This window comes from Pelodiscus sinensis, chromosome 3 (assembly GCF_049634645.1).
Source record: "Pelodiscus sinensis isolate JC-2024 chromosome 3, ASM4963464v1, whole genome shotgun sequence".
NCBI classification, from domain to species: domain Eukaryota; kingdom Metazoa; phylum Chordata; order Testudines; family Trionychidae; genus Pelodiscus; species Pelodiscus sinensis.
Genome location: NC_134713.1, coordinates 21945525 through 22233882, shown reverse-complemented (window position 1 = coordinate 22233882; position 288358 = coordinate 21945525). Strand labels below are relative to the sequence as shown.

Below are 288358 nucleotides of genomic sequence, written 5' to 3'. Positions count from 1 at the left end.
TAGGTGATATGGCCACATGCTTGATGGGACCAACCATAGTCCAGGCTTATAGGTAAACAAGACTATTCACAGATTATTGTTTTGAGTGCAGAGCCATTAAATTCCTTGAGTACTACCTATGGGTTTCATTAGCACAGTTAGATATACAAACAGATTTAGACTTCACATTTCTATCTTCAAATACAGGAATGATACATACACACAAATAGAATATACACATATAGGGAATTACAAGCTCTCCAGAGATAGGTTACATTCCTTATTTTGCATAAATTATATCTGAGTTAGGCATATTTATATTCAAAAACATATTTCCATGAGAATGTGGGGATGCAACATCATGAGTGTACACTGTTGTATAATGGTATAATTTAGAATAGAATCATTATGGAGCAAAACCAGGAGAGGTGGAGAGGTGAGAAAATGAAAGTTGCCTACAATTATTTGCTGTGGGATTTGTGCAGCAGTTGAAGATAGTGCAGTAGAGTTGATAGATGCAATTGATCATTCAGTGATTATAAGGCAGTAGAGAAAATAGTGTAGATATGAGCATTTCGGTAAAATTTTGTCTGTATTTATACTTGTGCACCTCTGTTGGTTTCACTGCCTATATGGACATTATGCCCAGTGGTCAGAGCAGGAGTTATGTTTAGTGGTTAGAACATGGGTCAGTAGCCAGAAGTTGAAGTCTAGCAGAAGTCAGAGGATAGGTGCTGGAACCCAGGTTAGAGCCAGGTTATAGCTGAAGTTTGAGTCCAGAGTCTGAGAAGGAGTCAGATGCTGGATCTCAGGATCAGAGATCTCAGGGTCAGAGATCCTTTCAAGTATCAGGACTTGAAGCTGAGGGTCAGATCCAGATTACTTGGAGTGAGACAAGGTAAAGGAAAGCTGGGAGCAGGTACAGGAACTATAGCAGCCAAGAGCAAATGCTTTGAGTAGCTAGTGAACTCCTGAGAGACTGAAGAGTTGGTCTGGTAAGTCTTCCAGCCAGTAAGGTGGTATAGACAATCAGACAGACAGCTACAACCCAGCAAGGCTAGTTAGGTTGCCTGGACATTGGCACTTGTTCATACCCAGCTTCCACACAATTTCTGCTGCAGGCCCTGTTTCCTGGTAGTAATATACACATGTATTTTGTACACTGATTCATTTGACCATCAACTTCTTCCACATAAACAGAATAAAAACACTGTAGGCCTAGTTCTGGGAGGTGCTAAGATTCCTATTGGCTCCCTTGGAAAGGAGGGATTTTAGCTCTTCATAGGGCTGGGTCCTGTATTAGTAATGGCACTATATTTAAACCTGGCACAAACATAGGGCAGCTAGGGTGATCTCATAATCTCAAGGCATAATCTGGTGACTTCTTTCTTTCCTTCTTCATCCTCTACTGAAACTATTATATAAATTCCATATATAAATTCCAAATATTGTAAGTATCTGAATGGAAACAAAAACAATTATAGAAATAACTATAGCCATATGGTTATCATTGAATTCTACCAGTAACAGGAAGTAAACTAATGATGTGATTACCAAAAATAAAGATTGAAAGTTTTTCTACATCATTTATAAGTTCAAATGCAAATATGGTCCATTTCTAAGATAGCCATTTATATCAGCACAAATTGAGAAAACACTGTCTTCTATAGTAAAACACAATCTGCCTCTCACAGAAAGTATGGTTTCATAATGAAAGATTGTCATCTCCAATCTTCATTTGGAGGAAATCATCAGTAATGCTAAACTAATTAAGGCAGAGCAGTGAACTTCATTCAGTTCAACCACTTTTTTAATGACTTCTGTCTGGTTCTTCTGGGAAATGGGAATGGCTGTTGCATTCTAGCCACTTCCCTCTTCTCCAGCTTGGCACTCCCGTTGTCTTAAGTTAGAGAAGTCTAATCACTGGCCTGAGCTACCCTGGGGACTCTATTACCTGATCGATCTGGGGTGGTTTCAGCTATAATTGCTGTGTAGGGAGGTCTCTTGGTGTCTCTTAGGTATGCTGTTGCTTTCTCTCTGACTTCAGCCAAAGCTGCCTCAGATCTCCTCCAGCTGCTGCTGCTTTGCACCATCATCTTGAATTGCTGCCACTGTTCTGCACCATCTGACTTCTCAATGCCACCATGCACTGTTCTGCAGCACTCTCAACCTAGTCTTAGAGAGGATTTGATGGTATCTAGGACCCTTAACAGAATCCTGATGACCAGACAGGCACTCCTAGCAGAAAGTAGCAGCCTTTTCTTCTCTTTCTCTGCCTCTCTTTCCCTCTTCTCACCTCTGTCCAGGCTCCTTAAGACTGCTCCTTGGGATTGGCTAAGAGTGATCCCAGGCACATTCAGTTTCAATGGGCTGCCCTTTTATTTCCCAGCACAATTAATAGCACAAAATCTAACTGTACTTTAGCCAAAACGCCCCACACTGACATGTAACTAACACACACAGGAGGCCTGGTCCATTCAGTCAGTTTCCCTTGCTCTGCAAGGGATGCTGACAGAGTTCCCTCCCTGGTACAGCTTTTCAGCAGCTCTGGGCTGCTATCTCCCATCTCACCAAAAGGTGACAATAGTGAGCTCTCTTTTCTTTAAGGTTTCCAGCCTCAGACAATGAGCGGTGAAGAGGATTAGTTGACTAATCTTCCTATCTGTGCAATGACTGTGAATGCTCCTTGCCCACAGGAAATACCAAAACTGTCTGCTGCTGGCCATCTGTCTATGCCAACACCTGTCATCCAGATAGCTGGAATAGTGCCACGCCTGTTGATATATATGCAATGCATGCCACATGCCTACTGACTCTCTTAGGGAACATGGGAGTGGATGCATCAGAGAGAAAACTTGCAGCATAATTAAAGGGGGAAAACCCTCACCCTTAACCTTTTACCTTGTATCTTCCTCAGGTTTTTCCTTTTACTTGTTATTATTCAATAATGCTAAAGGCTCATGAGTCAATAATACTAGATCATATTAACCTCGTCAATGGTTTTCAGATAATTAATTTGGATACCAAATATTTGACTCAAAATTAAGGCACTAAGTTATTTGGTTGTTCTATGTTGGGGTGGATCTGGCCCCTGGCTTGCCTGGATCCAGCCCCCAAGGCTCGGGGCTTCCCCCCCAGTACTGGGAACCCCATGCTGGTGCTCCAACCCCCCCCCCCCCCATGGGGCTGGAGCACACAAAATCTACTAGCTTGGGCCCCCTTAGGCTTTGGCATGTGAAGGGAATGTGTGGAGTGTTTTTCTCCTTCTCAGTCAGGAGCTATGTCAGTGAGGTTGGTCCTCGACTGATTTTTTCCCCAACCCTGTTCTATGTGGGGGCATTTTGTAGGAAATAATGGGTAATAGTTAGCTAAAGTACAAGACAAGCCAAATCCAAATATCATACTCCTCATATTGAAATTAGTCATTTCTGGAAGTGCCAGCTATACTGGTAGGCACTGAGAGCGTTAACACTGAAGGTCTCACTACAACCAAAACTTGGCTGTGTCATTTTTTGCTTATCTAGCACTTACTTGTTTTATAGCCATGTTTCCACTGGCTGCACCACAACACAATAAGAAGTTGAAGTGGGATACAAATCCATGCCTCCATACCCAGACTAGTTCAGTAACATTGAAAGTGGTGACAAGTTTTAGAGGGGTAGTCATGTTAGTCTGCATATGCAAAAACAAAAGCAATACTGTGGCACCTTAGACACTAAGGGTGCTTCTACATGGCAGGGCTTAACTCGAAATAAGCTATGCAAATTGCACTACGTCAATTGTGTAGCTTATTTTGAAATAGCTTATTTCAAAATTGGGAGTGTCAACATGGCACTTATTTCAAAATAGAGCACTCTTCCTCTGACATCCCTTACTCCTCATACAATGAGGGTTACAGGAGTTGGAGTAAGAAGCCCTTCAGCTTGACAGTATTTCAACATTATTTCGAAATAACTGCCTGCTGTGTAGACACGGAGTATTTTATTTTGAAATAACTCAAGTTATTTTGAAATAATGTTGCTGTGGAGATGTACTCTAACAGATTTACTAGGGCATAAGTTTTTGTGGGTAAAACACACTTCATCAGATGAATTCTGTAATTTTTCACTTCAATTCATCTGATGAAGTGGGTCCCCCCAGACGTGTTTTTTCGGCATCCCTGTAAACCTCATTCTACAAGGAGAAGGTATGTTCCTAAAGAGTCTTTTTTTCCTGACATTTAGCCCAGTGTAGACAGGCCAATTGTTGGAAAAGCCTTTTTTTGGAAGATAAATGGAAAAAGATATGCAAATTGTGGTTCGCAATTTATGCATCTTTTTCCGATAGAACTTTGTAGTCTAGACACAGCCTTAGTCTCTAAGGTGCTACAGGACTTCTCATTCTTGAAAGTGGTGTTTGCAAGAGTTGTATAACACAGCTTTGATCAAAGCTAGTTGGATATTGCCACTACTGCATCATTACATAAAATATTGGCTGCTGAAAAGTGTTTTTATCTGATATAAACGTGCAAGTTTGGAGAATTTGTGGATTAGCATGATAATTTGAAAGATATTTCTGGACACATCTTGAATACAGTAGAATTACTTCTGATTCATGGATGCAGTTTTGTGGAGTTATACTGAGAATCCAACATCAAATATCCTCCACAGATAAAATCAATTTACTCCAAAAATGAATGATTGAAATCAACCTCAGTTTCTCTAATCATTCTTTTGTCAGGCATCAATCACATGCAAGAAGCTAATTAGCAGAATACTTTTTAGTGACAGCAAACTACAGTTGTTGGAAATGGAAGACATTATGGTATGAGAAGCCTATAGCATTTAAATGTGTTCCCATATATTAAAAAGGAAGGTATCACAGATTTATCCCTGGCCTAAGCAGTTTCATCCGAACCGACACTATTATTGTTATGTTTTCCTTTGTTAGCAATGAACTTGTCCAATGGTTCAATTTTTAAAATCTTCTTTATAGAATCCAAATGTGGCAAAAATCTAGTTAGGAAATCCTGTTAGTGCCAAAGTGGTCAAACGGAACTACAAGACTGTCTAATATTTCGTCTTGTTTTTAATTCCTTTCCTTCTATTTCTCCTATACTCCAGTCTCTAGCTTCATAGTTTTGGGATGAGGACATATAATTTATTAAGGATGAAATAAATATATTTCTATAGAGAATGTTCCAAATTCCTACACAATTTAATATAGAGTAAACCTTCTAATGGATTTTTTTTAACTTTCCCATAGAATTCTACAGGATGGCAGGATTTATATATGATATTTAAAACAAATATTATATTATAATTTTCTATGACATTCTGTAGGCTTTTCCATAAATTATTTTCTTAAATGAGTCCCTTACCTATGACTGAAATCTGCTAAACTGTGACCACAGTTATGATTTCTAAAATACCCAAAGAAGCCAAGTACTGTATTAGTTATTTCATTCTCATATGTAGCAGGATCCATATGTTAGCCTTTTACTGTAAGACTAAGTACTAGCGAACCCTTTTATCTTTATCAAAGTATAACTGCTGATGTCAAACTGCCAAATATATACTCAAGTGTGAGAACTATGTTATGCCACATAATATGTGTTATGTGGTGTGTATTTACATGTCAATGGAAGTAATGGTCCAAATGTATTCCTAGTGGAATTTCACTAACTTTGGAATGGGGGAGGCTAATCAGAGATGAATTTGAGCCAGTGAGTCTAGTGGTTAGCATACTGGACTGGAAGTCATGGTTCCTGGATTGTATTCCTTGCTGCTACAGATGCACTTAACAACTTTGTGTTTCAGTTTTGTCATCTGTAAAATGGTGGTAGTATCTACTTACTTACCTCACAATGCTATTGTGACCTGAGATTTAATTAATTCTATACAGCTTTCTCAGAACCTTGGATGAAATGTGCCTCTCTAGTGTAAATTATAACACTCTTTTTTACATCTATTGATCCACCTGTCCAATTTTTCATCTACCTATCCATAATACTGGATGCCATAAAATATGTTAATAATCATGTTCTTATCCTGACAAAACTAATTCTTCACTATACCTCGGATGTCCATTATATAGACTAATTATCAGAGAAATATGATAGGATTTTATCATCATAAAATAGAACAAAGTTAACCAAGTGGACTTTTCTTTGCCGTTTTCAATCCCTACAAGATTTTCAAAGTAGAGAGATATAGATATTTCCTTAAATCCAATAGCTTGTTCTATTTTCTATGTAAATATCTCTAAATCAATTCTATTTCAATGTCTATCAATGCTACACACATAACTGGTGAGCTTCCTATGAGCTTTCCTCTGAGCCTCATGTTCTTTAAATATATCTGATTTACATGTTTTAGGTCAGAATGGTAAATGGAAAACTCCCTCCTACTCCCTTTTTTATGAGAATTATTTAAAGAACAGTTGCAAGGATTGTATTTCCCCATGGAAATGCTTGAATTTGAATGATTTGAAAAATCTGCCTCAATTAGAATAATCTTTGAGAACTTCCTTTGCTTTTATGCAGGTAAATCATGGATAATTTAAAAATAAAGTACTTTTAAAAATGCAGGTCAGATTCTTTCATCTTTATGGCCTCATAATTAACTTTCCATTGTGAAATCTCCCCAGGTTATGGCCACTGATTAAAAGGTTAAAGGTTGAGGAGAAAGTGAAGGGCAGAGAATTACATGCTCCCTTTCCTTTAAAAGGCACTTCCTTTATAGCAGGTATGATAAATACCAATCTTTATTCATGTTACAAGTCTGAATTGGTGCCATATGATGATGAATTCCAATACAAAGACCAGGCAGGACCTGATTAGGAGTATATATATGAACACAGATGGAAAGAAATAATTTGAAATTGGAAGATGGCAGGGACAGCTGATGGCATTATGTTTCCAACAAAGGAGGAAAAAATTGTTTTGGGGAAAAAAAGAAAACTGTTCCTTACCCCCTGGCGCCCACACTTCAATCTGGCAAAAAGATGAAAGCTTGTTTTGATCCAGTTCTGTGTAATGTAACAGAGATGAATGAATCACACGAAGGAAGCTGTTTTGACTTCAAGCACATCAAAATAAATTTAATCCCTTCACCTAGCTTTTCAGCAAATGTGAAATGTTGGGAATACAAGCTTTGAGCACTATACATTTGCTTGTGCATCTCTATTCCATAATCTTTACTCCAGAAAAACAAAAAACAAAATAAAACAAACAAACAAACAAAACCCTGTTGACTAAAATGGGAATTGTGTACAGGGCTGAGAATTTGAGCCCAATATCTTCTGGTTCCAGAAAAAACAATGGGGGCATGTCTTCACTTACTGCACTGGAAATTGATGTTCTGGTATTTGATTTAGCAGGTCTAGTATAGATCTGTAAATCAACTGCTGAGAGACGCTCCAGCCAATGGCTGTACTTGGAAGTCAATGGGAGCATTTGTTCCCATTGGCCTCCTGCAGTGGAGACAATGCCAAGCTCGGCTTAAGGTAAGCTGACTCCAGCTACCTATTCTATGTAGCTGGAGTTATATACCTTAAGCCAACCTTCCAGGTCTAGTGTATGGCTGGCCTCAGGGCTGGAGTCCAACTTTAGGCACAGTCTTACCAAGGGATAGTACAGAATTTGCATCATCCCAGGAGTAGCCCTCAAAGACTAGTTGGCTCAGGGACACATTTCAGAATCATCATTCTTCTCTGCTTTATCTTTCCTCTTAAAGAGAGCCATTTATTGCTGGTCTATAGAAGCAGTATTTTACTATTGCTCCCACATCAGCTCAGCTATGTTAGCCAGATAGTTGGGAGCTGTCAGCAGAGATCATTCCCACTCTCCACTCACCGGCTCCTTGACAGGAATAAGTAGCTGCAGAGCTCTTCTCTTCCCTTTGTGCACCTGTAATAAAGATCAGGTATCCCAAGTAGGGTGTAATAAAAGTTCTCACTCTCAGGTAGGTCCAGATCCACAAAGATATTTAGGATCCTAACTTCCACTGAAATCAAATGTACTTCCAGTCACAATCCAGACCTAAGGGTATGTCTATACTACAGTGTTATTTCGAAATAACTTATTTCGAAATAACACGTCTACACATAAAATGCATTTTGAAATAGAATTTTGCTATTTTGAAATAGCGCATCCACACTGAGTGGACTCTGAATTGCATTTAAGGCTGGATGGAACCAGTTCCTTCAGGGCACCAGGTCAGGAGTTACCTTGTGTGGCTGCTGCCTGAGGCTATCTGAGACCTGTGCTTAAACTGACCACCACCCGGAGAGCTGGTTCTAAGGTTTCCCTGCTTGCTTGCCTACCTCACTGAAGGACAGCAAAGCATTTTTTTCTCTGTGTGGTCTGGTTGCCCTCACTCAGGACACCACAGTACTCTGCAGCATGGAGCCAGAGCCGCCCCTGGGCACTCTGGTGCTTCTCTTGGATGTGTTGCTGTGAGCCTGGCGTCTTCCTGGTGTGCTCCACTGGGGGCTTGTGCCTCATTCCTCCCTCCGTCCTTCCACTTACCCCTTCCTAACCCCCCTTCCTGATGTCAAATAAAATACACGTATATTCATGAACACAAACTCTCTTTATTTAACAAAACTCGGGGGGAGAGAATAAAACTCTGGTGAGACTGGGGAAAGGAGGCAGGCGGTGGGAGAAGGGAGTGGGAAACCTGGGAGGAGGGAGCTGGAAGGGGGAAGCAAGGGGAAGAAGGGGGAGGGGAAGCTCCTGGCTCAGTGTTGGGGGTCTTGCTGGACCAACTTGATTGTCATGTAAACCTGCTCCTGGGTTCACATGTGGCCTTTGGTGGCCAGGCTGGCAGCTATCCTGCCCTAGACGGCCGCGTTCCTCCATCTAGTGTGGAGATCATGGACTTTGAGGCATCCCCCCAAACCTGAATAAGGTCCATGATCACCCTGGAGCAGGAAGGCATCCACCTTCTCTGGGCCCTGACAGGCTCCTGGGAGCTGGCAGACTGCTCCTGGGGAGCGGTGGAGGTCTGGCTGCCAGTGGCTTGCTGGCTCATGTTTTGGGGCAGCTGGGTCAGGGGCAGTGACTGCTGGCTCTGGGCCAGCAGGCTTGGAGCTGGCACAGGCACTTTGGCCAGAGTCAACCCCTTTAAGGGCTCCAGGGAGGGCAGGAGGGAGAGGAGTGTTCTTGGTTGAGGCTGGAGTGGCCACCAGGGCACCCTAGGAAGGCTGGAGGCCTCCTATTTCGAAATAAGTGTCTACTCAGCACTTATTTCAAAATAGCTATTTCGAATTTGGCATTATTCCCTGTAGAATGAGGTTTACCAAATTCAAAATAAGTGCTCCGCTATTTCGAATTAATTTTGAAATAGCAGTTTGGCTGTGTAGATGTTAGAAAAGTTATTTCAAAATAAGGGCTGTTATTTCGAAATAACTTTGCTGTGTGGACATACCCTAAGTGAGGTACTGAAGTACTTTTTAATTGAGCCCCAAGAGGAAACATTTGGAAATCAAACATTTCAGGGTATCATGGGGGAAACTGTTCAGTGGGCCTCCCAAGGTTTATGTTTTATAAGTTACCATTTTCTATTGTCTAATCACTGTCAATTGTCACTGACTATTTCTTTCCCAGAGTTAAGAAAAAAATAATAATTACATGTATTTTAACATTAGCGAAACATATTTAATTTGGTTGGAATATCGCATGCATGAAACACATTTATTTAATTCCCTAGATAAATATGTGACTTGCTCTCCATGTCTGGCATATAACAATTCTCCAGTGACAGCATTTTGGAAAAGAATTATTGCATGTTAGTTTTCTTCCTAAAGTCCTCAGTCATTCCATTCCCTGCTGTTTTATACAATGTATATGAATAAAAGAGAGCCCATAAAAATGATTAAAGCTATTGATCCAGCAGTGAGTACAAGACTTATGGAAAGATTCATAGGTTTAAAACACTGATCATGCAACTGTGGGAGCTGGCAGGGGTTGAAAGAAGACTGGTGACAAGACCCTGTAATGTGTACAAGCCATTAATCAAAAACTATCTCTTACCCCCAGTTAGTTCATCACAATATGTGCACTACTAAAGGGTATGTCTACACTACAAAGTTAGCTCAAACTAACGGACGTTAGTTCGAACTAACTTTCATAGGCGCTACACTAGCGCTCCGTTAGTTCGAATTTAATTCGAACTAACGGAGCGCTTAGTTCGAACTAGGTAATCCTCATTCCACGAGGATTAAGCCTAGTTCGAACTAGCTAGTTCAAATTAAGGGGTGTGTAGCCCCTTAATTCGAACTAGTGGGAGGCTAGCCCTCCCCAGCTTTCCCTGGTGGCCACTCTGGCCAACACCAGGGAAACTCGTCTGCCCCCCTCCCGGCCCCGGACCTCTTAAAGGGGCATGGGCTGGCTACAGTGCCCGTGCCAGGTGCAAGCCTGCCAGCACCCAGCCAGCAGACCCTGCACCTGGCACAGATCGAGCCACCCACCCGATGCCCCCCAGCCCTCCCCCTCTTCCCGGGACCAGGCTGGCAGCTCCCAGCAGCTTGCCCGGGACCGCAAGAGGCGGGCACCCACCTGGGCTAGTGCGGACATAGTGGACCTTGTCCACGATCTCCGCCCTAGGCACAGGAAAGTGGCCGGCTAGGGCAGGAGAGCTGCCAGCCTGGCCACCCAGGAGCAGGTGTGCAAGAGAATCAAGGGGGTCCACTGAAACCCCCAACCCTGAGCCCTTAGCTTACAATGGCCGTTCTGGGTCAGACCAAAGGTCCATCTAGCCCAGTAGCCTGTCTGCCAACAGCGGCCAACCCTAGGGACCCTGGAGGGGATGGACCGAAGACAGTGACCAAGCCATTTGTCTCGTGCCATCCCTCTCCAGCCTTCCACAAACCTTGGGCAGGGACACCACTCCTACCCCCTGGCTAATACCACTCCATGGACCCAACCTCCATGAATTGATCTCAGTTCTCTTTAAACTCTGTTCCAGTTCTAGCCTTCACAGCCTCCTGCAGCAAGGAGTTCCACAGGTTGACTCTTTGCTTTGTGAAGAACTTTCTGTTACCAGTTTGAAGCCTGCTACCCATTCCTTTCCTTTGGTGTCCTCTAGTCCTTCTTTATGGGAACTAATGAAGAACTTTTCTGTATGCACCGTCTCCACCCAACTCCTGCTTTTAGAGACCTCTATCCTGTCCCCCCTCCGTCTCCTCTTTTCTAAGCTGAAAAGTCCCAGTCTCTTTAGCCTCTCTTCATATGGGACCTGTTCCCAACCCCTGATCATTTTAGTTGCCCTCCCCTCTCCCAACCTCTCTCTTCCCCTCTCCCACCTCCTTTTCCCAGTGTCCCCCAGTTTTGTTCAATAAAGACAGATTCCATTTTGGAAGACACGTTATCTTTATTTTGTACATCAATAAGAAGGGGGGCTAGGGAAGGGTAAGTGGAAGGAGGTGAGGGAGGAATAGGGTACGAGCCCCTGATGGGGAGCACTGGGCTGGCTCTGTGGGCTTCTGGGGGTGGAAGCTCTCCTGCAGCCCCCCAATTGCCCCCTCTCCCCAGATGGCAGCCTGCGGCAAGTGCAGCCGGTCTGATGGCTGAGTGCTGTGATGTGCCCAGTGTGGGCACTCAGGGCACTCCAAGCCAGGACTGCTTTGCAAGCGGGGCACTCCTGAGAACTGTCTGTCCGGGGTGGGGGTCGGGATCCTTTAAGCACAGCCCTCGGCTAGCCTGAGACAGCATCTCCACGCTCTAAGTCCTCCTCTGATGCCCTGCCGGCACTGCTTCCGGCCAGCCTTAACCCCGCTTCAGGGTCCACTTAATGTGGACGCGCTAGTTCCAATTAGCAAAACGCTAATTCAAACTAGTTTTTAGTTCTAGATGCGTTAGTTCGAATTAGCTTAGTTCGAATTAACTAATTCGAACTAACTTAATTTGAATTAGCGCTGTAGTGTAGACATACCCAAAGTTATTGGTTATTCTGAGTAGATTAAAACAGATCCTGTACAGCAGGGTCTCTCCAATGGGGTGCACAGTTTTTCCTAGGATTGGGACCATATTCAAATATTTCAGATGTCATATGAAAGTAATGTGTGATAAGTAATGTTGTGGATTTATGGGTGTATTGGTAATCCTGCTAGGTCAACTGGTTAAGGTAAAGTCTAAATCAGGGATGGGGAACCAATTTTCAGTCATAGAAAAATCAGTTGGGAGCCATACACAAGTAAAAAGCAAAAGCATAGAATCATAGAATCATAGAATACTAGGACTGGAAGGGACCTCAAGAGGTTATCGAGTCCAGCCCCCACCCTCAAGGCAGGACCAAGCTCCGTCTACACCATCCCTGACAGATGTCTATCCAACCTGTTCTTAAATATCTCCAGAGAGGGAGATTCCACCACCTCCCTTGGCAATTTATTCCAATATTTGACCACCCTGACAGTTAGGAATTTTTTCCTAATGTCCAATCTAAACCTCCCCTGCTGCACTTTAAGCCCATTACTCCTTGTCCTGTCCTCAGAAACCAAAAGGAACACATTTTCTCCTTCCTCCTTGTGACACCCTTTTAGATATTTGAAAACCGCTATCATGTCCCCCCTTAATCTTCTTTTTTCCAAACTAAACAAGCCCAGTTCATGAAGCCTGGCTTCATAGGTCATGTTCTCTAAACCTTTAATCATTCTTGTCGCTCTTCTCTGTACCCTTTCCAATTTCTCCACATCTTTCTTGAAATGTGGCGCCCAGAACTGGACACAGTACTCCAGCTGAGGCCTAACTAGAGCAGAGTAGAGTGGCAGAATGACTTCACGAGTTTTGCTTACAACACACCTGTTGATACAACCTAGAATCATATTTGCTTTTTTTGCAACAGCATCACACTGTTGACTCATATTCAACTTGTGGTCCACTATGACCCCTAGATCTCTTTCCGCCATGCTCCTTCCTAGACAGTCGCTTCCCATCTTGTATGTATGGAACTGATTGTTCCTTCCTAAGTGGAGCACTTTGCATTTCTCTTTATTAAACCTCATCCTGTTTACCTCTGACCATTTCTCTAACTTGCTAAGGTCATTTTGAATTATGTCTCTATCCTCCAAAGAAGTCGCAACCCCACCCAGTTTGGTATCATCTGCAAACTTAATAAGCGTACTCTCTATCTCAATATCTACATCATTGAGGAAGATATTGAATCAACCAAATAACAAAAACAACAACCCGCACTCAACTGCTCCCATGTGAGAAGCAAAACAAATAAAAACAACCCTCATGTTCAACTCAGGTTGGCCCAGGCTCCCACTTCAGCCTCATCAGGATAGCTGAGGCTCGGGGCTTCCAGCTGTTGGTATGGAGATTTGTTGTGGGCCAGATCAAATTTCGGGGGGGGGGGGGGGGGGAACAGATCTGGTCCACAGACCAGAGGTTCTCAACCTCTGGTGTAAATCTTTCTGATTTATTTTTGTTAGTTGGTAGTTTTAGTTCTGAGCTGCTATGAGATTTTGTGTTCCATGAAAAATTCTGATACTGTGAGGGCTTCTTATTACATACTGAAACAAATACCTTTTTTGTTTTGTTTTGCTTAATTGCTACCCAGGTACCCAGATGTGGGCTGGGTGTGGAATCAGCTGCCTAGCTCCATGAAAGCTGTCCAGGTGGGTTGTCCCAGTTCTGGGGACAATGGAAGCCCTGCGAGTAGCATTGGTGCGCTCACTGTGTAGCAGTTCTTAATTCAATCCTATTGGTCAATGCAACAGTCCAGGACTCTAAACAGCTCCCAAAAGGCACAGCTACACTACAAGAGAAGGCTAATTCTACTATGGGCGATTTCTGGGCATCCAATGTGGAGAAGGAGCAGGTCCATGTCCTCAATATGGGCCAGAATTGAATGTTGTCCGAGGTAGCATGCCCACTTTTACAAATCTTGCCGGTGACTCAAAGAGTGAGGCAGCGTGGGGAGCTTGGCAGTCCAGGTTATGCTTCCAGTGTCCATTGGATCCAAAACCTGGCAACAGGTGGTTACAGGGCTCATGTCGGCTGTGTCCCAGAAGACATTCTCTACTCCCTCCCACATTGCGTGGCATAAAGGAGCTGCAGTGTGTGTGTGCCTTTTCATGCTCTGGTGGCCCATGCAGATGCCAGAGCACTATGGGCATGGAATCCAGGGTGCTCCTGCATCCGCATGGGTATCTGCTCATGGCACAGTACTTTAAGAGTGCCTGCATGTTGCTCCACCTGGAAGAGGATGAAGAGGAGAAGAGGGAGGACAAACCTCAGCATGGCACGGAAGCCCTGCTCAGGCAAGTCCTGGTGCTCATGCTAGTGCAGCTGCCACTCAATCTTCTGGACACAGCAGAATGCTGGTTCTGGAGTCGGGAGTCAAGTTCAGACTGCTGGGACCGCATTGTCATGCAGAGATGGGACGATCAGCAGTGACGGCAGAACTTCTGCATGCGCAAGGCCACATTCCTGGAACTTTGTGAATGGCTCGCCCCTGCCGTGAGGCAACAAGAAACCTGCATGAGACCTGTTTTGACCATGCAGAAGCGTGTGGCCATTGCCCTATGGAGGCTCGCCATGCCAGACAGCTACACTCAATCAGGAATCAGTTCACAGCACAGTTGGGGCTGCTGTCATACTAATAACCAAGGCCATCAAGCACATTCTGCTATGGAGAGTTGTGACTCTGGGGAATGTGAACAACATTGTGGAGGGCTTTGCCACCATGGGCTTCTCTAACTAGGGGGAGGGGCGGGCATAGACGGAACATACATTCCCCACCCTGGCTCCAGACCATCATGCCTTGAACTACATCAACCTCAAGTGGTACTTCTCTATGGTGCTGTAGGCTCTCATGGATCTTAAGGGCTGCTTTACTGACATCATCATGGGATGGTCGGGATAGGTACATGACACATGCATCTTTAGGAACTCCTGTCTCTTCCGAAAGGTGCACAGTGGCACTTTTTTCTCCGACCAGAGCATCAGAGTTGGAGAGGTGGACATGCTCATTGTGATACTAGATGACCCAACCTATCCCATGAAGCCCTACACGGGCAGCCTAGACACCAGCAAGGAGGAGTTTAATAATGGGTTGAGTAGGTTCAGAATGGAGGTGGAATGTACATTTGGATGTTAAAGGGGAGGTTCAGGAGTCTCCTAACCTGGTTGGATCTGAGTGAATGCAATATCTTCTTCATGGTGATGGCCTGTTGTGTGCTCTATAACCTGTGGGAGAATTTTTTCTGGCAGGATGGGGTGAAAAGGCAGAGTGCCTAGACCAAAATTTTATGCAGCTGGACACCAGCACCATCAGGAGAGCACAGCATGAGGCTGTGCTAATCAGAGACGCCTTGAAGGACAGTTTTATGCAAGGCCAGGTTTGAGACTCTTCCACGTGGTTCTCCAAAATGTGCCCCTGCATTCCCTATGTGCCTTTCATCCCTTTCCCCTTCCTTTCCCTGTCTTCCCTATCCTATCCCACCTCTTCAGTTCAACCAGTAAAACGTCACTTGACTGGAGTGCAAATAACTGGAGTGTTTATTTGGGGAAAAAACATAGGGAAAGGATTAGGAACCAGAAGGAGAGAGGAGGCTCAAGAATGGAAGTAGAACTGCCTCCTGCCTCCTGAGGGCCTGGAGGCTCCAGCAGCCCTTGAGGTTCAAGGCAGGTCACCACATGCTCCATCACATCAGTCAGGGTGGAGAACATCCTCTCGTGCTGGTGTGCAATTTGCTCCCTGGTGGACTTCCTCTTCTGTTGGTCATCCCTCCTCTCCTCTCACTCCATGAACCGGTCCTGCCACTCTTTCTGGATCTCCGCAATAAGTGAGTGCAGACAATCGGTTTTCTGCCTGAACATCTTGTTCCTGGTGCATTTGTGCCTGTGTCTGTGAGCCAGGTGGGCAGATGCAGTGGGAGGTGTGAGATACACCAACCTGGCAGCTAGCCCAGCAGCAAAGAAAAGCTACAAGGGCAGACATCACAGGAGAAACATTTTGTGAAGTCTACCCCTAATGTCTTAGCTGACACTGAAGGTCTCAGTGCAGACAATGGCAATGTGTTCTGTGCAAGGCCAAATTTTTGCTTTAAAATGGGCACTTTTCAGCAGATATCTCAGGGGAGCATCAGAACACACTCGGTCTGGAGGTAGGCAGTCGTGGTAAGGGGACAGCCAGGCCAGGAGCCTGTAGGCAGGAAGGGGTGTCAGCAGAGAGTGGCTTCCCACTGTGTCTGGCACACACGGCTTCTTGGGACAGTGCAACTTTCCTGGATAGGCCAGGAGTCTGCAGGCAGGAGGAGGGAGGGAAGGAGAAAATTGGCTTCCCACTGTATCTGGTATATGCCAGGTCTGGCACACACAGCTTGCTGGAGAGAGTGCTTCTTTTCCTGACTGAGGGGGAGGGCTGTGTGAGTGGTACTCATGTCTTGCTAGAGAGAGCAAGGTTCCACACTGCCTCCTCCCACCAGGTTGCCATGTGACATGTGTCTTCTCTAAATCACTGCACTTGAGGGGGAGTGACTGTTAACTGAATGTGACCATCAATGTGGTCTCATGATGCACTGCTGTGTGTCCTACAATGGCCTCACTAAGAATCTTGTGAGAAGGATCGAGGAGTTCCTATATGAAAGCTTCATGGAACTGAGTAGTCAAGACTTGTGCTTCATCTGCCAGCATAGGAAGGCGTTGTTCCACAAACCCTACTCTGTAGGAAGAGAGAGTGTATGATACCCCTCTGACCCCGTTTATAGTGAGAAAAAATTTGAGAACTTACCGGAAGTACTCTCTCTGGGGTTGTTGATGATCTGGGAGACATCCTGGGAGGAGGGGACCAGCTTCAATCTCATGAACAGCTTCTGGCTCTCATAGATTGTCATCTGGCTAGTTTCCTCCTCCTCCTCATGTCCTGACCTGCTCTTTTCCTGACTTGATGACCACTCTGGGGGAGTTGGCCGCCCCCTCTCCCAGAATGGCATCTGGCTGGTTATAGAAGTGGCAGGTGTGAGGTGCTGCCCCAGGTGCTGTGCTCTTTGGCCTGATGATAGATTTGCCTGAACTCCTTGATTTTCACCCTGCACTTCTGGGCACCCCTGGATCCTGCCATAAATCTCAGCAGTCCTTGTTTTGGCCCTGAAGTCACTGAGTATGACTTCATCCCCCCATACCTCAATGAGGTCCAGGATCTTCTGGCCACTCCAGTGTGGTGCTCTTCTGTGCCCCTAGGAAGTGGAGCCCATGGGAGCATAAGTATTCTCCATTGTCACAGTGTCAGAAGGATTTCTGGTAGAACTAATTGTGACAGACCGGGCTGGGTCTAGGCACAGCTGAGGGCTTCTTCTCAGGGCAAATTGCTCACATTCGGGGCTCTCTATAGCCCCCAGATTGGAGACCTTCCCAAATAGGCCACAAACCAGTCCCACAGAGTGCTTCAGCTGCCTGCCTGGCCAGCCAGAAGCCTCAGGAGCAAAACCCCTCCAACACCCCAGAAATATCCATGCCCCAGATGGCCCCAGGCCTCATACACAGGTGAGGGGTTTTAGAACCCAATCTCACCTTCCCAGAACAAGTTCTGTCCACTTCCAAGAAACCAGCTATAGATCCCAGGTCAATTTACACTTTGGGTCTTATCCACAAACCACGCTGAGCCAATCCTTTAGAATCTAAAATCTGAAGGTTTAATACTAAAAGAAAGAAAAGCACGAGAGTAAGGTTGTTAAAGTATCATACATTCCATGCATCGAATCTCCCAGTTCTCTATGCAGGCTCACAGCAGAGATGTTATAACTGCTGGCTTAAGAGTCCTTGGTGTACATCCTATGTCAGGCTGGGTCCACAGTTCTTTCCAGCTCATTGATCCCTGCAATCCTGCATCTGGGATGAAGAGCTGAGCTGAGCACCCAGATGGAGTCAGCCACATGGCATATTTATATCCCTTTCTGGCTTCTTCCAAGCTGGAGAGAGTCACATGGCCAGTGGCCAGGTGTGTCTTTGGCCTCCAGAGGTCCATTGTTCCCTGGAGCTTTGCTCATTAGCATGTCCATGGGCAAACATTCCCGGCCCATTGCTCTGCCTCAGACAGAGAATCTTTCAGCATCAACCCAGAGTATATATTTATAACTTCACACACAGACATCATACAGTTATATGAAGAGCATATACAGAATCCGTAGACAATAAGCTTTTGTTTGACAACTCACATGGCCCCCTTTGTACCAATTTTTGGGGCAAACATTCCCCCATGGGCGCAGCAGTGACCTGGCTGTTCCCATAAAATCCAGTAACGTGGCACTCATGTCCACGTGTCCTGCAGTGTGCTGCTTGCTCAGAAAGGGCTTGCAAAGCTGCCCAGATGGGACAGGCCATCCTACTGTTCTCTGGGCTTTTTGAGCTACATTCAGGGCTCGTCTACATTGGCCCCTTTTCCGGAAGGGGCATGTTAATTTCAGAGATCGCAATAGGGAAATCCGCGGGGGATTTAAATATCCCCCGCGGCATTTAAATAAAAATGTCCGCCGCTTTTTTCCGGCTTTTAGAAAAGCCGGAAAAGAGCGTCTACACTGGCTCCGATCCTCCGGAAAAAGCGCCCTTTTCCGGAGGATCTTATTCCTACTTTGAAGCCCTTACTTTGAAGTAGGAATAAGATCCTCCGGAAAAGGGCGCTTTTTCCGGAGGATCGGGGCCAGTGTAGACGCTCTTTTCCGGCTTTTCTAAAAGCCGGAAAAAAGCGGCGGACATTTTTATTTAAATGCCGTGGGGGATATTTAAATCCCCTGCGGATTTCCCTATTGCGATCTCTGAAATTAACATGCCCCTTCCGGAAAAGGGGCCAGTGTAGACGTAGCCTCAGTGTAAAGTCCTAGAGTAGACCAGGTCAAAATGTGGTTCTGATTCTGCAGCCCTTACTGTTGCGTTAGTCTCCCTGTAGTCAATTGGATTTATGGGGAGGATAATCAGAGTGCAGTCAATAGATGAGTATCAGTGTATAGTTTGTATTGCAGATGGTTTGAATCATGAAGGAGATGGAAAATAAAAAGTAGTTTGGTTTAGCTTTTGGTGATTATTCCTCTGTGACTTTCACTCCACTTCTTAAGTCTTTGTAAAGCTGGTTTATAAAAGTTTACTTTCCACTTCAGCACTTTAGACAGCCATACAAGTGGCTGCCATTGTGCAGTAAAATTACAGACATCATTGGACATGTACCTGGCTCTTAGTAATCCAGGTGATTCCATTGAAATGCACATCACTGGAGAATCTGGTTGTACAACTAAAATATCAGATATGAAAGCAAGAGCTTGTGCAAAACCGTGTTTCATGGAGCTTTAGGGAACAATTTCCATAGATGCCATGGCAAAAAAAAGCAACAATTAAAACATTATTTATATTTAGTATTCAAAATCAGAAAAATATTGTGTAGGGTGCAATTAGAGTGCAGTCAAAATACACTTGGGCTGTGTCTAGACTGGCCAGTTTTTCCAGAAAATCAGCCACTTTTCCGGAAAAACTTGTGAGCTGTCTACACTGGCCGCTTGAATTTCTGCAAAAGGACTGACTTCCTACTGTAAGAAATCAGTGCTTCTTGCGGAAATATTATTCTGCTCCCGTTCAGGCAAAAGTCTCTTTTGCGCAAAGCTTTTGTGCAAAAGGGCCAGTGTAGACAGCTCAGATTTGTTTTCCACAAAAAAGCCCCGATTGCGAAAATGGCAATGGGGGCTTTTTTGCGGAAAAGCACGTCTAGATTGGCACGGACGCTTTTCCGCAAAAAGTGCTTCCGCGGAGAGGCATCCATGCCAATCTAAACGCTCTGTTCCGAAAATGCTTTTAACGGAAAACTTTTCCGTTAAAAGCATTTCCGGAAAATCATGCCAATCTAGACGCAGCCTTGGAGCATATTTTTTTTCTTGCTCCTTTTGTTTCTTTAAAACTCTCAATATCTATGGGATTGTTTCTTTAAAGCAAAGACTCATGGGACAGAATCTCAGAGAGGAAGAGGTTCCTGAAGTTTTGAGGAGCCCATGTGCCCCCCTACTCTGTGCCGAGCCACCTGCTTCGGAGGTGAGTCCATTACTGCTGCTCCCATGCTTTCCCCAAGACTCTTTAGAATGGCTAAAGTAGGCAGCAGCACTAATTCCATACCATACTTGTACTTAACAGAGTACAAGGATCACATTATATCTGGTACAATGGAGGGAGAAGGCTTTTTTAATCCTTTTCCCTAGCCTCCCATCCTCTATTGCTATTTGAAAGCATAAACAGGGGTACACATTAGGGCTGTTGGAAAACCAGTATTGACAACAGCAAGCTTGCAGAAATCACAACTCAGGTTCCAAAAACATCAAATTGTCTTAAAATATCATGAGATTTTAAAGATAAAACATTTGGAGTTCTTTTTATTTTCCTTCTGGTTTTCTAACTTTTAGTGGTCACATTTTCAAGCTTATCTCCACAAAGGTGAGAGCTAGGAATGAATTTAAAATATATGAAATCTAAAGTTCTGCTATATTCACATGAGTGTAAGGCTTTAAAACAACACAAATATTGTGAGATTTTCCATGGAATTGGGCATCTTACTTTTTAATTGCACCTTCAAACAATTGACTTAGACATCCAGCTACAATAATTTCTTCCTGAAATTATTTGCAGACCAAATGGGACTGAAGTTAAAAAATTAGGTTTTATGTTCTTTATTTCATTACTAACATTTAACTAAATAATGAATGAGGGTCAAATCCTGCTCTCTTCACTCATTCAGAACTCCAATTTAAATGAATGGGATTTATATCTGAGTAAAGCAAGTGAGGTCTGACTCCAAATCGTTTTATATATTTGTAGAGAGATTGAGGAAATTTTTATGTAAGATCAGAGAGAAGATCAAAAAGGCACAAAAGTAAAAGTCTTTTACATTTAGAACTGTCAGATTTCACAGTTGTCTAATACAGGTTTATTTTGTAACACATTATTAATAATTTCCATGGATTCTGCTAATTAAACATACCTTGTGTGCACATGCCACATGCATTATTGTCCCAGATATGTCTTCAACACAATCACATTGTCAATAATCTCCTTTAAAGCACCTCTTGTGCTATGTTTAGAAGATAAGAAGGTTCATATAACCTCTTTGAAAAATCTCCACTGGAGTCCTAGCTTGTAGTTACAGGTTTTTGAGGCTACAACATCTAAAAAGGCTATTCCCATAATGAACACTTTTTTGGCATGTACCTAATTAAGTTAAAAGTTAATAAATTCCCTTGGTTGCTCCTTTCTCCAGGAAGTATGTGAAAAATGCATTGAAGCAAGGAAGTTCAAGGTTTCAGTATCTGCTGCCCTTGGTCTTTCTCAGGCATTCTTTAGCTGATTACATGCTTCTCCTTTCAACAACATAAGCTTTGTATCCCATGCTCTGTAAAGGATCATTTCTCTAACCACCCCTTCTAGGGCCACTCTTGGTCAGCTAGAAAAGTTACCATCTGGATGTAAGTATTTCTAACAAATACACTTAAAATGCCCCAGGGAGTGTATTTTCTTTTGATTTTTGATTTCTTTTTTAACAGAGGTAATCTTTATTGCAAACCTTATGATCTTACAAATGTTTTACTTAAATGCAAGATTTTAAAGTGTTTTGGACATGGCTTTTACTTTCCTTCCTGAAATTAACCCATCATTCCCTTTTTTATAATCACAAATGATGAACACCACAAGTTTATATGCACTAAACAATGCAGATGCCACATAACATTGCTTAACTTGACTGTGGCACATTTAGGGTGTTTTATTTCATAATCAGATGTAAGGGCTGGATTTTCATCAAATACCAGTTTTACGCTAGTGTTTACAGTGTTGGAACAGTTTTACACTGGAATAAATCCATTAACTTTAATTATGTTATTCCTGATATATGCACAGTAATTGAAGAAACTTTAGAAAAACACACCATACTAAGGCTTAAACTAAATGTATATAAAATAAAAATAAACAATTAAAAACACATCAAGAGGACCATAAAAAGGCCACTGGATGATTAAGTTTCTAAAGGAGCACTAAAGGAAGACAAGGCCACTGTGGGGAAACTAAATGAATTCTGTTCATCATTGTTCATGGCACAGGATCTGAAGGATATTCCCACACCGGAGCCATTCATGTCAGATGGTAAATCTCAGGAACTGTACTATATCAAGGTGTCTGTAAAGAAGGTTTCTGAAAACATTAGTAAATTAAACTGTAAATAGCCACCGGAAATGGGATGGTACTCACCCAAAAGTTCTGAAGTAACTCAGGGTACATCTTCACTATGGAGAAGATCGACCTCTGGAGGTCGATCTTCCAGTGTTTGATCCCCCCAAATCGAATGCTATGGGGAGCCCCTGCTGACATCCTGTACTTCTCATTCTGTGAGGAAAAAGGGAAGCTGACAGGAGTGTGTGCTCCCGCCAGTCTCCTGCAGTGTAGATGCTGTGGCGGCTTGGCTTAAGGAAAGCCAAATCCAGCTACCCATTTTGCCCAGAACTCACATTGACTACAAATTGAAAACCAGTTCTTACTGTTCTAAGTGTGATTCCCATAACATAAGGCATTCAAATCTAGTGTATGCTATTGAACATGTAGGCCCTAGGTCTGATTCTGATTAGAAATTGGTGAATCTCAAAAGGTATGGAGCGTCATTGTCACAGAGTGGACTGAGTCTGGGTATGTCTACACTACCACCCTAGTTCGAACTAGGGTGGTAATGTAGGCAACCGGAGTTGCAAATGAAGCCCGGGATTTGAATTTCCCGGGCTTCATTTGCATAAAGTCAGGAGCCACCATTTTTAAATGTCCGCTAGTGAGGACACCGTGCCGCGTGTAGCCGCGCGGCACGGACTAGGTAGTTCGGTCTAGGCTTCCTAGTCCGAACTACCGTTACTCCTTGTTTCCTAGTCCGAACTACCTAGTCTGTGCCACGTGTAGCCGCGAGGCACGGAGTCCGCACTAGCGGACATTTAAAAATGGCGGCGCCCGGCTTTATGCAAATGAAGCCCGGGAAATTCAAATCCCGGGCTTCATTTGCAACTTCAGTTGCCTACATTACCACCCTAGTTTGAACTAGGGTGGTAGTGTAGACATACCCTCTGTTAAAAGGGAAATGGTATAGACCAGGGTGGGGAACCATTTTTGGGTCAAGGGCCAGTGTCCCAGAGAAAAATCAGTTGCGGGCCATCACACAAGTGAGAAGCAAAAACAAACAACTAAAAGCCTCACCAAGCTGTCCCCCAAGTGAGAAGGAGAAAAAAGAGAGACTTCATTCACACAACTCAGAGAACCAGGGTTCCCCTTGCACTCCACCCCAATAGGGGACAAGGCTCAGGCCAGATTAACTCTTCTCATGGAGTTTGTGCAGGCCTCCTAGTCTCCAGGGTGGGACCAAAAATGAGGGGTTCCATGTGCTGGAGGGAACTGCTGAGGCATGGGCTGGCAGTGGTGGCAGGGTCTGAGAGGGGAGGAGGGAAGGTTCAGGAGTGGGGTGGGGGTGAGTGTATGGGGTCTGGGTGGGGAGTAGGGTGCAGGAGAAGACTGGAGTGGGGGTCAGGGAAGGAGGTAGGGTGCAGGAGCACGTTGGGGGTGAAGGTGTGGAATTGAGAGAGAGGTGAGGTGCAGAAGTGAGCTGAGGGTGGGAGATGCAGGGCCTGGAGGAGATATAGGGTGTAGGAACAGGCTGAGGGTGCAGGGTCTGGATGGAAGGCGGGGTGTGGGAGGGTTCAGGAGACTGGGGTGCTTACCTGGCACAGCTCCTTTTTGGCAGGAGGGGCAGTGCCTCCTGATTTCTGGCCAATGGGAGTGGAACCTGCAGGCAAGTGCAGGGGAAGAGCTTCCATGCACTACCATTCCCCTAGCCGAGGGGAAGGAGAATAGCAGCACGCAGAGCCGCTTCCTCCCCTTGCCAAGTAGAGCCGGCCACACAGGGGCTTTAGCCACAGTGGGGAACCAGCACATGCATTTTAGCCATGTGGGGGGAGGAGGTCTGAGCCTCAGAGACTCATTGTGGGTCTGGTGGGGAAAGCCCCAAGCCTATTTGAGAGGCAGACCAAGACAAGCCAGGGGCTAGATCCTGCCTGCAGGTTGTAGGTTCCTCATCTCTGGTCTAGACCTTCCTGTGTCTGATTAGCAGCCTCACAAATGGGTCTGAGAGAGGGCAGCTGACCTGTATATCAGAACTAGACACAGAGCTGTGGACATCCAAAAAAAGGAGCTGCCGAGAGTTAGAAGGCTGTTGCAGGGGCGTTTATGATCCTTGGTCGGGGAACCTCCAGTCCACAGGCTGGATCCAGCTTCATGCTTACTTTCACCTGGCCTGCAGCAAGTCTCTCTACTGTGGGATGGAAGCCCTGAGCCTTGGTTCCTCCCTGCTGGCCTGGAGTTGCAAGCAGTAGCCCACAAATGATTTTTTCCCCCTGGGAGTCAGTGGCCCTGATAGGAAAAAGGCTCCCCATCCTTGTCCTGGGATGGGATGGGCAAAAGAGCCTCCCTGGGACAGATCTGGCCTGCGAAGCCAGTTGATCCGGCCCGCAGCTGCCCTGCTATTCCCCTGCCCCAGGCCAATCAAGACCTGGGGGTAGGGAAGTGTGCAAAGTCTCCTCCCCTCATGGCACCTAGAGTGAGCTTGTGGTTCACTCTAGGTGCCACATGCCCCTTGCAGGGCAGGGGCAGGGGGGCAAGAGACTTTACATGATCCCATGCCCCCAGGCTCCGATTGTCTTGGGGGCTGGGAGAGCATGCAAAGTCCCCTCCCACCACCAAGGGCACGCAGTGCCTAGAGGGAACTGTCAGATGCTCAGAACAGCTGGCAGTTCTCTCGAGACATAGAAGTGGAGTAGGGGAAAAAGACTTCACAGCCTCCCGCATCCTCAGGGTCTGTGGGTGGGGGATCACAGGAAGTGTCCTGACCCCACTCCTTCCGCTAAAGGTCCCGCCCCTTCTGGGGTGGCCCGAGGTCACTTCAAAAATTTGGGAAGTGAGCCCCCATTCTAAAATTATTGCCCACCTCTGTTCTAAGGGAACAAGGTAGGACTGCTAAAAGTAGGGAATTGAGTTGCATTTCATGGACTATTTCTGAGGCACTTTTTTCTTTGCAACTTTGATCCTAATAAATCTAGAGAGGGATGCTTGCACAGGGAGAAGCTCTGTGTGAAGTTTCCTGAGATGTCTAGGAAAAAGGGAAATGGAGGCAAACCACTGTAGAGCCACTCTGTCCCCCAAACAGTGCAGGGGTTGTGGCTGCCTTCGGTATAGTGAGTTTGAGTTTGATATCAGTATGTGTGTGTTTATCAGATTCAGATATGAACCTTTTGAATCTTCCTGTCTCTTTCCTTTTTTCACATTTCAACGTTGTCTTCCTTCCTAAGCCAGTCTGCCTGCCTCCATGAAGTCCATAATTCCGTTTTTCTGATGCCCATCTCTCTCTGACCTCCATATGCTCTAGCTGACTTCATACAGACCATCAGAAGCATAATTTTCTTTTTCCCTACTCCTGACGAATTCACTTTCTGTAGAAAGTGATGAGTTATTCCCATGAATAAACACCATTCAACCACATAAGGGCTTGTGAGTTCAGGAGGCTACAGGTATATGAGGACTTTTTTTTGTGTGTGCCTCTGTTGGTTTGTATTTACCATCTAAGTAAACTATAACCTTAGATAATAAATGAAATGTAGTCTGGTCATGAGATGAAAGGTGTCTGCTGATGACAGAAATTGGCTGGCACTGTGGTAAGGCAAAAGAAAATATTCAAAGAATTTAAGAGAGAGAAAAAGACCTGATAAATCTACAGGTATGAAGTTACTATCTTTGCAGTCAATGGGATTACTTCTATTCATGTCCCTGTGAGCGAAAGTGCTGGCCTTTTTTCCCCCTCCTGCCAATAAAGGGATGTCCCCTCTGATACATTTAGATGTGCTCAATCCGGTCCATTTTTAAATGACGTAAGTGATATTATTCCTATTACTTCTCCCAGGAGAGAAAAGGCCGAGTTCCTTATATTTGAGACATGAGCTCAAATGGAGTGTATTAACAACTTGCAAACTGCCCGGTCTTTTTTTTCAAAATGGGAAACAGATTGAAACTGACCCTTTTCTGCAAAAGGTTTCAGTTTTCATGAATTGGTTTTTTTTTAATCTTTTTTCTCCATTAATTGAATATTCTAACTGAAAGAACACTAAACACCTTTATCGTTCTTTATTATACATGCTTGTGTCTTTGGAGTGTACGCTTTCTTGAGCACAGATTCTATTCTATAGCACCACAGACATTTGCAGAGCTATGTAAATAATAAGCTTAATTCATTTGGCAAGGTTATTTCATAGGAGATTGCTGCTGGTTTCTGGAAGTAGCAAAAAGGTTAACCTTATGGGAAATTAGATTGATAACAAGTGAAGCCGATTAGTGAAAAGAAGAGCTCAGTCACTGACCTTACAATGCTCCTTTATCTCTTACATACATCTCTCAGGCTGAATCCAACACTGCAACATAAAACCAGGACTATGGTGCAAGTATTGTATCCCCAATGAAGTATGGACATGGTTTGTGCATGCTTGGCTGGGGTTTTATAGCTATCTTTTAATTATATAAGAGCAAGTCTTCCCAGATATTTAACAGTTATTAAACGTACTGTACTTATTAAATGGGCTCAAATCTTATATTATAGATGTATCTAAAAGGCAGTCTATGGAGAAAGATTACAATTTCAGCTTTTCATCCCACTTAAGTTATGAAGAAATAGAGAAACACATGGGATATCATTATACAATAAGCACACAGGGTATGTCTATTATAAGCACACAGTCGTTATTTTGAAATAACTTTACTAGCGTCTACACAGCCAAACCACTATTTTGAAATTAATTCGAAATAGCAGAGTGCTTATTTTGAATTTGGTAAACCTTGTTCCACGAGGAATAATGCCAAATTCAAAATAGCTATTCCGAAATAAGTGCGGTATAGACACTCATATTGAAATAAGGGGCCTCCAGCCTTCCCAGGGTGCCCTGCTGGCCACTCCAGCCTCAACCAAGAACATTCCTCTCCCTCCCCCCTTCCTGGAGCCCCTAAAGGAGTTGATTCTGGCCACAGTGCCTGTGCCAGCTCCAAGCCTGCCAGCCCAGAGCCAGTAGTCACTGCCTCTGACCCAGTGGTGCCAAAACAAGCCAGCAAGCTACTGGCAGCCAGCCCTCCACCACTCCCCAGGAGCAGTCTGCCAGCTCCCAGGAGCCTGCCAGGGTCCGGAGAAAGCAGGCGCCTTCCTGGTCCAGAGTGGAGCTCATGGACCTTATTCAGCTTTGGGGGGATGCCCACAACGTCCATGATCTACACACTAGACAGAGGAATGCGGCCGTCTATGGCAGGATAACTGCCAGCCTGGCCACCAAAGGCCACATGTGAACCCAGGAGCAGGTTTACATGAAAATCAAGTTGGTCCGGTGAGACCCCCGACCCTGAACCCTGCCCTTCCCCTCCCCTTTCTTCCCCCTTCCAGCTCCCTCCTCCCAGATTTCTCCCTCCCTTCACCTACCCTCTCTTCTCCCCATTCTCACCTCCTTTCTTCTGTCTCACTGGAGTTTTATTTCTCCCCTCCCCCCAGTTTTGTAAAACAAAGAGAGTTTGTGTTCATGAAAATACATGTATTTTATTTGACATCAGGAAGGGGGGTTAGGGAGGGGTAAGTGAAAGGACATGAGGGAAGAATGAGGCACAAGCCCCCCAGTGGAGCAGACCAGGGAGGCTCTTAGTGCTCCTCAGGATGGAAGCTCTCCCGCAGGGCCTCCTGGATACTGAGAGCCCCCCAATGGACCTCCCAGATGGCAGCCTGCAGAAAGTGCAGCTAGGCTCGCAGCTACGTGTCCACAAGAAGCACCAGAGTGGTCACAAGAAGCAACGTGTCCACAAGAAGCCCGGGGACAGCTCTGGCTCCATGTTGCAGAATGCTGTGGTGTTCCGAGTGAGGGCAACCAGAGCACGCAGAGACAAAATGCTTTGCCGTCCCTCATCGAGGTAGGAAAGCAAGCAGGGAAAACTGAGAACTGTCTGTCTGGGGGGGGGGGTCCCTTTAAGCACAGGCCTCAGATAGCCTCAGGCAGCAGCAACACAAAGAAACTCCTGACCTGATGCCCTGCCGGACCTGGTTCTGGCTGGCCTTAAATGCAATTCAGCATCCACTCAGTGCGGAGGTGCTATTTCAAAATAGCAAAACACTATTTTGAAATGCATTTTGTGTGTAGATGCGTTATTTTGAAATAAGCTATTTTGAAATAACTATTTTGAAATAAGATATTTTGAAATAACACTTTAGTGTAGACATACCCACGGGCTACGTCTACACTGGCCCCTTCTTCGGAATAGCCATGCTAATTTAGAACTTTGGAATAGGGAAATGCGCGGGGGATTTAAATATCCCCCGCGGGATTTAAATAAACATGGCCGCCGCTTTTTTTCCGGCTTGGGGAAAAGCCGGAAAGGAGCGTCCAGACTGGCGCGATCCTCCAGAATAAAGCCTTGAAAGTAGGAATAAGAGATCCTCCGGAATAGGGCTTTATTCCGGAGGATCGCGCCAGTCTGGACGCTCTTTTCCGGCTTTTCCCCAAGCTGGAAAAAAAGCGGCGGCCATGTTTATTTAAATCCCGCGGGGGATATTTAAATCCCCCGCGCATTTCCCTATTCCAAAGTTCTAAATTAGCATGGCTATTCCGAAGAAGGGGCCAGTGTTGACACAGCCACAGTGTATATAGCATTCTGTAACTGCACACTTCTATAGAATTAAGGGCTTGTTTAACTTTAAGGTCTTTTTTTTTAAATTATAATGGAGATTGCCTATCTCCTAGAACTGGAAGGGACTTTGAAAGGTCATCGAGTCCAGTCCCCTGCCTTCACAGCAGGACCAAGTACCATCCCTGATGAATTTTTGCCCCAAATCCCTAAATGGCCTCCACAAGGATTGAACTCACAATCCTGGTCTTTAGGTTTGGCAATCTATGGTTTAAAATATTATAGTCTGAAAAGGGGTGAATAAATCATTCGTTTGTAACAGGGAAGCTGATTATTTGGTACATCCAGTTTCTGTATTGAAAAACAAAACCAAAACATGTTCCAATCACTGCTACTATGTCCTGGCTTTGCCCCAGTCCCACTAATTTGCTTGTATGTACATTTTTTTGGGGCTTGTCATGACTAAATATTGCAAGTAAGTCTCATTAACTTGTCCCATTGAAACTTCTTTGGTACAAACTTTGGGTTTGGGTTGAACACAAATTTTTATGGATAACATCTGCAAAATAAGTTTAAAAAAATTTGTGGAAAAATAAATAAATATCCAACCCATTCACTTGCAGTCTATATGGAAGAAATTGTCCTTTGAATATATGCTTGTACTTCTATTAGCTTTGAGTCTAAGTTTAAACAGAATGAACAATTGCTATGAAGTGGAGGATATTTTGAAGAAATTCCTTGAAGGGTGCAGGAAGAATAAATTCTTAGGAAAATACTCATTACAGCATTTAGCTGACAAAGTCTGTTAGATTTCTGTATGAAACATAAAGAAAAGTATTCCTATTAAAAACACCATCACTCATTTTGTCACTGCTTCTAATAATAACCTACTACTAATTACTCATTTTACCCATATAATCTCTGCTTTTAAGAACAATTTCAATTTGAGAAAGAGTAAGTGAGTTGTTGATGACTTCTGTATTCACAATCACTCACCATTCTAGCACTGCGGTCCTCTTCTCCTTTTTTCTTATTCCAAATTTGATCAATGAAAGTTGTAGAAATAATGGCCTGTTTTTTTCTGAGCATCCCTGAAAACCAGTATATTTTAATTTTTACTAAAGGTCAGCTACTGACTCATCATTGTGCTGAGTTGAATGTTGCCTGGACTCAAATTCTTTACTCATGTTTAAGATTCTTGCAAGGCCACACAGTCAAGTAATTTGATAGTAATCATTTAGGAGGCAAACATAGGAATATAACCATATATTTTAAGTCAGAGTTTTCTGTGTTCTTCATTATTTGCATTCTTTGAATCTCATTGTTCATGGAGTCTTTGCAGAAAATGCTGGAGGAGCTGAACTTCTTGGGAAAAGGGGAACAAATTGAGGAAAGTGGTTTCTATGTTTTTTCTTGCCTGATCTCTTGGAAGACGGTTTGGGCCTTTGCTGCTGCTTATTCATTTACCTTTTGTATATTATTAAAAGGAAAACAACGATAACAAAAATGCAAATGCTCCAAACAGCTCACAACGCTGATATAATCGATATTGTTCCTGTAATGCATGTCTTCCCTCTCTGCTCCCACTTGGTGTTGTATTGTTTAGTCCCTACTTAGATTTTCTCTTTAGTAGAGGGATAGACTTTTATTTTTATTTGACAATGCCTAGCACAAGTGAATCCCATCCCTGAGTGGAGCCTCTGGGCAATATAGATCATTATTAATAATGACAATACTGGCCAGTACTGAGCACCCACTTCTCCCAGTCAATTGCATAGGAGGTGCTGTTTCTCAGCACCTCTGTCAGGCCCTATAATGAACTCATATATAACATAATCACTGTTACAAACCTCAGTGCTGCATGCATAAGCCTGCCCTGTGGTATTCCAGCTCTAACCCTTTGAAATTCCATACAAAACCCACTGACATAAAAATTTCCATTGGTGAAATATTACTGATTTTTGAGATGCTTCAGTGCACCCTGTTAAAAGCTTGCTGGCTTTCCACTGTATCTGGGCAACCCTGGCACGGTGTGTTTTCAGTTCTAGGGCATTTGCCAAATAAATGTTAAATCCAGATCTTGCCTATGGTGTTCCCAGCATGCATTTGACACAGCCCATGAAGTCCTGGCCTGGAAACTGATGCTAGCTTTGTACAAAGTTATTTTTTAAAAAGATAACTCAATCAGCAGGGGACTCTGCTAACTTCCCCCTCCCTCATTTTACAATATGCCCCCATTGCTTGTACATTTGAATAATCAGACATTTGAGTGATCCTTTCATCTCTTCCAGGGGACCCTCTGAACTGGGATGACAGGATTTGGAACCTGAGAGTGGGTTGTCTTTGTTTGTTGTGGCCTATCATCAGTCAAATCCAGTGTGTAGGTTAATAAGGCTTAAACTTTAAAGGAACGGTGAGCACCTGATTGACAAGCCTGTGAATAAAAGTCCAGTGGGAAGTTCTGTGTGAAGTTAGTATTCACGGAGATACAATCTAAGTTTAAAACAAATTGTAATTAATTATATTAATTCAGGAAATCTCATTAAATGAGTTAATATCAGTTTCTAGATGACAGATCATGATTTCAAGCGAAATCCTATGTATTTCTGCCTTAAGTGTGCATTTCTCTTTGTTTTAATATTGGATGCTACTGACTATTTCTTGACATGAATAACTAATGATACTCAAAATGCCACTGAATCAGTATATATTACTATTAAAAGTCTTTTCAGGCAGAATGGAAATTGAAGTAGTTGGTTTTTTGTTTGTTTTGTTTTTTTGCTCTACAGAGACCTAGAATCGTTAGATTCATTCTGCTATGTCTTAAACTTTGCAAATCAAGTCACTTTATTTTTATTAAGTGAAATTGAGCAAGTGCATATTGAACAATATGGATTCCAAATAAGACTCATTAGAACAATTCTGAGTCCAAACAAGACTCATTGAACAATATCGATTCCAAACAAAATAAATTACCGTGGAATTTTTAAATGAACCCACGGGAGCTAGGTACTCAAATCTCACTGATTTTCAATGGCATGTGGGTGCTTAACTCACAGTGAGTTCTTCTTTCATGGCTAACTTTGAGGAGGTGGATAAAAAAATTCAGTGAAGCACTTCTCCATAAGAAAATGCAGTTTCATCAAAATCAAAACACCAGACAGGAATGTGTAAATTTTGAATAGTATTTTGATAACAAAATATAAAATGAATTATTTTAACTTTCTCATTTCATTTTGATAACACAAAATCCTTTTGACAAGGTAAGAACACCTTGTTTCAATTCTTGTTTTATTATATTTGGTTTTGACATTTACATTATAGTATTAATTTAACTATTATATTATACATGCATGTGGTTTTTATTATATGTATTATAGTTAATGTATGTATTATAATATCATATATATAGTCTGTGAGGGTATGTCTACACTAGCCCCCAGTTCAAACTAGGGAGGCTAATGTAGGCATTCAAAATTGCAAATCAAGCCCAGGATTTAAATATCCCGCGCTTGATTTGCATCTTCCCGGCCGATCTCCATTTTTGAAATTTACAAGTCCGGACTAACTGCCCACATCTACACGTGGCAGGGACCAGGTATTTCAAAATAAAGCCCTAAATCAAACTACCTGTTATTCCTCTTGGAATGAGGTTTAACAGGTAGTTTGATTTAGGGCTTTATTTCGAAATACCAGGTCTCTGCCACGTGTAGACATAGGCAGATAGTCCGGACTTCTAAATTTCAAAAAAGGTGACTGGCCGGAAAGATGCAAATAAAGCCTGGGATATTTAAATCCCAGGCTTGATTTGCAATTTTGAATGCCTACATTAGCCTCCCTAGTTTGAACTAGGGAGCTAGTGTAGACATACCCAGAGTCTGAAACGCTGCTGTAGCATTACAGACTCGCCTCTGGGGGGTGCTCTTGCCTCCCACCATGGCGGCGGCAGGGGAGCAAGTGGCGGCAAGCAACCATTTGGGGTCCACACTCCCCATGCAGAAGACCCCAAATGGCCGCTGCATGGGGAGTGTGCGTACCCCAAAACAGCTGCTTGCCACCACTTGCTCCCCGCCACCGCCCAGCTGAGCGGCGTAGCACTCAGCCGAGCACCACGGCGGGAGGGGAAGAGGGTGGGGTGGTGACATACATGTCCAGGGGGTGGGGCCGTGTACGTCACTGCCCTGCCCCCCTTCCCCTGCCGCCGTGGCGCTTGGCTGAGTGCTGCGCCCCTCAGCCTGGCCACCACGGGGGAGCCAGCTGCGCAAGCGGCCGTTTGGGCTCCCCCACGGTGGCCCGGCTGAGTGCACAGCACTCAACCGAGTACCACAGCTGGAATGGAAGTGGGGTGGGGCGGTGACGTACACAGCCCCACCCCCAGCTGTGTATGTCACTGCCCTGCCCCACTCCCTCGCAGCGGCCTGGCTAAGCAGCAGCACTCAGCCAAGTGCCACAGTGGGAGGGTAAGGGGGCAGGGAGAGACGCAGGGGAGAGAGAGGCAGGAGGAGGAGGAGAAAAGAAAGGGAGAGTGAGAGGCAGGAGGGGGAAAAGAGAAAGAAAGAGATGGAGAGAGGGGCAGAAGGCGAGAGAGGCAGGAGGCGGAGAAGAGCTGAGAGAGAGAGGGGAGGCAGTGGGAGGAGGAGAGAGAGAGAGAGGGAAGGAGTGAGAGACCGGAGGCTCAGAAGACCAACTTGGAAGAGAGACCTGAAAATCCCGTTTTATGATGGGCTAATTGGCTAGTTATACTATAATATTCCATTGTTATCAAAATGAAAAGTTTTTATCAACATGAAATACTCTGATGTTTCTAAATAGAATGTTTTTTGAAATTTCTATTTCATGAGAAATTTTATTTTTTTGTTCCAATTTGGAATAAAAACAAATTTTAAAATGTTGGGATTTCCCGCAGAATGGAAATTCCTTTTTCTGATTGATGCTCATAAATTCCTGTGTCATCTGAAGAGGAAAAAACAGTTGTACATTACAGTGCATAAATGCTTTTTTGCCGTCTTTGCACATTATAAATGGAGTGTTTAGATCATGAAAATTCAACATGCCAGCATGCTTTCTAATTTTCAGTTTAAAAATGATAATAAAGTACAATGATAAATGAAGACACTGAATTGAAAAGAAATACAATTTCTATAGCCATAAACAACCAAAAAGAAATACCCCCACCCGCACAAGAGTAACAACAACAAACCAACTAAACTGCAAGATGCTTTTGTATACTGGAAATAAGTTGAAGCTATTGTTGGCTTCCTATAGTAGCTTTTCTGATTCTGAGTCCCTTTAATGTGCCTATGTCAGAATTTTGTAGGTCTTCAGCTGTAATCCTCGAAAACAAACAGTTATTTTAGATACTTTCTACCTAAGGACTTTAGTTAGTCTTTTAAGCTGCCAACCTTCAAAGAAGATCTTTCATTAGGCCTATACAACTGATCAAGGTTGCACCAGGAACTAAGCCAATCTAAAAAAACTGATTTATATCTGTTCTACAGATAAGCTCAGCAGAATGCAGACATGCTAAACCTCTTTCCTTGAAAATTCCAACTGCTGAAAGGAAATACTTTGTTTATCATACAACACACAGTTAGACTGAGGAACTCATTGCCACTGGATATAATTGAAGAACTCAGCAAGTCTTAAGGAAGGATTGGATACTGATAGGGATAATAAGAATAATTAGTTATAATAATTAATGCTAACAAATTTTGGAAAAGAGATAAAACCCCATGTTCCAGGGATAAGACAGCCTTTAAACTATCATGGGTTAAAGTGAGACCTTCATGTCTGTCGGACATTATTCCTGTGGGATGTAAATGTGGGTTTCTTGTACATCTGCACAAGTAACTGGTATTGTCATTGTCAGAGACAGAATGATGGATTAGATGTACTATAAATCTGAACCAGAATGCTAGTTTCTATGTTCTATGTTACTGCCTGTATTTACTGATGAATGCACTTTAGTTTTTAAAAATGTCTTTGTGTTTTTGACGACACCTTTGAAACTCCTTTCTATGCATTAAGGCTCCCAGAAAACAAAAACATCTGTGCATCAGACCAGGAAATCCCTCCTCTTTGAGTATAAATGAAATAATGCTTTTGGTGCAGCCTAAAATATCAAAGGAACATTCAGTTCAGAATACTGTAAATGGCGTTGAGTGCAAGAAACCTCTGGGATAACAGTGATGCTGGACTTTAAAAGAGAAAATTTTAAAACTGTGAGGTAAATGGCTGATTGCAGGCTGAAAAGAAAAGTTTAAAAATAAAATGTTAAAAGCCAGAATGCTATGTAATATGCAGATCTGTGGACATGGTTAGTATGAGCCAAAAAACCAAAGTGGTGGTCATGTGTAAATGAAGAAACAGACAAATTTATTAAATCTAATCAATAAGGAATTTAAAACAGTATACCTCTTGCCCCCTCAGATAGAAGAAAACTTATCTGGATCATCTACTGTTCCTCTCACTGTACCAGACTCTTCTTCTTCCACTTTTAGAGGGGGAAGAAAACAACTGTGAAGTTTCAAGTCTTGCCAGTTTGGCAGAATAATGTTAAGTAACCCTGTGTTGCATTACTAGTTGTGGAATTGAGTGTGGTGGAACAGAAAGGAAGGGTACAACTATGCCAGAGATTACCTGTGTGACTTCAGTCACTTAGTCTGCTTTAGTTTCCCATCTGTTTCATGAATAAAAATAATAAAATAGCCCTTTTCTTCTTCACGGGAGCATTGTAAGGATAATTTCCTATTAAGATTATGGAGAAACTATAGCAAGGAGAAGCCATGTGGGTACCTAAGAGATAAATTATAGGTAGAGATGCCAGATACATTTGCAGATGCTGCTCTGAGTGCTAGAGAAACATGAGGATTACAAACAAACTCTTCTTGAGGCAACCGATGGGCATTCTTGTAAATATTGCATGATGCTAGCCCGAATGCTTTAGTCAGAGTTATAGTCTGAGGAGATCAAAACCACTGAGTACCAAAATTCAGTGCCAGCATTCACATACCACAGACCAGACCTTCTAGTAAGCCCAAGGATTTGGTTTCACAACATGTGTTGAGCTTAAACTAATTATCCACCATCCATGTGATACCTTTGGACTTAGGGTGGTGGATAATCAGGTAGATGACCAGTCCTGGGATAGGACTTCTTATAAGAGGGAGCCTATTCAGTCAGCGGGTGCTTATGGATGGATTTTTTAGAGAGGTCCAGAGTGGATTGACATAGCTCCCCACCTCAGGGAGAATGGGGACTTACTGTCCTAATACTAAGGTCTAAATAGACAGACCTGTAGAGGGCACAAAGAGGGCCCTCTGCAGAACATATAGAGGGGGCTCGAGAAAGAGGTCTCCCTACCAGCCAGAGGAAAACATCTAGTGATAAGATGTCACATAACTAGGAGCCCCTTGGGGGCATACTGGATGGGTAAGCATGGAGAAGGGGCGGGGTGAGATTAGCTTTGAGCTAAATTGTTACTTTACAATTACTATTAGTAAACAAGACCCCAGAAGACAGTAATTTGAACATACCAGTGGTATTTGTTTCTATCCTTGTGGAAGGAAGGAAACAGGCTGGGCCTACTACAGATGGCTTGACCACCAAATTGGTCTGGATCTTCAATAGTTAAACCAAGGACTCTGATTCATCTGCTTCTCAGAGCACTCAGGCCTTGGTACTTGAAGTTGGTGATAACAAGCTCTGGCTTTTAAGACAAGGTGAACCAACCTTGCAAAAGGGTGAGATAGGAAACTCAGAGTTCCAGCAGCTTGGTATCAAGACTGCTAGTTTTTCCACTGCTGCATTCATGTTTTGGGAACGGATGCAGATTCCTATAAATTACCAATATATGCTCAAGGAACTGGGTTGCTTATACCTGATTGTCTTTGGGGTGCTTCACAGTCCACAGTATTGGTCAGGACATTCCTCTCACCCTGCCCTAGGAGGGCTAGGATCCCTCAGTGTAATCCCCACATTTCTGGGTATGGCATATGGTCCCATGGAGTGGTACTTAGACCACTTACAGAGAGAGGAAGAATGTATGTGCTCTACAGCCTGAGCTGAGTAGTAGCTGGCTTTTAGCTCATGCAGTATAGGGTCATGCACTAAGCTCCAGAGGCCCCAGGTTTGGTTCTGCCTGTCGGCATTGCATCAGCCCAGCTAGAGAGCTCTTTTGCACCTTGGTTGACACTTGCACCCTAAAGGTCAGTGCATCCTTTTCATTAAACTGTGGCCTTGACACCAACACCTTTTGCTCTGGGGCTCTTGCATTACTTGTGGTATTGCTTCTGTGAGCACATACAATGGTCCAGTCTCACACAATTTGCAGACTATTCTTTAGTGCTGGCAGGCTTTCCAAGCACATTGTTAAGAAAGAAAGAAAGAAAGAACGAAAGAAAGAACGAAAGAAAGAAAGAAAGAAAGAATGTTTGTGAAAAATGAATAAAATGGACAAATATCAAAAGCAAATTCATGGTTATTCTGTCCACATCATTGACATCAGCCTTCTGTTTGAGGAACACTGAACCCCTCGGTGCACCTCCCAAAAATCTATTACCCAAAGGGGTTGCTAGTGTCTGACAGATGGACTTCTCCCTTAACAGGTAAAACATTAACGGAGACTGGCATCTCTGCACAGGTTGCCCACACAACAGCAGAGCAACCTTACTCACTTGGCTTGCCAGAATAGCTTCTTTTGCAAGAAATCTGCTCTATTTTTGTAAACTAATTAGCTTACAGTAGGATGATATTAAGAAAGGAAGAATGTTATCTGGTGAGCAAAAAATGTCCAGATTGTGTGGACAGACTAGATAAGGAAGCGTTATTTACTCCTTCTCATAACACAAGAAATAGGGGTCACCAAATGAAATGAATAAGCAGGAGGTTTAAAACAAACAAAGGGAAGTATTTTTTTATACAATGCACCAGTCAACCTGTTGAACTTCTTGCCAGAGGATATTGTGAAGGCCAAGACTATAACAGGGTTCAAAAAAGAACTAGATAAATTATATCAATGACGCAAGTCTTGAACTACCATTTATCTGCTTCCCCACAAATGTTTATGCACTTTTGAAGCACTTGGAAGAGAGGAAGATGACCAGGAATAGTCAACATGGATTCACCAAGGACAAGTAATGCCTGACCAACATGATTGCCTTTTATGATGAGGTAAATGTCCCTGTGGACACGAGGAAGTAAGTGGATGTGATATACCTTAACTTTAGCAAAGCTTTTGATATGGTCTCCCACATAATACTTGCCAGCAAGTTAGAGAAATATGGATTAGATAAATGGACTGTAAGGTGGATAGAAAGCTGGCTAGATTGTCGGGCTCAATGGGTGATCAATGGCTCAATGTCAGGTTGGCAGCTGGTTTCTAGCGGAATGCCCTATGGATTGATTCTAGGGCTGGTTTTGTTCAACATCTTTAAAAATGACCCATTACAATTCTGTTCCTCCTCAAATATAATTTTGTCTCCCATCACATTGCCTCACCTTTCTATCAATGTTGCAAGCCTTGAATCACCATTTATCTGCTTCCCCCACAAATGTGTATGCACTTGATCGGGACCACTAACAATGGAGGGAGGGAAAAGATCAACTCTCCCAGGGCCCAGCAATTTAAAAGGAGACAGGGCTCCTGGTTACTGCTACTGTGGTAGTGTCCAGAGCTCTGGGCACTTTAAATCGCTGCCAAGGGCCTAGGAAACATGGGTCAGGGCAGTTCTGAAGGGCAGCATGGGCCAGGCAGTTCTGAAGGGCTGGCTGGGATAAGCTAGTCCTCAGCCCTGCTTTTTTCACCCAAGGCTCCACCTTTTCCTGAGGCCCAGAGCCAGGCCTTCCCCCACCTTGTCCAGGGTCCCAGCAATTTTGTCAACAGCCCTGTCCCTTATTATGGGAGCACCCTCCCTGAACTTATCCATACAGATCTTCTCCTTCAGCTCCCACACCAAATCCATCTTCTGTGGTGATGCCCAAAAGAATTCAGCCAACTAATGATGGCTAGATTGATCAGCAGTCAGAGATAAATATTGTTTATTTACATTTATGTAACTGATGAACAATGTAACTGTATGGTCTCATTATTACTCTTCTCCTTAATCTCCATTTTCATTTTATTTGTTTCAATCATGTGTTGTCTAAACAGTTTATGAGCCCTGAGAGTCTTCCTTTGTGTTCATATAGCACAAGAAGGAGCAGCTCCTGACTGGAGTTGTTGAGTGCTGTTGTAATACAAATAGTTGCAGCATAGAAATGTAAACTGTGTAATTCTGTACTAGCTCCATCTGGATGGATCAACAAGGGCTCTTCCATATCTAACTTCTGTTACAGTCCAAGTTCACAGTTGCTGCAGGAGAACTGCTAAATATCATAGCCAAATGGATCTGAGGGCAGCAGCACTGCTTTAAATTATTGTCTTTCCCACTTACATTAGGTACTGTGTTGTTCTGATATAACCCATAAGCATTTATCTCAAGTTAATGCTCATCTACAGTGTATTAACTCTGCTCAAGGCATGTTTTAACCAGTTTTTAAAATTAAATAGCTTGGCTACTCTTTCATTATATTCTTGTTTTTTTTAAATAGTTTATTTTCAATTTAAGTATCAACACATACTGTACTTAAAGTAATAAAACTCCATGTTTTGCAGATTCATTGGTATTTCAGATGTGTTGCCATCATGATGAGGGTAAGCAACCATTATCCACTGGTGAATCTTTCATTCTAGGGCTATTGGCTATATATTTTAAACTTTGAAAAAGGCTCTCTTGAGTTGTATGCCGAAGAGTTTGTCTGAAACCCATATTATTTGTGTTCTGTGGGAACTCATCCTATCCCAGGAATTACTAGGTGAGTTTGCATGTTATGTGTTATGCAGGTCATACCAGATGATTATAATCAAGCCCCCAACAGGGGGCAGGGGTGGAAAAAGCTTGTAGGGGGCAATTGCCCTACAGCCCAGCAATGCTAAAGGGCCCAGAGCCCCAGACCCTTTAAATTGCCCTGGAACGCTGAGCAATGTGCTCTGGACAGCTCTAAGGGCTGGAGGGGGGAATGGAGGGGCACCATGGCATGCTGCAGGTTGCACTGAGGGCTGGCTGCCTGAGGCCCTGTACCTTCTAGGAGTTCAGTGAATGAGAAGCTGGATATGAGTCAAAAGTGTGCTCTTGTAGCCAAGAAGGCTAATAGCAAATTAGGGTGCATTAGAAGGAGCATTGCCAGCTGATCTAGAGAAGTGATAATTTCCCTTTATTCAGCTCTGGTGAGGCCACATCTGGAGTATTGCACCCCCCACTACAGAAAGGATGTGGATGCATTGGAAAAGGTCCAGCAGTGGGCAAACAAAATGATTAGGGGGCTGGAGCACATGACTTATGAGGAGAGGCTGAGGGATTTGGGCTTATTTAGTCTGCAGATGAAACGAGTGAGGGAGGATTTGATAGCAGCATTCGGCTTCCTGAAGGGAGGTTCCAAAGAGGATGGAGAGAGGCTGTTCTCAGTAGTGACAGATGGCAAAACAAGGAGCAATGGTCTCAAGTTACAGTGGGGGAGGTCTAGATTGGATATTAGGAAAAACTATTTCACTAGGAGGGTGGTGAAGCACTGGAATGGGTTACCTAGGGAGGTGGTAGAATCTCCATCCCTAGAGGTTTTTAAGTCTAGGCTTGACCAAGCCCTGGCTGGGATGATTTAGTTGTGTTTGGTCCTGCTTTGGGCAGGAGGTTGGACTCAATGACCTCCTGAGGTCTCTTCCAATCCTAGGATTCTATGATTCTTTACGGAGCTGGCCCCCAGACCTTTCCCAGGGGCCTGGCGTGGTTGTTGGTTCCCCTGAACATAATATTCCCTTCTGATCTTAAAATGTGTGGCACTATCATTTAAAACAAAGCACAATATATTTTCCAGTGAGATCAAATATTCCCTTCTTCTCTGGGGATGCAGAGAGCCCCTTACAGTGGTGTGCCCATGTTTCCACTGTGCTGTGAGCAAGGTCTGTTGTAGCTGTACAAGAGTTGTACTTATCCACTGCATAGAGCAAGTACTTCCTGCAAGCCAGTGTCGAGAGAGAAGATGGGACCACACCTGGAAATGCAGATCTGCAATCTTGGGGGAGGATTTAATCCCCTTCTCTTTCTAAGTATCTCCCCATTTATATTTGGGTGAGGTTCTGGGGTTACATTCTATCTTGTACATATAGATATGGGTTCAGCCCTGGTGTGACAATAGTCAACATTTACAGAGGCCCCCAACAGGGCTTGTGGAAAGTTTTGACTGGACACCCTTTCAGATTTATATACCGAAGAGCACAGCCTGGGTAGCAGCAGCATAGAGTTCCTCAAACTATAATCAGTGGAGTTGCACAGGGAAGAATTTGGCCTGAATTTGTGGACTTTCTGTTGAAAGAGCTCTTGGCATTGGGAGGTTTTGTCAGACTTAGGACCAGGACTGCAACCAGCAAGTTATTTCACATATGTCACAGTAACTAATATTGGTTCTAATACTAGTATTGGTTCATTGTTGGCTTGTGCTTACCCAGCTGTCTGTATCCACCTTTTGTCTCCTGCATTATATTTCCCATCAGCTCTTTGGGATAGGGACCATCTCTTTGTTCTGTGTTTGTGCAGCAGCTAGCACAATGGGGTTTTCCATGACAGGGGAGTCTAGGTACTGATGCAATGCAAATGTTTAATAATAATTAATACCTTATTTCAGTAACAACATGACATCATTATCAAGCTGAGGGTGTAGCCATGTTAGTTGCTCAGACCACTTGCGACTCATTCAGCACTTTGCCAGTGAGTTTCCCCATACCAGATATTTTTATGATTCTTCCTGTACTGATCCGCAATGTGGCAAAAGGAACCAAATCGGCATATTTCTTCTCACAGCATACAATGTACTCAAAAGTCTACTCTCCACATAGCCTAACCTTAGAGGTACAAGCCAGCTTCTTAATTGGTGTAACACCATCAAAGTCAATGCTGATTTGCACCAGCTGAGAATCTGGGGCATTAATCTTCTATTGCCCAACTGACAATGGCTGTGAAAAGTATAAAAAGGAAACAGCTCTTAGAGGAAACACATGGAAGATCGGTTAGAAGACCTTTGAAATCAAGAAGATTTAAGAAACCAAGACAGTTCAATGCAACCAATTAAAAATCATGGAAAGGGGTAACTAAGCTTTTCACTCAAAGATACTATTTTGTATCACATGCACTGTGCATTTCTACACACCAGTAACTGAATTCTAGACATCTTTTGATCTCTGTTGTGTACATCCAGGCAACTCAACCCTGATGGTTTAATCTCTCCTATTTTTTTTTTTTTTAAATAAACAGCATAATTTATCAAAGAGGCAAACCTTTGACTTTGGCTGTACCTATATTACTGTGCAGCACCACCTTCTGGCTGTTGGGAAAGTCTTAGTGGTTATTTTAATTTTTGAATAGCAATCTGCTTCCTAATTCCTCTATTCTTGTGACGTTTAAAGTGAAAATATGATAATGGTTTTTATGGCTACCGCTATTATTGTCATCAATGTTTTTAGTAACAGCTGGTTATTTTTTAATACTATGGAGACATTCTGCACAGTCAGGTTGAGCATCTTTCTGCCTTTTTAAGACACAATGTGTATGCTCTTTTTTTATGATCCATAATCACACGCTGGTCCTGGGAACCATGCCATGAGGGCCCACATATGGAAGTAGTAGCAGCTGAAAATGCATAATTCATGAGGGAAACATCGACATCAGGGGAAAATAGCACCAATAGATAATATACTTGATACATATTATAATTTTTTCCAAGAGTTATTTCCTTTTAAACTAGTGATGTATGTTTGAGTGGTTTTTGTTGTTGTTCATCTGTAGACTGGTAAGTAATATGGTGTGGTAGGTTTTCTGTTCTGTTTGGTTTGAAAGAAAGGATATTCTTTTCACCATGATTTAATTAGAATTGCTTTTTATACTATGTGATCTTAGTTCTTTCAGGTCTCTTAGGGTATGTCTACACAGCAAAATTATTTCGGAATAACAGGCGTTATTCCGAAATAACTATACAAGCGTCTACACAGCCATTTCTTTATTTCAAAATAATTTCAAAATAATAGGCAGCTTATTCCAAAATCTCTAAACCTCATTCTACGAAGAATAATGCATATTTTGAAATAAGCAATTTCAGAATAACTATTCCAGAATAGCTTATTTTGAAATTCATGTGCAGTACAGACGTAGCCCTACAGTTTAATGCAACCCCAAAAAGGGCATCTGAAGCAACTTGGCTTCAGAATGAAACTACTTATTTTAAATGCAGTGGAGTTTAGTCTGGTTTCTGAAACTTTGATTCAATTTGGAGTGGTCTCAGAACACAACAGAAATGAGTTGACTATTTCAATCAAGGTGCCATTTAGGTAAAATGTGGACAAGACTTTGGTAAATAATAAAATTTACCTCCCCGTTTTCCTTCCCAATTTCAAATGAGGATGAAAGATCCATAAAATAATGATCATATTCTATGGTTATACTCATCTTGGAGTACTCCCATTGCAGCAGTCGTACACAAGAAACAATATTCTCCGGGTATTTCTACTGGAAATAATGTGAGAAAGAACATTCTCATGTTACTTCCAGTCAAAATGCCATAAAAATGCACAATTGATAGTAAGCATTTGCATAGCATGTTAAAGGGAGAGTCCTCAAGAAAGCATTTTCTCATGACATTTCCTCTGGAAGTAGGTGGAGCTGGACAGCACCCCCCCCCCCCCCCTCCACTCTTGAATGTCTCAGGGCAAGCTGTGTAGTGATATCCAGAGAGGAAGGATTGCAGAGAAAAGAGACACAAAATCTTAAGAGAGATCTCTCTGTGATGAGAACAGTTATTAATGGAGGATACTCCCCCGCCATGAAGAAAGCATTAAAAGGAAAGTCAAAGATAAGGGGAATTCACGGTGCAGTGTAAATCAGGGATGGAATTATTTACAGATCAGTAAGTATTTTAGTACAATACCCCTGATTAAAGTGTGTCTGTGGGGCAGTGTTGGGGGGCACATTACTCAGGATTATTTTCAAAGAGTTCACACACGCTCACCCCTTTCTTCTCTCTAATTTTGTGCATAGAATCAGCTCTTCTGTACAGTGCTAGCGTGACAGTCTGAAAGAAACAGAGTGCTGGCTTTGTCTGAAGAAAAGCAAGAGTGGTCTTCCTTTCTGAGGCATTGCCTCAGGCTGAGGGAGACCCAGGTCAAACTCCTCTTCAAACTTCCTGTATGACCCTGAGCAAGAGAATTGCTTTATGCCTCAGTTTTCCAAGTATAAAAAGGAAACAATATTTCTCAACTGCCCTGGGTGTAGTCAGGGTTAACTGATAAAAGGCAGTGAAGTGCTCAAATAGCATTGTCATGGGGGACTCAGAGTATCTACAAAAGCGACAAGGAGTCCTGTACCACCTTATAGACTAACAGATGTATTGGAGCATAAGCTTTCATGGGCAAAGACCTACTTTGTCAGATGCATTTGACGAAGTGGGTCTTTGCCCATGAAAGCTTATGCTCCAATAAATCTGTTAGTCTATAAGGGTATGTCTATACTGCCACCCGTAGTTCGAACTACCTGCCCGCGGCTACACACGGCACGGGCTAGGTAGTTCGAATTAAAGCTCCTAATTCGAACTACTGTTACTCCTCATTGCAGGTACTCATTGCAGGAGGAATAACAGTAGTTTGAATTAGGAGCTTTAATTCAAACTACCTAGCCCATGCCGCGAGTAGCAGTGGGCAGGTAGTTCGAATTACGGGGCATTTAAAAATGGCGGCACCCGGGAACATGCAAATAAAGCCCGGGATATTTTAATCCCGGGCTTCATTTGCAAGTTCGAATGACTACATTAGCCACCCTAACCCGAACTATGGTGGCAGTGTAAACATACCCTAAGGTGCTACAGGACTCCTTGTTGCTTTTGCAGATCCAGACTAACATGGCTACCCCTCTGATACTCAGAGTATCTAGACAAGCAACACTGGCAGCAGCAATACAATGCTAGCTACATCAGCCTGTAGGCAAGAGAAGATTGTGTAGTCTCTGGGGATCTATATAGACCTTACCTGCTCTGCTGAGACTGCCTGTTGTATTGATGAGAAGTCTTCAAAAAGAGGAAACCTGTCTTCCTCTAAAACTCCTCACGAAGAAATGAGAATATAGACAGTGAAAGCAACTGAAAGTCTGCACCAGGCATGGGAAATAAGTGGCTTATGGGCTGGACATGGTTCATCAGGGTTTGCTGGTGGTGGGCTGCCAGACGCTTTATTTACCTGAGCATCCATAGGTACAGCTGCTCGCAGGTCCCACTGGACATGGTTCACTGTTCTGAGCCAATAGGAGCTGCAGGAAGCAGCACGGACTGGATCACCACTTCCCACAACTTCCATTGGCTGAGGATGGCAAACCGTGGACAACAAGAGCTGTGGGAATTTGTACTTGCAGATGCTCATATAAATAATGCATCTGGTGGCCCATCAGGAGCGAATCATGGCAAATTGCATCTGGCCTGTGGGCTACTTGTTGCCTACCTCAGGTCTGAGCCCTCTCCTCTACAAGAACAAGAAGTTAAGGTAGATCCCTCTCCTGCTTGACTTGTGAAGGTAACTTGTATTTATCACTGAAGTTGATGGGATTATTTAAACTGGGCAATATTCATCACCAGTTCTTGCCAGGATAGGTGTCACCAATGGGTTAATGTGAAATTTCTGCCACTGCCATGCTGGCTGCTCATTCATTGCACCCTCCAGCTATCTCCACCAGGCAGCCTGTTAGTGATTTACACTTTGGTCAATCCTGCCACAGGTGATTTCAGCTCCAATGGAGCAATATAAAAAGTCTCTTTAGCTCTGTTTTATCGACAGTGGGAAGAAACAGGCTGAACCAGGCTTGCAGCAGAACCTTGAGGGCATGCAGACTGTTGGGTGGGAGTCCTGCCGTCTTCTTAAGACTGACGTTTGAGCCGCTGACCATCCCAGGTTCTTTAAACTGACAAGTTCTTCCCTTTTTTGGAACAGGTTATGCATTCTGTTTTTTTCTTCTCTGTGTTTCCAAAATAATTACAAGCATCAATGACCATATTTCTCAATTTCTTCATTATTTAAGCACTAACATTATGTATGACCCAACATCAGCCAAATTGTTTACAGTGAAAAAAACCACATTACGCCATCAGCTGACTATCTAGCAAATCTAAGCAAAACAGGAACAAGTGTATTTACATCAACACATCCAGAATCTCTTCCCAGCTAGTTCTCTGGGAAGGATTCATTCAGATCCTACTTACATCCTCCCCAGAGATGAGAATTTGTCAACCCACCAAATGCTGTAGATTACACCAGCTACATGAGGGTCTAAGGAAACCCACTATGGCTGCAACAAGCCTGTGAGTGAAGTGCATCACTGCCTCACTAACCACTTCGGGAGCATTGTATGCTATAACCGTGTTGTGCCTATTGAAAGTGAGCATGGAATGAGTCATGGGACTTCTGGGTATAGGAATGATGAGGGTTCCCTTAGAGGTACTCCTCTACTGTCACAGACCCCTGCATCTCTTGCTCAGATACTGGTATGTTCACAGCTCCTGGGACACCTTCTACTTGTATGCCCACTTCTGTCCTCCAATCTATATATGGAGATGTACCTATCTCATAGAACTGGAAGGGACCTTGAGAGGTCATCGAGTCTAGTTCCCTGCCTTCACGGCAGGAACAAGTACCATCCCTGACAGATTTTCCCCAGATCCCTAATGGCCCCCTCAGGGATTGAACTCACAACCCTGAGTTTAGCAGACCATATTAGAGCTTGTCGTGATCTAAGTTCTTACGGACGACAGCTGTAGCCAAGTGATAGGCCTCTTGCAGTTTTTTCATTTAGTTGCACACTGCATACTGCAGACACGTCTTATAGCTTTCTCCACCCCCTGATACTCCAAAGCACAGGTCTATGGATAATCTTGGCTCTTGCCCAAACACCAAGAGGTATGGGGTGACTCCTCTAGGATCATTCTTCGTGGCTCTGTAGACATGCACCAAAACCTCAACATGCTGGTTCCAGGTTGCTTTCTGCTCTGGATGTAAAGTCCCCAGCATATTCAACAGAGTCTAATAAAATCACTTTGTCTAAAGGTCACCTCGTGGGTGCTAAGATGTTATTCTGGACTTGTTAAATTCAGCCATCCGTAGCACTTCTTTCAGGAGGTGACTTTCAAAGTCCCATTTTCTGTCAGAGTGTATCTAAGCTGGGAATCCATATACTGGAAAATATTTCTCAGATGACACTCCAGCAATGATGGTTGCCCTCTAATCAGATGTGGGATATGCCTATGGATACTGGGTGAAATGGTCAGTCCACTTCTAAAGACAAGAAATCAATGCATACCAGCTCCATAGGTTTGCTGTTGATGACATTTTCTAGTGGACAGAGTTTTCCTTTGAACACATTGGGAGCATGTCTCACATTTCTTGCATACATCCGTAACCATCCAGAGACAGTAGAACCAATTATGGTAAGTTCCATTCCCAAATGTCTGAAACTATCATGCAGACCCCTCATGGCCAGGAGTCTGTATTTTTGTTGGTAGCATTAATTATGTGCATTGATTTGTAAAGGATCTACAGTGATCCAGTGCAGCACTCCCTCTATCAGTTTTTGTTTGCTCTATTCCCTTAATAATAGTCTACTCTTGGGGGTAGATGGAATAATTGCAACAGGGTTTTGCCTCTCTCTTTTTGCAAGTAGTGTATTCTGAATGTCAGTATCTTACAGCTGGACTTTTTGACAATCAGCAGCATTGAGAATAGGCAATGCTGATTGGTCCAATGCTACATAATTCACAGCATGTTATGAAGAAAAATTATGTTATTCCAGCATGTTATAGAGAAAAATTGTGAGAGACATGAATATACTGCAAGTCTTGCCTTATTTGGATGACCTGATTGTATTTGGAAGGACCTTGGGAGAGCATGAAGAAAGACTCCTTAAAGTGCTTCACAGGTTGGAAGCCTATGGACTGAAGTTCTCCATTGATAACTGCCAGTTCATCAGAACATCGGTGGAGTATTTGGGTCACATCATGCCCCAAGACGGTGTGATTAGTGATCCAGATAAAATAGAGGCTCTCACTATATGGCCATACACAAGCAAAAAAGAAGCAACTGTATTTACATAAACAGGGCTCGACAAACAATGTAATCTACTCGCCAGTGGTGAGTAGATTACACTCCGGAAGAGCCGGCACAGAGCGCAGAACCGCGCGGCTGGCGAGTAGAGCTCACCGCCGCTCAGCAAGCCCTGTACATAAACACACCCAGACTTTCTTTCTCTTTTGTTCAGTTAGCTTCAGGAAAGTATTCATTGGGGCTATGTCTAGACTTCTTTCGGAAAAAACTTTATTTAAGAGATCTTCCAAAAAAACTTCTTCTGAAAGAGAGCATCCACACACAAAAGCGCATCGAAAAAGTGATCTGTTTTTTTGAAAGATAGCGTCCACACTGAATGGATGCTATCTCGCATTTAAGCTGTAATTACTATGGATCGAGTGGACGCCAGGGCACCTGTGCTTTTGTCTCTTTCCTCTTCTTTCAAAAGAACTCCCTCTTCCCTGTCCACACATGCCTTTTTCCAAAAGAGCTCTTTCAGAAAAAGGCTTCTTCCTTGTAGAAAGAGGATTATCAATGCTGGAAAATACCTCTGTTCTTTCTATTTTCAGAAGAATGCGATTGCAGTGTGGACATAACCCAAGTTTTGTCAGAAAAACAGCCGTTTTTGCAACAAAACTCTGTAGTGTATACATACCCTGGGATCTTGCTTACATCTAAATAGTTACTTTGCTGAATAGCTTTTATTCTTATAAAGTACTGATACCAGGTTGCTTTCCTACCTCACAGGGGACTTTGGCAATTCCAAAGTTTTCGTTACAGGGAGGCAGTAGAGACGCCATACCGGGCTTCAAGACAGCAGGGTTCCTGGCTCTGCTGGACAGCCATTGGTCCATCTAGTTCAGTATCCTACCTTTATCAGTAGCCAGCATCAGGTATTTCAGTGGATGGTGCGAAGTTCCAGCAGTAGGCAGAGGTGGATAATGTATTCACCAGGAAGGTGTCATTTTAATCCTTAGTAATTAAGGATTGGCTTAAATCCAGAAGCATGAGAAGCATGTGTTATGATGCTTAATTGATATGTGAAAAGCAATTTGAGTGCTGGAATGGAAAGTGCACAGACACTCTGGGCTAAATTATGCCGTTGGATAGCTTTGTAGAACTTGCACTGACTTCCTTTGGGGTTCACTTTGGATGTTTATTGCTCTTCAGTGAAGAAGAAGAAGAAGACATTAAATTACATTTATAATTCATGTAACCATATTTACTGTATATCCATATTTATATCTCCTCCCAGCTGTAGTTCAGTTTCAATAACAGCAGATAAATCTCTCTCGTCAAGCTCTACAGAGAGGCATCATACTCACACAGCCAGGTTGTGCAGTCCTTGCTTAGCTGAGCAATTTAGATGGGGTCCTATTGACAATGACTTCCATGAGCAAGTTGCTCACCAGGTTTAGTAAAGGTTTTACAGTTGTACATATGCCCTTAGATTGCAAAGAATGATGAAATGAGATGTGTATCATATCTATATGTAACAGGGCTCTTAAATATGTATCGAATTAAGTCAGACTCATTGTCATGTAGGTATGGAAAACAGACTGCAGCTTCTTTCACATCTCAAGTACCGGTGCATCAAATGAGTTATGAAAAAAAATCAGTTGTGACAGGTATTTCTCTTTGTGTCCGCCATTGGCTGCATAGATATTTCCTCTGACTCTTCAAGATATAAAAGAGAAAATTTGCACATTGACATTAATGTTGAAACAAATCACCTTTATCAATAGACTGGAATGATGTTTGTGGTAATAAATGCTATTTATACTCCATCCAAGACCAGGGCCTCATTATGCTAGTCACTGTGGGTATGTCTAGACTACATGGCTCTGTTGACAGAGCCATGTAAACTAGTTTACCTGACATAATCAATGAAGAAGGGATTTAAATAATCCTTGCTTCATTAAAATAAAAATGGCCACCGCGCTGTGCCGACAATCAGTTGATCTGGCACAGTGTGGCAGTCTAGATGCAGATCGGTCGACAAGGGAAGCCTTTGTCGACTGCTCCTGTAAACCTCATTTCACAAGAAGAAAAAATGAGGAAGAACGGCTCTTGTGGAACAGGGGGGTTTTGCATAAAAAGGAACAGTCTACACAGCTCGTTTTTGCACAAAAGCCTCTTGCGCAAAAGCAGACACTAATTCATTATGCAAATGAAGTGTGGCAATATTCTACTCCATGCTTCATTTGCATAAGCTTTTGCGCAAGAGAGGTGCAGTGTAGATGCAGCTCAAATATACATGGAAAGAGTTTGTCCCTATCCTCCCAAAACTAAAGTCTAAGGAGAGAAGGCAGTCTAACAAGACTTTAGTATTCTAGTGATGTGGAGCATAAGCATAGATTTTTAAAATGCTTTATTTACTCAAGGTTACGTGGGAAGCCTATTAAGCTACGAAGTGAACTCAGATCACTTGTTACTAAAAGCAAGGGCCTTAGACACACAGCCATCCTTCCTCTTTAGCCTGAGTTCTTTTCAACTTTTTCTGACTAAATAAAACTATGAGCAGTGAGGATCAGAAGCTTGAGAGAGATTTTTCAGTGGCTGCCTAGGGAGAAAACAACAACAAACAAACGTCATAAATATAAATATTCTCTTGGAAGCTGCTTGTGGACTCTTTGATTTAGGAGGGTCATATGTGCATGTATAATCAAACTAGAGGAAATCATCTCCCACCTTTCATTCAGGACCGAAGCCAAACTTTTGCTGAGGTTTGAGAGATTTATTTGAAGTATTTTTTTTTTACTAAAGCTTCTTTCAGTTCTGCACTGCTTCTGGCTGGCACATGATGTGACAAACACTGAGATGACAGACAGAAAAAAGGCTACTGCAGAAGGGTATCCATCTGTGATGTAGCAGGTGGTCATTAGCAGTGGGTTCTCTGGACTGTGATCATGCCCTATCTAACACATAACTCCTGCACCTTTGCAGAATTTCATTGGCTTCTGTGGGACTCTAATGAAGTTCTACCAGCACAGAACAGCTTGAAGGACTGGAGTCTTATGTAGTCTGAAAAGGGATCAAGTAGTCCTAACATATTTACAAGGCTAACATTTGCCATCTTTCATGTTTTTGCCCGATGGAGCCAGAAGCCCAGTGCACCACAACAGGGCTGCTCAGCGGGTCCAGGAGCTCAGCAGGCCATAGCAGGGCTGCTGGGAGGAGCCAGGAGCTCAGTGCACAGTAGTGGGGCTACCTGGCAGGGCCAGGAGTATAGCAGGGCTGCCAACTAGGGCCAGGAGCTCAGCATGCTTCATCAGGGCTACCATGCAGCGGCAGTAGTGTAGCGGAGCTACCTGGCAGGGCACAGCAACAGGGCTGCCTGGCAAGGCCAGGAGCACAGTGCACTGTAGCAGGGCTTCCTGGAGGTGCCAGGAGCCCAGCATGCAGGGAGCTTGGCTGCAGCTGGGCTGCCCAGCATAGCATGGAAGGAGGTGGGGGGACTGGCATGGCAGTGAGGCTGGTGGCAAAAGGGAGTGAGCCAGGAGGCCTGCAGATGGTCCAGGGCTGGAGGGAGCCAGTAGCAGGGGAGCCAGATATGACCTTCTCTGGTCCAGCAAAATCCCTCATCCAGGACTGGTCAGGTCCCGAGGGTGCCGGACCAGGGAGAACCAACCTGTACTGTGCAACCATCAAAAGGCAAAAGTCCATCGCAGAACAGACAGCCATGAACTAATTTATGAATCCCTCAGGAAAAAGGAGAATCCACCATTATGGGCTGGTCAGAGCTGTTATCTACCTAGTCAACTATCCACCTAACTAGGAATTACCTATCTACTTAGCTAGTCATTCCATACTATTTAATATTTGTTTTCTGGTTCTTTGTATATCTTATTATACAAGTAAAGAAACAATTTAATAAAATCTTTTATTCTACCAACAATGCTTAACAATATAACAAATAATTTTAATAATATTCCTCACTAAAGGCCAGATTTAACTCACAGCTGGTCCTGTTGACTTGAGTAGAACCACTAGTAGGAAAAACATCTCACCAACTTGGAATAAAAGGTTCACAATTTAGCCTGCAAAGACAAATTGTTATTCATGAATTACCACGTGACTGATCTGACATGATTAATATGAACTCATGTTAATTGGAACCCTTAATTAAGTCTAGAAGAATTGATCTGTCTGTGAAAGTTTAGGACTTGTTAAATGGTTACTATCAGGTTTGCCTAAAAATAGTTCCTCCTTGCACATAGCACTTTGTAGTTGAGAGAAAGTCCACGATGCCACAGTACACATGTCCCTGTGGTGGTTTTCTTGCCCAGAGATTACATTGCCTGAATGTTTTGCTTCATGTGCCAGCCAGCAGGACTGGCAACTGACATCACCAGGATCTGGCCAATGGGGGAGGGGCAGCTTTGGACCCCCCAGAAGGGGTGGGGTCTTGGGTGAAAGGAACAGGGGTAGTGTCAGCTAGTCCACAGCCTTGCCCGGATACCACACCACTCCTCTCCCATCAGCCCTTAGTGCCATCTGGACAGTGCTGAGTGAGGCTACGGTGGCAATTTAAAGGGCCTAGGGCTTTGGCAGCTGTGGTAGTGGCTGGGAGCCCTGGGTACATTTAAATCACTGGCTCTGGGGCAATTGCTCTCTTTGCCCCCTGCCTTGACAATCTGAATCAACTCAGGAGTGCAACATAAAGAAGGCTAATGCAGAAAGCTTAGGAAAACATGTTAAAGATGCATGATCTGAAAGACCTTCATTTCATCTGGATCGAGGGGAGGTGCTTGGCCAGAGCTGGCAAAAAAGCAGGAACTCTGGTCCTCCTGAGTGTTTAGGGACAGACAGCAGTCAGAATGGACATTTTGCATTCATATGTTTGTTTCTTGCTTGAGTGGTTTGAGGAAAGGGGAGAAAATCCAGCTCTCTGGGTGGTCCTCTTGAGATCAGATTCTTGATAAAATTGGCAAACGTTTTCCTTTATTTTATATCCCCTTGTGGGTTTGGGGAGGGGGAATTAGAGGATAGAGCTGCTGAAAAAAGAGTGGTGGGTGCTCCATTTTGTTCTACTCTCCTACCTGGATGATCCAAAGCAGCTGGGTAAACAAGTGAGTAATTTAAAGTCTCTATTAAAACATCTCCTGCCTCAGCTTCCAATGGATGTAGGTTTGGACTTGATGGAAAGAAAGGGCAATTAATTACATCAGAAGAGTTAGAATAAGAGAGGAGGAAGAGCTGCAACTGCCAGCCTTTGCATAGCTTTTCCCATGATGATGTGAGCAGTTCCCCACACAGATTAAAATGCCATCTACGAAAGATATACAGGTTGATAAGTGCTCCCCCATCCCATTAGGGGTTCATTGTATTTACAAAATCAATTAAAATCTAACAATGGCTATTTCCAAAACCTTTCTCCAGTCTTCATCCCAGCCCTTCTCTCCCTAAAGAGCTACTCTCTCCTTCTTTACACATACATAGGGTCATACTTGCAAAATGGAGTTAGCAAGTCACATTTACCACTTCTTAGCATGAGCATTACCTGCCAAGAGGGCAAGGGTTCAGGCTAACAGCACCAGTCTGTTAAGCATGCCTTTTGCTTTGAGGTGCAAAAAGAATGAAATGTGTGCAAAATGCAACCCTCTTCCAGAAGCACCCTGTAAGTAGACAAGGGAAGCAAAGGGAAGACAAAGTAAAGAGATATGTGGCTCGAGTCTCTGTCAGAATCCTCAGATTGGCCGATAGGATAGAAATGCTGCATAGACAGATCCAGGGCTTGGCAGGTTTTCAGTGAGTAGAGTTAATCCACACCCATAGACCACAGACAACCTGGGGAGAAATATCCCTGGGAAGTAATGCTGTAGCTGAAGCATTGATTCCAAAGGGTTCCCACACTGAACATTCACTCTTTGGAGGGCAGATTTTGGCTCAGATGTGTTTGTGAGATGCATATAACAATCAAGAAAGTAAAGCAACCGAGCAATCTGGATTTATGGAACACCCTTGCTGCCCTCTGTGCAGGCAACTAAGATCTGCAGGATTTCCGACTGGCTCTCAGAACATGAGTGGTTTAACAAGCAACTCCTCCATGTTGGCTCCATAAATCTTCCCCCTCGATGGACTGATGTGTCAAATTCTGCAAGTTGAAAACTTCCAGTGTAATCCCTATTTTCTCAAAGGCAGTGTGTGGGAAACCTTGGCATGCCCTTAAGTCTCTAAGATCTATGTCTGTTTTATATGCCCTGTCATCAGCATATTTCATCTTTCTTGTGATACAAGAACTTTTTGTAACTTAAATGTTCTTGTGAAGGCTTGAAACATCAGCATCAACATCTGGTATCCTCCTCTGGTCTCTCTGAAAAGAGGGAATTAGGAATCAGAGAGATTTCATGTTGTACCCATTGCTTGTTATGTATCCTTACAACATTAGTTTGAGACAGAATGGGCCAAGATAAGCACCGGTGTAAGATTCTGCACCTTCATTGATTTCAGTACTGTTAGACCAACTTAGAGAAGAAGTAAATTTGGCCAGGTGTTAAATAGGTTGCAAAAGGCACGCAACTACTTTAGTGCAGCGACATTGAGATTGCGGTTATTTGAGTGAATAGCTGCTATAAATTATTGCACTCTACACAGTAAAAGACTCCAACATAAAGCTTACTATGACATGCTGTTGCACCGCAAAACAGCATACCCAGTTTTATTGTCATGGTAGTTGAGTCAATGTGCACATTTCATTCCCTCCTGCTGCTGGATAGTCTTTTCCCAGGAATGTAAATGTCACATGGTTTTGTGTGAAGATTTCCAAATGCCACCCTGTGACAGGGCGCCTGCCCTGCACTGGCCCTTTAATACTCGGACTCCGTCCCGGAGCCGGGGCTAGCAGAGAGGAGGCCAGCGGGAGCTAGTTAGGGCTAGAGAGAACCCAGCTGGCAAAGACGCAGGACTGCATGAATGGCTGAGAGAAGCCAGCTGAACCCACTAGGGCGAGTATGAGCACAGCTGGCTCGTATATATAGAGAAGCCCAGGTTGCTCAGGGGGAGGAGAGAGGCCAGTGAGGGGCTGGCTGTGGAGGAAGCAGGAGCTCCCAGGAGGGAGACCTGCTGGGGCTAGCCAGCTAGAGCTGGGAGAAGGCCGGCTAAGGCTATCCCGATGAGGGGCCGAAGGAAAGGCCCGGGCGTGGAGACAGGTTGCAGCCTGGCTTAGGTAAGCGGGGCCACGGAGATAAGCCCAAATGCCTATGATGAGCAACCCATACAGACTGTATTCTGCCCTGAGATGGGCTATATGAAGACAGTCAGGGGGCACTGAGGCGCACGGGGTGGGAACCCCCTGACACACCCTTTGTGAGTGATCCACTTCCACAGGAAAGGAATAACACTGCAATTAATCCGAAGATCTCAATGTATTTTTACAAATATTTGTGAATTAAATCTCAGCTTTTCCTCTTCTTTAAAAACAAGGGTAACACTTTTTATCTTTATTTCAGATATGGAGAAACTGAGGCACGGTAGTTGAGTCTGAAGCACCACTGGGCATAGAAGCCAGGGATTGGCGTTTCCATTAGATATTGCTTCTTATTTCACACCTCTTTGTTTCCTCCTTTCCATTATAGTCTCTTTCTAAGGTTACATCTACATTATACATTTATTTAGAAATGAGACATTTTTTGTGGGGGCCATGGTGGCCATGAGAAGTGGGAGTAGCGGAGGAGAAGTTGGAGGAATAGGAATGGGAGTGGGGAGAAGGAGTAGGAAGAGGAGCTACAGGAGATCAGGAGTGGGAGCAGAAGCGGGAGTGGGAGCAGGCATCATGCTGGCAATGAGGGATTGCATGGCTACGCAGATGGTGTGGCCCTGCTCCAGCATCTCCTGCCAGGTATCTCACCTCAGGTGGATGTCTTCCTGAAGCCTGAAGTCAACGTGCAGTGAGGTGCTTCCTCTGGAACTCGTCCATGGGTCTCTGGTGCCTGCAGGTCCCTCCAGTTTAAGAGGCTGTGCTGGGTGGTGTTGACCACCCCCCTTGCAGCTGGTCCAGCTGTGGCGAATAAAGAGAGATGGTCAGTCATCCCAGAGGACACTGTGCCTAAAGGCTTGCCCTCATCTGCAAACAGGGGATGTGAACAGGGAGTTTGGAGAGGGCGTGGGAAGGGGGTGAGATACACTTGCCATTCTTTAAAATCTTTTCTGTACACTTCTGCCCTTCAAGGACACATTTAACAACTGAGGAATCTCTCAGTAGGAAGCCAGGTATGGATGGCGATAGGTCTGCTGTTCTTACGTGCAGAGCATGTGCCATGTTTGTCTTCCTCCCAGAAGACAGAAGGGATTTCATCTGCACTAAGTGCAAGCTGGTCACCATTTTGGAAGAAAAAATTAGAGGACTTGAAGGCCAAGTATTGACCCTACGTTCTATCAGAGAGGATGAAGACTTCCTCGATAGAAGACAGCATTTAATCCTGCAGGCACAGCAGGCTGAAGAGCCAGTCAGGGCAGTACAGGATAAGGAAGAGAACTGGCAGCTTGTAACCTCTAGAAGGAGAAGGCCAACTCAGGTATCCCCCATCCCTGTAGAGGTAAGTAACCGCTATCAGGCTCTCTCCACAGGCACTGCAGTGGAGAATGCTTTGGCAGGGACCTCTCAGGGAAGAAATCAGAAGGGAACACCATCTATTGGAAGGCATGGGATGCGTAGTCCTAGGGATGGGGATTCCATGACCACCCCCCCCAAAAGAAGAAGACGGGTGGTGGTGGTCAAGGACTCCCTCCTAAGAGGGACTGAGTCATCCATCTGCCATCCAGACCTGCAATCTCGAGAAGTGTGCTGCTTACCGGGAGCTCGCATTCAGGATGTGACCGAGAGTCTTCCCAAAGTGATTAAACCTTTGGATCACTACCCCTTCCTGCTTCTTCATGTGGGAACTAATGATACGGCCAAGAATGACCTTGAGCGGCTCACAAGCAGATTATGTAGTCCTGGGAAGAACGATCAAGGAATTTGAAGTGCAAGTGGTGTTCTCATCCACCCTTCCGGTTGAAGGAAAAGGTCTGGGTAGGGATCGTCGAATTGAGGAAGTAAATGCGTGGTTATGCAGGTAGTGTCTGAGAGAGGGCTTTGGTTTCTTTGACCATGGGACTCTGTTCTGGGCACAAGGATTGTTAGGAAGAGATGGGATCCACCTAATCAGGAGAGGAAAGAGAATCTTCGTGGGCAGGCTTACAAACCTAGTGAGGAGGGCTTTAAACTAGGTTCACTGGGAGACGGTGAGGTAAGTGAGGAAGTCAGACACCAGGAAGTATTACAAGGAGGAAGAGAAACAAAGGAGAATGCCTGATTCGGATGGAGAAGGTAAAGCGATCAACTGATTATCTAAGGTGTTTGTACAAGAAGCCTGCGAAACAAACAAGACCAATGAGAAGCCCTGGCCCAGTCAAAGAACTATGATTTTATTAGAATAATGGAGACTTGGTGGGATGACTCGCATGACTGTAGCACTGTCATGGAAAGGTATAAACTGTTCAGGAAAAACAGGTGGGGGAGAAAAGGAGGAGTTGTATTGTATGTAAGAGATCAGTATGATTGCTCAGAGCTCCAGTATTTAGAGGGAGAAAAGACTGTTGAGAGTCTATGAGTTAAGTTTAGAGTGGTAGCAACAGGGGTGATGTTGTGGTTGGGGTCTGCTACAGACCATTGGATCAGGGAGATGAGGTAGACGAGGCTTTCTTTGGACAACCGAGAGAAGCTTCCAGATTGCAGGCCCTGGTTCTCATGGGGGACTTTAATCACCCTGACATCTGTTGGGAGACCAGAACAGCAGTACACAGACAATCCAGGAAGTTTTTGGAGAATGTTGGGGATAACTTATTGGTACAAGTGCTGAAGAAACTGACAAGGGGCCATGCACAGCTTGACCTGCTGCTCACAAACAGGGATGAACTAGTAGGGGGAGTAGAGGTGGGTGACAACCTGGGAAGCAGTGATCAGGAGATGATAGATTTCAGGATCCTGACCAAAGGAAGAAAGGAGAGTAGCAAAATACACACCTTGGATTTCAGAAGAGCAGACTTTGACTCCCTCAGAGAACTGATGGATAGGATTCCCTGGGATACTTATATGAAGGGGAAAGGAGTCCAGGAGATCTGGCAATATTTTAAAGAAACCTTATTGAAGGCACAGGAAGAAACCATCCTGACGCGCAGCAAGAAAAGCAAATATGTTAGGTGACCTGATTGACTTACCGTGGACATCCTTGGTGAGATTAAACACAAAAACGAAGCTTACAAGAAGTGGAAACTTGGACAGATGACTACAGAGGAGTATAAATATATTGCTTGAGAATGCAGGAGAGTTATCAGGAAGGCTAACGTGCAATTGGAATTGCAGCTAGCAAGGGATGTGAAGGATAACAAGAAAGGTCTCTACTGGCATGTTCGATATAAGAGGCTGATCAGAGAGGGTGTGGGGCCCTTATTGGATGAGGGAGGAAACCTAGTGACAGATGATGTGGGAAAAGCTGAAGTACTCAATGCTTTGTTTGCCTCTGTCTTCACAGACAAGGTCAGCTTACAGACAAATGCACTAGGCAATGCAGCATGGTAAGGAAGTGGACAGCCCTTGGTGGGGAAGGAACAAGTTAGGAACTATTTAGAAAAGTTAAGCATACACAAATCCATGGGCCCAGATTTAATGCATCTGAGAGTACTCAGGGAGTTGGCAAGTGTCATTGCGGAGCGTATGGCTATTTTCTGTGAAAACTCATGGAGATAGGGGGAGATCCCAGATGATTGCTAAAAGGAAAATGTAGTGCCCATCTTTAAAAAAGGGAAAAAGGACAATCCAGGGAACTACAGACCAGCCAGCCTTACCTCAGACCCCAGAAAAATCATGGAGGGGATCCTCAAGGAATCCATTTTGAAGCACTTGGAAGAGGGGAAGTGATTAGAATAGTCAATATGGATTCACAAAGGGCAAGTCATGCCTGACCAATCTGATTAGCTTCTATGATGAGGTAGCTGGCTCTGTAAATATGGCAAAGTCAGTGGATACCTTGACTTTAGCAAAGCTTTTGATACGGTCTCCCACAACATACTTGCCAGTAAGTTAAGGGAACATGGATTGGGTAAATGGACTGTAAGATGGATAGATGGCTGGCTAGACTGTTGGGCCCAACAGGTAGTGATCAATGACTCAATGTCAGGTTGGCAGTCTGTTTCTAGCAGAGTGCCCCAAGAATCTGTTCTTGGACCGGTTTTGTTCAACATCTTTATTAATGACCTGAATGAGGAGATGGATTGCACCCTCAGCAAGTTCGCAGATGACACTAATCTAGGGGGAAAGGGAGATACACTGCAGGGCAGGGATAGGGTCCAGAGTGACCTGGACAGATTAGAGGATTGGGCCAAAAGAAAACTGATGAGGTTGAACAAGGACAAGTGTAGAATCCCAAGCATTGTTACAGGCTGGGGACCGAATGGCTAAGTAGTAGTTCTGCAGAAAAGGCTCTGGGGATTACAGTGGATGAGAAGCTGGATATGAGTCAACAGTGTGCCCTTGTAGCCAAGAAGGCTAATGGCATATTTGGGTGCATTAGGAGGAGCATTGCTAGCAGAACCAGAGATGTGATTATTCCTCTTTATTTGGCTCTGGTGAGGCCACACCTACAATATTGTGTCCAGTTCTGGCCCCCCCACTATAGAAAGGATGTGGACGCATTGGAGAAGGTCCAGCGGAGGATGACCAAAATGATTAGGGACTGGAGCACATGACTTATGAGGAGAGACTGAAGGATTTGGGTTTGTTTCGTCTGCAGAAGAGAAGAGTGAGGGGGGATTTGATAGCAGCCTTCAACTTCCTGAAGGAAGGTTCCAAAGAGAATGGAGAGAGGTTGTTCACAGTAGTGACAGATGGCAGAACAAGGAGCAATGGTCTCAAGTTACAGTGGGAGAGGTCTAGGTTGGATAGTAGGAAAAACTATTTCATTAGGAGGGTGGTGAAGCCCTGGAATGGGTTACTTAGGGAGGTGGTGGAATCTCCATCCCTAGAGGTTTTTAAGTGTTGGCTTGACAAAGCCCTGGCCGGGCTGATTTAGTTGGGATTGGTCCTGCCTTGCGCAGGGAGTTGGACTTGATGACTTCCTGAGGTCTCTTCCAGCTCTATGATTCTATGATCTGTGAGGTGAGAGGGACAGTTCTCAGCCAGTTGAAGGCAACATGCTTGGAGCCAGGCCATGTGAGCTCTAGACATTGGGCCTTTTCCTACAGGGGCCTACATGTTCCTGAGAGAGGGGGAGCGTCACTATCCCTATGTGCTGGAACAAATAGGCATGCGAAGGTGCCGGTCAGACTGGGATCCTGTGGGCAGGATACAGCTGGGCTTCCCTCCTTGCTACACACATGCCAGGTCCAAGATTGGTGGCGTCCCACAGGGAAAGGAATAATATCCCTACCTGCTTGAGGAGAGGGGGGCTGGGTGCTTGGCGAGTTGTATGTGAGTGGCAGATGCTTCTGCACCTCACTGCACTGTCCCCGGGAGTGGATGCTGCCCTAAGAGTCCAGGAATGCCCGTGTGCTGTGTGTGGGACTGCTGTGTTCGTGTGTGTGTCTTGATGTCCCCAGCCTCTTTCTAGAGGTGGCTTGTGGATGTCTCACCCTGGTTTCATGAGCATGGTAGGCCCCTCCAGACACCCTGTGGCCAATAGCACAAGGGTCCTCTATGGCAGCCTCCTGGTGCTGTGTGGCAAGGAGCGGCACGTTATGCATTCATATGTGCACAGTCTGCTTCACGATCTCCAGGCCGTAAGGTCCAAGTGAGGAGTTCCCAGTTACGCCTCGCTACCCACCCCCTCCACCCCCTGAGTGAAGGGAACATGATGACTCTCACATGCTGTTCCTTCCCCAGCCTTGGACAAGGCCTGGGACACATCCACAGCGTGGGGTACTGGCTCCAGGGTCAGGAGGGTGATAGCGCTGGCCTTGCTCCTCCTCCTCCACCACCTCCTTCTACTCATCTCTGTCCCCTGGGAGGAGCTGATGGGCATCTCGAGCCCCAAGTCCACTTTCAGGCTGGCTGAAGGGACTGCCCCGTCCTCCAGGATGTGGTCCAGGTCCTTACAGTAAGGGCAGATGTAGGGTTCTGCCCCGGAGCAGGAGCTTCTCTCAACTGGCACTGGCGTGTGCGTGGTGGAGCTCTTTGACTTTCATCACACCTGCTCCTGTGTGCAGATGTATCCTTTCATGGACACACTTTCAGCCATGTGGCCATAGACATCGGCATTTCTGCACCTTGTGTGCAGATCCTGGAAGTTGGTCTCATCACCCCAAATCTCAATGGTATCCAGGATCTCCACACCAGATCAGGAAGGCGCACATCTCTTTTCAAGCAGGGGCCTGGGAGATGTCTGACTGCTCCCTGGGAGCAGTGGAGGGCTGGCTCGGATCAGCAAACTGGCTCATTTTTTGAAAAATCGAGGCAGTGGCAGCTGCTGGTTGGCTCAGGGCTGTCAGGACCTCCTGTGTTCCACAAGCCCCTTCTCCGGAGGATGCAGCTTTAAGGGCTCCAGGAGAAGAGGGGACTATAGAGTTTGGCTGAGGGTGGACAGAGCGGCCAGCAGGACACCTTGGGAAGGGCTGGAGGCCCCTTATTTCAAAATACCTGCAGCTGCCCTGTCTACATAGCCCCTATTTTGAAATAACTATTTCAGAAGAGACATTGTTCCTTGTAGAATGAGGTTTACCAATGCCAAAATAAGCCGCCCACTATTTCAAAATTATTTTGAAATAACACTATTGTTGTGTAGATGCTTGCATAGTTATTTCAGAATAATGGTTGTTATTCTGAAATAACTTTGCTGTGTAGACATAACCTAAGAGATCAAATTGGGAATCATAATGATTTTCTCAAGGCCGCACAACTTTATTGCTGACTCAAATTAACCCACAACATAACATACCTTAGCTGATTGCAGAAGCTATTCTTTTGTTTATTGACAATTTAAGTAGTTCAGAGGTGGATTACTTAAATCATAGCCCCTTTAATCAAACACACATATGCTCAAGGAAGACAGCTGTTTTGAAAGTCTCAGCTGGGAAAAATGCCCCCAGCACCTTTATTTGATGCAAACATACTTACTTGATTGTCTACACTCATATCCATCTGCCAGGATGGCACAGTGCCCATGCATGAGCTGGCCAAACCTTTTCCTTGGGCATTGGTATTGAGCAACAGAGGGTTTAGACAAGCAGTCTGCATAACACTGCATATAAAATGTCTTTGGCGTCTCTTCTGAGCCAGCAATGGAACACTGGGAGTTTGGAAACAAATTCCTCCTCACAAGTGATCGTGCCTGTTGGGTACTGTTGTGCCTAAACAAGGAAGGAATATTTGAAAAGTCAAAAAAAAAAAGTCTCCACTATCACAATGAGTTGCCAACAAGACAGGCTAAATTGCATGGAGTAAATGAAATGTTCATGAAAATTAAGGGGAATGCTGAACACCATGTGTCAGGGAAATGATGGCCACAGGCACTGTTTGTCCAGGCAAACCTTAACTAGTCTGAGACACAGTGAGATAATCTGCATTACAGACAATGAGTCTATCACAGCCTGAAGCACATGGTTTTCATTTTCTGAAAAATGGGAAGTCAATCAACAGCTGTGGGGGGCATGAAAATATGGAGGACCAACTCCCTCGGAGGCTTTAAACACTCTCTGAAAGTAAAACCAGAAGAGAACATATTTGTCCCCATATTACCTATGATCCCTCCCCACCTTTGCAAGGGATGAGTCAACTAGATAGGATGCAATAAGAAACACCCCAAACCAGTTCCTAGAACTCGAATGAAACCCTTTTTGACACACAGAAAGCTTGGCTAAATGGCTTAATGTTGCTTTTGACACTGCAGCTCCTGGCCCTGTCCAGCAGATACAAAGGGAGAGGCTGAACATTGCAGCATTTCCAGCACAATCAAAAGTAAAGAGTTGCCTGTTGCAACTAGATTTCAACTGAAGCTGTAGACAAGAGTTGTTGTTATGTAATAACTAGACTCAGGAGACCAGGATTCTGTTGCTGGCTCTGCCACCGTCCTGTGAACAAATCGTCTCCCCGCTCTGTGTCCCAGTTTCCCCATCTGTAAAATGGTGATAATGATACTGACCTCTGCTATGAAGTACTTTGTAATCTATAGATAGCAAGCAACAGATGGTATTTGCCTGAAAAAATAAAGAAGGATATAGTATTTCTATCCTGAACATTCATTGAAGGATCCACTCTGCTGGGGTATGTCTACACTGCCACCCTAGTTTGAACTAGGGAGGCTAATGTAGGCATTCGAAGTTGCAAATGAAGCCCGGGATTTAAATATCCCGGGCTTCATTTGCATCTTGCCGGGTGCCGCCATTTTTAAATCCCCGTTAGTGCGGACTCCTTGCCCGTGGCTATACGCGGCACGGAGTAGGTAGTTCGAATTAGGCTTTCTAATTCGAACTACCGGTACACCTCGTTCTATGAGGAGTAACGGTAGTTCGAATTAGAGAGCCTAATGCGAACTACCTACTCCGTGCTGCATATAGCCGCGGGCACGGAGTCCGCACTAACGGGGATTTAAAAATGGCAGCGCCCGGCAAGATGCAAATGAAGCCCGGGATATTTAAATCCCAGGCTTCATTTGCAACTTCGAATGCCTACATTAGCCACCCTAGATACTTAGCAAACTGATCTAGCAAACATTCAGAAGCTCATCCATCATACTGAAAGTATCATGATACAGATTTTTCCAGGCATATAGAGTTTGAAGACCCAGTTTCTAGGATTCCCAGCCTTGCCACAGGTTTTCTGTATAGCCTTGAGCATGTTCCTGCATCTTTCTTTCCTTTTCAGGAAAATGGGGATAATAATGCTGATTTAATGTCTATAAGGATATTATTATTAAGTGTAACTATGAATTTCATCACTTTAAAACATTTTCTATTTATAATTATGAGCTTTTAAACAGACTAATATTTTTCCACACTATTTACTCTGTCCTCACAACATGTTTGTCTAGGAACATCATGCAGTTCTGATAGACTTTTCTGATCTTGTTGCTTGTCTTTTTGCCCTGATACTGCTTTTGGATTCAGGAAGGTAGATTCTTGGTCCCACTTGATGACCTAGAAAAGTCAATGATGCTGTGTGCAAGCTTCACTCCACTTGGATCCAGCTGCAGGATTTGGCTTTATTTTGCGTTCCCTAATGTAAGATTTAAAAAGTCATTCTGCAACCAATATTTCAGCTTAGTTATATGTTCCCAAGAATTTGGCAGTTTTCAATTTGTACAATGACTGATACAGAGTATCAAACAAAAAAATAAGCAATGTTATTTTTCAAAATGTTATTGAAGTGCTCTGGTCTGTCTAGTTCTAGCCTGAGCTAACAGAAGATCTTACTTCACACGATTACTTTAGTTCCTTGTCTTCCAGCAGTGCATTAAGCAACATGACTAACCTCTCTCACATGTTGTTCATTCTCCCTCTCTCTCATTCTCCTCTTGGGAAAAAAAATGTGGTGTGCCTTGTAATGTCTGGCTGTCGTGAGGTATTCTTTTGTATTTGCTTTAAAAATACATCGACCCTGCTTTATGTGTATGGTAGTGAAGGCAGGTCCAAGTGCATCTTGCACTAGGAGAGGAAGGTGGTGAGCAATGAGGCTTAGTTCTTGTCCCACAGTCTTGGACCAGTCCCCAGGAAAACTACGTCTCCCGATGTTTCACTCTACTCTTTTGGTAGACAGTTCTATTGTGGCTGAAGAATGGAGCTGTTAATCACAATTCTCAACAAGGAGCTTTCTCTTTTCAGTTTGCTGAGCCCAGGTCATTAAACACCTTACAGATAATAACTGAGAATGTGAACTTCGCTCAAATATTTTGGGGAGGCCTTTGTACAGCATGGAGAACATGTGTGATAAACCGCTAACCCTAAAGCCTGTACTGAGTGCTGTGAGCCAATGAGCACAGCTCTAGAACTGAAAGGTAGATAAGGAACTGGCTAAAGGGAAGACTACAATAGACCAAACTGAAAGGTGAACTGTCAGGCTGGAGGTAGGTTACTAGTAGAGGTCTCAGGGATCAATCTTGGGACTAATCTTATTTAACATTTTTATTACTGACCTTGTCATTCAACCCTGTCATTCTGGTAGTAGGAAATTTGGGGGCATCCAGAGCATGGGATTGTATCCCTGGCCATCTTGACTAATGGCCATTGATGGAATAGGAACTTGTCTAGTTTTTTTAAATGAAGCAAGTTTTACATTTAGACTTCACAGCATCCCTTGGTAATGAGTTTCACAGAGTGACAGTGTGTTATGTGAAGTACTTCCCTATATTTATTTTAATTAAACCTGCTGCCTATTAATTTTATTGCATGTCCCTAGGTTCCTATGTTGTGTCAAGAGGTAAGTAATGCTTCCTTGGTTGCTTTCTCCGCACCATTTATTTTATAGATCTTTATCATATTCCCCCTCAGTCCTCTCTTTTCTGAACTGAACATTCCCTATCTTTTTAATTTCGCCTCAGATGAAAGCTGTTCCAAACCCCTAATCATTTTTGTTCCCTTTTCTGTACTTCTGATTCCAATATATCTTTTTGGCGGTGAGTTGACCAGAACTGCATGCTATACTCATAATCGGGGCACTCCATGGATTTATACAGTGAGGCTGTGTCTACATTGGCAAGATTTTGCACAAAAGCAATCGCTTTTGCATAAAAACTTGCTGCCTGTCTACACTGGCAGAGAGTTCTTGCGTAAGAACACTGACATCCTAAAGTAAGAAATCAGTACTTCTTGCACAAGAACTATGACACTCCCACTCAAAAATAAGCCCTCTTGTGCAAGTGTTCTTGCGCAAGAGGCCAGTGTAGACAGGCAACATGAATTTTTTGTTCAAGAAAGCCCGATGGTTAAAATGGGCATCAGAGCTTTCTTGCACAAGAAAGCGTCTACACTGACATGGATGCTTTTGTGCAAAAGCACATCTCTTGCACAAAAGCACATGCCAGTGTAGACGCTCTCTTGTGCAAATACTCTAATGTAAAAACTCTTGCGTAAAACAGTATTTGTGCAAAATCTTGGCAATGTAGACGTAGCCTGATATTATAATATTTTCTGTCTTATTATCTATTTCTTTAGTAATGGGTCCTACCATTTTTAGCTTTTCTTGAGTATTGCCTGTTCAGCAGATGTTTTCAGAGACCTAACCACAATGACTCCATGATCTCTGCTTTGAGTCATAATAGCTTATTTAGACCCCGTCATTTTATATGGATTGTTGAGATTATGTTTTCTAATGTACATCTCTTTGCATTTATAAACATTGAATTCCACCTGCAATTCTGATGCCCAACCACCGAATTCAGTGAGAACCCTTTGTAACTTTTTGCAGTCAGCTTTGCACATACCTATTGTGAGTAATTTTGTATTGTCTGCAAATTTTCCACCTGACTATTCACTCCTTTTTCCAGATCATTTATTAATATATTTACTAGCACAAGACACACAGCAGATTGCTAGGGACTCCACTATTTATTTCTCTCCACTGCGAAAACTGAATATTTATTCCTATCCTTTGTTTCATGACTTTTAACCAGTTACAGATATGTGAGAGGACTTCTTCATTCCATGACTGCTTAAAAGCCTTTGGTGAGGGATCTTGTTAAAGGCTTTATGAAAGTATAAGTACATACTATTCACTGGGTCACCATTATCCACATATTTGTTGACACATCAAAACTTCTAATAGATTGGTGAGGCATGATTTTCCTGTACAAAAACCGTGCTGGAACATATTCCGCAACATATTATATTAATCTATATATAGGATAGTTCTAGTCTTTACTAGACTTTTAGCTAATTTGCCTAATACTAAAGTTAGTTTTACCAGCCTGTAATTGTCAGGATTCACTTTGGATCCCTTTAAAAAAATGGAATTAAATTAGCTATCTGCCAGACACTTAGTACAGAAGCTGGTTTAACCAGTGAGTTACATACCAGAGTTAAGAGTTCTGCAACTTCATATCTGAGTTCCTTCAGAATTATTGGTTGAATGCCACCTGATCCTAGAGACTTATTTCTGTTTAATTTATCCGTTTATTCTAAAACTTCCTCAAGTGACACCTCAGTATAGGACAGTTCCTCAGATTTGTCATCTAAAAAGAATGGCTCCATTGTGAAAATCTCCTTTACACATTCTACAGCAAAAACAGATGCAAATAATTAATTAAACTGTTCCATAACAGACTCATTTTCCTTGAGTGTTCCTTAAGCACTGTATATCAGTGGCCCTACTGTTTGGCAGGCTGCCTGCTTCTGATGTAAAGATTTAAGGGTCAGGCCTAAAGATAGATTAAATAAAAAATATTGTTCTGCCAATAGTTTTCAATACTTTTATCACACATTAATGAAATCATAGTCACCAAGGCTTTAAAATAGTTTCAGGTTATCATTGTTAGATAAAACCTTCAGCGTAGGTTTGCATGTGTTTGCATTAGCCACAGGGATGCTGTCAACTTGCTTAGGCTCAAAATTTGATCAACTGAAAAGCTGTTACAGTCAAATGAATAGTGCCCTTTATAGTCTGCCTGTTTTTCTTATCTATTATTTCCCCACGAGATTAACCCTCTGTTCTCTTGACAAGACTTCCTTGGTCTAAATCTCCCCTGCCTTGAACTTCATGGTGATCGTTACATTGCTGCAAAGAAGGGCATAAAACAAAATGATTGCATTTTACACACAGAATTCACTGGCCTTGTACATATATAACTGACTACACTAAATGCAAAGAAGTGAAGAATCAGATGTTTTACCACAGGATTACATAAGCACTGGCCACTGCAACCTTACTTGTATGGCTAAAGGAACTGCATGGTTGAGAACCCACTTCTGTCTGGATGGAGACACATAGAGAAGACACCTCTAGTGAACACTGGTGATAGTTGAATATGCCTGAGGAATTCCTTTGTGCGCCAGAGAAGTGGGACAAAAGTAAGAATTGGGTAATGGGAAGGAGTTAAAATCAAACGTATGTGAACCAGCCCATAGTCAGTGTTGAGAACAATGAAATCTCAGTGACTTTTGACTGATTAATTTTTCAGGAAACAATAAGTTCTTGTACCAATGTGACCATGGGCCAACTTTAATTCATAATTGCCTTTCCTTCTGGACTCCTTGTGAAAGCACCCAGCTGAGAGTCAATATTAAGGTTGATATTGGGTGATTGGATTGGAACCTTCGTGGCTTTTATGGCTCTGGGTATTTGATGGTGGGTAATCAAGCTGCGGCCACATTAAATTAAACTGCCCTCAGTAAAGAACATAAACTGCTGGACTCTTCAGTCGATCCATTAAAAGGAAATTATCTGTTTCAGCTATCTATATATAAGGTTGACCAAAGTGAATCTAGCACTATTGTTGAGAAGGGACTGGGATGCAGGTCGGTACTTCTTTTAGCTACAGATTTTCTGTATGACCATGGCAAGTCACTTACAATTGGTCTACACACAATTTGATGACAAATTTTACCAGATCAGTTTTCAATTTAGCTTAAATTGAGGGCTATGTTTGCTTGTGTGGGTGGGTATGTGCACGAGTGTGTTTAAACAATTGAAAGGAATGTTCACTCTTAATATGAAACAAGATTCTCACACAAAAGGTTTGCACCAGTTTAGTTACATTGATTTATGTGCTACTTGTCTGTGTGGACAGACATTTAATCTTTCTGTGCCTAGATTCCTTGTCTGTAAAATAGGGAAAATACTTCTCTGTCTCAGTGGTGCTATGTGGATAATATGCAGTAAAGTTAATGAAGTGTTGAGACCTTATATTCTAAGAGACTATATAACTATCTAAACCGACTGTGCTTGGAAGGTCAGTAAGCAAAGTATCTGATGATAATATCTACAAATAATGCATACAAAGTGTATTGGAATCCTTGAATGAAAGAATGATAAAGTGTTTATTATTATTAATTACTATTGTGATTAAGGAAATACATAGTTCTGAGACAAATGTTATTAACTATATTTCCAAGCTACAGTGGTGATAATACAAAAACACAAAGGGAACTAGAGATGAAAACAATTTTTTAAAAAGTAGCTGACAATGGCCTTCTGAAAGAATAACTGCTCTTTATTGGTATATGTGTGCAATGATGATACCATACCTCACACAGGACTGCCATTGTATATTCATTCATTAGAGGTAATTATTTTTAATTTCTGTCCCTATTGACCTTCAGGCAGATGGTTAGCAGGAGTACCATTTTTATCTGGTCACCAGATCTGGCCAGGCAGCTATCTGATGGGTTTGATCACTAAACTGGCAGCTGCATTACAGACCTGCTCTTTTCTTTTGCTGTCTCTGGAGACTGCAGATTGGATGCACTGAATGTGAACTTCTGCAAAATATGGGCCTTTTAGTCATTTTCACTTTGCTTTCTATTTATGACCATCCGGTAAATGTCAGTTCAGTTAAAAGTTAATCATGTCAGATGGCAACAAAAACAACTTTAACTACAAAATTAGTTTCAATTTATCTGGAGTCTAAGGAACTAAATGATGCTTTAAAAATCCCAAATATCAAGTTTATTCTAATAAGATAAAAAGGAAGTTACTGCTATCAAGAATGCTAATGTAGAGAGCACATGTTTAAAACTGAAGTGGAAAGATGTATGTATAATACTATGTTTCACAACAAACTGTGTTAAGTTATAAGACAAATTTCAGAAGTGAGTATAAAAATGGCACAGGTATCATTTTACTTAATCATTTTACTTGCATGTGCACAAAAGCGTATGCACAGGCTGATTAATGTGTGTGTATGTATGTATGTATAGACAGATAAATATACTTACACATATCCATAGCTGAGGGGAGGGATAGCTCAGTGGCTTGAGTATTAGCCTGCTAAACCCAATGTTGTGGGTTTAATCCTTGAAGGGGCCATTTAGGGATCCAGGGCAAATCTGTCAGGAATGGTCCAGGGACTGGACTCAAGGTCCCTTCCAGGTCTATGAGATAGGTATATCTCCATTTTTTATTATTATTATATTTGAATCTGTATAAAAACAAAAGCACACAGCTATTTGTGCATGCCCATTTGAATATCCAGCTCTATGTTCATTATGCTCTGATTCTGAAAGAACTAAGATGTGTTTATCTTTAAGCCCACAGGCAATCTCATTGTTTTAAGTAGCCCAAGTTAAGAGCAGTTGGGCTTATTATTACCTAGCACTCAATACCCATGGATGTCTTTGCAAGATCGGCGATATTTCAGCCTGATCCTCTACTCCTTACTCTGGCAAAATTACCCACAGTTTAATTTGAGCTGTGCCTGAGTAAGGACTGAAATATCCAGCTCTCCATCTGTGATCTATGTTGTAGAGATGAAAAGCAAAAGGTTTCATTTAAATATACTGATAATAATGTTACACAGAAAAGTTTTAATGTCCCTTCAATAAGCTGTGGTTTAATGAAAAAGCTTTCCATTGATTGTGGCTAACAGTTGTCCTCTGTCTATAATATGTCAGCGATACCAAGTCCAGAACTGCATTGCTATGGAAGCTGTGGAATAATAATGAAGCATGGAGGCAGAATCCCTCCATATAGAATGAATCTCATTTGTTATTGGTTCAGAATTCAGAGGCCAAGTCTATATCATTGCGGAGTACCCCATTAATTTGTGCTAAGTGCAAGTGCCTTTTCATCATTCGCCTTCCCAGCTCCTTAAAATCTATCTCTGGAATGTAGTGTGATATGTTTATAGAGCTATATAGTAAATAAAACTACCTAGAGTTAAATGCCTCCAAGAATATGAACAAGAATAAGTAAGAACTGAATAATATTTTCCTCTCTTACATCAGAGAATCTTTACACCTGAATCAAGCTTATTTTGCAATGTTTTGATTTATATATTGTGCATTTCAGGTCTTATGAAGGTATGGGGATGTCATAAAGAATCCCTCTCCAACTTCATGCACTTCAGGCTTTGATGTAAGAAGCTTCCAGTAACCTTAACTGTGGCCATATCACAAGTCACCCATTATCTCTCATCTTGACTTATCTAGGATCATTAGAATGAGGAAATATGTAGTATCACCATCATGTGTCTCTTTCCTGAAGAGTCACTGCTTGAGCCCCCATCCTGAATGAGCTCTTAAAAATGGCGATGAGTCACCTGACAGATTTATTCCTATCTTGACACAAATTCTGATCTTACGTCATTATTTCCTTGTGCTCCCTGTATCTGTCTGTGGTATCCATGTGATGTCTCTTTTTTGTTTTATATTCAGATTGTAAGTTCTTCAGGAGCAGAGACTACCTTTTTGTTTTATGCTAGTACAGCACCTTGCACAGTGCAAGTCCTCATCTATGACGAGGATCCCTAGATGTTACCTAAGTATAAATGATAGTGGTAATTTCCCCCTTTCTGTTCATCTTTTAATTAGAACCATTCTCTTTTGTTATCTCTGTTCCTTTTGTCCTCTCTGCCACTTGCAAACCCAGTCATGTCTCAGCCCACAATAGTTCAGTAAGGTCAAAAATAGGCAAAGTGAGTTCATTCCTGCTGTCCAGAGGGTTACATTGAAATGGCTCGTATGATGGAAACTGGCCAAAAAAGGTGGTAGGAAGGCATTTAGGACTGCAAGGGATTAGTATATTTGTGACTACTGCAGTAGAGAAAATTATGTGAGAGCAATGAAGCTAATGAAAATATTATCCCCGTGATATTAACAATGGTCCTATGGGAAAGCTTTTACACTAAAGAGTAACAGAGGCATAGTGAATGAGTACATCAGTCATTCACCTCTGAACAGTAAAGTTCAAATACATTTTTGTTTTAGAGATCAACAGGCATGTTTCAAGCAACAGGAAATCTGATCTTACCCCAAATAAACTGGCACTGAAATACCGTGCAAGTTGAACTAACTTTTCTGTTTCCAGGACTGGACTGGAATGTATCAAATCAAACAGAGAAGGATGTCAAAGAAAAGCCATTGAGATTTCCTGGTCATATAAAGTAGTGTTGGTGGGTGATGTTTGGGAGAATGCAAAGAAGCAGCAAAAATGTGTATACCATCAGAGGCTCTATATGCATTTGTTTTCTGCTTATCTTCTTCTGCATGAATGGAAACAAATGTCTTCACTACTGTGTAAGCCAAACTTTGCTAAACTGTCCAGTAGGTCACCAGGCAGAAAGTATTTCCTACTCTTTCTATGAAAGTCACTGGGGTGAGGACTCTCCATTTTTCCTGGGCACCTGTGAAATTCAGAAAAAGATATTTTTAGTATGTTCTTTTCTCCCTTCTTGAAATCATCAATAGCTGAACTGATGATTTTTTTTAACCTTTTTAGATTTCTTATGGGGAATCCATGCCACAGAAAATTGCATCCCAAGAAGCAATATTTCACAAAGTTGAGAGCAATTCAAATCAGGGAGTTAACCTGGAAATCTTATTAATCCTTAACTACATCAGTAGCTATCACTTCTGTTGTTTACTAACAATAAATCCTCAGAAAATGCAAGTTTATGAAACTGTCTTAATATTTTCCCCGTGATGCTAGGTTTTGTGCTTGCAACTGCATGCCACCAAAGTCATTGTAACACAAAGACTGAACCTGTTTTTAGTTCTTGGGTTTCCCTGACACAGACTGATTATTGATCACACACAAAGTGCAGCCTATGCTTGCATTGCTCTTTGGATACCTGTAAAGACACTAAAATGCTTTCACTTTGCAAACAGTTTTATTCACTTGCCTATGCCATCTGTGAAGAGAAAAATCACCGAACCCTTCCTTTTACATTCATCCCTGACAATATCATGGGAATCATGCCATTTGTACCACACACTTCTGCAAGCTGACAAGCAGTTAGTTCTAAGCTGAGATGTATACAAGTGACCTCATCTCCTGATCTGGTTGTTCAGTGCTCACATGCCAAAAAAACTAGTCATCCCTCCTCCTGACTTCACAAGCTTTTGCACGACTTGTATTTTGCAACAGCTGTTAAAGTTCATCACTTTGTCAGATGAAAGGAAGCAGGCAGTCAAGGAAGAGGGCAGCAAATTGAAATGTGGGAGTTTGCAGGGGGAAAAAAGGAAAAGAAAGAGGAAATTCATTAAACTAAAATGTTTAAGGCAAAATTTTCTAGTACATTAACCCAGCATGGGGGCTGAGTGTGTGGTGTAGGAGTCCAACTGTGCTCTCTGTTGCTTCATTACTATTTTATTGATTTCAGAGAAGAATATAAAGCCAGGGCAGCCTGCTTGACTTAGCAAAAAGCGGGGCTGCCAATATTAATGTACTAGAAGAATGGAGATTTTTAAATAAAAATTGGTTAAAAAGGAGTCTTGAAAGCACTGGGGTTTGTCTTGAGGATAGAAATGGCCATCTTCAGTTTAGATTGCTGCATGCTGTCATTATTGCCTTGTTAACCATTGTAAAGACATTGTGTAAGTCTTAATATAACATTTGCTTTAACAAGAGAAGCTAGTAGCCTACAATAGAAAGCAATTCAATGGTTTTCCTAACAGACCATATTACTGTTGCTTATAAAATAATTCTACCCAAAGAAAACATAGTGGGGTAAAAACCATCCTCTCTAGCAAATAAAGCCGGGATAATTGCTCATGATCCATCAGCAGACTCTACTGATAAGGCAGCTATTATTTACTCTATTATTGCTCATCATATGATGTGACAATTCCTATGCCCAGACCCTGGGCTGCTCCTTAAGCACATTCAGCACTGCTCTGTAAGGCAGAGAGTGAAAAGGTTGATTTATGTCACTTGAACCCTCCTCCAGTCCTGGGACTGATAAGCATTTAGCTATTTCCCAAGTGCATCTTAGAACTGAATCCCAAAGATGCCCACCAGTCAGTGTATGTTCTGAATTGCTGTTTCTCATGGTAGTAGTTACTAAATAATAGACCTAAGATCCAGATTACTACCCAGCAGTGAAGAGGAAGCTACAAGCACATGGCAGCAGGCAGATGTGGAATGATCTGCCTTTGCCCCACAGTGTTTCATCCTGATCTCTAATAGTTAAAGACTGACCTGAGTCCAGAAGCAAAATGTTTAATATCTCAATCCAAGATATTACTGTCATTCATTAATATAATTCTGAGTAATCTTGATATTAATGGAAATATTTAATCCCTTTTGGAATCTTGCTAACTCCTGGCCTCAAAAGCTTCTTGTAGAAATGAGTTCAATACTTTAATGACATGGTAAATGAAAAAGCAACTCCTTGTATTGGTTTTGAAGTCCCCACCTTTTAATTCCATTGGAAGTCTCCTTGTTCTTTTATTAGGAGACAGAATCTGCTATTTCTAGACAATTATTTCTTCTGTATATTGGTATAATGTCCTCTCTTATTCATTTTCTTTCTACACTAACAAATCCCAAGTTTTTCAGTCTCTCTCCAAATGATAGGTTTCCATGCCCATGATCATTCCCATTGTTCTTCCCTGAAACCCTCTCCCATGTTCCAATAGCCTTTTTTTTTAGATGGAGTAATCAGTATTCCAGATTAAATTGACCCATCCATTTACACAAAGGGATTATTCTATCAGTATTATTTTCTGCCTGATTCCTTATTCACCTAACCCTTGTTAGCTTTTTGACCATAGTTGCACATAGAGCAGAAGGCTCCATTAAGCTCTCTGTAGAGACACCCAGCTCCTTTTTTTGGGTTGTAAAAATTAAATTAGAACCTGGTAGATATAAACATAATTTATTTTTTAACTCCAACATGCATTATTTTGTATTTGTTAACATTCAACTAAATTTGCAATTGTATGCCCATTCAAAAATGAATTTTTTAGTTTCATTTAATCCATCAATAACACAGTGCACTAGAATGCTTACACCTACCTTTTCTGGTATCAAAATGTTCTTTACATAACATCTTCCTTTCTTCAGCTATTACTGTGTTCTGGATAGCTTAATATAATACCAATTGTATGTAAAATTAGTTTATCTTCATAGAGTGGTTCTTAGCTTGGAATGCTTCTGTATTTAGGAAATATAAGAGCTGGTCTACAAGAACAGTTAGTTTGAGGCAAGCTGGGTGTGAATCTACATTGCATTAGCCTGTCAGAAACTAATTGCCCTGATCTACAATAGGGAGTTATTTCTAAATACCTCCCTCTTATTTCAAAATAATAAGCAGAGTATCCACACTACTAAGCCCTTTATTTCAAAATAACAGGCTGGTTATTTCAAAATCTGTGTTCTTGCTTTCCTTGGGGAATAATGCTTATTTCAAAACTGTTATTTCAAAATAGTGTTAGTGTGGATGATCTGTTGCTGCTAATTCAAAATAATTGGCCTCCAGAGACCTCTCACAGCTGCACTTGTGGCTGCTCTGGACACACTTGTCAGCTCCACTGCTCCCCTTCTCCTGCAGAGCTTAAAATTCTTGGCTGCCGGAGAAGGGCTTGTAGCACGTGACCAGCTTGGCAAGCCCCATGCCATAGAGCAGGAGCTGATGGAGCCATAGCAGAGCCCAATGGTCCCTCAGAGCCTTCCATGGCTGCCAGCACTCCTGCAGCACCCTCGGCTGCCACTGGCCAGGGACACAGGAGAGCTCTGGCCTGAACTGGTGCAGAGATTGTGGACCTCATCGAGATCTGGGGGAGGAGACCAACCTCCAGGATCTTTGGGACCAGCAGGCATGTCAGCATGAGGCCATGTGCTCCTCTCTCACCTTGGTGATGGAGTGTAAGGCCTCACGCATGGAGCAGACCACCAGCCACCTCCCCTCCCCGGGCTTCTCCTCCTAACCACCTTTTCCCAGGGGCTGCCAGGGCACTAGAACATAGGGCAGTGGGAGCTCTTGAGCAGCTAAAGCCTCCCAAGTTACCCCAGGCAGGTGCCAGTCCAAGCCCTCCCCTGTTCCAGGTTCTTTCCTCGGTTCCTCCCCAGTTGTATATCTCCTCTCCCAATAAATGTTCTTGTTTTTGCAGAAAAGACGGCTCTTTTATTTTCTCTGTGCGGAAGGGGGAAGGTGGGAAAGGAGGGCAGAAGAAGGGAGGGGGAGGAAAGCCACTCAAGTGAATACAGGGGCCCCTTGTGGAGAGGCCCGGGGGAAGAGCCAAGGTAGCTTGGCTGAAACTCTCCTTCAAAGCCTCTCTGGAGAGCACAGCCTCTTGATGTGAATGCCTAATGGCATGGGTGTCCCACTGCTCATATGACCTGGCCAGCTGTTCAGCTTCTGCCCACCACGCTGGCAGGAAAATCTCCTCCTTGCTTTTACGCAGATTGTGGAGCACACAGCAGGCTGCCACCACGAAGGGGATGTTGTGCTTGCTGAGGTCCAGACTGGTGAGAAGACTCTTGAACCTCCCCTTTAAGTGACCGAATACACACTCCATCACCATGTGGCACCTGCTCAGCCTGGCATGGAAGTGATCCTTGGTGCGGTCCAGGCTGCCTATGTAGGGCTTCATGAGTCAGGGAAACAAGGGATAGGCTGCATCACCCAGGATGCAGGGGCGTATGTCTGCCTCCCCGACTTTGATGGTGTGGCTGGGGAAAAAACTGCAGCATGCATATTTTGGAACAGGCAGGAGTTCTGGAAGATGCAGACATTGTGCACCTTCCCTAACCACTTGACTCTGATGTCAGTGAAGCATCCCTTGTGATCCACAAGGGCCTGCAGCAGCATGGAGAAGTACCCCCTTCTGTTTATGTAGTCTGAGGCCTGGTGGTTGAGAGCCAGGATGGGGATGTGCATGCCATCTCTGGCCCCCCTGCAGTTGGGGAAGCCCTTGATGGCAAAACTATCCATGATGGTGTCCACGTTCCCCAGAGTGATGACCCTCTGTACCAGCAGCTGGTTGATGGCCTTGGCTACTTGCAGGAGTGGGATGTGAGATGCAGCCAAAGAGAGGAGCCCCTGAAAGCAAGCGGTGCAGCTTGCCTGACCAAGCAGCCACAGGAAGTATCCGCCTCCCTGGTGACCTCCCCAGAGTGCTTCCAGGGGCTCTAAGTCTGAGGCAGGCTCAAGTCAGTGTGGACGCGCTATTTCAAAATAATTCTGACTCATTTCGATGCTCCCCCATAGTGGGGACATGCTATTTTGATTTTGTTATTTCAGGAGTTATTATTTCAATAATAATTATTTTAAAATAATTTCCTAGTGTAGACATGCCCACTGTGGGTGGACACAGCAGATGCACATTAACACTTAGAGTTAGTCCTTTTAGAACCAAGACTAGATCAAATAATATTAACAAAGTGCATTGACAGACTGATAACTCACATCAGCTGGGCCCGCATACACAGTTAGCCCATACCAAGCTAGTATAGGACACATTCACACTGTAGCTTCCCCAAGAATAAATGACCCTGTAAACAAGCCATTAAGGACAGAGATTATAGTTAGTTTTCTGCAACATGGTAACATCCCATTCTGGGTAACTATACAGGTGTTTTTCATTAACTCTCTCTCTCTCTCTGGGTATGTCTACACTTGCAGCCTAATTCGAAATAGGGCTGCAAATGTAGGCATTTGAAATTGCAAATCAAGCCCGGGATCTAAATATCCCATGTTTGATTTGCATCTTCCCAGGCGGGTGCCACTTTTTGAAATTGACAAACCCAGAATAACTGCCCGCATCTACACACGGCAGTGAAACGGGCGTTCTAAATAAAGCCCTACTTCGAAATACCTGTTAAACCTCATTGCAGGAGGTATTACCCTGATTTTTCAAGGGTAAGTGCTCAGAACTTTCTGCAAATTAGCCCCCTTAAATTGTCTCAACTTTCAGAGCAAAAAAATGACCTCTTCTATTCACCACCTCAAGTCACTAGTTACTTGAAAATTTGGGCCAATATATTTCAAGTAAATAAAAAAATGACCTTACCTTAGCCCACATTCCTCCTGTGCTACTGATACGTCAGGCAGTCCAGTTCTTTCATTGATTGTGCTCATTCATTGAGTGTGATACTTCTTTCTCAGGTGATGCCAGTGCATTAAATATTCTCTGTCACTGTGTTCTGCCAATCCTTCATTGGCCTTTTTCATTTTTTCTTTTCTCCTTGGGTACTCAATTCAATGCTTCCTTAGCATGTCTCCCACCTTCCACAGGGTGTTCTAATCATCTGAAACTTCTTTCTTTGGTTATAATTTTCTAGCATGTCCAACTCTGTCAGCTCCCTTAGGGTATGTCTACATTGCATGCTTATTTTGAAATAAGCTATTCTGGAAGAAATACTATGAAATAGCTCATTTCAAAATTGCATGTCTACACTACCGGGAAACCTCAAAATTAGTCCATGGCAGGCTTCCCCAATATGGACATGTTACCTTAATTTAGAGCCCCATGCGGCACTTGAGAGTAATTAGTTTGAATGACCTTGGGGAGGAGCTAATAATAGCTATTTCAGAATAGGCATTATTCCTTGTGGAATGAGGTGTACAGAAGTTGGAATAAGATGCCCATTATGTCATATTTATTTTGAAATAACAGAAATGCTGTGTAGATGTTCACATTGTTATTTTGAAATAACGGCCATTCTGAAATAATGCTGCTGTGTAGATGCTCTCTCAGTTTCATATTTGTTATATGGTTTGTCCATTAAATTAGTAGTGTGCTCCATAGCTCAGGGCTTAGCGCATTGGTCTTGTAAACCAGGGTCATGAGTTCATATCCCACTGTTCAGGGGGGGATTTGATAGCAGCCTTTAACAACCTGAAGAAACTGGAAAGAATCTGTTCTCAGTAGTGACAGATTATGGAACAAGGAGCAATGATCTTAAGTTACAGTGGGGGTGGTCTAGGCTGGATTTTAGGAAAAATTATTTCACTAGGAGGATGGGGAAGCATTGGAATAGGCATCCTAGGAAAGTGATAGCATCTCCATCCCTAGAGGTTTTTAAGTCCTGGCTGGAATGAATTTGTTGGAATTGGTCCTGCTTTTATTAGGGGGTTGGACTTGATGACCTCTTAAGGTCTCTTCCAACACTATGAATCTATGATTCTACTTCAGCCACCTCTAATAGCCAACCTCCAATCTCTTTTTGTTAGTCACTGTCATCACCTAAGTCTCTGCTTCATACAGTAGTAGGCTCAGTACAATCACACAGTACAGTCTGATCTTTAGGTTGGCAAGGAAAACCTCTATTTGACCAGATGTTGTTCATCCTTCCAAAAGTGGTGTTTGCTTTTCCTAATTTTTTATGAATATCCTTATTGCAGCTACCTTCAAATTTATTCACACTCCCCAGCTAGTAGATGTCTTCTACCTGTTTGATTTAGTTTCCATCCATGTATGCCTTTACATCTGTATTCCAGGTTCCTACCTTCATAATCTTGGTTTCTTCTTCTTTTTTTACTTTCAATTCCAGGCTTTTCTTCTGAAAACATTTCATCCATTGCTTTCTTCATTCTAGTCATCACAGCCATACCCAGTACTTTGCCTGGGGTTGATAGCAGCACAATAGCTTTCCAGTTTCTTCAACCTGGTCCTATAAAACACTGAAACAGATGCTAAATGCAATCTTGAATCTGATCTGTGTTGTTTTGTCCTTGAACTTTTCTACTGCTATTACAGGATTTGTCTTTGTTCATGAGTTTTTTGGAGTTTAAGTTGTAACACAGCATCTAAAAGATATTGGTCAGAGACATCTGCTCCTTTGCTGACTCTGACATTCATCAGAGAAGCCCATTTCTTAAACATATACACATGGTCTGTATGGTTGAAATTGCATTGTCAGAGGATCTCCATGTGAGCTTGTGAATCATCTTGAGGTCCTGTCTTTAGACGGTGCCACAGAGATTCAAGAGCTGTTTGCCATTATCAGTTTAGAAGCCTTCTTCTGCTGTGCCCATAACTCCTTCCCAGCTAGTAGAATTGTTACAGATTTGTGCATTGAAGTTGCTTACCATCAACTTGGTATCAAGGTTAAACACACCATTCAATACTTGCTGCATCCACTTGCAAAATAGATTCATTTCATTGTTGCTTGCTGCATTTGTTGGTGTATATACTTGGAATATTATAAACTAGGCATATCTTGTTTAGCCCTGTGTTTATTATTCTGTAATCCACAGACTCCCAAGCCAGTAGGGACTTCACTGTGATATTATTCAGCATAATTTCTACACCTCTTTCATGCCTTTCTCCTATTTAGTATAAGAGCATAGCACTATCATACCCCATCTTGCCACTACTGTCCATCTCATCTCACTGACATCATGTATATTCATATTTTTCCTTTTTTTTCAAGTAACCTGTGCCAGCTTTCTTGACCTATACAAAGGGTATAGATTCCATATACCTGATCACATTACATATTTGGTCATCAGCATTCATCATCTTGACAGCTCAGTTTCTTGTTGTTCTTTTTCTGAGACCTGTCATACCTGTGTCTGCTACAAAAAATGAAAGCATAGATGAAGAAGAAAAAGAGTAATTAAAAAGAAGATGAAGACAATTAAAACCATCTTCCGCAACCTCCTCTTTCCGTTATTCAGGAGCAGGCCATACTCACCTGTGTGTCTGGGCACCTGATGTTTTTGACATAAAAGGAGATCCTGAGTACCCCAGTGCCCTTAAGTACATGAGAACATTGGCACTCACTGTTCCTACTGAGAAACAGTTTGTATTGAATGTCAGAATAAAAGTAGAGCACAACTTCTGTCATGGGTCAGTTTAGTGTTTAAAAGCTCTGTTTTCAAAGTACTAATGTCCCAAAGAAGGCCAGCTTCTCAGGAAAATGACATAGAAAACCTCACACAATGGCGCTCTCCTGTGTAACTTCCATAACATTACAATTCATCAGCCTGGACATCTGATGTGCATTTGACACTCTTTCAATACAAGCTCTCCTTTCCAAGTCCAAAAGAGATCAGAGATAGAAGGGAGGAGAAAAATTCTTCCTAAATGACTAGGGTGTAAATGCAGAATAGGTTATTGTGCATATATTGGGAAGGAAGGTCATGAACTGAAAATAATCCATGGCAGGGGAACAACATTCTATATCTGTTTATAAATCCCCTATTTCTTTTCCATGGGAAAACCTCCAGAGTACTAAAGTACCACAGTGCATCCTATAAGTCTCTGGTCAGTGTTAAGTGACCATCTGCATTCAGAGTTCAATTATCTGTGGATGGAGATTGATTTTCCTTTTTTACATATTCCCTAATGCCCAAGAGTCTGCAATGTATTCAGCATCCGAAAATGCACAGGCAGCTTTTTAGACATCAAAAGTGAAAAGAACATCAGGAGTGCCATTGTATTCTGACTCTTCTGTGGCATTCTTCCTGTATAATTCTATTATTATATGAATCTACCTGTAGGTGATTAGGACACTTCTTTGCTGAAGTTTGTGCGATGTGTATTAACAGGCTTTTCTTCTCTCAAGTTGTGTCTACACTACAAAGAAATGTTGGGAAAAGATACGTGAATTGCGAACCGTAATTTGCATATATTTTCCACTTTTGTTCCTAAAGAGGATTTTCCAACATTTGACCTGTCTACACAGGGTTTGCAGGAATGCCAAAAAAAATGCATCTACTTTTCTGAATTGTTTTTTTTTCTTTTTGGAAAGGCAGACGCATGCCTTGAATGCAGCAGATCTCTTCTGGGATACCAGAGGTATCCTGGAAATCTCTGTAGTCTAGACGTACCCTCAAAGGGAGTAACATAGGCCTGCATATAGGTATATATAAGCATTGAGTGTGTAGTGGAGAGAAGCTTGGGCTAGGTTAGCAAACTTTGCAACTCACAGGGAAAAGGACAATACAGGTCAGGTATGAAAGGATTAGAGATTACTGGATAGTCTTCTAAAGCAGGGCCAGGTCCCTAAAAGGTTTGAGTTTTTTTTTAAACTTCTTTTAAATTGATCCTACCTGCCTGAAATCATAGTAGTATCAGCCAGTATACATTCCTTAGCCTCCCCCTGGCATTTTTTTGTAGTTGTATAGACATATGTTCATCTTGTTCAAAATGGCTTTTGCTCTGGGAGGCAGCCTGAAAGGCCCAGGAAATGATCTCAGTAACAGAGTGATCACAGAAGAGCTGTGAGCATATGTGGCACAAAGGCCAGGTACTCAAAAGAGCTCAGAACTCAGCTAGCAGATCCCTTTGTTCCAAATGTACTAATTGAAGTGGAAGCTGGTGATCGCTAGCATTTTTTAAAAATCTGGCTATTTATTTAGGTGCCTATATGGAAGCTGAGACTTTTGGAAAATTTAGCCTTTGCATCTGGTTGGTTTCACCTCTTTTCATAACTTGTCAGTTTCCTCTTGTGTTTTGGGTAGTCTGTGTATGTGAAAACAACAAAAAATGGAAACAAAATCAATACATGTTCTTTGGTCTTTCAAAACCTTTGACAATATTCCTTATAATAGTCTGTTAATAATACAACATTATATGAATCTACCTGTATTGGAATAGAAAGTAAGAACACCAACATAATGCCATTCCCCAAATAATTAGTACATGCTCACCTTCTATAGAGTGCCTAGTTTTGGTCCCTCAGGCTATGTTAGGTAGCCCTCTTCATACTTCCAAGCATTAATACATTTATCCTCAAAATAACCATGCAAGGCAAGTAATTGTTAATGTTTCCATTAAGGGTATGTCTAGACTACAGGGATTTTTCATAAAAAGTGGCCTTTTTAAAAAAAATCTTAACTGCATCTAGACTGCCACTGCATTCTGTTGACAGTAAATTGAAAGAATGCGGCAGTTTTGTTGCCTGTGGAAAAACCTCGTTTTACGAAGAATAACGCCTTTTTTGAAAAAAGGCGCTATGTAATGCAAACTGTGCTTTTTTGAAAGAGAGTATCCAGACTGCCTGGGTGCTCTCTTTCGAAAAAGTGGCTTGCTCTTTTGAAAGTACTGGTTGTAGTCTAAATGCTCTTTTTCTAAAGAGGTTTTTTTGAAAGTATCTTTTGAAAATGCCTCTTTCAAAAAAGGCATATAGTCTAGATGTAACCTAAGTAAGATATATTTTAACACAGAAAATATTGGGGCATTAACTGAAAAACAAAACATTTGAAAGCTGATAAAAAGAAATATTTTTTGTACAACACATGCCTTACCTATGGAACTCCCTGCCACAAGATACTAAGGTCAAGAGCTTAATAGGATTTTTAAGAGCCTTAAACATGTGCATACCAAGATACATTAGATAGTATGAATAATTTATAAGGCATATAAAAGCTCATAATACAGGGCATATTTCAACCACTAATTGCCAGAGATTAAGGGGAAAAAACCTTCCCCTATGGGCAGATTATTATGTAATTTAGCATTAGTGATTTTCTTGTACTGTCCCCTGAAGCATTCACTACTAGACACTGTCAAAGATCAGATACTGGACTAAATGGACCTGATTTAATTTGCCAATTCTTAGCTTCCCAACAGCTACAACAAAAGATGGTCAGACAACTGAATTTTGAAGTAGATGATGTTGCTTTAAAAAGAACTAATGAATAGAGTGAGATGATTTTTTTTTTCATATGCAACCCTTTTTCCTCAAAAATCTCAGATTCGGGTAGGTTAAAAAAATTTGAGATTTAGGGGTCAATGCTGACTAATTATGATTTCATCCAAATAATGTCAAAATGGTTCCAGTCAGCATTTCCAAAATAAAGAGCTTTGATTTTCACTTCAGAATTTCCCTTGATTTTATTTTTCTAAAAAATTATATATTTTTTAAACCCTAAAATCAAAGAAAAGCTTTTTTTCCTCAATTTGGTTCATTGGACATTTCAGAACTTGGTCAGACTGACCCAACATAGTTTTTCCCACGGTTTTTCAGATCTGCATCCGAACCATATATCCAGTTATTCAGTCCTCTGATATGTAGTGAAAGTATTTAAAATTTCTCACAGGTACAGTTCTATTGCAACCTTAGTCCTTGCCAGTTCTTTCAATAGCTCTCTGCTGGCTTTTGCCACAGCTCTGCCAGTTCTTGCCAGAGCTGCACACCAGAGCGCACTCGCTTACTTTCACTTCTGCCTCTGATAACTATGAAAGCTCTACCTCTCGTTTATGATGTACTGTAGGCCTGACACTTACTAGTAGTTATATAGGCTTTATTTTATAGCTTTGTTTTATGTAGTTGTATAGCTTTTGTTTCTTAAGCATTGTTTGATAGCAGCTGCTGGGTATTAAAATGTATTTTGTATTAGGTATTATAAGTTAGTAAGAAATTGTTTATAGAATAATTTTTTTTCAACTTTATAAGAATGTAAGAAATCCTGCCTGTTCTTTTGTGAGAGAAATTGCTTTCTCTGAAATGAACTGTCCTTTGTGTAAGTGGGGAATGTGCGAAGACAAGAGACAAAGACGCAAACAGCAGATGGTCAGAATGGTTTACAAGGAAGTGTGAACTCGAGTGTCCACCAAATTCAGGATGGCCGAAGAGGGGAAGGCTCGAGCACCCTAATGCAAAGGTATGCACCTGTAAACAAGATCTGTGAAATGAAGAAAGGAAGAATTCTTAATAGTTTTGTCCAATAATTGCTCACTCTCACTACTGGAACTGTGTGTCTTCCTTCTAGTTTTATTTCTTCTAATTATGCAACCAACTAAAGGTACTCTGGAGAAAATTAGCATTTACTAAATTAGAAAATGGTTCTTTCAGGTATGCGATAGATGAATTCCAGATTCCATACTTTTGCAAAGTAAAATATTTGAGAAATAAGTGGTGTGAAACTTAATTGATATTTATCTCTAAGGTGAGACTTGGTCATTAAATTGATAGTGTAAGAATGAACATGGATCACAAATGCCTGGAAATGCTGCTGTTGGCCACTTGTGCTTGAATTTGGATACCTGTATTTTTAAATATTTTTCCATAATTTTGATGTTAGCCAGCTACAAATGAACTCCTTTTAAGAGTGATCTCACACTAGTGTTTGATCTGCATCTGGGTCCAATATTTTTATTATATGTTTTTAGTGCTTGTGATAGTCTTGCAAGTATTTTAGATAAAATGTTGCCCTCAGATACATAACAATCACTGCGATCAATGGGATCTGCATCCGTACACCTAAGCTATGTCTAGACTGCAAGCCTCTTTCGAAAGAGGTTTTTTCGAAAGTGTCTTTCGAAAAAGAGCGTCTAGACTGCAAGCAGTACTTTCGAAAAAGCAAGCCGCTTTTTTGAAAGAAAGCAGAGAGTGAGTCTGGATGCTCTCTTTTTAAAAAGCCCTGTTGGCATTCAAGAACACCTTTTTTCGAAAGAGCATTTTCGAAAAAAGGCGTTCTTCCTCGTGAAATGAGGTTTACCGCCGTCGAAAGAAAAGCCGCATTCTTTCGATTTAATTTCGAAAGAATGCGGCTGCAGTCTAGACGCAGGTGAAGTTTTTTCGAAAAAAGGCTACTTTTTTCGAAAAAACCCCTGAGTCTGGACACAGCCCTAAAGGAAGAGTTTGGCCTTTTGTTAAAAAAAAGGAGGAGAGGTTGGGAGAACAGAAAATAATATCACATTTATGGAGCAGCCATATTTTGAATACTGTTTGCAGTTCTGGTTACCCGTCTTCAAAAAGATATGTAAAAACTAGAAACAGTATAGAGAAGGGCAACAAAATACTAGGTCTGTTCATTTAAGGAAAAGAGACGACTAAGGAGGGATAGGCTACAGATCTATCAAAACATACATGGTATGGAGAAAGGAGAATAGGAAACTGTTATTTACCCCTTCATGTAACACAAGAACTAGGGGTCACCTATTGAAATTAATAGGTGGCAGATTTGAATCAAACAAAAGGAGTACTTATTCACACAATGCACAGTCAACCTATGGCATCTGTTGCCAGAACATGTGAAATCCGAAAGTATAATTGGATTAAAAAGGAATTAGAAAAGTTCATCATCTGTTAATGGCTATTAGCCAAGATTGCCAGGGGAGCAACCTCATTCTCTGTGTATCCCTAAACCTTCATCTTCTAGAAGCTGGGACTGGGTGGCAGGATATAGATCACTCATTAAATCCCAGTTTTATTCATTCACTGTGAAACATCTGGCACCAGCACCTGTCAGAGGCAGGATACTGGGCAAGATTGTTCTGACCCAGTATGGCCATTTTTACATACAGCACAGTGCTCTTCCCTGTGATCCTTCCTAACACTGTTCCTGTTTTTTAAAGTGCTGTATGGATTGTCATCTGTGTGCCTAGTGACTGGAGCTTCCAAAATGGTCACCTCCATATTTGCACCTGCAGATTCAGTATTGTGTCTGCATCTTGGTCCTCTACGTATCTGATTGTTCCCAGAAATTGTGTATTTAAATGTCCAAGGAACCTAATAATTCACAAGTATATAAAATTGCAGGTGAAAAACTGGGGTCTAGCTAAGGCCAGACTGAATTTTGACAATAAGAGCTAATAGTAAACTTCAGTGAAAGTTCTCATCCCTTTTTCTTCTCTAAATCGTTTGCATCTACAGCCCATATGAGAATCTTACAGCTGCTTGAGTATGTTAACAATTCTGGTGATGAGCATTTAATTGCAAGAGAATGTATATAAAGATGAGCTAAGATGCTTGCTAATTACACTTAGTTTACACTTAGTATTTTTAAAGTCCATGTATTAAGTATTTTATTTGTACTTACTATCATATGTTTTCTTTGGAAAATTGCAGTAAGAATTTACATTAATTAGCTGTCCTCTTAATGGATGCCTACTTATAAGGGTGTGTGTGTTAGGGTACGTCTACACTAGCCCCCCAGATCGATCTAAGGAGGCTAATGAGGGCGACCAAAATTGCAAATCAAGCCCGGGATTTAAATATCCCGCACTTGATTTGCATGTTCCCAGACTGTTGCCATTTTAGAAATTGACTAGCCCGAAGTAACTGCCCGTGTCTACACATGGCAGTGAAACAGGATTCCAATTTAAAGCCCTAACTCAAATTAGCTGGTATTCCTCCTGCAATAAGGTTTACTAGGGGGCTAGTGTAGACGTACCCTTAGAGACTGGCTGTGAACACTCGTATACCTTTAAATGCAAGGTATATGAAATGTAGAAAGAGACAGCAGAGCAAAGAAAATGAGAGGAGAGCAGCAGAAGGAAGGAAAGAAGAGTGAGTGGGAAAAGAAGACAAAGGAACTGAATAAAAACAGGATGAAAAGGGAAGGGAAGGGAAGGGAAGGGAAGGGAAGGGAAGATACACCATAAAAAACTGAATATAAGTCTTTGTCCATTTAAATCTTAGAAATACCTTTTGAGTCTTACAACAGCATTAATAGGCCTCAAAGGCCTAATAATTATTAGAATAACTATTAATCTGCCATGGTAGCATCCTTTCTGTTCCCCGGTTTACAATGCACATGGTCCCTTTCATTGTGAGCTCTAACCTTTCATGGTTCATTCTTTTGCATACCTTTCTTTTTATTCTCTTCCCCTTTTCTGTGCTAAGGCTCCTTTTTTCCCTCTGTATACTAAATTTTATCTAACTTTTTTACTCCTGTTCCCCTGTCTCAGATATGCTTATACACAAAGTAACTAAAAGATTTCCTCAAGTTCTGGGATCAAGATGCTGTTTGACATCTCTGTGTCTTTTTTGCACAGTGGGACTCTCCTCCATAGGGATAGTGCTCAGATACTATGGCAATGAGCGCTATAGAAGAACCTAAAATAGAACTGACCTAAAGAAACTGCCTGAATTCTTTGTTAGTCTTAGGCTATGTCTACACTGCTGGTTTTTTGCGCAGAGGATATGCAAATGGAATGCTCATTTACATATCTTCTTCCAATTCTTTTTGTGGAAGAGGTTTTGCTGCTAAAAAGCCCCGTGTAGACATGGCCATTTGTGAGGAAAAAACCCTTTTTCACAAGATCCTGGAAACCTCGATTTTTGAGGAATAAGGGATCTTGCAAAAAAGTTTTTTTTCCCCCGACAAATAGCCTTAGACTGGTGTCTTAACCACTGGCAACCCTTCTTCTCCTTGTACACTGCCAGAGTGATATAAGTGGGCCTTACTGTAAAAGGGAATCAGGCCTTCTGTATCACTTATGCTAAACAGGTGTTTATGTCTTAATCTGTTTATTGTACATGTTGACGCTCTCTAGCCTGGCACCCATGGGACCTGACTGGTGCCAAATGAGAGAATTTACTGGACCACAGAAGGCCAATATTGTCTAGGAACATTATCACCACTTCCACTGCTTACTAGGCTCTTACAAGACATTTAGGTGTAAATTAGAGCTAAATATCAGCACAGAGCACTGAGAGCCTGGACTGGTGGCTGTAAAACACTTTATGGGACTGTAGGAAACTTGGACACACCCATGTGGACATCCATATAATTAAAATCATGCTGAACCATGGATGTTGCTGAATCAGAGAGTGCCGGACTAGAGAGGTTCAACCTGTATCTTACTCTTATCCCATCTAAAACAGTTTGAATCCAGGTGCGGATAAACATTCTAATGCACAGGAATCATTTTAAACAAGAAAAAAATTTCCTTTTGAAACTCAAAAATCAAAGGGAAATTGTATCCTATAAACAATCAAAAGGCACCAAGATCACTAATAACAAGAATTCATTGAAGCCGGGACATCCTTAGTGTAAACCAAGATTTTCCCTGCTGGGTGAGCTACCTTAACTCAACTAACTGTCAAAGGGAATTAGTCCCAAGAGAAAGTTTTACTTACAGATTTATAAATGTTGACAATAATCCTAAATGGATATTAGGGGAACTGACAAACCTCTGCATTTTTCCTGATACGTGTGTGCCTGAGGGAACTTTGGAGGTCCCAGCATTCGTTAACAAGAAGCAAGCCATTGACAGCTGACAGAGAGAGATAGGTAAAACAGCAAGAAAAGTGGAAGCTATTTTTTACAAAAATTGTGGAGTAAAATGTAATAATCTAACGGATATATTTTCTTACATTGTTTCTTCTAGGCTCACTCAAATGGCACAGACAATATAACACACTGTGCTTAGTGCCATAATAAAACTGTTTACACTGTAAATGGCTTCATTAAAGAAATTTTAATGTTGGTGGAAATAATGTAGGCCAGATTACATCTGGGATTAGTTCCAAGGCCAGGATTTTTTTCTGGAGGTCAGCCACATGTGTAAAAACAGCTTCTTTCTGGAAAAATGGGTTTGGAGTTTAGCCTTGAGTCTTATCCTGGTATATTCAAAAAAGGAGGGAAATTATAAACAAAGAAGTTGGAGTGTTTGTTTACAACAGTCTAGTTGATGTGGGTCCAAATGCTGGAAGTCAATGAGGACAACATGCAGGATTTGGCTAGTAGTCTGAAAAAGGGGCTTTGAAGTATTGTGTCTGCTAGTGTATTCATTCCATTGGCTTTCCTAACCCAGAAGAGCCCATTTTAAATCATTCTCATTGACAGAATACAACAGAAATAACTGAATCATATATGGGCATTTCTCTAGGTGCATGAAAAAAAAACGTTTAACAAAGAGGATTTCTTTAGAGACACTGCCTGGGTAACACAGACTTGAGAATGACTTTTCAAAAGCTGTAATGGAATCATTGTCATTGTCAGAATAGTGCATACATAGGCACAGAATCACACCAAACAGCGTTGGGGATTACCGTCTTTTGGGCTGTGTCCAGACTCAGGGGTTTTTTCGGGAAAAGTAGCCTTTTTCCGAAAAAACTTCACCTGCGTCTAGACTGCAGCCGCGTTCTTTCGAAATTAAATCGAAAGAACGCGGCTTTTCTTTCGACGGCGGTAAACCTCATTTCACGAGGAAGAACGCCTTCTTTCGAAAGTGCTTCTTTCGAAAGAAGGCGTTCTTGAATGTAAACAGGGCTTCTTCGAAAGAGAGCATCCAGACTCACTGGGTGCTTTCTTTCGAAAAAGCAGCTTGCTCTTTCGAAAGTTCCGCGTGCAGTCTAGACGCTCTCTTTCGAAAGAGGCTCTTTCGAAAGTATCTTTCGAAAGAGCCTCTTTCGAAAGAGGCTTGCAGTCTAGACATAGCCTTAGTGAATATACCCTGCACCCAAATATACCCGTACCCGAATAACCCGTGGTTTTTGCTTTTTGAGTTAAAAAAATCTTGTATGCCCCACGCACGAGTATAACCCACGGGGTATACAAGGCTGTGCCGGGGGTATATTTATGGTGTGGGAGAGGGAGGGGGAATTAGCGAGCCAGTCACCACTTGGTTCCTGCACAGCTGGATGAGCGCTCCTCCTGCCCCTTCCTGCAGCTGTGGAGGAACCGGGTGGTGAGCTGATGTGTAAAAAAAATTTTGTATACCCCACACCCGAGTATACCCCGCGGGGGAAGTGCAGGGTTTGTAAAAATGAATATTACCCATAGGTTATATTCGCTACATTATGGTACTTTTATCACAGATTGTCTAATCCTCTGCCACTACAGGAGTCCTCCTTACAGCAAAATCACAATACTTTCTTGAACAGTAGTCACCAGCCCAAATCATCCCCCATTTCTGTAATCTAATGGATCTAACTATTCCTTTCTTTTGTCTCATTACTTCTAGTTACAAGGAGTTATTATTATTTATTATTATTATTACCATAACACCAAGCAAAGAGAATGTTACCTCATGCTAGATGTTGTACATATATATGACCAAAGATAGTCCCTGTCATGAAGAGACTGCACTGTAAGTAGACAAAAGGAAAGCATTAATAACTAATTTTACACAAGGGGACTTGAGACAAATTGACAAACTACATGACTTTATCTAGGTCATATAGGAACTTTGGAGCCTGATTCCAAGTCTCCTAAATCCCAGCCTTAGGACTTCATTTCAGGATGATTCTTATACTTTTCTATCCCCTTTTAGCATTTTAAATTATCTCTGCTTTTTATTTACTTCAATTATTAATAGTTTGTCCCTTGTTTTACACTCAGGGTAAAATCCTGCTGCTCTGGCATCCATAGAAGTTTTGCCATTGACTTCAATGGGGCCAGAATTTCAGGCCCAATTTCCAGTTGAGAAAAGCTATATATTATCTTTACATTTAACCTTCACCTTCTTCATAATTTTTGTGGCCCACAGTTAGGAACCAAGAAATGACCATGATCTTCCATGTAGAATAGTGATAGAGATGTAGCCGTGTTAGTCTGGTGTAGCTGAAACAAAATACAGGACTATGTAGCACTTTAAAGACTAACAGGATGGTTTATTAGATGATGAGCTTTCGTGGGCCAGACCCACTTCCTCAGATTTGAGGAAGTGGGTCTGGCCCACGAAAGCTCATCATCTAATAAACCATCCTGTTAGTCTTTAAAGTGCTACATAGTCCTTCATGATCTTCCAAGTGAGTTTTTATCAGCATTGTATCTTTCTGTTCAATGCCATGTTGTGATTGCAAATTCAGCCCGAAAGTGTTGGCCTTTGAAAGCTGCATTAAAAACTCATTTCTAATTTGCTGTCCACTCTCATCTTTAATCCATCAATATTATTGCTTCCTCTGAAAATCTGTGCTTTGGACTATGTTTCCCAGCTTTACTAAGTGACATCCAATGTAGTGCATTTTCAACATACATATTTTAATCACTTTGTCTTATTTTTCTTGCCTGGCTACTATTCTCAGTAATTCAGTATTGCATTGCCACAGCTACCTATATTACAGATGGTTCTAAATTGGAAATACAATCATATCAGTAAAACCCCTAGTCAACTCTGATTTCCAGTGCCCAGGACAGCAGAAATTGGAAATACTCTGCTTCTCCGTATGACCAGAGGCATGGAACTGAAATGCATCCCTGCTAATAGTTTTCATAGCCTGTCTTAATAGTGACAGCAGGAGGGTAAATGGATATAGTGACACTGGCATGGCACCAGATGAAATTTGGCTCGGTTTTAATAGCACTCGCGAAGTTCTCAAAACGACTTCATATGAAAGCAGCTCTTGACCCCAGTAATTGAATGAAGTTCTTAACAAAAATTGTGCATAAAAGGTTTATTGTATGTATTTTCTTGAAGTGGAAATTAATAATTGGCCTTCTGAATATTTAGCCACTTCCCTTTTAGGGTTTTATCCTGACTTCTTTGTGGCAAACTATGAAGCTCTCATTAAACTTAGTGGTGCAGGGCCAAAGTATAATGTCTCTAACTCATTTTATCCATGAGCAATGAATATTTACACTGTTTGGTTTTCTTCTTAATTATGTCACTTTCCCCTCCTTCCACCACAAACTATTTTTGCCTTGATGCTAATTTGATACGTCTCTGATAGCTAATAGTTACACATACCCTGTGGCTAATGATAAATAATGAGAAAACAACTTCTTTGCGCCTGCGAAGTTCGTCTCAGATGCCATGTTGCTAAGTGACATAAAAATCATCTTCATCGTGGTGAAATGCATCCATTGTGCAAAGGACTAGAACATGTCCCTCAACGTCACTTGAGCCTCACGCAGTCTATGTGGATGTTCCAGGGTAAGGAATATCTTCACACAGATTGCACTGCAGAAAGAATTTCTGTGCTATGTAGCCCTATATAGGGCATTGCAGAAGGCCACAAACTCAGTGGGTCAGGGCTAAGACCAACACATTTATGTAGCTATAGTAGCACCAGCACCCCATATATCTGGCACACAGGGTTTGTTACTGCTATAGGTGGTGTGTGGCAGTCACTCACCCTGGTCCAGGATTACTTGAACAGGGAATGAATTTCACCCTATATGTATAAAACAATGTCAGGGGTGATAAGGAAAATATTTCTGATGATGATTGCATGCAGTGGAAGACAGACTAGAGGCTATTTGCAGTTCTTTCTCTTACAGCCCTCTGTACATATGTTTTCTCTCCTTTCTCCGAATATTTCTGAAGCATTCTAAAATGAGATTAGAAAACAAGACCCAAAATGTGCATCAGAAAAATTGTGTCCATCAGTTCTTCTGAAGTTCTCTCTCTTTGGAGACACAGCAAGACAGTAGCCCCTTTAAGAAAGGGAAGCATTTGAGGAGATTTTCAGCTGATTACAAAAGGTGAGTGAGTAATGGAGATGGGAGATCATTAGAAATGATTGCAGGAAACAGATATCATTATCTCTCCCAAAACCTCACAACAACAGTTACCTGGGGTATACCAGACATTTTACTTTATGTAGCATCTAATTAGAGAAGCTCATTAGTAAAAATTTCCATGATGCTAATGGCAGCTTGTTTATATTGCCCCATCTTGTGTTCTTTCTATTACTGGCTCTCTCCAATATTTGGTGGCTAATTCTCAGATGTATTATTTCACAGAAACAAAGAATCATCAAACTGGAAGAGACCTCAAGAAGTCATGAAGTCCAGTCCCCTACCCCTGCAGGACCAAGCACTGTCTACATCATCCCTGACAGGTGTCTGTCTAACCTGGCCGTAAATATCTCCAGTGATGGAGATTTCACAAACTCCAGCCCCTAGGCAGTTTATTCCAGTGTCTAACCATCCTGACAGGAATTTTTTCCTGGTGTCCATCCTAAACCTCCCTTGCTGCAATTTAAGCCCATTGCTTCTTGTCCTATCCTCGGAGGCCAAAGAGAACAATTTTTCTCCCTCCTCTTTATAACACCCTTTTAGATACTTTCATAAGATTTGACTATGCTATGAATCATGTAGGCACAATACACTGAAGCAAAAATAGTGGATTTAAACGAAGATGGAAGAAAAATACGTTCAGAGGTTTGAACTTTTAAAGGAAATAATTTCTTCCATTTAGAAAAAAAACACATCCTCCTGCCCCTGATGCCATAAAACAGGGGTGGGCAATAATTTTTGCCCGGGGGCCACTTCAAAATTTTTTGAAGTAGCCCTGGGCCACAGCGGAAGGGGCAGAGCCTAAACAGGAAGGGGTGGGGCTACCCCATCCCCAGACTATGATTGGTCTGGGGATGGGTGAGCCTCTTTGCCCCTCTTCCCACTAGGCACCCATGCCCTGGAAGAGGCTTGGCATTCACCCCCTCCCCAAGGCCAATCAGAGCCTGGGGGCGGAAGCTTCATCCCACCCTGTGAGAAGCATGTGGCACTTTGAAGTGTTGTGGGCTACTTGCAGAGCCAGGGCAGGAAGAAGGAAGCTTCATGCAGGTCCCCCGCCCCCAGGTCCTGTTTGGCCTGGGGGCGGGGAAGCACGCGAAGCCTTCTCCACTCTCCCCCATGTCCTGTGAGCAGCATGCAGCACTTCAAAGCACCACATGCTCCTGGCAGGGCGGAAGGTGGCTTAGTGGGCTCCCTTGCCCCCAGCCAATTAAGAACTGGGGGCGGGGGAGTGTCCAAAGCCTTCTCTGCTCTACCCCTGCACTGTGAGCAGCATGTGGTGCTTGGAAGTGCTGTGCGCTGCTGTAGCCAGACACAAACCCCATCTTGGTTTTCCATGAACCCCATCTTGTTTCCCCCCCCCCCCCCAGAGAGCAAGAGAAAGGCAGTCAGCCTTTGATGCCCTGGGAACACAGGTGTGCTGCCTGTCCCTGACTCTACCATAAAGAGAAACCAGACAGTAAATGGGCTAGCTGACGACCCGGGACCTCCCGTCGCCCTGATGGCTAGTACCAGTAATTGACATGCCTGCACTGTCCCAGAGAGGAATCTTCGCCCATCACATACCAGAGGTGCCCATTGTCTGCATTTTCCCAGGTGTAAATTATGCTTTGCACCCTTCGTGGGAAACTTGGCATTCAAAGCCATATTTCCTAATTGGCCACTTGAAACCAGGAAGAAGCCTACATGACCCAAGGGGTATAAAAGAGGTTCAGCAGCCCACCCCATTTGAGCTCCAATCATCTATACCTGCTGGCAGGTATTGATTGTCTCCCGAGGTCTGTGGGACGCCCGACCTCGCCCTACTTCTTCCCGAGGGATTGAGAGAAAGACGCTGGCCATGCCAAGTCTGGAACGCAGGGGTGAGAATATGTACCTGCTATGTGTCTATTTTGCATGCATTTAATAAGAGCTCAGAGAACCAAAGGGTTTCATGGTACCTGTAAGTGACTTATTAGTGTAATTTCTGTCCTGTCCTTTGTAGTGTCTGTGTTATCTGTAACACAGTAGTAGCATTTAACAACTAAGTTTACCCTGTAACAATAAAATAGTAACTGTTTAAGCTTTAACCTGACTCCTTCAGTTGCTGTAACAGAACCAAGCACAATTTAAAAGAACTTCAGCCGGTCATAAGGGACTCACTGCCCTGACCGTTGGCTGACAGCTGCTTGCAGGGTGGGGGCAGAGTGGAGAAGGCTTTGGGCACTCCTCCACCCCCAGGCTCTAATTTGCTTGGAGGCGGGGGAGCAGCAGAGCCTCCAAGGGCTGGATCCACCTGCTTGCAGACCGGATCCAGCCCACGGAGGTCCTTTTGCTCACCCCTGCCATAAAAGCATACCTGGCAGTCAAATTTGTGCTCTATTGAGACCCAAATATAGGCAGAATTTAGGAGGGATGCTTATTCCCTGCATACAGCAGAACAGGGCACAAAAGGAGCAAACTTAGAACCAAATGATGTAACTCTGAAACCTACAGATGTCAATGCACATTATATGTTTAAGTGATTCAACTACTAACCATTTTAGCAGAAAGAATGTCTTTACTCCAGAATCCCAACTTTCCTCCACTGTCTTTCCAGATACAAAAATATAGCTACCTACATGGAACTTGGATGGAGAAGTACAAGTTATTAGAGGGATGTGTTTGTAGCATGTGAGCAGTCTGTGAGCAATGGCTAAAAGGCTAGGTACAGTTACAGCACCTATATATATAATTTTTTAATAAGGAGCCAGTTTAATTTTAGAAACATGGAGTCATCTCATGTTATGTCCCAGGATGTAGTACATAAAACACTGTATTCCCATATACTCTCTACCACTCAGTCAAAGCTTCCAGCTTCCCTTCTGATAACTTCAATATCGGTAAGAATTTTCATTACAACTTTCTCCTATACAAGAAGCAGTGAGGTCTAGTAGATATACATCACTGGAGTGTGTGTCAACAAACCTGGGCTCTATTCCAGCTCTGCTATTGATCCGTTGTAGGCAAGGCTCTTCAAGTCTTTATGCTTCTGTTACCCCTCCCACATTTTGTCTGCCTCATATAATTAGACTGTGAGCCTTTTCAGGCATGGATTGTTATTATTATGTACTTGTGCAATGTCTAGGACACGGTGGTCCTGTCTTCAGCTGGGGCCTCTGTGTGCTGCTATAACACAATCATCGAAAATTGAAATCATATAGAAAATTGAAAGTGTGGGGATGGCCTAAAGCAATCTCTATTTAATTTGAAAACAAATGGAGGTTACTAATTATCTTTATCTTTCTTTAAATAAAACCTTTGCATTTAAGAATGTATAACATTTGTTAATTTTAATTCCAGAGAGCTACAGAACCTAGGGACTTTGCAGTCCAGGTTACTGCAAAGTACATAGAGCTTTGTTCCTGTAAGCATAATTATCAGACAACATCATTCGTGTATAATTATGAAGCTTTATTTTTTCAAGGTTGTTTAATAAGAACAATAAAAAAACCAGACTACTTTAAAAATGTAAAATGTTGGGGAGGGGGAGAATTTATACCAGACAATATAAAAAAGGCCTTAAAGACAAGATTATTGCCTATTCATTTCTGCAGAAATAAAGATGTGTTTCAACCCAACTCTAATTACAGTTTTGTGATGCTTTGTCGAGTCCTGCTAAGTTTCACCAGTAAACAGCTCTTTGTTGTTCCTTTACATTCTGTCACCATGGCAACTAGTATTTTCGAGTCTGATTCTAAGAGATGCTGACCACCTGCATCTGTCATTGGTTTTTTGGGGAGATAAATGTGCTAAGCACTCTTCAGGATCAGGCCCATCGCTGGCATCCTTCATAAGTGTTCAGGGTGTAGAAGAAACTCACTGTATTTAGAAGGAATGGGTATAACTCAGGTATAATTCAGCACATGGCTCTTTCTTAAGCCATTTAATCAACTTTAGGAAGAAACAGAGACATTGTCACTAACAAAATATTAATTCACTGCCAGTACCTTCAGTTCAAACATTGCTGGAAGGGGGAGGAGGTCAAACTTAGGTGACAAACAGCACATTTTCCATCTTAACTCTTGAATCATGCCCAAGGGATTTCCCTTTGTCTATGTTGCTTACATTGACCTCAACCTGTTGGTCTAAGTTGAAAGGAATCATCCAATTTAGTGCTGTGTAGCTGTTTTGCTTTATAGCTCAATTTCCTTTGAATTTGTCTTGCTGTCACAGTATAAGGGAGTGTATGTCAGTTGTTAAGCAGATAGTTTCAATTTAAGCAGGTGTGAACATACCAGTTGTTTTCGTTATCTTTTATGTGGCCTGAACATGTTTTATCTCATCAGATAGCTACTCTCATACCTTGTGGTAAATTACCAGCGGTGTGCTGTTGATCACACAAGTCTCTGCCTTTGGCATTTACATACCTCTGACTATTGTATATGATGACCTATGATATGCACACAAAGCCAAATTCTGTTCTCAGATTCAGTAGAGCTAGTTGGAGTAACTCTTCTGGTGTCAGTGTTTACTCTGTGGTTTCCCTGCTTCAGGGCTTTGCCCTTTCATGATGTTATCCTATATTTATTCCTGCAGCAGTGAGTAGATTTTCCGAGAATTGGACTCAAGTCACCTGAGCGGAATTGTTTAGATTTCAGCACTCAGAGACAATACTGATTTAAACACATCATAGCTGACACTCAGTGCAAACATACATGAGATGCGGGACTTAACCCTACTTCTGTGCTGTCTGTACAAATTGTAAGCTCCTGGAGCAGGTGCTGTGTCTCCCCATGAACATATTCACTCTGTTGCATTTTTTACTACATATTTATGAAGTCTTGTTTTCATGCTATTATTTGTTATCCAGTGCATTGAAATCCAATTACTATCAAAATCAGCTTTCTTGAGCAATACCAACACTGCAATCATTTGAAGAATGCCAGCATCTCACTGTCTCCTTCACATGTGCATTGTTTGCTTTAAAAAAATTACTCCCAGAATTTCTCTTTAAGCTTTATACAAATCCTCTTTAAGCTCCATCTGAAATAACAAGCAGTCCTGTGGCACCTTAGGGTGTGTTTAGACTATATGGCTCCGTCGACGGAGCCATGTAAAGTAGTTTACTCAACATAGTCAATGAAGTGAGGATTTAAATAATCCCCGCTTCATTAAAATAAAAATGGCCGCTACGCTGTGCCGACGATCAGCAGATCCAGCACAGTGCAGCAGTCTAGACATGGATTGGTCGACAAAAGAAGGCTTTGTGGACTGCTCCTTTAAGCCTCATGAAACGAGGTTTACCAGAGCAGTCGACAAAGGCTTCCTTTGTCAACCGATCCACGTCTAGACTGCTGCACTGTGCCAGATCAGCTGATTGTCGGCACAGCACGGTGGCTATTTTTATTTTAATGAAGCGGAGATTATTTAAATCCCCTCTTCATTGACTATGTCGAGTAAACTACTTTACATGGCTCCGTCGACGGAGCCATATAGTCTAGACACACTCTTAGAGACTAACAAATATATTAGATCATGAGCTTTCATGGACAAGCCCAAGGTCATAGTGTCAAACATGTATGAAGGTGCAACAGGTGAAAAGATGGTGGTGATTTATGGATGTGTATCATAGGAAGTTAATGGTGCTGATAAGAAGCAAATTAATGCTTTTGAAATGTGGTGCTAGCAAAGACTTTTGCATATTTCTTGGATGGAAAACAAGATGAATTATTAGAATTAATAGTACTGGAATTAATAATATTAAAAACATTAGAAATATTAGTGGAATGAAGTAGACATTAATATCAAGAATCAACAGACACAAACTTATTTTCTTTGGTCACATTATGTGTAGAAATGGAAATATTGTCCAGAAAGTTATTATGGAAGAAATGGTAGAGGGTCATCATAGTAAAGGGAGACCAGCCAGGAGATGGTTGGCTGGTATTCACAATTATTGGAAGATCAGCTGCTGAGTGCTCAAAGTTAGCAATGGATTGTGTGGGCTTCTGAGAATTCTGCTATGATGTCACTGATATTCAGCCATTGATAAATGAATGTACCTACCTACAAAAGTAAGGACCCTAGTTGAACACTAAGTTGCTGAGATGTTCACAGGGCCATTTCCTGCTTTATAGACTATGCAATGCTTTTCTTTCTATCTATCTATTTTAAATCATATATCATCAGCATGCCTATTTTTATGATTGTCATGCTGGTCACTCTGGTAGTAATAAAAAATAAACAGTTAACATCTCTATTAGGAATTAGTAGAGCTGCCTATCAAATCTTCTTTTAGCAACATGCACAATTGGGCTGTAACATTAGATTCAGCTCTACAAAGTATCAGATCTTTACTCTTTAGAAATTAATTGCCAGCTGGACACATGGGTTATTGAGTGACATTCCTCTGTTCAGGGATATTCCTCAGTTCTTGTAGAGGAAAGGAAAGATAAAGAGGAAAGACGACAGAACTGTCACACTGCTGTATACATAGGGCAGAACTTCACACAGCAGGTTGCAAACTCAGCTGTCCCATTTCATTATGCTGCTGATGCAGCTCCCTGTGGAGCATTAAGATTTTAAAATCATTTAGGAAATATGAAGATACGTTGTTATTAAATCTTTTCATTGAACTTCAAAAATGATATTCTAGTGTCCCTTTTTTAAACATGATAAATACTGTCTTTCATTCCTGAAGATTGGTAGGTTAAAATAAGGCTGAGTTTTTGGTATAAGAAGATTAGTATGAAAATGAAAACAAACTATACATAATAGCTAAGATGATTTTGTGTTGAGCATGAACTACTGCAGAGTCAAGAAAAAGCTTCCTGAGACTCAAGTATTTATTTTACTGCATGTGAAGGCATAGGTATTTCTACAAGAGGATTTTGTCATTTGTATGCATATTTTACTGGGTTAATATTGTTACTTCAATGGAGATTTATTCATAACATTTTAAAATAATCATCTATTTCATTGCCTAAATTACTGGGCAAATCTTGTTGACATACTTATGATATTCACATTAATAATATCAAATGGACTCCCCCCGATTAGAGCAGTGTCAAACAATTAATTTTGGTTTTGCAGATTTATGTGAGACAAAATCAATCTGTATAATCTGTCTGTGTTTATATAACATGCCAGGATATCTGAGAATCTGTTTTGCCAAAATGCAAAGTTCTTTTCTAAGAGCTACTTGTGGAAAACTACCTTTCATTACCGAAAAGCAAATATTGAAGCAGGAACAAAAAATTAATGTTTTGGTTGTGAAAATGTGGTTTCTTGTTTTTTATCTATTGCAAAGGAAGTATAGACAATCTGGTCTATCATAAATATATAGCTAGATAAACCATCGTTCTTGTTATTTTTTATAATTTTATGGCAACCACTTTTTAATGTAAAACTTACACAGATTTAACTTTCCATAGTACGTCAGTATCTTCCAGACTACATCTTAAAGAATTCCTGGTCTAGTTATCATTGTGCACAACTCATTTATTTCCTGTTCTTGAGGACAATTTGAATATGGAGCTGACAGTGTATCCAAAGAACAGAAAGATTGCTACAGTGCACCTAAGGTGTACGATATGTTTAAGGATAGAAGGATGTTGTAAAAATATTGAGCGTATTCACACATTAATTTTTCATAATCATTTGTGTGCACAGATTGGGCTCCCTACTGGTCAGCCTTGAAGAAAGTGGATCTTCATCTCCCCTTGATGTAATTGGGAGGAACTGGGAGATGCCATGGTCTCACGGTCCAGAAGTATGCAGACAACACCTACCTTCATCATAGACATGGCAAGCCTCATCTCACCACCAGACCACTCTCTGGACGAGATTACACTTGGATAAAAGACAGCATGGTAACACTGCACTCAAGCAAGATGGAGGTAATATTGGTGGTCTCAGAGAGATAGATGCATTAGTCTGTAACTTTAAAAAAACAAGGAGTAAGATGTTACAGGACTACTCGTATTATTGGTGGGTAAAGGGAATGACACTCCAAACAGAACTCTTCATATCACCTGCCTCTATGGCTCGATCTGTAGATTATGTGTTAAATAAATTGATTACTGAAAAAAATCCAGTTGTTACAGGTTCTTGACCGAAGATCAGACCCAGTATTATTTACATTATTAGATAGTTGGGAACCCTGAGGTAAACAGTTGCAACCCTCACACTCTAGGAAAGCTTCTACATTTACAAATATAGTTTATTAACACTTTGAGCACAGTCACAAACACCCCAATTCAGTAAGGTAGACAGATACCACAGAATGTACATATGCACTTCCATATACTTACACCATCCCTTGCAGAACAATCTGAAATGTTAGCCACCATCTTCCTCATCACCATCACCTTCCTCATCATTGCCAATGGCCATCATTGTTGCACCTCCCAAGGTTTACATCTCCTTCTCCTACTGCCCCTTGGCTGGGATGCCACTTTCATAATATGTCTCAAAGGGGTAGCCGTGTTAGTCTATAACTTTAAAAACAGCGAGTAGTCCTGTGGCATGAGACTAATAAAAATATATATAGTATCATATACACTTTTATAGTATGTCACACTGTTGTATATAATGCACATTTAGTAGGGGATTTCCTCCTTTTTCCATATTTATATTTTTTCACATTATTAATGTTGGAGTGTTTTCTTCTATAGGTTAATATAACAATTATTTTAACTTATTATCATATGCATCAATGTGTTACCATGGCCCTTTTGTGGCTAGTTACCATGTTTACTATTTCTGGCCTGGGAATTTTTCTTTTGTATTTTCCAAATTCCAAGTTGTGATGTATCTGTTACATTTAAAAGGGTGTGAACTTGCGAAGCCTACTATGTCAGCCTACTTCAATGCTTCCTCAGTGTTAAAGATTGCAGCCATATATGACCCCTATGTTTTAGCTCATCACCATTTGTTTAGACAAAAGATCTCATAAGAAAGTTTTAAAAAATTTAAGAAAACGTATAGGCAAGCAGCAGGCTACCCTTAGCTGTATCTCATGTACCTGTTACATATGTTGGTCCATTGCTAGGACACTTCTTTGGTTGAATTATGTACTTGTGGACAGAACTTCTTAAATTCTCTTTTCAGCTACCCAAACTCTTGGGGTTTTCTGCTGGGCTATTTATCTGTGTAAAGTTCATAGGCCTCAAGTTGTATTCTAACTTGCTGAAGCTAATGTCTTACAGAATATGGGCAAACTAACTAACTGGGCTACCCCTCAGTCATAATCTCATTTCTATCAAAGCCTTGATGTTCTTTGGATCACCTCACTACTGCTAGACTTTTGAAGAACTGCAACCATAAAAAAGTCTTCTTCCCTATGAGATGATGTAGAGGAACATGCATCATTGTGTCAGACACTGATTTGGTCATGGTGATCCATACTTTTGTGACTTCTAGAATGCCTTACACACTAGCATTTTTCTTAAGTATCACAAAACTCAGACCTCAAAGTGCAGCACACTGCCCACCAGACCTTGAGAGCACGTGTCCATAAGCTTTTCACTACAGTAGCTTGCGACAGAATGCTGGTTTAAATATCAAGATTTAGTCTCAGGCCTATCAAAGAATTGGCATCAATTATCCTACAAATAGTGTCTCTCTGGCCATGATGAACTAGACAGGAGCTATGAGTTATTAACCTCCTGGGTGGAGGTTTTCTTGACAGGAGGGCCAAGATCCCAACACTAGAGAGCAGACTGAATTGCTTTCTAGAGTACCTGTTCAAGATGACTAAAGGAAGGAGACGACTGCAATTATAAAAATGGCTATTGGTCTGACACCATTTGGGCAAGAACCACAGAAGTGGCTATTTGAAGTGTGTTGGACTTATAAAAGAAAATGGTACAGATTGAAACTCTCTTAACTGGGACTCTCTGGTCCGGCAACATCCATGGTCTGTTCCAGGATCAGAAAGTCCCACTGGAAGGCTAGCACTTGGGAGCCCTGCAGGCTAGCAGGAGAGTGGGGCTTCCCAGCAGGCCTGTGGGAGCTCCACACGCAGCAGCAGGAGCCCTGAGCAGAGGCTGCAGGCCTGCCCGAAGCAACAGCAGAATCCAGGCTCTGCAGCTGAAGCCCGGTGAGCAAAGGTAGCTGGGCTACCTAGTAGGGCAGCGGGGGCTGACAGGGCAGCAGGGCCAGTGAGGGGAGAACCAGCTGGGAGGGCAGTAGTCAGGCCAGGGCTGGAGGGAGCTGGCGGCCAGGGGGCCAGAAATGACCATCTCTGGTCCAACAAAATCCCTCATCCAGGACTGGTCAGGTCCCAAGGGTGCCATACCAGGGAGGTGCAACATGTACTCTTGTCTGATTACTGACACCAGCAATATTCTAAATCACTTCCTTGGGATATTAAACACCCTTGGATCTGTAAATGGTCAAGAATGACTACAGATAAGATAACCCACAGACAAATCATCTAAGGCTGTGTATTTATCCCATCTCAGAAGTTAGAAAAGAATCAGGCCTGTTAAGACAACTCCAAGAAGATCTTGGGTGATGCGGGAAGATGTATTGTTGATTTAGTAGATGATAATATTCCTTCTGAAACAATGCCACAGCATTCTTTGGGAAGCACTGTGATGCTAGAAGTCCTGTGTTTTGGATAAAATACAACAAAGTTTAACAAGAAGGGTTAACCTGTTCTAACCATTAATTACTTCACTGGGCTTTTTTCAAATTTAAACACTGATTACTGAACCTAGAAGATTCTGTGCATTTAGCTGGTTGAGCTAAACACGGTCTTTTAGTTTAGAAGAAAAACTAGGCTCATAAATTTCTCCATATGGTTTAGACACTAAGAGGGAACAGAGAGCCACACTCTTGTTAGTATGGGGGAGACAAAAGTAGGTTGTTAGCTGTATAATGTTTTTCCTTTTTTCACATTATTGTTTATTGTTCAATGTTAAAATGCACTGGTGAGCAGCTTCTGTATCATAAATTACCTGTAGATGGTATACATTAAATATGTTGAGTGTTTGTGTGTAGATAGATGGATTGATAGATCATTTGTAAACTCCTCCAGGCTATGTTTACACTACAGAGCTTTTCCAGGATGCCAGAGGTATCCCGGAAAAACTCTGTCGCGTCCAGGGAACACGTCTGCCCTTCCAACATTTTTTCCAGAAGAGCAGACGCGCTTTTTCGGCATCCCTGTAAATCGCATTTTATCAGGAAGAAGGGGTGTTCCAAAAAAGGGGGGGTTCCTGTGTAGATGGGCCAAATGTCAGAAAAGCCTCTTCCAAAAAATGAAGTGGAAAAAGCTACGGAAATTGCAGTTCGCAATTTGTGTCACTTTTTCCGGAAGAACAGTATAGTGTAGACATAGCCCCAGAATGGGAGTAGCAAGATATGTTCATGGTAATGATGCCCATGCCAAAAGTATGTCCCAATAGAGAGATAGTCCTAATAGTTACAGCCCTAGACTAGAGGCCAGCACGATTGTAAAGCAGAAAATAAAATAATCTATTTTGCGTTACAGAAACAATATATTTTGTTTCTAAAATGTGTCTTGTTTGCAAAAATGAAGGCAATAGGCTTTTCTTATCTCTAAGTAATTTTATTATATTTCCACCTTTGCATTCAGACTAACATCAGTGGAACAGTTTCTGATTTTCTGCTTTCTTGCATTTTATAAGACAGCATTTTGACCTAGTAAATGTAATAACATGCTAGGTCAAAGAGTCGTGATTTTATACCACAGATCTTTCCTGTGTCAGAAGAACTAAACACACTATTACTAAGGGTGTGACATCTTCACCTACTTCTGCAGGCCAAAATTAACAGTGGCAAAGGCATTATTTGTTTCAGAACATTGAAATGGCAACACTGAAGTTTCATAGTGCACTACAACTTCCATCTTTTTGCTTTTAACCATACACAAGAGCACTCCAAAGGGAAGTCAGCCTCACAACATTTTGTAATAGAGTTTTCAGCGTTGCCTGATTGCATTACAAACACCGCACATATTGAAGCACTCTGGCAGTTTCCTAGTGTTCACAGTGAGGGATCTGAACCTTTTGACCTCAAACATCTTATTAAAGCCTATGCCCGACTATGTCTCCACAAGGGAAAAAAACAAGAAACTACTGAACTTATTCTCTTCTATAATTCATTCAAGTAAGCCCTTGCTGAGTGGAGGACCTTGGCTTTGATGTTAAAGTCTCTTAATTGGAAGGAAGTGAAGTGTTAGCCTGGCAGGCTATTAGTCTCTCATCAAATACGTTAAGAGGTATCAGAACACTGAAGTTCTCACACTGGTGCAAAGAAAGCACAGAGTGGCCTGGTTTTTGTTAAAATGTTTAAACTTTTCATCTCTAACAAAAAGTTTAATACACATGGAGCTATCCCTTGATTTTCTTTCCTTTTATCTCCACCCTTTTCCCTTCGGAGCCTCCATCTTTCTATTGCTTACAGCACCTCATCCCCATTAGTGCTATAAAGTCCCAGGCAATACATTATAGCTCTGATTCAAAGCTAACTATTGCATCCAGAGTGGGATCCAACTCATTGTTGTTTGATGAAGTGAAACACCTACCCTGTTAGAGTTTTTCTTCCCATGAAAGTAACCTTGCTAAAGGGTGTCCATATACCCAGAAACCAATACTGTGTGGTGCTAGAGTCTCAATTCAGAACAAGACTTAAGCACATGGTTAATTTAAAGCATATGTTTATATCGCATTGATGTAAAGTTAAGCACATGCTCAAGTACCATATCCTTTGGGTATGCTTTCCAGAATTTGTGTGCAGGGACCCAGTCCTGAAACGTGCCCAGTATTCTCGATGGGGCTCCCATATTGTTCCAAAGTGAGCAGGAATGGAAGGAACTCAGCACCTCCCAGAAGTGTGACTCTGCACCTTCCAGGATCATCTCTTTACACTGGCTGCAAGGCAAAGTTTTGTGTAATTTATTTTCCCCAAAGTAGTAGTCCCCCCCAGACATTAAATTTAAGAAATATTTGTGAAGTGCTATAAAATTAACTACCAGAAAGAAGACAACAGAAATCATTTTCTGATCCTCAGAGAAATATGGGAGAAAAGTTGCCAGAATGGAATAAGAAATTAGACACTGTAAAGATTAAATATATTTTAAAATCTTAGAATCATAAAATGACTTGTGTGAATAATAAGGCATGAGTGTTAAAATGGAAAGATTCTTTTCCATCGATTTTGTTATTAATATTTTATCGTAATCTTTTCCTGTCATTTTTAATTAGAATTAGTTACAACATATGGGTGGTATAGGAAGGAAGCTTATCCTGAGGCCTGGAGAACCTGAGGCTAAGACTGAGCCTCTCTGGCAAGGAGTCAGGTGATTCCCAGTAAAGAACAAAAGATGACTGCAGCTATAATGGAGGACACTGTGGCTACTTCTAGACTGCAAGCCTCTTTTGAAAAAGAGCATCTAGACTACAACCAGTACTTTCAAAAAAGCAAACTGCTTTTTCAAAAGAGAGCACCCAGCCAGTCTGGATGCTCTCTTTCGAAAAAGCACACTTTGCATTACATAGCGCCTTTTTTTGAAAGAGCACTTTCGAAGAAAGGCATTCCTCCTTGTAAAACAAAGTTTTCCGCGGTCGAAAATACTGCTGCGTTCTTTTGATTTACTTTCGAAAGAATGTAGCATCAGTCTAGACGCAGGGGAAGTTTTTCTGAAAAAAGGCCATTTAAAAAAAAAAACTGTAGTCCAGACACGCCCTGTAAGGAGAGAGAGAGAAAGAAAAAAAAAGAAAAAAAATGGGTGAGGTACTCTTTCAGGTCTTCGATATCAGAAAGCCTGTAGTATAAAACTATAGAGCAGGAGGTTTCTGGGCAGTGGGTGAGTAAACTGGGGTGTGTTTGGGACTTTATATCAGAGCCCTACTGAGGGAAAGTTGGAAGGACTGGCTCAGAGGTCAGACCAGAGTACAAGAAAAGCCCTAAAAGGGTAAGAGAAAATGCTGAAGTTAAGTATAGACTTTGCCTTTGTGTTGCTGAAAAGGACTTCCAGTAAACCATAAACGGGTTCCAAACAGGGGTATTTTAAGAATCAGCCACAGAATTCTTAAAGGGCTCTAAAGAGAGGGCAAACGGAGTTGGGGAACCTACAGGGCTCTCGTTAGCTAAGGTGGAGGTGGGTTGCTCTGTTAGCAGCAATCCTGTTACAGGGCGAAATCCTTGTTTGTTTGTATGTTTTCAAAAGTTTCCTCTAAAAATTGTACAAAATATTCACAAAAATGTTGACAACATAGTTTAGACTTTTCACAAATCTAAATTTCCTTGAAATGACAAAAATAAAAGCAACCAGATCTATCTTACACAGGTTTTTTTTTATTTGTATGCTTGAAAAGCAAATCTAAAACAGCTAGTTTCACTTCTGTTTACAGTCAGTTTGGCTCATAAGTTCCCACTGAGCCAAGTTCAGGTTCTTCAAATTGCAAAGGAACATTTCAACTGTGAGAACCACTCCCTAGCTGAGATTGCCCATCACTGAGCTAATGGATAGGTGTTGTGACACTCAGAATCACAATATCTAAGACATTTTGTGCTTCTGGGTCTGCAGGATTGTGGGTTGATCTTCTTACTGGTTGGCCCTCAACTCTAAAGTTCAGCTCCCACATTTCCTTGGTCTGGCAGAGCCTTAACTTGCGGAGCTACAGGGCATGCACACAACCCTATTTAGTTATGGGGGTGAAGGCATTCATTAGTGTCAAATGATACATGTTTCCCTGGGCTTTTTGCTATCTCATTAAGGGTATGTCTACACTACAAAGTTAGTTCGAACTAACGGACGTTAGTTCGAACTAACTTTAATAGGTGCTACACTAGCGCTCCGCTAGTTCGAATTTGAATCGAACTAGCGGAGCGCTTAGTTCGAACTAGGTAAACCTCATTTTACGAGGACTAACGCCTAGTTCGAACTAGCTAGTTCGAACTAAGGGCTGTGTAGCCCTTTAGTTCGAACTAGTGGGAGGCTAGCCCTCCCCAGGTTTCCCTGGTGGCCACTCTGGCCAACACCAGGGAAACTCTATGCCCCCCTCCCGGCCCCGGATCCCTTAAAGGGGCACGGGCTGGCTACGGTGCCCGTGCCAGGTGCAAGCCTGCCAGCACCCAGCTAGCAGACCCTGCACCTGGCACGGCACAGAGCCACCCACCCGATGCCCCCCAGCCCACCCCCTCTTGCCGGGACCAGGCTGGCGGCTCCCGGGAGCTTGCCCTGGACCGCAAGAGGCGGGCACCTTCCTGGGCTAGTGCGGACATCGTGGACCTCGTCCACGATCTCCGCACTAGGCACAGGAAAGTGGCCGTCTAGGGCAGGAGAGCTGCCAGCCTGGCCACCCAGGACCAGGTGTGCATGAAAATCAAGGGGGTCCACTGAGATCCCCGACACTGAGCCCTGAGCTTACAATGGCCGTCCTGGGTCAGACCAAAGGTCCATCTAGCCCAGTAGCCTGTCTGCCAACAGCGGCCAACCCTAGGGACCCTGGAGGGGATGGACCGAAGACAGTGACCAAGCCATTTGTCTCGTGCCATCCCTCTCCAGCCTTCCACAAACTTTGGGCAGGGACACCACTCCTACCCTCTGGCTAATAGGACTCCATGGCCCCAACCTCCATGACTTGATCTCACTTCCCTTTAAACTCTGTTCTAGTTGTAGCCTTCACAGCCTCCTGCAGCAAGGAGTTCCACAGGTTAACTATTTGCTTTGTCAAGAACAACAACTTTCTCTTACTAGTTTCAAGCCTGCTACCCATTCCTTTCCTTTGGTGTCCTCTAGTCCTTCTTTATGGGAACTCAGGAAGAACTTTTCTGAATGCACCCTCTCCACCCAACCCCTGCTTTTAGAGACCTCTATCCTGTCCCCTCTCCGTCTCCTCTTTTCTAAGCTGAACAGTCCCAGTCTCTGTAGCCTTTCTTCATCTGGGACCTGTTCCCAACCCCTGATCATGTTAGTTGCCCTCCCCTCTCCCAGCCTCTCTCTTCCCCTCTCCCACCTCCTTTTCCCAGTCTCCCCCAGTTTTTTTCAATAAAGACAGAGTCAATGTTGGAAGAAACGTTATCTTTATTTTGTACATCAATAAGAAGGGGGGCTAGGGAAGGGTAAGTGGAAGGAGGTGAGGGAGGAATGGGGTACGAGCCCCCGATGGGGAGGACTGGGCTGGCTCTGCGGGCTTCTGGGGGTGGAAGCTCTCCTGCAGCCCCCCAATTACTCCCTCTCCCCAGATGGCAGCCTGCGGCAAGTGCAGCCGGGCTGATGGCCGAGTGGTGTGATGTGCCCAGTGTGGGCACTCAGGGCACTCCAAGCCAGAACTTCTTTGCAAGCGGGGCACCCCTTAGAACTGTGTGTCCGGGGTGGGGGTCGGGACCCTTTAAGCGCAGCCCTCGGCTAGCCTGAGACAGCATCTCCATGCTCTAAGTCCTCCTTTTATGCCCTGCCGGCACTGCTTCCGGCCATCCTTAAGCCCTGTTCAGAGTCCACTCAATGTGGACTTACTAGTTCGAACTAGCAAAACGCTAGTTCGAACTAGTTTTTAGTTCTAGATGCGTTAGTTCGAACTAGCTTAGTTCGAATTAACTAATTCGAACTAAGTTAGTTCGAACTAGCGCTGTAGTGTAGACGTACCCTAATATATCACATGGTAGGGCTACAAGTCTTATGTCCTATCACACATAGTTCCCCTCCCAACTTCCTGTATGGTTTCCTCTCTGGGAGGAGGAAGCTGAATGGCAGGGTGTTCATTTCTGTGGTGTTAAGAAGTTCTTTTAGTTGACATAGTGTCACTTTACATTTTTCTCTTTTAATTGTTGAAATTTGTATTTATCGTGTACTCACACCTTTTGATAGATTCTGACTAAAATAAAATATTCATAAAATATAACCAGCTCTGAGATATGTTTAAGAACTTCTTAGCTCATTAAAGAAGAAATCCAAACTACTTAAATGCTCAGAAGCTTGTTTTTAAACACAGCTAAGAACAAATAATTGGTTTACTAATATGCAGTCATTTACCCATTTTCATAATGTAATAGTGTACATTATTTTCCTCAGATATAGTTCTCAAACCAGATTCTCAATGAGTATAAATTTGTGTAGTTCCACCAACTGGAGTTGTGTTGATTTATACTTGCTGAGGGTCTGTCCCATTGTAGTTAGGTTTATTGCACACCTGGAAGTTATATACGGTATAGCTCTGTGATACATTTAAGAACATCTTAGTTAATTAAAGAAGAAATTCAAGCAAGAGCATGATGAATTTCCTTCAGTTTTATTTTGTTACTATTACTAAACCTCCAAGGGTATGTCTACACGAGCTCGTTAATTCGAGCTAGATAGGCAAATCAGGCAACCGGAGTTGCAAATGAAGCCCGGGATTTAAATATCTGGGCTTTATTTGCATGTTCCCATCCGGCTGCCATTTTTAAATCCCCCTTAGTTCGAATGAACTGCCCGTGGTTACACATGGCAGTTTAAAGTTAATCCTAACTAAGTCCTTAGTTCGGATTAACTGTTATACCTCATTCCACGAGGAGTAACAGTTAATCCGAACTAAGGACTTAGTTCGGATTAACTTTAAACTGATGCGTGTAGCTGCGGCAGTTCGTTCAAACTAAAGGGGATTTAAAAATGGCGGCTGGACGGGAACATGCAAATAAAGCCCGGGATATTTAAATCCCGGGCCTCATTTGCAACTCCGGTTGCATAGCTATCCACAAACAGACACCTGCTGCTAGTTGTCAGGTTGCTTAGGTGCCTAATGCATTATTGTGTGAATGAGTTAGGAATCTTCTTCACTCCACACAAAATGGAGGTGGCCTCCTTATATCTGAGTGGATAGAGTGATCACTCAGGCTATATCTGCACTATGCGGAAGATCAACACTGCTGCAGTAGACCTTCTGAGGTTCGATTAGCAGGTCTACTAAAGACCTGCTAAATCAAACTTAGAGGGTGCCCTCGTTTGCACTGGTACTCAGGAGGAGTAAGGGAAGCTGATAGGAGTCTTTCCTCCCATTGTCCTCCCACTGTGTGGACAGCACTGAAACTCAATTTAAGATACGTTGACTACAGCTATGTAATTAACTTAGCTGGATTTGCGTATCTTAATTCGATCTTTCACTGCAGTATAGACCAGGCCTTAGGGCATGGGGGCTCAGTTTCAACTGCCCCTTCTCTGCAAGAGAGGGGGAAAGAATTTAATAGACATCTCCCACCTCTCTCGAATGTGCTTTAACAGCACTGAGCTATGGGACATTCAGAAGTGGGACTTCTCACATCTCTCTTGCAGAAGCTGTTCCACTGTCGATAACTAATGAAAATATGGTTGGAGCAGAGGGACTGCATTTGGGGTTTTCTGCCTCCCTGGGAGGTGCTGTGACTATTGGACTACAGTGTCCCTCTCCCTTTCTGTGTATATGTCTGTCTCTCTCTGGCTCAATGACTTTTTAAGCATTTACCTACAACAAAGTCACTGAGCCAAAGAAAGGGTCCCTTTATGAATCTACCCCCAAGATTACTAGCAGCATGTATCCAAATGTCTTCCTTATGATTTCTATTCTATTCTCCCTTCTTCGTTTATTGGAGACTGAAACATTGCAGAAGGCATCTTACACTCTATCTATTGGCTTGGTATTTATCCTAATAAATAATCAGTGTCTCTGCATTTGAAGAGTCACCAATTTCTTTGAAGCTATGTTAACCTTTGCATCATCAACTTGAAAGCTGCAGAAAATGGCTTCTTTGACATGTCAGTCTGTCCCTGCAGGGTTTGAAGAGAATGGCTGGCATTCTGAGCAATGAGGGTTTCTTTAGCAAGGAACTAAAGCCTGCTTTGGATGGATGTGTGCAATTACAGTCTCAGCTTTTCTGTATTTTGCACATCAGGATAATAGACCTTTTTATTCAGTGAATCATCAGCAAATGCTTGTCTGTAATAATTATTGGATATATACAAAAGAATTGTAAGTACCAAAGTCTAGCAAATACATAACTGTATTATAAGGGTAAATTTCCATCATAACTCAAATTCACTATATCTACTGGAATATATATTTATATGTATTCAGAGGGCTTTCTACAAAGTAATCAATAAGTCTTTTTCCTCAATCCTCTTATCTTATTCAGTAGTGTCAGGTTTGCTATGTTATAAATTACTATAACCACCAGTCTGTTATGAAACCAAAAGGTATAACCTGGTTTATTCAGGCTTAATGCAGTTTGGTATGTTTAATTTGCCACTGGGGTGACTATTCCTCCTGAAAAAAAATTCACCTAGAGTTACATTTCTGCCATGGTATGTTTACAGAAACACTGGATTTTAATCATGAATAAAGTTCTGTAATAGTATTCTATGGAACTGTGGGGAATGAAAAGTCAAAGACTGAAGCCTGTGTACAGTGCGCCATTAAAAATGGCCATTTGCTGCACTGAGGTATTTATCTTTCCCAAGGAATTTGCTATATTCCGTATACTTAGATTCGGAAATACTGCAAATACCACAGTAAATTTAACTACTTGTAGTCTTAAATGTTTAGATTTGAATGGCATAGACACTGTATCTTTACATTCCAGCTTATGAGCCAGAGTGTGCCCTCACACACCCATGTTTGCACTGATGTTGATAGAAGTTGCAGAACTTTCAGGATTTGACTCCATTATTTTTCTGAAGTGTTCTGAGGATTGAATTTGACATCACACCTCTAACTGTGCCCATAGTGGGCCAGATCTTTAAAAAGGGGTAAATCTCCAGATTTCCAGATAGCTACAACAACTTATACCAGCTGAGATGTTGGTTTCCAGTTAAATCGATGGAAACTACTTCTCCATATCCAATGACAGATGTGAATGACTTTTTAAGAAGTAAAAAGTGACAAAAGAGCCCCTCAGTCAAGTCAGCTGATGGGACAATCAGGCCAAACTGCTTATTCTCAAATTCGGTTTGAGGGGAAAATCAGAATACAATCCTATGCAGAGGTCTGAATTCAAAGGGATTTTTTGCAATAGGATTTGCATAAGACTATAGTATTGAGTCTGCTTAGCCTTAATATGGTATGCAGTGTGTGACAATAACCCAGAATGAAAAGGGACCCAAAACATAGTGCAGGAAAGTTAGCACTGGGAGATTTCTTTTGTTGGCACAACTAACCCTTTCTCTAAGCATAGTTTCATATTTTTCTATTTGTGGTTTGAATAATTTTTCAATGTGAGAATGAGAGGGCCATCATATCTGTGTAGAACATGAGGAACTTACCTTGCAATGAGGTACACTAGAAAACAGAGCAGTGCTCATAATGAACATTGATGAAAAAGAGAGAACCACTTGGAATGCTCTTATGAATGGTCCACTCAGTTTATGAACAGCTCAGAAAGAAAATAAAAATAACTACATTTAGCAATAACAGAGAAAAAGAAAACAAGATTGTACATTCAATCACTACATTCAAGGACTTTGCTCTAATAAACCAAGCTTGAACCACTGAATAAATCAACATAGCGATGGACAATGCCTGCCAGGGTCTTCAGGTTGGCTGATTACTTACTCTGTTTGGAAATAGGCTATTCTTATTTAACTCATCCTGTATTTACCTGTTTTTGTAGATGGTGGGAAGGAAAATGTAAGGCTTTACTCTCTAAAGCCATGTCTACATTACGCAGAAGATCGATGCTGCCGCGGTGGATCTTCTGGGTTTCAATTTAGTGGGTCTATTGAAGACCCACTAATTCAAACTCAGAGAGCACCCCGATTGATGCTGGTACTCCTGCTCCTCACAAGGAGTAAAGGAAGCATTTGCTTCCATCGACCTCTCACTGTGTGCATGGCACAGAAATGCGATTTAGGATACGTCGACTCCAGCTAGGACTCTTGTGCATTTCAAAGTGGAAATGCCCGCGTGGAGCCCGGAATCAGAAGGACTTCCTACTGGCCCTGGGGTCCACGTGGTGTTCCAACTTTGAAATGCACAAGAGCTGCCACTGGGGGCTAGTCGACTAGAAAATTAATCACTACTTAACATCCCTACTTAAAACCATTTCTCTCATTTCAGCTGATATTGTATCTGCCACAGAGATTTGTAAAAACAAAACACAAAAGCTATTTGGTCACATGGTTTCAATTTTTCCCCATTCTATTACTGCCAGATACTTGCTTTTTATAAAAAATATGAATTGTAATAATATCTAATGTGGCTAACTTTCTAGATCCATTAATTTAATGTACACTTACTCCCTAGATTCATGAATGTAGTACACCCACTAAACAGCCTATTTCATTCCTAGTCTGAATTGATCACAACAAAAATATCAGTTTAGCACACCAACATTTTCAGCAATAATGAAATTTCCCTCCGTGTAGTTCGTTCTAGCTATTTCTTTACCACGATAATGGCTTCCTTTAAGATACGTCATTAAAGTGCTTTGCTAAGCAAGAGGCTGTTTTTAAAACCTTATCTTTCTCATATTCACCTTAAACTGCAACTCAGATTTCCAAAACACACAGCTATCCATTATCATATTGGATTTCTTGCTTATTATAGTGAGTAAAACTGTGCTTATTTTCAGAGGCACCTTTTACATCTCTTTTCATGGACCATAGGGAATTTTTTTCCTTCTCTCTGTTGCTCAGAATCTTTTCCTGGTCACTGGCTATGTAGATCTTTTCCACTTGGCCTTTTTCAACTTTTCTACCTGCATAGCCCAATTCAAAGCAATGGTGATACATTCCATTCTGATATAAACAGTCATTGAGTTGTGACTGTGTGTTTTCACACAGAAAATGTTCCAGCACTTTCACAAACTCATGCCATTCGATTTAACATGATACATGCTGAAGTTGCTGCCCAGAACTGTCCAAGAGAATCTAAGTAACTGTGCCTCCTTAGCCTTCATGCTCAAATGAATTGTTAATGCCTTTTTGAGCATCACATTTTCTCCTGACAACAGGAAACTCAAGGCCACAAACAGGGCTACTTCTTAAAATCTTTCCTATAATATACAGATTACCCATCTCTCTCCAGGATCAGTTTCTTTGTCTCTGACACTAATTTTCATTTTTTCTGGGAAACGAAGGGCATTCCATTTTAGCGTGAGCTGTTCCTTAATAATTGCAATTCTCTTGAGAGTGTGAACATTAAATAAATTGCGATGGGCCAAATGCCAAAGGCCTGACTCAGGACTCAGTTGTGTGGTTAAGGCACAATCCTACTTTAGGTGAAATACATAACTGCTCCTGTGAAGAGAGAGCTCTGCCAGGAATTCTGTCTCAGATTGTAAGTTATGTTTTACATTATGGAAGATTCTTCCTCAGGAAACCTCCTTCCCCATTCCTTGGAGCTTTTAAAGCTCAAACACTAATAAATTTATTGTAGGAAATTATCACACACTGGCAGAGAGATGAATTGAATAATCCACCACAGTATGTCCTTTTATTAAATGTTTATTTCAGCTTTGCCACCTTTCAGGCTTAAAGTTGTCAACTCGTTTTATCATTTCCCTGCCTAAGATGTCAGGACAGTATTTTGATCTCAACTGTTTACTGCAAAATTATATTTGCCCTAGGTAGGTAAGATACAGCATCAAGACTTATATTTGTAAGTGATTCCACTCATACAGAAAAAAAATTGCAACACTGGGATCATAGAAGAAATAAGCTTTAGATGTTTGACAGCATATGCGGATGATCAAAAATTGTTTTTGACATTGTATGCAATCAGTTTAGCATATGGATGAAGATGGGCTGCAACATACAGGCAGTCAAACTAGATGAGCTGGAGGTCCTTCTGGCCTTAAACTCTATGGCTATTTGAATTTTATACAAAATGTCTCATTCACATGAAATGTGAATACATGCAGCTATGTATATGAAGACCTAATCATGAAATCCTCACACCTTTGAAGTCAATAGGAAGTTTGACATTGACTTTAAAGATTTTTCCCAGTCTCAATATGAGTGTTATAATCTTGCCTTTCTGGATTCAGAATGTACTAATCCTTTACTCGACAAAATAGTGACTATTTCAAGTTATATAGTAAAAAACTCCCTAGGTATATTTTTGTATCTATTTAATTTGATAGCATTAGACATCTTTGAGATGAATTGTAGGGAATAAACCTAGTACAGGCCCTCCTCATTATGGCTGTGTCTAGACTGGCAAGTTTTTCCGCAAAATCATCTGCTTTTGCGGAAAAACTTGCCAGCTGTCTACACTGGCCGCTTGAATTTCCGGAAAAGCAATGACGATCTCATGTAAGATTGTCAGTGCTTTTCCAGAAATACTATGCTGCTCCCGTTCAGGAAAAAGTCTTTTTCCAAAAGACTTTTGTGCAAAAGGGCCAGTGTAGACAGCAGAGATTTGTTTTCCGCAAAAAAGCCCCGATCATGAAAATGGCAATCGGGGCTTTTTTGCGGAAAACCGCGTCTAGATTGGCCACGGACGCTTTTCCGCAAAAGCACTTTTTGCAGAAAAGCATCTGTGGCCAATCTAGACGCAGTTTTCTGAAAATGCTTTTAATGGAAAACTTTTCCGTTAAAAGCATTTTTGGAAAATCATGCCAGTGTAGACGTAGCCTATAAGTCTAAGATACATTCCAAAAAACTTGGACTTATAGCGAAACCACTGAAAGCAGGGATTTTTTTTCCTGTGGCTGACTTCCATTTGTGCAATTTTTTTTTGGCGCGACTTACAAGTGGGGAATGGGAGGACTTATAACTTTCATGCAGAATGGATGTATACCAGGGTGACTTATAGCGAGGTTGCCCTGAATAGCACAATAAAGCATATCTGTAGTCCCAGATTGTGGAATCAGTTCTGTGTGGCAGACTGCTTAGTACAGAGACAAATTTGTGTCATTTTTTTCATATATTGCGTTACGCCATGAAACATATTTAATGAAATTATGCCTGTCACAAGCTGTCCCTTTCCCCAGTACTGAAAAGATCCACTGGGATCTCCAGAGTCTCTTGTCAGGTAGTTAATTTCTTGTATATAGGGAGAAACTACTTTACAAAAATCATCAGCCCACACCTGGGTTTATACCTTCCAGGGTTTTTCCCTTTGAGCTATCACATGCCCCTCCTGTATTTTGCAATTCTCTGACTCACCCGCTCTCCCTTCCCACTAGGCCCAGGTGCTCTATTTTGAACCTGGTACTCTCTTCAAGCAAATCAAATCCCTGATTCTTACCAAATATTGAATACAATAAATAAATAAATAAATAAATAATCAAACACCTAGTTTTTACAGCACATTTCCCTTGAAGTCAGTGAGACTGCTACAGTGATTAAAGTTTAGCACATGCAAACTTTTGGCAGGATCAAGGACTTGAGTCTTAAACCAGAAATCAGGATTACACCCATCTAAGAATCTAAAACAAATTAACCCAATTCTGCCATATCATCACTCTTAAATTATTATTAAGTAGGATCCATTTACCTTAGGCATGTTAGCTAAATGCAGCAAAATTTAGCAAAGGTTTACATATGGTTTTCAGTGTGTTGAGGAAAAATAAAAAATAAATCTTTACCTGGTCAGCAGGTGTCCTTTGATATCTTCTCTTCTGACACTCTAATGTCATTTCAAATTTCATTCCATGTCCTTGTTGAGCTAATGCATTCTGCAGTTCCACCAGATATGGTTCTGTTAGGGTGCATCTACATTGCAGGGCTTAACTTGAAATAAGCTATGCAAATTTAGCTAGGTCAATTGCATAGCTTATTTCAAAATAGTTTATTTCGAAATAGAGCACTCTTCCTCTGATTTCCCTTATTCCTTGTACAATGAGGGTTACATGAGTTGGAGTAAGAAGTCCTTCAGCTTGACAGTATTTTGACACAATTTAGAAATAACTGCCTGCTGTATAGACGAGGACAAGGTTATTTCGGAATAGCGCTAGTTATTTTGAAATAGTGCTGAAGTGTAGATGTAACCTTAGTCTCAACAAGCCCTATACATTATGGTTACGTCTACACTGGCGGCTTCTTGCGCAATAACTTTTTGCGGAAGAGTTCTTGTGCAAAAAATCTTCTACAAGAGCGCATCCACACTGCCATGTGCTTTTGCGCAAGAGCATCCATGGCAGTGTGGATGCTCTCTTGCTCAAGAAAACTCTGATGGCCATTTTAACCATTTCTTCTTGTGCAAGAAATGTATGTTGCCGGTCTACACTGCCCTCTTGTGGAAGAGCTCTTGCGCAAGAGGGCTTATTCCTCGTGGGGGAAGAATAACTCTTCCGGAATAAACCCTGTTTTACAACGCTATACTGTAAATGTACTTGTGCAAGAATGCTCGTGCAGTGTAGACAGCAGGCAAGTTTTTGCGCAAGAACAGCTGTTCTTGTGCAAGAAGCTGCCAGTGTAGACATAGCCTACTTGTTTCCAATGGGAACACTATCTTGAAATGATGTTTGTATGTTAAATTACAACAGAACTATCTCAGAGAAACACTAGTTCTGTTATTGCCTATGACCCAATCTACTTCTTGTACATCTTACTGAAATAAGGTGACATACTGTATACAGGTTCCTTCACATAATGCTTGCTGTTTTCTACATTCAAAATAGCACTACATAGAAAAGGGAAGAAATACAGAGGATCCATGACATTGTAAAATGTAAGACTAAAGCGTAATAAGAAGAGAAAAACAAGTTGACTAGACAGAAACCAAGACAGAAAATATATAAACATCTTCCTTTCCATACATACCCATATCTGCAAGTTGCCATTCTCGGCGGTTGGGAGTGGGGGGGAAGGGAAACAGTTTGCAAAGAGAAACAGCTGAGCTGGAATTTATACACAAATTTGACACCTTCAAAAGATGTTTAAATATAAACATGGAGTGGCTCTCTCATTAGAATAGCTAATTTCCCTTCCAGGTACTTTCACCTGCTCATTACCATTAAAGGTGAGCCACATCTACTCTAATGTAATTAGTACTGATGTCACAATCACATCTCTGTATCCCTTCCTTTTTAATTTTCTCTTCAAGCATCTGAAGAGGTGAGATGTGTCTCACAAAAGTTTATGCCCTAATAAATTGATTACTCTTTAAATTTCCACTTGACTCCTTGTTTTTTATATTAGTTGGTTGTTGCCCCTTCTCCTGACATCAACATCACCCATCTATTAAATGGTATCAGATGTTCAGGGCTTTGAAGGTTGACTTCCCAATGGAGAAGTAATCAATGGTGCAGATTCTTTGCATAATCTAAATATAACTTTATTTAAGTGCACATATGCCAGTCCTCAAACAGATATACATGCAAACTCTTTTTTCAGGAATCTCAGCCCAATACCAGTGTCTGGTTCCCAGGCAGCAATACTGCCTCAAAAAACTGACTCCCATGAAAGACGAAGAGGAAAAATTTCTTCTGCTCCTCATACAGCTCCATCTACCCAGATTCTTGTACAACAAAACTAATACAAGCATTTCTTCCAAAACTAAAAACTTGCATACATGTAAGAAAAATAGCTTGGATTGTATAACAGTGGTGCCTGTTATAAAATGCCATAAGAATACATTATAGCTTCACTCAGGAATTTAGAAATGGCCTCAGAAAAAGAGTTTGTTGAACATGAATAGTTTATAATATTCAGGGTTTCATTGAAATGGCCATGAGCCCTGGAGCTGTGGAGCCGGAGTCAGCAGGACTTCCCATTGGCCCTGGGTTCCAAGCGGCGCTCCTGTACATTTCAAAGGTGGAACATGGAAGTGCTTATCGACTAGTCAAGCAGTTATGGAAATTCCATCGACTACTCGATTAGCAAATTAATGGCTACTTAACACCCTATTTAAGGAAGCTTAAATTGTCTCGGGAAGCTCATTTTGTCTGGATTTTAGATTTGATGATCCATTAGATTTCTTGGGAATGATACAAAGAAATAAAATGCAAGCTAGTTAGGCAGATTGTGTGAGCAAGGTCATGTCTCTACCTACCAGATGCCTATTAAAAATGCATATTTATTTCTCCCCTAAAGAAAGGATATGCAGATGCAGGAGAAGGTTGTAGAGGGAGTGAGGGAACTGGGAAATACCTTGCGTCAAGTTGATTGAGATTTTTCTGCAAAAAACATTTTTGATGAAAGGTGTTGGGGGCAAGGTAATAGAGTATATGAGGGGGTGAGGATTCTGGTGGGGAGTGTGGACTCTGGTGTTGGGCTGGGCTGAGGGGTTTGGAGTGCAAGGGGGTTACGGATTCTGGCACAGAGTTTAGGTGAGGGAGGGGGCTCAGGTCTGGGACAAGATTTTGGGGTATAGGAGGAGCTTTGGAGTGTGGGCCCTTGGCAGCGCTTACCTCAGGTGGCTCTCAAACGTAAACATCATGTCCCTCCAGACCCTCTGCAAAAGCAAAGCCAGGCCTTGCGTACTACCCTTGCAAGTTATTGGCAGTTCTGGGGCCAATCTCTCAATCTCTTCAGTTGGAACTGTTCCATCAGAGATATACTATCCATAGGATGGTTTGGAGCAGTCGCCCCAGTAACCACGCTTTGGGGGCTCATTTCAGAATGGCCTGGGGGATTATCAGAGAGCTGGGACTAGGAGTAGGGGTCAGGGTTACTCTCTTACGCACCAGCGGTAATGGGAGCCATGGGAAGTGGTGCAAGCCAGCTCCAGCCGGTCTGCTCTGCCATATCCCAGTTGGATTGCTCTACTTCTCTCAACAGCAGGAAATGGAGTGACCCAGATCCAGACTGCTCCACTTTCCCAAGAGATGCAGCTGGGAGCCAGATGAGCAGAGTGGGCTGGGGCCAAGTCACTCCACTTCCCAATGCCATGGTGAGTGCAGGGAACCCAACTCTAGCTGCCAGCTCTAGGCCCCCCACTAATCCCAAAGGCCATGTTGCTCAGAGGAGCGGGGAATGGGTGAAGGGAGGAGGGGCTAAAGCAGAGTTGGGAAGAAGCTGGGCAGGTTTGGAGCAGAGTCAGGGCTTGGGGGAAGGGGTGCAGTGAGGTGAGGCAGAGCAGAAACAGGATGGGGTGAGGCCACTCTAACAACACTTCCACTAGGGATAGCTTTGTGTTCTACTTTATATAAATAATTAGGTCAGAAAAAGACCAACTTTATATCCCAGTGGCTATGACACTCATTTGGGATGTAGAAAATAGGGTTCAAGAACCTGATCTGAATCAGCAGATCTCCCACATCCTAGTAACGTCCTAATGAGTAGGCTATTGAGGTTGATCTTTCTGGTTTCAAGCATAAATTATGTACAGACCTGAGAAATCCTTCCCAAAAAAAGCATTGTTGAACCTGATATGTTCCCATGAAAAGTTTGGGGTTTGATTAATTAGCATTTTCTGATGAAAAATTCCCATGCAGTTTCTGTTCAGTCTACTAAAGAGAATGGCTAACACTACTTCCACCAATCAGCCTTTGGTTCACATATGACTCATTCTTTTGTGTGACTAGAATATTCTTCTGGGGAAATATACCAGCGCCATCTTAGACATGTCAGCAAGATACAAACAAATTCAACACTTCTCTGAAAATATCTTACCCATAAACTTGGATTGTGAACAGATATACCACCCTGCAAATATTGGATGCTGTTTGTTGGTGCTAAATCAAGACTAGAAAACAAGAGTTTGCAAGTTGAGAGGGGAAATTAGTTGCCAACTAAAAGAAATGAATAATATGCAAGTATCTGAATCTGCCACTTTCTTTTATGTTCAAGTCTTATCAATCAATATCTTCTTCCATAAAATCCATGCTGTGTTGACAGTGCGATGGAATGTATTACATAGATGGGAGGAGAATGGTGCAGGTCTCCACCATGAAATCTTTTTCACCGAGGAACTGAATTAATTGCAGTTTGATCTGGAATTGACTTAGAAATAGAACTACTGGGATCTGTCAAACTGTCTTGGGATGTTTTGAATCCCAGGAAAAACAGAATGAAAGAAGGGTAGGGAGGCCTCAAATTGAGCTCAGACATTTTTTTTATAGAGCTTTAAGTTGTCTAGCCAAAAAACTCTCACTTCATTGTTAATAGCTGTGAGTAAACTTGCCAGTGGATGTTTTCAGATCTGTCTCTCTAATACCCAAGTATTCCTCTTCTGTCTGGAATCACTATACCATGTACTCCAACAATGAGCTTGAAGCTTGCTGTTCTCACTGCAATCAAAGCATGATCAAAGGTTATTAGAAATGCCAATGAGGAACAAGTGTTCTAATCTAATGAAACACTTGCTGTGAGCTCCTGGCATTGATTTTATTTTTTTCTTTGTAATGAGTGACATTGAGACAAGAGGTATTGGCAAGAGTATGCAGTAGCCATTCAAGACGTCTATTGTTGACTCTGGTTCATTAATTTTTACTCCTATACCTTCTACTGAGACTTCTCTATTGGCACCACCAAGACTCAACTGAATGACTTAGAATCTTTCAAAGATGAGGCTAAGTTGCTGCCATAAATTGTAAAAATAACATAATCAACTAGAAAATCACTGAGGTGAACAGTCCCTCCTGGCTTAGCCCTCTGTTAAATTTGACTTGGAAGGATTAGATTTTTGTCAGTAAATGTTGATTTCACCATGCTCATACAAACCCATGAAAAAAATATTTTAATCAATTATCAGAATTTCATCTAGGCAAAGTAAAAAAAAATGCTTGAGAGATTCTTATAGTCAACATCCAGTGAGTTTATATTCTTTAGCTAGGCTTGTTACCAAGGGACTAGTGAGTGAGTCATAAAACCAGGTATGATTTGTTGCTATAAGGATGTCTACTTTGTTTATTTTGGCATGTGATATTAACAATGTGTGTTTTAATACTTTATAAAACTTTAAATTTTTGAGACTATATCTGCTGTCATTAGGTAATTTTCTGCCTGCACCATAATTTCCTGCAACTGCACACAATGTAATGCAATAATATTAAAAAACGTAAATATTGATATTGTCAGCCTTAAAACCAAAACTGAATTCTGCCAATCTAGTTTTAGTCAAAGGTGCAAGTATAACTCTATGGTCCCTGTCTTGTTATAAGTGCTTAATCAAAGAAGGATGTGAGTCCATTACATAAGCTGAGCAAAATTCTTCAACCCTGAACATTCTTTTCAGTATAAGACAGATTTGCTGACATCTCCACAAAATCAGTCAATTTTGCTCAATTGTTTTGGACAGAAAAATATTTTTTCGTTCCATTTTTGAAATTTTATAAACAAATCATTTCTATAATTTTGAGTCAAAACAACATTTCTGAAATTCCTTTGAACAAATTATATGCTGTTAATGAAATGATTTGGGTCAAACATTTCATTTGATCCCAAATGATTTTTTAAACTTTTCAATTAACTAAAAATATAGAAAAAATCATTTTTGATTTAACCCAAAACATATTTTTTCAGGGTTTTTTTTTAATTGCCAGTAAGTTGAAAAACCTGTTATCCACACAGCCTTATTTAGTTTTTAGGTGAACTGTGGAGATGAATGTATTCAGTTCTAAAAGTTCCTTGTCCAGTCCCTTGTGTAAACAAAAATGATGGCTTCAACATGTGCTTTAGACAACTGCCAGAAATCTTAAAACTTGTACATTCAGAATAATTCCAAAGGGAGAAAAAATAGCTTACAATGGAAAAGGGAAGAAATAAAACCCAGACAAAGGATGCAGAATAGAAAACTAAAATTATGGGACTAATGCATCTCTTTTGCAACTTTTCTGACGGGTGGGCTTGTGTGTGTATATAATGCTTTCACTTTATGTCAGAAGACTTATAGTCACCTGCTGTTAATTCAACTGATGCTGTGGTTCTGTGTACGCTGCAGGCTTCTTGAGCAAGAACTTTTTGCACAAGAGTTCTTGCGCAAAAAGTTCTTGCGTAAGAGCACGTCCACACTGCCTTGTGCTTTTGAGCAAGAGGGATGCTTTTGCACAAGAGCGTCCATGGCAGTGTGGACACTCTCTTCTGCAAGAAAGCCCTGATGGCCATTTTAGCCATAGGAGTTTCTTGCGCAAGAGACCCCTGCTGCCTGTCTACACATGCCTTTTTGCGCAAGAGCTCTTGCGCAAAAAGGCTTATTCCTCGTAGAAAAATGAATAACTCTTGCGCTAAAAGCCCTGTGTTCTTATGATTTACTGTACTTTTTCTTATGCAAGAATGCGCTTGTAGTGTGGATGCTCTGCAAGTTTTTGCACAAAAATGGCCTTTTTTTGTGCAAAAACTCTGCAGTGTAGATGTAGCCTTAAACTTTTTAAGGACGCCACAGACAACTGAAGTATATGTGTTGTGGAGTCACTTATACAACAGGTATATGAACAATTCATGAACATTTACACATTTTTTCTCCTTCCTATCTCAAACAAAGATGTATTTCTTAACTTTGCACACATAAACCATAGGATAAGTTTCCCGATAAGAAAAAGATAAGATGACGTGTAAAAGATTCCTGATTCCAAGGATGTAGCTTCTGAGACAAGCTTCTTTTATGAATATTTCTGAATACAAACATTTGCTCTTTGCTTAAAATGAATATTCCACGAACATTCCTGACTCCTTTGCTAGCAAATATGTGGACACGATAGAAAATTAAGTTACAGTTTCCTACAGTTATTTGTGCAAACATATTTGCACAAACTTTTGAATTTTTAAATGTGTCATCTAATTTAGTTCCACCACCCATGTACTGGCATGGAAGATACATCTGTGCACCTAAGAGAATAGTAGAAGGCAGGTAGGACAATGAGACCAAAAACAGAAATAAAAAACCCCCACCATGCCAGTCTAAGTTAGGCCTTTCATAAAGTGGTATCATAAAAGCATGAATAAATTAATTGAATAAAAACAAAACCAGAATCACTGGTGGAACCCCAGAGATATTGTCAACCGTCCATGGGATAGGAAACATCCATAAAATATCGACATACATGGGTCATAACTTCAGTTCATGTATGTAGACACAATTGCCTTGACATCAGTGGAATTGTATCCATTTACATCTATTGAGTATTTGCTTTTAGGGTTTTGTTTTGTTTCAGTGGAGGGACTGGCTCTAGTTTAGATGGGGATCTTGCCAATAGCTGTAACGCCTGTTCTTTAGATGGCTAACAGCAAAATGAGCAGGAGAGCTGCATGAATGAAATATACTGCAGTAGCTGCCAATAGCAGCTGAGGTCTGGACCTGCCAAATGTGTCTGTTTCACAAATCATTGACCACTCTGGATAGGAATGTGAATATACAATATTTGTTTACTAGTAGATACTGTGCTGCTTTGTATAAACAACATGTTTTAATGAGTTGATCTTATATTTCTTGAAATCTTTCTTATGTCCAGATTATGCTACTCATGTTTAGTAATTCACTCCTGATTCATAGCACTGCCATTTTTGCTGTTGTTAGTATTGCCTTCTGCCAAATAACTACCTGAATTTTATTCCTTTTTTTCCCTTACTGTGATGCTACTAAATTGTCTTTGCCTTGCATCTAAATTGAATTATATGCTGTAAATGTAATGATTTGGGTCAAACATTTCATTTGATCCCAAATGATTAGAGAATAAAATACTGTAAGAAATGTCTGAGGTTAACTTTATTATCATTTTCTAAGGTCCTGTTGATGACTGCCAGTTTTCTAATTTTTCTTGTCTCATAAATTGACTTCTCCAGAACTAAGTCACTAAAGTTAAAATTATGGAATATATCTGCTGAGAAACAGGCATACCTTTCCATGGAGCTTGGGTTGCATCTCAATAGCTTCCAATGTTGCTGGTATGGAAAATGATTTGCAAGTACTATATATTCTTTAATGGATGTGGCTATAAGTCGTGTATAGGGGATATATAACTAGTTCCAGTTTGGTTCCCTTGGCTTTCCCTCTTTGGTCTCACAAATACCACAGGGTTATTGAGAGATTGCCAGTTCATCTGTCATGAAATTATTTTAAAATGTAAACACTGTGTAACATGTGAATAGCATTTCAAATGTCTTTGTGCCTAGCTGAGTTTTGGCTTTGTGAACAGAAATACAGGCTGGTGCTTTCTTGAGCTGAACAGCTATATTAGCAGAAATCTTGGCTTCAAGAGAGTACACATATATGGTGTCAAACACAGTAACCTTCATTAATAATGAGGCAGCTACTGTCATGCTTTCTTTCTTTCTTTCTTTCTTTCTTTCTTTCTTTCTTTCTTTCTTTCTTTCTTTCTTTCTTTCTTTCTTTCTTTCTTTCTTTCTTTCTTTCTTTGTTTCCCATTTAAAACTTAAATGGTCCCCTACTGTCTCTCTAGCTTTCTATCATGCAAGTCTAAGGAATATTGAGATGTGCTAAAAAAGGTGGCATCTTCATGTGCAAAGAATACCCTTTGGTCACATTTGAATAAAAGCTCCAGAGACCTTAGATTTTTATCAGAATTCCCCTGTACAGGAGCTGTGCTGAGTATTCTGAGGCATGGCAACCTGCCAGAAAGGAATACAGGCCAGCTGCTGAGGTGGTGTAAGCTGTCATAGCACCATGAGTAAAGTGGTGACACTTTACACCAGCTAAAGATCTGGCCTGTTAAGTGGTAATGACAGTGCTTACTTGTCATGCAGGTCTGCACTATGAGATTTGTCTTAAGGAGAAGTGGGGGTTAATGCGCTTCTTTTGACATTTTAATTTGGTCCCTAAGATGTCTTATGTTGTAAAGAACATTGAAGATATGGGGACTTTGATTCAATTATGCTTAGCGTCTTGCAGATAATTTAATTTTCAAATTAATAAAATAATAATAATAATAATGCTTTTGGAGTATTTAGTCTATGATAAAATGTCAGCAGAGTCAGAATTACATGAGTTCGATGTGACAGAGTCTATTAACCTTCTCTGCCTGTGGCTTGAAGCACCAGAATCCTGACAGCCCCATGCTCAAGTAAAGCCCAGTTAGACTGGCCTAACAAGACTTAGTCCTCCAGAGTCCATCTATGCAGCACTTTTGTAAGCCTCCCAACCTAAGCTGACAGATTTAAAGTAGTGGGGCTCAAGCTGGCAGTCTAAAAATTTCCCTGTCATTAGCACTTTGAATTTGGAGTGGATCTCAAGCTTTGAAGTCTAGGAAAGGGAGTGGTCTTTAGAGCCCAACCTCTAGCCTGATCTGCAACTTCAAAGCCCAGTCAGAGCACTAGCATGAGCATCTATGTGTTGTGCTCACTCCCACTCATTCCCAAATGCTGTGTAGACATAGACCTAGAAAGGTCAGCAAGAGGTACTGATCAATCAGGAGCCAACAGCCCAGTAACAAGGCTTGCCTGCCTCTTCTTCTCAGCTGCAGTAGAGGTTAAGACTGGGACTATGGACAAGGTTCTCGTTGCTAGCCCAAGGATCAGGTCAGTGTCTTTCCCTTATGTGCTACAACTGAACATTTCCCTTGGATGGCATATTTGTTTATTTCAAGGCACAGACAGTCACATTTGGCGATTGTTATTTTAGTTTAACTGTTAGAGACCGAGGCTAAGCTTCAGGCAGGTGGCCATAACTTGTGAACGAAGGCAAAGACCATCTGCAATGCCACACTTGGCCCTACAGTGGTCACTGGGCAGCAGCCCTCCATGTGACAGATGCAGGTACCAGTGATCACAGCTCCCATTGGCCAAATCACCATTCCAAGCCAATGGGAGATCTGGAAGCAATGTCCCAGCACTTGAAGCCAAGCAGGAAATTATAGCAGCAGCCTACCAGAGTCTAACCCTGGTGAACCACTGCCATGTTATTGCCTACCCCTGACCTAGATGCTCCTTTTAGATCATCATATACAGTACATATACATATGCACATATATATGTTGTCTACATAGCACCAAATTTTGAAATAACCCACTATTCTGAAATGGGTCATGCAGGAATGAGGTTCACAGGGATGTCAGAATAGCAAACCCGTTATATGTAAAAAAAGGGGGGGGGCTTGCTGTGAAGACGCAGGATATAAATTTTGGGATGTGCTGGTCTCTGAAATAGCATTGCAATGTAGATATAGCCCAAATGACCTAAACTGTATCCAAAAATAATTGCAGGAGGAAAAAATGTGAGGCCCAGTTATGGTAGAGCTTCTTCTTTCTTTTGTATGGTATTTGAAAAACAATGGGCTGGTATTAGAAGTGAATCTTGATATTAGAAAATCATTCTAATGCTTCTGGGGTAGCTAGATGCATCCCCTTTATGCCACCATTATGAGAATGAATGGGTCAGTTGCCTGTTGTCTGTTATGTGTTGTATGTTCCTAAACATAGTGGCTACGTCTACACTGGCCCCTTTTCCGGAAGGGGCATGTAAATTTCACGAGTCGTCGTAGGGAAATCCGCGGGGGATTTAAATATCCCCCGCGGCATTTAAATAAAAATGTCCGCCGCTTTTTTCCGGCTTTTAAAAAAGCCGGAAAAGAGCGTCTAGACTGGCCCCGATCCTCCGGAAAAAGTGGCCTTTTCCAGAGGCTCTTATTCCTACTTCAAAGTAGGAATAAGAGCCTCCGGAAAAGGGCACTTTTTCCGGAGGATCGGGGCCAGTGTAGACGCTCTTTTCCGGCTTTTTTAAAAGCCGGAAAAAAGCGGCGGACATTTTTATTTAAATGCCGCGGGGGATATTTAAATCCCCCGCGGATTTCCCTACGACGACTGGTGAAATTTACATGCCCCTTCCGGAAAAGGGGCCAGTGTAGACGTAGCCAGTCACAATTTGATGACTATGTTTGATATTTTATTTTTTCCCATTTGTAGAGTTGTTATTTATGCCTTCTCTGCATTGTCTGAATATAGATGAGTGTAATTCACTGCCTATGGGGAAAGCAGAATCTTGGAAATTCTTTCGTTGGATCTTTAATCAAATCTTTATTTGGGATCTCACAGTGTCCCACAGTTTGAGCCAATGTGGGTTGGTATCCTTTCAATATTCCTGTAGAGTTAACACATGAATCCAGAAAGGCTTCTTGGATTGGAAAGTGGCCATGAACTGAGGTCTTTGTGTAACTACAGGGGTTGGCTAGGAGCTTCTTGTTCCAGTTACCTGCTATTAGCTAGCATACTGCTTACCAAAACTGGAAGCCACAGTATTAGCATTGATTCGAACTACTAACAATCCTGAGTGTGGCATTGATTTTAGTGTCAACAAGATTGGTGTAGGAGCTGTGCACCAAATTGGCTTGCAATATACCACCCCTCTCCCCCTCTGATTTTGAAAGACCAGAGCTTGTACTGACATTCAAAGAATGCATGCATCATTTTCTAAGGGTGTGACAATGAACTTCTTAATGATGTTAATCCTTATTGTTTTCTTCTTGTCGGTCTGTCAGGGTATTGATGATAACTCAGAATTTATTTGGTCAAAGGTAACTCCAAGGTACAATGGATTGTGGTCATATAATAGAGGAAGACCGCAAAAGTCCCCATGGTTATTCAAGTGGAAGGCAGAGACAAGTGTTTTTGAAGCAGTGGGTTTCATTCAGCTGCCAGGAGGTTGTTCATGACTTTTATTATAGAATTCAGAGGTTAGTGATGTCATCTCCATAGAAGAATATACAGGTTGATGTGACTGAAATGTTACTGGTATAGAGACTGAACAGTAAAGGCACTGATATGGATCCTTATGGAAGGCTATTGTTCAGACTCCATGATTTGTTTTTTGCAGATTCATCAAAGTGTAAAGTGAACCTTCTGTTACTCTGCTTTTGGTGATGAGTCTTATGGTTGATTAGCATGGGAAAGCTAATGATAACTTCAGCTGTAGCTTTTTGGGTTAGTAGCCTCTTTCCATTTTCAAAATGGCAAAGATCTTGGCTACCTTCCACTCTTTTGGTATTATGTCAGAAGAGTGGATGTTGCTGAAGAGGTCTGCCAGCCACCTTCTTGGCTTTGGATCAAAGTTCTTCAGGAATTCTGGCTATATTCCATTCATTTCTGCTGCTTTCTCAGACTGAGCATTAGAGAGACCCTTAGCTATTTACTCTATTGTGTAGGGGGCAGAAAGGATTAAAGATAACTGGCACTGGTTTAGTGCATGGTACAGTGCTTTCTCAGCTTGCCATCCAAAATATCCATCTGCAAATGGGATTTGGTGATTTAACTAAGTGGAGTTGTCATCTGTACTTACTTGAGGAGGTTGTAGGCTGCTGGAACTGCATTGCCTAAAATGATTTTGGCCCTGTGATGGATAGGAGGAGTGCTGGCCAGCGCTTGGTGACTCAAGGATTAAATTCAGCTAGCTAGGGGGGTGTTGGGAGGAATCCAGGAAAGCCAATGGGAAAGGTTGGGGGGGGGGGGGGGAGGACAGAAAAGCAAACAAAGAAACAAACAAAAAACAAAACAACTGTTTGGTTTGGACTCTCTGTCTGTGCAAGTTTAACCTTCTGTGTGCCTCTTCTCCTTCAGGCAGAAAAAAATAATCCCAAAACTTTCAAACAGCAAAACAGAAAAAAAAGTGTCTTTTTAAAATCCTGAGGTCTGTTTTCCTGGTTCAAAAGTATCCCACCAGTTCTGCCACCATGTCACAGCTGTTCCCCACTCTGGTATTCTGATTGCAGAAGATAGTGGTCCACAAGAGACCTTAAATACCTTGCCTCTATTGTGTTCCACTTACAGAAACTCCCTAAGGTCGCATATTTCCTGTGCTTGGGAAGTAGCTGCCACCATCAAGTGTAAAAACAAAACCCTTTCTTCTGAAACCCCGGAAGAAGTACTTGAACATCTTGCAGAAGGGTACCCTTCCAAGCTCTTTTACCACAAAAGAGATTGAGAAAAACAAAACAAACTGTAATCTCTGATAGCTGTTCTCTTAGTCTTAGGCACGCATACACAGACCCCCTGCTACTTTCCAGGACATAAGAATCATATCATCACCTTAAAAAATGTATTTTTATTAACAGAGCAAAAAGATATACTTAATAAAGCATACTTGGTTGCTAGGTGTTACAAAGAGATTGAGTTAAAACAAAGTAAACACAGAGAAACATAATGGCTACGTCTACACTGGCCTCTTTTCCGAAAGGGGCATGCTAATTTTCAACTTCACAATAGGGAAATCCGCGGGGGATTTAAATATCCCCCGTGGGATTTAAATAAAGATGTCCGCCGCTTTTTTCCAGCTTGGGGAAAAGCCGGAAAAAAGCGTCTAGACTGGCCCGATCCTCCGGAATAAAGCCCTATTCCGGAGGATCTCTTATTCCTACTTCAAAGAATAAGAGATCCTCCGGAATAGGGCTTTATTCCGGAGGATCGGGCCAGTCTAGACGCTTTTTACCGGCTTTTCCCCAAGCCGGAAAAAAGCGGCGGACATCTTTATTTAAATCCCGCGGGGGATATTTAAATCCCCCGCGGATTTCCCTATTCTGAAGTTGAAAATTAGCATGCCCCTTTCGGAAAAGGGGCCAGTGTAGACGTAGCCAATATCTCTGGGTGCAGCTTAGGTATAGTAAATGCAGGGGGCACATGGACTTATCAGAGAGAAGTTTAACAAAACAACAAAACAAAGAAAATAACCTGATCACGACTAAATGTACATTTTCCTATCTACTCCACAATCCATATTTCAAGGTCCAATCCATTTCCATGCCCAGTATTCCTTGTACGTATGGTAGTTCTGCCTGGATTAATTCATCATGTTTTCCCCGGCTCCTAGCTTAAAACTCACACAAAGGAACAGCAGACAGATATAGCTATTCAGTTTAAATTTCAACAGTCTTTCCCATTAGCTTTTTTGGCTTCCTGCCAACACCCCCTAACTACGTGAGTTTAATCCTTTAGTCACCGAGTGCAGACCCGCACTCTTCTTATCCATCACAGGCCTCTATGTATCTACATGTCAATGAAAGTCAGTATGACCTTAGGTGCCGAAAACCCAGTTTCTCTAAGATATTTGAACATTTATCATAGAATCATAGAACATTAGAACTGGAAGGGACCTCGAGAGGTCATTGAGTCCAGTCACCTGCCCTCACAGCAGGACCTAATACCGTCTAGACCATCCTTGATAGATGTGATCATCCCTGATAGATGTTATTACCCATTGCAATCAAAATCACTTTGGAGAGTAGGCACTTGGATGCCTTTGAGGATCTGGACTTTACATCACTTTTGAAAATTTTACTTGTTTATATTTGTAACTTTTATTAAGGGATTCCAAGAGGGATCTTTGGCGGCCCCTGGAGTTGTTTGAAACCTGGCTTGAATGAATGGATTTTGTTGCTGTTGTTCAACAGGTGTGAAGTCTATAAACTATTTGGGGAACAGCTGGTAAAACACATGAGCTAAGTGCAGCTATTGCTGTAGATTTCCTCTAGGGAAAATGCCCAATCAGCGCTGCTTGTGTTTGCTTGTTGACTCCAGGAATGTGTCGGTAAGCACACGGAGGTCCAGAGTGAGCTGAGCACGCAGCTACACTTCATCCTGTGCTACAGGGCTCCCTGCCAAACTGCAGAGGAGACAGACAACCTTTTGTGTTAGTAGGCAAAGCCAGGCAAGGCACTTTCTCGCTCACTATAGCAACTGTCACTGAGAGTGATGGCAGTGGGAACTAAACCACCATAAGTGAAACTGAACCAGCTTCTTTGGAAGGAAACCAACATTCCTAGCATACTTACAGGGCCCCAGGCTTGGAAGGAAGGAAAGATCTTATCTAGTTCCCCCACCTCCCTCAGTTAGAATACCAGCAGCACTAGCAACCTCAGGAATCTCCTTGTCCATAAGTCATTCTGGAAGAAGCAGCATGAATTTCCATTCCCCACAGATGAACCCCACACCAGTTTTCAAGTTTTCTGGAAAATGGTCACAAGGCATGTTTACCTGAGACCAGGTGGTGGAGCCGCTTCATCTCATGGTGCTAATGAGGTGGCTGCTTCCTAGCACTCTCAGAAAGAGACATTCTCTGTGCTTGTGAGTACCTGATGCTCACCTCAGCTGAGGAATGCTGTCTTCTCTTGTCCCTTACAGTGCTGATTGCATGGGCTAGGTGGACACTGGTACTTTACAGTGCTGAAACTTTCAGGCTCAGGGGTATGAAGAAACATCCTCCTGCTCCCTCCAAGCACAGAAAGTTAAGATGCTGTAAAGCACCAGTTTGACTCAGTCTACAGCGTGGGGAACCCTTCATGGAGGAGGTTTGCACAGCACTCTGGGACAGCTCTCCTATCATTTGTGCTGTGGCCGCATTTTCAGTTTAAAGTGCTGCCACAGCAGAGTGGCCACACCTGTGCTTTAAACATTTAAGTGGCGAGAAAGCCATGGTCATAATGTTACAACTAATTGTGTTGCATTTGTAAAACACATTTCAACAAGGATGCAGTGTGGTTGTTGCAGTTTTGCTTTAGAGAATTAATAGTAGAGAGCAAGCAAGCTACTGGAAATTGTAAGTCTGCTTTTGTCCTCTGCAGTATGTTTACTTGGGAGGTTTTTAAGAATGATGCATGTTTCTTGCTGCCCTTCAGTATAGGAGTGATTGCACAACAATGTCTACACCCTCTCTGTGAAGTCCATAGCGGGCTTTCCTGTTTGCTTTAAGGGTGTATCTAGACTACAGGGATTTTTCGAAAAAAAGTGGCCTTTTTTCAAAAAATCTTTACCTGAGTCTAGACTGTTGCCATGATCTGTCAACAGTAAATTGATAGAATGCAGTGGTGTTGTTGACCGTGGAAAACCTCATTTTACAAGGAAGAACGCCTTTTTTTTAAAGTGCTCTTTTGAAAATAGGCGCTATGTAATGCATACTGTGCTTTTTCGAAAGGGAGCATCCAGACTGCCGGGGTGCTCTCTTTCGAAAAAGCGCCTTGCTTTTTCGAAAGTACTGACTTTAGTCTAGATGCTTTTTTTTGAAAGAGGCATGTAGTCTAGACGTAGCCTAAGGGTTGCCAACTTTCCCGACTGGATGCACCGGACACCATTGCAGTGAATGGTATCCAGTCCATTGAGTCTGGAGAGTGGACAACCATAGTTTGTTTATTTGTTTGTTTATTTTAATGGGATCAATCAAAGCATTCTACAGCTTCTCATTACTACGTATGTATAATCTAAACCCTAGGAAAATGGGAAAGATAGAGTTATTATTGTGTTATTTGAAAACATAATATGTACGTTCCAGGCTGCATTTTGCTTTTACTATATCCCAGGCTGCCTGATACAATGTCATCAATCCCATATAATTAGCATAAGAATAACCAAATAAAATACTCCAAATATTATACTATCTGCATCAAAATAGCTCAAAGAGGATCTAGCCAACTTTGGGTCCCTGTTGTGATGGGTACTTAGGGTTGGAGTCTAGGATATGTCTACATAGCACATTACTGAGTGACAAGCCTCAGTTTGACTTAACAGTACAGTACAGTAACATCTCATGAGAATACTGCAAGAGTGCACTGAAAGTTCCAGAGTGCATTTGGACATTGTGACAAGAGAAGCTACTGCACTATAGATTACCATGAGAAAGCCAGGCTATGAATGTCCCTTGTAAACAAGCCCTAACTAGATAAACCAGACAAAGGGTAGAAGCAGAAACAGAGGCACAGAAAGATATAATGACTTGCTCAATATCCCACACAGCAGGTCAGAAGCAGAACTGGATCTCCTGCTTCTCACTTGACCATGTTGCTCTACTTTTACATTGGAGTTAATTGGATAAATTGTAGATATGATCCTGAAATGATCGGCTACGTCTACACTGGCCCCATTTCCGGAAGGGGCATGTTAATTTCAGAAGCCGTAATAGGGAAATCCGCGGGGGATTTAAATATCCCCCGCGGCATTTAAATAAAAATGTCCGCCGCTTTTTTCCGGCTTTTAAAAAAGCCGGAAAAGAGCGTCTACACTGGCCCCGATCCTCCGGAAAAAAAGCCCTTTTCTGGAGGATCTTATTCCTACTTCAAAGCCGGAAAAAAGCGGCGGACATTTTTATTTAAATGCCGCGGGGGATATTTAAATCCCCCGCGGATTTCCCTATTACGGCTCTGAAATTAACATGCCCCTTCCGGAAAAGGGGCCAGTGTAGACGTAGCCATCCTCATTATATAAATGACCTCCATAAGGTTTAGGCTGTTATTCTGATATTGGACGTATGCTAACTATTAAACTATGTGCTTTTTAAAAATATGAATTCAAACCTCATAGCCTGCCAAAAGTCTCTTGGTTTGGTAGGATATGGGAAAAGAAATGTTGAGGAGAACTGAAAATTATGTAGAATTATATACACAGAGAAACGCACCAAATGTTCAAATATACATATATGTGTAAACACACATAATTACATATAAAATTGTGTGTGTTTATACATATATGTATAAATAAATGTTTAGTTTTGTGATTCATTAGCTTACTAAAGAAGAGATGAGGAACAGATTTGTGGGGAATGGACTGTAAGCAACACGGATATTTTCTCATAATGCTGTGCTAAATTTTCAAAAGTAGATGCCTAAATTGTGGACCAAAAATACATTGATAGGCGAGTGTTACACAGATGTACGCAATTGGCAGAAAACATATTTTGTGCCTCCAGCCAACATTCCTGTATGTGTAGCTATAGCGGTGTGATAGGACCTACTACCCTTTAGGGCTTAGAATAGCCAAGACTGTGGCCAAGATAGAAAGTCTTCGGATCACAAGCAGAAACTCACAGAGTGTTTAGAGGCTGCTGGGTCTCATCTGCTTCCCTGAAACTCAGCCTGGAACAGAAAATGTATAAGGAAAAGAGCATTGCTGGGAAAGGCTTCCCATTCAGTCTGCCAAACACAAGGAAGGAAGTGCTTTGTTTTCCTTAAAGACAACAGGTTGTTTCCCCTTTTGAGCAAGATGGGATCGACATACTCTGTTTTGTTACCTTTCGGCTGCAGGAAGTGATTTGGAAACCATCTACTTCTTTTTCCATTCAGATTCTCTGTGTCATCTTTACTGTCCCTCTTAAAGGGAAATGATCCAAGGACTGTGTCTAATTGCCAGTCTGGGAGGGTTCTTTTTCTTCTCATCAGAAAAGAAAAGATTCAGGAACTACATCTGTGCAACAATGTTAGAAACTTTGCCTCCTCTTTTCCATAGTAATCACATCCCAAGTGTAAAGCAAGCTTGGGAGAGTAGGTCACCAAGCCAGAACACAGAGCCTTAGGACAGGATGAATAGCACACGTTGGCTTAAAGATTGGCTTTCTTTCATGTTGAAGGAACCAAGGAGAGACAGCAGCATTACATAGGACTGGTGCTGTATAAATAGGGCTCTACCAATTAACAGTGCAGTTTGGTCAATTTTATGGTCATGATCGCAGAAGTTAAGAAGTCAATACTGTACCTCTAAAATAACCTTGAAATCCCCTGCAAATTCCTTTTCAGTCAAGACCCCTGATTTGAGAAATATTGGTCTCCCCTGTGAAGTCTGTATAGTATAGGGTAAAAGCACACAAGACCAAATTTTTAATGGCTGTGAATTTGGTAGGGCCCTATGTATAACTAATATAGGCCCCCTTTCCAAGTGAGAAATGAGATTCATGTATGTAAAGTTTCTGGGGCACAGTATGGTCCGCTGCTGGCAATATAAAAATCTCAGGAGTTAGCACAAATAACTTGATAGTCATTTAAAATATGATGGGCTTTAAGGACTTTCTTGGTCAATTGCATTGTGATTAGAAAATGCTGCTTGAACTCCAGAAATAAAGCATCTGTTCTCCTCTCTCTCAGTCTACATTATCATTCCCTGTAAGCCCTCTGTACCAACCTTCCTTTCAAAGATCATACTGCTAGCTGGTCAATGAGCAAACACTTTGAAAAAAAACCCCTGCATGCCACATAAGCACAGCTGGACACTAGTTTCTGCTGATTCCTCTGCAGCACACTCTGTGTTGACTTGGAAGAAGTTCTAGAAGGAATGAAAAAAAACCCTTATTTCCGGCTGAGACTAGCATAATAAAGCTTCTTTTGGCTTAGCAAGTGGCAGGCTAATTTTTGGGTTTCCTGGTAGAGCTGCTGCCGCCTGCAGACCACAAAAGGTCCCAGGTTAAGTATAGGGAGTGCTAATAAACAGAACACCAACAGAGTAAATCCCATCTCAGGAAAGGGACTCTGCTAATTAGTTAAGTCTGTTTCAATGTTTGGCCACCTACAGGAATGTGTAATACCAGTGGATGCTGAACAGAGGCAGTCTATTTAAGGTCTTAATTGTATGATTAATTGCATTTCTTTTTTTCTTTTCTTTCTTTTTTTTGGATTCTTGTTTTGATGTCTGGTTTTCACTCCCCACCATGCAACTGATACTGCATATGTAGAAAATTTTACTAAGTGCTACATAAAGCAGATTTTTCTGTGTACTAAAATCTGATGTGCTTTCGATCCCAATGCACCAGATTTATCCACAGCTGCTGTGGCTTTTTTATATATACAGGTGCACAGGCTGTATTTCAATTACTCAAACCACATAACTCTTCCGAAATATTTTTTAGAAATCCTTATTTTTAATACTCTACTAGTATATAAATGGATTCCCACTGAAGTCAATGAGAAGACTCTAATGGACTTTGGAAGCTGGATCAGGGTCTTAATGCACAACACAGCCGTTGCCGTTACCACTATGTATTTCAAATATAGCGTGTATATTATTGCAACATCAAAAGTTTTGTCTCTTTAAAAATAGACTACCAATTCCCAGTATCATTACCAAAATGTGCTTAAAGCCCTCCAACAGCCATTTAATTTGTAAATATCTAAATACACTTATTCAAACTCTCTTCTTAGATGTGGACACAAGGTCTCCATTGACTCTAATGAGAACTATACATGTAAATCCAAGGGCAAAGTTGCCTTTTTCCAGGTGTTTGTGTGTGTTTGTTTGTTTTAAGTCTTGCAAATGTTATCAGCTAACCATAGCTATCACTCCAATGTGACCTCTATGCTGTGACCTGCCACTTAGCCCAGACTACGCAGAATCATTATGGTATATATTGAATCACTGGCAGGATTCAATATAATTGTTAATGGAGAATCATTAATGAATGCAGGTGATTCTTGTTGGGTCAAGAGCCCATCCCATCAGGAACCAATGGTATTCAATACTTATAATAATCATCTTGAAGAAAACATAATCATTGATAAGACTTGCAGATTACTCCAAAATTGTTGAACATGGGTCATTTATACAGCACAGTCTGGATACCCTGGAAAACTGGATGCAATGAAAGGTGTCATAATATAGCCAAATAAAAGATTCATATATCAATAAGTATTTACAGGAAGCGGGGATTGTGCCTTTGGAAGAAGTGATTCTGATAAGTACTTTGGGATCATAATAAATAGCTAACTGAACACAAATTCCCAGTGCAATGCTGCAGCTAAGAAAGTCAACACAATCTTTGGCCTTCAAGAATGACTCAATGTTTTGAAAACCTGCCTGACAATCAGAGACTTAAGGAGCTCAATCTATTTAACATCTAGATGAGTGGTTTAAGAGATGAATTTATCATTATCTATAGCTTCCTGCACAGGGAACTAATATCTGATATTGGTGGTGGAGGGGGGGGGGGTATTTTTCAGATAAACGTATAATAAGATCGTAAACACTGGAATTGGTTGCCAGGAAAAGTATTAGAATGTCCATCAATGGAAGTTTTTAAGAATAGACTAGACAAACATTTGTATATCTATGTATATTTAGTCTTGCCGCAGCAAGTCTGATGCAGATCACCTCCCATCCATCTGTTGATTTCTATAGACTGGAAATAAGATGCAGGCTTTTAACTGTGGGTATGTGTACACTACAGCGCTAATTGAAACTAACTTAGTTCGAATTAGTTAATTCGAACTAAGCTAATTCGAACTAACGCATCCAGACTAAAAAACTAGTTCGAATTAGCGTTTTGCTAATTCGAACTAGCATGTCCACATTAAGTAGACCCTGAACCGGGGTTAAGAATGGCCGGAAGCAGTGCCAGCAGAGAATCAGATGAGGACTTAGAGCGTGGAGCTGCTGTCTCAGGCTAGCCAAGGGCTGTGCTTAAAGAGACCCGACCCCCACCCCGGACAGACAGTTCTCAGGGGTGCCCCGCTTGCAAAGCAGTCCTGGCTTGGAGTGCCCTGAGTGCCCACACTGGGCACATCACAGCACTTGGCCATCAGACCGGCTGAACTTCCCGCAGGCTGCCATCTGGGGAGAGGGGGTAATTGGGGGGCTGCCTAACCCAGAAGCCTGCAGAGCCAGCCCAGTCCTCCCCATCGGGGCTCATACCCCATTCCTCCCTCACCTCCTTCCACTTACCCGTCCCTAGCCACCCTTCCAGATCTACAAAATAAGAAAACATGTGGTCAAAAATAGAATCTCTCTTTATTGAACAAAACTCGGGAAGACTGGGAAAAGGAGGTGGGAGAGGGGAAGAGAGAGGGTGGGAGAGGGGAGGGCAACTAAAATGATCAGAGGTTTGGAACAGGTCCCATATGAAGAGAGGCTAAAGAGACTGGGACTTTTCAGTTTAGAAAAGAGGAGACTGCGGGGGGGGGGGGGGGTAGGATAGAGGTCTATAAAAGCATGAGTGGGGTGGAGAGGGTGCATCAAGAAAAGTTCTTCATTAGTTCCCATAATAGAAGGACTAGAGGACACCAAAGGAAAGGAATGGGTAGCAGGCTTCAAACTAGTAACAGAAAGTTGTTCTTCACAAAGCAAAGAGTCAACCTGTGGAACTCCTTGCTGAAGGAGGCTGTGAAGGCTACAACTAGAACGGAGTTTAAAGAGAAGTGAGATAAAGTGATGGAGGTTGGGTCCATGGAGTGCTATTAGCCAGGGGGTAGGAGTGGTGTCCCTGCCCAAAGTTTGTGGAAGGCTGGAGAGGGATGGCACGAGACAAATGGCTTGGTCACTGTCTTCGGTCCATCCCCTCCAGGGTCCCTAGGGTTGGCCGCTGTCGGCAGACAGGCTACTGGGCTAGATGGACCTTTGGTCTGACCCAGTACGGCCATTGTACGCTCAGGGCTCAGGGTCGGGGGTCTCAGTGGACCACCTTGATTTTCATGCACACCTGCTCCTGGGTGGCCAGGCTGGCAGCTCTCCTGCCCTAGACGGCCACTTTCCTGTGCCTAGTGCGGAGGTCGTGGACGAGGCGGGTGCCCGCCTCTTACGGTCCCAGGCAAGCTCCCGGGAGCCGCCAGCCTGGTCCCGGGAAGAGGGGGAGGGCTGAGGGGTATCGGGTGGCTGGCTCAAGCCATGCCAGGTGCAGGGTCTGCTAGCTGGGTGCTGGCAGGCTTGCACCTGGCACGGGCACCGTAGCCAGCCCGTGCACCTTTAAGGAGTCCGGGGCCGAGAGGGGGGCAATAGAGTTTCCCTGGTGTTGGCCAGAGTGGCCACCAGGTAAAGCTGGGGAAGGCTAGCCTCCCACTAGTTCGAATTAAGGGGCTACACACCCCTTAATTCGAACTAGTAAGTTCGAACTAGGCTTAGTCCTCGTATCATGAGGTTTACCTAGTTCGAACTAAGCGCTCCGCTAGTTCGAATTAAGTTCGAACTAGCGGAGCGCTAGTGTAGCGCCTATCAAAGGTAATTCGTCCGTTAGTTCGAATTAACTTTGTAGTGTAGACATACCCTGTAACAATTACTAACCACTGGGACATAGTGGATTGTCCGTCACTTAGAGTCTTTAAATCAAGATTGGATAACTTTCAAAAAGAGATTCAATAGCTCAAACTGAAAATTAGGCCTTCGAATGGAAATTACTGAGTTAGGTTTTTTATTCTGTGTTCTACAGGAAATCATATTAAATTATCATAAGGTCCTCTGATTTCAAAATATACTAATTAGGTTATCTCATGGATTTGACCCAAACTTATATTGTATATTATTTATGTTGTTTTATAAATTATTATGATTTGTTGCTTGTTTGAGGTCATATTTCTATGTATACAATAATAATGATGATTTAAAATCAAGGATCAAATCCTGCAGTTCTCAGTCAGAGTTTCAGCTGAGGAGGAAGACAGGATAGGATCACAACATTTGTTCCATACAGTTTGAGAGGAGTAACGTTAGTTCGAACCAAGGGGTTTGATTCGAACTAACGCAGCCCAGAGTGCACTTTCACTTTCGAATCAGCTGGCGTTCGGAATAGCGCCCAGCCGAGATTATGCTGATGAAGCGCGGGATATTTAAATCCTGGCTTCACTGACTATTTCGCATGCCTACATTTGCATCCCTAGTTCGAACTAAGGTGCAAGTGTAGACATACCCTAAGAAACTAGCAATTAGGTGAATCTACGTTATGGGTTGTTTCTGAGTTGTTGAACCTGAGAATTAAAATGTTGCCCAGTTCTTGTTTCCCCTCCTCTATTATCCACCTACTCAGAAAATTCAAGACAGCATCAAAGATCCACATGTATCAGCATGCTGTTCATATACAGACTTGCCCAATCAGCTCAAATACTTATTACTTGAAGGCAAAATGTAGACGTACTACTGGAAGTCTTCACAATGGCATAGCACCTGCAATGCAGCACTGTGTGGCTAATCGGAATGCCTATTTTCCTTTTCTGTTTTAATTTAAAGGGATAACCATACAGACACACTAGCAAGAAAAAAGTCTGAAAAGCAACCAAAAATTACATGCATAAAAACCCCACAAGGCACCCAAGAAAGGATCTATTTACCAGAACTGATGTTTAAATGTAAAGGTTCTCCTTAGGAAGAACTATATATAAGCCTCTACCAATTTTTAAGTGTAATGAAAAATAAATACAGCTGAGTTTTTTAGGAAAGCTGTTATACCTAAAGTCCTGTCAGCACTTGCATTATAAATCTAGTTTGTTCAGGGGGTAATAAGTGCTGTAAAAATGTATTCCAGTCTGAAACTTGACAGACAAAGGTCCCAGTTTTAAAGCTGTTTTTTTTAAGGGTTTATAAAGGGGGATTGACTACTTTTAAGCTGTACGATTGGTAGCCAAAGGAATTTTCAAACACTTTTTTTGGTGCTCCTCTAATGCAGAAAAGACTGATTTTAAAAATAAAATGATTCAGATTTTTATTAATCCATGATGTGAACTACTTGTATGCTGCTTTTGGTATTTGCATAGGGTTTTGGTTTGAACAGTGCAGTGAGTTCAAGTACCGGTGAGCAGACTAATTACAGTTAGTTTTGTTGAATGGGATTTGCAAGAGCACTAAGCACCAGCCTAGCTTGGTGCCCAAGAGGTGTACAACTGACATCAATGTGTTGACAGAAAAACCACCCATATTCTTGAGATATAATTTCTCTGCTTTATCTCTTATTCTGTTCCATCCTGAGCCTTAGGACTAAAGTTTCCTCTTTGCTCACTTCTTGCTGATGGCCTATACCAGTAGGAAAATAACACCTACTGACCTGGCTAGTGCATTAGAGCACAAGGTATAGGGAGCATGCTAACTCCATTTCTAGCAACTTACTTCCTGGCTACGTCTAGACTACATCCCTTTTTTGTAAAAGGGATGTAAATTAGACATATCGCAATTGCTAATGAAGTGGGGATTTAAATCTCCCCTGCTTCAGTAGCATAAAAATGGCTGCCGCTTTTTTTGGCACGGAGCTTTGCCGGAAAAAAGCGCCAGACTAGACGCTGATCTTGCAGAAAATAAAGCCTTTTCTGAAAGATCCCTTATCCCTTATTCCTTCTATGAAATTATTGTGTGCCTGCTTCTGAGAATGTGAAGCAGGGACATAAGAGAGATTCTTACCATGTAGTCAAATTTAGAGTCTATATGCTTTATGTTTTTCTTCAGGGTCTCCGACAATAGTGGCCCCTCAGGGTAAATATATTCGAGGCAATAGAATCACACCAGGTCCCATGTTTTGCTATATGTTTACTAGAGGTATGTGGAACTATTTCCATCATAGCAATACCAAGGAGGAAAACAATCTAGGTGAGAATCCAAAACTTGAAAAGAAGAGAACTGGGACCTTTGTGGCATGCTTTCAATAAGCCTATTAATTGGTTGAAGTCATTCTCTGGAGGCACCCATGATCTGTTGGAGGGAGTCAAGGACATATTTTTTATCAACCTGAATGAACAAACACTATGATCATGTCTTTGAAAATGAATGCAACACAGTCCTTGCCCACAACTTTAATTCATTTCCCTAATTCCAACACTTCCACCCTGCACCTCTGTTGCACATCAATGTGTGTGCGAACAAATAGTGAGGTAATGGATAGGTATGGCAGGGCCACCAGTGGAGGAATAGCTGTGATGTCATAGGATGTTCAGTCTGGAGGGTTTGCCTTCCCATTTAGAACCCCCAAGAATCCCCAGATTTAGGAACAGATTTCACTGTGGCTCCCCTTGGCAGTCTAATAGCCTTTATCTCTATGTATTAGTGAGTCGTGTTTATATGAAGTACCTTGTCTGGGAGGAACATTCCTGCCACTTCTCTACTGTGTTACATTCATGCACCATGACATATTTTTTTCTTTTATTCTCATAAGAAGGTGAGTTAAAGGCAAAGCATCAGACTGGATTTTATCCTTGCTTGTTTGTTTGCTTGTTAAATCAGCCTCTTCAGCACAATTTTTATATCTCTGGTTTTAACGCTTCACAAAAAATGATGATTCAAAAAATTTTGGATAGGAGACAGTATTTATTTATATGTCACTTTGCTAGTGGCCCACCAGCTCCAATATTCTTCCTTGTACCATTTGTAATTCTCATAAACTATATAAGGATCTTCATGGTTAAGAAAGAGTGGGAGAAAACTGTACTGATTAGACAGAATGAAGAAATGCCATGTTAGGTCAGATCAACACAGCTGGTTTTAACTAGTTGTTTAAAATACCTTATGAATTGTTTCCAGATCCTCCTAGAAAACAGGTTGTATCCTTGAAAAGGTCTGTCCCTTCACAGAGGATGTTGCACATGCTAAAAGTCTCTATGAAATGTCCATAAGAATGGCCATACTGGGTCAGACAAACAGTCAGTCTGGCCCAGTATCCTGTCTTCCAGTAGTTGCTTGAGCCAGATGCGTCAGAGGGAATGAACAGAACAGGGAAATTATTGACTGATCGATCCTGTCATATAGTCCCAGTTTCTGGTAGGCACAGGTTTATGAACACCCAGAGCATGGGATTGAATCTCTCACTATCTTGGCTAATAGCCACTGATGTATCTGTCTTCCATGAATTCATTTAATTCTTCTTTGATCTGAGTTATACCTTTGGCCTTCAGAAAATCTTCTGGGAAAATTTCCAGAGGTTGAATGCATTGTGTAAAGAAATACTTCCTTGTGTTTTTAAACCTGTTGCCTATTGTGGGGGGGGATAGTTGCCAGACTTTGGTGTTGGAGAGGTTAAATAGACCAGCAGGAGCCTGCACAGAACCCAGCTAGTTGGGGACAAGCTTATTGAGAACCAACAGGGAGAAAGCTTGCTGCATCAGCCCAGATTTAAAGGGCTGTTCTGCAGAGCAGAAGTGAATCTCTCTCTGAAGAGCAAGGGAGAATGACAGGCTCCTTTAGGGAGCACTAAGAACAGAACAGAACACTGCTGGGCAAAGTCAGGGGAGCCAGACATAGGCGTGAGAAATAGGAGTGCGGGAGGTGCTACAGGATCACCAGGTTTCGCACCGAGCTTCCTCATTGCCAAGGGTCAGCCCGACAGCCCTCGATCCCCTTGACTTCCCACCCCCTGAGATGCTGCCGCCTTTCATCCCCAGCAAGGATACCATTTTGGATGGGTGGGTAGGGCTGTTCTGCCACCATAAGAAAAGCTCCAGCACCACTGGAGCCAGAGGGAGCTCCAGTCTGATAACAGCCAGACTGGGCCCCTGAGACAAAGGGTTGAGTGGCTGCAAGGGCTACAAGGAAGTGGTCCAGGGAAGGCAGGTGGTAGTGGGCAGTGGAGGAAGACAATAGGCAGCTGCTGCTTGAAGGTCCCTGGGCCAAGGCTCAGAGTAGTGGGAGGGCATGGGTCCCTGCTTCTGCCCCTGGCCACTGAAGGAAGTGGCCAGCAAAGGACTGCAGTTTGTCCCTGAGGGAGAGGCTAGATGATGGGCGGCAGTCCATCACTGTGGCATGGGGCCAGATGGAGGACTGCCAGTCTTGCCAAAAGAAGAGAGAATGGAGTTGAGGCACAGCTAGAAGGCAGTGCCCTGAAAAGGACACTGTGGTCCAGGAGGGACAGAGATCCGGAGCTGAACTAATGGACAATAGGGACATTAAAAACTGCGAAATAGGGTAACCGTATAACTGCTGGAAGTCTCAGTGGTTACGTGGTTACCCATGCGGCGGGCTCTGCCTAGCTTTATACTTCAGAGCCCGCAGCAAAGCCATCCCAGAAGTGAGGTCACCAGCCATTGTCGGGCTCCTGGGGAAGAGCCGAGGCTTCACTGCCATAGCGAAGCCTCCTCCCTGAGAGTGGTTTCACTGAGTGTAACTATTAACTGATGAGCTTCTGCTTATCGGATAAACAATTAGTTGTTTACACTCAAACATCCCTAGTGGACAACAGAATAATGACAGGTGAGCTACTACCCAAAGAGGGCGCACGGGAGCTGGACTTGAACTAATTTCCAGAGGACCAGCAGGAGGTTCCCTGGTGGTGAGTCTGCACCCTCTTACATCTATTACACCTATGAATATCATTGGGTACCCCTGGTTCTTGTATTATGTGAAAAAGGTAAATAACACTTTTATTCAACACCAGTCATGATTTTATAGATTTCTATCATAGTCCTCCTTAGTTGTCTCTTGTTAAAATGAACAGTCCCTGTTTGTTTTTTTTAACTCTCTCCTTATAAGGAAACTGTGCTGTACTCTTAGTAAACTGTGTTGTCTTTTTCTGTATCTAAGACTTTTTTTTTGTTGAGATAGGGTGACAAAAACTACATGGCGTGCTCAAAGTGTGGGTGTACCATAGATTTAGCTAGTGGCATCAGGACATTTGCTACCTTATTTTTTATCCCTTTCTTAATTGTTCCTTACATTCCGTTAGCTTTTACGACTCTAATGCACATTAAGCAGATGTTTTCAGAGAAATTTCCTCAATGACTCCACGATCATCAGTGGCAACAGTTAATTTAGATATGATCATTTTGTATGTATTGTTGGGATTATGTTTTGCAATGTGCCACACTTTGCTTTTATCAACACAAATTATATCTTCCATTTTTGATTGCTTCGTCACTCTGTTTTGTGAGATCCCTTTGTTACTCTTTGAAGTCTGCTTTGGACTTAACTATCTTATCTGTAAAAGCTGTTGTGGCTTGGAGGATTTGCCCCCACAAGGGGGCAAGTGATGTTTACACTACCACTAATGGGGACTTTTACAGTTGACTAAGGCTTCTCTCTATAACCCCAACCCGGTGCCCGCGGGCGCCATGGCGCCCGCCGGGCCCTTTACGTGCGCCCGCGGAGCAATCTGGGCTGGCCCCGCCCCCGGGCGTGCGGCAGGTGCCAGCCTCGGGTGCATGGCCGGCCCCGGCCCCGGCCCCGGGTGCGCCACACGTGCCCTTGCCGGCCCTGGCCCTGCCCCCAGGTGCGCCGTGCGTGCCCTGCCCCTGGCCCTGGCCCTGGCCCCGGCCCTGGCCGCGCGCGCCCTTGCCGGCCTCGGCCCCGCCCCCGGGTGCCCTTGCCGGCCCCAGTCCTGGGGGCGCCGCGCATGCTCGCACCGGCCCCGGCCGTGCGGAACCTGGGCAGCCCCTGCCAGGGATTGCAGCACATGCAGCTGCTAGCCTCGGGCGTGCGGCGCATGCTTGGCCCCGCCCCAGTCACGTGGCCGGTGAGCGGCCCTGCCCCCTTACACACAGCGCGTGAGCGGCCCCGCCCCCAAGCGCCCGGCAGCCCCAAAAGGTTGGGGACCACTGCTCTATAATATAGGCCACTGCATTGAGATAAATCACCCGTCCCTCAGACTCACTTTCACGTCCTCCTTGTGTCCATCATTACCAAGTCTTCAGGCTGTAATGGCTGCCTTCATATGACCCAGGGACATTCTATGGCCAAAAGCTATGCACTGGATTGACACTTGAACATCCTTGCTATCTCTTAAGTGGTTTTGGTGATTGTGACAGACCAGGCCACATCTGGGCACCACTAACGGCATCCGCTTAGGGCAAATTGCTGAAAACCAGGGCTCCTTACAACCCTAGATTGGAGACCTTTTCCAAAACAGGTCACAAACCAGTCACACAGACCACTTCAGCTACCGCTTGGCCAGCAGGAAGCCTCATGAGCAAAACCCCTCAAGCACTCCAGCTCTCCCTGTGCCACAATCAATCCCGGGCCTACACACAGGTGAGGTGTAATAGAACCCAATCTCACCTACCCCAAACAGATTCTCCCAGTCCCAAAGAACCAGCCACAGATCCCCGGTCAATTTATACTTTAGATCTTACCCACAAGATCACGCTTGGCCAATCCTTTAGAATCTAAAATCTAAAGGTTTTTTAACAAAAGAAAGAAAAGGTTGAGAGTAAGGTTGATAAGAAGAATACATTACATATATCAGTCACCAAGTTCTTGATGAAGGCTTTTAGCAGAGATGTTACAAACTGCTAGCTTAGAAGCCTCTGGTGTACATCCTATGTCAGGAAGGGTCAGCAATCCTTCCCAGCTCCCCTGTCCCTCGCAAGGCTGCATCAGGGATCAGTAGCAAGATTGAAGACAAAATGGAGTCAGTCTCATGGCACTTATATATTTCTGGTGTTTCCAGAGCTGGGCACATGATGACATGTTTCACATGCCAGCAGTCATGAGATACTGACCCGTCTTCAGGTTTCCAGATGCATTCCTCAGGTGTATATTGGCCACCCCACGAGCCGTTGTCCCTGGAGCTGTGCTAGTTAGCATAGTCATTCATTGGACATTCCTTCCTTACAGCAGGCAGTCCAAGCCATTGCTCTGTCTCAGACAGAGAATATTCACGATACCAGCAGAGTCCATGTTCATAACTCCACATACAAACATCACACAAGTACATGAGTAACATACACAGAATGGCTGTGTCTACATTGGCACCCCTTTCCGGAAAAGGGATGCTAATGAGACCAGTCGGAATTGCAAATTTCAAGTACTTTCAAGTAGGAATAAGGGATCTTCCGGAAAAGGGTTTATTTTCCGCAAGATCCCGTCTAGACTGGCGCTTTTCTCCAGCAAAACCCCGAGCTGGAAAAAAGCGGCAGCCATGTTCATGCAAATGCCGCGGGGGATATTTAAATCCCCCGCAGAATTTGCAATTCCGACTGATCTCATTAGCATCCCTTTTCTGGAAAGGGGTGCCAATGTAGACACAGCCATTCAGTAGAACATAAGCTTTCGTTTGACACCTCACATGGCCCCCTTTGTACAGACTTTGGGGCAAACCCCCCCCCCCATGGGTGCAGTAGTGATCTGTCTGCTCATTATAAAATCCAGTAACGTGACAGTGTGAGGAGGGATATCAGGACCAGTTCATCTACTTGGAATCTTAGCTCTACTCTCCCATATTCTGGCCAGAGTAGCTGGTCAGGCATGAATCAAGAGGTAAGTTGTACTTTTTCAAGTTTTATGAGGATAGTACAGGAGCAATTGTAATTCCATACTGTCCCAGGACTTTTTTGGAGAGGAGTAGGTGGACACAGCTGCTGACTTAATTCCAAGCCTCAGTGTAACCCTAAATCTCACTTCAGACTTTTTTTTCCCCTCTAACAGCCGCAATTGGCCAGATCTTCAATTTGCATAAATGGTTGTAACTCCACTTTTTCCCTCCTCTGGAGTTAAACTACTGACTTCTGCTCCTATACTCATTCGTTTCTTAAGGAACAAATATCAGATTAAATTAATTATGATCACCCAGAGTGATTTTGAAAAACGGAACTTCCCTTCTTAACCACTCATTCAGAACAGATTCTTTAAGACTCTGCTTTTATTGTGTGCAAGAAAGCTCAGGAATTTTCAGTATAAGAATAAATCCTTCACGCCCCCTCCCTCAAGGATGCATCTTACAAAGCCAAATACTAATCTGTTTGCAGGTCTATTGTTATAATGTTCGGTTATGTGATACACTTCTATATTGCATTCTTTAACACTGGGAATCATAAAAAAATTGAAAATGAATTCAGGAATGTACATAACCCACATTCCAGACAACAGTGCTTGGTGGCATTCTGAGCACTTCTTATGTTATGAGGTGTTACTGAAAGTTTCAGTCTCTTCAGCCTTTTATTAATTCTACAGTGGATTCCTTACTCACAGATGTTTTAAAGCCGGTGATTCCAGCAAGAGCCCACTTTTTTGCCAAAAATTTGCAGCTGAATATTTCTTGGCATTCGTGAGCAATGATTTCATCAGAACATGAACCAAGTCAGAGCTGCTGTTGAAAGACATGGTTTCATAATCCAGCATTGTAAAATTAGAACTTTTATTTGCTGCAGTTTGGTTTACATTTGCCCAAGCCTCTGATACATACATTGCTTGGGAACTGATATAGAACATATACAGGCCCTTTGTGCAACTGAAAGCCCTCATATAGAATACCATAGTACAGTGCCCTGTCACATAATTAAAGACTTTACAAGGATATCATGTTCTCACTTATATGTACTTTACTCTAACAACCCTCCCTGTGCCATGTTTGAATTTATTATAAATGGGCTAGTGAGGAATGGTGCCTCAATAACCCAAGTAGCAAAGCTTACTTTAAAATTCAAACAATAGCTGAATGGTGTCTGTTTGTTCCTGACCAACACTCTGTTCAGAAAAGGTTGCACTTTTTTTTAAAAGGCAGCAAATGTGGACAAATATTAGCTTTTGAAATTAAAGGGGAAGTTATTCATTCACTTAGCAGAGGTTTGCAAGCTATCAATCTTCCAGGTATTTCTATTAGCTTTAATCATCAAGGTTGTTTATTTGGAGCAATTTCTAAGAGAATAAAGGTACCTTTTGGCTCTTATCTCCTGTCATCAAAGCATCCATTAGGAAATCCAAGCCCTTTAGGTAAGCTCAAGGGATTACTCAAAGAGGTTTTCTTGAAACAGGCAAGAATTTGGGGCTCTCTCTTCAGTGCACAGGAGTTCAGTTGAAAACCATAATCTGAAAGGGGAGGTTTATCTTGGGTTTTATGCAATTTGAAAAGGATTTTGTTCAAGGCTAATCTACAGATAAAAGCACTTTAAGTGGGTTGAAACAAAGATGAGCCCCTGTTCCTAATAGTGCTATTTCTAACTGCATTGCTTTGTGAGATAGGTAGGGGGTGGGGAGGAAGGCTGCTTGGAAGTCTTACAATTATCTCAATAGCCATAGGATTGGCCCACCACCCAACTAATTAATATGTTTAAATAAAGAAATGCTGATTAGATATGATCTGGTGGGTAGCACAGACTTTTCACACTGGTCAAAACCTCCAACCAATGTCACTGGAATTCAGAACAATACAAGGGAGTTTCTTGGCAAACAGGAGAATTAATGGGGGAGTAAAATGTAAATACCTGTGTACTTTGTAGGCAAGTGAGTCCTTAAATTAGGGATAGATTCCAACTGCAACACTTCACAGGGTGTGCAAACCCAAACTTGGCAACGTTTTCAGTTTTCAGGTGCATAGTTTTGATATGGCCCATTCTTGAAATGAAGGTGATAGAAAGACTAAATCCACATTTGAACTTATTCTGTGAGGAAAAGTGATTTAGGTTTGAAGTTGATTTGAGCACTGGAGTGGGACTCAGAACACCTGTGTGTAGCTATTTACATTACACCTGTGTGTAGCTATTTACATGACCAAGAGAAGTCCGTTATGCTAGGTGCTGTACAAAACCAGAACAAAAAGGCTATCTCTGCCCCCGAAAACTTACAATATAAGCAGCAGCAGCAGCAGCAGCAGCAGCAAGACTAGCTGCATTAGCACACCAGTGACTATGGAACTCCAAGGACAATTATTATGCTAGGATCTCTAGGAAAGGAACAACCTTTTACTTTACTCTTCAGGGAAGGGATTTTGTCGTCTTCTGTATTAGCAAAGTATGTAATACACTCTGGTCACTGTTAGAATAAAACAATCCTCATTATAATTATATTAAATATACGATAAATAAAACATGCTATAGATACATTATTAAGAACATTTGCCCTTTTCCAAGAAGCAGTGGATGGACTCTCAGCCTTATTTTACAGGCTCTGTGTTACTGCATGAGGTTAGTTATTATTCTAACATTTATGCGCATTGCCTGCGTAACTCCATAGGGTATAATTCCTATGTTGCATAGTACAGATGCAGTGAAGAACACTTTTCTAAGCCTTTCCTCCCACATCAACCTAACCAATGTGCATCTCTGCAGACATCTCAAATTCATGCAGGCTCAACTGCCTTAGCATCCATCTGCTGCTGTAGATCTTGTTACATGAGCCTGCAGAGGAGACCTATTAAAAACAGATCTGTAGGACAGAATACAAATGATGTTCTGGAAAAATCTTCTATTTACCAGACAGTCTATTGTTCAGTTTTTCTTCTTATATGTTCCATCCCAGTTTCTAACCCACTGCCAGTTTTTCAGTCTCTGAGAAATTGCAGTGTGTTTTGGCTTTTTGTATATTGGAGACTGCTAATCCATTAAAGAAAAAGTGTAACACAGCATGTTCTAATTCCATTGAATAGAGCAGGGTAATTACTGGCATCTCACAACTCTTTCCTTTTTTTGACAGAGGATATATAATCTGGGAAAATAAATTATGATGCAGGAGAACTTCTATGTTTGCAGGACAAGATTCTGATTCTGCAACAATTCAGACTGATTGGATAAAGGAGGATCAAGAAAAGACAGATAGGTCATAGAATGAAGAGCATCCTTCATCTGCCATGTCAGGAATTTTGACACTGAATCAAAGAGTATGTCTACACTACCCCGCTAGTTCGAACTAGCGGGGTAATGTAGGCATACCGCACTTGCAAATGAAGCCCGGGATTTGAATTTCCCGGGCTTCATTTGCATAAGCGGGGAGCCGCCATTTTTAAAACCCCGCTGGTTCGAACCCCGTGCAGCGCGGCTACACGGGGCTCGAACTAGGTAGTTCGAACTAGGATTCCTATTCCGAACTACCGGTACACCTCGTACACCACGAGGTGTACCGGTAGTTCGGAATAGGAATCCTAGTTCGAACTACCTAGTTCGAGCCCCGTGTAGCCGCGCTGCACGGGGTTCGAACCAGCGGGGTTTTAAAAATGGCGGCTCCCCGCTTATGCAAATGAAGCCCGGGAAATTCAAATCCCGGGCTTCATTTGCAAGTGCGGTATGCCTACATTACCCTCCTAGTTCGAACTAGGAGGGTAGTGTAGACATACCCAAACAGAGCAGACTTGGGCAATAGCAGAGCTTTTATAATGTTCCCTGCAGTGCAGTGTACCATGGTTGTCTTAAGCCATGCTATCTATTACTCTGGGAATCTGCTCATGGGGAACCAGTGCTCTATTAGTCCATCAACTTAAAAACATAAAAACGGCCATAATGGGTCAGATCGAAGGAGCATCTAGCTCAGTATCCTGTCTTCCCACTGTGGCCAATGCCAGGTGCCCCTAGAGGGAATGAAGAGAATCACCAAGTAATCCCACCCTTTTCAACCATTCTCAGCCTCTGACAAGCAGAGGCCAGGGACACCATTCCTATCTATCCAGGCTAATGACCATTGGTGGACCTAACCTCCATGAATTTATAAATGTGCGTGAAAAAGTTCTTCCTTTTTTTATTTTAAACTTGCTACCTATTAATTTCATTTAGTGACCCCTAGTTCTTATGTTATGGGAACTTGTAAATAACCTTTGGGAACAAATAAATAACCATCATGACAGCTTAGTTTGAACTGAGGAGGATAGGGTTTACCCCTGAGTTTCATTGGTTACAGTCTTACTTTTTGTGTCTCCCAAGAGACAGGTTTCTCTGTTCTATTAGCAATTACCAGATGGTGCACAAAAGTTTAAGGGGAAGGGCCCCAGCTAATAGTGCCCTGTGATCATGAGCTGGGAGTGAATGCTGCCACAGAAGAAAATGGGCTGCTACTGCCTTATTCCTGTGATGGAAAATTTCAGGAATGAGACTTAAATTCTGCTCTCATTTACACTCCAATATATTTACAGAACTCCACTGTAATCAATGAGTAATTCTGAATTTACCCTGATGCAACAGAAGCATTTTACCATGGTCTTTATAAAGAGGATTTTGTTTACCAGAGAATTTTTTTCATTTCATTGGTTCCTTCTAGTGTTTTCTGACATGTGAAAGGTAGCATAATCCCATAAATGTTGATTTTATTAAATGCATCAGGTCAAGAAGCAGTTGGAAAGCCTCTGTTCTGTGTCACACACATCCCTACTAAACTTGGGATTTCTTTTAATCCTGGAACTCTTCAAAAGCATTTCTTTAATGCCATGTCTGCACTACAAACTTCAATCATGTTGACATTCAGCCACTGCTGTAATTAAACTGCTAAAATGCTGGTGCATGTCCACACTACCATCCTTGTGTCGCTGGAACACATCTACATTAGCATCAGCACAGAAAGCAGTGCATTGTGGGTAGCTATCCATTGTGAGATGCCACCATCTGCTGCAGAATGTTCTGGGAAGGGTTTGCAACGCCTCCTGGGGCAGGCTCAGTGTCCCATGATGCATCTTTCTCCGTCCCATCATTCCAAAGGCTTCCTAGTACATTTCATACTGCTTTTCAACAGCTCTTATAAACTGTCCACTTGCCATCTCTGTCAGAAGGCATGAAGCCTGCACTGCTCTCCAGTAATGTGATGATCGTTATGAACACAACGTGCTTTTTCCTGCAGTGATTCTGAGCTGCAGCTCTGATGATGATTGACACTCTGGTGTCTGCCCTGCTGAGTGCCAGAAAGAGAAACAATTCAGGATTGTTGTTCGCATTCAGGGAGCAGCTGCACACAATGGATTGTCAGTTCTGGACTCAAGAAACAAGCACGGAGTGGGGGGATTGCATCATTACTTAGGTATAGAATAATGAGCAGGGGCTGCAAAACTGTTGGCTGCATAAAGCCAACTTCTTGGAACTGTGCTCAGTGCTTGCCCCAGTCCTCTGTTTCAGGGACACCAAAATGAGAGCCACACTACCAATGGAGAAGAGAGTGGTGATCTCTGTGTGGAAACTGGCCAAGCCAGAATGCTGCTGATCAGTTGCAAATCAGATTGGAGTGGGGAAGTCCACTCTGGGTGTTGCAGTGATGCAAGTGTGCAGGGCTATTAACCACCTTCTGCTGTGAAGGATTGTGACTCTGGGACCCGGTGCATGAAATGGTGACTGGTTCTGCAGCAATAGGGTTGATCAGGTGATAGATGGCATACATATCCTCATTTTGACCTCAAAGCACTGTTCGACGGAGTACATAAACAGAAAGGGCTGCTTTTTCCGTGGGTTTGCAAGCATTCCACGATCATTTCATTGGCATCAATATGTGTTGGTCAGGGACATCTTTAGGGACACAGGCCTGTACAGAAAGCTTCAATCAGGGACTTTCTTTCCAGCACAGAGGATTACCACTGGAGATGGGGAAATGCCAATAGTAAACCCAGCCTACCCCTTGCTCCCATGGCACATGAAGCCTTACACAGACACTTTGACAGCTGCAAGGAGAGCTTTAGCAACTGGCTCAGCAGATGCAGAATGGCTATTGAACATGCCTGTGGCCACTTCGAGGGACACTGTCTCTTCAGCAGGCTATGGTTATAGCTGCCCGTGATGATATATGGTAATCAAATGGGAGAATTTCCCCCAGAGGTGGAGTGGCTGTCTGCTTTAAAGGAGCACCCTAACAGAGGGGGCACAAGCAGGTGTATTGCTATAGTGTGTTTAGCCTTTTTGGGTGTGTGCTGTAGTATGGATCTTGTAACAATAACTATGAGCATGTCTACCCTCCAGATTTAAGTCAACCTGTGACAGGTTGATTTACAGTCACCACAGTTATTACTGCAGTGGCTGATGTCCACACAACCCTCCTCCTGTCTGCGCTGTGCATCCTCACCAGAAGCACTTCCACTGACTGAAGAGGGGCTGTGTGTGTGTGTGTGTGTGTGTGTGTGTGTTTAGGGGAGGGCTAAGAGCCAGGGCTCTCAGATCTACACAGCTTTCCACTGGGAGCCCAGCTACCTCCCAGGCTCTCAGTTCCTTGCTCCTGTCAGGGGGCACCCACCCAAGCATCTTGCTTCCTTGAGCGGGGAGCTAGGGCAACGGGGCTGCCCAGCTTTCTTGATAATTGCACACTTGCAGCATGGAGACATGAAATTGACAAGACAGCCCATAACAGCCCATGGATATTAAATATACCAGCATAAAACATCTCATGAAGATGGGGGTATTTTGTTGGTGTAGTTGGTGTAGAACTTTCCTAAGCGGGACAAGGCTGCGGTGTGTACATGCATATACATATATTGACATAAGCTGCCTTATGTTGACCTAATTGTATACTGTTGACCACACCTACTATTCTAACACTGCAAATGCACCTCTTTGTACTGACTCTGTATGGGTACGTCTACACTACAGCGCTAGTTCGAACTAACTTAGTTCGAATTAGTTAATTCGAACTAAGCTAATTCGAACTAACGCGTCTAGAACTAAAAACTAGTTCGAATTAGCGTTTTGCTAATTCGAACTAGCAAGTCCACATTGAGTGGACTCTGAACAGGGCTTAAGGATGTCCGGAAGCAGTGCCGGCAAGGCATCAGAGGAGGACTTAGAGCGTGGAGATGCTGTCTCAGGCTAGCCGAGGGCTGCGCTTAAAGGGTCCCGACCCCCACCCCGGACAGACAGTTCTAAGGAGTGCCCCGCTTGCAAAGAAGTTCTGGCTTGGAGTGCCCGGAGTACCCACACTGGGCACATCACAGCACTCGGCCATCAGCCCGGCTGCACTTGCCGCAGGCTGACATCTGGGGAGAGGGGGTAATTGGGGGGCTGCAGGAGAGCTTCCACCCCCAGAAGCCCGCAGAGCCAGCCCAGTCCTCCCCATCGGGGGCTCGTACCCCATTCCTCCCTCACCTCCTTCCACTTACCCTTCCCTAGCCCCCCTTCTTATTGATGTACAAAATAAAGATAACGTTTCTTCCAACATTGACTCTGTCTTTATTGAAAAAAACTGGGGGAGACTGGGAAAAGGAGGTGGGAGAGGGGAAGAGAAAGGCTGGGAGAAGGGAGGGCAACTAACATGATCAGGGGTTGGGAACAGGTCCCAGATGAAGAAAGGCTACAGAGACTGGGACTGTTCAGCTTAGAAAAGAGGAGACGGAGGGGGGACAGGATAGAGGTCTCTAAAAGCAGGGGTTGGGTGGAGAGGGTGCATTCAGAAAAGTTCTTCCTGAGTTCCCATAAAGAAGGACTAGAGGACACCAAAGGAAAGGAATGGGTAGCAGGCTTGAAACTAGTAAGAGAAAGTTGTTCTTGACAAAGCAAATAGTTAACCTGCAGAACTCCTTGCTGCAGGAGGCTGTGAAGGCTACAACTAGAACAGAGTTGAAAGGGAAGTGAGATCAAGTCATGGAGGTTGGGTCCATGGAGTGGTCTTAGCCAGGGGGTAGGAGTGGTGTCCCTGCCCAAAGTTTGTGGAAGGCTGGAGAGGGATGGCACGAGACAAATGGCTTGGTCACTGTCTTTGGTCCATCCCCTCCAGGGTCCCTAGGGTTGGCCGCTGTCGGCAGACAGGCTACTGGGCTAGATGGACCTTTGGTCTGACCCAGGACGGCCATTGTAAGCTCAGGGCTCAGTGTCTGGGGTCTCAGTGGACCCCCTTGATTTTCATGCACACCTGCTCCTGGGTGGCCAGGCTGGCAGCTCTCCTGCCCTAGACGGCCACTTTCCTGTGCCTAGTGCGGAGATCGTGGACGAGGTCCACGATGTCCGCACTAGCCCAGGAAGGTGCCCGCCTCTTGCGGTCCACGGCAAGCTCCCGGGAGCCGCCAGCCTGGTCCCGGCAAGAGGGGGTGGGCTGGGGGGCATCGGGTGGGTGGCTCTGTGCCGTGCCAGGTGCAGGGTCTGCTAGCTGGGTGCTGGCAGGCTTGCACCTGGCACGGGCACCGTAGCCAGCCCGTGCCCCTTTAAGGGGTCCGGGGCCGGGAGGGGGGCATAGAGTTTCCCTGGTGTTGGCCAGAGTGGCCACCAGGGAAACCTGGGGAGGGCTAGCCTCCCACTAGTTCGAACTAAAGGGCTACACAGCCCTTAGTTCGAACTAGCTAGTTCGAACTAGGCGTTAGTCCTCGTAAAATGAGGTTTACCTAGTTCGAACTAAGCGCTCCGCTAGTTCGATTCAAATTCGAACTAGCGGAGTGCTAGTGTAGCACCTATTAAAGTTAGTTTGAACTAACGTCCGTTAGTTCGAACTAACTTTGTAGTGTAGACATACCCTGAGTTAGCACTCATCATGACACACTGGAGAATAATAAAGGTTATCCTCCTCTGCCTCTATTTCCTCTTCCAACACATCATCCTCTGGGTTCACTCCAGTGGCCTGCAACTCCATGGGACTCTTAGCACTGCAGAGTGGCTGCTGAGAATGGTGTGCAGCTCTTTAGAAAAGTGGCATGTCTGCGGCTCCACATCAGAGTGCATTTGCCTCTCTCAGCTCCCTGATTTTTCCACAGCACTGCGGCATGGCCTTGTCAGAGACTTTCTCCACTATATCCTCAGTGATTTAGCCATAGATATCAAATTTCCTGCAGCAGGAGTGGAACTGTGACTTCACAGCCTCCTTTCTTCTCCACACCCAGGCAATCCTCCACCTCCCGTGTAGTCCAGGAAACAGCCTGTTTGCTGCATGGAGCTGGCATGGTCAGCTGGGCAGTTGGTGTTCATGCTGAGCAAGCAGAAAGGGTAATTTCAGGGCTATTAAGGATCCTTAAAGAAGAAAGGGTCCTCATGTGTGTGTTGACTGCTGGCAGCAGAATTTAAAATGATGACCAGAGCAGTCACGGTGGGCATTGTAGAACATTTTCTGGAGGCCACTTAGGATGACGTATGCAGTGCAGTGTCTACACTGACATTATGTTGCTCCAACTATGTTGCTCTAAGCTTCATGCCTCTCATCCTGGTGGTTTTTTTAGGTCAGTGCAGCAGACGAATTAAAGTTTCGGAAAACGTATTGCAGTTTGTATGCCTCCATACTGGCGTAATCTGCCTTATGCTGATTTAACTTGGTAAGCCTATGACTAGATGACAGGCTTCTTTTGGAAGAAGCTTTTTTTTGGAAGAGATCTTCCGAAAAAACTTCTTCCAAAAGACAGTGTTCACACTACCGAAGTGCATCAAAAAAGAGATATGCTTTTTCAAAAGATAGCGTCATCTGTTTTTTCGAAAGATAGCATCCACACTGAATGGACGTGATCTCACATTTAAGTTGTGATTACTATGGATGGAGTGGCCACTAGGGTTTCTGTGCTTTTTCCTCTTTCCTCTTCTTTCAAAAGAATTCCCTCTTCCCTGTCCACACACGCCTTTTTGTGAAAGAGCTCTTTCACAAAAAGGCTTCTTCCTCATAGAATGAGGATTACCAATGCTGGAAAAACCCCTCTGTTCTTTCAATTTTCTTGCAGAAGAATGCAATTGCTGTGTGGACATTCCTCAAGTTTTGTCGGAAAAATGGCTATTTTTCTGACAAAACTCTGTAGTGTAGATATATCCTAATGTAGACATGCCCTCATTTTTCCTAGTATTTTACATGTAAGTGTTTCCTCATTTAGGGATCTCTTATTGAAATCCGGATATATGGTGAATAAAGTGATGTTTAGCAGGAACAATGGGTTTCCCATAGTGATGAAGTGAACGTGATTAGCGAGTAAATCAGATTAGATTTCTTCACCAGAAACTTCTGCTGGACTAGCAAAAGATTTTAAACAGTTTTTTGATAATGATAAAATTAAAGAAATGTAATGGATATTCTAGATCCTCAAATCGGTATCACTTTCAATTCAGGTTCTTTTTAATCTGAATTCAAAGGTGCAGGAACTGGGAGTGGTTCTTGGCCACTGTCTGACACACTGGGGGCTCTGCTGCCAACCCCGCATTCTGGGACTCTACTGCTGGCCCCATGCACCAAGGTCCGGGGAGCCACCCCTGTGGCAGGGTTCCCATCTGCTACTTCATGCATAAAGGGGCTCTGCTGCTGTCTCTGTGCCTGAGGTCCCTGCTGCTGGCCATGCAAGCTGGGGCTTTCTCCTGGCTACAGTTGGGGTGGAGGAGTAGACAGGAGCAAGGGAGCTGGATTTCAGCACCCCCACTCTTAAAAATGTACTTGCTCCACTGTCTGAATCAGCTTACTCACCACTGTGCAGGACAGATTAAAACTGGCCTCTGTTGAAAAATGAGAATTTAAAGATCATTTATGCCCCAACAATTTATTTCCTTGTTATTAGTTGTATTGTAGTACTGGTTGAACCTCTTTTAACTGGGGCTCTCTGCTCCAGCAACATCTCTGGTCTGGAAGGAGACCTTCTGGACCAGGGATGTTCCAGGACCAGAGAGTCCCAGGGAAGACTGGTGACTGTGAGCCCTGCAGCAGGGCTGGAACCCAGTGGTGACTCTGCAGTAAGTAAAGGAGGGACAGGAGAGAGTGGAGTTGCCCAGCAGTGGGTCCAGAAACCCAGTAGCAGAGCTGTTTGGCAGCATAACCAGGAGGCCGGTGTCCCTGCTGCTGCCCTGTGGCACAGGTGTACGGTGAGACTGGGAGGCAACAGGGCTGGGAGCCCAACCTTGAAGGATGCCATGCAGTGGGGCCAGGAACCCGGGAGTGGGGTTGCTAAGTGGTGTGGCAAATAGCCCGGCAGCCCCACTGCTACCTGGTGGAGCTGCCTAGTGAGGCTGAGAGGCAGTGGGGCTACCTAACGAAACTGAAGCTTAAGAGGGGCTGCCATCCAGTGGCACACCTGGACTCCAAGAGGGCTGCCCCACTGGGCTGAGAGGGCTCTGCTTGTAGTGACGGGGCTGCCATAGTGGCGCTGGGAGCCCTGTGCTGAGGGGCCAGCAGCAGAAGGAAGCTGTCTGGGAGGCTGGCAGTAAGGCCATGGTGGGGGGAGATCCAGTGGTGGAGGGAGTGGCAGAAATGACCTTCCCTGGTCCAGCAAAATCCCTCATCCAGGACCAATCAGGACCCAAGGGTGCCAGACCAGGGAGGTCCAACCTGTAGCAGTAAAGTGCTCCCAGCCAAGCTCTGCGTCCCATCATAGTAGGCGATTTACAGATACATATAAAAAGACAGGTTTTAGTCTAACCAGGCAAAACAGAGAAGGAAATGTTATTGTTATGGGGAATTAGTCACACAAGCTATGTCTACACTGCACGCTTATTTTGAAATAAGCTATTTTGGAAAACAGAGTGCGTCCACACTACAAATCCCCATTGAAATAGCACTGAGATATTTTGAAATAGAGCATCCACACTGATTGGAGCCTGAATCACATTTAAAGCCCCCAGATGCACTCCAGGAAGGGCATCAAGAAAGCAGTCACTTCCTGGAGCTGCTGCCTGAGGCTAACTGAGGCTCATGCTTAAAGGGACCCCCTGTACAGTTGAGTCTCAGACTCTCCACCTTGAGGGACAGCAAACCCTTCTCACTAACTGCTCTGGTTTCCCTTATGGACACCACAGCACTTCTCCCATGGAGCCAAACCTGTTGGAAATCAGTCACCAAATCTTGGATTGTTGACGTACCTCCCGGTGCAGTTACTGCAGGCTACCCTCAAGGCTCTGCACAAACAGACCTGCCACTCCCTTTGTGGCACCTCCTCTCCTCTTTCCACGTGCTGCTCATGCAGCACTACCCCTCCCCATCCACTGCTGTGCATCGTGCACTGCCGCTTCTGGCCCCGAGACACCAGTTTGTGAGTCCATGCTGACTATTCCTAATCACTTTCCTCTCATCCAAGTGCCACAAAATGGATTCCTTAAGGATCCCTTCCATGATTTTTCCTGGAACCGAGGTAATACTGACCGGCCTATAGTTCCCTGGATCATCCTTCTTCCCTTTTTTGAGGATGGGCACTACATTTGCCTTTTTCCAATCATCCGGGATTTCTCCCGATCTCCACGACTTTTCAAAGATAATAGCCAAGGGCTCCTCAATGACATTTGCCAACTCCCTCAGTACCCTCGGATGCACTAGGTCCGGACCCATGGATTTATGTACGTTTAGCTTTTCTAAATAGTTCCTAACCTGTTCTTTACCCACCACGGGCTGTCCATCTTCATCCCATCTTGCGTCACTTAGTGCAGAAGTCCAGGAGCCGACCTTGTCCGTGAATACAGAGGCAAAGAAAGCATTGAGTACTTCAGCTTTCCCTACATCATCTGTCATTAGGTTACCTCCTTCATCCAGTAGGGGCCGCACACCCTCTCTGATCACCTTCTTCTTGTTAACATGCCTGTAGAAACCTTTCTTGTTATCCTTCACATCCTTAGCCAGTCGCAATTCCATTTGCGCTTTTGCCTTCCTGATAATCCCCCGGCATTCTCAAGCTATACATTTAAACCCCTCCCTGGTTTTTTGTGCAAGTTTCCACTTTTTGTAAGCTTCCTTTTTGTGATTAAGTTCACCAAGGATTTCCCCTGTAAGCCAATCCAGTCTCCTACAATGGTTGCCTCTCTTGCTACGCGTCGGGATGGTTTCTTTCTGTGCCTTCAATAAGGCTTCTTTAAAATACTGCCAGCTGTCCTGGACTCCTTTCCCCTGCATGTTAGCATCCCAGGGGATTCTGCCCATCCGTTCTCTGAGGATATGTCTACACTACAAAGTTAATTTGAACTAACAGATGTTAGTTCGAATTAACTTTATAGGCGCTACACACACGAACCGCTAGGACTGCTTTGCAAGCGGGGAACCCCTGAGAACTGTCTGTCCGGGGTGGGGGTCGGGTCCCTTTAAGCACAGCCCTCGGCTAGCCTGATACAGCAGCTCCACGCTCTAAGTCCTAATCTGATGCGCTGCCGGCACTGCTTCCGGACATCCTTAACCTCGGTTCAGGGTCCACTCAATGTGGACATGCTAGTTTGAATTAGTAAAACGCTAATTCGAACTAGTTTTTATGTCTAGATGCACTAGTTCGAATTAGCTTAGTTCGAATTAACTAATTCAAATTAAGTTAGTTCGAATTACTGCTGTAGTGTAGACATACCCTGAGGGAGTCAAAAACTACTTTTTTGAAGTCCAAGGTGTTTATTTTACTAATCTCTTTTCTTCCTTTGTTCAGGATTCTGAAATCTACCATCTCATGATCACTGCTTCCCAGGTTGTCACCCACCTCTACTTCCCCTATGAGTTCCTCCTTGTTTGTGAGCAGAAGGTCAAGCTGCGCATGGCCCCTGGTCGGATCTTTCAGCACTTGTGCCAAGAAGTTATCCCCAACATCCTCCAAAAACTTCCTGGATTGCCCATGTACTGCCGCATTAGTTTCCCAACAGATGTCAGATGGGTGATTAAAGTCCCCCACGAGACCCAAGGCCTGCGATCTGGAAAGCTTCTCTCAGTTGTCTGAAGAAAGCCTCATCTACCTCATCCACCTGATTTGGTGGCCTGTAGCAGACACCAGCCACAAAATCACTGCTGTTGTTTGCTCCTTTAAACTTAACCCATAGACTCTCAACAGGTTTTTCTCCCTCTTTATACTGGAGTTCAGAGCAATCATAGTGCTCTCTTACATATAGTGCAACTCCTCCTTTTCTCCCCTGCCTGTTCTTCCTGGACCATCTATACCCTTCCGTGACAGCGCTTCAGGCATACGAGTCATCCCACCATGTCTCTGTTATCCCAATTAAATCATATTTCTTGGACTGGGCCAGGGCCTCCAGTTCTTCCTGTTTGTTTCCCAAGCTTCTCGCATTAGTGTACAAAACACCTCAGATAACCAGTTGATCACCCTATCTTCTCCATTCGAATCAGGGGTCCTCCTTTCTTGCTCGTTCCTCTATGCATTTGTTCCCGGTGTCCTCTCCAGTCTTTGTATAGACCTGCCTCAGCTCCTTTATCTTCATGTTGACCTGCTCCTGGGTTCAGCTGTGGCCTCTCTGACCGTATATGTCAGTGTTCCTGTGTCTGGTGCAAAGATCCTGGAGGTTTGCCTCCTCTTCCCATATCTCAGTGATATCTAGGATCTTCACACCAGATTACGATGGTGCCCTTCTCTTTCGCCCCAGGGCAGGGGTTGCAGAGCTGGCTGACAGCTCCCTTGCAACCATGGAGGGCTTGGTGGGAGCATGGGGGTCTCTCATGGTGGTGGGGAAAGCGAAGCAGGCTGCTGGTGTGTGGCACAGATCTAGCAGGTCTTTCCATGTGCCACAAGCCTTTTCCCCTCTGGCTGCACCTTTAAAGACTGCAGAGGAAGGAGAACTAAAGAGTTCTGATGAGTGTGGACAGAGTGGCTTCCAGGGCACCTGTGAGAATCCTGGAGGCTAGTTATTTTGAAATAACCACAGCTGAGCTGTGTACACTCACCCTATTTCGAAATAACTATTTTGAAATAGGCGTTATTCCTCGTGAAATGAGGGTTGCAGAATTTGGAATAAGAAGCCCATTATTTGGAAATTATTTCAAAATAACAGGCTTGCTGTGTAGACACTCGCTTTGTCTATTCGCTGATATAATGAGTATTAACGTATTATTTAAGGTTAACCTCTATGGTCCGGCAACATCTGTGATCTGACATGATTTTAGTTAGTTGGAGGTCCTCTTATCACGAGTGTGGCCATGTTTCTCTTGGTCCCATAAAATTAGTTTACAGCCACCAGTCCTGCTTCTTAGTGCTCTGTGCTGCTATTTAGCTCTAATTTACCCCAGAATGTCTTCTAAGAGTCCAGTAAGCCGTGGAAGTGTTGGTAATGCTGCTAGCCCATACTGACCTCTCATGGTTTGGCAAATTCTCTGGTTCAGCACTGGTGAGGTCCTAAGGGTGCCGGATTAAAGAGGTTCAACTGGTATTAATATCACCACAGTGCCTAGAACCCTAGTTATGGACCAGTGCATCATTGTGCTAGGCATTGTATAAACACAAACTCCGTTCAAATTTTAAACCTATATTTTGTAGCTAGCTCAGAAAGGCCTCAGTCAGCTTCCCAGACATATTCCCCCTCTTCCACCTGCCCCACATGTTTTTCCTTATTATTATTGATTTTATGACTACTTGGACCCCCCTATTCCTTTAATTAAATACTAGAAGCCAAAATACTATCGTCTCCCCCAGGGATAACAAAATCATGGCAAAGGCCATATTTTCCTATTAAAAATCTACAATTTTGCAGAGGGTGGAAAAAAACAAGAAAAGAGAAACATCCCCTCTACCTCCCAAAATTCTATCAAAGCCATAAAACCTGGAAAAAGCATCTGAACAGATGTTTTCCCTAGAAACATTCCAAAAATATGAAAGCACACATGCATACTGATCTGCTTCTTCCTTCAATACATTCTCACTCAGAGACAACAAATGTACCGTGTGATGTTGCCATAATAGTCACTTGTATTTTATCGTTGACTGGAGCAGAAGAAACAGTTAATACATCCATGCACTTCCTGAGTATTAGATTTGCTGCTCTGCCGGAATGTACCCTGTGCCATTTGATATTGTTTTTCTTTTGTAGTTATGCACATGTAGTATTTTAAACAATATATATCACACTATAGGATGCAGCAAAGGACCATGCAAGTGAAGTGGTGTATTACCTATGGGGTGAGGTTCTCTGGTCTACTAAATCCATTTTGTACTGTACAACCAATCCTTCAATCAGCAGAGCTGACCCAGTGGAGAGTTTTTTCTGTTCTGGGGGGCATTCTATGGGCGGAAATCTGGCGGAGGAAGCTTCACTGTTTCCTTTGTCAGTTGCCTCTTTTCCACTACCCTGGTATAACAAGAAGGAGGAGTGGGGTGAGAATATTCAGGGGGTTGTGTCAACAAGGGCACAATGTTGACTCCTACCCAGCTTCTCATCCACTGTAATCCCCAGGTCCTTTTCTGCTGAATTGCTACTTAGCCATTCAGTCCCGAGTCTGTACCAATGCTTGGGATTCTTCCGTCGGAAACACAGGACTCTACATTTGTCCTTGTTGAACTTAATCCAATTAATTTTTGGCCCAATCCTCTAATCTGTCTAGGTCACTCTGGACCCTATCCCTGCCCTCCAATGTATCTACCTCTCTCCCAGCTTAGTGTCATCTGCAAACTTGCTGAGGATGCAATCCATCCCCTCCTCCAGGTCATTAATAAAGATGTTGAGCAAAACTAGCCCTAGAATCGATCCTTGGGGAACTCTGTTAGAAATCGACTGCCAACCTGACATCGAGCCATTAATCACTACCCGTTGGGCCCAACAGTCTAGCCAGCTTTCTTTCCATCTTACAGTCCATTTATCCAATCCATACTTCCTTAACTTGCTGGCAAGGCTGTTGTGGGAGACTGTATCAGAAACTTTGGTAAAGTCAGGGTATATCACATCCATATTCCTTCCCATATCCACAGAACCAGTTATCTCATCATAGCAGCTAATCAGATTGGTCATGCATGACTTGCCCTTTGTGAATCCATGTTGACTATTCCTGATCACTTTCCCCTCTTCCAAGTGCTTCAAAATGGATTCCTCGAGGATCCCCTCCATGACTTTTCGGGGACTGAGGTAAGGCTGACTAGTCTGTAGTTCCCTGAATTGTCTTTCTTCCCTTTTTTAAAAGATGGGCATTACATTTGCTTGTTCCAATCATCTCTCCAGATCTCCATGAGTTTTCAGAGATAATGGCCAAAGGCTCTGCAATGACATTTGCCAAATCCCTCAGTACCCTCGGATGCGTTAAATCCAGTCCCATGGATTTGTGTATGTCTAGCTTTCCTAAATAGTTCTTAAACTGTTCTTTCTCCACCAAGGGCTGCCCACCTCCTTCCCATACTGGGTTGCTTAGTGTAGTAGTCTGGGAGCTGACCTTGTCCATGAAGACAGAGGCAAATAAAGCATTGAGTACTTCAGCTTTTCCCACATCATCTGTCACTAGGTTACCTCCCTCATCCAGTAAGAGCCCCACACTCTCTCTAAGCACCCTCTTATTGCTAACGTGCCTGAAGAAACCTTTCTTGTTACCCTTCATATCCCTTGCTAATTGCAATTCCAATTGCGCTTTCACCTTCCTGATAACTTCCCTGCATTCTCGAGCAATATGTTTATACTCGTCCCTAATCATCTACCCAAGTTTCCACTTCTTGTAAACTTCCTTTTTGTGTTTAAGCTCACCAAGGATTTCCCCGGTAAGCCAATCTGGTCACCTACTATAACAAGAACCTTAAAAATACATTATGATTAAACAGGACTTGCATCTGTTAGTTTGAATCCATAGAAATAGCTGTGTCGTTAGAGATATTTTCAAGGTCAATTATTATAAACCGAGGAGTATTTAAAGAAGAAAAAGTGAAAATAAGTGCATAGGAGTGTCTCTAGTTTCCTAGATGTTAATAGAATTGCTGCATTGCACCTCTTTATTGTATATAACTTTCGGGTTCAGTCAAGCATGGTTATAATATGAAAAATTTAAAAAAACCTTCTCAAACTTTCACCACCTGTAGCAACTATTAGTTCATGTATTCTTTCTTGAGATGGATTATCCACTTCATTTCCAATGAAGTCCTGGGAGAAGTCAGATGAATTCCAGAGGTACAACTTGTCCTTGTTTTTCCACTCAGTGCTATTATATTGTTTAAAGAACTGATTCATGAAAATACACTGAGAATGCATTGATGTCATTCATTGGAAGGGTTTATTCTTCTCTCAATGCAACCATGGAATTCTTGGAAAAGCTAATTAGAGATATAAATACACACTAGGATAACACAGTTTTAAATATCTGATTTTTGCTGCAGCTGAATGGAGACCATGGACTAAATGTTGCCGAAGGAGATGTATAGTTTAGGCCACAGTCCACTTTCTGGACAACTGAAGTGCAGCCCGCATAGCTAGAGGTTCTGCAATATGTTCAAACATCACTTCACAAGCACTGAGTGAAGCTACATTTTTTACTTTAGTTCCAAAATTACTTATTTTTCCTACAACTTTAGTGTTCTGCAATTTTTAGTAACTAAAATAACTTACTTCAGAAATACAATTGTGATACTGGGGCTATTGAGAAAATTACTTACAGTAAGGAAATAAATTCAGCCCCGTTTTATGCTTCTGGATGACTGTTTCAAATTGTGTCCTACTTTTGGATCCTGGATGAAGCACAGCTATATTGTTTTACATGGCATCACCACACAACAATTTAGAAGAGGGTATAAAATTTGAACCACTGGAACCACTGAAAATAAGCATTATGGATGTAATTATTTGGCCGAGGTATATTTTCAAAAGTATCAGAGTGGCACAGTAGCTCAAATCTTATTCACTATAAATGAGGCTTTAGAATCAAGGGTTAAGGTTAATTTTGGAATTGGGACTTAGGCACATTTGAAAACTTTACTTACAGTCTAGAGATCATCCCAAACCAGAAATAGTATCTATGCTGTCCCTTCTCCCTCAACCATTGGATGTTTCAGAAAAATGGGACCAGATTCTAATAAATCATTCTTGAATTTGCTTTTGCAGAACAAAACCTTGACTAACAAAGTTTACAAAGTCAAACATCCTGATTTTGTCCAACTCTATTTGACCTAGAGTTGGTTCCAAACTCCTCACATGTTGGAAGATTTGAATAAATGTAACCTGTATACAGTTCTCTCTTGGATTTACTTTGGTTTAGACCATCATTAGTTTTATACATTTCTAGTCAGGCCACCCTACTCTTGTAAAAAAATACAGTGGCAACAAATGGTGAGAACTGAACTTTCAATCTCATTTTATACATGGCACTTCAAGTAAAACAGTGCTCCTTCATACTTGATGAAGCATTAGCTCTATGCTGTCTTAGAGGAGAAAATAGCACTTAGGTTAAGCAGTCTTGCTTCTTTCAGCACCAAGATTATTCTTTAGGTATCTTAAAAAAGAAAAACCATTTGCTTGACAGTTTGCAAAAGTTATTTATCTTTCAGAAATACCAATCTCCTTTTCTAAACTATTATCACTGCCACATCTATTTCTGTCTTTAAAAGAAATTGAAGCAATAAGCAATGTGATTTTTTTTGCATTGCAACAGTAACTTACATTTGTTTATAACAATCTTAGTTGCTATGTCAGTATTTAGAGCACCATAGAGCAGTATATTAGATTAGGTTAGTGGAATCTCATCAGATTGGTTTTTATTCAGATGCAGATGCACCAATACTTGATGTGTTCAGAGAGGAGAATTTTAAAGGCAGTAACTTATGTGGGAACTGAATGAGGGTTGGATAGAAGCAGTGAAAGGGCATCTGTTACTGATAAGAACCTTTTTTTACAGGCTCCAAATTAGACTAATAGAAATGTAGGATTGGAAGTGGCTGCAATAGGTCACATAGTTCAGTCTCCTGTTCTTGCTAACTTTCTTCATAGGTCATGGCTTCTAGAACATTAATAATTTTTGTTGTTCTTCTTTGGACTTTCTCCAATTTGTCCACATCTTTCCTGAAATTTTGCTTCCAGAATTTCTCCAGTTGAGGCCTTATCAATGCAGCATAGAGTGGGAGAATTACTTCTCATCTCTTAGGGTACGTCTAGATTACATGCCTCTGCTGACAGAGGCATGTACAATAGGCTACCCAACATAATCAATGAAGTGGGGAGTTAGATATCCCCAGCTTCATTAAAATAAAAATGGCCGACGCGCTGTGCCGGATCAGCTGATCATCGGCACAGCTCATGAGTCAAGACGCAGATCGGTCGACAAGGGAAGCCTTTGTCGACCACTCCTGTAAACCTCATTTCACGAGGCATAAGGGAGCGGTCGACAACTATTTGTGCATCCACCTTACAGTAATTTCATCTAATTTGCTTATAAAAATGCAATGCTGGACTGTTCCACAGCCCTATATCAAGATATATCATGTCTACTGGTTCCCTTTCATCCACTAGGCCATTAACTCTGTCAAAGAATGAAAATTAGGTTGACCTGGTGAGATATGTTTTTAACAAATTCATATAGGCCATTCATTTCAACTTTATTGTCCTCTTAGTGCCTACAAATGATTGTTTAATAATTTGTTCCATTATCTTTCTAGGTATCTAAGTTAGGTTGACTGGGCTATAATTTCTCCTGTCCCTTTGTTTGAAGAAAGTAAAAGAAAATTCTCTAAAGAGACAACTCTTTTCCTTGAGAGCCATAACTTACAAAACAGGATTTTCTGCAGGGGATGGAATACCATATAGATCCTGTCATGGTGGATTCTATAGAACACAGATGGGCATAATGATAAATTATAAATCTATAAGCACAACTACATGGAGAGTTGTTTCTTTAGGAAACTGTTTCTAAAGGGAAGACTAATGCCACAGGTACAAGTTTAGGTATGCAGGATGAAAACAGGTCTACTGGGAGATTAGAACTTTTGCCAGAGGGAATCCTGCATTTAAACGGATATTGTATTGACAGAAATTTATTTTCTTAGTGCACATGCAAAACTTGCAATGATGCGCAAGATTTGATCCCCAAATAATATTTCACTACACTCCAAAAAAAAAAAAAAAAAAGAAAACCTGTGATGAATGGAGACACCAGTTCTACATTTTTAAGTGAAACAGAGCAAGTTTTCTGAGGCCTAAAATAAAAGCAAATAGCAGGCTGTACACTTGGGAAAACAAACCTAGCCAAACGCATCCACGTATGGCGAAATATATTCTTCATCTTCAAACATCCTGAACGGTCAAAAGTTCACATTACATATTGGTTAGTGTGTTGCTTTAATAAGAGGTCTGCATATCTGAGATAACAAAAGTACCATGTGCTGGTGCAGATACTACAGTAAAGGCTATTTTTATTGAACAGTAGAGAAGATAATCACATAGACCTTATGTAAATAACCAAACACACATTATAGCTACACATTAAATCTACTGAGCTTTCAATTTGCTCCTTCCTTTGTTGCCTAATTTTTCAAGTTTTCTGCCCAACCATGCATTTCTTTTTCCTTTTTCTTGACTTCCCTACTTCTTTGCTTTTACTTCTGCTGTTTTTAATGCATAGGAAAAAGTTCCCCTAGCTAATCTAAATAATCATTTTAATCTAATAAAATCTCATTTACAAAGCAGTTTTATAGTGCTAGACAAATGATAATTGCATACATAATGCCCATAATATCAGCACAAAACATGCTAATTTTAAAAAATCTTCCTCCACTTTTATTGTCCTCCTGCCAGACGTATAATATAATATAATGTGTGTGTGTGTGTGCGCGCGCGCGCGCGCGTGCACATATATTTGCGTGACCAGATCCTCAGCTAGTGTGATCAGCTTCAGAGGAGCTACACAGATTTACATCAGCTGAGTAAGATCTGAATTTTTAAAATTCCAAGTATGAAAAAGAAATATTCAAGTAATCCATTAATACAAAAGCAGAGGCCTGTTTGCAAAGGTCAGATGCAATGTGATTGGATTAGGACAGTGAACGTAGAGGCAGGGGATCTGAATCCTATTTTTTGCTCTACTGTTAACCTGCTGAATTATCTTATGCTGGTATCTTCACCTGGGTCTTAGTCTCCCTCTCTCTGTAAATTTTTCCTTTATAGAATCTGAATTAAGGTCTGTGAATGAAAAGTGATAGAAAACTTCTGTAATAGCTGAATATTTTAATTAACTGGCTGCCTAAATCCCACTTTTTGATCATTGAAGTAGCTCTTATTCATAGCAGATAAAACAGAAACATAAATGCTATTTTGAAGCTCTAATTTGAATATTTAGAAGTCATAGTCAAAAGCTAATGTTTGAAAATTTGGACCACAGAGTTTTACAAGAGCTAACTTTACTCAAAGGGATGAGTTTCTTGATGGGGGTCACATAATTCCCATTGAAGTCAATGAGAATGATGTGTTCATATCTGTGCATTGACAACTGGATCCTGGTCCCATTGAAGTCAACAACCCAAATTCTATTGAAAGAGCAGACCAGCAAAGTAACATCAAAATCGATTACAAGCCCCCCATTGGTTTCAATAGGAGCAGTGCCACCCCAGAATGTGTTCTTAACCATGCATCGTTAAACTAAAATTGTGCTAATTGTTGAAAAAGTTTTTAGCACTAATGCAGAATATTGAGCTAATGGCCTCTGTAAAGGTGAACTCTGCTATTATCTACAAGAATAGAAGTCACACTGACAGTTCAATATTGCCCTGAATGAGACCCTGTATGATTAGAGGGTAATTCAGTTTACTTGTCCATTCTATTGTTGACTTCTCTCTGGAGCCTGCCAACAAAGGTGCCAATTAGTACCAATTGGGATGTTGACACTTGCTTCCTGGGTACCACTAGAAACTAAATTAAAATAAGCAATTTGTTTCATATCAATTACTGAACAAACAGTCATCAGGATGTAAGTACAAACAGTTAGTACTCATCTGGACTATAACCAAACTGATGAGCTGAGATGAAAGCCTTCATCTCCTGTTACCAACGTCCTGAGACATACTGTCCCGGTGTTCATATTTTGAAGCTATAATTTTGAATTGATGTCATTATTTAACTATAGATGCTATTACTTCCATGTGTTCAGTAGTTGACAATTAAGTCTCCAGTTCTCTAATCATGTTTACAACACCAATAATGAAGTCACCATCAGGAGATCATGAGCAGGAAACCAACATAACATAATTGACATCTGTGCTGAGATTTATGCCTGCTCTGGTCCTGAGAATTTGTAATAAACACATAAAATCTTTGAAATACAAGATCTTGCTTTCACCCTGATGTTCCCAAATAAGGTGGCTTCTCTCATTTGTTTGTCAAGCAAGAAAATACCCTCATGAGTGCATGAGTGAAGTGGGGGTATTTATATGAATAGGATTGCTAAATAGGACTCCATTAGAGTTTTGCCTAAGAAAGCTCATGATCTTCTGTGTGTGTGTGTGTGTATATATATGTAAGTTAAATGTGAGGAACATGGCAGACCCATCAAGGTTGTCTCCAAATAAATAATTCAGTGTTTTCTAGAAAATATAAGCAAGCCAATTGCCACTCTTGGATGTGATTGTGCAGGACTGTCTCTGTCTTCAATTACAACTGTGCTTGTGCTGGTCTGTATGGATCGTCTATGATATTATGAATTAATTAAGAGAAAATGTCCTCTAAGAGCAGTTCTCTCGTGAGCCAATTGGTATCAATCATGGGAGTTATCATAGTAACATTGGCTATGGCTTTAAATAATAAGAATAGAAAGATTTAGTCAATGCGTTCAAGATATTTCTTCAAATAGTTGATAGAAAATTTATTTTTGCTTCACTTAGATCTCCATTACATTAGAAATTACATGCTCTAGCCTTTTTTCAGTATGTTTGTCTGAGCAAATGAGGCAAACTGCCCAGTGTTTGAGCAGTGACAAAATAACAGTGGTTTCCTTTTCTCGCATCAGTAGCATCGTTAAGTCCAAAATGAAGAATTCCACCAAAGGTGTTTGGGGAATGTTAGGATTGGCCAGCTGTGAATCTAAATGTAGATTTCAATGACAGACACATTAATTCCCCTCTTTCTTGCCTATTCTTTAGCTGTCAATCAGAACAAGGGGGAAATAGTTTTGATAGCTGTAAGCACACAGGACCTCCTGAAATATGTCTACACAGCAGCAAACCTCCTACCTTGCATCAAATGCCTCAGGCTAGTGAGGCTTCTGCTAACACTCTAAATATAGATAGATAGATAGTGCTTTGAAGTCCTGTTTTAGGATGGAGCTCGGGCTCTGAAACAGATCATCTGCAACTTCAAAGTGCTGACTACCTAGCTATGTTTAGAGTGCCCATGGTAGGCCCACAAACCCAACTCTGTCAGTCCAGGTTGGGAGGTTCACTTCTCTGATGTGTGTAGATAGATCCTTTTTGTGCACAAACGGATTAGAGCACACCTTCAAAAAAAGTCCCAGTGCTGCAGGATGAGTTAGGGGAAGCACAATTTCTTGCCAAGCTCCTGCACACACTGGGGAGCTCAGTTTAGTGCAGCAGGGGAGGTTTAGATTGGACATTAGGAAAAAATTCCTAACTGTCAGGGTGGTCAAATATTGGAATAAATTGCCAAGGGAGGTGGTGGAATCTCCCTCTCTGGAGATATTTAAGAACAGGTTAGATAGACATCTGTCAGGGATGGTGTAGATGGAGCTTGGTCCTGCCTTGAGGGCGGAAGGCTGGACTCGATGACCTCTCGAGGTTCCTTCCAGTCCTATTATTCTATGATTCTATGATCCTTTAGGATGATGCAGTCTTCTCCACCTGTGCCCTCAGTCTAGTTTATGAACAAGTGTAGAAGGAAATGAGCAGTAACTCTTTGTTCCCGAGCCTTTTCTTTCTCTCTCTGGTGTTCTCTGTACCTAGGGGCCACCCAGAGGAAGAGTATCTGTGTTCCCCTGCATGCAGCAATTGCTGTTGTGTCTAATTTTTAGAAAGGTTATGAAAGGGGTGGAGAATCACAATACAGTTTCCCTCCTCCCCGACCAAACCTGCATAAGGCGCTGCATACTGAGACCTATCATTTTTGTACGACCCGCATTTGCAAATAATTACATCTGCACCCTCAAACATTCACAGATCCCAACTGGTTAATTGTGCACCTCACCAACTTGATGTGTTTGCACAAGTGGCTTCGTGCACCAAAATATTGTGATTAGAACTGGTTGGGAAGTTTTTGACCAAATGTCTTCTCATTGGAAAATACCAATTTGTCCGAGACTGAAATTTTTCACAGAAATGTATCAGTTTTGACAAACCTTTAGCTGAGAATGTTTCTGAGGCCCAGGATAGGTTTTCAGAGTGGAGTATGAGTAAAAAGGAAAAAAATAGCCAACTGTTAGGAACTCTGATAGAATTTGGCAAGTCAAAGTTCCTGTCAGTGCAGCACCTCAGGACACAGAGGGACTTGAATGTGGGATTCCGACACAAGTGCCCTAACAGGGCTACATTTCTATCACTAACTAATGGACTACTTGCTATTTTAGAGGGAGTGGTGAGTGTGTGTGTGTGTGTGTGTGAGAGAGAGAGAGAGAGAGAGAGTCAGAGAGAGAGAGAGAGAGATTCTCCATTTCTTCTGATGCGGAATGAAAACAAATTTCAGTTTTTCCTTAAACAGAATTCTCGTTTTCCAACCAGCTCTGTTATTGCACAGAGAAGAGGCTCTTTCAAAATATATATTCTATTAACTACCATTAACCTTTGCCACTCAGAATTCCAAAGCAAACAAAATAGCATTGGTCCACACAAGCAGTACCTATGGAGAGGTGACAAATACTACAAAGAAGATAAAAGATAATTTAACAAGAAGCAAGTTGTAAAGGGTGACAAAGTGTTATTTCCATAATAAGCTTATCTGAGCTTGGGTAAGTTCCTGAACAGGGTGTGGATTTGGCAATAGTAAAGAAACAGGCCACACAAAGAATGTCTGTTGAGCTAATGAATGCCACTGAAGTGGTTGACTTTCATTTCTCTGGTTTGGATCCTTGCCACCTTTACTCTAATGTTAGACTTTGTTTAATTGGCAAATATGCCTTCAAAGGACTGCAGAACTCTCCATGCTGCTCCACAGCCTGTTAATATTTAATTGTGATTTGTTAAAGGCGCACCAGCAGTTGATAAAACTATGTGTCTGGGTACTTTATTGCAGTGCAAACCAGCCACAGTACTTTTGATAGGCAAGAATTTTTTTTATAGTGTCTAATCTTAAGTTTCTTGAAAAATAAATGAGAGAGACTATTTGAAATAGAGATGGGAAGTGTTAGGGTCACAAAGTAATTGTCATCTCTGCATACATGTTGTTGCAGGGGAAATGAACATATTAGTTAAATAGAAATACAGATAACATTAAAACAATAAAGAATTGAGCATTTACAAATGAAAACAGAAAAAGCTAACATAGTGAGGGGATTGTAGCAGGAAAGGTAAGGTTGTTTAATCTGAGGCTTCCTTTGTGGATTCGTTTAAGAATGCAGCATATGCACTGTTATGCTGAGGCTTGCCCATGCACAAGTTGGAGTAAGTATATGTTACTTGAGTGCAATGGTTTGTACATTTATATTGCACTACTGGGAAGAAATGGGAAACATCTTTAAACCTTTAGTCAGTTAGTCTGAAGCACATAGTGTTGGATGAAGCATTTTAAACAGTATTTTCAAATTCTGATTCTCATAGTTCCTTAACACTGCTTTCTGTATGTTCTAGTCACAAAGGGACAGATCCTGTAGCATTTAGTCCTTACCTGGGCAAAACTACCATTGAATCATGTTGTGATAGTCTCTTATACTATGTCTAGACTGCAGGCTTCTTTCAGAAGAAGCTTTTCTGAAAGAGATCTTCTGGAAAATCTTTTTCCGAAAGAGAGCACACACACACTGCAAAAACGCATAAAAAAAGCCATCTGCTTTTTTGAAAGATCGCATCCACACTGAATGAATGCTATCTTGCATGTAAGCTGTGATTACTATGGACGAAGTGGCCACCAGGGCCCCTGTGCTTTTTCCTCTTTCCTCTTTCCTCTTTTTTTGAAAGAACTCCCTCTTCCCCATCCACACATGTCTTTTTCCGAAAGAACTCTTTTGGAAAAAGGCTTCTTCCTCATAGAATGAAGATTACCAATGTTGGAAAAAAAATCCTCTGTTCTTTTGATTTTCTTTTGAAAGAATGCAATTGCAGTGTGGATGTAACTCATTTTTTTTTTTCAGAAAAACTCTGTAGTGTACACATACCCTTTTGCAGGTGAAGGAGGAGAAAGAAGAGTGAATGAAGCTTAATTCTCTTGCATGGACCAAGTAAATATCAGCCACAACTTCAGTCTCTCCACTTAGAGCAGGGCTACTCAACTTTGGAAGCCCCAGGGGCCACAATGATACTCACAGCCCATGTTGAGGGCCACCACTTAAGTGTGGTTGCATGTACATGCAAATATATATGCAAATATATGCAAATAGCTTCTTTGACACTGACAGGCATGAATACAAAGATTAAGGCAAGACTACACAACACGCAGGTCCCATTTAAGTCAGTTCTGCTGATATAAATAAAATGCAATATTTACTTGATTTCCACCCATATAACAGCCCTTTCAATGAGCATATCATTAACTACTAAACTGCATATTAACAGAAAGGTTAATATGTTTCAGAAGGTTGAAAAAGCTACCAGAGGAGAAGCTGTTCTGGATTTGATTTTAACAAATAGGGAGGAACTAGTTGAGAACTTGAAAGTGGAAGACAGTATGGAGGACAGTGATCATGAAATAATAGAGTTCATGATCTTAAGGAAAGGTAGAAGGGAGACCAGCACAATTGAGGTAATGGATTTCAGGAAGGCAGATTTTGATAAGCTCAGAGAACTTGTAGGTAAGGTCCCATGGGAAGCAAGACTGAAGGGAAAAACAACTGAGGAGAGTTGGAAGTATTTCAAAGGGACGTTGTTAAGGGCCCAAAAGCAAACGATTCCGCTGTGTAGGAAAGACAGAAAATATGGCAAAAGATCAGCTTGGCTTAACAAGGAGATCTTGCATGATCTCAAAATAAAAAAGGAGTCATATAAAAATGGAAACTAGGATAAATAACAAAGGATGAATATAGGCAAGCAACACGGGAATGCAGGGGCAAGATTAGAAAGACAAAGGCACAAAATGAGATCAAACTAGCTACAGGCATAAAGGGAAACAAGAAGACCTTTTATAAATACATTAAAAGCAAGAGGAAGACCAAGGACAGAGTAGGCCCACTGCTTAGTGAGGAGGGAGAAGCAGTAACAGGAAACTTGGAAATGGCAGAGATGCTCAATGACTTCTTTGTTTCGGTCTTCACTGAGAAGTCTGAAGGTGTGTCTAACGTAGAGAATACAAGCAGAGAGAGGGTAAGTTTAGAAGATAGGATACACAAAGAACAAGTTAAAAATCACTTAGGAAAGTTAGATGTCAGCAAGTCACCAGGTCCTGATGAAATGCATCCCAGGATACTCAAAGAGCTGATAGAGGAGGTATCTGAGCCTTTAACTATGATCTTTGAAAAATCATGGAAGACAGGGGAGATTCCAAAAGACTGGAAAAGGGCAAATATTGTGCCCATCTATAAAAAGGGGAATAAGAACAACCCAGGAAACTACAGACCGGTCAGTTTAACGTCTGTCCCAGGGTAGTTAATGGAGCAGGTAATTAAGGAAATCATATACAAACTCTTGGAAGGTAATAAAGTGATAGGGAATAGTCAGCATGGGTTTGTGAAGAACAAGTCATGCCAAACTAATCAGATAGCTTTCTTTGATAGGATAACGAGCCTTGTGGATAAGGGAGAAGCGGTGGATGTCATATACCTAGACTTTAGTAAGGCATTTGATACGGTCTCGCATGACATTCTTATTGATAAACTAGGCAAATATAACTTAGATAGGGCCACGATCAGTTGGGTGCATAATTGGCTGGATAACCGTAGTCAGAGAGTTTTTGTTAACGGTGCTAAATCCTGCTGGAAAGGGTTAACAAGTGGAGTTCCACAAGGGTCTGTTTTGGGACCCGTACTGTTCAATATCTTCATCAATGACGTAGATATTGGGATAGAAAGTACACTTATTAACTTTGCAGATGATACCAAACTGGGTGGGGTTGCAACTTCTTTGGAGGATAGGGACATAATTCAAAATGACCTTAGCAAGTTAGGAAATGGTCAGAGGTAAACAGGATGAAGTTTAATAAAGAGAAATGCAAAGTGCTCCACTTAGGAAGGAACAATCAGTTCCATACATACAAGATGGGAAGCGACTGTCTAGGAAGGAGCATGGCGGAAAGGGAGCTAGGGGTCATAGTGGACCACAAGTTAAATATGAGTCAACAGTGTGATGCTGTTGCAAAAAAAGCAAATATGATTCTAGGTTGTATCAACAGGTGTGTTGTAAGCAAAACTCGTGAAGTCATTCTGCCGCTCTACTCTGCACTAGTTAGGCCTCAGCTGGAGTACTGTGTCCAGTTCTGGGTACCACATTTCAAGAAAGATGTGGAGACATTGGAAAGGGTACAGAGAAGAATGACAAGAATGATTAAAGGTCTAGAAAACATGACCTATGAAGCCAGGCTTCATGAACTGGGCTTGTTTAGTTTGGAAAAAAGAAGATTAAGGGGGGAGATGATAGCGGTTTTCAAATATCTAAAAGTGTGTCACAAGGAGGAAGGAGAACATTTGTTCCTCTTGGTTTCTGAGGACAGGACAAGGAGTAATGGGCTTAAAATGCAGCAGGGGAGGTTTAGATTGGACATTGGGAAAAAATTCCTAACTGTCAGGGTGGTCAAATATTGGAATAAATTGCCAAGGGAGGTGGTGGAATCTCCCTCTCTGGAGATATTTAAGAACAGGTTAGATAGACATCTGTCAGGGATAGTGTAGACGGAGCTTGGTCCTGCCTTGAGGGCAGGGGGTTGGACTCGATGACCTCTCGAGGTCCCTTCCAGTCCTATGATTCTATGATTCTATGAGAAGACCATGATATTGACTACTTTTTTGTTTTGGCTCCCTCCCGCGGGCCATGTGTTGAGCCTCGTGTAAATCCAAACTGCACCATGGGCTGCAAACAATCAGGTCATGAGCCACATGCAGCCCACGAACCACATTGTGGTTTTCTCTATATGGCCTAAGGATACACAGAGCCCCAACATCTTGTGGGAGATGCACTAATACTACACACTAAATTCCAGATGGGGTACAAAATTGTAGGTTCCAGAGATGTGTGGTGACCACACTAGCTCAGGGTTGTGACTGATGGCACCACTCTAACCCATTGAACTCAAGGGGACTACAAAAGCTGTTAGGCCCTAATCAACTTGATTAAAGGTGGTAGAGTCTGATCCTGAAATTAATGCTTATGAATAAATCAATTCAACTCATCTCCTGTCAATTATAGAAGTGTTGCACTGACACAAGATGCCACATTTTCTGCTGAATTGTAGGTAGCATTACATTTATCTGAGCCAATTCAGCAAAGCTCGTGGGATTAGCAGGCCAAGTGACTCTGAAGGAGAAAGAGGAAACAGGGCATAAGAGATAAATGGAGAACACAGTTTAACTACCAATTCACAAACTCCAGATCAGCATCAGAATTCCAGTTGTAGAGCAAGTTTTCCTAGTGATGAGAACACCAAAAACATCCTGGGCATTAAAAAAAGAAGAAAAGTAAATTCTCAAGGTAGAACTGCATGGAGAAAAGTAATTTCATTCCATGGAGATTTTTGAAATTTTGAAATTTGGTTTCAATTCAGAAGAAAATGTTTAAAAATCAAAATTCTCCATGAAAGGGAATGGAGTCCCAGCTTTGAGGCAGTCTGTGTGGAAGGGCTCCCTGGAACCATGGTGTCCTTGGGTTCACAGAGTGCATGGAAGTCACCTGGCAGGTAGCTAAGGAGCAGGATAGATGATCTGGCAGGAAAACAGACACAATTTAGGCAAAACAGAACTCTCTCTCTGAAACGTATCCATTTTAACAAATTGGCAAATTCTGACCAAAAAAATGTTTTTCATTGAATTTTTTCAACGAGTGCTACATAAAGAAACCAGGAAGTTGATTCTATCACAAAGATCAAGTAACTCTTTCAGTGAAGTAGATTCTTGAATTGCAGCAGCAATGCATGAGGTCTTTGCTAGAAGCTTAGGAAAGGTACCATACAGACAGCACACTGATACCCAAAGGAAGAATGAAGAGACAATGAACAGAGACAAAATGAAAAGTGCATTGTATTTCTTGTTCGATTAAAATGCTTCCACTTTATAGTTCTCTAATCTAAGATACATGGATTGGGGTTGAACCCCTGCAAATTGTTTTTCTTTTCTAGGAATTTTATTTTATTTTATTTTATTTTATTTTATTTTATTTTATTTTATTGCTCCATTTATTTCATTCTAGGACACTGCAAAGGTTGTGTCAGGGACCTGCTGCCAGTCAAGAAATAACAGAGCTTTAACAGTTTGTAACCTCTCTATTTCCAGATAAAATTACCTTTAGTGAACAGCATATACTAACCACAGCCCAGAATGACATGTCAAAAATCTGACCATCTTTCGTATCCCAGCTGAAGTCTAAGCACTCAGAATATACTTCCTTGCAGGGATTAACTTCAGGACGTTTTTGAGGAATGCTCTCTGCTTCTTAGGAGACAGGGAACAACTGATTTTAGTTAGCAGTACTGAATTAATGAAAGCCATCATATTTGTTCTTAAATACCTGTATTGCAGAAAACATGATCAGCAGAAACAACATTTTGCTTAGTTGAGTCATTAAACACAGTTAAGAATAATATTTCCATCTATTTTATTAAGTCAATTTAGAATCACTACTGCTGCTGAAGCAAAATACAGGACTATGTAGCACTTTAAAGACTAACAAGATGGTTTATTAGATAATGAGCTTTCGTGGGCCAGACCCACTTCCTCAGATCAAGTAGTGGAAGAAAATAGTCACAACCATATATACCAAAGGATACAATTAAAAAAATGAACACATATGAAAAGGACAAATCACATTTCAGAACAGGAGGGAGATGAAGGGGGGGGGGGAGGAAGGAAGGTAAGTGTCTGTGAATTAATTATATTAGAGGTGGGGAGAGTTAGATGTCTATGAGCTAATGGTATTAGAGGTGATAATTGGGGAAGCTATCTTGGTAATGGGTAAGATAGTTAGAGTCTTTGTTCATTCCTTCTCGGAGAGTGTCGAATTTTAACATGAATGACAGTTCATAGGATTCCCTTTCAAGTGCAGATGTTCAACGGCTACATTTCTATTACTGCTGCTGCTGCTACTACCACTACTACTACTACTAATGTGGATCATGATTCTACCTAGGAGCATGACTATGTTCCAGGCCCCCATTGGTCTAGGCACTGTACAAACATAGAACAACAAAAGATGGCCTTGCCCCCCAAAATGTAGATTTCCATATTATAAAATGCCTAATTCTCCTTCCTTATAAGTAAATGGCAGGTTTTGCAATTGGTTTCAATGGGAGAATGGCAGCATTCCTTAATGTTCATTCAAATACAGGTCTTGCTACGCACAATAAAACAATGTCTTATAATGAACACAGAATTAGGAAACAAACTCCATTATTGTATCAAGATATTAAAGAACTTTTCAGGTCATAATGGTCAAAACATTCCACAGGACAGATTGTAGCTGTGTTGTAGTTATGAAAAATGCTTTCAATTTTTTTAATTGATTAGATTTTATGTTGATGGTATCGCTTTTAACACAAGAAAGTTATTGCATTTAAAGATATGTTTACAGTTTTCTTTTCTCTTTTAGGGTATGTCTACACAGAACCCTTAGCTTGAAATAAGCTACGCAATTTGCAATATGCAGCACCAAATTTTGAAATAAACTGCTCTTCTGAAATGTCCCTTAATCCTTGTGAATAGTGCACCTACTATTTCAAAAGAAATTTTGAAATACTGAGAGCGCTGTCAAGACATTCTATTATTTCTGGAAGTATCCCGAAATAGCACTGCAGTGTAGAAGAACCCTTAGATTCAAAACCAGGCAATGAGAATGGTTTTAAAAAATGTAGCTCTATCCACATCCCACACTTTTGCATATCGACCTACCCGCCAGCAGAGCATGTCGCATATTCAGCTACTCAGAGATCACTCTAGTAATAGACAAAATAGGCTACCACCGAGAGCATAGGATTGCTTGGGAAAACAATTTTATACGGCAGCCCAGTCTATCTTTGGGGATATAAATTGCAGAGCACTCTAACATGTAGGACTCTAACTGGCACTAACTAGGTTGATAGCCTCTAGTTGGGTTAGGCAGACTGCATGGCAGCCTGGCTTGGGGAAGCCTCTATGCACTTAAGGATTGCCAGATTTGATGGCAGGAAACAGCAATGGAGGGGCACCTTCCCTTTCACAAGCTTGGCAGGAAGTTGGTGCAGCTGGGCACCTAATTCCTGGCCCTGAAAGGAGCATAAGTGTAGGAAGGGATGAAAAGGTACCAGGGATGCCCCTACCTCTCCACTTTCCTCAGGCACAGCACCTAACAACCCTTCTGTCTCCTGCATAAACGTCCCTGCCGTGCTTGTCATATGCGTACGATACCCAACACTGCCTCCTCCCAGATAGTCACCACAATCTTCCACCTACCACACACTCCTTCCACCAGCCCCTGCAGGCACCCATGACCACAAGCTCCCTGCATCCCCTCAAATACACTATCCCCAGACTGCTCTCCCCAGATTGTCAAGGTAGCTGGCTGAGCGATCCTCCTCCTGACTCTTGTGGTAGTGGGGTGGTGGACTGCAGGAGTTCATCTCTGCTGCCTCAGTCCCCTGCCCTTTGGCTGTCTCTGGACTGTGGAGACTCCCTGGAGTCTCCATGCCCTGGAGCCCCGAGCAGCCTAAACTGCAACTAGCCTGGAGCCTCTGCAGTTTCCTATTCCTCCTCCTCCTCCTCCCTTTCTCTCTTCCTATCAGGAGGACCCAGAGCCTGCTCCTGTTCCCCAGCTCTCTGCCTCTCAACACAGTTTTTTCCCACCAACTCTACTTACAGCAGGTAAGATAACAGTGCACGTGTTGAAAGACAAATACTCAGCCCAGTTAGGGAATGTGCTCACTCTATCTCTTGCTCACCATCATGTGTATCTGTAGCACACAGTCTCCTCAATCTCTTGAAATTCAAATGGATTTGGATCTCAGGTTCTGATTTTTCTCCTTTGTTTTTTTCTTGAAATGCTTTTGATTTAGCAGCATTTTCCATATTTCTGCTCTCAAGCCCTTATCAAAGATTCTGAAATTCAAAGAAAACAAAGTTAGCCAAATCAAAGAGTTAAATTAATGAAATCACTCAACAGGGATCATTTTATAAGTTTGAAATTCACTGTTGGGGTGTGATAATCAAAGCATTCCTAAAGTTTTATAGCTCAGCCATGGCTATTAAAAAGATATAATAATCTTCTGGACAAATTTAACACAGTTTTCCCTCCTTATTACAAAATGCCAGAGTACTAGAAGGACTGCAAAATAAACCACAAATCTCACTTTCAAATGGATATAATTATATAGAGACACACACTGCCCAGTCCAAAATATGATCTGTAAATGGAACGACCAAAATACTGTTCTGGGCATATTAAAATGTTTGTAAAACGATGTCGATATATATTTACCTGAATCACGGCAATATTTAAATTATGCATGGATCCCAGTCAATTCACAGACAGTCTGTAAAAAAAGCACTAACAGTGGACCTGTCCATAAAATCCATAGAAACATGTAGACGTCAGTTAAAAACACCAATCTTTGCAGTGAAGCTGAGGGTCTCTCCCTCCTTGGCCCTGGGAGCTCCATGCTGGGGGTAGTTCCAGAGAGTCTACAATTCCCAGGGTAGGAGTGCAAAGGGGAATTCTCCTAATGGTGTCTCTCTCTGACCAGCTGCTGACTAGCAGGGGCTGCTCTTTTCCACCTCTGGCTTTGAATTCTTTGTTGGCATTGCTAGTGTCAGCACAGCAGCAACTTTTGGTGGATGTGAGTACAGCACACACTCCTACCAAGCTCCATGCAGGAGCAGGTAGGGATGGGAAGAAGGTATAGCAGGCTGGGTGTAGCAGTCTCCCGCAGGCTCCCCAATGGTAAGTCACAGCAAGGTGGTCACCTAAATATAAGGAATAAACTGTCTATTCCTATGCTGGGAGGATTATTCACTGTCAAAAATGGACCTGGAGAAATTACTAAAGCACTGTTTGTCAGTGTGGCTGCTGCAAAGTATGATCACAAACAGGAGAACTTGAAGGATGCTGATGTGGCTAGTAAGTAGGTTAAACAAGCATAATAACATTGAGGTTATAATATATGAATAAAAAACATTAAATATTGTTCACTTTTGCCCTTTTGAACGCTCTTTATATTACACAAGAATGTGTCCAAAAAAAGTTTGGCTGTCTGTAAAAGTAGCCTTTTTTTGAAAAAATTTTACTTCCATCTAGACTGCAGCCATGTTCTTTCGAAAGTAAGTCGGAAGAATGCAGCAGTTTTTTCAATCACAGTAAACCTTATTTTATGAGGAATAACGCCTTTTTTCAAAAGTACTCTTTTGAAAAAAGGCGCTATTGAATGCAAACTGTGCTTTTTCGAAAGAGAGCGTCGAGACTCTCTTTTGAAAAAGCGTCTTGCTGTTTTGAAAAATCTGCTTGTTGCCTAGACCCTCTTTTTTCAAAAGAGGCTTTTTTGAAAGTATGATTTCTATACAGCTACAATGATCCTTGGACATCTTCATACCTTGTTTAGCCAATTTGAATTAGCATTACAGTTGGTGAGTGACAATGGGCTTTAATTCTGTTCTGAATAATTTAAAGTTTCCTATCTTCAAATGTAATTCCAGACATATTCTCCGCTCTAGCACATCCTGCTACAAATGGAACATCAGGATGTTTAATATAAGTACTTAAGCATACTTTAAAAGCCAACCAGTATGCTTTGAGCCATCAGCAGAAATTGGACAATTTATTACTTGTCTACAGGACAACAACACCTGTTACTACTGAGGAGTCACCAAGGCCGGCCCACAACATTTTGGCACCTGAGGCCGGGAGCTCAAATGACGCCTCATGTGCCCTTTTCTCCTGCCTGCCTGTTATGTCTCTTGTGCCTTCCTTCCTCTAGCACAGCACTCCATCATCTCATTGCATCTAGAGCAGAGAGAATACATATGTGCCAGCATCAGACACAATTTTCTACACTCTGGGTCCCAGTGGCATTCCCTCCCCTCCCCCGTCTGCCACCTGAAACATTCTTCTTGAAGTGAACTTTTCATACCTATTGAGACCTGCTGCATCCTGATATTGCCTCACATGGAGCAAAATTCCAAGCTATACAAACTCATTGATGACATGCTTTTCGCACAGAAGACTTACTGGGGATAATTATGGTTGTAGAGTGAAATGGGTATCTGGAGAACTTTAAAATGCATGGGATGTGTTTAATTTGTGATAAAACTATCTGATGGTGTTTTATGGAAATAATACATGAACTAGCTGCAACCTCAACAATTACCAGAGTCCAAAGATGTTCTAGTAAGCCTTTATGATCTTTCAGTTGGACTTGCTTCCATTCCAATTCTTAATCTGATGACTAGGGGGAAGAAACTGTAGTACTAGATCTAGCTGATTTTATATCAGATCCAGTAGATGCTGTATCATATCCAGTTGATTCCTTGCAACCAAATGCATTCCTGTATCATCACCACCATGTTATCCCAAGAGAATGCGAAAACCAATTGTGCACCTGAAATTATAAATTGTTTAATTAGTGAGATGCTAGTTCAAGGCAAAATAATCCCTCACAATGTGAGACTATCTTTTCATTAGGTTATATGGTGCTTTATATTAGCCATGTAAACGATAATGTTTATATATTTCAATGTTTTTGTTTAAAGCAGCATAGAGAACATGAAAACCTGTCCTTTTAAATGTTTGAAACCTTTCACCTCCCAAGTGAAAAGCCACACTTCTGTGTTGTTTTAATTTTGTTGCAAAAATAATAAAGGTTTTCATGGCATCTAGCTATGCTTAAAAGAGCTCCTCGGTGTGTATCTCCTTCTCTGTTGGATCCAAAAATTCCAGAAAAAGAGAGGGAAACATTTTGATTTCACTTCCCACAATGTAAATGTGGAGTAACTTTGCTGAAATTGGCAGATTAACACCTTTGTAAAAAATAAGTGTGATATCAGAATCATTACCATAGTCTTTTAGATAGGCAAGTTGTAAATCATCCTGGTCTCTTATTTCATAATAAAGTTTTACATTTGAAACTGTATTACCACACTGTTATTTAGGTGGCTCTTGAACTAATTCTCTAGTAGTCAAAACAAGGTACTTAAGTGTCTGGAGTGAACAGGTCTTAAAATGTATTTCTTTATTTTTCCCCTGCAAAATTGGCAGCTTGTCATCGGTAAAGAATTACGGGCATTTTCAAGGATTTCTGTAGAAAAGGAAAACACTAATAACACGATTCGCAGATTTTTTTCCCTTTTAACTTGTTTAACACTCAATACCTTTACTTACCTTTCACTTAATTTCATTAGTTCATTCATTTGTATAAAGATATCTTGGTATTTTAAATGGCTAATTTATAGCAAGGAAGATTTGAATAAACTGTGTGGAATGACTGATATAAAACAAAACAATGTTTGCTACCTATAGTATATGAGGCCCAAACTTTGCCCAACTGACGGTTTTATTGTCCCTTCCTTTGATTGAGGGGGTGGACCTTTTCTTTTTGCTGGGTTTAGGCTCACCCTCAGGATTCAAATAGGCTTGAGACACTAGATGGCAAACTGCCAAGAGCCTGAGGCCTGCATTTAATTTTTTCAAAGAGAACAGCTTGCAAAATGTAACATTGCATTTTGAGTTGCTTCCTGGTGCCAGAACCACCAGAGCAAACTAGAGAGAGTTCACTATGATCCAAATCTTCATTTTTGTATGTTTTAAGGGAACTGTCCATAAACAAATGTGATTTCAATGTCAGATGGCTGTCTTAGGAGAGCCATGAATTTTGCTTTTGTGTTGTAGGAAGCTAAGGACACAAATGTTTTCAATGCATGTTAGAGTTTGTAGATTTAAAAAAAAATACCCAAAAAATTACAAAAGTTCTCCACAGTTTTTGATGACCTTTATTTCTCAGACGTGATAGCCAGAGAATTAAAATTGAGAGGCAGGATTTTGCTTTTTATCTAATGTAGAATGGATAATATATACCCTTATCTTTATGGCATGTATATGAGCATTTATCATTGTGACATGTACAATTTTCAATTTAGAGTTGTTTGAAATTCTGTTTTTTATTAAACATTTTGAAAGAAAAATGAATAGTTTTCATTCATTTGAAATATTTCTTCCTTTTCTTTGAACAAATTTCAAATAACATTTTTAAAACTGAAATAGAACATTTTGTTTCATATTTTAAAGGGTTTTTTTTAACCTTTTTCAGATTTTTTTATTCAAGTGAAGCAAAGGGAAAATAAAAAGAAAAACTAATTTAAAAAAACCCTCTTTCACTTTTTATCTGGTTTCACTGAAAAAAGTGTAAAAAAATGTTTAAAGTGAGGGGAAGTGTTATTTTTAAAAGCGAACTTATGTTTTTCCTGCTTTTTCCATATTTTGACATTTTTCCTAACTTTTTCCAGATGAACAAAAGAAATGAATGGCAGAATGGTCTCACTTTCATTACCCTCCCCCCTTTTCCTTCTTTTTTTTTAAATGGGGAGAAATGGGAGGATGGGAAAATTTGAAATTTTCTCATTGTTTCAGAACAAAACAAATAATAGAAGTTTAAAAATTTGACTTCTCCCTCAACATTTTCATTCTTGCTTTTCAAAAAATGTCAATGAAACAGCATCTTCAGCATCTTCAACTTTTTTTTTTAAGTTTAAAAAAAATCAGTGCTATGTCATGTGTTTCTTCTGATGGTAGTTGTAGAACCCATCCCATCATACCCCACAGTTTCAGTCCAGAGTCTCACTATAATGTGCAATGAGATCATAGAATCATAGAATACTAGGACTGGAAGGGGCCTCAAGAGGTCATCGAGTCCACTCCCCTGCCCTCATAGCAGGACCAAGTACTGACTAGATCAACTCTGATAAACATTTATCTAACCTATTCTTAAATATCTCCAGAGATGGAGATTCCACAACCTCCCTGGGCAATTTATTCCAGTGTTTGACTACCCTGACAGTTAGGAACTTTTTCCTAGAGTCTAACGTAAACCTTCCTTGCTACAGTTTAAGCCCATTGCTTCTTGTTCTATCCTCAGAGGCCAAGATGAACAAGTTTTCTCCCTCCTCCTTATGACACACTTTTATATATCTGAAAACTGCTATCATGTCCCCCCTCAGTCTTCTCTTTTCTAAACTAAACAAACCCAATTCTTTCAGCCTTCCTTCATAAGTCATGATCTCTAGACCTTTAATCATTCTTGTTGCTCTTCTCTGGACCCTCTCCAATTTCTCCACATCTTTCTTGAAATGCGGTGCCCAGAACTGGACACAATACTCCAATTGAGGCCTAACCATCATAGAGTAGAGTGGAAGAATGACTTCGTGTGTCTTGCTCACAACACACCTGTTAATGCATCCCAGAATCATGTTTGCTTTTTTTGCAACAGCATCACACTGTTGACTCATATTTAGCTTGTGGGACATGGTAATCTCTAGATCCCTTTCTGCTGTACTGCTTCCTAGATAGTCGCTTCCCATTTTGTATGTGTGAAACTGATTGTTCCTTCCTAAGTGGAGCACTTTGCATTTGTCTTTATTAAACTTCATCCTATTTACCTCAGACCATTTCTCCAATTTGTCCAGATCATTTTGAATTATGACCCTATCCTCCAAAGCTGTCACAACCCCTCCCATTTTGGTATCATCTGCAAACTTAATAAGCATTCTTTCTATGCCAATATCTAAATCATTGATGAAGATATTGAAGAGAGCCGGTCCCAATGTGTAACCCTATCTGTTATACATTTCCAGCAGGATTGAGAACCATTAATAACTACTCTCTGAGTACGGCTATCCAGCCAATTATGCACCCACCTTATAGTAGCCCCATCTAAGTTGTATTTGCCTAGTTTATTGATAAGAATATAATGTTAGACTGTATCAAATGCCTTACTAAAGTCTAGATATACCAGATCCACCACTTCTCCCTTATCCACAAGACTCGTTATCCTATCAAAGAAAGCTATCAGATTGGTTTGACATGATTTGTTCTTTACAATTCCATGCTGGCTGTTCTCTATCACCTTACTACCTTTCAAGTGTTTGCAGATGATTTCCTTAATTACTTGCTCCATTATCGTCCCTGGCACAGAAGTTAAACTAACTGGTCTGTAGTTTCCTGGGTTGTTTTTGTTTCCCTTTTTATAGATGGGCACTATATTTGCCTTTTTCCAGTCTTCTGGAATCTCTCCCATCTCCTATAATTTTCCAAAGATGATAGCTAGAGGCTCAGATAGCTTCTCTATCAGCTCCTTGAGTATTCTAGGATGCATTTCATCAGACCCTGGTGACTTGCAGGCATCTAACTTTTCTAGATGATTTTAACTTGTTCTTTTTTTATTTTATCTTCTAAACCTTCCTCCTTCCCACTAGCATTCACTATGTTAGGCATTCCTTCAGACTTCTCGGTGAAGACCAAAACAAAGAAGTCATTAAGCATCTCAGCCATTTCTAAGTTTTCTGTTACTGTTTCACCCTCCTCACTGAGCTATAGGCCTGCCCTGTCCTTGGTCTTCCTCTTGCTTCTAATTTATAAAAAGTCTTCTCGTTTCCCTTTATTCCTGTAGCTAGTTTTTGCTCATTTTGTGCCTTTGCTTTTCTAATCTTGCTCCTGCATTCCTGTGTTGTTTGCCTATATTCATCCTTTGTAATTTGTCCTAGTTTCCATTTTTATATGATTCCTCTTTTATTTTTAGATCATGCAAGACCTCGTGGTTAAGCAAGGTGGTCTTTTGCCATATTTTCTATCTTTCCTACGCAGTGGAATAGCATGCTTTTGGGCCCTTAATAATGTCCCTTTGAAAAGCTGCAAAATCATGAAAGACACTGATCTCCTTTCCCGTATGAAACCCTCTGATATGCCTCTTTGATATTCCTCTCTGCTCTCATCAGCCCATAAAAGAAGTCAGTGCTAAGAAATAATTTTTAAGGGTTATCATTCCACTCACCTATTAGATTAAATTAGGGTAGAGGCCAAAATTCCTCTTGATTTCAGTGCATGCAGGTCAGACAACAAATGAAGAAATACTAGGTACCAGCAGAACATGTTTTACACTAGTAATACTTTAGAATTCCTTTGCAGTCGTCCTCATGTCCACTCTTACACAGACAAACTTTCTCAAAAAATTGCGAACCTCTTGAATGAGCTTGAATTACCTGGCACAGTATACATTTTTGCACTGACATGTAAAATATGTTGTCCTATGTGATTTCACTGTGCATTCTATTTGGGATCCTATTTGAAATGAGAACTCAAAGAGATACTCACGAAGTGAGATTGTATGCAGATGAAAACCAAAGAGGCTAACAATGTGTTTTTATCTGGGTATTGAGGGTAGTTAACTGGGACATTGGAAACCTGAGTTCAAATCCTTGTTCCAGAGCAGGTGGGGGGCTTAATGTTGGGTCACCTACATCCTATGTAACCATCAGGGAAATAGGTGACTCAAACACTCTTTCTATTGGCAATTCTAGAGCACTGATCTCTCTTGCTTTTTATGAGGAAGAGCTAGGTTTCAGCTAGTAGGGTTGAGCAGCTAACCTGGCTTAGGCTCCTAACTCCAGGATCCTGAGTGGAGGGAGGTACCTATACTCCAGACCAATAGGAGTTAGGCTCTTAAATATTTGTGAGGTACTGGACCTAATTCCTTTTCCTCTATACTTTACTCCTGGCTAGCTTACAGACTACTCTCTGGCTTCTGAGAATCCCTTATTTAGATGAGTAACTCTCCCTATGCATTGTATTGTGGAGCATGAGTACCTAACTCAGGGTACATCTATACAGCACCCTAAACTAGAAATAAGATATGCAATGTGCGCTACACAAATTGTGTATCTTATTTCAATTTTATTTCAAAATAGCTTATTTGGAATTTTGGCCCATCAACACACCAAATTTTGAAATAATGTGCTATTCCAACCCATCCCTTAACCCTTGTGCAACGAGGTTTACAGGGATGGTGAAATAGCGCTCCCGTTATTTCAAAAACTACTTCAAAATAACGGGCGGCTTGTTAAAATGCAGGGTAGCTATTTCAGGATATCTCCGCTATCCCGAAATAGCTGCACAGTGTAGACGTAACCTCAGGGCTCAGCATTCCACTTCGTTGGTAGGGCATATAGGGGATGCTACACAGCCCATCAGAGCAAGATTCCCAGTCCAGGTTAACGGACGTGGCTAAGTGGGGCTCACACTAGCAGTCTAAAAATAGCTGTTTAGATGGAATTTTGAAGCAAAGAACAAAATCTTTTGGGCGTCGGGGGGGTGGAGCGGAACTGAACTGAATTGTATTTTTTTCAGGGTTATCAGTGAAGGTTTATAAGGATCAGAAATCAGCCTAAAAAGGTCACAGGGTGCTTGGTCTGTATATTTATTATTCAATCTGAATGTTCTTTGAGCCAGGAAGTATAGGTTTTCTCTATTTTTCTGCTATTCTGTGGAAAAAAATGTCTTCTTATTGTGTTTCTAATTATGATTTTCATACTTACTGAGTGATGGAAACAGCTATACTTCTCAATAAAAGCAGTAGCCAAAATATTAAATTATATTTTATTGGATTTTATTGTTATTATAAAGAGTGAGAAAGAATAAAAACCTCACTAATTTACTAGCATCTGTTCCAAAAAGGCCATATTCTTAAACATTTAAAAAGAGATTTCTGAGTGAGAAACAAGTTCCTTGATTTTATGTATTCATTCCACTGTATGGTGATATTGTTGCCTAAAGGCAAGGTGATGTAACAGGGGGTATGTCTACACTACCCCGCTAGTTCGAACTAGGCATACCGCACTTGCAAATGAAGCCCGGGATTTGAATTTCCCGGGCTTCATTTGCATAAGCGGGAAGCCGCCATTTTTAAATCCCCGCTGGTTCGAACCCCGTGTAGCGCGGCTACACGGGGCTCGAACTAGGTAGTTCGGACTAGGTTCCCTATTCCCTAGGTGTACCGGTAGTTCGGAGTTGGAATCCTAGTCCGAACTACCTAGTTCGAGCCCCGTGTAGCCGCGCTACACGGGGTTTGAACCAGCGGGGATTTAAAAATGGCGGCTCCCCGCTTATGCAAATGAAGCCCGGGAAATTCAAATCCCGGGCTTCATTTGCAAGTGCGGTATGCTACATTACCCTCCTAGTTCGAACTAGGAGGGTAGTGTAGACATACCCAGAGTTATTGCCAAAGAAAACACATGCAGTGTATTATTAACCTTGATTCATCAAGGTACTTAAAGTATGTGCTCACTATGTGGGTATCCCCCTGATTTCAATGGGACTATGAAGGTGATTAAAGTTAGGCTGTTTCTTAAATAGCTCATTGATGTGTGGCCAGATAGGATAGGCCAGACTTAAAGGCATGTCAACAGTGACATCATCATAACTTGAAAGTGTACATAGAACGGGATTTCAAAATGCTTTAGTTTGCCTCTTGAATTGGGGCTAGAGATGCAAAGGGTTTTAGGAACTTGATGCTTTAGGCACCTAAATCCAAAATATAGATCTTTAAAATTCCTGCTCAGCTGTTTCCTAACTCTGTAAAGTCCATGGACCCCAAATTTCCACTGGTAAAGTCCCTACAAATACGCCTAAGAGCCTACAAATACGCAGGAGCCTACAAATACGCCTAAGAGCACGTTAGATAGTGGCCTGCCTATCTCACACTCAGGGACCAATCTAATAGTTGTCTTCAGGGCCAGATTAAGGGAGAGGGGCTAGCTGGGCAGCTGCCCAGGAAGCCAACCTATGGGGGGGTGCCTGATTGAAGTGGGCCACACATGCGCCGTACACCTGCTGCCCAGGGCACAACTATGGCTTGGTCTAGCACTGGTTGTCTTAGATGCTGTGTACCACAAAACAATGAGGGTATGTCTACACTACCCCGCTAGTTCGAACTAGGAGGGTAATGTAGGCATACCGCACTTGCAAATGAAGCCCGGGATTTGAATTTCCCGGGCTTCGTTTGCATAAGCGGGGAGTCGCCATTTTTAAAACCCCGCTGGTTCGAACCCCGTGCAGCGCGGCTACATGGGGCACGAACTAGGTAGTTCAAACTAGGCTTCCTAGTTCGAACTACCGTTACTCCTCATTTCACGAGGTTCGAACCAGCGGGGTTTTAAAAATGGTGGCTCCCCGCTTATGCAAATGAAGCCCGGGAAATTCAAATCCCGGGCTTCATTTGCAAGTGCGGTATGCCTACATTACCCCGCTAGTTCGAACTAGCGGGGTAGTGTAGACATACCCTGATAGACACTGTGCCTCTTTCTAGCTATTAGTTCTGTGGGTTGTGCACTCACCCACAATGTACGATCCCCAGGGTCAATCCCCCTCTACCTGAAAGGAGTGGGGATTTGAACTTGTGTCAAGTTTAATATTGCTGGAGGAATACATAATTACAGACACTGCAGACACTGAGGGTACGTCTATACTGCAACATTATTTCAAAATAACTATCATTATTCTGAAATAGCTTAGTCCACATCTACACAGTGGGCAGTTATTTTGAAATAGTGTCAAAATACTGTCAAGCTGAAGGACTTCTTACTCTGACTCCTGTAACCCTCATTGTACGAGGAATAAGGGAAGTCAGAGGAAGAGTGCTCCATTTCGAAATAAGTGCTGTGTATACGCTCCCTATTTTGAAATAAGCTATTTCGAAATAAGATACACAATTGATGTAGTTCAATTTGCACAGCTTATTTTGAGTTAAGCCCTGCAGTGTAGACATACCCTGACACTACCATAGGATACACTTTAGACTTTAAGGTCAGAAGGAACCATTACGATCATCTAATCTGACCCGCTGCACAATGCAGGCCACAGAGTCTCACCCACCCACTCCTGAAATAATCCTCTCACCTATATCTCAGACATTGAAGTCCTTAAATGATGGTTTAAAGACCCCAAGATGCAGAGAATCCTCCAGCAAGTGATCCATGCCCCATGCTACAGAGGAAGGCGAAAAACCTCCAGGGCCTCAGCCAATCTATCCTGGAGGAAAATTCTTTCCCGATCCCAACTATGGCAATCATCTGAATCCTGAGCACGTGGGCAAAACTCACCAGCGAGACACCCAGGAAAAAGTTCTCTGTAGTAACTCCTATCATCCCGCCATTGGTCTATTTACCACCAATAGTGAAAGGTCAATTAGTTGCCAAGATCATGCTATCCCATAGACCATCCTCTTCATAAACCCATCTAGCTTAATCTTGAAGCCAGATAGATGTTTTGCCCCCACTACTTCCCTTGATGTAGGAGAACCATGTTTTAGTCCCTGCACTCCAATGCATTGTTATTTATACACAGTAGAACAGCATCACTGGGAAAACTTAAGAGAACCCTGCCCCAGAATATCACACAACCATGTGATTAAAACACTCTTCTGAGACAGAGACCCAACTTTAAAGATATGTTCCATCTCAGACAAAGGGGGAAGTAAACCTAGGTCTTCTATATCCTCAGTGAGGCTAAAGGTTACTAGGTAGATAGAGGAAAACTCCATTTTTTATGAGAAAGGGTGTAGGCACCTTACTCCAGCAGATGGTTTTGCCTCAGTCCACTAGAAAGATTCTTAATTGCAGGAGCCATTGCAGAGTTTGGATTTCGGTTTGGATGTGAACTTCAGCTCCTTACTTCATGGATTTGCTTGAATCTAAGAATTTAGACTGCATCCCTCTGTAATACAAATCTTCCTTAGCCAATCAGATTATTTCCCCATTTCGTAATATGATGCTACATATATACAAAAATTGAGCTGTTTGGTGAATAAGCAAAGAGCATGATAGAAGATCACTTAGCATGATAGAAGATCAGACCACTAACGCAGGATTTGGCTTTATACAGTACTACAGTTAGCTTAGTTAGTTTTTTTGGTTTTGAGATCACCAAAAATCTCTCTTATTGGGGAGTTACAAAATGAAGCCAGAAGCCAAAAAAGTTTTTAATGTAATCTGACTTGGTTTTTTTATAGATGAAAAATACAAGGTTAGCTATTGTGTGCTTTTGAAAGAATTATGAACAGTGGTTTTCCTCATTTAAGTGAAAGGATGTCTTCCTTCTTTTAGATTTCCCTGGCCTGTCCAGCAAACAATGATTCATATGAGTACTTTTTTTAAAATTCTCCTTCACATCAAGCCTTTTCTATTGCTCTGGGTCCAGAGACTGAATTGACCACAAGCTTATCTCCTGCAGAAGTGGTCTTCCCACCACATAACTCTTCTATAAAAGGACGATGGCTTTTTTTTTTCATCTTGGTGAGAGTTAGTTTAACTAGAGAGGAAAATGTGTCCAAAAATGATAAAAACTTTTAAAAGGATTAAAAACATGTGAATAACAAAGGCTACAGTTTAAGGAGAATAATTGTGTGTCTACACTGGCCCTTTTGTGCAAAAGCTTTCAGAGAGTAGGAAGTCAGTGTTCTTGCAGAAATTCAAGAGGCCAGTGTAGACAGCTGGCAAGTTTTTCCACAAAAGCAGCTGCTTTTGTGGAAAAACTTGCCAGTCTAGACAGCCAATGTGTTTATGGGAAATTTACATATATATCCACTTATCATGCCTAATTCATTTAATATTTTGGATCCAAATTAGATCCAACCTAAGGCATTCTTGAACCCTTTTTCCTGTTGAGTGACTATTACTGATGCTTTGTTCATACAAACAGCTGCTTCTTGTTCCATCAGGAACACCATTCCTATTTTCCATAAAAGCCGTCTATCTTAATAACTGACCAGATCTTTTTATGTTCAGCAATGGAATATCAGTCTACCCTTTACAGTAAGAATTTGAAATTTACTACTATATAATAATAAGACTATTCTAAGACTTTGCCACCTCATCTTTTTGGACACATGAAGTGCTGAATAAAATGCTATCAAAGACTGAACACAAAAACAAATATGAGATAAGCAGTGACAATGCCATTTTTTCAACAGTGGTGTTGAGTTTTGGGATTGATCTTTTTTCCAGTGGAAACTAGACCCAGGCCAAAACCAATATGAATTTCAATGAAACTTTTCTGTACCTCAAAAATGGTTCTGGTTTGTTGGGAGCATGTGTTAGAGTTTGGATTTGTGCTTATTTTATGTAATCAGATTCTTTCCATGCCATATTTGAACAACTCTTGCTAGCTTTCATTGGAATTGTGTGTATTTCAGAACTGGAGTAGAGTCCTTGTGAGCAAATCTTACCTTCAGATGCATGTCCACTGGAAGCCAAAGGAAAGTGAGGGGGAAAAAAGCATATTACTTCCATGTCTCTCTTCCACAGAAATTTGAATATATTCTCAAAGAGAATGCATCAGCATGAAGTAATGCCATCGACTGTGCATGCTAAATAATTTTCAGTGATTTTGCTTCATGTAGTTTGCTTACTATTTGCTTGTTGACTCTAGTTCTCAGTTTTCATGCTGTTTATACAGTAAATTTCTAAGTTCAAAAATTATTGTAAAACTAAAAAGCATAATTTTTTTAAAATAGTATAGGGTTCAAGGCTGCTTTTTAGATCCACATTCCATTGTTGTAAATATGCAGTGTTTTTATAAACCTTTTTAATGGATCCAGTGCCCATTAAACCTCTATGAACATATCAAAATCTACACCCATAAATGGCACTATGTGGTACTCTCACAAGCGGAGTTTATGACTGAATAATGTTCTTATCCCTATAAAATGGCAGTCATATGTTTTTGTGTAACTCTGTGTGAAATAAAATGTATTTCCACTTCTTTATCCCTCCATACTAGCTTCCTTCAACTCACATATCTAAGACGTATATAATCCCTAACATTATTCCATCATTTTGGGGCAACTCACACCTTTGCTTGTCTTTTAGGTGCCTTTGCATATGAAGACCTCTCTACATGAAGCAGAAATTCAAGAATGAGGGAGGGCAATTTAGGGAAAGCCATCAGGGCCATGGACTGGGGAAGCAACCATTTTACTTCACACGGAGTTGCACAAAAACATATGACTGCCATTTTATAGAGGCCAGGTTATTATTCATTTTTTAGCACTATATAAAGTGGTGCTTTACAAGGTTCATGAGCCTAAAGCTGCTAGCTACTACTCCAGTAACTGGTTTGTCCAGGCTAGGCACATTGACAGGTCAGTAGGACGGAGTTATATCCAAACTGTACCTATCTTGTGGAACAATAGAGGATTTCCATCTAAAAGAATATCAGTCTGCTGCCGTTGATGAGTACTAAATTTAACAAAGAAAATGCATGTTCTAAAACATTGTCATTTTACATTCCGTGTTTTATTAACCTGATTCTTCTCTTGTATCAGTGTTACATATAATTCAGTTGAATTATTCCTCTTTTACACAGAGGCAGCTGAGAGGAAATTCAATTGTGATATGTTTGGTAAAACAAATGCAGACATATCATCAATAAACCAGTTATTGCTCAATAAAACATGGTTATTGTGAATCACTAGCAATGTCCTTCCATGTACTGTTACCGCTTCTGCTTGCATGGTTTGAAATTCAATTCCGAATGACTCTACAGAAGCTGTGTTTATGTACTACAGTACTGAAAATTAACCTTGTTGTCTACTCTAAGCTACTTATAAAATACTAGTAATCTTTACACCCAAGCACACATGATCCACATACAGCAGCCCTTATCTCTGGAAGAAAAATCTCATTTTCCTCAAGGATAAGGATAAGTCTGAGTCATCTGGTCTAGTTGGCGCCAATGTTAAGAAGAGATACTGGAAAGATTATCAGGCTACAATTAGGGATTTTCAATTACCTAATTAAAAGCTAAATCCTCTCAGGCCAAGCCCAAAGGTTCCCATTCAAACAAATAACTGTGAGTAGCCCACGCTAATTGGAGGGTCCTATTGGGAAAGGCCATAATCACAAGAGTGGCCTGGTTTCTTCTGGTCACTTCTAATGAGTCACTGCCCACTGTGAAATTACTATTCCTATAGCTTCAGTGTCACAGTGACTATTAGAACTGACAGAATGGCCATTATCTTATAAAATTCTTCCTTGTAACTCTAAATAACCTGAAATTATTTTAGTTATGTCTCTGAGAGGTTACATGTGCGATGACGTAGCATAGAAATCCATAGGTCATTGTAAGTTTACAGGGTTTAAATTCCAGCAATGATGAGTAGATTACACCAACCAAATCTAGGTCCAGGACTATAGCATAGCCATCTGTTGTTTGTACTTTGAATCTAAATACATAAAATGTAGGACAAATCAATCGTCTATCTAAAATATTGACTCTTCAGCTAAGGATGAATAGCCTGTTCAGCAAAAACGAGCTTCTTTTGGAAGGGCAGCTATTGATGTATATTGTCAAATGATTAATCCTATCAGAGAGAACCTTAATTAGAAACATGCTCATTTGCTGTACTTGTCCCAGGAGTACTGAACTTTATACAGTATTAGTTGGCATTTGGCCTGACTGCGTGTCAGCACTGAATGGACAGTTTACAATACACATTGTTATCACGTATAGAAAAATGCAGCGATAGCACCAAAAAGCAATTTGAACAGAAATAAATTGATTTCCAATTAAGTTTAAGATTCTTTAGAAACAATTATGGTTGAACTCTGTGCTCCTTAATAGAATTTTTGTAATACAAACCCACAAATAAGTGGCAAGAGGATTTGTTTTATAAAATGTTATTAACAATATACTGCAATATACTGTTTGCTCCCGTCGCCCTCCCTCAGTGGGGACAGTGCCAACCTTAGCGTAAGATAAGCCAAATCCAGCTACATATTCTACATAGCTGGGGTTGTATACCTTAAGCCAACCTTCCAGGTCTAGTATAGACCTGACTTAAGAGTAATGGTTGGCACAAGAACTCCTGATTCAGCACTATCCCACGCCTATATCAGGAGGATTATATAGATAGCTGTTAGTCTGCCTTGTGCTGCCACATTCAAGACTTGATAAGACCTCTCTGGCTTTATTTTTTGCTACTTTCCCTTTTCCCTATTTATTTCATGGGGGTAGAGATTTCAGAGTTATTCTTCCAGAATTTACCTCTCATGATTTAAATGAAAGACAAACAATCCTGGATTACGGAGTTTCCCAATGGAAAGGCCAGGAGCTGAGCTAGGAGCAGGGAACAGCAGAAAAGTTAAAAACAGACAAAGATCCACGAGAGCTGTTTCATGGTGACAGGGCAGTGGTGCCTTAGCTGAGATTTCTGAGTGAAGGAATTGCCTGGGTTTTGTTTTGTCCGTCTTTCTTCAAGTAAATGTGGATACTCTACATTCTGTAAACAAACAGCTGACACTCAAAAATACTCTGTTTCTGTATTCTCATTCAGTGGGACCTGCCGCAAAGGTACCCTATGTCTGCTATCATTCAGCAAAGAGCCAAGAATATTTCTTTACCAATATAACATGCAACATCAAATGTATTCATCAGCTATCGGGCTGCGGAATATGTTGTTTTTTCATATGAGTTTTCTCTTGGCAAAAAGCAATCTCTCAACTAAGCAATGTAAATGTAACTGCGGGATACCAACAAAAATTAGTCATAACTAGCAGAATTGTAAACTATTTAAGATTAACAAAGGTCTCTTATACCTATATTTAATGAAATTTGAAATAACAGTTGACTTTATATTTCGGAGACAGATGGCAGACAAAGGGACCATTGCTTACCAATACCATTAAGAAAAATACATAAGTATTTGATTATAAACTTCAATGGAAAATTGTTTAAAATAAGAGTTGAGTGGAGGCAGAAGACTACATGAATCATCTGGTGTGGCTGATTTCCCCCAAACCTTTTTTTTAAAACAGCAGTACTGTGTCAGTGGAGTGAGGACATATTAGGAATGTGTTTACATTCGAGAATAAAATGGCTGCCATCAAAATCTCCACAACTACTGACCTGTTATTCTTAACATTATCTGAAGGCTGATCTGTACACTGTTTTGGTACTCATTTAACTGGTTAACTCTGGTCATGGTTTCTAAACTCATATTATTAAATAGGTGCAAATCCCTCATGGACACAGAGCAACATAATGATGCATTTTCAGCCACTGAAACGAAGGGTGTTCTGTGCTAAGACTTGGAAGGCCTATTTTAAATCCCTGTTCTGCCCCAGACTTAGTGTGTGGCTTGGTGCATGTCATTTATGTCTTATGATAGGACAAGAAGCAATGAGCTTAAATTGCAGCAAGGTACATTTAGGTTAAACCTTAGAAAAACTTCCTAACTGTCAGGATGGTTAAACACTGGAATAAATTGTCTAGGGAGGTTGTGGAATCTCTATCACTGGAGATATTTCAGAGCAGATTAGGGTGAATCTACACTACGTGAATCTTATTTTGATTGTTTTTCAAAATAGGCTAAATAAAACACTATTTTGAGACATCCTTTATCCCTCATGTAACGAGGCTTACAGAAATGCTGAAAGAGAATGTCCGCTGTATTTCGCAATAGTGGACATGTTCAAAAGATGTGGGGTAGCTATTTTGGGATATTTCTGGTATCATAAGAACATAAGAACATGCTAGAGTGCTGAGATTAAAAGACTTTTTTCTTAATTTTTCAAGCATCTCTGTTTTCAGGGTTACCATGAGGTCATTATTTGAGTCAAATGAGGAATGTAGGCAGCAGAACCTATAAGTTTCCTTTGTGCTATATAGTAGCACACAGGTGCTCACTCTGTATACCTAATTTTGGGAATGTTCCTTTAAAGCCACAGTTTATTTCAGAGATGTTTGATTGAGCTATATTGCCAGAAGTTGGTGTTATTTTATAAACTCTAGTCTAAGAAAGAGAGCAATGAAACATGGCAGATGTTAATGCAAGTCAAGGTATGAAATCAGAAATAAACTCCATTTATGGAGAACTCTAACCAATTCTGTAACACTTACTTAAATGGAGTTGGGTTTATGAAAGTAATCCCAGTGAAGTAATAGGCAATATTGACTGAGTAAATAGTATTCAAAGTGAATAAGGGTAATAAAGCTGGGCCCATAGGCAGAAATAAAAAATAATAAAAAGAAAAAGAATTGTAAACTGTTTGTTGTATACCCAATCATTGGTTGTTACCTTCTAGTAATCCATAATATTCTTGTTGCAATGTCTTAATTCCTTCCTCCTTAAATTAAATATCAGGTGAGGAACTGACAAGCCTGTGTTGATTGGCTAATTTCTGTAACCTCCTTCCTCATTCATAGCTTCTGCACTTCAGCTTCACTCCACATCTCTCCCCTTTACCTTCTTCTTTGTCCTGTTCTCATCAGCCTTCACTTCAATGTCTTCTTTCACGTCTTTTTTCTTTCTGCATAACTTATTCCCTCCTACCTAAATTTACTCCCTTTCCTGCCTGCTCCCCCACAAAAGTACTGTGGAACCAACACGATTGCGGCATTCACATTCTTCAGTTTGCTGGAGTGTTAAATTATTTTCTTCATCCTGTGTCGATTTTGTTGACTGAGATTCTAAATTCTTCAGGTCAGACTGTCTACTACTGTTTGTACAGGGCCCATTCAAGACTGGTCCTTAGGCACTACAATAAAAAAAACATGATTAGTAATAATGGAAGAAAAAAAACCCTCTTGAGGGCATTTAGAAGTACTAGAAGAGTTATTTTTATCTGTTTCCTTTCCACGCATCCTTCATTCTGAACCACAATATTTTCCAATACAAAGTCAAGGATGATCATTCCAAGTTTTTCCATGATCCCAGAGAAAAACTTTGCCCAATATGCTTAATCATTTCCTTAAAGTCCTTAAAACTGGTTTTAAATTATTTTTCATCTGTATGATTTTTCAATTTTCAATTTAGTGTTTTATAATGCTTATGATACACACATTTAAAATGATCTCTTAAACAATCTATTAAACAGAGAGAAGAAAATGTTCCATGCATTCCAATAAGATTGAGGATACAAATTATCATGAAGGAATAGATTGTTTTGATGCCTCTCACAAAAAATATTAACACATCTAGATGCTGAATATTTTATATAGGGCTAACTTAGTATTCACACTTTGAAAAAAGAGCTAGAGAAATTAAATATCAATAACTGGAGGGGTATTCAGTATGGAGATTTATGATGGTTATAGTCCATGGTCATCAACTATTTTCTAGCATATTTGTGTAGAAAAAATGTTTCATTTTCTTTAGATGACCATAAGGTTTTTTTCTAAATAATTGTGGCTTTGATATTCATTGTCTAATTACATCTAGAGGGGATACACTATATTTCCATTAGCGGCGAGTAGTCCTGTGGCACCTTATAGACTAACTGAAGTGTTGAAGCATAAGCTTTCGTGGGCAAAGACCCACTTCATCACATGCATGTGACGAAGTGGGTCTTTGCCCACGAAAGCTTATGATCTAACGCTTCAGTTAGTCTATAAGGTGCCACAGCACTCCTCGCCACTTTTGCAGATTCAGACTAACACGGCTACCCCTCTGATATATTTCCACTGTGTAGGAATTTTCTTTGGCTAGAATAAGTGTTGAGTGTCTTCAGTTCTCATCTTGGGCTAGAGCTCAGCTGGTGTAAATGGAAGCAGGTCTCTTGAAGTTGGTGGAATTATGTCAGTCTACACCAGCTAACCCCCCTTGTATTTATCTTTGCAATTGCCCTGAAAGGATATGAATGGAGCAAGTTTTACAATCAGAAGAAACGTTTTATTTTACAATCCTGTTCATAAGAACTAAGTCAAAATACTTATATTACTGGGACTTCCCACAACATATGTACAGTATGTACCCATGATTCTGCTGAGAGTTAGCTTATGAAGGCAAGTTCCATTCCTTTTTATAAACAGGAAGTCCTCAGAGATATGTAGATATGTAGAAATTAAAGATTTGGGAGGAAGCTATTAAAGAGAGACTTCTGGACATCTCTACTTTGTACTTCAAAAACTGCTTCAAAGTCCATGCTCGAGGTGGTTATTATGGCAACTTGTGGGGCACTGTAGATGAAGATGGAATGTAGGGCAGCAAACATTAAAAATCATTTGCAGAGCCCAGTTCACTCACACTGCTCTAATGTATCCAACAGTAGAAGAAAACAGAAAGAAAGTCCTGTATTCAAAGCAGATGTTAATTGCAGAATCACAATACAGGCTTTTAAGGGAAATGTTGCAATAATTAAGGTTCCAGCTTGAACTCAATGTGCCGCTATAAAAATTAAGAATGTTTATAGCCATGCAAGTGTTCCTTAAAATCAGACCTTAGGCCCAATTTTCTGGCGGTTTTTGTTCTGCACCCAGTAAGTACTACAAGTAGTGTTCTAATGGTTTGTAGTCATCAGTATGTGCTGAATAATGGCACTGTTCTGTGGCACCTTGAAATATTAATCATAGTAATAAGCAAGACAGACATTTTAACCAGTCAAAACATTTTTATTGTGAAAATTCCATACCTTGGAATTATACTTTGCTGTCTTATGAGTTTTGCCATAGTTGCTCTGCATTTCACATTTGGCAAGCTGTATTTTTAAGTACCAATTTTTCAATGTATTTCGTTCTACTCTATGCTAAGTTTTCTCACATATTCTGTTTTCTGTGTTGTTTCCTTCCATGTTATGTAAAGTTGCTTTCATTTATTCTCCGTGGTTAATACCTTTTGAAAGGCCAGTTTACAACATCTGTAAAACACAAAGTGGTGCCTTCTGAGCACATCGTCCCTATCTATAAGGTAGCAAATAATAGCATTGTACAGTGACTGCTTTGAACTAATCCCATAACAACACCGCATAATATTAAATTCCAAAATTTGCACTGATGTTACATCAAGGGTTTCAATTAAACTTACAGGCAGGAAATACAAAGTTAAAAATTACTTTGCGTAGTTTGAACAAAGTAAAGGCAAAACCTGTGCGATTGCATCACAAGAAGAAGAAAAAAACGCTATCGATAAAGCTCAGCTGAGCAGAATAAAGGACTTCCTGGGGAGCAGGCCTCAGACTATTGAATGAATAGCAATAGAAATGAAAGATTATCACAATCCTCACCACTTTCCTCTCCAAGTGCCAAGGACATTGCATGGATCTTGCTTTACCTAGCAGAAACACATAGCAATGTGTGTTATTGTGTGTGTACATATTTATTTTTTAATTCAAAAATAAAACTTCCTCTTTCATACACTCCTCACCTTGGGGAGAGGATAAGAGGATGATGACATGATGCATGTTAGTTTCATCCCTTACTGCGCTACTGGAAGATGCTCTGATTCTGCCATTATCTGGGTGTTATAAGGATCTGAATAGACTAGTGATGAGGACCGTAAGTTTCAAAGGTCTACTCACAAACAGTAAAATTAATCTCATCACAAATACATGAATCAGTTGTGCCAGATTTCATAGAATCATAGAATACTAGGACTGGAAGGGACCTCGAGAGGTCATCGAGTCCAGTCCCCTGCCCTCATGACAGGACCAAATACTGTCTAGACCATCCCTGATAGACATTTATCTAACCTATTCTTAAATATCTCCACAGATGGAGATTCCACAACCTCCCTGGGCAATTTATTCCACTGTTTGACCACCCTGACAGTTAGGAACTTTTTCCTAGTGTCTAACGTAAAGCTTCCTTGCTACAGTTTAAGCCCATTGCTTCTTGTTCTATCCTCAGAGGCCAAGATGAACAGGTTTTCTCCCTCCTCCTTATGACATCCTTTTAGATACCTGAAAACTGCTATCATGTCTCCCCTCAATCTTCTCTTTTCCAAAGTAAACAAACCTAATTCCTTCATCCTTCCCTCATAGGTCATGTTCTCTAGACCTTTAATCATTCTCGTTGCTCTTCTCTGGACCCTCTCCAATTTCTCAACATCTTTCTTGAAATGCCATGCCCAGAACTGAACACAATACTCCAATTGAGGCCTAACCAGCGCAGAGTAGAGCGGAAGAATGACTTCTCATGTCTTGCTCACAACACACCAGTTAATGCATCCCAGAATCATGTTTGCTTTCTTTGCAACAGCATCACACTGCTGACTCATATTCAACTTGTGGTCCACTATAACCCCTAGATCCCTTTCTGCTGTACTCCTTCCCAGACAGTCACTTCCCATTCTGTATGTATGAAACTGATAGTTCCTTCCTAAGTGGAGCACTTTGCATTTGTCTTTATTAAACTTCATCCTATTTACCTCAGAACATTTCTCCAATTTGTCCAGATCATTTTGAATTATGACCCCATCCTCCAGATTAGTCGCAACCCCTCTCAGCTTGATATCATCTGCAAACTTAATAAGCGTACTTTCTATATCAATATCTAAATCATTGATGAAGATATTGAACAGAGCCGGCCCCAAAACAGACCCCTGCGGAACCCCACTTGTTATGCCTTTCCAGCAGGACTGTGAACCATTGATAACTACTCTCTGAGTACGGTTTTCCAGCCAGTTATGCACCCACCTTATAGTAGCCCCATCTAAGATGTATTTTCCTAGTTTATTGATAAGAATATCATGCGAGTCTGTATCAAACACCTTACTAAAGTCTAGGTATGCCACATCCACCGCTTCTCCCTTATCCACACATTTTATCATTGTTCACTTACACCAGCTTTACATCAGTGGAATTATTCTGATTTACACAAGTGTAAGCAACAGGGGGATTTAGCCCTTGATATTTTAAAAAAACATATAAATACCCTTAAGACATTTTAAAGAAGATGTCCTTAATATTGTTGTCAATTCAGTTAAACCTAATTAAATCACTATGGGTACCAGTTATTCTTCCATCTAGATTTATGTAAAAAAAAACCTATTAAGCTCCTTTCTAAAATAGTTAGCTGAAAGAAGAGGAGCTCCCACCCAAAACACAGGTCATATGCAGGGCTGGAGTATGGCTTGAGCTATGAAATCGGCAGTGTTTGGCAAGGGTGTGACTGCACATAGAGGAGGCACTGTATTGTTTGATAGAGCTGTGTGTCTGTGAAACAGAAGGAACTGAAATACTACTGAAGCACACAGTGAAAGAGGCAAGGAAAGCGTCTTGGGACAATGAGGGCATGTCTACACTACAGAGTTTTGTCAGAAAAATGGCCATTTTTCCGACAAAACCTGAGTTACAACCACACTGCAATTGCGTTCTTCCAAAACTAAATCGAAAGAACAGAGGGTTTTTTCCAGCATTGATAATCCTCTTTCTATGAGGAAGAAGCCTTTTTCCAAACGAGCTTTTTCAGAAAAAAAAAAAGACAGGACTATGCAGCACTTTAAAGACTGATAAGATGGTTTATTAGGTGATGAGCTTTCGTGGTCCAGACCCACTTACTCAGATCAATTTGTGGAAGAAAATTGGCACGACCATATATACCAAAGTGATATAATCAAATAAAAGTGAACACACATAAAATTGACAAATCAGATTTTAGAACAGAGAGGGGGTGAGGGGAGAAGGTTAGTGTCAGTGAGGCAATGATATTAGGGGTAATAATTGGGGAAGCTATCACCCCTAATATCATTACCTCACAGACACTAACCTTCCCCCCTCACTCCCTCCTCTGTTCTAAAATCTGATTTGTCAATTTTATGTGTGTTCACTTTTTTTTCGATTGTATCACTTTGGTATATATGGTCATGTCAATTTTCTTCCACAAATTGACCTGAGGATAGGGGTCTGGACCACAAAAGCTCATCACCTAATAAACCATCTTGTTAGTCTTTAAAGTGCTGCATAGTCCTGTCTTTTGTTTCAGCTAGACCAGACTAACACTGCTGCATCTCTATCACTTTCAGAAAAAGGCATGTGTGGACGGGGAAGAGGGACTTCTTTCGAAGGAAGAGGAAAGAGGAAAAAGCACAGGTGTCCTGGTGGCCACTCTGTCCGTAGTAATCACAGTTTATATGCAAAATAGTGTCCAGTCAGTGTGGATGCTATCTTTCGAAAAAGCAGATTGCTTTTTTGATGCACTTTTGTGTGTGGATGGCTCTCTCTTGGAAGAAGTATTTTTGGAAGAGATCTTCCGAAAAAAGGTTCTTCCAAAAGAAGCCTGCAGCCTAAATAATAGCTTGTCTCCTGTTGTTTGAATTCTTACTCTGTTCAGGACTTGGTGCCTTTGTAAATAAACAGTATTCCATCAATGATATGCCTAGCTCTATCGTTTTTCAGCAGCCTTCAGTGATACCAAATATTGGCCACTTATTTGAGTGAAAAGAGAAGGGACTTATGAGCTGTCTCCTAAAATACTTCTCCAGTGGCACTGTTATTCAGGTTAAAATTCCATCAACATTTCTGTTATAGGCACTTTATATTTATTGGATATTTACAATTTGACCATTGAAATTCTCTGTGGGGATGCAATCAGACAAATAGTAATTTCTTTGTTCTGTATTTACACATTTTCAAAAATATGAGTTACTTCTAGAATTAAATAAAGTAGCTTTCTGGATCTAAGTACTTTCTTTGTACTATCAAGATGGAATCCCCACCACAACAGAGGAGGTGTCCTATATTAGTCCCCTTTAGGTCTGACTCTGCAAATTCTTAATCGTGGGAGCAGTGATCCACAAATAAGTAGTCCCAGTGAAGTCAACTACTCACAAATGGGGCTACTCATGCAAGTAGAGCTACCCAGTGTTTGCCCTTGGTTTAAGTGGATTGAACCCTTTTGGTGTTTGCAACAAAAAATTAAAATCGATGACTTATTTATTGTGAAAACTAAGCTGAGGACAATCATTTGTGCTCCCCCATATGGTCAGAAGCATGGAGAGACTCTAATAACATATGCCAGACACAGCAGAATCTGCTGCTGACAGCAGTGTACATGCAGCAAATGCATATTCATCAGTATCATGCCCTGTCATCCAAATGAAATGCAGGCAATATCCAGCTTCCTGAATAGCACTTGGTATTTGTGCTAGTCATCAAGTTTAAGGTTTAGTTTGCCCATCTCTAATTTTTATACTTCTAATTCCTCCTGGCCCAGCTGAAACAGACAGGAGGGACAGAACTGCACAAAGGAAATATTCTTCAAAAATAAATATTTCTGTTGGTTCACTTCCAGTTGAAGATTTGGATCAGGTCTTATTTCTTCAGAAATGATTCTCTAATGGTGCTAACCTAATTTTGTAACCTTGGATAGATGGCAATTTTATGTGCCCTTCTGCATCCCTGAAATTCTTAATGTGGGCACATTTCTGAAGATCTCTACATTCTCTAGAAATGGACCTATCTGATGGCAATTTCATAGCGTTTAACTGTGATTCATGATTAAATAGAAAGCAAGAGGTTTAGCATTCAAAAAAATCTTTTCTTTCAGAACTGGGTGGGAAATCTATAATTATGTATGATCTCATCTCCCCACCACAGGCAAATGGAAACCTAAGTTAAGCGTGAAAATGTTATGCTTTATTATTTTCTGTAGTACATATGTGAAAAGGTTTTTTTTAAAATATGACATTTCTGAGACAAATGTTTATTGAGTGAGATTAACCTTTTTTTCCCTAGAGTTAGGGCTGTCTGGTATATGGGAAGGGGGAGGGGGAAGAAAGAGGAGATATTATTGGATAGCATAAGACAGCTTTTTAAGCGACGTCGATAGATTATTCCCAAATAGATCTGGGTGAAAATGCAATATCATGTCGTCTAAAGCTCTTTATCAAAATAATGGGGGAAAGAAGTCCAAAAATCTAAACATTTTAACTTTTTGTTATGAAACAATGTTTCATTTAGAAATTTAGCTAGATTGAAAAAGTTTAGCTAAAAAAAGGTTTAAAATAACACTCACAGTGAAACGAAACATTTAAACCTAAAAAGACTTTTGTTTGTTGTTGTTTTTTCTGCTCAGTCACCAAATTGAAAAATCAGTTTATCCTGACCCAGCTCTACTCTCAAGTGAAACAGACTCCTCTGCCAACAGTGGTTATGTGATTCTTAATCATGGCTTCAATTCTAAACACTGAGCCAGATCCTCGGCTGGTCTGAATTGGCATAGCTTCATGAACTTCTCTCTAGATATGCCAATTTATAGCAGGTGAAGTCTGGCCCAGAACGTGCAATCCCAACCAACATAAATGGACTTTCCTTCCTCTCTCTCTCTCCTTATAGGTCTTTGTAGCATAATAAACACTAATCCCAGATATAGCCTATGCTGCTGACAGATGTCCTCAGTAATTATAGTGTTGTGTCGCCTGCTTACTATGTTTAGCATGATACTGACATATGGTAATTCTGCTACAATACTGGGGCACAGAGCCAACATTGTCATGTCCTATTTACAAAGTAATATGTTTGCAAGCCAACATGAATTTGTATAGGATGGAGCTTTATGATGAGGGCCTTCACACAATGCTTATTAGTGGGAGGAATGATATGTAAATGCAAAGATTAAGTGCTTTATTGTCATTAATCAATTAATTAATTAGGGTCAGGATGGCAGCTGGATAATCAGGATTTAGAATTTTGGAGATTGAGTCAATTGCTTTGTCCTCTCAGGCTCTCGACCTTTCCTCCAAGCCTAACCTTGCTGGTGCTTTCTCTACAATATTTACAAAATTAGTCCTTTCCTCATCATCCCCCCCTGCCAAGATGAACATCCTTGCTCTGATAATTTATCATGTAAACTCCTGCAGCCTCACTTTCCTAGATTTCCTTCTCACCCACCCCTGCATAGAATTCAAAATACAGCTGCAGAGATAATCTTGCTCTACTTCCACCCCTCAGTGGCTCTGCTTGTTCTTCCATATCCCATCCACTTTTCTATTCCTTCCTTTCAACATTCTCCATAACTCTGCTCCCCATGTCCTATATCCCATCCCTCCACGATAGCCCCTTCTGCCTATTACTGTCCATTCTGGCTTTCTCTGTTACATTTGTGATGCCTCCCCCCCAATGCTATATGAAAATAGGCTAATAAATATAAATATGCATAACTCAGAGAGGTTTTGGACAAAATACCTCATGTAACCTGTGATTTTTTGGCAGGATCTATATATCCTATTTCAGTGCATTTGTCATTCCTGTATGTAAAGTTAGAAATATGAAGCATGAGATTGTTTATATGTTTAAATGTGCTAATGTGAGCCATTATAGGTGCCCAGCCTTAATGACTGGGGGAGCAACTTAACAACTTGTTAACAGCCTTGTTTGTCCTGTAAGTCCAAAGATGATTGGACTAGTAAGATACGTGATTGTTCCTCTTGGTACTGATATTCCATTTTGACCCTGGTACTTTTCCATGGATGTCAAACAAAAGTTCCCTCCCTGGGGGAAAGACTATTTAAGTAATGGAAGCTATCAGCCCTTTGTCTTTGGCTGACCTGGAAAACCATGAAAGGATACAAAAAGCACTGGAGACCGAGGTCAGGATAAAAGAGTGCCTGACCTAAAGATTATGTCTGAAATAAAATAGCTCTTTAGGGTAAGAATCTGCTTGCAATAAGTTTCTTTTTTTTTTAGTGAAATAGAACTAGCTATGCATTTTCTTTCATTTACATGTATTTACTTTGATCTGTCTATTTTAACTTGCAACCCTTAAATACAATTGTTTGTACTTTTGTTTACTATCAGGTGCAGTGTAAGTAAATGCAAATATTTACACATAGAAAGACAGATTTATCTGGGGTTTTGATCCCTTTTAGAAACTGGTTTCCTGGGTGCTGTGCCCTAAAACTGCATCCTCCCAGAGCTGAAGTGGAACAGTATCTGCATTGCTCTTCAGGGAGGTTATTACCATAACTGTGTGCCTTGTCTGGGGGAGACTAGAAAATCTGAGCCAGTGGGACAGGGTCGGGGGGAGGGTGCTCCAGAGAGCAAGAAGGCAGGTGTCAGTGGCCTGATCATACCACTGGGGAATAATCCCAAAGAGACCTTGGGAATCTATGACCACACCCTGTCAAAACATTACCTTCTCCTACTTGGCCTATGGATCGAAAATTATTGCAAACAGAAGAAATGCAACTGAGGCAAGACTTACAAAAAAAAGACTCCATTTCAGATGCAGCTGTTCACTATTGTGACCTTATGACTCATTGAATCCCAGATAGGAGACATTCCTAGGAAACAGGAGGGAACCACCTTCACTGACATGGCACATGCCATTTCTGTCTTCAATCCCAACTCTAAAAAACTGGTGACTGATATGCTGTGGACATGATGTTTGGTAGTGGCTGGTAATAATAATATGGAATCTTAAACTGGTTAAAGGTAAGGAGCAAGCAGCTCATACTACGTTAAATACATAGTTTAATTCTTGCCATGTTTCATTCATTTTACTTGGTTTCATAATTAAACATTAGATAAAAAACTAGGTTTTTGTGAAATATTGATGTGATGGAGCAGAAGAACACTATCATACAGTGAATTATCCTTGGAGCATCTGAATTCAAGCTCTGGCATTTTCTGAGGAAATTACTTATGTTCAAGAATTTGACTATGGAGTAGCCACATGCCCTGAATAAGGACATTACATACTTGTTATGCCCAAGAGTAGATTAAATTGTGAATTGTGACTAAGAGTTACATTTTAGTCCCTGAGGGCTAGCCATGTTAGTTTGTAACTTAAAAACAACAAATAATCCTGTGGCACCTTAGAGACTGACAAAGAAATATATAGTATCAAGAGCTTTCATGAGCAAAATCCACTTCCTCAGCTGAGATGAGATAATATGCTCATCAATACAAGGGTCCCCACCCAGACTTTTATATTAAGCCCAAGACTTCCTTGCACTTCCTTAGCAATGGGGTTCTTAAAAAATCTTATTCCCAGGGACTAGTGGCTATTTGTGCAACTCCCACTGTAAGAGATGTAATGGCAATCTTAAAAGAAACACAGACTCGATCTCTCTTAACTTCTGCTAATTTCTTCCCGTGGTTTGAGCAGGACAGAAAATCCAAAGGGGTCCAGCTTGCTCCCTGTACTGTCCTCTTCCACTACCACACTCTGGATTTTCAGCATTTAGCACCAGGATAATATTTACTGTAATGATTTAGAAAAGCCGTGGGCAAATTCTTGGTTGGCATAACTCTGCTGATTTCCCCATAACTCCCCAAGTTTGCCAGTATGGCTTCATGCAATCTAGTCATTATACTTCCCACTGCAGAGTTACCATCATATGAAGAAGTCATTTAGAAGCACTCTGATCCTTTGAGCTCTTTGGATCTTATATTTGGGCTTAGTATGTGGATTAGTTACCATGCAAATATCATTTCAGTTTGTATTGGTAATTTTTCTCATGCCAGCATTGTGTAAAATTGCCACATACAATGAAAATAATTTAAAATAATAAACAAATGATTATCCCTGGCACATGATTCCCTTTTATGTGATTGAAATTAATTATCTCTTTCTCTGTGCCTGATACAGTTTCTGAGGGTGAAAGTTTAAAAAGGAAGTTGTTTCAGACAAAACAAGATATACACCCTAGCCTATTACATAAAATATACACATGCGTTTTCAAAAGAAAGGGCAATACAGATGAGTATAATGTGCCAAAACTCACCTACCTCGACCTCCATTCCCTGAGATGACTCAGAATTTGTGGGGCAAACTTTCCAGTAGTCCATCGTCTTATAAAAGTCTATGTCTAGAAACTGCTCCATTTGGTAATGATGCATTAGTGTGGTCCAAAAAGTTTATGGATTGCTTAACTATTGCCTCTCAAGTTAGTTGACCTTGCTGAATGATAGTATTCCCTGTGCTGTTGATCCCAAGATAGACCCAGCCTTTAAGGTACATAACACATCTTCTCCACAGACACCCAGGCTATGTCTAGACTGCAGGTTTGTTTTGGAAGAAGCTTTTCCTGAAGAGATCTTCCGATAAAATTTCTTCCAAAAGAGAGAGTCCACAGTGCAAAAGCACATAAAAAAAGCAGCCTGATTTTTTGAAGGATAGCGTCAATCTTCTTTTTTGAAAGATAGAGTCCACACTGAATGGACACTATCTTGCGTTTAAGCTGTGATTCCTAAAGACGGACTGGCCACCATGACACCTGTGCTTTTTCCTCTTTCCTCTTCTTCCAAAAGAACTCCCTCTTCCCCACAAACAGCCTTCTTCCTCGTAGAAAGAGGTTTACCACTGTTGGAAAAGCCTCTTTATTCTTTCAATTTCTTTCCAAAGAACGCGATTGCAGTGTGGTCGTAAGTGAAGTTTTTTTCAGAAAAATGGCCACGTAGTGTATAGAATCATAGAATCATAGAACCACAGAGCTGGAAGAGACCTCAAAAGGTCATCAAGTCCAGCTCCCTGCTCTAGGCAGGACCAATCCCAACTAAATCAACCCGGCCAGGGCTTTGTCAAGCCGAGACTTAAACACCTCTACGGATAGAGACTCCACTACTTCCCTAGGTAACCCATTCCAGTGCTTCACCACCTTCCTAGTGAAATAGTTTTTCCTAATATTCAACCTGGACCTCTCCCACCACAACTTGAGACCATTGCTCCTTGTTCAACCATCTGTCACTACTGAGAACAGCCTCTCTCCATCCTCTTTGGAACCTCCCTTCAGGAAGTTGAAGGCTGCTATCAAATTCCTCCTCACTCTTCACTTCTGCAGATTAACAGACACAGCTCTCTCAGCCTCTCCTAATAAGTCATATGCTCCAGCCCCCTAATCATTTTGGTTGCCCTCCACTGGACCTTCTCCAATGCGTTCACATCCTTTTTGTAGTGGGGAGCCCAGAACTGGACACAGTACTCCAGGTGTGACCTCACCAGAGCCGAATAAAGGGGAATAATGACATCTCTGGATCTGCTGCCAATGCTCCTCTTAATGCAACCTAATATACCATTAGCCTTCTTGGCTACAAGGGCACACTGTTGACTCATATCCAGTTTCTCATCCACTGTAACCACCAGGTCCTTTTCTGCAGAACTACTACTTAAGTTGTTGGTCCTCAGCTTGTAACAATGCTTGGGATTCTTCCGTCCCAAGTGCAGGACTCTGGATCGTCCTTCTTCCCTTTTTTGAAGATGGGCACTACATTTGCCTTTTTCCAGTCATCTGGGATTTCTCCCAATCTCCATGACTTTTCAAAGATAATGGCCAAAGGCTCCTCAATGACATTTGACATCTCCCTCAGTACCCTCGGATGCATTAAGTCCAGACCCATGGATTTGTATACGTTTAGCTTTTCTAAATAGTTTCTAACCTGTTCTTTACCCACCAAGGGCTGTCCATCTTCATCCCATCTTGCGTCACTTAGCACATTAGTCCGGGAGCCCACCTTGTCTGTGAATACAGAGGCAAAGAAAGCATTGAGTACTTCAGCTTTCCCCACATCATCTGTCACTAGCTTACCTCCTTCATCCAGTAGGGGCCACACACCCTCTCTGATCATCACCTTCTTGTTAACATGCCTGTAGAAACCTTTCTTGTTATCCTTCACATCCTTAGCCAGTCGCAATTCCATTTGCGCTTTCGCCGTCCTGATAAACCCCCAGCATTCTAGAGCTACACATTTAAACCCCTCCCTGGTCATTTGTCCAAGTTTCCACTTTTTGTAAGCTTCCTTGTTGTGCTTAAGTTCACCAAGGATTTCCCCTGTAAGCCAATCCGCTCTCCTACCATGTTTGCCTCTCTTGCTACACGTCAGGATGGTTTCTTTCTGTGCTTTCAATAAGGCGTCTTTAAAATACTGCCAGTTGTCCTGGACTCCTTTCCCCTTCATGTTAACATCCCAGGGGATTCTGCCCATCAGGTCTCTGAGGGAGTCAAAATCTGCTTTTTTGAAGTCCAAGGTGTGTATTTTACTACACTCTTTTCTTCCTTTGGTCAGGATTCTGAAATCTACCATCTCATGATCACTGCTTCCCAGGTTGTCACCCACCTCTACTTCCCCTATTAGTTCCTCCCTGTTTGTGAGACGAAGGTAAAGCAGCGCACGGCCCCTGGTCGGATCCTTCAGCACTTGTGCCAAGAAGTTATCACCAACATTCTCCAAAAACTTCCTGGATTGCCTGTGTACTGCTGTATTGGTTTCCCAACAGATGATTAAAGTCCCCCACGAGAACCAGAGCCTGCGATTCGGAAGCTTCTCTCAGTTGTCCGAAGAAAGCCTCATCTACTTCATCCACCTGATTCGGTGGCCTGTAGCAGACAACTACCACAACATCACTGCTGTTGTTTGCTCCTTTAAACTTAACCCATAGACTCTCAACAAGTTTTTCTCCCTCTTTATACTGGAGTTCAGAACAATCATAGTGCTCTCTTACATATAGTGCAACTCCTCCTCCTTTTCTCCCCTGACTGTTCTTTCTGAACTGTCTATACCCTTCCATGACAGCACTCCAGTCATGCGAGTCATCCCACCAAGTCTCTGTTATCCCAATTAAATCATATTTCTTGGACTGGGCCAGGGCCTCCAGTTCTTCCTGTTTGTTTCCCAGACTTCTTGCATTAGTGTACAAACACCTCAGATAACCAGTTGATCGCCCTATCTTCTCCATTCTTGTTCGTTCCTCTCTGCATTTGTTCCTGGTATCCGACTTTCCCACTCCCCTCAGGGTTTTGGTCACCGTCCCCCGACGAACCTAGTTTAAAGCCCTCCTCACTAGGTTTGCAAGCCTGCCCACGAAGATACTCCTTCCTCTCTTTGTTAGGTGGATCCCATCTCTTCTTAACAATCCTTGTGCCTGGAACAGAGTCACATGGTCAAAGAAACCAAAGCCCTCTTTACGACACAACCTGTGCAACCATGCATTTATGTCCTCAATTTGACGATCCCTGCACAGTCCTTTCCCTTCAACAGTGAGGATGGATGAGAACACCACTTGCGCTCCCAGTTCTTGGATCCTTCTTCTCTGAGCTACATAATCCTCAGTAACCCGCTCAAGGTCATTCTTGGCCGTATCGTTAGTTCCCATGTGGAGAAGCAGGAAGGGGTAGTGATCCAAAGGTTTGATCAGTTTGGTAAGCCTCTCAGTCACATCCCGAATGCAAGCTCCCGGTAAGCAGCACACCTCTCAAGATTCCAGGTCTGGATGGCAGATGGATGGCTCAGTCCCTCTTAAGAGGGAGTCCCCGACCACCACCACCCGTCATCTTCTTTTGGGGGTAGTGGCCGTGGAACCGCCATCCGTAGGATTACGCATCCCATTCCTTCCAGTAGATGGTGTTCCTTTCCAATTTCTTCCTTGTGAGGTCCCTTCCAAAGCATTCAGCACTGCAGAGCCTGTGGAGAGAGCCTGAAAGTGATTACTTACCTCTATAGCATTGCGGGATTCCCATGCTGGCCTTTTCCCCCTTCTAGAAGTTACATGCTGCCAGTTCTCTTCCTGGTCCCGTACTGCCCTCTCTGGCTCTTCCGCCTGCCGTGCTTGAAGGATTAAACACTGCCTTCTATCAAGAAAGTCTTCATCCTCTCTGATCGAGCATAGGGTCGACAGGCCTCCAGTCCTCTAATTTTTTCTTCCAAAATGGCGACCAGCTTGCACTTTGTGCATATGAAATCTGTTCTTTCATCCAGGAGAAAGACAAACATGGCATACATTATACAGGTAACAACAGCAGACCTATCACCATCCATCACTGTTGTCTTGGAGAAGAGATTTAAAAAGAAAGAAAGGCAAGAGAACATCACGCCCTTCCCTCTCTCCTTCCCAATTCCCTCTCTAAACTCCCTGTTAGCACTCACCTGTTCACAAGCTCCTTAGTCGCTTGCCCACTGCCTTATAAAGATTTGGAGTGCCTGAAAGTCCCTCCCCCACCAAGGCTCAGCCAATCAGCAGAGGCTTGTAGAATTCAAAGTTTAATTAGAAGCCAACAGTTTCCACCTGCCAATCACAGCACACACTCCATGAAGGAGAGGGGGAGGGCAAAGAAGTGGGGAAAAAAAGCCTCACTCAGAAACACAGGGGAAAAGACAAACAAAAACAAAAAAAGCCACACACCAACCCTCACTCACACACACAAGCTCAGCACAAAGCAAGAAAGCCCCAAACACAACACACACTTCCCTCTAGAGTCTTGTATCTGCTTCTCCTCTACCTGGAGAACTCCCTCTCTAAAGCCTCACTCACAAACACAGAGAGAGAAAAAAAACTCACACACACCAATCCTCACTCACAAATGCAAGCTCAGCACACAGTAAGAAAGCCCCAATAACAACACACACTTCCCTCAAGAGTCCTGTATCTGCTTCTCCTTTACCTGGAGAACTCCCTCTCTAAACTCCCTGTTAGCATTCACCTGTTCGCGTAGACATAGCCCCAGACGCCTCTGTTTCACACAATGTGTATTCAGACTCAGATCCTGAAAAGTATTTAGATACCTAAGTGGAATTAAAGTGTCTAAATAGCTTTGAGGATCTGTGCGGGCCTAAAAATTCAGATTTCAAACTTGCTTGTCTGTGTGTCAAATATCTAAATAAGTTTCCTGCTGTTCAGACATGCTGAGATCCTTCAGCTCACCTTAACATCCATGTAACATGGGATTGCCTAGCGTGAAAATCTAGAGGCCAGATTCTTGGCCTATGTAAATTGGCATAAGTATTGATGCCAATATAGAGCTGTGCTGATTTAATACCAGCTGAGAATCTTGCCCCCCCCCCAAAAAAGCCCTTCAATTTTTACCTACTTATCTGGTTTAGCTACCTAAGGAATCTAACTATAAGCACTGATGTTTCTAGTTGGGCCCTAAATGAGTGTTGTGCTTATCTCCAAAAGTGAAACACAACCTCTAGGAAGATTCCATATGTTATCGAGTCTGATTTTCATTTCATCAACAAGTAGCATGACAACTGCATTGCTTTGTAAAAGCTGTGAGATTCGAAGTGGGTACTTCAGCACACCTCTTGAAATGATAATGAAAAACAAATTCCATCCAACAACAGTGAAATAGTTTGGTTTGTGTTCCCACAGCAAAGAAGAGCGAAGAGCTGAAGTTTAATCTTTTGAAGGAAAGAGTGGCTGAAGGCAATAGAGCCAATGTGAAACAATGAACATTTCACGTTCTTCCATCAAAATATTTTGAAGGGAAAAGAAGTTCAAGACAGCAATTTGAATCTGGAAAATTACAGCCTTTTAATGATCGCTCCTGATTCTATTCACTGCCTTAAGTTTGATTGGATACCCCTTAATATTCCTTTCTGTGCTTGGCCTGAAAACAAATGTTATTGTTCTCTTTAAGGCTATAAGGAAAATCATGTTACTCATTGACTGAATTTTTGTATAAAAGCTTTTGTCATTGCAGGTGTTTGAGGAGCCCTGTTTTGATTCAGGTGTTTACATAATTTGCATTTTTCAATAAGTGTTTAATTTCTTCAATTTCCGCCTTGAGGGCGGGGGGCTGGACTCGATGACCTCTCGAGGTCCCTTCCAGTCCTATTATTCTATTATTCTATGATTCAATGATGTTCATGCCATCTCTTAAATTTCTGTTCCAAATTTTGGTCTTAGACATCAGTGATGAAGCCGCTCTATGCCTTGTTGGAATGGATATTTGATGTAGAGTCACAGTCCCATCTGGGGAATGATCGTCATGCCAAGGCTGGGATCTAAACCCAGGCTGTCCAGCATTTGTGCTGTACTTGCTCCTTTTCAGGAATGGCAGCAAAATGAGTCCCATCAATCCATCATCTCATTGTTCCTTGTCATTGCATGGTGCACAAATATGGACTCACACATACCCAGGACCTATCTTTCCCCCATCAGTACAGTTACAAACAATAAGGGCTCTGTATGTCTCAGTGTTCTCTATATAGATATCATGCGCCACCAAAACATGGCTGTCTATGGAGAGGAAGGACAAGCCGTGTTTCACAGCATCCTGTTGCACAAGAGGACAGGGAGTGAAAAAACATCACCATCTCAACTTCAAACTGCAGGAGGGGAGCTATTGTGGGTAGAAATTGAGACATGCAGACAGTCATCCCAGTCCCAAATGTGGCTGTGGAGGGAAGTAACTACGTTCCACCGAGTCAGTGTATCATTGCTCTTGAACTTTCTGCACAATTTGAAGCTGCCTCTCATTGGCAGAAGCAGGGAAATTGCCTGGCCTGTGTCAGAGGTGAATCCCCTGCAGTACGCTCCAGAGAATAAGATGAGGCACTTGCTCCTCCTTATACCTGTGGGATGAATCTGATCCATACATTTCAGAAAGATATATTAGTGATTTTAGATCTGTTTCTTTTCTGGCATGCACTTCTACATTTCAGGAGTGGATCTGTATTTTATTTTATTTTTCTAGGACTCAGTTATGACTCAGGAAATGAGCGCACAGAGGGGACAAGGGTGAAGGAAAAAATCCCACGTACTTTTATGTGGTCTACCTGACTTTGTCTCTCGCTGTTTAGGAATAAACAAGACTGTGTTTGCTCAGCAAAGCTGATGGTAGGAACTTTGCAGTGAAATGTCTTTCTGTAGGAAAATGCATTTTTGTAAAAGCAACACCTTTTTCAAGAAAAAGTTTGTTTCAGTGAATTTCCCATTTTGGAAACAAAACTTTGAAACCATTGAAATGTCCTATGTCAACATGTTTGAAACAGAAAGTTCAAATGTTTTGGTTCAAAATCTCTTTTGTTCAAAAAAGTGTTCATTTAATTTAAAAAATGTAAAAAAATACAAATCAAAATGTGAAAATCAAGAGAACATTTCAAAGTGAAATGTTTCAACTGACTCCATCTAAATTTTTTATTGGCTTTTCAGGTTGCCACAATTTAAGATTTTGACTTTTAATTAAAAAATTATTTTGAAATCTATCGAAGGGCAGGAGAATTTTTTCCTGCCCAGCTGTACTGCTCCCTTCTTCCTTGAGAACTGTGTGGCTATGTCTATACTGCACCTGTTTCATGTTAAAAAATATGCAAATGAGGTGAAGGATGGAATATTGCCATGCCTCACTGGCATAATTAATAAAGGCTCCGTTTTTGCACAAGAGGCTTTTGCGCAAAAAGGATCTGTCTACATAGCTCCTTTTTGTGCAAAAACTCTCTCTTGTGCAAGAGCCATTCTTCCTGAAAAATTAGGAAGAACGGCTCTTGTGCAAGAGGAGGTCTTGCCCCATTTGCATATTTGTTGCACAAAATGGGCGCAGCATAGACATAGCCTGAGTGTGTGAAGAATGAGTGGACTTTGGTTTACCCTTCTTAACCACTAGCCAAAGTAGCTGAACTAGCATGAGAGAAGGGAACAATTTTACTACTGTCACATATCAGCAGTAAATGATTATGCAACCTCTCCCCCAGACATGAGCAAGGAAGAAGTGGAGGAGGAATTATACCTCAGAAGCATACCTGCCCTAATGTTGTTTGTACAGAGAATAAATTAATGACTTCATTACTTCCATCTCAGCAGAAAGAATAACAAATAATAACTTAATATTAGAGTGGTCCAGTGTGCAAGAAGTCACTAATGACCATTTAGTGAATGACAGTGTTTATCACCAAGGTCTTCTATTTATTTACAAAGCAGGTATATTTTGTTTAACAGCAATGTATGATTTTCCACACTGTCCTACCAATGCATTTTCTACCTAACCTATATGGATAATTTTGAGGTCAGAAGGTATTTCCATCTCCATGCCCAATTATGGCCTAATCCAAGTTCCTTTGCAATGGGTAGAAAAACTCTTATTAACTGTGGAATATAGCCTAAATTCTAGGTGTGTCTGGTGAGACTGCTATCAAATACAATCAGTTATTGTTCTGGTTTTCACGCTGAACAGATGCCTGCTGGGTATTGGACTTCAAACACCAAGCTCATCTAGCACAGATCACCAGACAAAAAAAAAAATCGACTCCTGGGCTGGATTCAAGCTGGCAACCTAGAAGTAAAAGGTTTTCCCATTTTCCCTCTAGGACCACCAATCTGCCTCCTTTGCACCTCATGTTCATTTACAACATACTTTGTAAATTCATAGCCATTCTTTTTTTCAAAATACTAGGAGTTTGTCTCTCTCTCACACGTCTATCCTAGAATTATGGATAGTATCTTTATATTTAATTTATGAAATCCAGCACACAAGAGCTTTGCTCTGTTGCTCCTCCATTTCCACAAGTTATTTGATGGGACATCTACTTTGGCCTTGGTAATTGGGCAAGCAGTTCTCAGCTGTGGAGCCAGTTTGTGTGTCTGCCAGCTGGAGTGGTTACAAGAATATTGAAATATGCAGCATCCACCAAGAGGATTTACCCTCTTGAGTAAATTCAGAATTGGTTAATTTTCTCCTAGTGCTTTGTTGGCCTGTGGCCTTCTTCTTGAAGTCCATTCCTTCATCTTCTAAGTTGGTAATTACCTCCTGATTTTACAGTGATAATGTCTAAGGAAAGTAGCTGTTCTCACCTTACACTGAAAATGTAAGTGTTCTAAGAACTGATTTGACTATAAATCATCAATGAATCAACAATGTGATTTTCATACAAGATTAAGCACAAAAAACTATTTTAAAACTTATCTGATGTTTCTCACTTGACTTTTGACTCTTGTCATTTTACCCATGCACTGTGGTAGAGGTTGAGAGCTCATAAGTTATTAGATCTCTCTAATGGGTAAATATAAGTGTGTTACCTAGAAGGAGAGAGGAAAATTCTTAATTCTGTAACCCCAACACTTCCAGCTTCACAATGATTTCAGTAAAATTTTTAGGATGTCTCTATGCATGAAATGCTACACCAACACAGCTATAGATGGCACAGCACTTCAGTGTCAACACTCTTTACAGTGTTGGTGTGGGTTCTCCTGTTGCTATAGTTAATTCACCCTCCCGAGAGGCAGTGGCTAGATAAATTAAGGAATATTTCTGATCTGCACCAAGGGGCTAGCTCTTTATAGCTACATCTCTCAGAGTGTGGATTTTTCACTTTCTTGGGAGACATAGCTCTTCTGATGTAAATTTTCGGTACAGACCAGCCAGAGGTGAAAGCAGGGCATACTGGCAAGAAAGTGGCTCAAGTAGTTGACATTAAAGTGCTGTTGTGGCAGTGCCTTAACATGGGTGTGTAGTGGCTGTAATAAAACCACCTCAGTTAGGGGAATAGCTACCAGTGCTGGGAACCACACGTCCAGTGATGTAGCACTGTCTATATGCCTCTTTACAGTGCTGAAACTTGCATCACTTGGGGGAGGTGAATTCTCACCCCTGAGCAAGGACAGATTTAGCACTGTAAGTGGCAGTGCACTAGTAAGAAATTTAGATTAGTTTCACCCATGAGACCAGCTGTAATTATAACAATGCAATCCTGCTAGCGTGGATGCAGTTATAATGGTATGTGAAGGCTGTTCCACACTCTGGCACTTTGAGTGAAGAAGATGGCAGACCACAAGAGACCTTAAAATACCCCACTAATAAAGATTTTGATTTAAAAAAACTTGCCAAGGTCACAGAATCCCTGACGTTAGGTGGTACACTGCCACCACCCAAAGGCAAAAATCCCTTGGGAGCTCCGCAAGACACACTTGGGAATTTCTTCTTGTAGAGTAATCCTTACCTCTTTAACCCTCCCTTAGGTGAGAGCTAGAAAAACAAACTGTAACTCCTAATAGCTGACCTTCAGCATTAGGGATGTGCACACAGATTAAAAGTACAGAGAATCACTTCCCTGGGATTCAGTTTCAGATACAGTGTGGAGGGTACATAGGCTCAGCACAAAAGAGTTTACCGAAACCCAAAATAAAGAAAATAACTGATCACATCTAACTACACATTCTCTACTTTACTTAATTCTGTTATTCCAAGGTTCAGTCCTTTCTCGACATGGATATTGCTAAAAATTCCATGCCTAATTCCCAAGACTTACTTCATCACTCCCCCAGCTCTTACTCTGAACTCACACAAAAGACTGAAGCAGGTAGAACCTGTTTTTCAATTTAAATCTCTTACTCTCTTATGATTGGCTTTCCTGTCTCCCCACCAACACTTCCTAGATACCTGCTGTTTCTGGGCAATTTAGTTAACTGAATGTCTGGGATGTCTAGAAAAGGCATCCATCACATGGTATAAGGCACCTTAGCCTTGCTATAGCTATATCCACACAGGGGGCTTACTCTTTCCATAAAAAAAATCTCTCCCCTAATGGAAATTGTTATACTGATAAAAAAAATTGTGTAGATAGCAGGCCTTAGGTACCTCTGCAAAGGATTTACTAAACTTGTGAACCAGAGCAAATGAGAGCAGACTGTAACACTGTGTACAACTGCTGTTTGTAGGATAGGATAATTATTTCATGAAACATTTCCAAAAATAGAAGTTGTTTTCAGTGTAAAGAAACTCATTTACTTGTGGGAGTGAAGGGGTCAATTTTTTTGCACATTTCTGATTTTGTTTCAGATTTTTCATTGAAAATATTATTGAAATAATTTTGATGAAAATGTTGAAAATTGAGACATTATGTTTTGTTTTTCATTTCAAATAATAGACATTTCAAACACTTAAGAATAAACACAACTTTTCTGTTCTATTCTTTTTATTAAAAATAGTCAGTTTGACCCCTACCATGAGGCCATAGATATTTGCTATAATCCAGCTCTTTATTTCCACAAATCTTTGGTTTTCTTATTCTCCCTTGTTCCCTATCTACAGAGTGAGGGATATACTCTAATGGACTGTGCACAGTAGTGAGAGCCAGAAATACTCTGAGAATGAATTCCTAAACTAGATTAGAATAGTTTGAGGAAAGGAGAACACTCCTTTTGCAGCAATTAACTGAAGGGAATCTTTTAATGAATTTCTTTTACCAAGAAGGATTGCGCAAAAAAAGGTTGCTCATTCTTTATTTAATTCTCCCCTTATTGATGTGGTCATAGTACGACTATTCTAGCAAATCATAACTGTAACCTTGTTTTCATCTCTTGTCTTGGACATAAAACTGAGGCTATGCCTATGCTAGTACTTTTTTAGGTAAAACTTCTGTCATTCAGGGGTGTGAAAAAACACATCCTTGATTGACAGAAGTTTCACAGATAGAAATGCTAGGTGGGCAGCACTATGTCAGCAGTAGACACTCTCCTGCAGACATGGCTACTACTGCTCATTGTGGGTGGTTTAATTAAATGGACAGCAGAGCTCATACAGCAGCATACCTGCAGTGGTATAGCTGTGCCACTATAAGATCTGTCTAGTGGAGACGTGGCTTTAGACTTTCTTCTTCAGATTCTCACTCTATAAAGTACGGATAGCCATACCTATGTTTAAGCTGATAATTAAAATGATTACTTAGGTTGGGTCTGGAAGAGACCTCAGGAGGTCATCTAATCCAATCCCTTGCCCAAAGCAGGCCTGACCCCATCTAAACCATCTCAAGCAAGGCTTTGTCAAACCAGGACTTAAAAACGTCTAGAGATGGAGATTCCACCACCACCCTAAGTAACCCATTCCAGTGCTTCACCACCCTCCTAGTGAAATAGTTTGTTTACCTAATATCCAAACTAGTCCTTCCCCACAGTAACTTGAGACCATTGCTCCTTGTTCTGCCATCCGTCACTAGTGAGAACAGCCTTTCTCCAGCCTCTTTGAACCTCCCTTAAGGAAGTTGAAGGCTGCTACCAAATCCCCCCTCACTCTTCTCTTCTGCAGACTAAATAAGCCCAAATCCGTCAGCCTCTTCTCATAGGTCATGTGCTCCAGCCCCCTAATCATTTTGCTTGCCCTTCGATGGACCCTTTCCTATGTGTCCACAACCTTTCTGTAGAGGGGGGCCCAGAAATGGATGCAGTACTCCAGATGTGGCCTCACTATTGCCAAATAAAGGGGAATAATAACTTCTCTAGATCTGCTGGAAATGTTCCTCCTACTGCCCCCTAATATGTCATTAGCCTTCTTGGCTACAAGAGCACACTGTTGATTTATATCCAGCTTCTCATCCACTGTAATCCCCAGGTCCTTTTCTGCAGAACTGCTACTTAGCCAGTCGCTCCCCAGCCTGTAACAATGCTTGAGATTCTTCCATCCCAAGTGCAGGACTCTACACTTGTCCTTGTTAAACTTCATCAGATTTCTTTGGCCCAATCCTCCAATTTGTCTAGGTCACTCTGCCTATCCCTACCCTCCAACATATCTACCTCTCCCCCTAGCTTACTGCCATCTGGAAACTTGCTGAGGGTGCAATCCAGCCTTTCATTCAGGTCAGCGTTTCCCAAACTATGGTCCACAGCCCGGTACCGGGCCACGGAAAAAAAATACCGGGCCTCAGCGTGGCTGCCGGTAGGGGAGCAGAGTGGGGTGGGCTGGGAGGAGGTGGCAGTGGGGGGAAGGGAGAACCGGCCACCGGGAAGAAAGGTTGGTGGCAGCAGAGCTGTCCCACGAAGATCAGGGAAGGCGGTTGGGCTGCCGGTGGAAGCAGGGTTAGGGTTAGCGGCGTTGTCCCACGGAGATGACAGGAGAGGGAGTGAGCGGGGTTGGAGGCAGCGGCGCTGTCCCATGGAGATCTAGGAAGGTGGCCGGTAGAAGTAGGGTTGGAGGCAACAGGGCTGTCCCGCGGAGATGGGGGCGGGAGAGGGCAAGCAGGCGGCAGAAGCAGGGTTGGGGGTAGCGGGACTGTCCTGCAGAGATGGGAGGAGGCAGGCGGGCAGGTGACAGAAGCAGGGTTGGAGGCAGTGGGGCTGTCCAGCTAAATCTGGTAGGGCAGGTGGCGGAACCAGGGCTGGATGGGGGGTGGGAGGGCTGACCAGGGAAGAACAGGAGGAAGAGGACGGGAGATCCAGCTGCAGGAAGCAGGGCTGGATGGGGGCAGCTGGGCTGGTTTGCGGGGAGTTGTTGGGGGAGCTGGGCTGACCGGGGGAGATTGGTGGGAGGCGGGGGGAACTGGCTGCCGTAAGCAGGGCTGGACGGGGGCAGCAGGGCTTGACAGGGAGATTAGGAGGAGAACCGGGGTGGAGCGGGACTGACCTGGCCACATGCAGAACCTACAGACCCTGGCAGAGGAGTGAGTCTGCCTGGGGATTCTATTTTGCCCCCCCCCCATACCCTTCCTCGAGTAGTTGCGAATTGCCTGGCAGGTAGACACACTCAGGCAGTGTGAGCACATCTACTATCCAGGCAGTTTGCAGCTAAGGACTCATACACCTGATTATAATAAAACTTACCTAATTAGAAAATACCAGACATTTTATATGTCTGGTAATTTCTCAATTTGTTTCTCAGACAAAACCCTCAAACACCTCGCCACCATACCCTTCCTTGCACCCTCCCTCCTAGACAGCTACCCTACCCCGAGGCTGCTCCTGCTCCCACATCCTGGAGTGCCCATGCAGCGCCGGGTTCCCCAAGCTCTGGCCCAGGCTGGGTGGAGGATGCAGCCGGGTGAAAACTGAAAATTTATTCATTTTTCATTCTTTTTTTCATACGTGTGTATATTTTGGGACTGCAAAAAACAGTACTAAAAAAACTGGGTTCCAACTAAAGTAAAAAATTTGGGAAACCCTGACCTAGCCAGCTTTCTATTCATCTTACAGTCCATTTATCCATATTCCCTTAACTTGATGACAAAAATATTGTGGGTGACTGTATCAAAAGCTTTGCTAACGCTGGGTTTGTCTACACTGCCACCCTAATTCAAACTAGGGTGGCTAATGTAGGCATTCGAAGTTGCAAATGAAGCCCGGGATTTAAATATCACGGGCTTCATTTGCATCTTGCCGGGTGCTGCCATTTTTAAATCCCCCTTAGTGCGGACTCCTTGCCTGCGGCTACACGCGGCACAGAGTAGGTAGTTCGAATTAGGATCTCTAATTCGAACTACATTTACTCCTCGTGGAATGAGGTGTATCAGTAGTTCGAATTAGAGAGCCTAATTCAAACTACCTACTCCGTGCCGCATGTAGCCCTGGGCACGGAGTCCGCACTAAGGGGGATTTAAAAATGGCGGCGCCAGGCAAGATGCAAATGAAGCCCGGGATATTTAAATCCTGGGCTTCATTTGCAACTTCGAATGCCTATAGTTCGAACTAGGGTAGCAGTGTAGACATACCCGCTGGTACTAGGGGCTTCGGGAGGACCAGAAACAACGTATTTGAATATTCATCATTTGCTTAATGAATATGCAAATGAATGTTATTGGTCCTCCAAAAGCTCGTGAATGGATTTATTGGTCCCCGTGTCAAAAAGTTTGGGAACCCCTGATTCAGGTCATTAATAAAGATGATGAACAAAACCAGCCCTAGAATCGATCCTTGGGGCACTCCACTTGAAACCAACCACCAACCGGACATTGAGAAATTGATCACTACCCTTTCGGCCCAAACAATCTAGCCTGCTTTCTATCCACCTTATAGTTCATTTATCTAATCCATACTTCTTTAACTTGTTGGCAAGAATATTGTGGGAGACCGTATCAAAAGCTTTTCTAAAGTCAAGGAATATCACTGACTTCCCCATGTCTACAGAGCCAGTTATCTCATCATAGAAGCTAATCGGATTGGTCAGGCATGACTTGCCCTTTGTGAATCCATGTTGATTAGTCCTGGTCACTTTCTCCTCTTCTAAGTGCTTCAAAATGGATTCCTTTAGGATCCCCTCCTTGAATGAGGTAAGGCTGACTAGTCTGTAATTTCCTGGATTGTCCTTCTTTCCTTTTTGAAAGATGAGCAGTACATTAGCTTTTTTCCAATCATCCATGACCTCTCCCGATCTCCAAGGCTTCATCTAGACTAGCAAGATTTTGCGCAAAAACTTGCCAGCTGTCTCCATTGGCTGCTTGAATTTGTGCAATAGCACTGACTTTGTAATGTACAAAATCAGTGCTTCTTGCGCAAATACTTTCACGCTCCTGCTTGGGAAAAAGCCCTCTTGTGCAAGAATACTTGCGCAAGAGGGCCAACGTAGACAGGGAAGAACTGTTTTGTGCAAAAAAGCCCCGATGGTGAAAATGGTGATCGGGGCTTTCTTGCGCAAAATCGCATCTAGACTGGCCACGGATGCTTTTGCGCTAAAGCATCCATGCCAATCTAGACGCTCTTTTGCAGAAATACTTTTAACAGAAAAACTTTTCCGTTAAAAGTATTTCCGCAAAATCATGCCAGTCTAGACGCAGCCCAATAGTTTTCAAAGAGCATGGCCAAAGGCTCTGCAATGACATTTGCCAACTCCCTCAGTAACCTTAGATGCATTAAATCCACAGGTTGCCACATTGTTTGAAGATATTGAATGAGATCTTCAACGAGAATTAATGGACACCACTAGAATAGAGTGGAAGACAGAAATTCCCTCTCATAAGGGCTTTTTGGATTTTGAAATTTGACTATTGTGATTTGGAACAAAATCTAAAATTTCAAAATGCTCCATGAACAATTCTATAATAGTTTTTCAGTTTAGATTAACTAATTTTTTGATAATTTTGATTATAAATAGATAATTTCACAATTAAATGCTATTTCAAAACAAAAAAAAGATACATATTGTTCTGAAAATGTCAGAACTGAATATTTTGACATTGTCAGAATAGTTTTTCCTGGTTTTCCTCTGAAATAAAATTTTGGTGAAAGGACTACAATTTCGCAAATCATTTCTTTGTTGATGAAACTGCATTCTCATATGGAAAATGGTCCAGTCAAGCTTATTTCAATCAGCTCTTGATGTAACTAGGCATGGACTTGAATAGATCTGTACCCATTTCCATCAAATGAGGAGTTTTATTGTAACTTTTTTCCTAGTAACATTGGTATTGTATTCTTAGTTGCTTCTTTGTACACATAAATTCAGGCGTCCCATAAAAAAGCCAACATTAATGTTCCTTCCAATACTTTAAGGATTCAGTCCTATAAACCTTGACTTTGCATATTTGGGTCCCAATTTCCTTAGTTAAATAGTAGCTATAGTCACAATTCAGGGCTAGCTTCACCTTTGATCCTGTCTCCAATCTGAGTGCACTTTTTAAGGCTTCTTGCTTTTCCCTGTCTGGGATGGAATCTCAAGTTTTTCCCACTCTCAGACTGGCTGCCAGGCTATAACACCCTGTGTACCAGCTATGATTATTCAGCATGCCTGACTCGATTTTACCAGTTGCAAGACTTCCTTTCAGATGAGCCCAGTGATTCCAAACAGCCTTCTTAAACAAAGTATTGTTTAATCTTAATGGTTGTAGCCCAGTGTAACAAGAGAAAAAAACATATAACAGAACACCTATATGCATATCTATCTTACTAAAGGTCTTCCCAATATATTGGGGGTCCTGCACACCTTAGCTCAAATCTCTAGATTCCATCCCTTCAGGAAGTCCATCTTTTTAAATCTCCCTTTCAGTCTCTCCCATCTGTTTAGCCTGGAGGTGATGTAATCCTGAGGAAGCTGTATCACAGTCAACCATCCTTGGTGTTTGCCAAGGAACTTGTTTGCGAGCCTACTGTCATATCCATAGCTAAATTCCACACTAGTTTACTTTGTGCAATGATGGTGACTTCCATGGAGTTTCATAGATTATAAATCAGTGCTGAATTTGACACACAGGACATTATTTAGGTAACTACTTAAAGATATTAGCAGGGCAACAATGTCTGAAATCTTGTAATTCTTAACGACACTACATGTAGCTTTAGAGGGGATAAAACGGAGTCTTCCAGAATTGTAGCTGGAAGCATGTACCAAATCTGGTTTGTTTTTTTCTTTTACTTTTATCTAGTTTATCCTTGAAGAGCATAAACTGGAAAGTGTAATTTTGTGGCCAGTAATTATTTGCAATGGAAAGTAGTTCCCTGGCTAGCAAAACTTGCAATAGTATGCACTTGCTGAGAATGTAATTACAATGTATGCAGTACATACACACTCTATCAAGTAACAAGCTCTGGAAAGTGTTGCTCCATTCCCAGAGCAATGGAAACCCCTATAATTCTTCTGGAATGTCCTGGATTTTGTCATTTTAACTGAAGCCCTTTATACTATTGTATTTTGAGTCTCAATAAATTTAGCATAATTGGTATTTCATTTTCTCTTCTCTTGATACTTATTTTACCATCAATCAAAAAAATATTGTATAGAGACCACTTGAGGTTTTTTAAAGCAAGAGGCATGTTTCCCTAAAATTGCAGGTTAGATCCAATATATTAGTCCTTTCCACTGTGAACCTCCTTTAGCTTCAAATATTTCTCCTCTGGGCCATATTATTTTCCTTTTGAATAGTAGAACACAAGGACTGCATGGTCTCCTCTCAGGCTGAAGCCAATGCAGTATAGTTCATCATTCAGAGCAGGAAATGAGAATTCACTGAGTTGCCAACAATTCCCTGCTCTGCCAAGCTGTAATGGTGACATTTATGCTGTGCCTTTCATCTATATAGCATGCAAGCTACTAGAGAGTCACCACTGGGAAAATATATCCCTCCAAAGGAATGGGCCATCTCACAGCACAGCATCAGACTGCAGTTCAGCCCTGAGTCATAGGATTAATGGTACCTACTCTCATAGCTCGGGGGGGAAACCTTTTCTGTGATCTTAACTCCTTACTGAACCCCTGTACATACTCAATCACTGGTTCCACCTCTGCTTTCAGTAGTCTACGAGGAGATCCAGGATTCCCCACCTTTCTCCCATGCAGGAGATCAAAATGGATCCCCGGGGAACTTCTCTAGAAGCAAATAACAGATTGGGTCACATTTCATCCCACTCACTTGCCCTCTTCCTTGCATATATTCCCATCAAAAATATCAGTGCCCCACTGAACCTTTCAGTTAAACCATTTGTCCTTGGGTGATACGGGGCAACTTTCTGTTATTGTACCCAACACATCTTCCAAAATTCACTGAAATTTGGGACATGAAACTTGCCTCATGATCTGATAAGATCGCCTTAGAAAACTTGCGTGGTGAATAGTATTTAAGTCACTGGAACAGCTTCTAATTTGGAGAGAACTGTTTCTCTCTTTATCTAGGAGCGTGGGCCACTACTATCAAAATAAAGTCATTTGCATTCTGGATCAACCGGAACATATGGCCAATAATATCCACTCCCACTTTAAACATATCTCTTTGATCATAGGTAGTAGGTGTGGTAGAGCTTTTGGTGATCCTAGAGAAGATATGGGCAATAATTTTTGATGGGGGGGAGGCTCTCCAAGATTTTGGTAAGCAGTCTAGGGCTGCACTTTTCTATGGATGGGATCTAGGGTCTCAGATGGAGATTGAGTGCAGAAGGGAGCTTAGGGCAGGAGACTGGGGCATAGGAGAGGATGTGAGGTCTATTTCCCACTGTCCTTCCTTTTTTCCAGGCATAATTGGGGACCTATTTTTACTCCAGGTTTTCACCCTTCTCTTTCGGGCTTATTTTCCCTGAACAGCCTTTCTTGTACATAAAAGTGAGCAAGAGCTGCTAACGACCCTGGACATTCCTTACACACAGCCTTGTGCAGCTTGTAATAGGTTCTGTTCCCTTTCTCTTCATCCACTTTTTCAATTAATCTATCATTTTCTGCAGCAATTCCCCATGACTTAATTTATCTACCTTTCTAAAGTTTCTGAACCTGAGGCACTAAGTGTCTGGAGTAATCTGAAACCATTTTAACAAAGACATTTAAAAAACCTTGTATTTTCATGTGTCACTTACATACATATTATCTGAACACCTGTAATGCTTCACTTTTCAGCTTAGAGAAAAGGCCAGTCATGTTTTGGCACTCAGGAATGTTCTGAATGTTGCAGATTTTTTCAAATGTGGTCAAACATTCCTGAGTACAATCTATTTCCTTGTTACTGGGACACAATTTGTCCTAACTGGTTGGCTTTTTGAGAAGGATGGATTTACTGCTTGAAGGGTTTGCATCTATGTCTCCAGGATCTTGAGTCAGTATTCCCTCTCCTCAAATGTCAGCACTTTTAGCTCAAAGGTTTGCCAACATGCTGCTGCTTTGCTTTTCTGCCTCTTTTACTTCTCCGCTTCCCTCTTTGGGCATTTCTGTTCAACTTCCCATGCTTGGCATTCACATTCTTTGCTTTCTCTAACTCCAAACTGATCAGTTGTAACTTCTTGGAAGTTTTGCTTATGCTCATATTTACATTTTCTTTTGTCTTATTTCTCTCACCCAAAAGAGATCACAGAAAAATAACAAAAATGTTTTTTTGGTCTGTTTCTGACCTGACTTCTGAATCTTTAAGAATCTAACTTATCAATGCTTCGAGAATAAATTTCAGCCAACCAGCAAACTGTGTGTAAACCCTGTTCCTAATATGCCACAGTGGAGCTCAGAACTATGAGTGAGCTTGTTATCCTCCTTCCTTAGAAAAAGAGAGGTGTGCAAGAGCTAAAAGGGGTAACAGCAAGCTGCTAGATATCCCAGACAAATGTCTCAGGCCTCTTCAAGCTTTTACTGTGTCTTGCAGGTAATAGTTCTTTGAGCTGAGTCACTGACATTCTGTTGTGCTATCCAGCCCCTGTCACTGGACACGAAGTAATTACAAAGTCTACTGCCTCCAAAGAGACAATGCTGGTTACTTAAGTCAATTAAGAATTCACATATGATAAAGAAAGTGAAGTTTATTAACAAAGACAGAGATTCAGGTGATACTGAATATGGGTTGTAGAAACAAGTATGGTTACAAATATAACAGTATAAAACCCTCATATAAGACAATGGTTACTTTAGTGGATTAAAATCTTGTCTGGCATAAGTTTGTTTTCTGAAGCAACTTCTCAGTTTTACCAGCTCCAGAGCCAGGGCTCTGATTATGGCATTAGTGAGACTGATACTGGACTAGTGTGTATAGGTCCTCATGCCCACGTTTTAAAGGAGTGTTAAAACATTAGAGAGGGTTCAGAAAAGAGCCACAGAAATTATTTGCTCTCTGGACAAAAATGCCTTCAGGTAAAAGACTTAAGGTTTTTCTACACAGCAGTGTTATTTTGGAATAACTGATGTTATTTCAAAATAACATAGTCCACAACTACATTACAAGCAGTTATTTTGACATAATGTCAAAATAACGTTGAGCTGGAGGACTTCTTACTCCAACTCCTGTAACCCACATTTTATGAGGAGTAAGGGAAGTTGGAGGAAGAGTGCTTTCTTGGACTTGATGTATAGATAGTGCCTAAAGCCAAAATATTTTATTTCGACTTAGGCTATGCAATTGAAGTTGTGTAGCTTATTTCAGCTTTAGCCCTGATGTATAGACGTACCCTTTAAGAGCTCAAACTGTTTACTTATGAACAAGAAGATTTAGACGTGATTAGATTACAATGCATATGTATCTTCTTGGGGAGAGCTCAAACTGTTTACTTATGAACAAGAAGATTTAGACGTGATTAGATTACAATGCATATGTATCTTCTTGGGGAGAAAATGCTAGGTACAAAGGGGTTCTTTAGCTATAACAAAAAGCAAGGGATGGATGCTGAGGATGGACAAATTTGATGTTTTTAACAATTGGGGTGATTAATCATTGGAACAAATTACTAAGGGAAGTAGTGGAATCTCCATCTTTTGATACCTACAGATTAGGACTGGGTCCCTTTCTGGAATGTATGCATTAGTGAAACATAAGTTATTGGGTTCAGTACAGGAGTAATTTGGTCTAATTTAATGGTCTGTGTGATACAGAAAGTCAGACTAGATGATCTAATGATCCCTTTTGTCCTTAAACTCTGCCTACAAATCTCTATCTGTATCTAATCAGATGTCACACATTAAGCAGAAATAAGGCTGGTCAATATTTGGATGAGAAATCTCTAAGGAAAGCTGAAGGCGTGTCCAATGGGCAAAGAAGTCACTGACATGTGATGGCAATTCCTGACAAACTCACTGCACCTTTCACATTGTTGTCACAGTATTTATCTATAAGGAATGTCATGTGAAGTACCAAGTGAGAGCTTATATCTTTTTGGTCACCATAAACATTGTGAGCTGAAAGCATGTTTGTTAATCAAGAAGTTGTAGGTATATACTAAAAATGTATTCAAACTGTGTAACTGGGAGAGGTTGGTAAACACGTGTGTCCCAGACAAAGGAGTGTTGATGCATCTGTTCTCTTAGGTTTTTGGATGTAACAATGGGAATAATAGGAGAACCAGAAAAGGGACACGGTGCTACCACTTTGGGGAATAAGCAGCAAAAACACTCTTCAAAGGTTCTTGGAACATATGAAGTGGGGAAAAAGACATTGTGGTTGACCGTCTTGGAAGGAGTAAAAAAGACTGTGCTGCTTGTATTAATGAAAGTTGAGCCCTGGCTCTGGGGCTGGTGAAACTGAGAAGTTGCTTCAGGTAACAAACTTATGCTAGACAAGATTTTAATCCACTAAGTAACCATTGTCTTATATGAGGGTTTTATACTGTTATATTTGTAACCGTAGATCCCTACTCTTTGGCCTTGTCTACATTTATCAGGAGAAGGACACTGAGGGGATCGATCTTCCAGGGTTTGGACCCACTAAATCAACTGCTGATTGTACTCCCATCGAACCTGGCACTCTACTGAAGCAAGAAGGGTAAGGGGAGTCAACAGGAGAGTTTCTCTGATCAACCCCCTGCTCTGAAGATGCTGCAGTAACTCAAACTAAGGTACATCGATTACAGCTACTCTAGTCATGTATGGGGAGTGTATTACTTTTCAGTGATACAATCTGCTTTCCAGGATAAAATCCTCTATTCTATAAGTATGGTCGGCTTTCCTTGTTCCTAGATGTATGACCTTTTATTTGGCAGTATTAAAATATATTGTATTTTAACAGGCCTATCTTACCAAGGGATGCAGATCACTCTGTATAATTGCCCTTCCCTCGATCACTCAACAGTTCTGGGCCTTATTGTCATTTTGTCTCATGTTCATAAGTACCATGCTTCTCGTGGAACGAGGTGTACCGGTAGTTCGGAATAGGAAGCCTAATCCGAACTACCTAGTTCATGCCGCGTGTAGCCGCGGGCACGGAGTCCGAACTAGCGGACATTTAAAAATGGCGGCGCCAGGCAATATGCAAATATGCAATATGCGATATGCAAATGAAATATGCAATATGCAAATGAAGCCCGGGAAATTCAAATCCCGGGCTTCATTTGCAACTCCGGTTGCCTACATTAACCACCCTAGTTCGAACTAGGGTGGTAGTGTAGACATACCCTTAGGTGCTTGATTGGGTAGTTCTTGTTCACCTGTTCAGGTTCTAACTTATGACCCCATATGGAGTCAGGAAGAATTTTCCCCAGACCTCTGCAGTGACTTTGGAGATTTGTTGCTCTCTTTTCCAGTGTCTGGGTGCAGGTCACTTGCCGGGATTATCTGGGTATATCTCTCTTAAACGTTTCTGCCATTGTGAGACCTTTGACCACTGTTAGTCCTTAGGCCTCCTATTCTCTATCTGTGGCACATAATGGTCTAGTCTCTTGTGCCTTGCTATACTGTGGTCCAATTTGGCTGCTATGTTTACTGTGCAGATGCTAGTTAGTGTTGCTGGCCTATGCTACACAGAAGGTCAGATTAGACTTGTTCTCAAAGTTCATTGCACCATGACTGCCTTTTGACAATAAAGTTACTACATGATGCCTGGGAGCGGTATCAGAGCCCAAGCCATACCAGGTGGGGGAAAGGGAGATTGCAGTATGAGTCCCATACCCCTCCTGGTCAGGATGGAACCTGGGTTTTGGCTAAAATTGGGATGTGTCACACTTTGGTGTCCCGACCCACAGTTTGAGAACTGGAGTCCCTTCTGGCCCTAAACTCTGTTGACACCAGTCTTTGGTTGTCATCCCCAAATTGTATCAGCAATAATTTTATATTTGCTTCCAAATCATTGATGAAAATAGTGAATAGTGTGAGACCTAGTACTGATCTCTGCAGAATCCTACTAGAAATGCCTCCTGAAATAATATCTCCCCACTTGCCTAGATCTTGTTTAATTACAACATCTCATACCCTAACCACTGGAACTTGTTTCCTTCCTATCATGTTGTAGCTATTCTTTGAATAGAAACAGGACAAGTTTCCAGATCTGTCAGTCCAGTAACTATCATCAGTCCTCAAATGAACTTTTAAAAAGATCTGAAAAATGAAAATGTCTCTAAATTACCCTCTCTTCCAACTCTACTGTTTATTAATGTACTGGTCTCTAAATCTTAACAACAAATAGAGTGATGAGCAGACCTAGAATGAAACCTGAGCTGAAATAAGTAAGGATTTTTAAAAATAGTGTCAGAATAACCTACTAAACTGTTTAGAATTACAATAAGGGTATGTCTACACTAGCCCCCTAGTTCGAACTAGGGAGGCTAATGTAGGCATTCGAAGTTGCAAATGAAGCCCAGGATTTAAATATCCAGGGCTTTATTTGCATATTCCCGTCTGGTCGCCATTTTTAAATTCCACTAGTCCGAAATAACTGCACACGGCTACACACGGCAGTGAAACGGTAATTCAAACTAAGTCCTTAGTTTGAATTAACTGTTACTCGTCCTGGAATGAGGTATCATTTGCAACTTTGAATGCCTACATTAGCCTCCCTAGTTCGAACTAAGGGGCTAGTGCAGACATACCCTTAATTTACATTAATGTAAATTCCTATCTTCATCTTTTATTGTTCTAATTAGGTCATTTACCTAAGCCTCCAAATTACTAACATGAATTGTGCTTAGTTGTGCCATTTTTTACCACTCCCTCCCCCAAAGATTTTTCCTTTTTAAATTGGAAAATTCTCAAATTATCTGGTTGGCCCCAACCTGTTCCAAATTCTCACAAGATTAGGTTGATACAGAGCATCTTTGTTTTGCAGTTGTTAGAGTTCTAAAGCAGTTGTTGAGGTCTCTGGATTCTGAACATTTGTCATCACTTAATTCTAATCTGAATTATTGGCACTGAAGAGGGTATAGCTCATTGCTGTGGGAAAGTTTTCAGGAGATGAAAGTATTGTGAATTACAACATTTGCATCAAAGCTGGTCAGATGAGAAAAAAAATCCTGCAGGGAATTTCAACTTTTGTGTGAAAAATTGAAAATGGGAATATTTGTATTTTAGAACCATGGTGCATAAACACAGTTGTAGTTTGGATGCCTTTCTCACAATGTACTACTGTCTTCGCTCTTCATAAACTGTTGTGATACAGCTTGGAAGATAAATTCCAGCTGGGAATCCCTGCCTATAGATGAGATCTGGGCATGAGGCACTTGAACTACAACTCCCATGAGGAACCACATTGAAATAAGTGAGTACTAAGGTGTTTGGTCCACATTTTCATCTGGTCAAATCCAATTTTCTTTGCAAAACAGCATCAGTGGGAATTTTTTGACCAGATATAATATTCATCTGAAAAGGGGACTTTTTAAGTTTGTATTTGTATGTGAACTGTTTTTAAAAATTATGCGATGTAGGATACCTCAACTTTTGGACACCTAACTGTAGTTTATTTAAAGGAGCCTTCTTTTAAGAGGTCATGTGTCCTACATCAACTGAAAATCAGGCTTTTTAAGACATTTAAATTTGAATATCCCATAACGGAGATACCCATCTAATATTATCAATGGAATGGTTTAGTGTATAGATGCCACAAGGATTATGATTATTTTTATCTCCAAAGGGAAACAAACAGTAATGAATCAGAGGGGTAGCCGTGTTAGTCTGAATCTGCAAAAGCGACGAGGAGTCCTGTGGCACCTTATAGACTAACTGAAGTGTAGGAGCATAAGCTTTCGTGGGCAAAGACCCACTTCGTCAGATGCATGTAGTGGAAATTTCCAGAGACAGGAATAAATATGCAGGCCAGGATCAGGCTGGAGATGACGAGGTGGATCCAATCAAGGAGGATGAGGCCCACTTCTAGCAGCTGATCTGGAGGTGTGAATTCCAAGAGAGCAGAAGCTGCTTTTGTAGTTAGCAAGCCATTCACAGTCTTTGTTTAATCCAGAGTTGATTGTGTCAAACTTAAAGATGAACTGTAGCTCAGCAGTTTCTCTTTGAAGTCTGGTCCTGAAGTTTTTTTGCTGCAGGATGGCTACTTTTAGATCTGCAATTGTGTGTCCAGGAAGATTGAAGTGTTCCCCTACAGGTTTTTGTATGTTGCCATTCCTAATATCAGATTTGTGTCCATTGATTCTTTTACGTAGGGACTGTCCTGTTTGGCCGATGTATATAGCAGTGGGGCATTGTTGGCACATGATGGCATATATTACGTTGGTGGATGTGCAGGAGAATGTACCAGTGACAGTATGGCTGATCTGGTTAGGCCTTTGATGGTATTGCTGGTGTATATATGTGGGCAGAGTTGGCACCGAGGTTTGTTGCAAGGATTGGTTCCTGAGTTCGAGTTATTATGGTGCGGTGTGTAGTTGCTGGTGAGAATATGCTTCAGGTTGGCGGGTTGTCTGTGGGCAAGGACCGGCCTACCTCCCAAGGCCTGTGAAAGCGAGGGATCATTGTCCAGGATGGGTTGAAGATCACTAATGATGCATTGGAGAGGTTTTAGCTGGGGACTGTAGGTGATGGCCAGTGGTGTTCTGTTGGTTTCTTTCTTGGGCTTGTCCCGTAGCAGGAGGCTTCTGGGTACACGTCTGGCTCTGTCAATCTGTCTCCTCACTTCCTCGTGTGGGTATTGCAGTTTACAGAATGCTTGTTGAAGATCTTGTAGGTGTAGGTCTCTGTCTGAGGGGTTGGAGCATATGCGGTTGTACCTCAGTGCTTGGCTGTAAACAATGGATCGTGTGGTGTGTCTGGGATGGAAACTGGAGGCATGAAGGTAAGTATAGCGGTCGGTAGGTTTTCGGTATAGGGTGGTATTGATATGAAAGTATTTGAGAACTTTTTTCAAGATTATTTTGCACATTATCACAGTCCTGTTAAGGCCCATAATAAATAGGGTGCTGGACTAAGTGCTGGGAGAACTTGGTTGTATTCCTGGCTCTGCTACTGGTCTGTAGTGTGATCTTGGGCAAGTCACTTCACTTCTCTATGCTTCTGTTTCCCTATCCAGTGTTCATCTTCACTAGTTATACGTTAAGCTCTTTGCAGCTGGGACTGACTTTTACTGTGTGTTTGTATAGCACCTCCTACAGTGGGACTCTGATCTTGAGGGCTCTAAGTGCTATTATAACACACATAAATAATAATAATAAATTCTGGCCTGGAACAGGAAAGGCTGCTCTCAAAATTTTTCTGTCCCACTGCAGATATATTATAGATCTATTGAAAATGTCAGTCTTTTCCAGATGCCCAATCTAGTTTCACGGTTCCTAGACATTAGGATTAGCATTCAGAGTTTTGAATACTTAGCAAATTCTCATACTTTAACTTTTTTTTAAAAGAATAACCCTATGCATAAAAGAGACTCTTGCTTCGCATTCCTCCTTCTCCTTCAAATTACACCTCGGGTTTGGCCTTCATTAAATAGGGCTGTGAAAAAATCCACACTTTGTGCACTGCAGTTAGGTCAACCTCACTCTGCCTCCCCATAACCTCTCTCCACACTAGATACATCTGGGACAAAGGATGAATCCTTTTATCAACCTAGCTGATACCTCTTTTTGGTTGAGTGGCGGGGGGAGGGGTGGTGTAGGGGAAGAGAGTGTTTATCACAGTGATAAAAAGAAAAGAAACTAATACAAAAACATTCTATCACTGTCATGTCTACACTACAGCAGCATAGCTAGAGCAGTGCTTTAATTAAGCTAGTCCTACTAAAGAACCTCATTCTACTGACAAGTACACCAAATTATAATTAGTAGCTAACTTCATAACAGCCTACAAAACTCCTCAATATCATGTACTAGCCTCCATCATACCCTTCCTACTGTATCAACATCAGCAAATCAATGCATCCTGCATCATGCCTTAAAGATCAATAAGAGCTCTTTGGAGGATGACGATTTTCTTTTACAGAAGCTTTCGAAGGTTCAGAATTTGCTTTTGTTCCATATTTGAACCAAACCTTTTGAATATTTGTGTGAAACAGAATTGTCTCAAGATATCCATTTTTAAATAAAAGAACTCAGGTTTCTCTGTCTCTCTGGTCAAATATGACGAGAAAAAGCCAGGAACCAACAAATCCTTTCTGACAAAAACTTTCTGACAAAATCCTTTCTGACATTTTGCTGAAGCCCAAATGTTTTGCAAAGGTATCTCAGTTTTGACAAAAAAATCCTGTATTTCAACAACTTTTCATTTTTTTCCAAACAGTCCCCATACATGGGCTATCTGAAGGCCAAGGATAGGAGTTTGTGCCAAACCCTGAAGTCCCCGCAAGCTTTACTGTCATCTCTGTCTCTTGTACACTAAGTAGTGCCCAAATCCAGCAATTCTGCATATAATCACTGTGTGTGTGTCTGGCTACTGGTTTAGTCTGACAAGATGTTGGGACCAATCCTGACAAATCACTGAAGTCTATCACAGTCTATCTAATGTGGTGGTTGCACGTAGGAAGGAAAGACAGTCCAGTGATTAGGATATTAGCCTAAGTCTTGGGAAACCTGCATTTAACTCCCTGAATTGCCTCCTGTGTGATATTGAGCACATCACTTGGCCTCACAGAGTCTCCATTCTGCATCTGTAAAGAGGGATAATAATATTACCCTGCCTGAGTCTTCAGGATAAATACAGTAAATATTGTAAGTCCCTCACCTACTACAGCAGGAATGACTTAGGGTATGTCTACACTAGAAAGTTAGTTCGAACTAATGGACGTTAGTTCGAACTAACTTTCCTATGCGCTACACTAGCGCTCCGCTAGTTCGAATTTGAATCGAACTAGCGGAGCGCTTAGTTCGAACTAGGAAAACCTCATTTTACGAGGACTAACGCCTAGTTCGAACTAGCTAGTTCGAACTAAGGGCTGTGTAGCCCTTTAGTTCGAACTAGTGGGAGGCTAGCCCTCCCCAGGTTTCCCTGGTGGCCACTCTGGCCAACACCAGGGAAACTCTATGCCCCCCTCCCGGCCCCGGACCCCTTAAAGGGGCACGGGCTGGCTACGGTGCCCGTGCCAGGTGCAAGCCTGCCAGCACCCAGCTAGCAGACCCTGCACCTGGCACGGCACAGAGCCACCCACCCGATGCCTCCCAGCCCACCCCCTCTTGCCGGGACCAGGCTGGCGGCTCCCGGGAGCTTGCCCTGGACCGCAAGAGGCGGGCACCTTCCTGGGCTAGTGCGGACATCGTGGACCTCGTCCACGATCTCCGCACTAGGCACAGGAAAGTGGCCGGCTAGGGCAGGAGAGCTGCCAGCCTGGCCACCCAGGAGCAGGTGTGCATGAAAATCAAGGGGGTCCACTGAGACCCCCGACCCTGAGCCCTGAGCTTACAATGGCCGTCCTGGGTCAGACCAAAGGTCCATCTAGCCCAGTAGCCTCTCTGCCAACAGCGGCCAACCCTAGGGACCCTGGAGGGGATGGACCGAAGACAATGACCAAGCCATTTGTCTCGTGCCATCCCTCTCCAGCCTTCCACAAACTTTGGGCAGGGACACCACTCCTACCCTCTGGCTAATAGGACTCCATGGACCCAACCTCCATCACTTGATCTCACTTCCCTTTAAAGTCTGTTCTAGTTGTAGCCTTCACAGCCTCCTGCAGCAAGGAGTTCCACAGGTTAACTATTTGCTTTGGGAAGAAGAACAACTTTCTCTTACTAGTTTGAAGCCTGCTACCCATTCCTTTCCTTTTGTGTCCTCTAGTCCTTCTTTATGGGAACTCATGAAGAACTTTTCTGAATGCACCCTCTCCACCCAACCCCTGCTTTTAGAGACCTCTATCCTGTCCCCCCTCCGTCTCCTCTTTTCTAAGCTGAACAGTCCCAGTCTCTGTAGCCTCTCTTCATCTGGGACCTGTTCCCAACCCCTGATCATGTTAGTTGCCCTCCCCTCTCCCAGCCTTTCTCTTCCCCTCTCCCACCTCCTTTTCCCAGTCTCCCCCAGTTTTTTTCAATAAAGACAGAGTCAATGTTGGAAGAAACGTTAGCTTTATTTTGTACATCAATAAGAAGGGGGGCTAGGGAAGGGCAAGTGGAAGAAGGTGAGGGAGGAATGGGGCACGAGCCCCCGATGGGGAGGACTGGGCTGGCTCTGCGGGCTTCTGGGGGTGGAAGCTCTCCTGCAGCCCCCCAATTACTCCCTCTCCCCAGATGGCAGCCTGCGGCAAGTGCAGCCGGGCTGATGGCCGAGTGGTGTGATGTGCCCAGTGTGGGCACTCAGGGCACTCCAAGCCAGAACTTCTTTGCAAGCGGGGCACCCCTTAGAACTGTGTGTCCGGGGTGGGGGTCGGGACCCTTTAAGCGCAGCCCTCGGCTAGCCTGAGACAGTATCTCCACGCTCTAAGTCCTCCTTTTATGCCCTGCCGGCACTGCTTCCGGCCATCATTAAGCCCTGTTCAGAGTCCACTCAATGTGGACTTACTAGTTCGAACTAGCAAAACGCTAGTTCGAACTAGTTTTTAGTTCTAGATGCGTTAGTTCGAACTAGCTTAGTTCGAATTAACTAATTCGAACTAAGTTAGTTCGAACTAGCGCTGTAGTGTAGACGTACCCTTAAATAATTGCTACTTGGATTGAGGAAGGGGCAGAAGGCTGATTTCTGAGCTAAGATTTGGCCCAGTTTAGTAGCATCATGGGCCAAATTGGTAAGTGGGAAAAGAAGAAGCAAATTCATTTACCTATCTGCTTTGAACTAATTATCTGACAACACCTCTGGAAGCAGTACCGTATTAACATCTTGTTGGAGAAAGTTATACGAGGTCTTTAAAACTGATAAAACCAGAAACTTTGATGAGAAACGAGAACTAATAGACTAAATAAGGATCTGCTTCCCAGCTTGTGTGAATCAGCCAGTCATCTATAACATCTTGTGCCTTTAAGAGTATTAATATTTGGCCTACCACAGTGACTTCACAGTGACTGTATTTTTAATAATCCAATTAGTCATTCCCAACTGAAGCGTTCTAATTGATTACTTTTCAGCTTCCTCTGGTGATAAATGTAATGGATGTTTTTGTCAAGCAAATTGGCTTCCTCTCAATATCTGTTTCTTGATGTCATTGCCTCTCAAGTTAATGGCCCGGTGTATTTCTATAAATAGATGAGTGGCTAGCCAAGAAAGAGCTGTGTATTTCCTGACAGTGCAAATTTCATACTGGTTTAATTACCACAAATGTACACTCCTGAGCCACTCCTATTTCATGGAGCATTATAGGAATTAGGGAATAACTTGGACGTTAACATATCCTGCTTTACAAACAAAAGAGAAACGAATTAAATGCTCCTCTGAACTGTCAGTGGTTTTCACTTTGGGGAATTGGCTTTCTCAGAAGAGGCTACAGCAGAAGCTATGAACTATGTCTGATCTTGAGAGTATTTATGATATTTATTTAGTTCTCAACCCACGGTGTATTTGAAAAACACAGAGTAAGTTGTGTGCCCATGTGGGGCATGCGCACACACACACACACACACACACACACACACACACACAATGAGACTGCATTTGCATAAAATCTTGTATTTTAGCTATGTGTACAGATAGCTGCAGGCAATTTCTCTGCAACCCCCGAAAGAAACAGGAACCCAAAAGAGGAGAGATAGTTACCTTAAAATACCAGTCTTTCTGGGTATGTCTACACTACAAAGTTAGTTCGAACTAACTTTCATAGGCGCCCCACTCCCGGAAGCAACCCCCCTGGCGGCGTGTAGTACAGCCGGGGCAGACCGACCACTCCGGTGCGGGGCACTTTTGCCTCCTCCCTCCCCCGCTTTGTCTCTGGGGCGGGCCATCCCCTCCTTGCAGCTCCTCTCCCCGCCCCGGCGCAGTGGCCGACGAGTGCCATACCTGCATGAGCACCGCTCCGACGGTGGATCTCCCCACGCCGAACTGGTTCCCGACGGATCGGTAGCTGTCCGGCGTGGAGAGCTTCCAGAGGGCGATGGCCACCTGCTTCTGGAGGGGGATGGCGGGCCTCATGCGAGAGTCCCTTCTGCGCAGAGCAGGGGCGAGCCACTCGCAGAGCTCCAGGAAGGTATCCCTCCTCATCCTGAAGTTCTGGGTCCACTGTCGGTCTTCCCAGCGCTCCAGGACGATGCGGTCCCACCAGCCGCTGCTGGTGTCCAGACGCCAGATGCGGCGGGGCATGCCGGTGCCGGGGCGCCGCCGCGGCTCCTCCACGGCCCCCAGGGCAGCCAGGTGGAGAGGCAGGGGGCTGACGTGCACCAGGAGGTGCCAGGCAGCCTCGAGCCATTGCTGGCAGGCTTGCAGCAGCAAGTCCAGAAAGTGCACCAGAAGGTGCAGGGCGAGCTGTGGCTCCATGTTGCCACCTGCGGCAGCATCCCCAAAGGGAAGCACCGACACACACGGGCTCAGAGATCAACGCTTTGCTGTCCCTCGGCGAGGTTGGCAAGCAAGCAGGAAAAGCTGAGAACCAGCTGTCCGGGGGGGTCCCTTTAAGCACGAGCCTCAGATAGCCTCAGACAGCAGCCACACAAAGCAACTACTGACCTGATGCCCTGCCAGAACTAGTTTCAGCTGCCCTTAAATGCGCCCCTGCGTCCAATCAGTGTGGACGCGCTAGTTCGAATTAGCAAAACGCTAATTCGAACTAGTTTTTAGTTCTAGATGCGTTAGTTCGAATTAGCTTAGTTCGAATTAACTAATTCAAACCAAGTTAGTTCGAATTAACGTTGTAGTGTAGACGTACCCTCTGTGTCTCCATAAGGGTAGTCAATTTTGTGCACTTCCCTCCATTATCTAGAACAGTCTCCATTCCTATCTACACCTAACAAACATCCTGATTCTCATTTACATTCCACTGCAAAATTGACACTGAATGAAATATTTTTTGTACCTACAGCAAAGCAGCTGGATTTTTGGCCTTTTACCAGTTCCATATTGGCTAGGAAGATCTTTGGTTTTTTGCCAGAGATGTTTGCATTATTTTGTAGTAGTGAAAATAATGTTGTCAGTCTTTATGGAATAGAATTTTTTAACAACTATAGTACCTAGAAGGTTGAATGCATTCTACACTGGCTGTGATCCTGTCAGATTTACAGGCAAAACAGAGCAATGCCAAGTCTTTGACTGAATGGGAAACCTTTGAGGAAAACCCAGTTTACTGCAGTGCCTAAAGATGGTGCTAGGGGCCCTTATGCTTATGTCCTTGGGAGATAGAAAAACAGGGTTCTGACCATTATAGGTGCCTTAAGATCCTATAGGTATTTTTCATAAGGGAAAAGCTGTTAACTTAGCTGGCTAGACCAAATTCCAACTCGCTTCATTACATTCTGCCTTTCTAAATTGCCCTACAATTCAGTAGGCTATATTATTCTTCTTTACTAGCTGTTCTCAAAGAGTATTGCTATATGCTTTCAACAGCTGCTGACTTAAATGATTAAATGATTCTTGAATTTCATTTCTATAAAGGTTTGGAAAGTATTTTGGGATGAAAAGCCATATATGTTAATATAAAGTGCAATTATAATAATGAGAGGGGAAAAAAGATGCATTAGAACATGTTGTCCATGCTCTGAAAGTGCAAAATATGTCCCCAAACAAAGAACGTTTTTGGTGTTAACTGTTTCACTCCCAAACTGCCACTGCCTTTAGATGCTCTTAAGAATTTTGTAATTAAACTGGTAACACATTTAATATTAGGCAAAGTAGGCATGATAGATAGAAGGGGTACTGCTCTTTTCTAAACATCCCAGCCATTCAATTAATTAAACTGACTGTAAAGGGTTAAACCTAGAAAGATTGAGCATTCTGGAAGTGTTGACAGGGAACCAGGAGAGCGAATAGGAAGAGTGATAGATTTTTGTATCAAAACCAGATTCTGCCTGCTTTAGTTTTTTGTGTGAGTTCAGAGCAAGAGCTGAGGGATTGGGGATGGACTGAGCCAAGAACCAGGCATGGAATTTTCAGCAATATCCATGTCTAGAAAGGGCAGAACCTTGGAACAACAGATGTGAGTAAAATGGGGAATGTTTAGTTAGACACTACCAGGTTATTTTCTTTTGGGGGGGCAGGAGAGTTAGTTAAACTCCTCTGCGCTGAACCTATGTCCCTCCTTCCCCATACTCTGTATCTGAAAATGAATCCCAGGGAAGTAATTCTCTGTGCTTTTAATCTGCTTTTTTTCAGTTGCTCTGTAACACCTGACAACCAAATATACTTTACCAAGTATGTCGTCTCTGTTTTGTTAATAAAATCACCTTTTTATTACTTTAATCTGATTCCTGTGTCCAAGAAAGCAGGTGCACATGCCTGAGGCTGAAGGTCGACTATTAGGAATTGCAGTTTGTTTTCAAGATCTTTCCTGAGGAAGGGTTAAAGAGGTTGGGGATACCCTTCAGGAAGAAATTCCCAAGTGCATCTTCCTGGGCTCTCAAAGGCTTTTTGCATTTGGATGGTGCAGCACACGTCCCAAGTTCAGGACCCTGGGTAGATTTATTAAGCATAAGCCTTTAATGGCAGGATATTTTAATGTGTCCTCCAAGCCCCCACCTTCTGCACTCGAAGTGCCAGGGTGGGTAAGAGCCTTCACAGTAGCTATTTGGGAGCTATCATTTATCCTAGCATGAATCCACAGTAACTCCATTGATTTCATTGGAGTTGCTCTGATTTTAAATTATGTAAATAGGAGCAGAATTAGCCTTTAATAAACCAAAACTATTTTAGATGTATTTTATTCCAGGATTATGAGTGCTTCGGGGTTAGGTGCCCTGGAGTTTCTTCACCTTGTGCCAGGAGAGGTTGCGGGTGAAAACTTTTGCACAGAGAAATGGAAGAGATTGGCTTAACTCTTCTCAATATCCTTCCTTTGTCCCTGACCTCTGACTCCTATTTTCTTCTATAATACAAAATATAATATTATTCTTTGAGCACCACTCCTCATGGAGTGAATATAGACCTAACTGTATTGATTTTGATATTATTGGTACCAATTTAAAGCAGCTGGGGATCTGGCTTTCATAGCTGAATCCCTACATTCCCCACATTATATCCCCCTGAACTCACATGCTACATTATCAGATGTTACTTGCATGGAACACAGTGAGCTACATGCTTGGCTTTGCACATATAGCACAAAATTGTACTGTCAGGTTATGAGAGGGTGAAAATTTGGATGGCTCTGAGCATGAAGTGGCCATATTTATTATTTATTCTGGAAGTTAGGACCTTAATATTTACACACTGAGTAGTACCGTGTCATACACTAAACATAGGTCAAAGTTGTCACTGAGGTAAGCCATTTAGGTCAATGGACTTAGTTGAGGGAAGAAATCTGTCTAGTTCCTGTCAGAACAACATGAAAGCATGAAGAATATTGGCTCACTAGCCTTATAAGTCTAATTCCTGGCTATTTGTAGGACTTCTGGGAATGATGAGGCTACCAAGAAGAGCGGTAGTAGTTGTGTAAGTGGGATATACAGAGATTAAAATATCACTTTTGTAATCCAGAGCTTCTATCCTATGTAAAATCAAGCTGTGTATGGGGCTTTCACAGTTACATTGAGCAAGACTAATGGACTAAGCACTGTGATGGTCAGCACTATAGAAAGCTCAAAAATATGCAGTGTTCTTATGCATCTGTTTCCTAGTGTTCAGGGCCTATGGGAGAAGTTGAAAAGGGGAAGAGGATGAAGAAAATATGTTATAGAACCTGCACAACTGAGCAAGGAATGCTGACTCCAGGAGGGAAAAACCCTCAACCAATGTGAAGATGTATGAACAAGCAACACTATGCTTTAAGCAAGCTCATCTTTTGTGGCAGATGAGAAAAGCCAACACTGACCTCACAGGCAATATAGGTATCAAGTTTTTACTAGGATAGTGATTACAGTGGGATTTTTACAAGGAGAGTCTTTATATGGCATATATTTAGAGAGAGAGAGAATGTGTATATGTACTGTGCATGACCCTGATCACTGGTAGTCCAGTTTACCACATAGACCAGTGGTTCTGAACCAGAGGTACATGTATCCCTTTGGATACATAGAAGTCTTCCAGGGGAGTGCATCAACTATTCTAGGGTATGTCTACACTACCACCCTAGTTCGAACTAGGATGGTTAATGTAGTCAATCGAAGTTGCAAATGAAGCCCGGGATTTAAATATCCCGGGCTTCATTTGCATCTTGCCGGGCGCCGCCATTTTTAAATCCCCGGTAGTTCGGACTCCGTGCCCGCAGCTACACGCGGCACGGAGTAGGTAGTTCGAATTAGGCTTTCTAATTCGAACTACCGTTACTCCTTTCTAATTCGAACTACCTACTCCGTGCCACGTGTAGCCGCGGGCACAGAGTCCAAACTACCGGGGATTTAAAAATGGTGGCGCCCAGCAAGATGCAAATGAAGCCCAGGATATTTAAATCCCGGGCTTCATTTGCAACTTCAGTTGACTACATTAACCACCCTAGTTCGAACTAGGGTGGCAGTGTAGCCATACCCCTAGATATTTGCCTATTTTTAAAATAGGCTACATAAAAAGCACCAGTGAAGTCAGTTTACTGACTCTTTACTCTGCTCTATAAACTGTACCCTGAAATGTAGGTACAATATTTATATTCCAAACAGTTAATTTTATAATTATATGGTAAAAATGAGAATGTGAGCAATTTTTCAGTAATAGTGTGCTGTGATACATTTGTATTTTTGTCTGATTGTGTACACATTGGGTTTTAAGTGAGGGAAAACTTGGGGTACACAAGATAAATCAGACCCTTGAAAGGGGTACAGTAGTCTGGAGAAATGAAGAACCAAAGCCATAGACAACAGAATCTTCCTGAAAGAGAAAGACGCCAGAAAGACACATTACTCCACATTTTAGCCACTGGTGCTTGAACACTTTGATGCATTAGACAAAAATAAGTGTAGCTTCCATCTGAGTAATCAAAGGAAAAGACTGATCCTGCAGTTAAATCACAATTAGTACCTTCTATGAAAATGCACAATCATTATGAATTAAATTGTCCACATTTGGAATGTTCATCCCATGGAAATTCAGACATTTAAACATTTGTTTTTGTCCCAAGTTGGAATGAAAAATGGAAATGTAAAGAAAATTTAAATTTCACAGAAGGGCCATGTGAAAAAGATGTATCTAGAAATGTTGAAAAATCATAAATAGATAGGGCAGGAAGCATGGGTGGCACCATTCCGAGTGTCTCCCCCAGTTTCCTGAGGCTGCCTGCATTTCAGCCCTGTCAAGGCCGGGCAGAGTGGCCAGACCTCCAAGGGCCTAGGATGTACCTGCACTACAGGGCCAGAGAGGACCATCCACTGTGTTCTGCTCACCCTACAGGGCTGGGGATGTCTCTTGCCCTTCCCATGCTACAGTGAAGTCCTGTCCCTGCCGTATGGGGGCAGTTCCCACAAGGGGTCTGGGCAGAAGGGTTAGGGCCTCAGGCAGCAGTATGGGTTTAGGGGCTTGCCTCCTCTAGACCGAGGTTCACCCACCACCCATTGCTGGAAGAGACCTCAAGAGATCACCTATCCAGCCTCCTCTCTAAGGCAGGATTAGGTATAACTAGAAGCTTTTCAGGCCTACAGAGATGTGTTTTCCACAAGCTCCATGGGTAATCTATTCCATCCTTACAGGGAGAAAGATTTTCCTTATATAGGGTATGTCTAGACTACACCTCTCTGTCGACAGAAAGATTTAGATTATGCATGACGAAATTGTTAATGAAGCCGGGTTTTGAATATCCCGTGCCTCATTAGCATAAAGATGGCCACCGCTTTTTTTTGAAATGGAGTTTTTTTGAAAAAAATGGCAGTCTAGACGCGGATCTGTCAAAAATAAAGCCTTTTTCGACAGATTCTGTAAATCTAATTTTTTGACGAATACAGGATCTGTCGAAAAAGGCTTTATTTTCGACAGATCCGCATCTAGACTACTGGTTTTTTCGAAAAAAACTCCATTAAAAATAAAGCGGCAGCCATGTTTATGCTAATGAGGCACAGGATATTTAAATCCTGGCTTCATTAGCAAGTTCGACATGCTTGATTTGCATCCCTCTGTTGACAGAGGGATGCAGTCTAGCCGTAGCCATAGTGTAGTAGTAAATCTTCCTTGTTGCAAATTAAGCCAGTTACTTCTTGTCTAACACTCAGTGGACATGAAGAACAACTGATAGCTATCCTCTTGGTGACAACGTTTTACATATTCAAAGTTTTTAAATCATGATTTGAGGGTGGCAGTAACTCAGCCAGATGTTAAGGGGTCTATTACTGGAGTGGGAAGGCAAGGTTTTGAGGCCTGTGATATGCAGGACAACAGACTAAACAGTCACTGTGGTCCTTTTGGCCTTAAAGTCTACATCTCCCACCAGTCTTCTCTGGCTTAGACATATCCAGTTCTTTCTTCTTAGATCATGTTTCCTAAACCTCTTTTATTGCTCTTTTCTGAACTCTCTCCAGTTTGTTCACATCTTTCCCAAAGTCTGGTGCCCAAAACTGGACACCATACTTCAGCTGAGATCTCCCCAGTACTGATTACAGTGGGACAATTACCTCCTGTGTCTTACATAGAAAACTCCTGTTAATACATTTCAGAAATACATTTACCTTTTTTTTCAGGATCATCACATTGTTGACTCATGTTCAATCTGTGACCCTTACAGACTCCCCAGATCCTTTTCTGCATTGCTGCTGGCTCACCAGTTAGTCCCATTTTGTATTTTTGCATTTGATTTTCACTTTCTAGAGTGTTGTAATTTGCACTTGACTTTACTGAGTTTTATCTTGTTGATTTCAAACCACTTCTCATATTTATCAAAGGTGCTCTGAACTCTACTCCAGTCCTCCAAAGTGCTAGCAATCCCTCCCAGTTTGGTGTCACCCACAAATTTTGTAAATGTATTTTGTAAGTTTCATTAACAGAGTCATTAATGAAAATACTTACTAGTACCAGATGCAGGATAGACTTCTGCAGTATTCCACTTGCTATGGCTTCCCAGTGAACCACCAATACCTAGTCTTGGACCACAGTTTTGCAACCACTTGTTCATTCATCTTATTGTAATTTGGTGTTACTGCTTCATAATTTTCTTTGCAGTTTGCTTCAATTACATTTAGTTTTGGTATATTCTATCAAAAAGACTTTTTTCAACATTCTCCAAAATAACATATTATATTTCAGTGTATTGACTGACCCGTACTGTTTTGTTTCAAGTCTGTCTGTTATTTAACTGTGTTTTTCTATAATGGTGCTTTGATTGAAGAGGCTTTTATTTTCAGAATGTGATGTCCCCATTCTTTGATATCTCAAGGCTGTCAAGGCTGACACTTTTTCAGTTGTTGTGGTGGGGTAAATTTTTGGGAGCAAAAGATAGCTTTGTGCCTTCAAAAAAACTTCAAAAACCTGAAAACAAATGTCATGCTTTCAATGCTGTAAAGGAACTCATACTCTGAGGTATTTATCTTATTCCCATTGGTTTCAAGTCAATAGTTTGACTCAGTGGAACTTGAGAGTGGCAATAAAAGAGGAAAGATGGTCTTATGTTTAATGCACTGGATTAGCATTGATTCCAAGCTGGTTCATATACTTCCAATGTGATTTGTAGTCTGTGGTGCTGTTTCTCACCTGTAAGATATTTCACTAATGTCATGAATTTACATTCATTAATGTTTGTGAAATACTAAAGCAGTGGAGGTCATATGCATGTATAGACAAATAGATAATACCTTTCAGGAAGTATTTGTCACCTGACAGGATTGGAACTAACATTTACAAACTATTGGCAAGTTCACAATATGTGGAGAAAATTCACTTTTTTTTAGATGCAGTAAAATAGTTACGAAATCTGTTTTGCAGCATGCATTTGGCAAAAACAAAACGAAAGATCCCAGATATTTTTCTTTGCATTCCAGTAAGAGACTCGAAGACTAAACACTGCATTGTGACTAAGGCAACTTTATGACACATTCCCACCCAACCACTGAAATGGGACTTATAAACCCCATACTAAGCACAGACAGAAGAGAGAGGAGAGTCTTCTCTGCTTACAGGCAACCAGGTTGATCACAGTCAGCACAGCTGCCAAGTTATGGAGGCCTGCACCCACAGCTAGGAACTATTAGGAAAACAAGCCCCCTATATAGGAAGGAAAACAGAGAGAGGAGAGGAGGCAGAAAGGCCCAAGATAGCAGGGGGCAACTGCCCCCTACCAAGCTACCTCCAAGAAACTGATAGTGTGGCAAAGGAAGACTACAAACCCTGGTGGTTAAGATCTGGCTCACTTACGTTAAGTTGATGGGCTGGACTAATTTGAGATAAATCAAGGCAGCCCAGTTAGGAGGAAGCTGGGAGCTTCAGAGAAACTGCCCCATGAGCAGTTGACAGTGTGGTATAGAAATGGGGCTGACTTTAAATGTCCCCACAGGAAAGAGAAGCTCAGAAACAAAGAAAGAATTTTGCTTTTGTTGTTACATATGCAAGAGAGCTATGAAAGTGACTCATCTCCTGCAATGGCTGGCTGACTCTCAAGCACAGCAACAACTGTTTGAACAGATGGCATCACACCAGCAACAATTGCTATAACAGATGGCAGACCTCATACTGGCTGCTATTCCTCAGGGCCCCACCATCACAGGGAAAGTAGCCCCTGCACTTCAGGCAACTACTCTCACCACCCAGAAGCTTCCGAAGAGGAAGACACAATGACCTAAAGTCCTTCTCTGTAATTTTAAAAAGTGACCCAGGCCTTTTGGTAGCAATCCTGTCTACTGGGCTGGATGCCCTGTCACCATACCGTGGATTAAAAAATGCCATATTCAAGGACTATGAACAGGTGACAGCTGCCACGTTGGACTGGCTAAGTCTAGATGAAAAAGCCTACTGTTAGCATTTCTGCCACCAGCACTACCTTGCCCCCCAATAAGAAGAGAAAATGTAGAAATGGCAGAGGTGTTCAATGACTTCTTTCATGTGACATGTCTCAGAGGGATAGCTGCATTATTCCATATCTGCAAAAGCAATGAGGAATCTGGGGCACCAGAGACTAACAAATGTATTAGGGCATAAGCGTTTGTGGGTAAAACCCACCTCAGAACTCCTCGTTCTTTGTTTCCCCAAGAAGGTTGGTGGTGATTGGATGCCTAATATAGGGAATGCCAGTGAAAATGAGGTAGGATCAAAAGCTAAAATAAGGAAAGAACACAATACTAATTACAAGAGACAAGTTAGATGTCTTCAAGTCACCAGGGCTTGATGAAATGCATCCTGGTATACCAAGGAGCTGATTGAAGAAAATCTGAGCCATTAGTTATTATCTTTGAAAAGTCATTGAATATGGGAGAAATTCCAGAAGACTGGAAAAGGGCAAATTTGGTGTCCATCTATAAAAAGAGAAATTAAGACAACCCAGGGAATTACAGACCAGTCAGCCTAGCTTCCATACAAGTAAAGATAATGCAGCAAATAATTAAAGAATCAACTTGCAAACCTCTAGGAGATAATAAGGTTATAAGTAACAGCATGGATTTGTAAAGAACAAATCATGTTAAACTAACTGGCTAGCTTGACAAGATAGCAAACTCTGTGGATAAGGGGGGAAGCAGTAGATGTGGTATATTTAGATTTTGGTAATGCATTTAATACAGTCTCACGTGAACTTATTAATAAATTAGGAAAATTACAATGTAGATGGGGCTACTATAAGGAGGGTGCATAAGTGATTGGATAAACATTTCCAGAGAGTAGTTATCAGTGGTTCACAGTCATGCTGGAAGGCCATAATGAGTGGGGTTTCACAGAGATCAGATCTGGGACCTATTCTGTTAAATATCTTAATCAACAACTGAGATAATTGACAAGGAAAGTATGCTTCTAAAGTTTGTGGATGATATTAACTTGGAGGAGTTGCAAATGCTCTGCAGGATATGATTATAATTCAAAATGATCTGGACAAACTGGAGAAATGAGGTGAACAGGATGAAATTCAATAAAGGCAAACACAAAGTACTCCTAGGAAGGACAATCAGTTGCATGCAGAGAAAATGGGAAATGACTGCCTAGGAAGGAGTGCTGCAGAAAGGTATCAAGGGATCATAGTGGACCACACGCTTCATATGAGTCAACAGTGTGACACTTGCACACACACACACACACACACACACAAAAAGCAAAATAATTCTGGGATGTATAAGCAGGACAGTTGTAAGCATCCCAAAATGGGCATTATGATTGACCAGTAGTCAAAGTACCATTCAAGAGCTTAAGAGCATACTCTGCATAAACTCACTGTTGTCTAGTTCAATCTTGGAGAAGGAATTCATATTACAAACAGATGCACTGGAGGTAGGGGGTGGGCAGTCCTTTCCCAAGAAGTAGCTGGAGCAGAACACCAATCATGGCCCCCTACACTGGTTGAATATCATCAAAGAGATAAACCCAAGGATCAAAAGATGATTCCTGTTCTTGCAACCAGACACCTTCCACACAGAACACTAGGCAGGAAATTTGTATGACAATAGCAATTTTCTGTCAGGAGAAGTAGACTTCACCACCCTGAGCCTTGAGGCAGAAGATATGTAATGTGATTTACAAACCCCATAATGAGCATAGATAGGAAGGAGAGGAGTATTCTGGATTAAAGGCAACCAGGCCGACCACACCCAACACTGCTGTCAAAACTATCAGTCATGGAAGCATGGAGGTATGCACAGCTGGGGCCAATAAGGGGAACAAGCCCAGCTATAAAGGAAGAGCAGAGAGAAAGAAGGGGAGCAGTAAGATCTGGGACAGCAAAGGGGAAACAGTACCATGCCAGGCTGCTTCTAATCAACTGACAGGGGGTCAAAGAAAGACTGCAAGCCCTGGAGGTTAAGTGCTGATTGACTGATCTTCGTTTAATTTGATGGACTGGGCTAATTTGAAATGAATCAAAGGAGACTTGTTATGAGAAACCTGGGATTCCTAAAGAGACTGCCCCAGGAGTAGTTGACACCACCCTGTTCATGAGTGGCATCATTGTTGCTGACCAAGATGTAATATATGCAGGCTGCATTGCAAAACAAAGCTATTTCTGTGATTCAGTCAGAGTTGGGGATTCCCTCTACCTGTGCTCGAAACATATGTTGAAATGTACAGCATAACAAACCTTTTCCAGATGCCAGCAGTGTATTTCGTGGTTCACAAATATTATGTGGACAACACCCCCATCTGGCTATGCAGAAAAACAGAATAAAATATCAGCTCACTCTAGAAATAATTTATTGATGAATAAAATCCTTATTGTACACTCAATATTGGAACGTTTACTATATGCTAATGTGTTAGAGCAGAAATCATACAGGGACAGGAGTTGAGAGATTCAAAGTCATGAATACTGTAGCAACTGCAGATCCCAATACACAGAGCCAGATGTTCACTCACTTATATTGGGAGAGGATTTGGCCCATAGTGTTTCATAGTACAGTTTAAAGAGTTTATTATCTAGAATACACATATTGTACATGTTAACTTCAATATTTTAATAGCTATATGCAATGTGACTGGATCACATTTCATGTGAGAGAAATTCTCGCTTTTGTTCATGTATGTCATGTGACCAGTTCATGTATGTCTGGATGAGCTCTCTCTGCCATCTGTTGATGTACTGGGGGAATGGATCTCAGGAACAGTCTGTATTTGCATAGGCTCACCTACTCTGCCTAGGCAATGAGCAGCCAGAGATGTGGTTAGTTTTCCCAGATTTCCGGGTGGGGACTTGAGCCAGTTCTGTTTTCTAAAGTTATAAGAGGAACTCCTAGCTATTGAACCTGACCCTTGTTGTTGCTGATACCAGCTGGCAGAAAGGTTACACTCAATTGTAGCATAACAGAGTAGCTAGTGCTGGAGGCTGCCCATACGGGACAGTTTGGCTGGGACAATTAATTTTTTAAGCCCTGTCTTGGCCATCCCAATATTTTTAGTAAAAATGGACATTTGTCCCAGTTGCTCTTGCCAACTTGATCTGTTTACCCAAGAGTCTTTCTTGGGCGAGGGGATTAAGCGTGTGTGAGGAAGGAGGGCTTGGAGCAGCGGCTAGGGCCAGCACTGCATGAGAGAAGGTGAAAGAGCAGGGTTCAGACCAGTCCACCCGGTGTTCCATTTTTCCTTTTGGAAATATGGTTACCCTATAGTGCTGGGGTTTTAAAACCACATCAATTTAAATGTATGTTTGCATTAATTTCCTTAAAAGAAAAGCTACATGTATTTATATACCTATATAAAGGCTCTGTGCTGATTAGTCCTCGCCTGGAGTACTGAGTCCAGTTCCAGGTGCCACATTTCAGAAAAAATGTGGATAAACTGGAGAAGATCCAGAGAAAAGCGGTAAAAATTATTAAAGGTCTAGAAAACATGACCTATATGGGAAGATTGAAAACACTGGGTGTGCTTAGTCTAGAAAACAGAAGACTGAGAGGGAACACGATAACAACTTTCAAATACTTGAAAAGGTATTACTTGGAGGAGGGAGAAAAAATATTCTCCTTAAGCTCTGATGATAGGACAAGAAGCAGTAGGCTTAAATTTCATCAAGGGAGGATTAGGCTGGACATTATGAAACACTTCCTAACTGTCCGGGCGGTTAAACACTGGAATAAATTGTCTAAAGAGGTTGTGGAATCTCCATCATTGGAGATGTTTAAGAGCAGGTAGACAAACACCTGTCAGGAATGGTCTAGATGTTTCTTGGTCTTGCCATGAGGGTAGGGGACTAGACTCAATGCCCTCTTGAGGTCCTTTCCAGCTCTAATATTTTATAGCAGTGATGGTGTGTTCACCTGGTCAATGGCACTGACACATTCTGTCAAACTATCTAGGAAAAAGTAACATGGCTGCACAGAATCTCTCACCCTTTTTCCTTTATTGGAGCATGAATAATGCGATCCTTCCAGACTACACAGCTATACAAGCAAAGATGTGATCATGTTTTGAACACTGTTCTCTTTTTGGGTCCCCCAAAAGATTTAGCGAGTGCCATGCACAACCTTGGGTAAAACTCAACAGTGTATTGGTTTTGACAAATCCCACATCAATAGCTATGTGTAAGCGGGGGAATGGTCCCGCTCTTGTGGGGAACTTTCCTGGCTTCTATACACCCCGGTGAAATGAACCAGTGAAAGGATCTGAGTCCCCGCTCCCACTTCCTTTACCCCACGGCTCCCTGATCCTGAGGGCTCCCCCTCCACTCTCCTGAGTAGCAGAGCCCTTGAAACCCCAACAAGGCTGGGCCCAGGTTTCCTGGGGCTTAATCCCTGACCTTGTAGTCACTAGGGGCAGGAGTTAGGGTGTCCCCACTCCGAGGTGCTCTCTTTACACTGCAGGCCTTCTTGGCCCAGTGACCACTTCATAAGGTTCAAAGCAAATACAATTTATTAAACATCAACTGATTAAAGAGAATAGAATAAGAAACAATGAGAATGGTTAAATGAGAACACACAGCCCTGCTCTGTAGCACAGGGACATCAACACAGCAGTCTGCAGAGTGTAAGGACAGTTCACAGTCTCTTCCTTAGAAGCCCTGGATGTGCTGCAAGGGGTTGCAGGCTGGACACGCTTGCACTGGCAGTGACCACACAGCCTCAGTCTCTAAGTGGCCAGACCCCTCTCCCAGTCCAGAGCCTTTCCCCACACTTTGCAGGTCCCAGTAGCTCACCACATCCAGCTGCAGGCTGTGCTGCTTGGCCAGTTCCAGCTCCTTGTGTTGTTTCTCTGTTCCTTTTGGCTTTCTGAGCACTGCCAGTCTGCTGCTCAACACAGGGTCTGCACTGCTTGGCCTGTCTGTGTCTGGTTCTGTCGCTGCAGGACTTCTTCTTGTACTCCTCTTTCAGCTCTCTGTCTTTGCAGGACCTCTTCTGCACACAGCTTGTTTGTTCAGAGACAGAGACAGAACAATCCCCACTTACAACCTGTCAGTCAGGCTGAGCTGGAGTGTTGACTGCTTTCCATTGTCTCTGGGGTCTGTCAGTCTCATGAACCCTTCCCCTTCTGAAGCTGATAAACCAAAAAACTCCCAGGGTACGTCTACACTACAGCGCTAGTTCGAACTAACTTAGTTCGAATTAGTTAATTCGAACTAAGCTAGTTCGAACTAACGCATCTAGAACTAAAAACTAGTTCGAACTAGCGTTTTGCTAGTTCGAACTAGTAAGTCCACATTGAGTGGACTCTGAACAGGGCTTAAGGATGGCCGGAAGCAGTGCCGGCAGGGCATAAAAGGAGGACTTAGAGCATGGAGATGCTGTCTCAGGCTAGCCGAGGGCTGCGCTTAAAGGGTCCCGACCCCTACCCCGGACACACAGTTCTAAGGGGTGCCCCGCTTGCAAAGAAGTTCTGGCTTGGAGTGCCCTGAGTGCCCACACTGGGCACATCACACTACTCGGCCATCAGCCCGGCTGCACTTGCCGCAGGCTGCCATCTGGGGAGAGGGAGTAATTGGGGGGCTGCAGGAGAGCTTCCACCCCCAGAAGCCCGCAGAGCCAGCCCAGTCCTCCCCATCGGGGGCTCGTACCCCATTCCTCCCTCACCTCCTTCCACTTACCCTTCCCTAGCCCCCCTTCTTATTGATGTACAAAATAAAGATAACGTTTCTTCCAACATTGACTCTGTCTTTATTGAAAAAAACTGGGGGAGACTGGGAAAAGGAGGTGGGAGAGGGGAAGAGAAAGGCTGGGAGAGGGGAGGGCAACTAACATGATCAGGGGTTGGGAACAGGTCCCAGATGAAGAAAGGCTACAGAGACTGGGACTGTTCAGCTTAGAAAAGAGGAGACGGAGAGGGGACAGGATAGAGGTCTCTAAAAGCAGGGGTTGGGTGGAGAGGGTGCATTCAGAAAAGTTCTTCCTGAGTTCCCATAAAGAAGGACTAGAGGACACCAAAGGAAAGGAATGGGTAGCAGGCTTGAAACTAGTAAGAGAAAGTTGTTGTTGTTGTTGACAAAGCAAATAGTTAACCTGTGGAACTCCTTGCTGCAGGAGGCTGTGAAGGCTACAACTAGAACAGAGTTTAAAGGGAAGTGAGATCAAGTCATGGAGGTTGGGTCCATGGAGTCCTATTAGCCAGAGGGTAGGAGTGGTGTCCCTGCCCAAAGTTTGTGGAAGGCTGGAGAGGGATGGCACGAGACAAATGGCTTGGTCACTGTCTTCGGTCCATCCCCTCCAGGGTCCCTAGGGTTGGCCGCTGTCGGCAGACAGGCTACTGGGCTAGATGGACCTTTGGACTGACCCAGTACGGCCATTCTAAGCTCAGGGCTCAGTGTCGGGGGTCTCAGTGGACCCCCTTGATTTTCATGCACACCTGGTCCTGGGTGGCCAGGCTGGCAGCTCTCCTGCCCTAGACGGCCACTTTCCTGTGCCTAGTGCAGAGATCGTGGACGAGGTCCACGATGTCCGCACTAGCCCAGGAAGGTGCCCGCCTCTTGCGGTCCAGGGCAAGCTCCCGGGAGCCGCCAGCCTGGTCCCGGCAAGAGGGGGTGGGCTGGGGGGCATCGGGTGGGTGGCTCTGTGCCGTGCCAGGTGCAGGGTCTGCTAGCTGGGTGCTGGCAGGCTTGCACCTGGCACGGGCACCGTAGCCAGCCCGTGCCCCCTTAAGGGGTCCGGGGCCGGGAGGGGGGCATAGAGTTTCCCTGGTGTTGGCCAGAGTGGCCACCAGGGAAACCTGGAGAGGGCTAGCCTCCCACTAGTTCGAACTAAAGGGCTACACAGCCCTTAGTTCGAACTAGCTAGTTCGAACTAGGCGTTAGTCCTCGTAAAATGAGGTTTTCCTAGTTCGAACTAAGCGCTCCGCTAGTTCGATTCAAATTCGAACTAGCGGAGCGCTAGTGTAGCACCTATTAAAGTTAGTTCGAACTAACGTCCGTTAGTTCGAACTAACTTTGTAGTGTAGACATACCCCCACAGAGTTTTAGTAAGGGGTAACAGACCCCTTACATATGCAAAAAACAAGCAAAACAATAAACTGAAACAAAAACTGAACACATTTTAAAAATTAATACTTTTTAAGAGCTCATATCCTCACAACCACTAGATCAAGTAACCTTAAATTTAGGACACTAATCCTCCCTGAACTCTCTTGAGACACACCATATTTCAGAAGACTGCAAGTCAGCATGTTGACTTAGAAGACTTAAAAAATGTCAACTTTTAAACAGCAATTGTCCACAACTTAATTATTGCGGCACTGCTGCATCACTATGGGTGCATCTACACAGCAGGACTTAACTCAAAATAAGCTAAGCAAATCGAGCAATGTTAATTGTGTATCTTATTTCAAAACAATTTATTTCAAAATTGGAAGCATCTCCACAGAACTTATTTTGAAATAGAGCATTCTTCCTCCAACTTCCCTTACTCCTTGTACAATGAGGAGTCGGAGTAAGATGTTCTTCAGTGTGACAGTATTTTGACACTATTTCAAAATAACTATCTGCTGTGTAGACGCAGACTAAGTTATTAGAAATAATACACTGTGTTAACGTACCTTATGACAACAATAAAAAGAAAAATTTTGATTAAAGATGTCAAACCTTGCCCATCATTAATGCTGATGCCCACTAAATTCGGACCCTTACAGCTTTAGCATACATATGAAGAAAAATTGAACTTTGGAATAGAAAAAGATGCCTATCTTCAAACTAAAGGTTTAATAAACATTCCAGCCACACCATTTTGTAATAATTGCTAGTACAAACATTAACCAGTATCATAATTATAATACTTGTGTTTAATACTAAATGTGTACATTGTTGTGAAACTCATTTCTCTACTTCAACTACTTATTTGTGATTTATTAACTTCTTAATCTCATTTTCTCAAGCTCTAACCATGGAAGTGGTGTGCATAAATCCAATTCAACTCCCATTGAAGCCAGTCCTACTGAATTTTTTCCATTGATTTCAGTGGAATTTGTATTGGGCTCTATATACATAGACTGCCTTGGTTAAATAATGGTGATTGGCTGTCATAATAATAAACAGAATAAAAGGCTCATGGAAAATAGCAATGCAAACAGCCCTAGAAACTCATTTACAATCTAAGCAAGGGTGATACCTACCAAAAGGCTTTCTAGTGCTTTGTCCAGTTTCACTTTAAAGGTCTGTATTGATAGAGTTTTCAGTGTTTCCCTCTCAAAATTATTCCTATCTCACTGCTTGGAAGCTTTTCCTGATATTTAGCCTACATTTTAATTCCTTTAATTTTATGAAGATCTGTCTACCATTGTGCACATAATTGATAAACACATGCATGCAGTCTTCAGTTTCTTTTGAAAGAGAAGCAGACAACAAAATCTAGGAATTTAAAATCAATTAGGCTAATTTTATTGACAAAGCAGCTCAAATAAGTCATAATTGGCCTTAGTTAGGATTCCAACAAGCTGTTAATTTATTTTCTCACTGCTGTATTTGGCTTCTGATTTTAGCCCTGAGATCCTTAAGCAGTCTTTACTCTCAGGCCATGGCTACACTAGGAAACTGAGCAGCACAAACCCACCACTATAGGCCAAATCCTGCTCAGTCTTGGGCTGGAGTCAGTGCAGATGAAATCGTTGGTGAATTTAAATACTAGGGCATAAACTTTCAAATCTTTGACCCAAAACATTGTTACAATAGAGATTTTCCAAGAGAAGGCTGCCAGAATTCTTTAACATAGTTTCCTCTGAACTTTTTTTTTCAGAAGAGCAGAACTTTCCTAGCTGAAATTTTCCAAAAATCATGACTCTGAGGCAGGCACCCACTATGAAAAGTTTGACCTAAACAATTACACTTCAGTGAAGTTATAAGCAACCAAAATAGGGTCTTAGGATGGGAAGTATCAGACAATCTGAGTTGTAGGCAAAAGTACCAGCCTGACTATAATGATTGTTGAAGATTTAGCAACATGACTTGAGAGATTTAACAACTATGTAATATGCAAGAGGCCTATTATATATTGAAGGTGTTAAAGCCCAATAATTGTAATCTTAATAATCAACGGGTATTTATTGGCTATGTGATTGCTTTCCTATTAAACGTAAATTAAATGTGTAATTAAGATATAGTTCAGACATTTGTTATAATTTAAAGAGTTGCTGATATTTCTTTTCCTATTGGAAAAAGATTACCATTTATTGAAAAGGCAATAAAACAAATCTGAAAAGCTTTAAGCATGGAGTTCATCTTTCTCACGTAGCCCAGGGCGTCATCAATAAAACATCTTGCGGACAGCTCACTGCTAGGCAGAGCTGAGGAGGACTATTAAAAATAGCAGGTATTGATCATTTTCTGTCCTGACCTGTCCTAACAAATGTTTTACTGTTCACATTGCTCTTGGATCATGTCTCACTTCTTAGGACATGTCAGTTCAGTATCCATGCAGCTGACCTAGCAAACATTCCTAACATTACTTGAGTCAAGCCTCATGGGCTGAGAGCCATAAAAAGTCACTTTAGCTGACAGGGTACAGTATGAAACTCCCAGTTTGTCTAATCTGTTACATGAAGTAGTTTCTTGGCTAGATGGCCTCGCTTTATTGCTCTTGTAAACCGTGAAGAACAGGGTACAATCCCCCCACAATTCCTAGTGACACTGAATAGCATGAGAGAAGGCAAGGAAATGGTCACATCTCTCACTGATTTTTGAGTATTAATTCTTATAAATTACTTTGAATTTGCACATATCCCCCTACCATGTGCAGTGCCTATCACTGTTGCTGTCCTTTGTAAGCCTGATGGTTTCAGTCAGTGTGAATCTCTTTCCACCAAAATGATTTATATGTATTTACTACACCATCCAGGCTCAGGCTGGGATTGGCAAAGGAGCCACTGGCCAGGCCTCTTCCTGAATCTACAAGCATACTCCATGCTGACAGCTTGTCAGACTCCAAGGACTATTGGATCCTGTCTTCTGAGATATGAGGCAGAAGCCAGGGTCCTCACATGGGCAGCAATAAGTTAATCAACTGTGAATCCACAGAGCTACAATACATCGTAGTCCACCACACAGAAGAATGCTGCTCTTCCCAGTGCAAGCTCAGAGGCATCCCTGCAGAAGTAGAATAGTCTCCCCATGTTTGCAAGATCTGTTATTATAAATATTGATATAAAACAATTCCATCTTTTTAAATGTAATGGCACCACAAGCCCAAAGGCGTGAATGAGTAAAAGAACATAGTTAAAAAATAAATTGTGTACCCAAAGATGGATTTGTTTAAAGTTCTGATTGCTTATGTAGCATAATTAAATTTTAGTGTTTGAGGTCTTACTCTGAGAACATAATGTTTTTTGTGGACATTCAATTTATTTGCAAGTTAAAATCTTGAAAGAAAAAAAAACATTAAAAAGCAGTGAGCCTCCCAACTACAAAATGCCTTTGAAACAAAATTCCTGCCCTTTCATACTTTGTTCTGAATTCAGTTTATATCACATCTTAGAGACAATAGGATAGCCAAACGGACTCCACTTTCGGAATCATAGAACACTAGAACTGGAAGGGACCTTGAGGGGTCATCGAGTCCAGACCCCTGCCCACACAGCAGGACCAAGTACCATCTAGATCAGTGTTTCTGAAAGTATTCCACTAAGTCACTTTCAGAAACACATTAACTGGCCACCCAAGTTTGTTTATTTACTGGCACCGAGGCCACAGAGCCTCATGACTCCCATTGGCTCCATTTCGTCCTTTGCAGCCAAGGGGAGCCATGGGAAGCGGCGTGGGCCGGGCCATCGCTTCCCGCAGCTCCCCTTGGCTGCAAAGTATGAAAGAGAGCCAATGGGAGCTGCAAGTCTTCGTAGCTGTGGTGCCAGTAAATAAACAAACTGGGGCGGCCAGTTAATGTGTTTCTGAAAGTGATTTTTCAGAACACTTTCAGGAACACTGATCTAGATCATCCCTGACAGGTGTTTGTCTAACCTGCTCTTAAATATCTCCAGTGATGGAGATTCCATAACCTCCTTAGGCAGATGATGAGGGACAAAGAGCTCTGCCAAAGCCTGGGATTGATTGAAAGGGAAATCTTTAGAACTTCAGTTTAACATGCTCCCAACTGAGCTACTTCAGCAGCAGCCAAAAGCCCAGCTAGCTATAGTCTCTTTCCTTTAAAATGGTTCTCTCACATTATTTTATGTTTTAAACATTGTGTGCACTCAAATGTCTTTACAATCGTTTATTTTTCTTTCTACTTTTCTGCTGTTTTGCAGTATGCTTTATAATTTTATCTTTGTGTTACCAAATTTCTCCTAAATTCTAATGAAGCCCAATGTTCTTTTTGAGATAGCCATGTTAGTCTGTTTCAGCAAAAACAACAAAGAGTCTGGTGTCACCTTAAAGACTAACAATTTTATTATATCTTAATAAAATTGTTAGTCTTTAAGGTGCCATCGGACTCCTTGTACTTATGGCTTTTTTAGCTAAAATGAATGTATAACATTTATGAATACAGAAAAGGGGCCTTTGAAATAAATGGGTGTGGAACCAGACCCTATATTTGTTAACAAGAACAGGGACATGTAGGGTTTCTACAATAAAACTTCTCTATAAGGATGGTATTGATTTCTTAAGGTTCAGAGATCATTTCTAGCTTTAATAAAGACCCCTGTGAAAATGTATTTTGTCAGCCAAAGAAGTAGAAGAGGTTTTAACATTAAATGAAAGGTGAGGAGGGGTCCCTTTTGAGGTAATTGGGGATCAGTGTGGGTTTCATTGAGCTGTAGGGGAAAAGATCCTGAAAAGAATTAGATTTGTTTAGAAAAATAAGGATGGCAAAAATATTGGGTAAAAATAATAAATGCAAAGAGGAAAGGTATGTGGGTCACAGAGCTGGGATGTGGCATTCATTTCCAAGATATGTCTGTTCAGCACTAAAGGGGACCTTTGCGGCATGTTTAAAGAACATAAAAGTTGCTCCCTCTAACCTTGAAGGAAGTTATGTGTAGCTTTTCACAGTCCATAATTTAAATGATCCCATGGGTGGGGGAGACGGGAGTGGAGGGAGTGCATGTGTGAATGCCCTTTGGAGCCCTGTTACTGATGGGAAAAAGATTAGACTTGCTTGCATAGACATGGAGCAACATGATAGGGAAGATAACTCAGCAGAGACTCTATCCCAAAATGATTTTACAAAATTGCAGCATTTACAAGGAATGTGCGCCCAAACAGCCCCCCACTAAACTGGGATTAACATCAAGGCTGCAATGTGGGAACAGCTCCAGAGTGACCAGTACTGAAGACAATAGACAATGCTGCTTTCTTTAATCTTATGGCTAGTGAAACAGACCCTTGACAGGTGATGGATTAGCAGAAACTAACACAACTTCCTAATGTCTTCATAGAACACTGTATGGTTTATCGCCAGGCACACTGTAGCCATTATACTGCCTCTCACAGCCCCGCTTTCTCTAATCCTACTCTTTCCTCTCGCTGCTGATTCCTTCTCTTGGTTTATCCTCCCCTCCAAGCCCCCCAGAATCCCCTTAATCAGCATCTAGCCGGCTGCTGTCACAGCAGGAAAATTGATAGGATCTGCATTGCAGATGAATCAGTAGAGCCAGATTAGCTGCTGATGCTGATGATGAGGCGTCCTCTCTCAGCACCGCTGCTCTCTGCAGTTTCCTTTGTCTTCTGCTGTCTGCGTCTGTGTGCAGTTAGTCAGATGCTTTCAGCTGCTGGTGCCAGCTAGTTGCATTCCTGCTGACAGATGCCCCAGCTTCTGATACAGCAGCACCATCTAGAGATCAATGCAGGGTATATTATTACAGGTAATTTGCACATCTGCTGCCTGAGGAGAAGAAGCAAAATGGGAAAATAATCAATCTCAGCTAAGGCAGGACCAAGTGTCTCTAGACTTTATTTCCAATGCAAAGAACTGAGAGAGATACCATTTGTAGTGAGGGTAAATGAATCTGGACACCTAAAGGGAAATGTGAGAAATGTTGTAGCTCCCAAAGCATTTTAGGGCCTTTGAGAAAGAAATTACAGTAAAACCTCTCTTATCTAGCATCCAAGTAACCAGAAAGCTCAATTACCTGGCATTTCTGATATCTCCCAATGCCAATCTTCAACCTAGTAGCCAAGACTAGTATAATGCCCAGTAGGTTATGCAATTACACATTCTATACTCTAATGCAAAAGAGCAAGCAAGCTGAAATTGGGGATTTATTTTTAAAAAGCAGCAGCCAGGGTGTGTCACGGGATCATTACAGAGTCAGCCCAATCTCTACACCTTCTACAGCTACAATGATCATTTATGTTGATAACGATGACCCTGAGGTACTGCGAGATCCAGCCGCTCTTTCTGAATCATCAAGGAATAAATTCTATTCCGTGTAGTTTCAGTGTTGTGTATTTTTAAATGATCTGAGTGTACGCCATGCACTGACCATAGTGATAGGTAGGGTCAGAACTTCTGCGTGGAAAACTTTATCTGTATACACCTCAGTGCTTCAGAAAACCATCCACTCTGCAGTGCAATATTACCGTATACTGTGTTATATTTATTTACTGTATTACATTCTAATTCTTTGAAAAGTGGCACTCCATTGGCAAGTGTCACTATGTGTTAACCAGAATATTTGATTAACGAAGCACCCCCATTCTCCCAAAATTCTGAGTAACAGAGCTTTTCCTATGCTGAGTTGTGTGACTACACAGTTGTAATCCAGAACCTTAAGGGAAGCCTTAGGTGACGGATGTACATCAAAGAGATCTCAGACAAGAACGTAGGACTAAATAGAGGTCTTAGCCTTTAAGTTCAAAGTACAATTCATTTCAAGCATTTGGTATCACTTTGCTTCTAAGGGAAGGTGAATATCAACTAGGGACTACAGCTGTGTGCCAGTTTTCAGATGAATAGTATATTCTCAGAAAAAGCAGGTTTAGGTCAATCAAAACAATTCATCACTTCAGGCAGCATTCAGCAACAGAGCTTTAGTTAAAAATAATTGATTGCTTTGAGTCGAAAGATTTTGTTTTGTTGTTTTCGAAAGGAAACTGTTCAGCGTTCAAAACAACATTTCATTTAGAAAATTAATTAGATTTCTTAAAAAACAAAACAAAACAAATAGGTAACTCCCCAATCACTGGGCCAGCTGCTTCTCATGCAGCCCTTGCTGTCAGGCTATAGGCAGCTTCCACTCTTGCACTATTCAAAAAATCTTCGCTTCGGGCTTTGTCTTAGTGTAACAATACACTGACTTGGGGACTGGGTTTATTAAAGTGAAATAAACTCAAAACCCCAAAATAAAAACCATACACCAAACCCAAGATTTCTCTTCCTCACCTTCCAGCTTAGGTTCTTTGCAGTCTGTCTACCTAAAGGGCTTTTCACACTCTCTGCACATTGAGCTACAGCTTCCTGAACTCCTCTGCTGCAATGCTCTTCTCCTTTTGTACTGAAATAACTGGATTCCTCCCAGATAAGGCTTATTCTGAAATAATAGCTGGTTTAGCCCCAGACTTTCCAGCCAAGCCACCCTATTAAAAACCTAATCTCTCCCTATCCCCTGAAAGAAACTTAAAAAAGTAGTTCTGGTGATGTAAAATGTTTTGTTAAAACAAAAATAAAGTATTTCATTTCAAATTGAATTTGGAATTTTTTTTCTTTTCAGTTTTTTTGTTTAAGTGAGAACAAGCTGCAGAAAATCTATTTGGAGTCAACCTAAACTGATTTTTAAAATAAGCTTTTGATTCAGACAATAAACCAAAAAAATCAGTTACACATTCAGCTCTGCAATAGACCCTAAAGTGGGTGACATCTGCAGGAGAGCAGTCCCACTGATTTCATTGGCATTACTCACGTAAAGCTTTATTGCTTATCATGTGCACATATAGGCATTATATGCCCATATCTGTTCCTTTAACTGTTGGTACTGTGTCACCTGGTATCTGAGGGTATGTCTACACTACAGGGTATTTTGAAATAAGTTATTTTGGAATAATAACTCCTAAAATAACTATTTCAAAATCACGTGTCCACACTACAGGAAAGCCTTGAAATTAGTCTGAGGCAGGCTCCCCTAATGTGGATGTGCTAGCTTGATTTAAAGCCCCAGGAAGCACTGGGGAGTAATTACAGTAAACTTCCGATGATCCAGCACCTTTAGGACCCAGGGGGTTCCAGATGATCAGATATGCAGGACTATCGGAAGGGGGGGCTATGAGGGGTCTGGGGTGGGGTGGGGTAGGGGCGATGCTGCCCCAGACCCTTCATAGCCCCCCTTCTGATAGTCCGACTCTGCCCCAGGCATCCCCGATTCAGCCGCTGCTGGTCAATTTCAGCAGTGGCTGAATCGGGGACGCCTGCAGCAGAGCAGCTGGGGTGCTTCCGGGTTGGTCCCACAGTGCCGAGGGGTGGTGCTACGGGACCAAACTGGCAGCACCCCAGCTGCTCTGCCCCTGGCTTCCCCAATTCAGCTGCTGGTCAGTTTCAGCAGCAGCTGAATCTGGAATGCCTGTGGCAGAGCAGCTGGGGTGCTGCCGGGTTGGTCCCACAGCGCCGAGAGGCGGCGCTACGGGACCAACCTGGCAGCATCCCAGCTGCTCTTCCCCCGGCTTCCCCAATTCAGCTGCTTGTCAGTTTCAGCAGCGGCTGAATCGGAGAAGCTGGGCGCAGAGCAGCTCCAATTGTCCGGCTGCCTGGAGCACTTCCGGGTTCCCAATGGTGCCGGACCATCAGGAGTGCCGGAGCATTGGATGCTGGACCAATGGAGTTTTACTGTACTCTGAATGGCCCCAGGGAGGAGCTATTTTGAAATAGCAATTTCTATATAGGTATTATTCCTTGTGAAATGAGGGTTTATAATTCTGGAATAAGAAGCCTGTTATTTCAAAATAATTGCTTGCTGTGTGGCCCCTCACCTTGTTACAGGTTGAAATTCTCTTAACCGGGACTTTCTGATCTGGCAACATCTGTGGTCTGGCAGGAACATGGATGTTCAAGGACCAGAGTCCCAGTGGAGAACTAGCACCTCAGAGCCCTGCAAGTTGGCAGAGCTGTGGGAGCACCACGCCCAGCAGCAGGGCTTCCCAGTAGGGCAGCAGTACCCCACACGTGGCAGTAGAAGCCCACACAGGGGCTGCGGGGCTGCTCGGAGCGGCAGCAGGAGCCAGGATCTGCAGTGGGAACTTGGCACAAAGAGGAAGTGGGGCTGCACAGCTCGGCACTGAGAGCCTAATGTGTGAAGGCAGCAGGGCTGCCAGGCACTGCAGTAGGAGCCTGATGAGAGCACAGGCAGTGGGGCTGCCAGGCGCGGCAGTAGGAGCCTGGGGAGCACAGGCAGCGGGGCCTGACAGGGTAACGGGGCCATCAAGAGGGGGGAGCCAGCTGGAAGGGCAGCGATCAAGACAGAGCTGCAGGGGGCTGGAGGCAGGAGGTCCAGAAATGACCACCCCAGTCCTGCAAAATCCCTCATTTGGGACTAGTCAGGTCTTGAGGGTGCCAGACCAGGAAGGTCCAATGTGTATTTCAAAATAATCTTGTAGTGTAGACATGCCCTGAGAAACTAACTGCCCATTAGTGTAATATCTGAGTATCTCCTAAACATTAACCAATTTCTATCACAACACACCCGTGTAGAAGAGTTTTACAGATGGGGAAACTAAGGCCCACAGTGATTTAAGGGATTTACTCAAGGGTCTCTCAGAAAGGTAGTGTATGAGTTGACAACTGAACCCAGTTCCCATTAGTTCTAGTCAAGTACTCTAGCCAGTGCTTGTACCTCTTATCTATCTGGACAACTAGTAGGTATCCTGTATTGTAAGCATCCAATAACTGTCCAAGTTTCCCTGCCTAGTTGCTTTCATAGGAACAAATGCCCATTAAATACTTTTACAGTAGCTTGGTTTGTATTTCAGAGAAACAGATGTTAACTTCCTGATTTGACCATTTCTTTGGAGCAGTGCCCTATGGTACTTGAAGTCCTCTAGGGCATTGTGCTTCAAACTGATATGTATTAATTAAAGAAAAAATTTTAAACCCTCACCCTCCTCTCTGCACAGCAGTGACTCTACTTTGTGAGCTAAAAAAGCAAATCTGACAGGAAAGCAGGAAGTTCTCAATAGTTTAACTTGGATTATTTCACCAGGTTTCTTTCATGTTTGAAATAATGAGACAAGAAAGACCATGTGGGATTAAACAGAGATGTTAGAGAGAAGAGATTAACAGTGTGATTAGTTACAGGCCTTCAGATTGGGTCTAGGAAAGCTAAGATTGTGTGACAGATTCAAGGACTAAATGATTATTTACAAAGAGCTGTTTCTAATGTGGAGTTTGTGATTGTGCATGTCACCATGCACTTTAAGCATAGCATAGAAAGGCCGTTATTATGCCCTTCACTTATGTGCTAATATAACTGTGTATTTTCCCTGCAAATACAATTACAAACTATGGCTACATTTTCTTTCCCTTGCTTAGTCATAAATCACATGGATGACTGTTTTTTCTCTGTCCAGATGAATTGCAGAGGTGGATGATTATTCAGAGGCATAACGATTGTGATGGAAGCAGTGAAAAATAATCCATACGGGTGTGTCTATACTTCATGGCTCCATCGACGGAGCCATGTAAATTAGTTTATTTGACATAGTCAAAGAAGAGGGGATTGAAATAATCCTCACTTCATTAAAATAAACATGGCCGCCGAGCTGTGCCGACGATCAGCTGATCCGAAACAGCGCTATAGTCTAGACACGATCTGTCGGCTGGGGAAGCCTTTGCCGACCAATCCTGTAAACCTCATTTCACAAGGCATAAGGGATTGGTCGGCAAAGGCTTCCCCAGCCAACAGATCTGTGTCTAGATTGCCATGTTGTGTCGGATCAGCTGCTCATTGTCATAGCGCGGTGGCCATGTTAATTTTAATGAAGCGGGGATTATTTAAATCCCCGCTTCTTTGACTATGCCGAATAAACTAATTTATATGGCTCTGAAGACGGAGCCATGTAGTCTAGACACACCCTGCATGTCCCTTATAGACATTGATTGAGGTGCCATGTATTTTCCTAGTATTCCCAGCAATATCAAGTCAAGTATACAAAGGCTAACACTTCTGCGAAATGGAGCAAAACTGATTAATATTGAAGCCAAATCAGGTCAACAGCACTGTACAGATGACAGTGTTATAAGTCCAAACTTTCATGTAAACAATGAATGTGTACTGTGACTCCACAGAGTAATATGCCATCATACTGAAAAAGAACGTAAATGATAGCTGGATGGACTAGAAAAGATATGAAGTTGACATGAATAGGGCTGAGTCATCTAATCTTGTAAAGGGAAATTGGCCATTTATTTCTGAATATTAGTTTACAGAGGATTTCCTTCTAAACTTAGTGATGGCAGGACCTCAAAAGACTCACAGGGCTGTTTCTTACTAACTACATGAGGAACACGGCCCTCTGTCATTAGTGTCAAATACTTAATGTTTATATTGCATAAACATCCAATAATTATAACACTGTATTCTGCTATTAGAAGCCCACCTGCATCAGTGTTCCCTGTGAGTTGAGTGCTTGAGCGACCACCCAGGCGATATTCAAATACCATCCAGCTGATTAGCAGAGTGCCCACAGCCAGCAGCATTTGTTTCACTGGTAGCGCACATCCACACATGACTTGGTGCACATAACAAAATGATTCTGCACGTGAATGGAAAAAAAATTAGAGGGAAGATTGGCCTGCAGCTGTGTCACCTCCAGTACTGCTGAAAGAAGTTAAACAGAGTTGGGATTGATCATTACTTACACCTCAGACTTGTAACAAAAACTCAAGTATTGGTAGAGTTAACTCAAGTCTTAGACTTCTCATGGAGGGCCCCCAGTTCTGCATCACTTTATCTCACTGAAAGTATTTACTTGTGCAAGTAATCAGATAGTTTATTTAGGTAAATTGATCTACGGGAGTCAATACTGTGACAAGGGCATTAAGCATGCACTTCCTAGCTTTCTTCAATCAGGGTCTAATTCCCCTATATGATGTGAAAGGAGCTATATGACTGGAGGGGTTCTCTTTTGGCACAGTTGTAAATCTGAGGACGTGACAACTGATGCTCATGAAAATTTCCCATGGCATTTTTCATAAGAGCAGAGGCCTGGTAAAATTACAATCTGGGTAATTATGGTCTACCAAAACCCACACAGAGCACCCACGGGGGAAAATTATTAGCTGTGGAGAACTCTCCGGTGGCAAGATCCCCCCTCGACCTCCTTCCCCCATGCCTCTTGTATTCTAGTGGCTCAAGACTTGCCTCCTCCTCCTCCCCCCGAGTACTTTTGGAATACAGCGAACAGCTGATTCATGGTGCTCAAACTTTAGGAGGTAGGAGTGGAAGTGGAGTAGTGGCAGGAGAAGATGGAACAGCGGGAGGAGTTTGGGGGGAAGAGTGGAGTGGGGGCTGTGTCTGCATTGGGGGTAATGTGACTGTCACTTATGATTTTTTCACACCCCAGACTAATATAGTTAATATAATTTTATTATGTGTAGACCAAGCCTAATGCAGCTCACCTAGCTCACAGAAAATCCCAATACCTAAATTGTAACCATTCACAGAAATGAGATGAGCAGTATTTATCTCCTCTTTACCTTTATTACTATTAATTGATTGAATTAACATATTACAACCTAATTAATACTATGAAATTTATAACAAAGGAAGGTGAATTGTATCAACATTATTTCTAAAGACTGGCATAAAAAACTCCTTCCCGTAGAAGCATTCAGATTTCAGCATTCATATCTGATGACCTTCTTCGGTTCTTTTTTTCCCTGCAGTACGGTTTTCTCATTAGTAATGCAAAGGCAGCACTCGCACCAGTGATACATTTTTAAAAATCTTGTTAGCTTTATTTTACCTGATGGAATTACAGTTCTGTCTAAGTATGTTTGCTCGGGGAAACCATGGAGTGGCATTTGGAATTTTTTTTCCTTGGGTTGGAACAAATCTCCAGCTGCCTTATTGTGGACTGTCTCTGAGGATGACCTCACAGTTCTGCAGGAGATTATCCTGAATAATGCTGAGAAAGCACAATTAGAACAGGTTGCTGCAGGAAGCTGAAAGTGCTTTCTCCTTCCTCACCCTTATGCTCTCACATGTGGATTGCATATGATGCTGTGGCCTGCCAAGAACTGTTAGGGACAAAGAAAACAAATGTAGAAATGTGGCAAAAGGGTGAGAGAATACAGCCCCCAAAATCACATTGAACCTTCTAGCAGCTGTTTATTAAACTCTACTCTCCCCACAGCATTTTTTTTCCACAGCTGGTTGAAATTGACATATCTTCATTGGCTTCAATAGAATCATGGTGCTTTCCATCAACTGAGAATTTAGTGCTGTGTTTTCCATATTTTCAGATAGTTATCAGGCTGGGGGAGGGTTAAATGAACAGTTTGTTTATAACAATTTTTCAAAGCAGGATATTGAATGCCAAGGCTGTTTTACTACTGCACATTTGGATTTAAGTTCTTATTTGAGTTGCTCCTAGTCAGTTTAATATTATTTAACACCTGACAGTGGCTTTTGAAGTAAGAATGCTGCTAAACATTTAAGAGAAAGAAGAATAAGTTGGAGGAAAGAGATGCAAACAGAGATTTTATTTCCCTACCTTCACTACTGCTTATAATGAGTGATCTGCAAAAGGATATTCGTCTGTTTATAAGATTGCAAAAGGAGAGAGGAGCTATCTAGCTTTTGTTTAAAAGAGGCCCAGATTGTCTCTGAGCCTTGGACTGATGTTTCATAGACACATTCAGGAAAGACACCTTCCTCCCCGTGTGCATTCAATGTTTTGACGAAGGAACCCAGAACCTGGACTCAGAGTTATGCAAAGACTGTGTGGCCATAGGGACACAAACCAGGGCAAGGAGAAGCGTGGAGAAAGCTGAATCTTGGCAATGAATTCCCTGTTCTGGCCCTCAGAGCTGGCCAGGCAGACTATGAAAGCAAACTGCACAATTCCATTTCAACCAGATCCGGCTAGAAGCACTGATTAGCAGATCAATGTACTTAGCTCCAGTCTGATGATGGCAGCAGCCGCTGTCAATAAGTGCAAGGACAGGTGAACAGAACAGAATATCCGAATATACCAGACACAATCAGGGGATTAAAAGCTGCATGTGGTTTCCCCGTCTCTGGTTTCTGCCATTCCTACTCAAAGGGTCAGAACATAGGATGCTTCCATTCTGTTTATGTCTGTGAATGCCCCTAGGGGTGATCTGGTACATGATCCCGAATAGCAAAGTTTGGACCGGGAGACCAGACGGTATATAAAAATGTGTTTTGCCTTGAAAAAGCTGATGAAGTTAAAACCCGTACTACAGGACGGGTAGTATCTGACTGCAATCTCCTGTAGTATCTGACTGCAATCTCTGGGGAATCTGAAGCATTTGACAACTCTTGACTTAGTGAAAGCACAATGCTCATTTGAGACTTAATCCCCTTTCATTTATCCTTAACCTCCACATCAGGTCCATTTTGATTACAATGATGATATGGCTGATGGTGCTTTGGGTTCCCATCCATCAGGCAAGCCACCAGTGGTGTCAGCAGTTGTGAATTCAGTGCTCTCTTCGGGTCTGATTTTTAAAGGTATTTAGATGCCTAACTCTCAGTTGATTTCACTGCCAGGAAACACAATAGGAAAATATTCCCAAACACATCCTAGAATCATAGAACCAAAGGGTGTAAAGGGATCACAAGGGTCATCTAGTCTAACCCCCTGATGAGACGCAGGCTTTCTTGTGTCTAAAACATGCAAGACAGATGGCTATCTAGCCTCCTTTGAAAACCTCCTGCGAAGGAGTATCCACAACCTCGCTAGGCAGTCTGTGCCACTGTCCTATTCTTTGTCCTACTCTTTGTAAAGTTAGGAAGCTTTCCTGAGATTTAATATAAATCTGCTAACCTGTAGTTTGAACCCAATGCCTCTTGTCCTGCCCTCTGTGGCAAATGAGAACAACTTTTCTCCATCTTTTTAAGACAGCCTTTCAAGTATCTGAAGTCTACTATCATGTCCCGACTTAAGCTCCTCTTTTCCAAAATAAGCATACCCCAAAATGTCTTCAGGGCCTGTATTTCTGCAGAGAATTCAATTAAACTGGATTGAATTATAATCTGACAAACTCTTCAGAATTGAATGACATACTTCTAGGGCCAGATTCTCAGCTGGAGTAGATCATAATAATCCCATGAGGGATTGACGCAGAAGGATGGAGTGCAGGCTACTGGAAGAAGAGGCAGAGATGCAGTAAATACACTCTTCAAAATATTATATAGGAAACTTCCTGTTTTGAGTGTGTCTCATTAGCTCTGAAAACAAAACAAAAGAAAACAAAAGGAAACAAGCAAACAAACAAACAAACCCATGACACCAAAACTACAAATCTTAGACCCTGTAGGGCCTTGTTCCCAGATACAATCCTTTTATTGTGTGTACACAATAACATCAACGTGTGCACATTTTGAACACCCTGGATTCTTTAATGAAGGTGTTAAACTCTAGTAGCGGAGGCGACGTCTATACTGCACCTCTCTTGTGCAAAAGCTTAAGCAAATGACGTGCGGATTAGCATATTTTTTCAGGAAGAACAGTTCTTGCACAAGAGGGGTTTTTTTGCACAAAAAGGAGCTGTGTACATAGCTCCTTTTTGCACAAAAGCCTCTTGTGTGAAATTGATCTCTAATTAATTATGCAAATGAAGTGCAGTAACATGCTAATCCGTGATTCATTTGCATAAGCTTTTGTGCAAGAGAGGTGCAGTATTGATGTATCCTGGGTGTGCAGGTATCTGTTAATACAGCATTACACAGTCTCAAAAAGGAAGTAGGGGAGACGTTATAGGGGGTCTTTTTTTGCGGATTCTACCCTAGTGCAGCTGTTCCCAATCTTTTTCCATCATGCCTCCCTTACCTGTAATGGAACCTGTCCTTACTTCCTCCATCCCAGCCTAAACCTGCCCCATCACTGCACTCTGGAGCTCTATTGTGCATAAAGAGTCCTTATGCAACGCACAGGATCACTTTGCTCATCTGGTCCATTGGCCTCTGCCCCCATGCAATCCCATGACAATGTTTAAATTGTGCCCTTACATTTTGTTGAACTTGATTGCAGGTCAGCAGTTTCAATGGAGGCTGAGCAAGCCAAACTGATGTGTCAAAGCAAATCATGTCCAGTTTATAGCTGACGGTAAAAATCATGCAGCATCTAACCCCACACAAGGTGAACTACGACCACACTGCCTATATTGTGAGCCTCCATTACCTATTAGCCACCTCTTTTAGCCATGGTATTAATTTCCTCAGAGTGTTGTAGGCCGGGGACAGCACCCTCTAGAGTGGGCACTGGGTACCTAAACAGGGAGAGCAGGTTTATAAACATTTTGGTGATGCCCGAAATGATCAGCATCCCCACTCCTTCCACACTTGAGCTAACTCCTCTCCCCCCCCCCCCAACATACCTAATGCTCTGAGAGAGAGTTTGGGTGGGGGAAAGCTGAGGTGGGGGGTGTTTGGGGATTGGGATGCAGAAGGGATGAAGGGTGCAAGCTCTGGAAGAGCGTTTGGGAATTAGGGTGTAGGAGGGGTGCAGATTGCAGGCTCTGGGAGGGAGTTGGACACAGGTGGAAGACTGAGACAGTGTTCCCTGTAAGCTACGCACTTGCTTGCCCACTGAGGAGAGATTCAAATGCTGCCCAGTGGATTAGCAGAGGGGCCACAGCTAGGTTTTTTGTTTATTCTGGTGGTGCACATTCACACATACCTCGGTGCACATAAAATTTATTCTGCACATGGATGAAAAAGATTAGAGGGAACATCAGTCCGGTCCAGGGGTAGGGATCCTGAGAGAGAGTTTGGAGGTTGGCGGGGGAGAGTGAATTTGAGGGCAGGATGGGGGTAGAGGTGAGAGTGCAGGCTCTGGAGGGAATGAAGTGCACTCAGGGGTGTGGGGGGAGTGCATGGTGGGTGCCACTCTTACCTGGGTGCTCTCCCCTCTGGCAAATCCCTCCTGGAGACGTGGGGGGTCTCTTGGTGCTGCTGCTCCTGCATGCTCCCCCACCCCCTTGCCACCCTGCACGCTCCCCCCATGTGTCCTCTGGCCCTGCCTGCTGCCCTTGGTGATTTATAAGGCCCCGGGGGTCCTGCCAGCACTGCAGCAGGTTTAAAGAAGCTTCTGGCCACTCATCCTGGCTGCCGAATGTGCATTCCTGCTGCGGGGGGAGAGGGGTTTCCTTGCCATTTGTTGCTCAGTGTCCTATCCCTACACCCATACCCATCTCCCCCCTCCCTGCTGCACTCCCTAGCTCTGCTGGCCACACCCTACCACAGCCCTTCTCCCCACCCTCTCCACAGGGGCTGCCGCTGACACCCAAGCTGCCCTTCACCACAGCATCACACTCAGAGGGTGGGGATGGAGCATGGGGCAGGAACAGTGGCAGGAGGTGGGGGAGAGGATGGTATCAAGCTTCCCCTCACCATAGCCTCATGCTGGGGGGTAGGGCTTGAGGCTGCCCCTTGCCTAGTGTGGGACAAGAGTGGTAGCTGGAGGTGGGGGAGGACTTCGTGAGACATACACCCAAGGAGCCCTCGAGTCAGCAGCTGGTCAAGCGCAAGGACTTCCTCTCCCCTTGTTCCACAGAAAACCCCCTCACTGTCATCTCTGGGGGTGGAGTCAGGAGACAGGGAGAGAGGAGGCCTGGCTCTCATATTACATACTCTTTCTTCCTCTCTCCTGCCTCACAGGTACAACAGTCCGGGGCCACCCTGCTGCCTCAGCATGGCTCCTTTGCAGCTTGTTTGCAGTTCTGCAGGCAGCAGCTTTCTAATTCCCAGGGAGAGAGGCTGCAGCCACCCTTAAGCAGGGCAGAGATCTAACTCTAAACATGGCTGGAACCAACCTGACATGTCAGTGCCCTCAGCCATCAGAGGTGCTACAACTAGGGTACTGGGGGTGCTGCTGTACCCACTGTTAAGCGGTTTCCATCATATACAGGGTTTACACTTTGGTTTAGTGGCTCTCACAACCCCTACTATACAAATTGTTCCAGCACCCTTTTCCGCTATTGGATATTGTGCATGAACAGTGCCCAAAATTTCTGAGTTGCTCACGCCAGATGTCTTTTGTTATGTGTTCTCTGAGTATGCCTGACAGATCAGGGCCCACAGGTGGAATAAAGTAAAAACAACCAGCATGAGAATCCCACTAATGCTTAGGCATGAAGTAGGGCTCCAAGGAATTGGTTAGCTGTGGACTTCAGGACTTAAGTGGCTTGGCACATCACCATCAGCATGATTAAGTGGCAGCTGAAAACTGGTTTTGAGCATGCCTGTAGCACCTAAATGCTGGATTTAAGTACCTATAGAGACAGAAGTAATAAGTAATAAGTTTGAGACCTTTGCTCAAATGAAGTTTTGATATAATGCACTAAAATGCATGGAATTCATTATGTATAAGAGATCTTTCCATTGAAATTCAGGCCCCCAATGTGCCATCTTTATTCATGTAGCGTAAGAATCTGAGGAAAGGATAAAATATGATAGATGTGTACATTGTAAGTCAATTAATGAAATACCATTTTTAATATTCAAAAAACAAAAGAGACCTCCAGACTAAAATGAAAACAATTTATAATATAAATTAATTTTAATGCCATATATTATTACCCTGTGGAACTCACTGCAATAGGATAGTATTGAAGCAAATAGCTGACTAAGATGTTAATGGGATAAAATATTTAAATGAATAAGGGTAACTTATGTAGCTACGCTAGATATAAGAAATATTTTAAAAACTATTTCAAGACCATCCTATTTCAAGACCAAAGTTTTTCACAAGCAGAAGTGAGGCAGCACTTCCTCAGGATACAGAATCACAAAATTGGGGAAATGATGGAGATTTTATGTTTTGCTTTGAAACATCAGGTATTAGCTTCTTAGATATATTATCTTAGATGTACCACTGCTGTATATTTTTATGCCAGTTTCCATAGTTGCATAGAAAGTAATTTAACATTTTTATAAAGCCTCATGTCGTCAATTATTTGGAAGCAAGTTATTAAAATAAATCCAGACCCTGCTTCCATGAGCATCAATGACAAAACTTCCATTGACTTCATTGGGAATGGGATTGGGCAGATAGGCCCAAATCCTGAAATGAACTTCACATGGACCGAGGAACTGGAAGGTACTCAGGCATGCTGATAACTATAGTGTAAGAACTAGAATAGATTTGAATAGCCCACATGGAGTTCATAAGAGGACTGATGATGTAGTCTCATCCATCCATATGTCCATCGAGAAGATGATATGCAAAGTCTCCCTTTCAGTAAGAACTTATTTTACTAATAATGAATCCTACTTTTACCCTTTTTTTGATAACTTTTCATTATATTCCCCAAAAGGAATGACCTTTATAGGAAGAAATATTAAGGTAAAAGGTATACTGTGTTTTAAAGAAAAAAATGTAAGTAAATAAAAGCTCAATAAACCCTTTTAAATGAACATGTTTTCTTTCTTCAGAACCAAATGTCCATTGCATTTTTAAAAAGCGTGACTGCTTGCTCTGTAGAAAGAGCTAGTGTCCTTCCACCCTATAACAGCTCCCCCACTTTTTGGAGCTGGTAGCAGCAGTGATAAAGTGAGGAATATTAGAACCATCTCAGAACCTTGCACATTCTAACATTGTCTGAGCCTTTTAGGTGAAAAAAACAAAACCCTAGTCACTCTTATCATTTGAGCCTACAGAACTTTACATCTAGCCTGTGTTAAGTGATTGATTTCTATAGGAGCAGAAGCAGGACCAATATTTGCAACGTTTCCCTCATGAATTACAATATCCATCATTCAATTACATCTCTCCCTCTCCCCCCAACACACAAACACACTTTCCAGGATTGTGACACACCAAAAGGTAATGGGTCACATGATCTGCAGGTGGCTGGATCATTTTCATACAGGAGTCTTGTTTACAAATGCTGGACTGAAACAATGTGTCTTTATTTGTATATGAATACCCTGTTGTACCAAGCAGGCGCATTGGCTAAATAATATTCATTATTATGAAATTCTATCCTAGCTGACAACATATTGGCATTGGGGCAGGGTGGAAAGTCAGGATGCTTGCGCTCAGATTTCAAAGACAGGCAGAGGGAATCCCTCTTTTTAGCAACTGTGCATAGTACAGTATACTGTATATAAGGGATACTATAAGGCTAGATTATAACTGTACACTGTGCCCTGAACAGAGTGCGGTGCCTAGCTGTACCTCCCTAGAGGAAAGCACATACTTAACTGAGATTCATAATCTGTCTCCTGCCCCACACCCATTCCTGAAAGTTCCGTCTGCACTACAAGGTTTTTGCGCAAAAACCTGGGGAGTGTCCACACCTCAAATGAGCTCTAGCGCAATTAAATGGACAGTCAAATGGCAGAACAGAGGGCTTTTTCCGCCATAGGTAAACCTCCTCTTCTGATGCATAACTGCTTTTAGCACGACAGCTATTGCTCAAGAAGGCAAGCGTGGACACTCCAGAGGGGGTTTTGTGCAACAGTTGGCCTCCAGGGGAAAAAAATGGTGGCCTCTGGGGCACACCAGCCAACTCAATCAGAACGCTGTTGTTCCTGGCTGCTAGCACCCTTTAAAGCCACAGGCACCCTGCACAAGCCTTGTGGCTGCAAGATGGCAGGAAGCAGGAGTCTTCAGGACGCCACTGTGCTGCAGCCACCAATGTCCTCAGAGCAAGCGCCCCGAGACCACCCTGGCCCTTCAATGAATAAGCCACAGGGGTCACAGGACCTCCCAAGGGGGACCAAGAGGCGTGCCCCCACCTGGAGCAGGCCAGAAATAAAAACCCTGCAGGAATTGTGGAGTTACAAGGACTCCCTGCAGGACCCCCAGGCAAAGCGCCGCAATGCGGTAATCTACTCCCGCATGGCCGTATCCCTGGAAGAGCGAAGTCACCCTGCCTGGACCATGAAGCAAGTCTGGACTAAGGTGAAGGAGCTCCATCAGGGATACGTGAAGGCCCGTGAGCAGAGGGAGCACTCAGGGGCAGGACCCGAAACTTGCCTGTACTACCAGGAGCTCAACCACATCCTTGGCGGGGGGGGGGGGGGGAGAGGCGAAGATCCCTCTTCCCCCTCCATTGTGGCGGACTCCGGGATGGAGCAGTCCATCCCCCAGCAGCTGGAGCCTGTCCCCGAACTGGAGGAGACAATGGGGCAGGTCCAGCCACCAACAAAGGAGGAGGAGGAGGAGGAGGAGCAGGACAGTGGCACCATCACCCTGTCCCAGGAGCCAGTCCCTGCCAGCCTGGATGTCTCCCAAGCCTCCAAAGAGGCTTGGGAGGGAACCTTAGGCACATTGGCACACACAGGCACACAGGGTGGGGGAGGTGGGTGCATAGGCAGTGGGGGTCACACTGTCACACCAGCTGCTAGGTCAGCACATGCTGCTGCAGTCTGGGCATGTGCCACCATGTTCAGTGGGAGGTTGTGTCACGTGGCCACAGCAGCCAGCCCCTCTCCATGCCTGGGAGCCTGCTGCCAGCCTCATTCCTGGCCACAAGAGTCTTGGCCCCAGAGGGGAAGGGGGACCACAGCCAGCTGCAAGCAGGCTACTTGCAAGGGTGCAGGACAAGGCCCCCCCACCCCGCACATGCCCTGGAGTGCAGCACACAGCACCTGGTCATACCTGCACGTGAAAGGCAGCAGCCACTCCCACCTAATAGCCCAGCCAGCTACAAGTGTGTGTTCAGACCCCAGGGAGGGGCAAGCTGCTCACTGCTCCTCTGCTTCCCGTGAGTGGATCCACTGTGGTCGTACACTGCCCTTGCCTGCCTGCCTGCCTGTGGTATGTATGTGGGGTAGGGGGCCGGAGGGGCAGCATGGTCCCCTGGCCACCTCGGGGCCCCTGTCACATAAGGAGTGCTGTCATGCCACACATGGCCTTGCACCTGCCGCTCACAAAGGAGGGCACAGCCTCAGGGAATGTGTGTGCAGGGTGGACTGACAGTCCCTCTTTCTTGTGTCTTCTCCACAGCCAAAGCAACCGGGACAGAGGGCCCAGCCACACCACCGCTGCAGCCACCACCCAGAGTCCAGACAAGCCACAGACAAGCCAGGCCTTGGGAGGAGCTGATGCGCCATCTGCAGTGGCAGCAGCAGGCGTGGAGTGACCTGATGGCACGCTGCGACACCCTGCTGGACATCCTGTCCTGCCCGGGGGAACAGGAGCCTGCTGCTGCTGCTCCCGCCTTCCACCTTCCTGCCCCCCTTCTTCTCCCAATGGCCCACCCGTCCGCCCACTCTGCCATGCTTCTGTTCCCTCCCTACCCCGTGGTCCTGGCTCCTCCTCCATCATGCCTATGACCCCTTCTATGGCTCCTCCTCCTGCCCCCTGCCAACCCTGACCCACTCCAGCCACCCTCCCCTCCCCCTCCACCCAGCACTTTGGGGCCCCAAGAGCCACCCAATCTCTATGACGTACCTGCACACGAGGGGGCTCAGCTATCCACCCCAGTTCTCCTCCCAGTGATGATCCCCCCTCCCATTTCACACAGCCTCCTCCCCCAACCACCCTCATTTTTGTTAAATAAAAAGACTAATTTTGATTGAAAATCAAACAGGTGTGTTTATTGGGAGGTTGGGGTGGGGCAAGGGGAAGGGTAAGAGGGGGGAGGAAGAAAGAAGGAAGGGTGAAGGCCTGGGGGAGCTTTACAGTGGTTCCTGCAAGAACCTCTCCCTCAGGGCCTCCTGGATGTGCACCCTGGCTTCATGGGCTTGAAGGGTCGTAGCTATCCAGGGCTGCTCAAAGCCCCAGCCCTCATGGGCAGCCTCTGACACCCATGCAGGGAGGAAGGCCTCCCCCTTGTGCTCCACCAAGTAGTGGAGCATGCAGCAGGCCCCCACCACCTTGGGATATTCTGCTTCCCAACGTCCAGGTGGGTGAGGCGGCAGCGGAACCGTCCTTTCAAACGCCCAAAGGTGCACTTTACCTGGAGGTGGGCTGTGTTCAGGCGGGCATTGAAAATATCCTTTGTGCGATCCAAGTGGCCAGTGCAGGGGTACATTAGCCAGGGCATGCCGCGTCCCCCACTATGCACACCGGCATAGTCTGGTTGCCCACAGGGAACTCCCGTTGGGGGAAAAAGGTGCCTGCCTCCAGCTGGGCACACAGGCTGGAGTTGCGGAATACTCAAGCATTGTGAGCCCTGCCCGACCACCCCACATAAACGTTTGTGAACTGCAGGACTACGGAGAAGTAGCCCTTGCAGCTCACAAAGCGGGCTGTGCGATGGTTCAGGGGCCCGATGGGGATATGCGTGCCATCAATTGCTCCCGCGCAGTTGGGGAATCCCAGCACAGCCGCCCATGGTAGCATCGAGATCCTGGAGCCAGATGATTCTGCGCAGCAGCAGGGAGTTGATGGCCTGGATGACCTGCTGAAAGAGAGATGGGAACACATACAACAGAGATTGTGAGAGGAGCTGTGTGCTCCCAGTGGGACGTGGCCACCCCCACCTCTGGCCCTCCCACCCCGCAGGATCCTGCCCCTGTTAGCCTCTGCCTGCACCTCCCCGCCCGACCGGGCCAGTGTGAGAGTGAGAAGGCACCAGCCAGCATGGACAAGGCTTTCCCCGCACCCCATACAATGCTCAGCCCCCTCTTATGCAACACTCCCTTCTCCCCACGCAGGGGCTGCATCCCGTGATGTCCTTACCTTCATGAGGACGGCCCGGACGGTGGACCTCTCCACCCCAAACTGGTGTGCTACCGAGTGGTAGCTGTCAGGGGTGGCCAGCTTCCAGAGGGCAATGGCGACCCGCTTTTGGAGTGGGATAGTGGGCTGCAGTTGGGTGTCACATCGTTGGAGGGCAGGTGCCAGCCAGGTACAGAGCTCCTGGAAGGTGGCCTTCCGTATGTGGAAGTTCTGTGCCCATTGCTGCTCGTCCCACTGCTCCATAACCTGCCGGTCCCACCACTCCGAGCTGGTGTCCAGCCTCCAAATTCTTCTGGGTATGGTGGGCTGGGGCACCCATAGTGGAGCACCCGCAGCCAGACAGAGGTTAAGGAGGAAGATCTCGACATCCACCTCCATGAAGAAGAGGGCCCCTGCTTGAAGCAAGCACTGCAGGGTGTGCAGCGTGGCCCTTGGGATCCATGGCATGCCCAGTACAAGCCAAGCACCACATGGGGGGGACCAACCCCATTCACCCTGCCCCTCACATCATCTCCATCCAGGGGATACTAAGGCACTGGAAAACTCTACCTTTTTGGCAGACAATTTATCAGTCAGCTGACAGGAGCACTATATCTAATTCCTGTATAAAATAAAGAAAATTAAATAAATATTAGACCCACTTAACTCTAACTACCATATTCTGACATCTTGTGGCAAGGCACTTAAATGACACTGGTTAGCCTTAAAATGTTAATATATAGTCTTACTTTGTTACTAATTCTGTGTGTAGAGAGAGAGAGAGACCCTGTCAGGACTCCTGGGCTCCAGCTTAGCTCTGGAAGTGGAGTGGAGTCTATTGGGTTACAGCAGGAGGGAGATATATTTCAGCTCTAAATAAGATCATCAAAATGGCCATACTGGGTCCTTCTAGCCCTGTATACGGCCTTCCAACAGTAGCCAAATGCCTGGTGCTTCAGAAGCAATAAACAGAAGAGGAAATCATGACAATCCATTCCCTGTTGCCTATTTTGTTTGTTTTAAATCTGTTTCCTATACATTTAATTGGATCAGTTTCTTGTATTATGTTAGTGAAGGAATGAATAACACTTCCTTTTTCTATTTTTCCACACTATTCATGATTTTCTAGACCTCTAACAGATCCCTTCACCCTTTAGTTATTTTTTTCCAAGATGAAAAATCCCAGTCTTGTTCATTTATCCTCACATGGAAGCTGTCCCTTACCCCCAATCATTTCTGTGGTCCTTTCTGTACCTTGTCCAAATCCAATATATCTTTTTTTTAGATGGGGTGACCAGATCTGCATGCAGTATTCAAGATGTGGGCATACAATGACTTTATATGTAGCAGCAATATGGTATTTTGCCTTATTATCTATACCTTTTATAATGATTCCCAATATTCTGTTAGCTTTTTAGTTTTTATACTGCCACTGTGCACTGAGTAGATGTTTTCAGGGAACTATTGACAAGGATTCTAAGATCTCTTTCTTGAGTAGGAACAGCTAATTTAGACCTCATCATTTTTGTATCTATAGTTAGGGTTATAATTTCCCATGTGCATTACTTTGCATTTAACAACACTGAATTCCATCTGCCCTTGAATTGCCCATTCTCTCAGTTTTGTGAGATCCCTTTGTAACTCTGCAGTCAGTTTTGGATAATCTTTGTTTACCCTTTTTCAAGAGCATTTATGAGAAGTTTAGCAACCGTGGTCCAAATGCAGATCCTTGCATCAAAACACTCATTCCTACTCTTTCCTCCCCTATCTTTTAAGTGGAGTATCCAGCAATGTTTTCATGATGACCTAATGATCCTTCAATTACTTCAATGCCCAGCCTTTTGTTATTCCTAATCAAGTGCCTCCTTCTTTTTATAACAAGCTATCTGCCCCAACGGCAAAGCTGCAAGCAGTTCAAATGCTATTGCATTTAAGACCTGCCTCTGGAGTCAGGACATGGGCTGTAAGCAGACCTCAAGTATGAAATCCAGAGGAACAAACTCAGGAGGGGGCATACTGCCCCCCCTAGCTCTTGATAAATTGCACCCTTGCATTAAAGCCAGTGGAATTACATTAAAATGTAACTGTTATGAAAGAGAAGTGAATCAGGTCCCTTAAACTGTGTTTACATGGGGGGGGGGGAGGGGGTTGGAGAAGGAAAACTCCTCTCTGAACCATCTTCATTTATAGAGTGTGGTTTGCATAAAGTTGTATTGTTCCCTGTTTCAATTAACTCAAAGGTTGGGTTTTTTTTTTAATTCTCTTCCTAAATCTTACCTACTGCCTGTTTGCATTTCATTCTTATTTCTGCGGTGTCTTGTTTCCTTTTTTGGCCTCTGGGCAGGATGTAGCAAAACCTGGGCTCCCACCCCTATGCACATGAACAGCATATCTCTCTTCTGAAACAGCTTGCAAACCACAGGAATGCATCATTACATCAGCATCAGGCAGGCCCACCAGTTTCTCTAAATAGCTCCTTATATCCCTGGCCACTGAGCGAACTACAGGGTGGTGAGGTTGGTGGTTTAGTGTCTGGCCTATGTCAGCAGTAACTCACATGCCCTTGCTTTTACGCTATAGGTACATTAAAAAAAATCCAGAAAATAGAAAGCTGTTCATATTGGATTCTGTGTGTGCTTTCCAATATATTTGTGCTCAATGACTTAACAGTCTAAAGAGGGAAGGATTTTTTTTTCCAGGTAAAATCAGTGAATGCAGAGATGAAAGGAAAGATTTGTTCACTTAGATTTAATAAGTCAGGATGAAGTATAAAAACTATCATTATACATACTGGATTTCCTCTTATTCTTGGTTACTTTGATTGGTAGGTAATAATAATCATAAATTTGGCCTATAGATATCCCTTATTTTACAACATTCCTTGATTACATTAAGTATTGTTACAATTCACATTTGTAAAACACCACTCTCACAGAACTACAAGTGAGGAAGGTGATCCAAATAAGGAAAGTGGGCCAAATTTCATCCCTTAGGTCATTTCATATACTTTAATGGTGTCAAACTTCTGATGAGTGTGGTCCAGCCTACTGTTACTATCCCTATGTCATGCATGGAAAAAATAAGGCAGAAAAGGTGACATTCATCCCAAAAGCTACCCAAAAGCCTGGGTATCTCTTAAGTGTCATTTAAACCCTTTAGATGTATTCTTTAGTAGTTACAGTGGGATCCAGAAGCCCCAGTCAATATGGAGAGATCCTTAAATTTTAAAACACATGGTTTTATTTGAGGGAAAAGGCAAATGGCATTATTTTTCCTTTACCCCAAACATCTAGGAAGATAGTTAGATGTCTCTTGCACTAATCTCTTGGGGTATGTCTACACTACAGCACTAATTCGAACTAACTTAATTCGAACTAGTGCATCTAGACCTAAAAACTAGTTCGAATTAGCGTTTTGCTAATTTGAACTAGCATGTCTACATTGAGTGGACCCTGAACCGACGTTAAGGATGGCCGGAAGCAGTACCGGCAGGGCATCAGATTAGGACTTAGAGTGTGGAGCTGCTGTCTCAGGCTAGCCGAGAGCTGTGCTTAAAGGGACCCGACCCCCACCCCGGACAGACAGTTCTCAGGGGTTCCCTGCTCGCTTGTCTACCTCGATGAGGGACAGCAAAGCAGTCCTGGCTTGGAGTGCCCTGAATGCCCACACTTGGCACATCACAGCACTCAGCCATCAGCCCAGCTGCACTTGCCGCAGGCTGCCATCCGGGGGGGAGGTATGTCAATTGGGGGGCTGCAGGAGAGCTTCCACCCCGAGGAGCCTGCAAAACCACCCCAGTCCTCCCCATCGGGGGCTCATACCCCATTCCTCCCTCACCTCCTTCCACTTACCCTTCCTAGCCCCCCTTCCTGATGTACAAAATAAAGGACATGTGTGTTCAAAAATAGAAACTCTCTTTATTGAACAAAACTAGGGGAGACTTGGAAAAGGAGGTGGGAAGAGAGAGGGTGGGAGGGCAACTAAAATGATCAGGGGTTTGGAACAGGTCCCATATGAAGAGAGTCTAAAGAGACTGGGACTTCTCAGCTTAGAAAAGAGGAGACTGAGGGGGGATATGATAGAGGTCTATAAAAGCACGAGTGGTGTGGAGAGGGTGCATAAAGAAAAGTTCTTCATTAGTTCCCATAATAGAATGACTAGAGGACACCAAATGAAATGAATGGGTAGCAGGCTTCAAACTAATAACGCACAGTTCTTCTTCACAAAGCAAATAGTAAACCTGTGGAACTCCTTGCTGCAGGAGGCTGTGAAGGCTAAAACTATAACAGAGTTTAAAGAGAAGTTAGATAAATTCATGGAGGCTGGGTCCATGGATTGGTATTAGCCAGGGGATAGAAATGGTGTCCCTGGCCTCTGTTTTGGAAGGCTGGAGATGGATGGCATGAGACAAATGGCTTGATCATTGTCCTTGATCCATCCCCTCCGGGGTAGCTGGTGTTGGCCCCTGTCAGCAGACAGGTTACTGGGCTAGATGAACCTTTGGTCTGACCCAGTACGGCTGTTGCTCAGGGCTCAGGGTCGGGGGTCTCACTGGACCACCTTGATTTTCATGCAAACCTGCTCCTGGGTGGCCAGGCTGGTAGCTATGCTGCCCTAGACGGCCACTTTCCTATGCCTAGTATGGCGTTCATGGATGAGGTCCACGATGTCCGCACTAGACCAGGCGGGCACCCGCCTCTTGCGGCCCCGGGCAAGCTCCTGGGAGCCGCCAGCCTGGTCCCGGGAAGAGGCGGAGGGCTGAGTGGCAGCGGATGGCTGGTTCGTGCCGTGCCAGGTGCAGGGTCTGCTGGCTGGGTGCTGGCAGGCTTGCACCTGGTACGGGCACTGTAGCCAGACCGTGCCCCTTTAAAGGCTCCGGGGCCAGGAGGGGGGCAGAAGAGTTTCCCTGGTGGTGCCCAGAGTGGCCACCAGGGCAAGCTGGGAAGGGTTAGCCTCCCACTAGTTCAAATTAAGTGGCTACACAGCCCTTAATTCGAACTTCTTAATTCGAACTAGGCTTTAGTCCTCGTAGAATGAGGTTTACCTAGTTCGAATTAAGCACTCCCCTAGTTCGAATTAAGTTCGAACTAGCGGTTTGTATGTGTAGCACCTATCAAAGTTAATTCGAACTAATGTCTGTTAGTTCAAATTAACTTTGTAGTGTAGACATACCCTTGCTCTGTTAAACTAAGTTTGTTTCTTTCTGCCATTACCAGAAGATGATACCCTCAGAGTTGAAAGTTTCTACTTTGCAAGGTGATAGGGAACAGCCAACATGGATTTGTAAAGAACAAATCGTGTCAAACCAATCTGATAGCTTTCTTTGATAGGATAACAAGTCTTGTGAATAAGGGAGAAGAGGTGGATGTGGTATACCTACACTTTAGTAAGGCGTTTGATACTGTCTCGCATGATATTCTTATCAATAAACTAGGTAAATACAACTTAGATGGGGCTACTATAAGGTGGGTGCATAATTGGCTGGATAACCGTACTCAGAGAGTAGTTATCAATGGTTCACAATCCTGCTGGAAAGACATAACAAGTGGGGTTCCGCAGGGGTCTGCTTTGGGACCGGCTCTGTTCAATATCTTCATTAACGATTTAGATATTGGTATAGAAAGTACGCTTATTAAGTTTGCAGATGATACCAAGCTGAGAGGGGTTGCGACTAATCTGGAG

The 288358-nt window shown here is 42.4% G+C and overlaps 1 long non-coding RNA gene across 7 annotated transcripts; it reads left to right on the top strand.

Annotated features, from left to right (window-relative positions):
* Positions 1 to 95535: 95535 nt before the first annotated feature.
* LOC112543792 (uncharacterized) lies at positions 95536 to 281553 on the top strand. 7 transcript variants are annotated; one of them, XR_012902506.1, is made up of 3 exons: positions 95536 to 95619; positions 100391 to 100617; positions 281018 to 281553. It is a non-coding gene; the product is annotated as an uncharacterized LOC112543792 (long non-coding RNA). The 7 variants fall into 7 exon arrangements; XR_012902507.1 differs by lacking the exon at positions 281018 to 281553 and adding an exon at positions 246633 to 247017; XR_012902511.1 differs by lacking the exon at positions 281018 to 281553 and adding an exon at positions 233475 to 233859.
* The last annotated feature ends 6805 nt before the right edge of the window (positions 281554 to 288358 follow it).